The following is a 262,362-nucleotide window of genomic DNA, read 5'->3' as shown; positions in this document are numbered from 1 at the left end:
CTGATTTTGCAAAGTAGCTTTCAGATGTTTGCACTGATCATGTAAATAAAAAGTGATGGATGACGATGATTGATGAACAGAAGTAATACGAGCCACATATTAGGTTCAAAACTGACAAATTTCCGTCTCGCCTTTTTCAGCTCAATCACTGTAACATAGCAGAAAATAGTCTGCTTAAGGTGTGTTCTCACTACTAGAAATCCTTGGTTTAGGCTTAGTGTGCCTGAATAGAGCCATGCAGGCAGAACACACGATACCCACTCACTTGCTGTGGATTCACCAGACAAGTACCTTTTCTCACAGAAGTGCCATGAGACACTACACAGACTTTGTACTTTGACTCCAATTTAAGCCAGAACCTTCTTGCTGTGAGGCAACGTTGCTATTCTCTGCACCAACTGTGTGCTCAGTATACAAAAGAGATACAGAATAAAACTTGTCAAAATGCATAATTTTCATTTAACTTACATAAAAAGTGCACCCTTAAAAATGCAACTGGACTAGAGCAGGGCGATATGACCAAAAATATTTTTCACGATATACATTTGAAAATTTGCGATAACGATATAACTGACGATATAATTGACACTAGACAAAATACTTTACAACTCCACAACTTTATTAGTGCAAAAAACCCATCAATGTATTTTCACTTAAACAAGCAGCTGTTTTTTATGTGCATTAAAGTTATATAAAAACGTAACAGTGCAAATTCCTCGCTGACAGTTTAACCAAAAGGCATTTCCAGTGGAAACTGGCCGACATATCCTCAGCATAACCATGTATAATATCCACAAAACTTAAAAAGAGGTTATACACACACAATACGGTAATATTATGTTGAAGCACAGTACGTATCACTCCACGAGGCGCCTGCCTACGATAGCCGTAATGCTCCGACAATCCATCAAGCGGTGCGGGTTCGTAGCTTAGCAAAGTCGCACTAAAACATTTGACAGATTTTCGAGCGCCGTGTACATAAAATTGTTTCGAGGTCAGTAAAGACAACCAGAATTCATACATAAGGCACACAGGATTATAAGGGGCACTGTCGATTTTCAGAAAAATCAAAGGATTGATTTTAAGTGTGCCGTATTTTCCAAACAACATGGTAATAACGACGGCCCGCTAGCATGCGCAACCAAAAATAGTGCTTTGTTGTGTATCTGACGGACGAAAGCCAAACCAGTTCCACACCACTGAAGTTGCAGCATTTTTACAAACCAGTTCTGGTTCATCTGTTTCATTTAACGATCCGCTTTCGCTCTTCTCATTCTGCGTCGCCGCCATGTGCATATGTAAACACAGGCACTGCGCATGCACGTTTTACCCATATTCTATCGCGATATTTCATTTTCCTATCGTTGCCCAACATTACACCAGTATTACCGTGAACGGTATGATATAGCCCAGCCCTAAACTGGACCATTTGCTGCTTAGGGCGATACAGTATGTGTACATTTGTAGGCCTTGAAAAGGTACACGTAATTACCTGGAGGCCCCAGGGCGTACCTATATGTAGAGTGTACCTGTAGGGACAGAAATGTCCACCTCTCACAAGTTAACTGGTCGTCAGGTGTAAAGTTTGTGGAGTGGTTCCTTAATGTCAGAGCATGGAGGCAGCAGACAGACAGAAAGGAAGCGAGACAGGCGAGGCACCCGCAAGGCATTGACGTGCAAAGATGGAGAAGGAAGGAACAGTGTGACAGGTGAACAAGACAAGCCCGTGGATCATTATTTAGCCATGGATATAGAATATCAAATGGAGGACAGGAGACGCCTCCATATCAGGCTGTTATTATTGAAAATGACTAATATATTCTGAAGAGAGAAACCCAGAGAGTGAAAAAAGGAGATGGATGAGATTTGGAATCCGATGGAGACTGACACTCAATCTTTCTGAATAGCAATCCAATAACGTCTCCTGAGTTTCCTTATGGCTAATCAATTGCGCCGCAGCGCAGAAACAAATCACCATATCGCTGAGTCAATAACCGTCAGTCATGGAAATACCTCGCTTCAACTGTCATTGTTTATCAAGCTTGGCTGAGCTTCAAGTCACACTGCAAGGACCGAGGGAAGGGTGACACCGGTATGTTTGGTATGCGCTCGTGTAGCTCCCCACGGTGGTCCCGGGCGGTTGTAATTTAGATAGCCGATAAGAAGGAGATATCAAGGTGTTATCAAGTGTGCCCTGACCTCAGGTGAAGCCAACCTTGACCAAAGCGAAGATAGATGATGATTTGTGTCTGACAAGGCAAAACACAACAAACAAGTTTATCGGGTGGAATACGAGTAAGTCGTCTCCATCCTTCATGACAAACAAGATACAGATCAGTGACAGATTAAAGGAAAAACCTGAACCCTCGACCCCTGCAGCGAGGGGAGTCGGTAGGTCTGCTGTGCTGTTTGCGATCATGTTCCCAGGCCTCGGAGGGACAGGAGAGTCTCATCCACAATCAAAGCACAAAAAAACTGAATATCTTTTTGAATGTCTCTCGGTGAGACATGTAGAATCGATGTTAAAGGGCAATTTAGCTGTTCCGACAACATGTGGTGATGCAATACCTTAAATACACTTCAGGCTGGTTTTTCCTTTCATTTGTCGATTTTAATCAATCTGTTTGTCCTTCAGTGTTAGACATCTTCTAAAGAAATTAATTCAGTTTATCTTTAACATTATTGATATCCATTCTCCCTTATTCCTTTAACTGGTCTGGGAGCACTGGATGCAAATAATGTTTAATCAATGTCCCTCACTTTACTACACATCACAAAACACACATGCAAACACAGATCAAAGGGCTTGTGGCTAACATTGGCGTTGGAACTGAGGAAGCCTGTTTTTACTGGTTCAGCAGCCTGATCCTCATTCTCAAGCTGTTGAACCAGTAAAAACAGGATATTTCATAATCTGGGTCTTTGGTCAGCTCAGGTTGAACAAATCAGAAAAGCTGATCCGGATGTGCCTAACTTACCCTAACGCTAAGTAGACGTGCAGGTCTGGAGTATGAGAGATTCGAACAATACAAGAAACTCCCCAAAAATCCCAGCTTGATGATGAGCTGCTGGATAACTTGGCTTACTCAAAGAAAAAGAAGAGTGGAAAATCAGAACAAACTTAGTCTAAGTGCTCGCTTATGTCAGTACTTATTCAGCTTTTCTTCAGTGTGGGCAACTATCTAAGATTAAGGAACATTAACTACAGCATTTTGTGGTATAGAGGATGTTTGTAATGACTGATCTAATGAGACTAAAAAATCATCCTTATCAGGTGCCTGTTGGGTATCTAAATTGAAGGTATACTCACTAATACTCACTTAGTAGCAGAAATTTAGTGTTCGGTACCAAGAAGAGTTGAATCACACAACTGGTTTTAAGTCACTGACCTAGGGATGTTTTTGAAATGTTAACATTATGTTTTGTTGACATGACTTGAAATGTTAGGAAGGTTGCTGAGTAGCCTGTTAACATCAATGCAAGCTATAATATTAGTTACATTATGTTAGCGTCAGTATTTGTGTAACATTAGTCATTTCAAGCACTTCAGCCCGTGGAGCATAGCTGAGCTGCACAACAGCATTGCATAGTGGTTAATACATTTATCATTCATTCACTTGTATCATTACAAGTGAATGATCCCACGTTTGACTCTTGGAGAAGACACAGTTCCCCCTGGGGTGTTGTCAGGAAGGGTATCTTGTATTAAAAAAATCTGCCAAATCAAACCAGTGGAGCTATGTGCTGCAAGAACCCTTGTGAATAACAGCACAGCAGAAGTAGCTCTTAATGCAAAGTACTTCCATACCCAACTCTTACTGCCTTTCTTATCAGGGAGTCAGGCTGGAGCTATCGCAGAAACTGCACCACGTATAGTTTTTCCAATGCTAGTGGAAAGCTTACTGAGATATACTGGTTATGTCCCAGTAGGCATATGCTGCCCAAATCAGCACCAGAAGCCTATGATACCTAGCTACTAAAAAATAATTTTTATATCGAAAGCTATTATAAGTAACAGATCTGGTGACTGTGCTGCACCTGAGCATAACTGAGCAGTAAAGTGAAGTTTATGTGACTAGTGTGCAAGTTAGGCCCAGGAGCAAAAGACAAAGTAACCATGTCTAGTATGAGTACAGCTTAAAACTGATTTTAGAGGAATGCTAACATTGCACCACAGCAAGTGTAAGCTACCAAAAGAAATCTGGGTTAGCTAGCCCGTTGCCACTGTATCCCATGCTACGGTGTTATCAACAGCTAAGTGGTAAAAGGTACAGTTGCTGTGCCTGTATTTAAATTGCATTGCCACTAATTAGCAAACAGTTGGCTGACTAAGTCACAACAGCAGCAGTGCACTTAGCACAAACAAGCTAGCCGACACATTTAAAGGTCTTCTTACCTTCACAGCATGTAAGTCTACTGGATCTGAGTTATTCTGGTCACAGCAAATGTGATATAATCGAAGACCAACAACTATCTGAATACAATGCTGCAAAATTAAAATCTGCTTGTAGTATAATTTTTATACAATGCACTAACCTCCAAGCTACAGGTCTAGGCCAAGGTGAGTTCAGATTTGACTGACAAGTAGTTATTAAGTGGAAACTTGACAATTAATCAACTGCTCGGTTAAATAGAGCCGTGCCTCCAGCCCACCTACACTGTTCATTACCTCTTAAGGTAATAAATGATGCAGGTGGGTGCTTTTAAGGTCTGTTGGGTTAGACGTGTTAAGTAAATGTGTTTTACAACAAACAGTATTTGATCATATCAGTAAGGCTTTCTTTTGGGGGTTTTTGCCTTGGACTTTCTCCACATTTAAACTCCATCTCCACTGAGCACTCCTTCCTTAAAGGTTGCGCTCAGAATTTTGATCTGACCACAGACCAATATGCAAACTCATTTTGCCTTCCAGGAAAAACTGAGTTTGCTTTTACAAGTGGAAAATGATAGGACATAAAAATTTACAGTTGGCATAGACAGAAGACATCTTTCCGCCAACTTTCTAATTCACCACCCACGTTGGGACTGATGCCAATTCACCACAACTATGTGGAGTGCACCTCAACAAAATATTACAAATTATCCTCATGTCTCTTAAAAATGTGACACTGACAGACTGGCTAGAGGAGTGGAAGATATCTAGCCAAACCTGGCTTGGTGCCTCATGCTGAATGAAAGGACCTCGTGTGCTCACTACGGGCTACATCGTTATGGTTTTATATTAATTACAGTGAAGTGAAACTGTCGAGGGTTTACCACCACGATGATGAATGAAACATGTGACTGCTGCCACTGCCAAATCAGACTCGAGTCATGTCGGTTCTGACCTAGATAAGGCAACGTTTGGTGGTGCGTAGTTTAAATTTCTGTCTGAAGCAACGGATACAGGCTGGTGCTTTTCAGGGGGGGAAGTATTCGTGTTCGTGTCTGCCTCTGCTGTGCTCACTGAGATGTATATTGGAAATGTCCCAGTGTCTCTCAGGGACCTCGCAATTGAAATAAATATCGGTGCTTATTAAAATGTATATTAAAAGCTGAAGTCCTCATTTTAATTCCTGATTTAGTGTGTTTAACTTGTTTCAACTGAAAGAAAGAGTCAGACTTGTATTTCTAAAGTGGGGTTTTGTTAAGTAATAAGAAAGGATTTATATGTAAAGCCTCTTTGTTATAAGATTAGCAGACTTCTCTTTTGTCTTAATATTGTGTCTCCAAGGCCTTTAATTATATGGACCATAATTAAGAGCGCTCAACTTTCTCATTTTTCATTCTTTCTTGAAATGGCGGATAAATCCCATCTAAATGAAGGTTAATAGACAGATGTGTTTTTAATTGTTGTAATTATCAGGAATATTTCCATTGTAATGTCATTATCAGCCCATTATGAAACATCAAATAGAGCCATTATCAGATGCACTCATTTTTATCTTCAAGGTCTAATGGCTTAACATTTAAACGTTTTCTTCTACTCTATATGTCGCACAGTTCTCAACAAGAAAACCAGCAGAAAATGTTGCTGACCTTGGAAGATAAATAAGACTGATATGTCACGAGCTTTTTAGTCATTAAAAAGAGTATTTAACATACCCAATTAAACACATTTTTAAAAATATGACCTGCTTAATGTAGAAGGGCATCAGCAGGGCTGTAGAAGTGAACAGGATGGAGGTTTTGCTGTGTTCCTGCTATGAGTTTTTGTGTTGATGGTAGCATTTTGTTTCACTGTGTACTTTTCACATTGTAATAATAATAAAAGAAAGTAAACCACTTGGGTTATGCAACAGGACAATGATCTGTAACACACCTCTGAATGCCACAAAAACAAACCAAAATGAAGGTTTTGGAGTGGCCTAGTCAAATCTGACAGAGGTGCTTTGGCGTGACCTTAAACAGCTGGAAAACCATCCAGTGTGGCTGAATTAAAAAAAATTTCCAAGGAGTGGGCCAAACTTCCTCCACAGTGATGTGAAAGACTCATTGTCAGTGATCATAAACACTTGATTGCAGCTCTTGCTGCCAATTGTGGCACAACCAGTTATTAGTTTTAGGGGACAATTACTTTTTTCACATCACTGTGTGCGTCTATTAGTTCCTGCAACCTTTTATTTTCTTGGCTAGCTTTTACTAAATAACCCTGCTGGTTGACCAGAATCGCTGTCCTTGTTTTTTTAAAAAACCTTTTGGTGTAAATAACTTGGACAGTGAGGAAATCCAAACACGAGCGGTGACTTTTAACAGGGTCACAAATGTCATCGCAGTAGAGCTCAGTGACTCTGGAGCTCAGCTGAATGTGAAGAGGGAGACACTTAAGTAGGACATCTATAGTGCAAAACTGACATAATGGGAATCTACCCCAAGGTCAAAAGTCTAGTGAAACAATAGTATTTATTCTTGATGAATGATCCAATAATTAGTCATTTAAGGAGCCTCCTCAGGCAGCTTTCACTGATTAACTGACCTAATATCCAGTATGTGGATTGTAAAAAGTTGAGATTTCTGCTGGAAACTCACAAACTGTCAAGGTTGAATGCTTAATGTGAATTTATGTCTATTACCGCTATTTACTGTCGCTGCATATTGAAAAGGTGTAATTTCACAGCTTCTCCCCTTAGTCATCACAGTCCTTATTTTCTGAACGAAACACTCTGATAAAAGCTTTTCCCGATTCTCTTTTGATAGGAAACACCTTAGTCAGCTCCATAGCCGCTTTTGACTACCATGAGGCTCCATTTGAGTCATTGCATTAAAACTATTCAAAGCTGTGTTCAAGCCGAACACTTTTTTCTTACATAAAGAGATGCAAATCGGAAATAACTTTCCGAAAACCTCCTGTCTGAATGCTGTGATGCTCCAGCATCACAGACAGTTGCCCATTAGCATCCTCATTAGTAAAAAGCTGCTAAATATACACTTTAACTCCAGTGAGAGGAGTCTGAAATGTGTCAGTGTTCACTTTGCATACTTTTGAGATTAATTCTGTATCAGAGCAGTGAATTGGAATCGTCTCTGATGGTTTGGCCGGGTTTCGCTGGCGCCGATGTGCGCGCACCATCTGTAAGCGAACAGTGTGCGGGGCTTTATGGTGTCGAGCCCAGTCGAGAGTCAGATGTGGTTTAGTGGCTGCTAACCAAGCAGCCATCTTTAAAGAAGATAATCTTGCTGGAGTGAAGATTTGATTCACATCCACAGAAAGGATCACCAAATTTACAGAACATTTTTACTGCTTTAAATACAATCAGAGGAGTCAATACGAGAGGAAATGGACTGGAAACGTTTGTCTGACAGTGTACTTGTGTCTGTGAGAGGCAGTATGAGGGGGTGACTATGTCAAACAACTGAACATTATCTTCCTTATACTTTCTCCTCCTTTGTCTTTCGCCTCTGACTCTTTCAAAGACAAAACAACAATGATACCATGAAGTGTCTTAAGGGGTCTTTGATGTGAATGGACCCTAAATTGGTCTTTCGACAGCCACAGCCAGCAGTGGGGGGAGGGAGAAGTGAGGATTTTAGTAGCTGTAATTAAGCACAACCTTGTTTCAATCCATTCTCCAACTCCATGTGTGGGATTTATGGTCCTACTTTGGTGTGCGCTTGTGTCACCTTTGCCTACGCAAATCATGCACGTGGATCCAGTGAGGACGTGCTAATGTGCCATACTACGAAAACTCAACGGTGCATAGCCCAACGGCGATGATGTTATCTGTAGGTAAGAGTGCTGAATGGCTGAGAAGTTGGCTCGAATAGGGAAGAGAGAAACGGTGGAGTTTGTTATGAAGATAAGAAAAAGTATGCATGAGAACCGGAGAGTGGGGTGGACAGGTTTCATAGTTTTTAATGGTCTGTTTCGCTTCACTGTAAGGACGTTCATTGTATAATAGGACTTCTGTCCTCTCTATGGCAGGGCAAAAATGCTTCCCACATTACAGGTTGTACCACCTATTTTAACCCAGTAGCACCTACAGCAAAACACTGCACAGCCATATATTTTAATTGGAAAGGTGCTATGGTTTAGTGTCTTATAACACCAGCTCTTAAGAGCAGTATCTATCATTAATAAGTACAGCAAGATAGTCAAGATAGTTAAATTTATGTAATTTTATGAGGGGAGTGTTCATCTGACACTTTTTGATTGCTACATGGTAAATACCCCAACTATACACCCTTAACTCTTGTTTTCCCATTAAATTTAATTTCCCTGGTGCCGACTTGTGGCTCGTATTTGGCAGATGATGTTAAAATCACCCCAAGCAAAGAGCTCTCAATAAAAACCAAATAAGCTGTCAATCATGTGACTGCACAAAAAACAGTGATATGTATGTAGGATAGCGTATCTGGAGCACATAGAGTGGGATCTGATGAGTCATTTAGACCAAGAGGTTCTGACATTCAAGAGATCCTAACCAATCCTACTTTTTTTTTCCATCGTGTGTTCCTCGGATGTGATAGGACTTTGGCCGAAACTAATACTGGAACATGAGGATTTAAATTGGGATCAGTCAAGAAAGAAAAAGTGTCTTTTACTTGCCAATATTTGGGCTTGAACTGAACTCTCCCGAGACTAGCACCCACCTTTTTTCTGATTAAAAACAATCTGAATTGAATATATATATTATCCTCTTGCACTGTGGTGATGATTAGTATCACTGAGTACGAGCCTGGAAGAAGAGACACAGAGTGGTGTGTGTGATAGGAAATAAAGAAAAAGACAGAGCGACTGAGGGAGGAAGGAAAAGAGGGGGGGAAAGAGAAGAAACAATCATATTCCAAGGAGGGCAGAAGGAAGGAGAGGGAAACTGTCATATCTTCGCTGTAATAGGGGAAAGAGAGCTTTTGCTGATTGGAGTTGCCATGGCGATGGTTGGCACCTAGCGTACGTGTGCACGAGTGCGTTTGTGTGCGAGGGGCTTGCGCACACGAATGTGTGAGCGGTGTGTGTGTGGAGACGGAGGTTTGAATGGGGGGATCTTGTTGTGGGATTATCAGTGTTGTCAAAGGCAAATGAGGAAGGGGACCAGAGAGGAGCAGCAAAGCTCACTAGCCTGCTCTGCGGATGGCAAACACACTGTAAACACCTTAACCGGGAGAGAGGGGGGGAAGTGTGACAGGGAAGGGTATGCGTCTATGAGGAAACAGAAACAGAATGAAAGACGTTGATCTTTTTGACTGTTGCATGGCTGTTGTTTGTTGTCAACTTAGACGAGGCTGTCAGAATGACTGAATTTGAATGGGATGATCCAAAGAGGCAAAGAAACATATTATTACATTAAGAAGACTGACATTAGTCCAGTTAGAGAGAACGTAATACAATGTAAATTTTAGGATTTGACAGACTTAAATTTACAGCATACTTACAGACAGGGCTTGTATTTGTGATCGAATTGTTCCCTGACAGCAGTCCACATACACACAACCCTTCCCTTTGGGTAATGACTGCAGCTGGACTCATTATTTCTAATCCCACGCTCCTATGGTGGTTACCATCTAAAGGTCATGACAATAGCTTTCAAGTCTTTTTGGGAGGGGTGACAAACCTGTTTGTCCAAACGTCACATCCAGCACTTTCCATGCATTGCTCATTATTAAAAATGGCCACAGTGTCGCAAGAAGTCACGCCCCACTCGAGGTCAATGTTCTTTCAATTTGAGCAAGTCGAGCTTCAGAAAAGCGAAGATGGTTTGGGAGCAGGCTGGTTGGCATGCTGCTAAAAAACCCACACAGCAACAGTATGATGGATGTGTTGAGCCTAATGGCCGCAGTACAGCTTGGACTATACAACTATATCTAAACGGATTCATCTTTGACTCTGAGTGTTTTTGGACTAAAAGATGTGCTTCTGCTTCCCACACTTCATGCAGATCCCCTGTCACTCAGCAGCACTATTTATTTCTTAGTGACAAACTGTTTTGTGTATTTTTTTTTTTTCATAAGTGTTTTTCACTTTTCTCAGCCTTGTCAGCTTCGGTGAATATAACTAATAATGCTAACGAGCTAGTTCTTCTATGTAATCTAAAATGCATCTCTTGTGCCAAAGGGCCTCCCAAGAAAATAGCCACGAGTCAGACGCAAGGTATTATGGCGGATAAAGACTGAGCCACTAATCTGTGATAGACAGGTGCATAATGAACATTTATTTATAGGCAAGCCAAAGCAAGTTTATTTATAAAGGACATAGCATACACAAAGGCAATCCGAAATGCTTTTATAATAAATACAAGACTCAAATTAAGAAATGCAGCATGAGCCATTAAAACCAAGAAAACTCATTTAAAATAAATGAGAAATGATTTCTATTTTGTGAAAATGTATTCTACTTCTACATACAGGCAATCCAGGGTTCCTGCATGTTTAGCTTTGTATGTTACTAAATGTGGTATACATTTGTAGAAAAAACAACAGTCTAATAAAGTAACCCTAACCCTAAAATTTCACATGTTAGGGTCACTTTACAAATTAAGAACGAGTTGTATTAATTTGTTTATAATTAGTGTGCAACATTTAAGGAGAATAAGACACATAAACTTAACATAATAGACCAAAGATATAAACGTTCTGCTTACTTTCTTTTTAAATTTGATTTATAGCTAAGCTAATTTTATCCTAGTCATGAGTACTTATTGGTATGTATTTATAACAAGTGTTAACAGACAGTGCTTCTGGTTTTGGTCCTATTCGTATTCCTCATATACTGCACAGTTACAGGAACACTGGTTTTGTAAAAAATTTCAGCAACAATGACTTGGAGTTGCTCATCAGGACATGAGGACACCTTAACAGTCACAACACTGTAAAACTAGGAATTTGAAAACAAACATTAACACTGCAATACAGACGTGCCAAACTTCAAATCAAATTAGAAGTCAGATTAGAAAAGGACCCAGAATAGGGCCTTGTGGAACTCCACTGTTCGTACTTGTTTGTTTGGATGTTTGGTGATTTAGATCTGAGTTACACAGTCCAACTGTTTTGGATTTTTAGTGGTAACAGTAGCAGATAGTTCAAATAGGACTTGGAAATTTGGCTTAAAACTGTTTCTAGACTAACTTTGTTCAAAGCCTAGCTAAGCCAAGTATCCAAAGTTTAACAGTTTGGGGTTTTTTTCTTTGTTTTTTGTTCCTAATAACTTACAATTAAAATGTTTAACATCAGGCTTAGCTTGTAATCATACAACACTATGGGTAAATACTGTCATACTCAGTTGGCTGTCAGTCTTTTTGTGCCAGTGTAACCAAGACAAACCCATGCAGAGTTATTGTACTTAGTAACTGATTGTGATTGCAAGGTTTTTAATATGCAAGCTATGGAGAAATAAATGACTACAACCAATCTGTCATCACTTTGCATAGTTTGGGTTTACACTCAGAATTCCTGCTGAGTAAATACAACAATCTGCCTGAGCCTGTTGTCATTTCACTTCGACTTCAAATCCTCAGCCGCTGTTGAAAAGTGCTCGCCTTCATAAATCATTTACTTGTTATTCTGCAACCTAGATTTTGAATAGACAAATGCATCGCAATCTACAGTCTTCTTCCCCACATTATATCCGTTTTCTCTGCTCTCGGTGACTGTGATAGAAAGTCCCAGAGCAGGTTTCCGTCTTAATAAATGTCAATCTCTCTGAGTTTTGTGAAGAGACTTGCTTCAGCGTGGCCACAATAGGCTTTTTATGACAGCTTCAGTGCCATGATAATTAGGCAGAGGCTAGAGAGGCATGGCTAAAACTGGGATGCCATTTGCAGTGTTTGTGTGCACGAGTGAATGTTGTGGTGGAGAGGAGGGGGGAGTAACTGAGCTGAACCACAGTACACAATGGACTGGCAGCTGCTGTAAACGATAGCAAGGTCACTACTGCTGCAGCTTGATCGCAACTGAGAGTTTGAGAGTGTGTGTGTGATGCATGCGAGTCAAGGAGAGAGCTGGCAAGTGTGTGAGCGAGTGCAGCTACATTTTCATCCATTAGGTAAACTTAGTTTTTTAAAAGAGAACTTTTCTAACTTCCCTTAATGTAATGCAAATTAAGTGTTATGTAAAAAAAAAAAAAATCTTAGAAAATCCTGGGTGAGTTATGCTGACGGCGGTATTGTTGCATTTAGCTGCCTAATAAGGTGGCGGCTCAGTTTGAAAATGGGAAACTACTGTGAGCAACACTGAAGAAACGACAAAAAGAACCGTCTACGCAAGAGAAAAAAGTTGTTAGAATACCTTCCCTTTTTCACGTTGCCATGTTTTTCATGTTGTCTGGAGACTTGTTACGAGAATATCTGGGACGACAGCCAAAACAGCTCATGTTGCTTATCTGTAACTCGTCCATTTAAAGCTTAAACTCCTCACTTACAAAATGAAAAACAGACTAGAGCAGGAATTTGGAGATCAATTCCTTCTTTTCAATGCAGCGTTTCTAGTGCAGACACTTCATGATGTGCAAATAAATACTTGGAAATCTGGCTGGTGTGCGAGTGGGGTGTGAAACAGAGAAAATGGAGAGACGTGTGCATAAACAGAGGAACACACTGTACCTGTGAGCTCAGATACTGGCAGATAGTGCAGCTGTTGTTATTCAGGTGTTTTTTTTCCTGAAATGATGGAGACTCTGACCCCCGCAAGTCAACTCCTAACACATTTTTTTTTCCTGCAGTGAAAAGAAATACATGCAAAGTGAGACTCCTGTACATTTTCAATGTAGATTAGCTGCCCGTTTAAAGGTCCAGTATAGCCACCAGGTGTTTTTATTTCTTCTGTTTGATTATAGCTCTCCTCAGGTTGAGCTGGGCGAAGCCATCTGAAGAACTAACAAACTGTAACGATATGAAAATTCAAGGTGTAGGTTACTCAGCCCTAAGAAAACTAACAGCGTGAGAGTGAAATTTAATGCAGTCAGTCATGTTCTTAATACTGAGAATAAGTGTACTCGTTTAAAATGGGCCAAAAGACCTTAGTGAGCCAACCATAGGTGCCTATTTCTATAAAGTGTGCAGTTGTGGTTTCAGGTGACACATAAACAACATGGAAAGCAAATTTTTTTGTATCATAATTAAAATTCTATGTTGAAAAAGCAGTTTGTCCAATGATTACTGACGGATGTCTCACTCCACCAAAGATGGATAAGGTGTGTAACGATCTGACAATGCTGTGCGATACAGGGAGCAATTCTTTTAGCTCTGTCTTGGTTTTCACAAACACCCGTGAGGTTGATCTGGCTGTGGCTCTTAAAAGATCTACAATCATGCGATTGTTGTGGTCTCCAACTGTTGAGTGGTTGGAGACCACAACACAACTAAAACGATTGTGACCGTGTGCAATTGACTGGCGGTCTCATTGCTTTTGAAGTAGTTACTTTGAAGATGGGGACCTTATCCACAACCGTTTGCAACCAGTTGTCATCTTCAGTTTTCAGTCTGCCAAGACAGCAATAAGATGGCAATAAGAAGGAATCAGTCTCTGAATTAACTGTGATCATTTGGTGAATGTTAAACAAAAATTCAAAAATGTCCCCACAAATAGGGGCGTAGTTGCTACAGAATGACAGTTTAACTTCACCTTGCGATTAAAAGTGGACGCCCACCACAATTATTTGCAACTGGTCTCGAAATGCAAAAAAACCCCAAACATGGTTGGCAACCAATTTTTACTTTTAGCTCTTTTAGCTCACTATCTGTGTTATGCTATGTGATGTTGTCTGTTGGTGCTGACCAGGTACTGTAGGGGGAAGATGCTTACTGAAAACATCTACCTGCTATATAGGCTTCAAAACCAAAACAACAAACAAAACAAGGTAAATAGTTTGTTTGTCACTGATAATAATAACAATAATAATAACATTCATTAAAATTATTATTACATCCATTGCAGCTCTAAAACCTTTAGAAGCCAAAGGAAATCAGAATTTATAGACGTTTATGAGAAAATGACCATAGTTGTTACTTAATTTATGCTCTTAGTAAACACTTCCCTGATTTCTTTATGGTCACAAGTTAGTTTATACCCAATGATATTGGTTTTACAAATTTGGTCACATTTAAAGTAAGCAAGGCCAATAAAGAATATTTTAGGACATGGCTATATTATGGTTGATAATTTTCTTCTATATGGGCATCCAGTGTGTTTGGGTTCTCAGTAAGACCTATACCTCACTTGTAATGTCTGGTTTTAAAAAAGCAAGACTGTCATGGCCAAAATACACAAAACAGTCCTAAAACACCCAATGGGTGAAGGCCATCTTTTATTTACAGTCTATAGTAGAAGCAGAAGTCATTGGCAGAGGATTTCTTTTTTTTTGTAGTTTAAAGTGGTGACGAAACAGAATAATAAAAATCTATAATATATATATATAATATACACACATAAATATAATGGTTATAAATAATAGCGTATTGATTTGTTTACATATTTTGTTATATTTTAACACACATGTAGGACATTTAAAAAGTTCACATTACAATATATTTACACAGAACGGTAAGGTGGGATAATTTATTACCTTTTTCCACAGTCTTTCCACTCTTTTGTCACAATTTGCCTCCTCTGTCTCTTTCTAGTAATGAATTTACACATCTTGGATATGATAAGGTGTTATTTTCAGCGATATACCCACAAGTGTTTTCTTCTGCAGCCCACCTCATGAATAACAAATAGCACTCTTTAATTTTTTACCATCGCCTTTGTAATGATCATAAAAAGAAGTCTGGATTTAATGAACTCTGCAGCGAAAGTAACAAATATAAGAGAGCAAACACTAGCAAACAACTCAGCTCTAAAGCAACATGAAGAATAAAATTCCAGCATGTAAACAGTGAAGCGCAGTATTAAAAATGTCATATTAGCTTTATTTATTAAAATCTTCCTGATATGCCTCACTGTGCTCTAGATTTCCTTCTGGTGTGATAAGCTTCTTTTTTTTTTTTTTAATGAATTGGCTTGCATCCAGCAGCACAATATTACTCCAACAATAGCAGCCATTGCACTCCACTAAATATCTGATGGGCTCTGCCGATTCCTCAGCTGATGTGAAGCGCTAAATACGGGGATGCCATTAGTGTGGGCCACGCAGTCCCCGGCCATTATCTTCGCAACGCCATCTTGACATAAACATTTTGGAGGCAATTAAAGATTATATGAGTGTGTCTGCATGTGTGTGTATCTGTCAAAGAGCAATTACAGTGACAATGTTCTCAGTGTTTTTCCGGACGGCTCATTTTCATATCAGAGGAGAACGCAATGTCTCGCAATTTGATTAATGTGTTTTCAGGAGGACGTGCGCAACGCACAGGGAGGTAGTTTGCAAAAACCCCAAAACACGCTTGAAGTCACACACAGCAACAAACACACACACACATGCATGGAGATGAGATGGATTCGAGGCAGTAAATGGCTCTTAATTGATGCACTACATCCTTTGTTTCATTATTTACAGGCCTGCCTCATTATTCTAACATTCCCAACTCTAACTACTCCTCAGAATGGCTTTCATGATATAAACAAATAAATACGGGGGCCCGGAATAGCAAATGGACCTGAATTATTATTATGGGGCGATGGTGTGTTTGTGTGTTGGGCGGTGGGTTTACACTATCTTTACCAGCTCGATCATAAGTAAAGACAGTTAGCTCCAATGTGTGCTAGTAATTGAAAAAGCTTCCCCGTGCGCGTGTATGCGTGATCCTCTTTGAGCCATTCATGCCAGAGGTCTAAGATGATGTCCACGCAAAATCTTTAGTACATGTGGAAATGGCGAAGAGCCACAGTTTGAGTGTCATAGAAAAACACAAATTTCTCTTTAAGCCAAAAAATGTTTATACACAATATTAAATGTGCACATTTCCACCTTATCTGTAACTCTGGATTTCTATTGAAAATGAAACTTGTGAGAGATAAGTCTATTCTCACTATAAATTCAGTTTTATAAATAGCAAATCTTTATTTTTCTTCTTTTTTTCCCGGCACATGCTCCGTTTACACATCTGGTCCCTGCATTATGCGATCAGCCGTGCTGGCATTTAAGACGAGAGATCACAGAGAGCGGGATGAAGAAGGCGTTCATCTTTATTATTGCTTAGCATCTGAATATGAGTGAGCAGGCTTGCTGTATATTATTGTTTTCCAGAAACTCCATTTTCATGTGCACTAAAGTGCCATTTTTAGATTTACAGCCTTGGAAAAGTGTCCAAAAAAATAAAAACTCAGCTCGGGTGCAAATCCAGATGTCACTCAGGGAGCTTATATGAGCTAGTTTTAAAAAATCTTTGGTTCTAACATTTAAAGCATGGCTTCTTTTAAATGAAAGGTGTTAATATGTCTCATAATGCCAGTGATGACCTGTAATCTGCTTTACTTTCTTGCCAGCGGTCGTCTTATACGAGGAGGTATAGAGTTTTTCCAAAATGACGTCAGTTGGGAAAACTGTAAAAACAGAATTGCAGTCAAAGTTTTAAAGCTGTGCCTTTTCTGACTGTGTAGTCACGTGTGATCACATCTGGGTGCGAGACTGATCACATTATTGTGACTGTGTCTGTCTGTGTGTTGTGACCTTAATTGAAGTAGGGTGCTGTGCCAGTCTGGCCATTGCAGGGCTGAATCTTGATCTAATCCGCAGAGTTAGCGCCTTAAATAGATAATGCCCCCTTACTGGGGTCCAGTCACTGGGGAGGCTCAACATATGGTCCATGAGAGTGTGTGTTTGTGTGTGTGTGAGAGAGAAAGAGAGGTAGAGCGATTTTGTGGATGCGTATGTGCGTGTGTGTGTGTGTACATATGCAGGAATAGACAGCTGAAATCAAGCCAGGGGCAGAAAGGCATGCCGGTAGTGTGAGCAGAAAACATTCCAGAGAAACACAGACCCCCAGCTGGTCTCTGCAGAGCAGTACAGCCTTAACGCTACTACTCTTCACTAATGTAAACCCACGCTGTGGATCGAGAGGAGGGAAGTCCGTGCAGGTCCTGAGGACTGGATGAAAACAGAGATAAAGATGGAGCTAGAGAGAGGTAGAGACAGTGATTGACAGGCAAACAGACGCCGTGGCAGACAGATGAAAACAAAACAAGTGTGAGAAATGCCAGGAGAGGAAAAAAATCAAATGTAGGGAAAAAAAAGAGTACCTGCAGGGGAAAACAGAGCAGAAAAAACCCCAACCACGCTCCAAATTGCTGAGCCGGGGCATTAGAGAAGCTTGTCAATCATGACCCCTCGACACCCGCAGAGTCGGTGAGCCGAGGTTTAACTGATACACACACCGATGAGTCAATTACAGGCTGGGGAGGAAGAATGTCACGGCCGCCCGGACACTAAACCAAAGGCTTAACCTCCTCACACGACATCAATATGCTTCAGCTGAGGGTGAAAGGAGGAGAAGGAAGGTCGGGATGCTTCTGGAGGGCACCTGCATGATCACAGTGGACACACACTATTAAAGAAACGTCATGTATTCGTGTTTATCTTTTGGTAACTCAATAATACAGCCTGGAACTGAGGGCAAATATAAGGTAACAGCATCAGATATTTACAAGAAACTAATGAATAACTATATTTAACCTTTAAATAATCCAAGGTAAATATAATTACATTGTATTTTAAATAAAACACATTGAAATTCTATTTAATTACAGGGGAATGATCATCCATAGTCATGGGCTATATTAGAAAGTGTTAACTTTTTTTGTATGTTGTTTCACAGGATTCAGATTCACTTACAGTAAATCACAGTAAAAGTTGATGTAGAGTCTGAACCTTTTTTAGTGACGCTGAACATCCGGTCTGAATGCTGTGCTTTACAAGCAGCGAGGATTCTTAAACTTAAGAACACCATGATGGTAAAAACAAGGAAACAAGCCCATGTTGGAAGTAATATTAGCATTACTCTCAGTCTGTCTGGTAGAGCAGCGGTCCCCAACCCCCGGGCCACGGTACCGGTCCGTGAGAGTAGAGGCTCAGTGAAATTGATGGTTTTCAGGGTTTTTATTGGCTTTTATCATTGTTTTTTAATCGTTTTTATCGTTCCCTGGGTCTTTTCCCGTTTGTTAAGAATAAATCTCCTTTTTTTAGGGTACTGGTTTAATTTGTTGTATTTATCCGCGACACCTTAAAGGCCGGTCCGTGAAAATATTATCTGACATAAAGCGGTCCGTGGCCCAAAAAAGGTGGACCGCTGTGGTAGAGCCTTGGCATTTCAGAACACTTAAGCCAAATATGCAACGGTTCAAGGTAGTAACATCCATCCATCCTTTTCTGCTTTTCCAGTTCAGGATCGTGGGGCTGGAGCCTATCCCAGCTGTCATAGGGTGTGGGATGGGAGTAGACCCTGGACAGGTTGCCAGTCTATCACAGGGTTATCACAGACAAACAGACACCCACTCACACCTATGGGCAGTTTAGAATCACCAGTGAACCTAACATGCATGTGTTTTGGACTGTGGGTGGAAGCCGGCTGGTAGCTGGAGTAAACCCACTCAGGCACAGGGTGAACATAAAAGTCCACATAGAAAAGCCCCAACCAGGCAGTGGATTCGACACTGGGACCCTGTTCATACATTACACTCTGTGTTTAAAACTAGTAAGAGCTGTGGCAGGTCTGTGTGTTATTCAGGTGCATTCAGAGTCCCACACAGGTCCTGAATCACCAGCTCTTATATAAATGAACTCCTTCTGCAAAGTCTACCCAAGTTTGTTAAATACATGGATATTCAAACAACATAGTAGTAGAGTTACACTTGTTTGTTAAACCATGTTTATGAAAAAAAACATCAATTTACAAGACATAATTTGTTTTCCTCTGTAACAAATGGGCTTACAGAAACATGAAACACACAAAAACACACAAGAAAACAAGGCTGCTGCTCACTTTGCTCTTTGTTTGAGAGGAGGAATAGGATGTGACTTGCCCCTCATGGACACCCACAGGCCTTCCCCCCTGCGAGGCATCTCTACTATTCATGTAGCGCGTGTGTGTGTGTGTGTGTGTGTGTATGTGTGTGTCCTTCATGAGTCAAGTCAGCCCCAGGCTTTCATGTGGTCAGACCATCACCTCTGGAGTCTGTGTGACTTCTAACACGGAAACATTCATGCCACAATGGCAACTTTATTCCTCTATAAAGCGTTTGTGTACGTGCATGAATGTGTGCGTGTGTGTGCTACATGGGAATTAAGCAAAACACACAGGGAATCCCCGACCCGGCTCGCCCCCCTTCTCCCGTCCTTCTCCCTCTGAAGTGGGGTGGGCTGAGATAAGGCATGTTACAAAAACACACTCACTCAGGGGGTGGTCAGAGAGGGCAGGTCACATATCTGCGCTGTTTACAGGGGAAAACCATGATGTGAAAGGGTACAAGGAGACAGGCTGTGTATATGTGTGCGCCTGTGTGTGTCTGTGTGTGTGTGAGTAGTTTATTTAGGGCTGGATGGTCATCATTTTTATCTCCATTTGTTGGAGAAAGATTGTATATCACTTGAGGCGATGGTGCAATGTGAGTGCGCGGCGGTGCCAGGGAATGCGTATTTAAATCGGGGAAGAGGTCACATGGCTGCAAAGTGCAATGAGGTAATACGGATTCTGCCCCCTGTAGGGCAAAGGACGGAAAGGACGGGGATTAGCATGCATAAAGAAAACAGACAAATAAAAGATATCATAATCAACTTTATCTCCGGAGGAGATTTTATCTGAGAAATGAGCAAAAGTGATTGGCAGACAGTGTGTGTGTGCGTGTGGGTGTATGTGTGTTACTGTCATTTCCTCCCTATCACAGAGCTTATCTCTGGACTGCAAAGAATTGGAGGAGAGAAGTGACAGAATGGAAAGAGGAGACGGAGGAGAGAAACGGAGAGATGGAGGGATGGAAAGTCAAACTGCGGAGTGAGAAGGGCAGGCAGTTGGTAACTTGTGTTTTTATGTGAGTGCACAGTGCAGTTGTGGCACTTGGGCTGTTATGTCTAGAACGGAGGCATAATGAAGGGGGGTAAGGCGCATTCAAACGAGCCAGGAAAACTCCCCATTAAGCCTTTTCTCTCTCGATCGCATGACACAACTCTGCAAAATAGAAGCTCTAAACTCTCTCAGCAAACTGCAAAACACTTGCAGTAAATAGACAATTATACAAAAAAAAATGATGTGTCATGTTTTGCTCATCCATGGGAAATTCTTTCCTGAAATAAACATAGTCTTGCATCAAAAAACTTCTCCCAGTGTTTTGCTCCTTATCTCCTTCAGGCAGCAGCTCTGTGGTGAACAACCGCCTCAAGAAAATGAGCTGGAGGTGGAATCCAGATGTAACAACTGGTCGAAGTGCACACACACACACACACACACACACACACACACACACACACACACACACGCATGTGGAACAAGAGAAGGAAGCAAGTTTGTCTTCACTGCAAAAAGCTTCTCAATTAGCCACTAATTGCCTCGCCTTAATGAGCAGGACATTTCTTAGTGCTAATGAAGCCGGTGGCAGGCGCAGAGAGCGAGTGTGTGTGTGTGTGTGTGTGTCACTCTCTGCAGTGCAAGGTGTGTGTGTTTTTGAAAGATAGAAAGTGGAGAGACAGAGCAGAGATCTAATGGAGTCAGGTCGGCAGCTCATTTTCAGCGAGCTGTTTGGCATTCTCTGGAAGGAATGCGTGGATGGATTACACTGCTGGCTGCTACAGTGACTTTCCAATGAGGCTCCACTTTGTCTTCACCCTTATCTAATCCACGCTGGAATGACCATCTCTGCGAAATGAAGATGAGGCCGGAAATCAAATGACCTGTCTGCTTCTTAGAGCTGCGTGAGCTGACACGTGACGTGAAAGATTAAACTTGATAAAAATGAAGTGATTCAAACGCAAACAGGGTGATGTGACTTGGATGGCCAACATAAAGAGCCAATGCAACGTAGAACAGGAATAAACATTTGTATAGCATGAAACATACAAAAGGCTCATCGTTTTTGCATGCCGTGGCGATGGAGAATAGAAAAGAAGCACAACCCCCTGCATCAAAGCCAGTTTGGGCAGTCATAGCAGGGAAAGGTTTGCTTGTTGTTTGCATGTTCTGTATAGTCTGGATGAGTTCATGAATACTTGGGGTAACGTCAACACGGCTTGATTTTGGAGACGGCAGCACACGAGTGACACAGAGACGTAAACCAGCGAGGCTGCAGTTCATGGTTGGAGTCTTAACCCTCAGTTCAGCTGGAAACAAGTCAACAAGTCCTTTAATATGATCCGTGTAAGCATTTTTCACTGTTTAGTTATGAGATTTTGAGCTATTTTGCTGATATAAAGTGTCTTTGTTCAGATCAGGACACACAGTTTCCTGCGCTGTGTCTATTAGTATTTGTATTTGTATATATAAATACACATTAGAAAAAAACACACAACTTGGCAGCACAAAATTAATGTTCTAGCATAAATAATCAGCTTGGTAAGTTGATTTTTAATAAATGGTCTGGTGCTCATATAGTGTATTTCTACTCTGAGCATCCAAATCACTGTCTTGCTGCAAGCCTCATTCACCCACACATCCAAACAAGCGTCTTCCCCCCAGTGTTTAAATGCTTCTAACCTAACACTCACACTCCAATGGAGCCTAATAAAAATCTATGGTGTTTCACAAAACATAGCTTCAGAAGCTGCTTTCTCAAAATTATTCACACTCCAAGGCAGCAATCTCCGCTTTGGTAACAATTACGTCCACCAGACCTACCCAATTTTTCCATTTAAGGTTTTTAAAAAAGGAGTTAGCTCATATATCAATCATTTACAAGACTTTTAATTCCTAAAAACATGTTGAAAGATGTTTTTGGTTTCTGGCATGAAGAATGGTGAAAAATGTGATTCCAGTGACACTGAACTTGGTATTCTTGTTGTGGCACAACCAGTTCAGAGAATGGCCCGTCTGCTTTGAGCTGGCAGGAAGGTGATAGTAACTCAAGTAACTATTTGTTACAAACAAAGTGTGCAGAAGAGCGTCTCTGTTATCATGCAACAAATCAAACCTTAAAGCAGAAGAGCTACAGCAGCAGACGACCACACCAGGCGTCACTCCTATCAGCTAGGAACAGGAAACTGAGGCTACAATTCACACAGGCTCATCAAAACTGGACAACAGAATAGATGCTTCAGTTTCTTTGACTGATGAATTTCAAGTTTTGGTGTGACGTTCAAGCGGTAGGTTCAGAATTTGGTGTAACCGACATGAAATCATGGATTCATCCTGCCTTGTATTCACAGTTCTGGCTGCTGCTCGTGTAGTGGTGCGAAGGATATTTAATCGGCATACTTTTGGCCCCTTAGTACTAACTGAACATCATTTAAACACCATAGCCTGTTAGCCTGGAGTTATCAGTACAAATAAACACCTTCGGGATGTGGTGGAACAGGAGATTCACATCATGGGTGTGCAGTCAACAAATCTGCAGCAGCTGTGAGATGCTATCATGTCAATATGGACCAACACCTCCAAGGAATGTTTTCAGCACCTTGTCGAATCTGTGCCTTGAAGACTTAAGGCAGTTCTGAAGTCAAAAGTAGGTCCAACCAAGTGTAACTAATAAAGTGGCCAGTGAGTGTATTTCTGTCCTGGGAAATGCAAATTTGCTCACATTTTGCTAGAAAATCCTTATTTGTACATTTAAGATTTAAAGAAATAGTCTTAGAAAAATAAATAACTGCCCCAATGTAAGTAATCAGCTAGGGAAGTCTGATGCTAATATCGGTTAGCTAAAACTTTTAGCCTATTCACATATAGTGTTTCCAAAAAACACAAAAAACAAAAAGGTCCACATTGTAAATGTTCTATAAGCAGACTGAGTTTCGAAATCCTGCAAGTAGCATTTGTAAGTTTCACTTCCACTTGCTGTTCCTTGTTTTCTCCTTAAGCTGATTTAGCTAACTACCTTGCAGTGGTAACCTCATATTTAATGCCCCAACATGACATCTTTTCATGCAAACAGCAAAACCAGTTTCAGGTAAGATCACTACAGGAAATGTTGACTCTTGGTAAAATTATAAATGGACACAGTGCTTTTCTGTTCACACTGTGCACTCTTAAATACAAGACTTATTCACCTAATCATACAAGACCTTTTTTTCCTATACCGTAACACACTGTCTAATATTCACAGATGCACTCACTCGCCAATGGATGCATGGAGGCAACCCAGGGTTCATTATCTTGCCCAAGTATACGTCAACATGCAGACCTCTAAAGTTTGGTCGATGACCCGCTCATCCTCCAGAGCCACAGCTGCCACCTTTTGGTGTATCAGGAGAAAATAATCTTAAGATGTCAAAACTGCCAAAATGTTGCCTTTTCCAGCTCTCACTACAAACTTGGATTTATTCTCTGTGTTTGAGCAGCATATGAGAATTTTTTGGCAGGGCTGCTCATGGTATGGGGTGAGCTCTCATTCCTACAGCACAACAAAAATAGAAAAACATGTCAGTGCAGGAGGTTAATGCTATTCAGTGCCAAAAACTGCCTTGAGTGGTGCGCCTGGGATGTTGTGTTTGGCACCCGTACGCGCATCAGTCAAGAAAATAAGGTTAATTGAAAAATAATGTTGCCTCATAATTTAATATATGTTTTCAAACTCCTACAGAAACCAAGCAGTCTGTAAACTCATCTCGGCCTTGGCAGCGCTCCATCTTAGCCGAGCGGCTGGACTAACAGGGACCCATAACATATTACTCCCATCCTTTCCCTGCAGTTCATGGCAACCCAACACTCCTGACACAAGCTCACCCCCGGCACCCCTGGCTGCCAAGCAAAACACCTGGCATCTGTATGAGAAGGGCGCCAATTTCACAGTGACTGCCAGGCGGTCAGCTGAGCCTCTGCCACACACATATTGGTAACATGTGTGTGAGGGCAAAACGATACGGATGCTCTGTGTGTCCATAACGACAGTTTGTGTGTATGCCTGAGCCCAGAGCAGGTGTGTGTTTGTGTGTGTGTGTGTGTGAGACAGCAGTGGAAGCAAACAATGTGTCAGAAGAGGAGGTTAATATACGAGGAGTTTGCACATGATGGACAGCTTAGTCTGGGACCTCTATAAAACCAGTTTGGCAACCTCACTCAGTACTTCTGGAAACATTTATAACTTTATATTCAAGAGCAAAAACCGCACTGGTGTATGATAACTCGCATGCCTGTCGAGTGCCGGACAAAGTGAATATATATAATCTAATACTGTTCCCAGTGTCTCAGTGACATTGATGCATTTCCCAGTTGCGTGCTTTCTCTCCCCGGCTGAAGTTTTGTGTGTGTCAGAGGCCAGGGCTGGTGATGAAAGCCTGATGGATGGGGTCCAGGGGTCACGGACTTCAGCTGTTGTTGGCCACATCACAACCCGGCGAACCACACTGCTAGCCCCAAGTTAACACCAGAGTCCACAAGGCTCTTTGGTGTTTTTCATCACCGGAGCGATAGGAAAGTGGAGAAGTCTGGGAGAGATGAATGAAGACAAAATTCTGGAGGGTTTGCTGTTAAAGAGTCCAGCAGCTCCGAGGCTACGTAGCCAAAAAGAAAATAAACAATGCAAAGCTTTTTCCTGAGAGTAAAACCATTCTGCTGCATTCGGGCCGGAGCAATAAACTATGCATAAAAGATGAATAAAACCGCCTCGTGGCATTGCCATCTTGTTTTTGTTGTTTAAACAGAAAGTATCCTTTTTGAACTGAAGCGATGGAGCCGTGCTAACACTAGCTGACTCGCTAAGCAAGGTGCAACGATAGCCTACAAAGTGAGTGTCACTCACGAAAACTGGACCACAGGTACCTTGGAAGGAAACCGGGAGATTCATTTTAGTGGAGGTGAAGCCCACCGATGAGTCCGAGGGGCCATGTCCCGATTAATTCCAACTTTAATCTCAAAGAAAACTTAACTGGGTGATTTATTAAAACAAACAAATAAGTAAATAATAACCTGAGCGCAGATGTTTTGAAGGAGAAATTAGCTCCAGAGGCCAAATGTCTAACTGGTTGTAAACATGTTAGTTTTTGCTATTAAGTTGGCCGTTTTAACATTAGAGTCTGCTGGGAATGACTTGATTTTGATCACAGCCTCAAGTGGCCATTTGAGGAATTGCACCTTGGCTTCACCTCTCAGCCGTACAGGTTGCTGCTTTGTGCAAGCTCACAGCAAACAGACATTGAGACCATTCAGTGGTTTCAGGCTGGTCTTGGATCCTCTGGTTTGAAACATACTCACTGACTGAGGCCTGTGTTTTGGATTTCAAGTATAGGAAATATATTTACATATCCCAGAAGCTCCCCAAAACGCAGAGGAAGAAATGCTGCATGTAGCTTACTGACAAAAGCTTTGTATTTATGTTTTCTCCTGCCAGGTTTGTCTACCTGAAGTGGTACCAGTGTTGGTGCAGAATAGAATAACCTGAGTGTTTCTGATAAAGCATTTCACACTGTGTGAGGTTTCAGGTGCTCAGTGACCCTGCCCCAAAAGCGAAAAAGAGGGGGGGAAAAAAACCCCTGCTCCTCTTAATAATGGGATGTACAAACCTTTCATTGTTGCTACTACGATGTCATCAGCACAGGAAAAAAGGGGGGGCTGCTGTGCCAGGAGCGGCGGCCCCGTTTCCATGACGACAGCTTTGGAGTAAAAGATGGTGGTTGGTGGCTCGGCTGTGGTGTGTGGGCGAACAGAGAGGCAGCCAGGAGAGCCAACACTGCTTTCAGGGTAAATATGGTCCAAATTAACGGTGTTGCAGAATCGACTTTGCAAAAGAAGAAGACGAAGGAGAAAAACACAGAAAGACACATTAGGCAAAAATGGATGTCTTAAACACAGCGCAAGGTGAAACCGAGCAAGAATATTGCACGGGATATGAAATTATTTCCAATATCAGCCCAAGTGTGGAAATTCAATTTCACAGTTCATGAACAATATCAAACAAACACGCTGGCTGAAAGAGCACACTCCAACTTGAGTGATACTGCATCAAAAGGCTACACGGCTGACATAAAAGCGAATGAAGTAGGTGAAGGGCAGGCTAACGGTTAACGGTAATCCATAACTCGACCAATCTCCATATTTAGGCCATTTAAACTGCACATTAGCCACCAGCTATTCCCATGGTCTGCCTCAGAGCTGGGGGGAGGTGGAGTGGGGATGCGGGCCTCCTTTCTAATGAACTGTATAATTAAATGAGAGGATCCGCTCGGACCGCTCCGACTACACTCCGTTCGGAGACCGTGATGCCTTAACGAGGGCTGAATTGAAATGAATGGCAGCAGGTGAAGGACAGAAGGACAGCGGGGTAATATGGCGGAATGTGCCTTTAATGAAGAGGATGAAAGGGGCCAGCGAGCGCAGGCCGAGGTCAGCGCGGGCATTTACCTTCATTCTTGTGTTGCGAGGGTGCATGCTCCTCTATACTAGTCCTCCAGCATCTCTCGTACTCACATCCCCTCCATCTCAGCCCCTCCTGCCGACTTTGCTCTGTCTTTTTTTTTGGGAGCTGTGTTGGAGACAGATAACTGCTTCAGCTCTCCACTTTGCCCTCCCCAGAGCACGCCTTTTGATTGACACATGCTAACAAGCAAAGGTGTACAACAGGGGCACCAGCAGAATAGGTAATGCTAAGAGAACATAACCAGGGAATTCTCACACTACCCCACGGTTCATGACAATCGACTGGGGAACAGCGTGTGCGTTTGCATTTTTTTATTTTTTATTTTAGTTCCACAAAAACGTGGGCTTACGAGGTGTCAGATTAATTCACGCAAAACACCCCCACCCCCTTCTCACATAACAGAGAAAAAGATGAGAGAGAATTTTTATTTTTTAAAGTCGGGAAAGAATCGCCAACAAAAGGAGGGGTGGGTGCAGAGAATAGATAAGTAGCTCTTAAGGAAGGATACGGCCTTTCTCGAAATCAGAGGTCGTGCAGCGGGGAGAGGAAAACGTCTTTTTTACATGGCGTGAGCTGATATGAGGCGTAAAAATACGTCTGTCAGCGAATCAACGGCCATGACCGCAGCCCGTCAGAGGGAGGGCGTGTCACGTGACTGCACTAAAAGCACTCCTTGTGGATGACCATGAACAAAGGCCGAGGCACTCTGGAAGGCTGTGGCTGCGGACGGAAGAGTAATTTCGCTAAGATGGGTGTTAGAGCCAAGTGCTCCTGACAGCGATTCCAAAGCTTTTGTTTAATGGACTTAAAATGCAATTAATTCACGGATAATCAGTTGCTGTTGTTTATTATCTTTGGCAGCAGCGAGCTGACCACAAGCACTCGGAGGAGCCTGTTTACAGCGTTTCTTTAAAGCACAGCGAAGCCAGCTTAAGTGCCGCGAGTTGTGTTACCATCAGTGTGAATGAGAGGAGACACAGGAAATCTTGGCACGGCGCTCGCTGTTGCCACCTCTCCGCTTTATAACAAACGTACTTGGAAACACCAGGAAGTTGATTCTGTTCATATGGACGCAGGCGTTGGAGACGAGCTCCTTGGCGTCATCCAGGTGACTTCTTCAGTCTTGGCTGACCGCTAATCGATGGTCATGAGTATCATTCATGGAGAGCTGGGCAATGCAATGGCTGCAATCACAGCACTGTAGTGAAAGATGTACCCTCAGCCCCCCTCCTCAGTTCAGTTGGTCCGTCTTGACTTCCTGCTCAGTCCAGTGTTCCTTCATACCTAGCATGGCTTGAGCATCCATCGACACACTGCTAGTGTGCCGAACTAGTTTTCTGGCCAGGTCACACCTACGTAGCCATGAGCAGTGACCGCTTAATAAAATAAGCTCCTTCTTAGTATGTTTGAGGGCCCTATCTCTATTTGGCTCCTAAGTTTCATAATCTACCAAAACACTCCACAAATGAGGCATTTTCATTAGCTGACGACACATTTAGACACCGGAATGTCTCATCAGACCACCCAAAGGAGGTTTTTACAATGTTTCATGCTTGTAATACCATGGCACGGTGCCATTACTATACTATCATCATGGAATTATAACTGCATGCCTTTCATAACGGTAAAGACGTGCTTTATAAGTACACACACACATATGAGTGCTAATTAAGTAAACCAATGGTTTCCAACCTTTTTTATCTGACAAACCCACAGCTCTGTCACATGCACTCAGGAATCCCTTCATCAATGCCTCTTACATTCAGTGTGGTCTTTTAAGCTTATTTAAAACCAGATCTGACTAGTTTCAGCTCCCCATTTAGACTATTATGGCTCTTATGGTTAGCAATACCTCAACCACCTATCAATAACTGTGATTTACTGTTTTAACCATTTAACGCTCCTGTTAACAGTTATTTATGAGGTCCATGTTCTTTATTTATTGTGTTTAGCTTAGAATTTATTTGTCCATATTTAGCCAATCATTTCTGTTAATGCATACTTTTAGCTCACAACTTCATGCTCACTGTTACCGTTTTAAAAGTTAATCTGTCTTTTATAGAACTATTTAAGCTGTTAATTCTAACAATTTCACTACAATGAACAAATAAAAGTGTTAGGTAAGCATATAGTGCTGTGCAAAAATCTTGAGCCACCCTTCATTTCTTTATATTTTGCTTTCAAGGAGCCAGACTTTCTTATAATTTTTAAGAGTGTTTCTCTCTCTTCAGGTTTTCTGGAGGTCTTTTAGCGTTTTACTTTGGATATTGGCTGCTCCTCACTCATTTTATCTCCAGTCCTTGTACCTGACTTCTTTAACAGAAATGTGTTTTAGTTTGTTGAGTCATTCAACCATAAAAAAGGCACAAAAGTCAACGAATAAGTAACAGACAACTTGGCAAAGAACCAGTTTTAATTTGTATCTTTAGGCACTTTGTTACGAGCAGCCTGTCACAAAAACATTTGTTCTCATTTCTTTTGTTGAATATATGAAATGCCAAAGATAATGACGTCTGACAGACATAAAATATTACTTTTGCAACAACAAGTGATTCCTAAAAAGCTATCACACACATATTAGACATATCTTGGCATGGTGTGCAGTGTGTCCTTGAAGAAACTGTACAAGTCGAAGACAAAAGAAGTGGCAAGCCTCAAAAATTGCATTTACAGCACAGGAACGGTATCTGAAAGAAACAGGAAAAAATCCAGCAAAGACCTGACACAGGACCTGAGAGATGCACCTGACACTTTAGTTAGTCACTAAAGGAAGGAAACTGCAAAACAAAAAGGCTGATGTATTCCGAATTACACAAAAACTGGACTGAAAATCAGCGGCAACAGGTCTGTCGGAGTGATGAATCCAAATGTGACATTTTCACGTTCAAATCATTGTCAATAAACACGAAGGAGGTTAGGAGTGCAGTACAACAGTGTCTAGAGCCATCTGTAGAACATGGTGGGGGGTCCGCCATGATTTTGGGCAGTATTTCAGCCAGTGGATCAAGACTTTTGCACAGGTAAACTGTTAAAAATGTTAAAATAGCAAACAAAAAAAGTGGGACTCTTTTGTTTTAGCCCAAAGTGTGGCTAGCAGTTGAAACTGTTGTAGCTATACCTTGAGCTAAATATACAGGGTGGGCCATTTATATAGATACACCGTAATAACATGAGAACGGTTGTGGCACATTAGTATATGTGAGGGGGCAAACTCCTCAAGAGAGGTGGTGACCATGGTGGCCATTTAGAAGTTGGCCATCTTGGATACAGCTTTTGTTTTTCAATAGGAAGAGGGCCATGTGACACATCAAACTTATTGGTAATGTCACAAGAAAAACAATGGTGTGCTTGGTTTCAACGTAACTTTATTCTTGGAGATGGGTGGTCTCGTAGGGTGTCTTGCATTGAAATCTGCTGCAATGACCCGGTTACTGCGTTCACCAGATATCAACACAATTTCGATCCGCTCCTCACGTGTTAACCTCTTCAACATGTCAAGGGCTGTGAACAAAGAGAAACTTGTAAATAACTCAGGAAAGAATAAAGTTACGTTGAAACTGAGCACACCATTGTTTTTCTTGTGACATTACCAATAAGTTTGATGTGTCACATGGCCCTCTTCCTATTGAAAAAACAAAAGTTGTATCCAAGATGGCCGACTTCTAAATGGCCACCATGGTCACCACCCATCTTGAGGAGTTTGCCCCCTCACATATACTAATGTGCCACAAACAGGACTTTAATATCACCAACCATTCCCATGTTATTACGGTGTATCCATATAAATGGCCCACCCTGTACATAGCATGTGAGCAGGTTTAGCTAACATGTTTATCTATACTGCTAGCTAATGATTTTAGCTGTTAGCCATACTCCTACAGATATTAACATTAGGTTTTCACATATTGAAAACAAATACATGAAGTTAAGAAATATGTGAATCAGTTGTGTAGGTTTGCATGTCTGCTGTTTAATTGTGGCTTTAAATGGTTATAACCTTCTGCTTTAATCACACAGAGGTCCGCTCAGTTCTTTAATTTAATTGTATTTTTTTAAAGATGAGTTGAGCTTATCTTACCATGTACGCCTTCAGCTACTGCAGAAGTGTCTCCTTTATGGGGACTATGAGTATAAAACATAAGAGACTTCTGGAGGACTTGATTTCTTACTCTGACTCACTTAAAACTTTTCTATAACAGCTTGTGTAATCAAACAGGCTATTATAGATGCACTAGTTTCCCCTGCCTGTGCTTGATTAGTTCAAGGTAGATCTATTAGGAAGAAACTGTGGACAATTTCTGACAGTTTTGTCATCACAGGATGCTCAGCAGACAGCTGGTGGTTCCCTTGCTTGTTTATCCAGCTTTCATCTATTCTAGTTTGTGACAAGCACTGCATTTCTTACTATATATGATATGTGTCAAAATAAGCATTTGTTTATACTAGTACTTAGTCAGACAGGCTGCATCTCCTCTGAAGTCTTACGTGTTTCCTGTCTTTGGGAAATAGTTAATTTTCTTAAAACTGGTTTAAAGAGAAGGATTGATCAGCTTTTATCTGCCTGTGCTCGTCTGTTTGGAGGTCTATTCCAGTTCAGACAGGAGAGGGTCAGGGGAACGCAGAGAGGCCCGGTCCTTATGGGCCTCGATGCTAATTAAACCTAAACTGATAGAAAAAGCCTTCTCCACACTAATTATTCCCCATTTCAAGTCTAATTTCACCAATCAGTGCCATCTTTATTTCTGAGAGCAAATTGGGCAGTAATCATTTTCCAGTGGAGATTTCCCTGCCTCTAATTGTTGAAGATGATTTAGTCATTATCGGAATGCTGGCTACTCTTATCAGTCATCTCACAGGGCAAATTTATCTAGAGATTGTGCTCAGAGACATTAAGCTGGATATTATAATGAATTTTTAAAGTGATGACTCATGGTGTTGTCTTAGTCTGAGTGTTTCATACACGCGTACTCTAGCTAACAGGTGAAATGAAGCAGAAATGGGATGAAATGAAATGACGTGGCACAGCCTGAGAATATTTATCAAGATATTTAATGGAAAATAGTTGTACAAAAAAAAAAAAAAAAAAAAAAAAAAAAGAAGTTGTGCACTTATTTGACAGCAAGTTTAAATCAAACCACCATTGACACAATTCGTTTTCAGTGCAGTGACTCTTAGCGGTGATATGTTAAAAGGATAAAATGTTTCATTAATGTCTTCCACGAGTTACAAGGAGCTTACCATAAGAGCCTGCAGCAGATCGAGATTTATACATTTTATTAGAAGCGCTACAAAAATATCACTTATCTTATATGCAAATTCAGTTACACAGTTAATGAGCACGGAGCAAGCCACGTCCAGATAAGGAAAGGTAAAAATACAAAAAAAACAGACGAAGCAGTGTGTTAGCAGAATGTAAAGGAAGTCCAAGCGACTAAACATCAAGGACAAGAAGAAGGGGGTGTTACTTCCTTTTCCTGTTTGTCCACTTTAGCTTCCCGTCTCTCTGTGCTGGAGCAGTCTGGCGGGTCAAGGTGATCCCTCTTTAATTTCCTTCAGCTTGATCAGCATGTGCAAAATGCGAGTCAGCTCTGCTTTCATAGCTTTCAATATACTTGATTGTATACGTTTGGCACGGAGTTTACTCTATATAATATATTTAACTTCATTTAATTTCGACATCATAAAATCTTGTGTCCTCTTCTTATACACCGCGACACACCAGCAAATAGATACACGCAGCTGGAAACAAACACACAACACACAAATCTCCCTTTCTCAAAAAAATAAGCCCTATTTTTTTTTTTGCATTACAGCTTCTAAATACATGAATCAATATGGCAAAAATTTCACTGATGCACACTGGCGGCCCAGGTGACAGCTGATATGTTTCACAAACACGCTCTCTTTATGTTACTTGCATTTGCACGGTTTTAAACCGCGCCTATCATGGGATTCTTCCGTCTTGGGTCAGGCTGTCTTTCGTCACCGTAGCGATAGCGGTCGGGGCTGTTGTAACGCTCCTTGACGGCAGGGTTTCTCTCTGGACTGGTGTAGCGGCCGGGGCTGGCTTGCCGGTATCCGTCTCTTCTCCCTACGGTGTCGTAGTATTGGCGCCCTCTTTGACCCGCGGAGGGTGACGGAGGGACGTCCTGTCTTAAGGCAGCACGGTGCTGCTGTCCTGCCTGGGAAGAGGGGTGGTAGCGGGGATTGTTGAGCGGCTGCTGGGTGCTCAACTGAGGGATTGGCAAACGGCCCGAGTTACTCGCACCTGGAGCGTCCTGATAGTGATTGGGGCCGGAATCTCTTGGCACAGGTCTGGAGTGGGTGGGGTAATCATATGGATCCCTCCTGAAAGGAAAAAGATGGTTGGTGTTAGAACTTTGTTCGAGTCCTGGCTGCAGGATTGTTAGACGCCAACAGTCAGGACAGACACATGCATTTTACATACAAATATAGATGTATGGTTAACAGGCTAGAGATGTCAACATTTAAGACTAGTTTAAACTGGTTTGGAGATGTGGACGTGCCAGAGATTTGGGCCTCCTTTGTGGTAAGCCGCCTTCTGTTATTCAGTTTATGTGGCGAGGCTGCGGCCTTGGCAGGAATGACTTGTGGGGGGGAGGCCGTGGATGGAGAGATGCCAAGAGATAACAGCAAATGCCTTGGTAAGCATATATGAGGTTGTGTGTGTGTGTGTTTTTAGCTCGTGTGTGCAGGAATGTGTGTATGTGTGTCCCTTGGGTCTGCAATAACGAGGCAGCCAGCTGGAAGTCTCCGGTTCCCTCCCCACTAGCTGTGGGTGATTAGGGGCTAAACCCCAGGGTAAGGCGACCCGCGGGGCTCGGGGAGACGGAAGGAGAGAGAGAGTGAGACTGGAGAGGGAACTAGAGAGAAAGTGCGAGAGAGGGGGGTGAGAAAAAAGAGAGACACACAGGAGAAAAGAAAAGGGAGGGCTGATCACCTTTCATTCGGGCCCAAATGTTTTCCGTCTTATGTGCTGTTTCCAGTGGTGAGTGACACACAAGTCAAGCTAGAGCGAGTAAGCAAATCTAAAAGTCAGGTCTTCAGCAGCCTAGCTGTAAGGGAAACTCTCCTATTTATAAAAGTGGTGAGGTGCAAGAGAACTGTCAACATCTTAAATTATACGTTTTGGCATTCAAATTATATAAAAGTCATTTTGGCAAACATCTCTGCTTTCCGGACAATTTAATATACTACATGAGCTCATTTAAACTACACATTTTTACCATATGTTCATATGCTGCAAAAAATCCTTTGGAACTTCCAGGATTCTTCACATTGATTACTTATAAAATGTGGCTCATCTAAGTCACAATTTCTAGATCAAAACATGCCTTTACTAGAAATCAGTACTCAGGATTACATAAGGACCTTTGTGCTAAAGACGTCTCAAAAGTTACCTTGAGTCACGTGTTCCCATTAAGGAGGTAGTTATTGACAAAGCTGCGCTCTCACTAAATACTGGGCAATGTCTTGAGCCCAACTTCTTTCACAATACCTTAAAAGAAGCATTAAAAACGTTACATCAGCTAAAGGTATGACCTAGGTGTTCATCAGTCCATGTGGGAGACGTTATGCAAAGATCTGGAGAATGTTCTGTGGATGGATTAGACAAAAGCTGCAAAGGTTTCAGAATCACCATTACGCCAAGGGATTTTACTCAAAAAGAAAAAAAGAAAAGACTTTAACAGAAGTTGTGTAAAGCCACAAGATGCACGACCCAAGAGATAGAAGAAAGTTCTACCGGAGTTCTGACCTTTACCTGGATTAGATGCAGTGACATGACCTTACAAAGGCTTTTTAATCAATACATCCCAAAAATACTGATAAACTGATAACCCAGAATTCCCCCTCATTATTGTGCAAGACTGATGGGAAACTGACTGAAGCCGTTACTGATAATAGAGAGTCTACTAGTTATCAAATACAGAGTTCACTCCCTTTTTTACGTGTGCTTTTCCATCCAACACAGTGAGTAATTACTCAGTGAGTTCAACAAAGACATGACAAGAGAGACGAGGCAGTACATAGATCAGTAGTGTGTGTTGCCAAAGAAAATTAATAATCTGATTCAGACTGAGATACAGTAGGCTGGATTTGATACTTTCGTTGTGTGGACATCACAAACAAAGTTGTAGTTGTTATTCTTTGTCTTAATTTGCACAGTGTTCTTGGAGCACGGATGCAAAGTTGATGCCCTCATAGTTTAGTGTCTACGCCAAGTGGATCAAGGACACATCTAAAAGCTGCAGGACACTGTTCCTTGAGGCCTGGAGTTCCCCCACCCTTGGTCTACACGGTCAAGACCATGGGGTAACAACATAACTGGCAGGCACATATGTCTCCACAGAGCCTGTAGTTCAGCCTCTATGACGAAATATATACATGACAAACTTATGACACTTGGACCTAGGTGGGCACAACATGATGCATTCTAGTCTGAAAACTATAACACTGGCATAATTCCTTCCTTGATTATGGAAAACATGTTGCTACTTTAAGAACTGCTCTGACCGCCACATGAGCAGCACAGTGCTGGCTATTGTTCAAATTGCTCTGGTGGTATATCAATCAGCAACACAGAACAGCCAAACAGATTTAGATATTTACTTCCCACCCTTCAAAACTGGCTCCTGCTGCAGTTATTATACAGAAGCCTTGAGCTTAGCCTTTCCCTTGTTCTGTAATCATATCCCTCCGTCTCCTCTGTCCACTCCCATGAGTCGAGCTCAGCACCTGTTGACTGGCCAATTAGAAGGACTCACTCACCACAGATTGGGTAGCACACAGCTTGGTTGTGAGTGAGTGTGCGTCTGTACTTGTGCCTTTGCAGACTTCCCATGAGGATATTCATGGACTGCGGTGACGTGAATTTCTCTAAGTGTGTGTCCGTATATCAGTATGGCGTGGGCTGCGAGGCTTGACCACCCAAACAGAGCAGTGGGACAGGATACACAGGTGGTCCCAACAATGAACAGCACTGCTTTGTCAGTCAGTACAGCCAAGATGGAGTTGCACATGCACAAAGACTTGCACTGCCAAGGCTTGAGATAAAAAGCAAAATAGGGTTGAAAAGAGAGAGAGGAGAGAGAAGATTCAGAGAAGTAGAAAAAGAAACAATATGAAATGAAGACATGGGGGAGAGAGAAGCAGAAATAAAATGTGGGTAAAAACAACGTAGTCCTGCTTGGAAAGCTCTGCAAGGCAGGAAAGGAAAGGGATAGACAGAGAGGAAGCGAGCCGAAGGTCAACCTCCTCATTAATCCAGATTAAATGGCGAAGGCCACCAGGGGAGGCGATGAGAAGGAATGGAGCGATACGTGGATAGAGGGGGGAGAACACCTGGGTCCTCAATCCGGCTCAGGGCCACCCAAACAGACAGGAACCACCGCTGGCTTCCCCGTTCTTCTTTCATCGCTCCTTATTTTTTCCCTCCCTCTGCGATCTTCAATTTCCACATCTTTCAGACGAGCATATTCATCTTTCTCTTCTTCTCCTTTAGGCTTTACTTGTCTCTCCATCGCCTATATAACCTCTCTGCTTAGTAGCAACTCAGGAAATGTAATCACCTCGGTCCTCTTTAAGATAAGGCCAAAGCAGTATTAGAACAAACAAATATCACAGTAACCCTTTAGTGCTACACTACAATTGGATTTGCTGACATCCATTTATTTTCAGTGCTAATATTTATAGCTGTGTAAAATTTTAAAATCTAAATAGTTAAATTATCTCATTCTGCCATGTCCATTTTCTAAGCGTTAAAGTAGGAGCGATAGAGTTCTCTTGGATGCTGGGATGGCCTGCTACCCCTGCTCCGTAGCTGTATACACCACAGAGCTACCTTTTTATGAATCTACAGGGTGGGCCATTTATATGGATACACCGTAATAACATGGGAATGGTTGGTGATATTAAAGTCCTGTTTGTGGCACATTAGTATATGTGAGGGGGCAAACTCCTAAAGATGGGTGGTGACCATGGTGGCCATTTAGAAGTCGGCCATCTTGGATACAACTTTTGTTTTTCAATAGGAAGAGGGCCATGTGACACATCAAACTTATTGGTAATGTCACAAGAAAAACAATGGTGTGCTCGGTTTCAACGTAACTTTATTCTTTTATGAGTTATTTACAAGTTTCTGACCACTTATAAAATGTGCTGCCCATTGTGTTGGATTGTCAATGCAACCCTCTTCTCCCACTCTTCACACACTGATAGCAACACCGCAGGAGAAATGCCAGCACAGGCATCCAGTATCCGTAGTTTCAAGTGCTGCACATCTCGTATCTTCACACCATAGACAATTGCCTTCAGATGACCTCAAAGATAAAAGTCTAAGGGGGTCAGATCGGGAGACCTTGGGGGCCATTCAACTGGCCCACGACAACCAATCCACTTTCCAGGAAACTGTTCATCTAGGAATGCTCGGACCTGGCATCCATAATGTGGTGGTGCACCATCTTGCTGGAAAAACTCAGGGAACGTGCCAGCTTCAGTGTACAAAGAGGTTTCCATTGATGAAGAATGGACCCACTATCGTTGTACCCCATATACCACACCAAACCATCACTTTTGTTGTTCCAACAGTCTTGGAGGGATCCATCCAATGTGGGTTAGTGTCAGACCAATAGCGGTGGTTTTGTTTGTTAACTTCACCATTCACATAAAAGTTTGCCTCATCACTGAACAAAATCTTCTGCGTGAACTGAGGGTCCCGTTCCAAATTTTGTTTTGCCCATTCTGCAAATTATGTGCGCCGATCTGGGTCATCCTCGTTGAGATGCTGCAGTAGCTGGAGTTTGTAAGGGTGCCATTTGTGAGTAGTTAATATCCGCCGGAGGGATGTTCGACTAATGCCACTCTCAGTGACATGCGGCGAGTGCTACGCTGTGGGCTCTTGCTGAATGAAGCTAGGACAGCCACTGATGTTTCTTCATTAGTGACAGTTTTCTTGCGTCCACATTTTGGCAAATCCAACACTGAGCCAGTTTCACGAAACTTAGCAAGCACTTTGCTAACTGTAGTATGGGAGATGGGTGGTCTCGTAGGGTGTCTTGCATTGAAATCTGCTGCAATGACCCGGTTACTGCGTTCACCAGATATCAACACAATTTAGATCCGCTCCGCACGTATTAACCTCTTCAACATGTCAATGGCTGTGAACAAAGAGAAACTTGTAAATAACTCATGAAAGAATAAAGTTACGTTGAAACCAAGCACACCATTGTTTTTCTTGTGACATTACCAATAAGTTTGATGTGTCACATGGCCCTCTTCCTATTGAAAAAACAAAAGTTGTATCCAAGATGGCCGACTTCTAAATGGCCACCATGGTCACCACCCATCTTGAGGAGTTTGCCCCCTCACATATACTAATGTGCCACAAACCGGACTTTAATATCACCAACCATTCCCATGTTATTACGGTGTATCCATATAAATGGCCCACCCTGTACATAGAAGTGAACAGGACTAGTATTAGCAGTTCCAGAGAAGTTAGCACCAACCAACTTATTGATAAGTGCTTTGGCAAATTGTATTGCTCATTCCAATGACTGACTGAACCCCTAATAATGACAAAGTTGCTGGTTTCAGGCAATTAGACCTGAAATCAGGCAACACCAGTAAAGGACACTGGTTAAACCCTTTACTTCTAAGGCTGTGAAAGCACTGCATGTAAGCAAACATAGATGTGTTAGTAATGACGTGACTGTCTACCACCATTTGACAGCATGTATCCGTGTGTGTGTCCGGTCAAGCAGCTGGGGGATTAGGGCTTCTATGGGCCTCGGTGACCCTTAGGGAATTTCTCATCCCTGGGTCGCACAGCTGGCTCCAGCCTGGTTGGGAGACGGATGGGAGTGGACGTCTTCAACTCCGTATGAGGTTTTTGTGGGTGGTCGTAACCTGAAATGTCCTCAACCAACTTTGGGTTTATGCAACATTTGAATTTCACATAAATTATAATTGAATTTAGTGGAGCTAAATAAAATATTGTGAACGAGAGAGTGCGAGCCAGAGAAGAGTGCATGGTCGTGTTTGTACATTCCAAGCGTCAGAATGAGATCCCTGTTTACTTGATAACTTACATAACGCACTTCATGGGCCTGTTTGTGTGCAACGTAGCAAATGAATACGGGGAGACGGAAAAAGAAATGTGAGGCCTAAAAACAGAGAATAGAGGCCAACAATGTTGAGTTTTAGACACAACTTGCATTAACTCAGATGTAAAATGATTTTCTTGTGTACCGATTAACCCGTCTCACGCTAACGGCATAATGCCTGTGCTGCAGCTCAGTCAGGACAAAGGGGAAATTTCCTCCATAGTTCTTACTTTTGACTTATTTCAAAGCAAAAAAACCCCAAACATGCCAAACATGGCAGATTCCTGCCGGATTAAAATGTTGTTTGCTGTCGGTAATGACAATTAGAGGGGCTCTGCCAGCACTGCTAATCTGGTTTGAAAGGAGCTTATGACAACGAGAGACAAGCAGACAGTAGGTGTGTTTCCATTCAGCTGTCAGGAAAGTTTCACACACACTTTAGAAATGTCAAAATAAAAAAATAAAATTAAAACATCACATGCAAATGAGAGTTTTCCACTTGCGACGCTGGAACAAATAAACAGGTCTGAATGAATGTCAAAAAGGAGAATGGGAGACTTTCAAGAGTGATTTAGTACATGCCAGGCTGCTGTTATTACCACTGAATGTGGTAGCAGTGATATTATTAAGCTGCCATTAGCCTCAGTAACTTATAGATGACATTTAACAGTGTGCCAAGTCACGTTTGATCTATTTGTACAATTTGTCATTATGTTATCCTTATTTATTACTTTTTATACCCGTTACTCTAAAAACGACCACAAGTGGAGAAGAAACAGACACTTTTAATGAGGCAAATAACTTAAAAGTCCATTTTTATTTTTTGCTTTCCCAGACTTTTTGGCCATTGGTTGCTCATAATTTGCCTCAAGTGACCTCAACTGCTCATATGATGATGGGACAGAGCAATGTCTTACAGAGCCTTCACACCTCGGCTGTGATGACTCGCATGATTTAATAGTGGGTCAACAAGCCTCAGGGCCCCTTCGAAGAAAATGACCCCCACATGGGGTTAAATACTTGGGACTATCCATCAGTTGTTTCTGAACTGAAGAAGCCTCTTGGATGAGAGGCCAAACGTCTTCCCGAACCAAAAAGAAGTCCAGCTGCCATCATTTCAAATAATTAAGCTTAACATATCTTGGACGGTTGAGAGCCTACATGGACAAGTTTCTAGAGCCTGCTGGCTGCTATCAGGCAAAACTGGCCAAACAGAGAGTACTGCACCAAAATCCTCCTTGTGAGTGCTTTGGTCACTAGTAGATACACATGTGTGTAGTTTGCATGGAAGACACAGACTTGACTACAAACACTTGGTAGCTACTAGCTGAATGGTAGTAAAAAGCAGAGAAGTTGGTGTGTTTCATGTGAACTATTGGTGACGCCAGAGATCCAAACAATCATGAGAAGATTTTCGCCAACCAGTCAGGGAATGCACATTTTTCATTAGCGACTGGTGGTTATTGGGGTGTCACTGAACAATTTCTAGGCCTATCTAAGGCTTTAGCAGCTGATTCAGAGTGACTGACATCAACTTTAGAAACACTCGCCAACTGGTTGGGGAATACACATTTTTTCCTCTAGGGGCTGGCAATCTTCAACACCAAAAGAGTGTCAAAATAGGCATTTTAGCCCCTCCTACCAAAGAAAATGGGGAGATAAAGAGCTGCACATGTGTGGGGCATGGATGTCACATTAAAAAAAAAAAAAAAATAATAATAAAGCTTGCACGAGCAACAGCTGAGGGACTAACGGGCTGAGGGGCTGTCGACCTCTGACTTAACCCTCTACTGTCCCATGTCTAAAATAGCAAAAAAAGAAACGTCAAATGGTTAGCAGTCAAGCGACTTCAAAACCTCAGTTGTCTTGGTCTGTGCATGATCCACTAAGGAGCTTCGCCACTGGTTGTATGGTGTGCCACCTCTCGTCTCCACCCTCATTTATGTCTAGTTAGCCTTGAAAAGCTAAATTAGCAAGCTGCTAACGTTAGTCGAGACACTTGCAAACATCCTGATGTTACTACATAATTGTATCTCAGCCATATACAAGCTTCACACTGTCACAATGCTTTCACCTTGCAGCACTTCTAAAACTGACATTTGGATGTTTCTATCTCTATACATCAGTGACATACTGCGTGCTGTACACATACGTATACTGAGTGTCGGGATACCACAGTTTCCCCACTCTTCCTGCTTATAGCGCCTCCTGTTTTACTGACCGCATTTGCTTCCTCTCATCAGACTTTGGGTTTGTTTCTTTTTAGTTAGGCAGCCTAAAAATGGTTCTGGGTTCTTCACCCTGTTGCACATGCATTCCAAGAAACATGACACTGCAGCTTTTATTCATTTTTCGGATTTCTGCTAGTAGGCAGAACTGAAAAGGAGGCAAATTCATGCAATACAAAGTGAAAAAAGAGCAATGAATTGTTTCCCCCTTCCTGTATGGACAGGACTGTTGTCTCTATTTGAACAAGAATGGAAACCATTTAGAAATCCAGCAAAACACTGTATCTAATTTTAATGTTACTTTCTTCAAATGTGATGCATTCACAATTTGAGAAAATGGAGACAGTGTAAAGTGAGGTGGAAAAAGGCTGTCTGCGTTGAAAGAAAAAAAAAAAAAAGACAGGCTATGTTTAGCAGGAGACAGGCAGAGAGACAGATGAGACACCCGTCTGTCCCTCTGAGGTCTATATAGAGCAACAGTGCAAGGTGTGATGTGAACCACGGGGACCACGGGAGTGGAAAGCTGTAATGACACGCCATCTAATACATCTGACTCACACTTTGAGAACATCATCACCATATACCACACTCTCAACCACCCTCTGAGAGCCTGAGAGTGTGCGTGAGTGTGTGTGTGAGAGAGACAGAGAAAATGATAGAGTGGATATTACATCCATAGCTATGCATGTGAATTTGTGCTGGGAGTGCATATGATTACATATTCTGCAGTGAAAGAAAAACAGGAGTATCCATGAGGGACTGTGAGAGAGTGTGGCCATTTAGACATCGCTTCTGCCGTATGATGGCGAAGAATGTGTGTATGGGGGTAGGCGCGTGAGGGGGTTATCCTACACCTGCCCCTAGGAAGCGGAAGGAGGAAATTATTAACACCCCCAACTGCCAGTGCCTTATTAGACCCCCCATACTTTCACCATCCTGCTCTCCCTCATTTGTCATAAGTGCTGTACACTAAACAGCTGGAAAACAGCCATGTGTGTATATCGGACACGCGCGCACTCCGACTCCAAAAGGCAAAAAGTATGATTAAAGTTGGAGAAACAGCACTCTTGTGTACAATAACATTTGCATTAATCACAAATAACCTTTAAAACATGTACCGTAGATAATAAAGGTAAATTTAAGGACTCAATGTAAATTTATATTATGTAAAGGACAAAAGGGTGTGAACTCCAAGGACAGTAGTTAGAAATACAAGTTTTGCATAATTTACACTAATGCGTACTTTTCTCAGAAATCATAAAATACCATAAAAGGAGGCCTCTGTTATTTAAAGCTGTAAACTATTATGGAACAGCCCACAATTTTACACCCCTCCACCCCAGATATGGTCTCTGATTTAACCACAAATCTATGAATAATAAAAAAGAAGGAAAAGGAACTGCACCTCTTCTGTTTCAGGGTTACGTGGTAAGGTATTCACAGAATCTCAGAAACTCCTATTCTCAACACGAGAATGCCAAGGACGCCGCTTTCAACTCACAATAAGCCACAAGCCAGTTTTCATCAATACAAGCTGGACAAATAACTGCGTGCAGCTGGCTGGTTTTTTTTCTTAACAATTGAAATTTTTACCAAATCACCCCAAGTGCACGGTCCTATATGGAACTGCACAGGTGACTTGCCTGAGGAACTATTCATCATAGACTACAAGTGATTATTTTGCACTGACCCTTCTCACTGAGGGGACGTGAACCAAAAAGACGGCAGTGAAAGCCAAAGTAACGCCTCACTCTCCTGAAAACACGGCTGTTAGTGTCTGCAAACTCTCAGACACAATCTCACAAAAAAGTCAGCTGACTGACATTTGCACATTGAATCTATTAATGTTCGGATAGCGAAGATGAGGGGAGCATGCAGATACATATGCTCGCACATCTGCCGGTTTTTGCGCTCACCTGTTAGTCAAATGATGACAAACAGGCATGAGTTGCATGCAAAATACATTAATTGCTCTGTTAAAAAAAAAAAAAAACAGCTGCTGCATCTCACTGCCAAACACACCCACGCACACAGTCATTCGTATGAATGTCTGCGCACACTTTTTCTGGGTAAAAATGTTTATTGTGTCATAATTTGCAGAGGTAGCAGCAGAATTAGAAGAAATAAGACCCCAAACAGACCGAAATGGCTTTAAATCAGGCAGTGACATCTGTGCCTGCGTTCTCAGGTTTCTTTATGATAAGTTGAGACCTTAGCCAAACTATTTCCTCTGGTCCGAACACACCGGTCATCAGTTATTGTAAAGATTGTTTATTTAAAGGATGTAATACAGTATATTTAGCAGATTGACATATTCATTAGTGTATGATGCATTTGCCAGAGTCTCCAAATTCATCCTTGTCCACATGCACGTGCGCAGAGTGGGAGCGCTAATGGCAATGTGCTGAGCTGAGTGTTCGACACAGAGCAGGCCCGCAGCACAGGAAACCATTAGCCACTCTGGTCCTGGCTGCTGAGGCAGCTCTGCTAATCAAACCAGCCTATGTCAACAACAGCGGTCGAAATTGCCTCTCACCTGCACGCACGTGCTTTATTTAAATGGACCCGTGTTTACACTCGCTGCTACTATATAGTGAGGATGGGTGGCCGGGGGGAGTAGGAGTGTGTACAGTATCGGTGACAGGTAACGGTGGGTCCAGGTGCAGAACGGGACCTTGGGGTTAGCAATGAGAAGGTGAAGAGAGACGAGATGCAGCAGGCCCAACAGGCTGTATGTAAACTAAGAATAGGTGCTTTGGTAAAAGTCGCAGCAACATTCGGTGCCCCTGTTCATCGTGACGGTGATGTCATGTTTCTGGGCTCTAGCATTTATTCGTCTGAAATCCAAAGCATTTAGCTGCTGCTGCTCCAGAGAAAAAAACCCCCAAAACAGTCAATTTCCCATGGCAGCAAAAGTAGAAGCTATTACTGAGGCAGTCAAAGGTTGGATTTAGTTCTTGGACAGTACTGCAGGGTAACAGAGACGTGCAGGGGAAAAGCAGTAAAGCAACACTTGATGGCAGAAGCAGGTGAGATTTCTTTTTAACTAAACACAGAAACTTTTAGGCCCTCTGCAGCACATTTCTCTATTAGCCCTATCAGTGCGTCCACTGGATTGCATTCCCTTTTATTCTGAGTAAAGAGGAGAGCATTTGAATTCACGGTGACTCCCGCCTGTCCGTCTGCATTTGCGGACTAAATGTCACGCAGACTCGTACATGACAGTCTTTGTATTTCTCACCGAGCTTACAGGCACCGCTGTGGCATCAAAGTGTATATATCTTTTGTTTTATTTATAATGCCATGATTTCATTTCCCCCCCTCGTGCGCAGGGCCTGAGAGAGGGATGGGAAAGACAGAAGAGAAACAAAGAGAAGTGAGAGACGTATAAACAGAAGTGACGGAAGAATGCAGACAAAAGGATTGATGGAATCAGGGGGGAAAAAGCTGAAAAAGTGGAGTTATTGTAAACAGGTAGAGCCGCCGGTGCCTCGGCTGAGCGTGCGACAGAGCTGGTTAAAGCCCCTTCATTTCCTGCTGCTGATTCCATTACAGCTTTCTGTGTCTGAGCGCAAACGCTGTTAGCGGGACAAACACTTCTGCCTCTGCACACCAATGGGCCCACTCCGTCTTAAAGGCCCCCTAAAAAAGGGAAGGGTCAGTGCACCTCTTGGGAAATCAGTCGAATAATCCCGCACAGTGCTTCTCACACACACACACACACACACACACACACACACACACACACACACACACACACACACACACACACACACACACACACACACACACACACACACACACACACTGCTTTCCATACTCTTGGGCTGCTTATTTATTGGTATTATTTAACAATAAAGCGAGGGAGGGGTGGGCCGCACAAACTTCTAAACCAATCGTCTCGGTTACTGAGCCATTACCAGCTGTTATGGGGCAAATGCAGGAAAAAAAGCACAGCGGAAATAAGAACTCTCTAGAACCCGAGGAATGAAATGACCTATGGAGACAATATACTTTAAATGAGTTAGAGAAGTTTAAAGTGAGTCATTCGACAGCTGGACGGCAGCGGGTGGGACACAGGTGATCGCTCCTGAAGCTGGCAGATGCTGAATTGAGGTTTAATAAAGAAGGGACAGCAACAAATATCATTTCTCCACTGACCTTGAAAAGGCCGTATAAATTCATCAGGAGCTCAAAAACTTCAGGCGCTAACAATATTACTGCAGTAAAATGATAATACACTTGCAGAGCGACTGTGTGAGACGCGGGACTCGAAGGTTTTATATCCAGCTGGAGAAATAACAGTGCGGCAGAAATAAGTGATTAAATGTGACAATTGTTTAATACAGTACTTTTAGCTCAGCACTTGAGCCAGCCCTCATTTGTTTATAGCTTGCAGGGGAAATGGGAAATAAATGCAGCAATTTATTGAAATGAGTGCAAAGATACTCATTATCTATCATTGGCCTTTTTTTAGAGACTGGACAAAAAAACAAACAAACATGTTTTGTGACACGCTGCTAGTAACAATTGCCCTCCTTCTTAAATGATGAATTAGCTGTGATTATCCATTTTTTTTGAAAAGCTGAGCTCAAATCTACCAGTCACATCCAGGCCTGAATACTGCCAGACCTGTTAAATCATGAAATCACTTAAATAGAGCCTGTCTGACAAAGTAAAGTAGACCAAAAAGATCTCAAAAAGCAACATATCGTGCCACAGATACTGTTGAGAAACAAAGTCACTGAAATTCATCAGTCTGTCCTGCAGTTCAAGGGTTATGAAGCAGGACAATGATCCAAAACACACCAGCAAGTCCACCTCGGAATAACTCAAAAAATAAAAAACACCGTTTTTTGGAGTTATAGTCTAGACTTAAATCTGATTAAGCTGCTGTGGCATGACCTTCAACAGGCTGTTAATGCTGAAAACCCTCCAGTGGGTGAATTACAACACTTCTGTAAAGATGAATGGGCCAGCATTCCTCTACAGTGATGTGAAAGACTCATTGCCAGCTATCACAATCGCTTGAATACAGTTGTCGCTACCAAGGGCGGCCCAACAAGTCATTAGTTCTAGGGGAAAATTACTTTTTCACACAAGGCCACCTGTAGGTTTGAATTACTTATTTTCCCTTAATAAATTTAATCATAATAATAAAAACAGCATTTTGTAGTAACTTGGGTTATTTTTGTCTAATATAAAAACATTTTTTGTTGACCTGAAGCATGCAAGTGAGAAAAACTTGCAAAAATCAGACAACAGGAGGGAGGAACATAATTTTTACAGGACTTGCGTTTCAACAAACAATTTAAAAAAAAAAAAAACCTAAAGTTTTGCACAAGACATTTGTGCAGTACTTTGTTAAAAAAAAAAAAACAATAACCGGACATAACCGGAGTGAAAAGTGCTGAAACATGGTGGAGAAAGCCAAGAGGCTGTAAAGCCAGGAACAGAGCATGTGCACTTTTCATGAGGGTCAGTTGAGAGTCCTTAAGGGACACTTTCCCACATAGCAGCGGATACTCAGCATGCTAAGGACAATCAAGAAGTTGGCCCCTGGTTTTTAAGGAGGAGCAGAGAGTGCTTGTTAAGAGCATACAGGATTCAGTCACTTGTCAAGTATTCAAGCATGAGGACCTCCTTAGAACGGCTAAGTGCAAACACAGGTGCAGAGAGATGAACTTGCTCGAGGTCTTCATGAGTCCAACATGTCTCACACCGGTGAATGTTGTCTGAATTTGGTCGTTTAATTTCGTCTTCCTCCTACACTTACTAAGAAGAGTAGAACAAATGTCTACATTCTTATGTCCAACTGTTGCTAGTTTCTGCTCAGCTCTACCACATGTTACAGGTTGTTCCCTGACCATTTTGCAGCATATGTTACCCTCACCTGTTGGATCATTTAAGAGACAACGAGGTGCCCTTTATTGGTTTTCCTTTGGTGAGGGAAGGGAGGCACACACACCTCCACAAATACACTGTTGGGGGATTACTGTGGCCAGATGGACAGTTTTTAACATACTGCCCAACCTCTGTGTCCTTCTCAGTGGATAATTTCCATTGTTCACATGTGAGAGAAGCTTCACTGTGGTTCCTGACTGAAGCCCTGTGCTCTCTTGACTCTCTGGCCATCGGCTGCACATTAATCAGCCAATTATCAGCCCTGGAGATAAACGTTGCTACGCCAACCTGGCAACCTAATCCAATCACCTTGGGGAAACGGGTCACGAAGGCACTCTGATTGGATAACCCGGGGCTGGGTCGTCGCGCCTGTGACCCGCTGCTTTGAATTGGTAATGATGTTAATATTCTCCATATGGTCGCGTGTGTGTTGGGCATTCGTGTGTGTGTGCCTCCCAAAGCACGGGGGGGGCAATCTGGAGGTCGAGCTGCACCCCAGCGTTAATGGCCGGTGGAGAGGGCGGTAAGAGCCAAAAGCAGCACTATCCTCCCCCTGGGGCAAACCTCTCGATGCTGCCATTTCTAGCCCTCTTTCCAAATCCTCTTTGCCAGACTTCAGCTTCTCTTCTTGGCTGCCATGCAGTAGCCCTTAGCACTAAGCCCCATATTTTCCCAACACAATAACCACAAAGTGCCAACAAACATTCAAGAGTTGGAAAAAACATTAAGAAACATCTTCTAAACTTAAGTGCTTTCATTTGGAAAACTGTAATCTGTTACGCATACCGACGACTGAAAGCGAAATATTTGAATTTCTACCCGAAGCCCTTAATGCCTCCACATCACCGATCCTACCTCCTACCTCTCCTTTCCATATCCACCCATCTGTGAGATGCTTTTATACATCTCCTGGACTATCTGTGCACACACACCCACACACTCACCTCTTTCCCTCCCACCCCTCCAGCTGCAGCCCCAGCCGGCTCCACACAAAGGCAGGCCAAATGTATGCTAATGAGAGCCAGGCCAATGGTGGAGCCGCACTCATTTTGAGAGGAAATGGCTTTCAATAATGGCGGCCCCCGGGGGGATTTTGCACAAAGTTCAGCTCCACTTTGAAAAATGCATTCAATTCACTGCTGTGTCTGCTCTCCCTTTTTCTCCTGTTTTTCCCCCTCACGATGAAAAAAAAGAAGAAGAAGAAGAAGAAGAGGGAGGAGGAGGAGGAGGAAAGAAAAAATAAAGCACATTCCAGAATATATTTGTGCCCCCCTCCTCCTCTCGCCTTGGTATTTATGCTAGAGAGAGTCAGAGGATTCTTGGGGACCGAGGAGCCGCGATTTATCTTTACAGAAACATCAGAAACAAAAACACAAACATGTGAGTCTGAATAGTGTTCAAACTCTATCTGGCACTTCTCCTCTGCCTTTTGCTGCTCTGGCTTTTTTTTTTTCTTTTTTTTCTTTGCTCTGTTGCTGATTCAAATGTCCCCAGAAGCGTGTTAACTGTAGCATATGCATTTCAAGTGGATCACATCCTATGGGTCTTGGGCCCAAAAATACTTCAAAGAGGAGATGAAGAAAGTTAAATAACAGTGAGGGAAATTTCTCGAGGTAATGAACATTATTTGAACCTCACTTGTTGTGTTTGTGTCTAATTATGAAAGCCAGAGAATCTGATGGAGGCCACTTTAATATAAAGCATCTGTTATTATCATTTATATGCTCTAAAAACATTTTACAGCAAGAGACCACTAAGGCGGTACAAATGATTATTTTCATCATCGGTTAATTAAGTTTTCCTTAATAAAAATGTCAGAAAATAGAAAATAATTACATAGTAAGATTTCCCAGACTTCATAAGATCTTTAAATTGCTTGATTTGCCTGACCAACATCTAAACCCACATACTCAATTTATAATGACTCAGCCCATCTGTGTAATTAAAAAATGGCCAGTTTCCCTCTGTAGGTTCATCCCTTTGCGCAGTGCTGCAGCTATTTTCAGATCATTCCTCGGACAACTCATTCTGATCCAGGGACTTGTGTGTTTGTGACGTCTGCTGGGCCCCATCCACAGTGTCAAAACAATGGCCATTTATCTCGAATTTCACTGTAGGAAAGGGGCAACGTCAAAGTCAGGTCAGGTTGATGAAGAAATGGATGTTTGGGCTCGGAGAAAGTTTGAGGTTCATGATGAAATTGCACAAAAAGCAATCTAAAAATAGCAGCTGTGCTGGAAGGAGTCCAGATGTGCACAAGGGGGCGGTCTTGAGTGGGAGATTGGTCAAACTAAAATCAAATGTGGTTGCTGATTTGTTAAGGTCAGTGTTGGCATTTCACTCAAACAAAACAAAAAAAAAAGAGAGAGTAAGGTATGACACATTTCTCCAGTATGTTCACTAATTACTCGCCAGAAAACGTAATGTGTTACAGTACTTGTTACTTTATTTTCGTGTTACTCTGTGAAAACAACCTGAAACCCATTGTCTCATAATTACCAGTTGACAATATAAACCTGAGGCCATATTACATCATCACAGCGACTCTACAGTAGAGCAGACAGAGATGGAGGCTATGAAGCTACAAGCGAGACTGCTCATCACTGCTTCTGTTACCTTGTGAAGTTCAGGCTCTGGCTGCTGGGCTGGGGTCAGCATGCACTCAGCTTTATCATCACTCTGGGTTCTGGGCTAGCTTAGCGTTAGCATGCTGTCTCTGCTTGCAAACAGCTGAAGTTGTGCTAGCAATATTGCTGGAAGCAATTCACTATTGCATCTCCACTTCTCTGGTGCCGGAGATCATTCCACCATTTTCCACATCCCAGCATACAAACTGATGCTTTCCCTGCCCGAGTATTATTTTGAACTTCCGAGTGACTCAGGAATGACTCAAGATCTCCCAGAATAGTTTTAGTCTATGATATCTATCCATCTATTTATCCACCTATGAGCTGAGAGTTAGACTTTTAACACTATCATGTGCTGCGAAACAGTAATTGTTGGAATATTTCATCCTTGGCTGGGACAGCGTTCATGCTTTCCCGATAAACTCACGTTTCCCAATAAAGCATCTTCAAATTTCTAGTGTTGCCAAACAAGAAACTCCAAATCCAAGGAGATTCAAATCTACACATCCGAGATGCTGAAATGACTTAAAGTTGTTTTACTTTTACTTGCTAACCTGACTGATGGATTATCACAGTGCAATAAAAGGGAAGCTTTGGTCTGTCAAAGGTCATTCAAATCTCCTTCAACCTGCCTCCATTTGGGTTTGTCCCCCTAGTTACAGCTGGATTATCTCTCTATCCCTGCGCAGCTTGGTTATGTCCTTCTTTCTCCTTTGCTTTCTCTCTCTCAGATTCTCAGTGCGCCTCGTACCCCCTGAGCTGGTGCTGATGTCTGCGCTCCCTGGTGCCTGTCATATCAGGAGGGGCAATAACCCGTGAAATGACTGTTCTCTTTTTCTCACTCTCCTGCTCTCCATCCCGGTGTCCCCTCTTTTCCTCATTCTCCTCCTCTCGCTTTCCATGCGCAGTGCCACTCCACGCTCCACTTAGCTGCCGGGCCGCGAACATCACGAAAATGGCGTTTGCTCAGCATGTGCATACACACGCTTACACGCATAAGACAGTGAATATTCTGGCGTGGTTGGGCAAATGTATATGTGCTATATAGCTTGACAAGAGCACGGTTAAGCAAACAGGAGGAATGTGCAATTCCATTAAACCCACACTAGAGGTTATACATCCTGCATGGGAGCAAACCATCCTCCACGATTGTGTGTGTCTGTGGGAGAGACATCCTTCTGCCTGTGCCCTGCTCTCTGGAGAGCTGATCAGTCCTATTCCTGGGATGAGTAGACACTCCCAAGGCAAACACTCCAGATTTAATTATAAGCTCCAAAGAGGATTAGTCTGTGCTGCGCTCTGTGTGAGTGTGCGCTTGTGAGAGTGGGGGAGACACAAAGGGAGGGAGTGGCAAAAAGTTAGCCCTTCATTTCCTGCTCTGAAGAATAAAACAGGCGCACACACACACAGCTGTCTCACCTGGGCTGTGTGAGGTACTGTCGGTCTATTTCTTCATACTGGTGGTCAGGGCGAGAGTCAGCTCCTCTGGGTGCCATCTGTGAGGAAACACAGGACGAGCAATGTAAGTAAACAAATCAAAATGGCCCAAACACCGAACGACGAACCCACAATGCCCTCGATGGAAGTCACCTGAAAGAATAAATAAAGTTTTAGGCCTATTTAAGGAGCTAAACCCTGCAGTGCAGACCACACATGTCCTTAGGCTACATGTTTAACCTCAGTAATATTTCAGTAGTCCGGTGGTAATTTAACTCTGTTGATGTACATTAAGCATTCAAAGCACACGTGCTTTCGTGTGCAGCCTTAAGGTTTCAGGATAAACAAAAATTAGAGAGCGAGGAGTCGTGGAATGCCCCACATGTGGTAACATAAACACTCGCCTCCAAGTGGATGCTGTACCCCTTTGATAAATGTGCGTGTGCGTGTGTGTGTACAGTTCTTTCAAACATGCCAGCCATGTGTAAAGAAAAAAAGAGGAAGAAATTCAAAGTATGATTTGAAAAGACGGTTGATGTGTTTCTCATCAGAGGCCATCACCAGGAAGTGACCGAATGATTAAAGCCGTCCACATGCTTAGGCGGATAAATTGGCAAAGACAGTTTCCACATGGATTGGTACACAGCCCTGCATTTTCAGGTCAACTTTTCATCCTCACTGAAACACCGCAGCAGAAAAACAATCGGCTAAATTTCTCCCCCCCCACCCTTTCTTTCTCCAAGTCTCTCCGTTGTTTTCCTGGATAACAGGTTATCGCCTGCTCTTTGTAATTACTTACAGAGGAAGGGAAATGTGAATAAATGTAGAAAACCCATGATGAATACAGATATTTCCATACAGGGCATGAGAGCCAATTAAAAAAAATAAACATGCTATGTTCATTTTCTTATGTTCCTGACCACAATACAGACTTGCAGGTCACTGCACGGTGCACTCTGCTCCCAATATTAGATTTTTGTCCATCTGCAACGACTCTCGTCGATTTCTTTCTGAATGTGTGATCATGTAAAATGTGGCCTTTTATTATGTAGCTGTTTCAGTCCTTGCATGTTTCTTTGGTTGAGGTCTCTCTGGAAAGAAAGACCTTGATCTCAATGAGGCTACATGTTTAACTAAAGGATATATTAATAATAATAATAATAATAATAATAATAATAATAATAATGAGGTGTGCTAAGAAGCTCTTATTTTTTAATCGTATTCACCATTTCATCCTTTGTACTGGAAGCTGGAAATTGACTCGTGCTGGACAAAAGCATTTAAAAATGTAGCAGTGTCAGTTTTTGTACATGATATTGAAACACTGCTGGAGTACATGGAAGAAATCTGTTAGCGTGACATGTTGGGACTAAAAAGTAAGTAACAGGTTTGTAAAATTACAGAAAATGGCTCAGACTGTCCTGTAATAATTAAAATTTATGCTTTGGACTCACCATAAAAACATATCTCAAGTATATCTGTATTTCTGTCATCTCATTGTTTATCTATTATTTATTTACTTTGGTGTACTATTAATGAGGAGGTCTTTAATGGCAGGAAAAGCTCTAAAACTCATGAATATACAAGTTAAAAGTCTAAAATCTATGCCCCTCTGCCTAAGACATCAAGTGGGACAGAGTGGAGTCTTTGGCGGGCTGATTCTAGCCCCCAGACCTTATGTTTGACACCCCTGGATCCAAGACATTTTTGGATTTTATTAAGGATTTGTACAAATGAGGGGAATTTGAGATGCATCGGTGTTTTAGCACAGTGACTGCACCATAAACACCATCATCCGACTTAATTGGAGCATAAGTCTAACGTTTACCATCAAATTTAGCTGCATACAAGTGCACGTGCTCCAAGATCGCGACAATACAAATGGTTTTAAACAAGCCGCCCCTGAGGGCACGAGAGGAGGGAGGAGTGTGGAGGCAGAGACATGGGGAGAGCACACAATTTCAATTATCTGCATTCTGGACTCTCAGTTTTCACATACAAACACAGGCTGTTTACCCAATCGACATTTCAATGGTCAAACGTTCCATCCACCACTGCAGCACAACACGCACGCGCTAGAAAGCTGGTCAAACACACAAAAACAACCATATGCACAATAACTGACATAAACAAGCTAATCGTGAATTTGACAGATGCTCACCTGGAAATCTGAAAAAGGCAAACAGCCGTACGTTTGATCCAGGCTATCAAAACGATGCAAGCCAGCAAACGTACACAGCATTTAAAACCACAGACACACTATGAAAAGAGTCAGCATGACTTCATGCAAGACCAGTCTATCGCTCTGTTTTGTATGTATGTATGAGTTCAAACTCATTCTGCATGTCTATGCTGCAGTGGCGCATTACCAGATATCATTAGCATGTCTCTGTAATGTAGAGAGCTCTAATGCCTCTGAATGGGAGCCAGGAAGTGAAGCACATCAGAGCTATGGCTAGGGCAAGGCTGCTACTTGACTCGCTGAAGTGGCTTTGTGCCTGTGTGTGTATATAGTATGCTAATATTGTGCTAGTCATGAGGGCTGTGTGCGCGTGTGTGTCTGTGTGCAGTTTTAATATAATGTCAGAAAGTGAACTCTCCATCTTTGGATGGCAGCGTGTGCGCGAGAGAAGGGGCCATTATGCAAAGAGATGCATAATAATGTGAGGTAAAGGGGGCATTAGCAGCAGCAAGAATCTGGGACTCAGGTGGAAGACCTTCTGTGTGTGTCTGTGTGTTGGACAAGCCGTAATACATCTTCTGACTGTGAACAGACAAAAAAAAAAGGGGAAGAGGAGGAGGAGAAGCAAGAGAATGATGAGGAGAGGAGGAAATGTGTGTTTAGATAAAATGAGTGAAATTCTTTGTCCATTGATTGTATTAACATAATAGCCTGCAGCCAAAGGTCTGGATGATCCCTTTATTAACTCACAAACACACACACACACACACACACACACACACACGCAACACACACACACACACACGCAAACACACCAAACACACATTATGAATGCCTGTCATATGGATGCTTTTCAGACGGAAGCCCATTTCCCCCTAAATTAGACAGCCGGCTTTAGTGCCAGATGATGTGCCTTGAAATACTGCTGCGGTGTACACAGACACATACATGCAAGTAAACAAACACACGAAACAAGTCTCGGTCTCACCATGGCAACTGGTAAAACAGCAATATGAAATTCATCTCGGTTAAGAGGGGAAATGCAGCAGTCAGACTTTTGAGGAGGCGGTCAGTGAGCAAAAGAACTTCAGAAAGGTGGAGAGGGATCAAATGCACTTTTCCTCAAGCATCATGGTGATGAACCTGACGTCTTCATATAAAACACTGTGTGTATGTACAGCATGGCTGCTGCTGTGCCTGTGCAGCTATCACTGCCAAAGTTAATGTCATGTGCAGGCGGTAGCTGAAAGAAAGCCAGATTCTGCACATGCACACCAATGACAGGGAGTAGTGCCATATGGTGAAACTAAAGGGGGACCTAATAATGCTTTACCTTATTTTCTGTCATATTTACACTGTTAGTGCAATAGTGGGTGCTCAGATTAAAAATCAGAAGTAACTGCCCACACAGAAGCTCCACCCACCTGCAGTTTAAACCTTCTGAGGGGCAGCCAATCAGAGGAAAGCTCTTATAACCCAGGTGATGAAGTATGAGGCCCAGAAGAAGGGAGATTAGTTTTAACCATGAATCATGCAAAGCTACTCTAATGAAGACCATGGAAAAAACACATGAAGGTAGCAAATGAGCATAATCTGCCCCCCTTTTAATCTTGCTTGCACTTCCTCTGTGTTCATTTGCATTTATTTGTGTGTAGTTTGCACTAAAACCTTACAATAAGAATATCCAGAGACTGCTTTTTACACTCTCTCATCGTGGGAAAGCAAACGAGCTTAAACATAACAGAGGATATAAAGTCTATAATTGTGTCGAGTCATCGCACGTGCCGCAGTTCGCCAGTTGACAAACGCTCGCAATGACAGAATGGTTGGCACGTGCGCGAGTGTGAATGAGCAGAATGCCACTTTTCCATTTTTCCAAATTAGAAAGCTTTGCCTTGACAGTGCCAGATGATACGCATTGAAAAACACACACCACTCAGCTCTAGCAGCGCAGCTGTCGCATTCATCAGAAAGCATTGCCAGAGCTCAGGAAATGAATTTCTTGAAGCACTTTTGGCTGTGCTGGAAATTTGTGATGTTCATATATACAATAAGCCTCAAATGAGAGTCCAAGTGCTTTGACACAATGCCTGAGCAGCGCTTTCATTCTCTGACTGAGATGCTAAGATTCGCCTTTTCCAAGACGCTTTACTCCGCCGTCTCTTTTCAAACTGCATAATTAGCCTCCTGTACTGCCATCCATCCATGCTTTTCTTCCTCCCTCCATCCATCTCGGATGCTAATTAAGCATGTGTCTCAGTAGGAGCCTGTGCCTGGCACCCCATGCCCACCTCCTGTTGGCAACATCACCCCGCGAGCCCCGCATCCGACTGGCACGATGAGGCGGAACCCACCCGATATCCATCCTCTCTCTCCCCCCACCCTCCCTAAAAATCACTGTGATGAGATTTTGCTGACTCCCCCGTGGGAGGAGATAGAATAGATAAGAGGGAGAGAAAACAGAACAGGGGAAAGAAGCTGTAAATATGAGGCACATGTAGAAGAGAACACCAAACAAAGCAGGAACCTGTGAGCCAAAGAGTATCTAACTACTGCTGCCACTAGTTGCTGACAGCTGGAGTTTTAAACATAAAGACACCACCACATCCATCCATACATATATATATATATATATATATATATATATATATATATATATATATATACAAAAACACACCTGCAAAAACAAGTTTCATCCAAACATGGCTTTAAAATGTTAATGACTACAGAGCTAAATCTGACACTGTACGTTCTCTTTGAGTGGGTGCTTTCTCACCTGAAAGCTTTGAAAAGCACTTCTTGAGGTGAACAAATCTTTAAATTTCAACCACGCTTTTTAAATGTAGACAAGCACAACAGCTGTGCGCTTTTTTAAAGCTCTAATCCTATTTAGGGTTGAGTGACGGTAAAGTTAAGACGACTTCTTTGCCGTTGGCTTTAACGTTCTTAGGGATAAGTTGTTTCTAACGTCGGCATTAGTGGATTGCTTGATATACTCTAGGTATCATCGTTAATCTGCGAGAGCATCCTCCTCTTATTTTGCAGTTTTTTTTAAAGATAGAGCAACATTTTACCGCTACTTTATTTAGCTGCGATGTGCATCCACATCGAGGGTCCTCAAATTTGGCTGTGGAAGTCTTTGCATAATCATATAGCTCGACTAAGGCAAGATAAGAGGAACAATAGTAGTAGTTTGAGTATTAACACTCATGTTAACCACTGATAACTATGTCAGGTCCAAAGCAGTGATTTTTCTATTTTTCATTCTCGTGTGTTTTTTTCCTTTATTTTGCAAAGCCACTGGGCTGAGCATCTTCTTCCAAAAGAAAGTTTTTTTTTCCGGGCAAAATTCTTGGATTTGCAGTGTTCTTGTGAGGCAGTTTGTTGGCATAGTTACCAGCTAATAACCAGCTCATGCTCGAAAAGGTCGAAGCACCTCTTTCATGCTAAGCCGAATCGAGCCCGTCGGCACACAAGATTATGTCGAATTAGGAGGGCTCTGTGTGTGCGGATCACAAACAGGAGGCTCACTTGCCCCCCAGTGTACACTAAACACTCCCACACCTGGACCCTGCTCACACAGAGCTCGTTAGCAGCAGATGGTACACACACACATACACACACACGGGGACCAAAGGTTACACACATTCAGACTGGAATGCAGTCTAGTTTGGTAATAGGCCAATCTGCTGGTAATTGTCATCATTGTTAGTGTTTGTGCAGGCCTCAGCTTCTGACCTTCCAATGGCTCTTTACATTTCCTTACAGTTGAGTTCAGGCTCTGACTAGACGAGTGTGCTAGAGGTCCATGTAAGGATGAAACAAACCGGGCCAACAGATATTTTGTCTCATTAGCTACAGAGTGTTCAGAGCGGTGCTGGTGACTCGTATGTTTTGCCGCAGCCGCACGCAAAGCTAATTTATCTGTCCAAATACATTTTCTCCGGTTTAAACTTTCAAACTGTTTACATGAACTCCAAATAGACTGAATGTTTTACATGCATCAGAGAAGCGAGAGAGGAAGCATACTCAACACAACATTGTGCACATCGCTGTGAAAACCAGTGACGCTACTGGCTAAAAGTGGACAAACACAGAGAGAGAGTGAGAGAGGATTTGATTTGTTTAAGCTGCCATCAGCCAAGAATGATGACACAGCATTCAAAGTAGGCTTGTCTTTTAAAGTTAAAGCATCTGTGCAAAGCAGCTGGATTTTTTGATGAATTATTGGTTCCAAATATGCGATTTTAAACACGGCTGGGCGATGGTGTTCACAGATGTGGCTGTTTCCATGTTTTGCTAGTCAGTTTGACCGCACATACACATTGGTGCTTGCATCTTTCTCTTTAACACTGTTGAGCCTTTCTGTGGGTAATAAAGAGACTGAGGCTGGGATTTTACCCTCCTGCTGACACACATATAGACAGCTGCAGACATCAGAGGTGAGTAGCTGTTCTTATTATACTTTTTTTTTTTTCTTCCCCTCCAAGTCCACCTGGAGGACTAATGCATAGTTGGTGCATTGTAATGTAGTGTCTGCATGGACCTCGGAGGGCAATGAGGATGTCTGCAGAGGGCCTCGTGTTCATCCCCTGATAATGATACTTCTATCATAGCGTACTCACAGAGATTTAAAACAAAGAGAAAGAGAGATGGCACAGTAGAGACTGCAGAGTTCAGCAGGTACTCCTCAAACTAAAAGAACTGAAAATATACCTAAGTGCTGCTTTATTTATGCCCCATAATGTATGTACACTTTTATGTCAGCTCGGTGTCAGAGTACCTGCTGCTTGCTGCTCTCAGGCACACAGCACAGCAGCAAAACCGCAGTGGAGACCTGTCATGATGGTGGGCTAATGGCTGTTGCTGTATTATTCATTTATATATTTTTAGTCCTCATGTATAAAATCTTTCTGGTTGCAACTGGTCTCCAAACAATCACTATGAAACTAGCAAAAGTTAGCAAATACTTGCTAGTCTAATTTAAAAATGCAGAGTTTGCCAACACGCTGAGTCAGCCTCCCCAGATCAATGCAACTCATCTATGACACGTCTGTTTGCAACACAGGTTCCACTTCTTTGGTGGTGTATTGGGGTTACAGTCCTATACGGTGTCACTCTACAGGTGAACTGCTGTCCTGTAGCGAGTACAGCACTATCCCTAAATTTCTGTTTCAAATCTAAGAGGTCCTTATTGGGCTCTGAATGCGAGTAGTTAATGCGAATTTCTGCGTATGCAGACAGGAACAGCTTTCTGATTTTTGAAGATTCATAACAATTCATCACTAACGTAGCCCCAGTCAATTTAAAACTGATAGCAGACTAACTTATTGATGTTTTAATGCTGTCTTGATGCAAAAAAGTCACTCTGAAGAAGACCTAGTCTGTCTTTGAAGCTCAAAGGCAATGAGATTACAACAAATTTGACTGTGCCCCAGCCTTCAACCACTGCTTTCCCCTTGTGTGACTGTAGCATTAACGATATATTAAGATGTTTTGCTAAACCAAATCAGTAAGTTCCAGTTCCAGTAACCTCTGGAAAGGAGCCTTGACATCAGAATGGGGACTTACATGTTGGTGTGCTTTGCTGTCACACCTATCTTCATTCAACATGGATCCTAAACCTGTTCCATGTGTGTTAGTGTGTGTGGCCATGGCAGTGGCCATGGGGTGTTGTTTATTTACTGGGGCCGTGTCCCTGTTCCTGTCTTCCTCTGCGGTTCTGTTAGCCTCCCACTGTTCACTGAAATAACATCCAAATACCCCTGCAAGTGTGTATGTGTATGTGTGTGCAGATGGTTTGTGTCCCCTCTTTCCAGGTTATGACGCCTCCAAAAGGCATGTCTTCATGTGTGTAAGAAACAGATTTTTCCCCCTGTGATGTAACCAGAGAGTGTGCGCACAAGTCTAGAAACAGCCTTAAAGTTCAAACCAGGTTTTTTAAAAAAAACCAAAAACCAAAAACAGCAGCATCACTCTGCCAGTTCCCCGTCCAGCTGTGCTGAGTCATGCGTTTGTGCTCTGAGAAGGCATCATCTCCACAGCACGCGTTAAACAGTCCTCTGTTGTTTTCTCCTTCCGGTCACAGATTTTTAGATGTGGGGGTTGACGCCACCGCCGGCGACGGAGTCTTTGATGATTGCATCCAGCTACTCATGCTCTCCAATGGCCTGCTGAAAATGTCGTGAGGTTGATCTGTTTGACCTTCAGATGCTTTGATGCAAGCCCTGCCAACTTCAGGACCTTTAAAGAAGAGGATTACTGCAGTGGTTTGAAGGGGTCAGTTTAAAAAAAACAAAACCCAAAAACTCGTTTATCCTGATGTATCTCTACGTGCATTTTTCTTTCTTATATTTTGTCCAGGCTTTTCCAGATTTTTTTTAGTTCCAAAAACAATTAATGGGATTGGAAAAATCCACAGAAGAGTGTTTTTTTCCCCCAAAAAACATTGCTCCTTGTATGATGGAGCTTTAGCAGAAGCTACCTAGAAGCCAACTCCCTCTAACTCTCTCTGGAAATTTAGCAAAGAAGCAATTTCCTCTGCAGAGTGCAGTACTTGCAGATGTTTGCCAGCACTGCATCCTCTTGGCCCATGATGTCCCTTTCGCCTCCCAGCTCACTGCTGGCAGCAATTTTCTTTGTGAAGTACAGACAATGCACAAAACCCCAGATTTTTGGGTGGAAGGGGAGTGATGAAGTGGCCTGTTTAGTGTTCCAGCCACTTGATTTAAAAGTCAATTAGGAAGACACTCAGAGCCTTAAGTGATGAAATAAATCACGCTTATCCTTTTAGATTCCTCTATAGAAATATGACTTTATGAACAACAAGTGCCTGCATTTAATGCCTCCTTTTTTAGAGGTAAAAGCTTGAAATATAAAAAGAAAAAAAAACTGTAAGAACTTGACATTACCTTGAAAATGCAGGTGCTACAACAAAAATGCCCATTGTGCACATTGGCACCTTTGAGAGGAATGGTGTCATGATTTAAAACGACGGCGGAAATGTGACCTCAGCGGAGACAACACAAACACGTAGCTGACCCTGTCGAAACTCCATCTTCTTAAATCTAAACATAGCGCGGTGAAGTGCTTTGAAGTGAGAGTGGGCACGAGCACGGAGGAGAACGGGAGATTTTTATCAGCTCGCAGACAGATCACACTCTGCAGTTTGCCCGTAGGCCACAGACGAGCTGTGGGGATAAAGACAGACACCAAATAAGTCCCTGTAGGCCTTTGCTGGCCCAGATGGAGAAGCGGGAGAGAGGGAGGGGGAAAAAAGAAAAGAAAAAAAAAAATCACCCGGTTGCTGTGCAGCATTGGAATGAAGTGACTTAAAACAAAAAAAGAAGCGAGAGGGAAACGTGGAGCCTCAGGGATGAGCTGGAGAGACAAGGACAGAGGAGGAGGAGTCCGTGGATGGAATCACTCATTGTGACTTTGTAGGGAGAAAAGAGGGAGAAAGGTGTTATACGTGTGTGTGAGAATTCTTGATAGCAGCGGGTAGAAACATAATGCTGGAACGAGCTGTTCAACTCTTGTCTTTGTCTCCCAGGAGTGTGAACAGAAGTTCAGCCGGTGCTCGAGTCTGAGTCGGTGCGCTTCGGAGATGCTGGAACAGGGAGTGCTCATATGTGTACCAATCAAGCAATGGCCAAGAAAGCAGACGATGTCAAACAATACACAACACCCGCTGACCTGCTCAGACTGTGAAATTTCAGAAAGAGCACCGAATGAGCATGCCGATTCTGCGAGGCCTAATGGGAATTTGGATAAGCCAGAGCAAAGAAAAGGAGTTTTCCAACTTTTTTTCCCCCATAATTATACAGGGTGTGAGATATTACATAACCCACTCATTTAACTTGGATTAAGACCTAAAGGTAAGCCCTAATACAAACACAGGCATGGACATTTTGAGGGACAGAGAGGTGACGGCTAGGCTGCAAAGTGTTTGCTCGGCTTGGTGCCTTAAGAGGCATTTTTATTGCAATCATTGCATAATAACTATGATTTGCTGCAGTTAATTTCACAGGAAAAATCTTATTTTTCATCTGCATGCTACCATTTAACTGTGTGTCTGTGCATTGAACCCATATCTACTGATGCACCTTGCTAACCAATCTAGCTAGTGTTAGCTGTTGGACATCCTTTTTCCTGCTTGAAGTTTTAAGGTGGTGGTCCACAAACCAGAGTGTGATATAACATTGGCAGCATTCATCTTTTACATGCAGACTATGGGATGGAGAGATAATTGCTCCACAGTAGTCTTTTTTTCCCCTTTGCTTTTGCAAGGGGATCACAATGGAAAATCAACAGCCTTTTTCAAGCTGATGTACTCTGTCAAAAAGCTAACATGCTAACATTTTGCAAGTACGTACTGTCCTCCCCTAATGTCCCTGTGACCTTCTGGGGGCTGGTAAAGATTACTTTTAACTGGAAACAGTTCAATTTTACTTGTTTGCAGAATATTCATGAATCACAATTTCCCGATAATTCCTTGTTCTGGAAGAGCTCATGGTATAAGTGCAACCGGCAATTACATTTGCATTGCAAACCAGTGAATTATCTCACCTCAGTGGAAAGGAATAAAACGATCTGACAAGGCTGAAAGCTGGACTAAATGGCTTGTAAGAAGGGGCAATCTCTGCAGCACATCCTTCCCTTTATAATTATCACATCAAGCCCTGCATTAACAAAGAACAGTCTCCTGTAAGCCCCGCCTCCCGACTCATTTCTCCTCTGTCATTTCATCCTGTTCGGTCTGTTTTCCAGTAGCTGGGCACAGTAGCTTGTTCGATGTTATTCTGGGCTGCGTGATCCAAACACTAACTTGTGGTGGGGCCTGTGTAATTTTATGAGCCAGAATAGCAGCCTGGTCCACAGTTAGAGTTAGGGACCAACGGGCACTCTTTAATCAGCGCAGGGCTCAAATGTTGTACAGGATAAGACGGGCGTGTGTGTGTATAACAGAAAATCTAGAATGTGTTTTACGTTTAAGGGTGCGAGAGTGATCTCAGAGGGGGTTAAAAGGAAACCAGGATGAGAAGACTGCATGTCTTGTAATTACTGAATTATGGGATTCTCCTCAAAAAGTTTTGTGTGTTCGCTGCCAGCCTGGATTTGGCTGCAGCCTCCTGCAGTGAAATGAACTCTGAAAACAGCTTCAGTCTGGCCAAAGCTGAGGTTTGCAGCCCTTTGATGATGATTGTGAGTGTGTGTGTGTGCCTGCTTATGCGTGTCTAGACTTGTTTCTTTTGCATGGTTGATTGTGAGCTGTGTGGGTTTTATGTGTTTGTGGCATGTTACCTCTTAAAAGTCGGTAATAAAATGTGACTGAGCGGGTGTTCATACATATGTGCATGTTGGCTTCTGTGCAGTTTATGCATTTGTTTCCTGAGTAATTATTGTGCAGTGCACTGTGATTAAATGTGTACACGTTCAGGAGGTTTATGCTCGGGATGGACCGATCTGACTGCACACTGAGATTTTGCCTTCAAGTATCCACCAGTACTGTGTACTGATCTGATTCTTGTGTTAAGCTAATATGCTGCACTGCTTACTCTGAAGGATCATTAATTTCTTTGGCGTCACCGACAGGGTAAGGGAGTGTTCTGATGTGTAGTAGACACTTTTCAGGCTCTCCAGGTGCCAGCTAGCATGTTAAATGTTAAAATGTAAGAAGTGTCACTTATCTGGAAGTGTTGAACAGACCACAAGCTTTCTAGAGCAGTGTCCATTTAACAGATGAGACCAAAGTGGACATGTCTGGCTGTGATATCAGCATAAACACCTCACAGAAACTGTCAAGCATGGAGGTGGAGGGGTGATGATTTGGGTGCGTTTTGTAGCCAAACACTGCAGCAAATCTGCAACAGAATGGTTGAAAGAAGGAACGAATCCCAAAGCCCAGAGCTCAGCTTGATTGAAAGCATAAAAAAAAATCCATATTTAAACAAATGCCCGGATGCGGTGGGGCCACAATTCCTCAATATGATGGGAGATACTGGTGAATTCACACAGAACATGATGAATCCATGTTATTACTGGTAACAGTGGTTCTACAAGCTGTTAGCTTAGCTTTTGCTGAATAAATACCGATGAGTTGTAATATGCCGTGTGTTGTTGGTCATTCAGGTTGTATTTATTTACCTAATTTTAAACCTGGGAGGGACCACATCATTTTTTATTGCATCCAGACTTCTTCTGTTTCCTCATTTTCACAGTGCAGGTGCAGGAACAGCACAAACTCACACACACATGCGCACACGCACAGGGCATATGCTAACCTGATTAACACTAACATTAGTCTAACATTAGTGCAGCCTCCTTCCGAGAAACACCCCCGGACCAGCTGCTCGCGCTCTCACTTGCTCACCTTCTCCAACATGCACAAACTAGCATCTCAGCCTCGTTCACCCTCTCTTTTCTTTACAAACCGACATTTTTAATATTTTACCTGAAATGTTTCTAATTAACTGACCAGTACAGAGCCAAGCAAGAAGGAGAGGCAGAGAGACTGCACGCATGGGATGAAAACAAAGCTTTGACAACCACACTGCCTCGTGCATTACACAACCGCTCCCTTGTTCTGCTGAGCAAGGAGACTTCATTCCTAGTCTTCTATTAAAGTCCAGCTTTAAAAAAAGGGATGTGAAAATGAGGTTTATATATATATATATATATATATATATATATATATATATATATATATATGTGTGTGTATTATTATTACTGAGAGGAAGAAAAGCCTCTGGACCTCTGAGTGGGCGGCTGTTGTGCGTGTTCGACTGACAGCTGAGACAGCAGGGGGGCAAAGACACATTATACTTTAGGTTACAAGCTAAGGAAATACAACAATTTGTCAGCAGCGTTATAGAAGACAGGACTTTAACCAGTGATTTATAAGCCTGGCGGCCAAAAAAAAGCCTGAATTGACCCCCGTTGAGCTTAGACATCAGGAAATTAGTTTTTTTTCTTAACACAAAGACTATAGCAGTTAAACTGCAAGCCTGGAAAGGTTGGCAACAACCAGATATAAAGGTTAAAAGTGATACTTTCAGCTGATGCTTAACTGATGTCAGTCGATCTATGTTCACTAATTATAGTAAGCTACATTATCCCTTGCTGTATATGTGCAACGTTAATGGTTTGTTGCTCTCATAGAAAACTGTGGTCGGAATTCCAGGACGATCCCTATTAAAACTCCAAACTGACTGTTCCTGGTTCACTTTTCCATTCAAGAGCCTTTTCTTTTGTTTTGTTTTTTAAAATAAGGATCATTTTGAATAAGGAGTTGGTGAGAAAATGCTCACACAAGAGGTTTTTTTAATCTAAATTAATTTTGTGGGTTTTTTCTGGGTTGTTGGTCGGCTGGAGGCCAGCGCCACCATCAGCCTGACAGAAGGACCGTGTTTACCGCTTTATTCCAAATGAAATGTTTTGATTGGCCATAAGCCAAAATGTATATGCTCTCTGTCATTTATTTTTATTTCTTCCCTTTACGCAGTGATTTTCCTCTCAGAAGGAGAACATGACAAATCATTTCCAAAACAAATCCGTGTGCTGTGGCAGGAAAACGCACTGAAATATGAATTTAGAGGAACTTCCGAGCATTAATGCATCCCTAATGGAAAATTTAGAGATGGAGTAAAGATAAAGCTCAAGGACACTACAGCAGGGCGGATGCTTGTTTAAATCTCTAACAACTAAGACCGCGCAGGCTACACTTTACACTGTCAAACCATCGTTTCTTCATTCTCCTCTTTAGCTCAAATTCTTTAGTCTTTTATGTCAATGCCTCCATGTGTCTGTCAGTTCCTCTATCCCATCTGTCTCCTCGTCGTGCCAATCCAGCTCCTCCTATTAGATGTCCTATTTTTCATCCTTCCCATTTTCCCCCTGAGGAGCTTCTTTAAGCCTCTCTGACTCTGCTCTGCAGCTTTGTCATGTTCTTAGTTTTAGTTCCTTTTTGTTTTTCATAAAAATAAAAAAGTTCTCTCTTGCGCCGTCACTTCCCCGCTGCCACTCTCCTCCTCCTCTCACATCCTCTCCCTCATTCATTTGCTCCCTCGGGCCTCCTTCCCCCTTGTGTGTTTAGAAGCAGGTTTCTGCAGGCCTTCATCACAGCGTCTCCAGCAGCGGGCGAACAGCGGGACGAGTGAGAGAGCGGGCCAGAGTTGTTCATAGCACAGGGTGTGCGGTAAGAGCGCGCGCTTGTCAGGTGAAAGCTGTGATGGACAGTCAGTGAGGCACAGTGGGAGCCTCCAGTAAATAAACTACACATCAGCCCACAGATACAGAACCTGCAGATACAGTTGCAAGTCTGTTAACGCAACACTTTGACAACTGCCATTGACTTTATTTCTTAGAACGAGGTGCTTTTTCTCCCCCCTAAAAGTAAGCTTTTAGATCATCTCACTGGTGAAGATCATTAGGACTATGGGCACAAAAACCACTGGGGGCTTGTGCCTGTGGGCATGAAGAGGCCCTCGCACATCACCAGCGCCTGAATGCGTGTGCGCACACGTCCACGAACGAGTGTGTGCGCGCGCAAGTGTGTGTGTACGCCATCTATCACCGTGACAGGCTGGTGCGTGTTTACTTAATGATGTGGGGGTTTATTTATGAAGTGATGGCCGACGTGTGGGAGGGAGAGGGAAAAGTGAGAGAGGGGGAGAGATTGAGACAGCCTGAGGATGTGACATTAAAATATCATCAAGGTGATGGATGTCCGTGCACACAACATTAGAGAGAAGTACAAAAACAAAAAAAAGAAAAAAAGCAGCTGCGCAATGGATGACAAGTCGTATCTGGACTTGTGCGAGCGTTTTTCCGTGTGTGTTTCATAATGACTCCGAGTGTGTAGTCGCGAGTGTGGTTTTCGGGGACTTCTGTGTTCATTAAGGTGTCACATGTGCTGCCGCTGTTGTTTATGATTCACAGGGTAACGAGTTGAAGATAAGATGCACGAGTTCCTGCGTACGTGTATGGGTGTGTGCGCCTCCTGTATGTGTGCCTGTGTGTCTTTGTTAGACTGGGCAAACAGGATTCTGGCACGCTGCATTACCATTCATTTTGGCATGGTCACATACACTATAATGTACATTTCCATTATAATAAACCTGACAGAGAGAGAAAAAGACACTCTGAGTGCTCGAACATTCAATCCTATGAGGTGAATAAGCGGTCTGGGTCAGTGCACCAGCTGTAGACTTTGTAGGACATCCAAAAAGAACCACTAGGGGGCAAACAAATAGGCCAAAAGGGAGAACGAGTGAGGAAAAAAAGAGAGAACTAGACATGGACTGGCTTTTGTACTCAAACACTCAAAGTGCTTTAGACTACAAACCACTTTTCCATTCACTTAAACACTGGAGCCACCAAGCGTCTCATATTTTATCATCTGGCATTTTAAAAGTTTCCTGTAAAATGTTTTTAAATAAACCCCCATCATCTCATGTTTCATGATTTTTGTCAAAAAAGGTTTTTCCATCATGGTGTGAATTATGGCGTGTGTGCAGAGGATGTGCGCACATTTAGATATGACGAAAACCGGGCGTGTTGCTGGCTGTGTGGAACAGACGGACAACCATAGCTGAGCTAATCAGAGAGTCCAGAGTGTGGAGAACTAATCCGAGCAAATCTAGAGCTGACCGATGCACTTTCACTCTTCTACTTTTATAACAATGAATTTCTTAAAATGAGTTTCTCGTTTTGATGTAGCCAACTGTGCGGTTACATTTATAATGTCGGCAACGAGCTGCTCAAACTGTTACACAGTGAGCGCTCTGTTTTTATACCCTCTTATCATACCAGTTATCCAGCATTCATTTTTAACTAATTTAATAATGTTCTTCTTCTTCCATAAGTTTTTCATTATTCAGACGTGCTTGTGACTGTGTTGCTTGTTTATTAGCGACATGTACGACATATTTTAAATTGGAATCATCTGTAAAACCAATAAAACCCCTAAAACTGAAGATACTGAAACCAAATGCTGTGAGGTGACAGTCCTCAACAATGCATGGCAATGTCGAGCAAGAAAGAACGAGAGCAAACGAGAAGGAAACAAGAAAGGAAATTAGAGGATAATCAAAGTAAAATGACCAAAATACAAGTGCAACAACCACGTCATTTACATCCAGCCTAAAACAATCGAAGAAAAAAGATCCAATCAGACAAAAAGAGTGTTGAAACCAACCCAAACACACCCGAGGATCCGATCCAACATTAGGCCGCTTAAACTGAGTTGTTACACAAGCTGAAGTAGGAATTTCACAGTCTCGTGCTAGAAAGCTCAAGTGTCACCACATCACAAAACTGAATGTCACACAACACAGTCAGAGCTTTACGCCAAAATCCACTTGAATATTAGATCATTAGATTATGATGTCATCAGTGGTGTCGTAGCAACAAGCGGAGTCAACAAATTTATAAGCCCATGTGCAGCGCGGCGAGTTAAGCTGATATATTATTGCCTTTATCGAACTATAATAAACAACCATGTCAAGAGAAGTCTCTGCAACAGCTGACTGATCTTACAGAACAAAGAAGTCTAAAAAAAGAAACTTCTCGTGTACTTTTGTGGCTTAATTGGCCATCAAGACATTAAAGGGAGCCTATCATTAGCATACGGAGAAAACAGAGAGAGTGGGGACAGTGTGATTGGCATAATTACAAGTGTGACCTATCCACAGACAGGGAACATGGAGGACGGGTCAAATTAGAGACAGATAGACAGACAGGAACACAGAGGAAGCAGGGTTAGAAGAAAGAAATGAGAAAGCGACACGAAGCCCTTTTTGAAGACCAGATTTAACCGCATGGGCGTGCTCACATATACACACAAAGCCAGTGACACAGACCCGCGCGATGAACTCCACCTCTAAACCGTGCACGCTGGGAAAAACTAAAATAAACAAAGACACGAATAGATATTGTAACCATAGTCTTTGATTCCTGCTTTTGTTTATGTGCGTTCAGGTTAGTGTGGTACCCAGACACACTCACACAGACACACTTATCTTCTCTTTCTAACACACACACAGCTGACAGAAGGAGATGTGTGCTCCTGGCCTTGTGCGGAGAGCTCGGAAAGCCTTTTTAACCATTCAAGGCTGCAGAAAAGGGCCGAGTATAAAAGAGCAGCGTGGCGTGGTAGAAGTGGTGGCAACTAAAAGGCTGATAAAACAAGGCCGTTGTAAGCGAGTGAGTGCCACGCTCAAGCGCTCTGTATTTATGCTCGCCCCATACCATCGAGAGAGAAAGTAAGGTAAGAAGGTGAATGTGCAGCAATATCCTGAAGGGGGAGGGGGTTCTGAGATAGCATGGAACTGCAATATTGTGCGTGGCAATAATGTATCGACACAGGGACACCAAATATTGATATTGTATTATTAATTATTTAGTTATTATTCCGGGAACTGAGCAAACTTAGATTAAATCATCTCAACCAAAAAACTACCCAACGCTGGACGCGGTTAGCTTGACAAAGCTTACGCCTAATTCAGAGCAAGCTAACGGCTCAGTCACACAACTAATGATAGGACAGCGAGCTCCCTACAGCTACTGAAATAAACAAAGAAATAAAACTAAACTGGTGGCTGGACGGTGATTGTAATTTTTTTTCATGTTCTGTGAACAATCGCAGCTCGTGGTGACTGAATGGCTGCCCAGACTTTCAGGGTGTTGCACACTTTTGACCACAAGGTGATTGCACAGGTTGCAACCTTTCTGCAAACAGTTGCAGCCAGACTTGGAATGACTGCCATCACTCTCAGAGACGTTGTCCAAAGTTTGAAAATAATTGCAGTCAAATTTATAAATACAGACTTTGTCAATGAGAACAACTCGAGAGAACTCGACTCAGCTGGCTTTAGTAATATTACTATAGAACCGGACGGTGCTGAGTGCAAATGTAATAGCGGACATCGTATTGTGAGATGTCTGGTGATTCCCACTTCATATATCCCGATGATCACATGACATAAGCACTGCTGATCAACTTTTTTCAGCTCCCGAAAGTGAACAACATAAACACAACAGGGCTTAATTATGTCTTACACTTGTCTCATGCTGGTATTTTAAAGTGGAGGATAATTCTTTTGTTTTCTCAAAACAGTGAATTTAGATTTAGATTTAAAATAAAAGAGATTTGTACAAAATGAAACTTAAAGCGGTTACTGAGGTGTTCTCTGGAGTAGATTAAATCAAGTCCCATAAACTAATGGGAATACATTATTGTCTTTACTCGATAATTTAGTCTACTTTGGATGATCTTACATCTCTAACAGAACATTTCCATTGGCCAAACACACCGTCTCTGTGATTGTACTGAAGTTTGGTTAATTATTAAACCAAAGAGTATTATGTTAAGTTTTTCACCTTTACTGGATACTGAATTATATTACAGATTGGACGAGCGATGCAGGGGAAGAGCAGTGACTGAAGCAGAAACCCGCTCCTCTGGGAGAGGTATGTGTTTGACATGCGCTCTAACCACTCAGCCATCAAACATAACCTGTGTGCCACAAAAAGAAAAGGAGGAAAATCAGAGAGCAGAAGTTTCATGAGCAAACAGAAGCAACTTCAGTGCAAAGGAGAGGTTAAAGCAGAGTGCAGGAAATCTGTGCAAACAGCCGTACGTCTGAGTGTGAGGAAAGGGGTTTCTGATAGATCTGAACTTGAAAGAAAGAAATATAAGAACTAAGCACTCAAGCAATATACTCCATAAAAGCTTAATCGATGTCTGTGAATGTAGTTATATATCATCATGTTATGAATCAAAATATCCTGCCAATATCTTCTTTTTTTTATGTTCTCACTAGAATTTCCTTGATGTTTTCCTGTGTCTATTCGCACTACGTGTGTGTGTGTGCTGGTAAGTGCAGTGTTTCATTATCAGTCTCCTCAGGGGAGAAAGCCACTGCTGGTTTCTGCTGTGGACACCGCTGTCTTCTTTTTGGGTAAAAAAAACAACAAACTGATCAGAGGTTGCACCTCATGCTTGCTGCGCTTTAATTGCATCAGAGTTTGGGTACCGACTGAGTCACGGTGATCCGAGGCAGAAACACATGCTGCATAGGGATGCGTAATGAGTGACAAAGCCCCTCGGGCCTCAGAGACAGCTACTGTGGCGTGTGTCTGAGAGTGCCTAATGAAGACTGGTTCACGGGGCTTCATTGCTCAATAGACACAGACTACAACAAGTGAGGACGTGAACGCGGCGGGAGGCCGGTTGTATCAGACGATTTTGTTGCGGCGATGCAGTCAGTAAATCCATATTTCCCAGATGCCTCTGCTTCTCTCCTCGCGTTACCTAATGAAAGCCAAATCTCGCTCAGTGGAAATGCCGTTGCGAGATTCGGCGATTCTGATTTGGATCAAAGTGTGATTTTCTGCATCTTTGGGCTCGCTATTAAAAAAATCCCTTTTTAAAATGCTTGATAAATGGCTATTGATTTCCATGGCGAGTATGCCGAGTTTGGGAGTGTACAGAGGTAAATGAAATGATTCCTCAGGCCGGATCAATACAGGTTCAGGGACATTTAGCAGTGCAGTCTGGTTGGGAGAGGCAACAATCAGGGATTTCAGGCCTTTGTAGAACAGAAAAGGGGGGGTGAGGGGTGGAGAGAAGGAAAAGCAATAGGAAACAAAAGAAAGAGATAAAGCGGAGCTAAAAGAAAGGTGGGATGGAAATGTCACCAGTCTAATAGATCTCTCCATATACCAAATGAAGAGGAAAGTGGGCAGCTCCTCGATGGCACACAGGCCCCTCAAATGTTAACAAGAAGCTGAAACCAGCCTGAGAACGACACACGGGAAAACACAGTGGTCTCTCAGGAGTGCTTTGGAAACAAGCACACACAGACATACACTCTTCATTTCACCATCTTCTAAACTGGTGTCCAGTTTAAACCAACTACAACACCCCCCAAAAAAGCACGCACACTCACCCGGTTTGGATCATACTCCAGGATTCGGCGCCGTGCGGCGTCTAGCTCCTCGTAACCCGGGGCGGCTCGGGCTTGCGTGTACTCCCTGCGCATTCCATGGAGACGCTGATCACTGCAGAGACGAGCACAACAGGAAGGGTTAATAATCGCAAACACACACTATTGTGGAGAGAAGCAACAAAAAAAACTAAATAAGACAAAAAAAAAAAATCTTTTTTTTTTTTAAATCTGCTTTGCAGGATGAAGAGCCGAGCATCCAACACAGGTGGGAATTCAGAAGTGAAGCAAGAAGGCAGGTGGAACATATTCAGCTTAATCTTTTGTTAAAGCCGCCGATGTTCTTTGGCTTCATGATGACAAGCCCTGACTGCACAGGAAGACTGACGGGCAAGACAGAAAATATCCACAAAGACATCAGTGCCTCTGTTGAACTTTCTTCAGCTGACAGAGAAAACCGCAGCGGAGAGAAACGGAGCTGAAACATTTCACGTTTATTGTCTTTTCACTCTGATGTCACAAAGAGCAACGAGGTGCCATCCCGGATTCAGATACAGACAAATCAACCACCCAAAAGGTGAGGCCGAACCAGACCTAGAGGTCACCAAAAGGCAAAAAACAAAAAAGAAGAATACATAGGCCCCACAAAAGTGCAAGCGACTGCCAGCGAGGAGATATGAACGAGACAGAATGGGGACAAAACTTAAAGAGAAACATCATCATGCTCACTGGACCTTAATGCCAGATAAGCCTCACACACCTGGCACTACAGAGTCGGGCGCACACAAACAAGCGTGAGGACGCGCGCGCACACCAAAGGCAACAGACGGTTTGCGCCTGAGCGAGCACAATCCTTCGGGATGTGCTACCAAAGTGCGACACAGTGCTGTCGTTTATCTGTGTTTACTGGCTGCAGTGGGAACGGGTATCTAATATTGACACTGATATGCAGTTCGTTTGCCATTTCTATGTCCTCGGGAGATACACGCCTTGAGAAGGTGTTCAAACTCGGGAGGGAAAAACAGAATAGGAAGAGCAACTTTCCTTCAAAACCACCCCACACATCTGTAAAACTCGAATGCCCTCAGAGGCCAACCTTTTTGTCCGACAAAACTCCCACGCACCCTTTATTACACGTGTGTAACGCCGTCTAATGGTCTGACCTCCAGGCAGACCATTAGACCAAACCGGAGCAAAGGAGAGAGGGAGAGTGTGCGCGAGAGGCAGAGGTTCATTAGTGAAGTACATAGATTACGTGTTTAAGTCTCTCTTGTGACCCTGCCTTTAATTAGAAAATCAGGCTGAGACGGTGTCTCTGTGTGTGTGTGTGTGTACACCAAATATCTGTAATGTACAAACGGGTGATTGATCCTTATAATTTGGTATGCGGGACACACAGTGACAATGTGATTGTGCCTGGGTATACATGTCTTCAACTTAAGGGGGAGAGAAAGCTGAGTCTCTCTCTCACACACACACATTCTCGTTTTGATATCGCAGTGAGGACATCTAATTGACATAATGCTTTCCCTAGCCGCTTACCCTAACCCTAACCATCAAAAATGAATACCTAATCCTAACCCTCAGCCTAAAATTAACCATAACCTAACTGTAACACTGACACTAAAACCACATTTTAAGTCTCAAAAATGCCTTCAAACTCGTGACGACCGGCACTTGTGTCCTCATAAGTGATGTTTGGTCCTCACAAGTATGGTAACATTCCAATTTCTGGTCCCCACAAAGATGCCTAAACAGACACACACACACACACACACTCCCGTGTCAGTATGTTGGTATGCGCACTGTTGTTGTCGTTGTTCTGTGCGCGCGTGCGTCCTCTGCCAACGAGTCCCTGTCAACACTTTGGGCGCAAAACTCGATCCTAACTTGCTGCCGTGAGGAAAAGAACTTTCCGAAAGTTTCCGTGCTGTTATGAAACGCCAGCGCAGATGCTTCCGTTTTATGAAGATGGATATCTGAGGCGGCATTACTCCCAGTACCGCACTAATTGTTGCTTCTTCAGATTGGTTTAATGGCTGGTTTCAATGCACAGTTAATCAATACTCATCTCAGTTTCCCCCCCAAGTGTCCCACAGACAACCTTGCTATTAAGATATTCACACTTCATCTCTTGCATTTTTCTTTTTATTCACTTACTGCTAGCTTTTTAGTAGTCTTACCCTCTGCCGCCCATCACGCAAACACACAAACAAACAGACCCGTGGAGAATAAATGCACACGGCCAAGTTAAGACTTTTTTTTTTTTCCCTTTTCATGCCACCCCTCTTCTAGCGATCCCATTAGCCAATCCCTGGGCCCGTAATTAGGCCTGCCATTTTGATTGAGCGTGCGTGTCGCTCTCCAAATGAAACAACACTGTAATTATCTCATTATGCCGCGGCCTCCATCACTGACAACGCCAAATATTATCATATTAATGGCTGAAGACAGACGCTGATTCTGGATAAAACATTAGATGAGGGTGGATGGGTGCGGGGGGGGTGCAGGAGAGGCTGGAGGTTTGTGAAGTAGCGGTTTGATGGGCTGACAATTCGAGCAGGCTGCTTTCCAAACAGTGAAAGAAGAGGTTCAGAGGGATTAATGAGTGGCTGTACACGCACGCACATTTGCTTGTCCTGTCCTATATACGTGTGTTAAGAGAGACGGACAGGTAGGCTACCCCGTTGTCATCAGCAGCTAATAACTGCTGCAGTCTGCCGGCCCGAGGCCACAGCCATTCAGCTCAGTTGTTCTAAGCCTTAGCGAGCACAGTTTTTCTCTAATGTGACACAGGACTGTTAATGACATCAAGGCACTGAAATGAGTTACCCTCCAGTTGAGAAACAGGGCTGGCATTCCTCAGATTTGAAGTAATCTGGGAAAACCTTTTATGAACTTTTCTATTATTTATGGCTTAATTAGAGAAGCAACACTGCGTCTGTGGTTATTTGAAAAGTCACTCAGCCTCGCCCATCATGTACTGTTGCCTAGCATTACTCAAATGACTTCGACTGCCTTTTTTCTTACAAAGAAAGAAAGAAAGAAAGGAAAGGAAACTGAAGAAACATTCCCAAATTAAATTTGGCCCTTGAAGCTTGAGTCCTTGTGAAGTGCTGCTCCACACCCAGTGCTCCTGCTACATTTGGATCCCATCCTAGAAGTCCTGATCTGACCACACGGACGTTTATGATTTCACAGCTGCTGTGAGCTCTCTGTGCTGCTACAACATAGACCGAATGGCAGTCTTCAGTGGAAGAGCCTGCACTCTCCTGAGCCAAGGTTCATAATAACACAACAAGCATGAATATCATTTTTCTGACATTCAAAGTGTCAGACTGTCACTGGGGAGTTCTACTGTAACATCCTAAAAGACCAGAGAGAACATTTGGCTCACAGTGCCTTCATTCTCTTTTCTAACATGAAACTTAAATCATAGGGTCTCTGTTTAAACGGGGACTTCTATGGAGCGATCCACGAGGAACACGAGGATTTTTTGCAGCAGTGCAAAAAATCATAAGCAGACAAAAAAATCAACAATGGTGGCCAACTTTAAGGTTGACTTTAAATTTACATAGGTACATTTGCAGAAACAATTTTCGGAACCGGGGATGGGTCCACCGAGGGCTGCGGCTTGATCCACATAAGTCCTGGTCCATGTGGCTTGTTCAGGCTAAGCCTACTGTACCCCTAGCCACCAGGCACTCTTCCCAGATCTGGCTCCAGATTGGGGTATCAATCCAGGTAAGGTAACAAAAGCCCATGATCATCTACTTCACAGGACTCCTCTTTCTGAAAGTGCTGTCATTTGGAAGGGGCCCAGTAGACCTGCTACTCCTACACATTAGAAGAAGCCAGTTGTGGTGGTTTGGGCACCTGATCAGGATGCCTCCTGATTGTCTCCAAGGGGCGCTTCAACTGCTAGGAGACCCCGCACCAGAGCCAGGATACACTGGAGAGGTTATGTGAACACCTTGATGGTCTCTAGAAAAAGTGGGGGAGGTGGTGGAAGAGAAAGGAGGTGTGGGCATTCTTGTTTAAACTGCTGGTCCTATGACCCACACCCAGAAAAGTGGCAGAAGTAAGTCGGTTGGTTGGTTGGGATTCTGCAGAACTTTCTGAGTGCAAATACACATCAAATGGGTTTCTCTGTCTGAGAAATACACACAGAGGGTGTATTGAGTGGTTGAGACTATTGTTGTGTTCTCATGTTTCTTTAGTTAGCGAGTATTGCGTAGTGAAAAATAAAACCAGGTGAATGACTGGTTTAAAACAAAGGCACGGGTTCTCATTATGTGAGGAACCAGAGTTTTGTAGTGATTTTCTGCCATTTGTACAATAATGTTCAGTCTAAGTGACCGACATGTAAAGACTTTATGGATTTATTGCTTTGTTGCAGTCTAAAGTGTTATTTTGCCATATCAACTCAAGTACAGAAAATTGACATCATTTAAGTTACATCTCGTTCAAATACTTTATCCCATGCATACTTCACAGTACCTGACTACACAGACTGATCTAACAGTGCTGTGAGAAGGGAAAACTGGAGGAGGACGGAGATGGAGACTAGAGAGGGAGAAGATGAGACACAGTAGCAGGAAATGAAAGCTGCGTCAGACGACAGAATGAGAGCAGAAGTAAACAGCAACATAAAGACTGAGATGGCAACTTGGAAAAGGAGTAAAAGCACGAACAGGGGGACTAGGCCGAGAGAACAGAAGCACCGGTGATAGGAAAGCAAGCGGGAGAAAATGTGTGAGAAAAGCAACTATCCTGTGGTGTTAGCCAGTGTGAGGGCAGACTAATTAGGAAGTGTGCACTGCCACCGGCTGGTTTGGCGACTTCTTCTTGCAGGGGCCAGCTGATTTTAACACAACGCACTGGGGGAAAAGAGCTCAGACGGGCAGGCTTTTCTTTGCTGCTTGCATGCTGGAGGTAAGCACACTTCAAAGTGCATGGTCAATGTTTGGCTTCCTGGTGAAATATTGGAAACAGACTCAGACAGAAACTCATTGGTGCTCCAAACTAAAAGCAACGGAAAAACAGAGTTTTTTCCTCCTTTTACTTTTGCCCTAAAGAACCACAACCAATGGAACACATTCATTTTCTATCAGTTACACTGATTCTTACTGAAACCTGAAACTGAGTACTAATACATACAAGAGTAACTCAGACTGGTTTTTTTTAACCCATAATGAAGTTGATATACTAAGAAAGATGGTAACAATCAATCTCTGCACCCATCCACCTTCAACTGTCCAGGATGTCTGAGCGCCAGTAAAAAGCTCTCTCTTCTGTGAAGATAGCTCTGATACAGATGTAATCTTGCTAGCATTTTCAGGTCAGCCTCAGGGTCTCCTCTGGGCTGGTTCTGCCAAAAAACATCTCACCTATGAGGCATCCAGGAGGCATCTTAGTCGGTTCGCCTAACCAGCTCAAATGACCCTGCTTTAGTCCCAGCCCCACACCAGTGGGTTAAGTCCTCACCTTAAGGAGAACACAGACACACTTGGGAGAAAGCTAATTTGCTTCCATGATCTTATTCTTTACCCACGACACCTCTATTTGGACAGGCATGGAGACAGCGGAGGTCAAAGGCCGTGGCAGTCTAGTCTAGTGCGAAGGCTCTTCAAAAATCCAGTAATTCAGCACCGGTTATTGTTTTTTAATATCTTGACGTTATAAATATACAAATAAAATTAAATAAGGTGGAGAAGAAGATGCTTTTGGTTACACTGATCACAGCTCAGCCTATGCATACATGTCAAAAGCCAACAATGCCCCCCTGCCAAAAAACAAAAAACAAAAAAGGTTTTCGGAAGTCCAAATTAATTCGATGACCCCCAGCATCCTGCTCAACAAACACATTACTCACCATGCATCTGTTTTCTGTTGTTAGACAAGCGCGTGGTAATGATAACAATAAATTGATTAACTGACAATCTGAAACTAGCCTCCAGTAAAACAGGCTGCTTACTCTATGTAACTGACCACAGAGAACAGAGCAACAGGAAACATTTTAACAGATCAGGGGTGCGCAATCTCAGTCCACGGGGGCCGGTGTCCCTGCAGGTTTTAGATCTCACCTTGGGTCAACACACCTGAATCACATGATTAGTTCGTTACCAGGCCTCTGGAGAACTTCAGGACATGTTGAGGAGCTAATTTAGCCATTTAAATCAGCTGTGTTGGTTCAAGGACACATCTAAAACCTGCAGGGACACCGGCCCTCGTGGACTGAGATTGCCCACCCCTGGCTTAGATAGATCACAAATAAAAAAGACACAAAGGTCTTAATATGGAGTACACACTAATGAAGTGTTGTTTTCAACTAGAAGTCTACTTCAGGCAGATGCTGTCGGGCGGCTAAAATCCTCGGCAGAACACAAGAAGTTGCATTTTTCTGCTTCTGTTTTCTGCTGTACAGAAAAGGTAAATTTCAGCATTTGTCTTAATGAGCAGTCTCATTATATAAAGTCTGCTTTGCACCTCTTTAACGCTGCTTCCGCCTGTAGCAGAATAAAACTGCTTCCTCTATCGCACCAATATTCAGAGTGTGCAAGGAAACCAGTGCTATTCATGGCATTGCTAAAAAAAAAAAAAAAAAAAGACGTAACATTTCTATATCCAACAGCGCGTGTAGCACTTTTCCCAAAATATTTCAACAATTACTCATGCTTGTCTGGAGTGATTTGAGCATTCCAGTTTGCCACAGTACCAAGTAAACCTAGAGGCATGTAATCCTCATGCCACTGCTCCAACCACGGCAGCAACGCGCCGTTTACTTAGCCTCGTCTCCCCGTTCTTAGCACAGTGTCGCAATTTACGACACAACCCCTCACGAGCCTTCACATCTCTGCTCTTTGGCCTCCTGTTCTTTCTCACTCCTCTTTCATCTCATCTTTCTTGCTCCAGCTACAAAGACTGCCTCCTGGCTAATAAAATTTGACAAGCATAGCCAACCTTTTTTCTCCACAGGTCAGCTTCTAGCACAGCTCTAATCGAATGCGACGCTCATCAGCGTACACACCTGCCATCGGAGGTCTAATGAAAATGTCCGACAGCGAATTAGGGAGACAGTGCTGGAAGTCCACCGCTGAGGGGCCTTGACAGGAAGTTGAGGGGAGGGGGCACCGGCATGTCTCAGATGACAACGAAGCATTTATATATATACACACCAACCTCCAAAATCAACTAGATAAATTAGCTTAAGGATTTCATATTTCTTTATAAATCATATTTTTGGGAAGTATCATTAAAACTGAGGTTTTAATAAGAATGTCACATGCAACTACTTAAAAAGGAACTACTTTGTAGGAGCAGAAGGTCTAAAAAGTCAGAAGCAGGCCTGTTTGCGCTTCAACTTACAGAAACACAAACGCAATAAACGAGCTTACACCTGTGATTTTGTGTGGATAAAACCCACTGGACCACACACAGAAATGTTGCTAGGTTACGCTGGGCTTTCTCACAGAAATATTACATGTGGGTGGCTGTGTGTGTGCGTCTATTTCTGACTGTGTGTGTGCGTTTATGTGTGTGAATAAAAGGCACAGAGGTTCCAACCTCATGACCAGCAACACATGTTTTAACAGATGTGCAGACTTTACCCAAAAAAATGAGAAAGAAAAGCAGTTATGAAAGTGCATGTGCGCCTTTTGTATGTACTATATGATCTCAGTGACGCTGCTACTGTATTTAAAGGAAAACTCTCGTCTATTACCACAACTCTAGATCACAAAAAGGAAAACTGCTTAAACGCACAATACCTCTTTAGTTCATACTGAAAACGACAACACAGGTGACTGAAGCCCTTTACAGAGATGAGATTTGTAGCATTGTTTGTAACATTTAAGGCTAAAACGAGGCCCTAACAGTAGCAGTTCAGCTTATTGGTGCAGCCCTCCACAACAGTCCCAGTTGGGAAAGTTAATTGTTCTCTCCTGTAAGCAACAAACACGATTTCATCCAGACGTGGGTCACGTTTACTTTAAAGCTCGTCCCTGTTTCATTCAACATGACCACAACACTCACGGAAGAGACACAAAACACTTGATGTGACACACAATCTCACCCCGGCAGCTGTGTATTGATAGTTGCTTTGCTAATTAAAGCTGCCACATCCTATTAGGAGTTAAGGGGGAGGCATCTATTCACGCTTTCATGGAATTCAGTAACAAGGTATGGTTTAATTATTAACCTGTAGATTATGAATGACACATCTTAAGTGACGGACACATTTATTATTAGCTGTTAGATCCTTATTGATCCCGTCTCCGGCCCGCTGCTTTCATCGGCTTTGGAAACGTTTGCGAATCTTTCTACTGTCTGTCGCTGCAGGTATGTGATAACCTGAAAACAAACAGCTAGATCTCTCTATAGCTACTAGTTTTGTCATAATTCAGATTCGATTGATAACCTTCCCCAAGGAGGTTATGTTTTTGGTGGCATTTGTGCAGGGGCGTGATTTCCAGGGGGGTTATGCCCCCCCTCCCAATAATCAGACCCAACCAACATAACCCCCTCAATAAAATTATGAATTAACTTACATAAATAGGCTGTTGATTTTCTTTACTCATTTCAGTTATTACTGAATAATAACTAGGGCGATCGTGGCTCAAGAGTTGGGAGTTCGCCTTGTAATCGGAAGGTTGCCGGTTCGAGCCCCGGTCGTTGTGTCCTTGGGCAAGACACTTCACCCGTTGCCTACTGGTGGTGGTCAGAGGGCCCGGTGGCACCAGTGTCCGGCAGCCTCGCCTCTGTCAGTGCGCCCCAGGGTGGCTGTGGCTACAATGTAGCTTGCCATCACCAGTGTGTGAATGTGTGTGTGAATGGGTGAATGACTGGTTGTGTAAAGCGCTTTGGGGTCCTTAGGGGCTAGTAAAGCGCTATACAAATAAAGGCCATTTACCATTTACCATTCAGTTATTACCAGCAAAATAGTTGCATGTTTAATCATGATGTGTTCGCGTGTTTGTAAACACGGTAGCTCAAAAAGTCTTGAATGGATTATGATAAAAGTTTGTAGATCTCTGAGGTCATGATAACAATCCAGTAACATTTAGCTTACATCAACCATGGTCTTAAGGTCAACTCAATGATTTATCAGTAAAAACCATACAACATAAAAACATTTGAACATATGCAAGGTTTTTTGGGGGGGAAACAAAATAAACTGGTGATCAAAAAGTTTTCACTGGATATTTTTCACTAAACTTTTTTTTTTTTTTTTTTTTTTAAACGTATTAAACAATGAAATAAAAGTTATTAGATTCATTTAACTAAAAAAAATATGGGTTTCAACAGAGCTAATAACAAAAGCCTGCACTTCACACTTGCTTTTTACTGCACTGTGAACTTCTTAAAGCACTTTTAAAAAGAACAATACTGTTCCCTTAAAAGCCCGGAGAGTGAGCCGTCTTTGCACTCTTGGATGACAGACGGTCATCATGACAGTAGAGACGTAACCATAAAGTTGCATTATATAAACATTTGAGGCTGTAATAGCTTCTCTACCAGGGCTTTGTAAAACAAAGCTGGTGTTTTGTGATTTTTGAGAAGTCAGTCTGTTGTTTTTACTGCATGTTCTGTGTGATGTCTGGGTTAAAATAAGGAAACACTCCTTATTGGTCCCGTGTGTAAAACAAACAAACAGAGCCCTTTTCCCCCCATAAAGGAGCGACTTTAAAAAATTAATCAGATAACCCCTGTGACACATATTGAAGTGGAAGCGGGCATTTCACGCTAAAAGTTTTTATCGCAGTTCTAATCATGCACTGATGTCAACGTGATGAGGGTGTCATCACACACAAAGTATCATAGATAGCTTTAAATATACTGTAGCTTCAACTTTGACATGCAGCCCTGCAGCTACTCAAACAGGAGCAAAGAGTGAATGTATCTGCAGATGATTTACATTTCATAGGGTAAATTAATGATGGCCATCGACCTGTGTCGCATGTCATTCCCGCTCCCATCCTCCTTATTGCCTGGAACGGCCATTGTTGGTCACTATCTGTCACATAAATGAGAAAAATGAAGCACTATGACAGCGGGCAGACGAGTAGCAGCCAGACTTCCAGTAGTCCTCATCCCGTACTTGTTATTAAGTTCATTCTTTATTTTGATATTCTGATTGACTTCCTAATAGTACAATGACATACGACAGCTTGCCAACATTGTCTCATTATTACTGATCACTAATACAATAAATAAGGCGAAAAAATGAACGAGGGGTTTACCTTGTAGGATGGAGATGAATTAATTGAATTATTATGAACATGTGCAGTATGGCTGTCCTCTAACTACATTATTAGACATTTATTTGTATCCCTTTGTCTCTACAGACACCCTCTCACACAGAGTTAACAAGCCAAAGAAGACTCCTCTCATCCATCATGTTAATGCTAAAGTCTAATATACATTAGGAGCAAAACAGAGGAGCGAGAATGGATATGTGACACACCGAGTGTGAGAGAAACTGAGGGAGAAAGAGTAGAGGGAGAAAACAGGCTGGTAATGAAGTACCCACCACTAGTGGATAAGAGCTAAAGTGGTCTAACAGATCTGTCAGGCTGCTAGACTGTGGCTAATTATCCCTCCTCCTCTTTTGTCTGCATCCTCTCCTCTGTCACTTCTTCTCTCTCGAATTTACTCTGCCCGGCGTGTTTTTCTCTCCACTTTGGCTCCATCGTTTTCTCCCCTCTTTCCCTGCTTTTTCTCGTCTCTCTCCCTCCGTCTGTCCCATCTTCCCATTTCCCATCTGTCTCCCCTTCCATGTCCAATCCCTTTCTCTTTCTCTCTCTTTTTTTCTTCCCTGGATGAGATTGGGTGTCTGGGGCTTAGTTTTTGATTTGCAAGTCAATCGTAATTTTCTGTCAGAGAGTTTAAGTTGAGGGAAGTTTTTAATATGGCCTGTATTATTTCATACGGGAAATGATAAATTTGCATTAGAATCCTCTTTAGAGTTTCTCCTTTTTTCCCTCTCTCAAATACAAAAAGCAGCTGAAAGTTACGGTTCTCAAAACTGCAGCGGTAATAATATATAATATGGAACGAATGACAACATTGATAAGCAGTGCATTTCTGAAAGCATGGGCCCTTTGTTAGACTAACAATGAGGGGCTCTGACAACCAAATATTACAGCAAAGGACGCGTTTTACTCAAATTAAAGTACATTTTATTATTAAACTACTTTAAATGCCTCTCAAAACACTGCAACTTGCACAATTCCTATTTCTGCGCATAGATATAGATCCATTCATGTTGGAAAAATAAAATGTTTTAGGATATCAATTGGATTGGCACATAAACCAAGCTCCAGCACTGCAATAATATAAAATTCAATGACTGTGAGGTTAGAGTGATGCTTAGCATCTCAGACAGGCAGGTTTTAATGGGCAAACTTGACTGAACTCATGTAGAAGTGTATGAGATAGATATTAGATAGACCTAATGAGACGTGAGCCACTGGTTTGTGAAGCCCGACTCTGAAGGCTCGGTGTTAGCATTTTGGCAAGCCAATTTGGATTTTTGGTGCCAAATCTGACCACAATTGGATAAGAATGTTGAGTGGTAGCTAATGCAAGGTGCATCCATAGGCTGTATGGGAGCACTAACTTCTTGGATGGCCTGGTAATAAAATTAAAAGCAGAGTTAGCCATATTATATGCCAGACAATTGCATTAAAAATCCCCCCGAAAAAAACGGCACGTCGTCGAGAAGTCCAGTGCAGCGACTCAAATTAACAGAGGTGAAGCCCCAGCAGACAGCTACCAGCTACAGCCGCCTCGTGTCCACATAAATCTGACTTTAAGCATTCATCAAGTTTAAACAGTTTTTGTAAGCATGCCTTTTTTCCACTGTAAAGTTGGACATTTTAACATGCGAGTCTATAGAGATTGACTTGATTTTGGTGATCTCAAGAGACTGTAGATCAAATGTTCAAGCTGTTATTATGACCTATAGTTAACGCTTCAAGTAGAAGTACAGTGCATTACTGGTGTCAACCTCACATGGTTAAAAGAAAGAAAAAAAAAACACGTAGTGTTTGAATTATCACAGTATTCATCATATGGCACCCATGGCCTCCTCAAACTGTCTCAAGTAATTCTGGTTGTATTTGTTTTGCATGTATGTCAAGAGGTGTCCGATCCAGATTGCATGATTTTAGTGCCAAGCATGAACAGACAAGGATACAGCTGGTGACTTGAAATTGAAATAACATTAAATTGAATAGAGGGCTCAGAAGAGGCAACCTTATGCTTTCAGGGAAGTGTACCGCTGCACCTGGACCCTGTGTTTGTGCGCGTCACTAGGCATGTAATCTTTCTAAATATGAATAATGTTGAATTTTTAGACAAGAGACATGATTTTTGGTACCATAAGCTTTCTGGTTCCCAAGCCAGTGTACTCCTAGTGCAAATTCCAAGCCCAGATAAATGGAGAGGGTAGAGTCAGGAAGAGCATCTGGCATTAAATCTTTACGAAACATGTGGATCGTGAGTAAGATTGCTATACTGTATTAGTTGGGGTCTGGGTTAACAATGACTGCGATCGATGCTGTTGAGCTGGAGGGTACCAGTGGAAACTGTGCTAGCGTTGGCTGAAGAAAACCCGGAGCAGAGGAAGCAAGGGATAGGATTAGAAGGGAGATGAACCACTGTGGCATTATTTGCCTCCTTTTAGCGCAGCAGCTGAAAACAGGAATAGGGAAACAGTGTAACACTTTAAAATAAAGCCAACAACTAAGGGCATGAAAAAAGAAATGATTACACTGAAAGTAACTTTAAGTAATTTAGCAGAAAAACAAAAGATATTGTCCCATCTTACATTATATGCTGTACTTTTTGGGGCAAGTGGTGTAATATGGGGTGAATGAAGGTCACTGAGGTTTTTTTTTTTTAGGTTTCAGGGTTTTAAAAAACATATTTGTTTAATATTCATTATGTTGATGTGTATGATGGATATTCAATTATTCAACTTTAGCAATATAAATGTGATACCGACTGTTCTCTCTGACCAACTAACAAGAAAAAAACCCCCATAAATGCTCATAATTTTCACTATGTAATGACAAAACCAAATCTAACTTATTATTTTTTATAACCTTTCACAATCAATGTATAACTTTCAAAAAGAGTCTACGGGGAAGGTGTGTCTACTTTCTTGGAAAATAGCTGGAAAATAGATGTTTTTATGGAAAATTACCAAGAAATCTTTTCTGGTAGAAAACCCAGAATTTAGGCACTACTTCAAATTAATTAATCACTACTTGAATTAAGTGTTACTAAAAACAGCTGCCAGAGGGGGGAAACTGAAATCTTGACCCAGGTGTCCATTGGCTTCACAGAAGCCCACAAAATACTGGCAGCTGCTCCCCAGACGCTAACCAGCAAGTTCCCAAACAGATAAGAGCGTGGCTGGGAGCAAGAGAAGCATAATCTCGACACCCATTTAATTCTTAGCAAACATTTTAAAAGGAAAATATGTTGAAACCATCCGTGGCAGTAAAAGGTGACGTATCAATTGATTGTAGCCAGCTGTCCTAACAGTCACAGAAAAATGATATTGCATACGTTTTAAAGATTATGAAAGGTCAAATCTATAGAAAAGACAACAGAGAATGAAATGCATGCTGTTACCGTGTAACCATGCCTTCATGTTTTATGCATGTCTCAGTTTAGCAGATCGTGAATGTAGATTTGTGTAAATATTCTCTCACTTACGCCAATCAAACCATGGCCAGTGACCTTGTGTGACTCCACCTGTACACTGAAATCGCAACTCGGTGCAGAAGCACAGGTGCAAATGCCAAACATGCATTTAAAACACAGAGATGTGTAATATCGTACTTGCGAGCTCAAATTAAGAGAACATTTTATTTAAATCTAGCACTTTTCCACCGTGTCCCTCTCTCACCTGTCTGCCTGATTCTGCTGCTGGGTCTGTGAAGCAGGCGGAGCTCTGGACTTGTTCACCTTGGCGTAGAGCCCGTCGATGTCCTCGAAGGGCGCCTGCTGCGGGCCGGACACCCCGGCTGGTACTGCGGGGGAGGGCGTACGGCTGATGTACGACTGCGGCGAGGGCGGCTGGCGGAAGTTGTTGATGCGAGCGTAGTTTGGGTCGCTGTCATCGTCCTCCACGTCAGGGAGGGAGGACGGGTCAGGGGTGGCGGGGCCGGATTGGACCTCGGCGTAACGCGGGTCGAAGCTGTCAGCAAGGAGGAGAGGCGTTACACAGGAGCACAGGCGCAGCAAAAATACACGTTTTACACATTTTCCCTGTGATTCTTCTTCTGTGACAGACATTCGGCTGAGCAGTTGTTATGGAGGAGCAGGTGGGCGCATCAGAGCTGTCAGGTAAGATGCCAATCGCAGCACTTTACTACTGTGACAAATGCTGGTCTATTATTATTCTACTGTACATGTTGTAAGCCGCTCTGTTATCACACCCTCGACTATGAAATAATAATAAAACAACAACACACAGAATGTCAATTTTTTGGTTGTTGTTGGGGTTTTTTTGTGATTCATACCCATCTCTGTCATCGGGGATCCTGTCCAGCTCCTCCTCACTCAGTGCCTCCAGTTTGCTCTTTGAAGCTTTTGCTGCATCTTTGCTCTTGTCTTCCTTCTTCTTGCCAAACCTGGAAACGACAAGAGGGTGAATTTGATCATCTCAAAGCCTCAGGCAGATAAAACCGTGGTGCTCTTATTCTGAAAGGACGGTTTATGGGCTTTAGTATCCTTTTGGAGACTTTAATGATGAAACAACACACTTCACTCAGTTAACAGAGCATGCACGAGTTGATGAAAGAGGCGGAGAGGCTCACACAACATGAAAACACCACACACACTCTTCACTTTGCATCAGCTTTCCAAATCTGCTAGACAAACTCATTGTAACTCCTGTGCGTTCATTAGCGGCTGTGCCTGGAAAAAGACTGCTTAATGATAGATACGGTTATAATGTCACAGCAGGAACTGACAATCCTCACTTTGTGTGTGTGTGTGTGTGTGTGTGGGCAAATGCAGAAAAAAAAAGGCGCAGAGCTGTCATGTAGCATATGGAGTATGAATATTTTAACATTTTGTTCAATAAAATAGCTGTTACACCGCAGCAGTGTGTTATCCTTTCCTTATCAACTCTGCCATTACGACCATCATCATCATTATCATTCTGCAGTCTTATTCTCTCGTTTTCGCAGGCAGAACATACTCGTCGCCACCTCTCTTCGACTTACAATGAATCTCGTCTTCGCGCTTTCAAGAAATTAACTGAGCCTTTTGCTCTAAATATTTCATATTCTTCCACCTCTCTTTCACATCGTCGTTCTCGCCGAGCCCGCCACCCTCTCCCTCGCTCTTTTTCTCTCGCCGCCTCCGTCTCACCCGCCAACCCGCTTCTCTTTTTCTCTCTCTCACCCTCTCCTTCCCTCTGAGCTCCCGCTGAGCCAATCTAATGTCTGTGTTTATCTCATTAACAGCGAGGCACTTCTCATTACTGCTACAGGCAGATACGTGGCCTGAATGGTAACCCGCTGGCCTGGCCAAGTGGAAACCTGGACAGGGATGCCACATTGGCCTGGCACCATCCTGCAAACCAATTAGAGTTGTTTTTTAGCTAATCTACCCGCTTCACTTGTACCTGTGTGGGTGACTGCTGCCAAAAGCAGGTCAGATATTCACATTGCTCGAGTTTTACTGTGAAAGATGAAAATAGAGACGCCAAATCAAATCATTTTCTCTTGATGTGCACAGTTTGTACTCACGAGGTCGTAAACTCATAGGATTACCTACTTTAACATGACATTTAAACTCAACTCGATTGATATTTCTTTGTGCTCGTGTAACATTTTTTTGCTTTTTATGAGCTTTATCATTCTAAACAGCCATAAAGCCGGTTTCCTACAGCACACACAGATGGCCTCGATAAGCACTGCTATGCTAATTCCTAGCACATAAACATGCCACTCTTTAATCAGAATATTGCAGCTTTTGTCCACGTAACCTGCCTTCACCACTAATTCCGTCTCTGGACAGGACTCTCACATTAGCTCTGTTAAAATTTAGCGATCCAATCAGTAGCAAACACATCCTACTGGGCCTTCAATGGTGCACTATACTGAGGAGTGATCCAAATGAGCGTTTCAACTCCCCAGAGTCAGACTGTCAACACTGACTTGTGCTGTAACATACTGATGCAACTGAGGGACAACCTTCCTCATGTACAGCATGAAATTCAAGGTAAAATGCGGCCACTCTGACACACGGGTTGATCCAGCTCTCAGTGGAGATGTGAATGTACATGTGGTCCGAACGGGACTAATCTTAAAAATAGCACAAGTGCCAGCGGCCACATTTAATCAAGTAGGATTTGCATTTGTTTAAGTGCAGAATTTCAGATTGGACCTTGTATAAAACTAATAAAAGAGTACTAAGATTAAACTTAAAATATTCAGTTTTTTGATAAAGCTTACAGTTGGGGCTGGATCAGGTGACCCTGAACCATCCCATAATTATGCTGCTACAGGCTCAGAACTTCCTGTGACTCACCTCTTTTCACTCCCCAGGGGTTTTTCCTTCTCCCACATTCTATGTTTTATCTCCATACACATCCTTTATTCTTTCCTCTTTCCCCTCACACCTTAACCCAGGGGTGTTGAACTCCAGGCCTCGAGGGCTGGTGTCCTGCAGGTTTTAGATATCACCGTGGGTCAACACACCTGAATCAAATGATTAGTTCATTACCAGGCTTCTGGAGAACTTCAAGACATGTTGAGGAGGTCATTTAGCCATTTAAATCAGCTGTGTTGGATCAAGGACACATCTAAAACCTGCAGGATACCGGCCCTCGAGGCCTGGAGTTTGACACCTTTGCCTTAACGGATCACACCAGAAGACCGCAACTCCCTAAACCTGGTTCTGGTGGAGGTTTCTTCCTGTTAAAAGGGAGTTTTTCCTTCTCACCATCACCTAGTTGTTGCTCACAGCTACTGAATGCTGCAGGGTCTTTAACTTGCAGTGTAAAGGACCTTGAAGCGACAGTTGTTGGGATTTGGCACTACATAAATAAACCTGAGGTGAAGTGAACTGAATTAATTTACGTAGGATTGTTTTACTACTGCTTGGTAAACCGCTTTCATCTGTGAAACTCAGCACCATCTGTAATAGTGATTTTTGGCTGACTCGACCTCTTCTCAAGGACCAGTAATTTGTCACACCTGTAGCTTGGAACAAATTCCATGTTTGTCATTTATATTAGGTCAAGAAAAGGAGTGACCTCGTGCAACTTCAGTGTTGTTCTACTCAGCCTAAGCAAAGCAGGGGTCTAATGGACCAGAATAAGTGGAAACACTTGTGTGGCTATGAAGGATCTGTAGGGCAGAGCCCATTATCTCCTTGACTCGACAAAAGTCATGGAAGGCATTACACTGCAGTATTCAGAGGCAGAGCAGCTGGAGCCGTGGCGGGTAAACTGAGCCTGATGTGCAAAATGTGTAGCGTTCCCCTTTAAGCAACACTGGCAGAGTTTCACACTGATCTTTGAGCTGTTTTGGGAAGTTTAAAATCTGTCATCTGCAACATCCGTGTTTTATTTTTATTTTTCTTTCGGCGATATCGCGGATGCTAAGCCCCTGCTGCTGTAATGTTTTTCCACCTCTCTTCCTAGAGATCACTTGCCACAGAAACAGTGTGGGCGCTGCTGCAGCATCTTTTTTCTCCCCTACAGATTTTTTTTTTTTTTTTTTTTACTTGGAACTATTTTGATTTTGATTTTCTAAGCACTCCCACATTATGCAGGAGCCAAAAGCAGACTAGCAATTACCTCAGCGATAACCATATAAAAATCAGCATCGTCAGAAAAGAAATATCAGCGCTGTTCATCTTCTATGCATCAGTAGACATATAATTATATTACACATAAATATATGATTATCGAAATCCCAGGTTTAGTCGGCCGAGCAGTTTGCTAGATTCACACCCCCACCCCTCCCAGCCCGCCCACACACACACACACACACACACACACACACACACACACACACACACACACACACACACACACACACACACACACACAAAGCGCCTTAATCAACATTCTGAGGGGGCAGAGGTCCTCAGTTGGACCCATCATTATATCTGCATTAATTAGGAAAGCTTCTTCTTCTCACTGTATTGTCTGAGAAAAGATGGGAAGAAAAAGAAAGAGGGTGGCACAGAACAGGGGTGGGACTCCCAATTAGAGACGTCTACCTTTCCCATCACCTTATGCGTTGTTCATCACCAAACATCCCCCCATCGTTTCCCTATTGCTATGAAACTAATGTCTGCTTCTCTTTTCTCTCTCTCTGTTTTTTTAATTACTTTCTTTTTTTGTTGTGGTTTGTTTTTTTAAGCTTCCTCTGTATAGCGCCGGTTTTGCTCTGTCACTGGTTCTGAAATGTGACAGTTAATTTCCTGTTGCGTGCGAGAATGAAGCTGGATAAAAATGTGAAAATGCACCAGCACATTTAAAGACAAAGAACCTACAAAAAAAAAAAAAAAAGAAAAGCTCTATGAGCACAAATAACACAGACACAGAGACACAGACACACACACACACACACACACACACACACACACACACACACACACACAGCAGTAAACTAGAAATAAACAGATTGTTCACAAAAAACAGGTAAGCGGCTGCACACACTAAAGAAGACAGCATATACATCAACAGAGGTAACGAAGACACAGTAACTCTGCAGGGAACTGCAAACAGTCTCATGGAATAGGACATCTCATTAACTTAGCATTATCTACCTACACAACCACTCCATCAAACTCTCATTAGAGAAAAGTAGGGGGTCCTTGTGAGTCAGGCTGCTCTGGTGTCCCATTTAATACACTCCCCACTGACACAGGAGTTACTGGGAACCATTATTAGGATGTCGTTGTCATTATTAACCCGCCGCTCCCACAGCCGCCCTGGGATCACCTTGGCAGGCCTGGGACGGTGAGAGGAGATGATGTTGCCTGTTTGTCACTATATATAAAGTACGGTATATTTGTCATGGAGTAATTTTGAAATGTTTGTCTTAAAAAGTTGGTTTTCTTTGACAAGCAGCTAATGCTTCACAAAGGCCTTTCCTCTTTTTTCTTCTTCTTCTCCACTTTGCAGCATCCTAATTTGGACAAACGTTGCAGTGAAATTAACTCATGGTTCAGCAAGACATACTGGACAAGTTCATGCTCCCAACTTTGTGGGAACAGTTTGGGGATGGCCCCTTCCTGTTCCGACATGACTGCACACCAGTACACAAAGCGAGGTCTGTAAAGACATGGATGAGCACATTTGGTGTGGAAGAACTTGACTGGCCTGCACAGAGTCCTGACCTTAACCCGATAAAACAGCTTTGGGATGAATTAGAGCAGAGACTGTGAGTCAGGCCTTCACCTCCAACATCAGTGTCTGACCTCACAAATGCATTTCTCTAGGAATCGCCAAAGATTCCCATAAACACTCCTAAGCCTTGTGGAAACCAGAAGAGTTAAAGCTGTTATAGCTGCAAAGGGAGGGCTGCCATCATGTTTAAAACGTGTGTGAAGACAGACAGGCAAATAAATCCTATAAATAATTGTATATTTATGCACCAAAAACTTTCCTCTTTTTACTTCTTCTTATGGTTTCCCTAAATTTCATGTGAAAAACCTTAGTCAGGCATAACAGATGATGACTAGTGCACTTTGCAAAACTGACACCCTAATTCGGACCAAAAGCAGTCAGCTAGGTGCGCCAGGATCTCAGCTGGTAAGAAACTATAGTGACTGTAATTACTACAGCAACTGTCATTCTCATTACTGTGGAAGAGAGGGGGAAGAGGCGTAAGAGCTCAGTTAGCCATCCTCTAATGAGGCTCTATATGTAACACTAGGATCACAGCTATCCTGGGTGGTGATGTCACCAACCTGACCTGTGCAATTAAAGCTCTAGGATGGAGGAAAAGGGCCAAAGGGAGCAAAAAGAGCTTGCTCCATCGGATAAATCGTTATATAGGATTTCTTTAACATCTATCTCAAATTACTGCAACAAACTAGAAATCTCATTTAGAGCAGCTTTAGATCTTAACGTTTTCCGTTTAAATAAAATCATCTCTTTACTTCCATTCTCAGCATTAAGGCTTCTTTGTTCTCTGCAATTGTGACAACAACTCTGATGGTGTGCAGTTGTGTGTAATCTTAATAAGCTTTCCTAACGTGGTGCAACAGGGAGCCAGTGGGTGGTTGGTTATCGCCAGGCATAACGAGGGATGTGAGAATGCTGTCTGCTAGCACCGTGGGTGTGTGTGTGGGCCCGTGTGGAGGAAGCCATGTTTTCACAAGGAGGACAAGGATTTAATTGACGCGTGTGCATGTGCACATTACGTGTGTGTGCTCACACGCTTGCAGGCTTGATGATACTTGTGAACACCTTGCCATTCCACATTTGAGTTGAAGCGCGCGCACGCACACTCACACAGAGACACGCTAAAGCATCACACACAACGGCAGAGCGCTGCGGCTCATCACTGCGACAAAGGTGGTTTAGCATTCTGTCTACAGAGGAAACAGATTAAAGAGAGAAGAGGAGCAAGGAAGATAAAAACAACTAAATGAGTCCAGAAGAAAGGAAGAAAAACTACTAATACAATATCTGTATAAAACTTTAAAAACAAACAATCAAGATTTACAGCGATAAAAGCAAATGGAAACATTCTGATAATGAAAGAACCCACTGGAACAGAACAAAATGGGTAAAACGAGTAAAGTTAAACATTAAAAATTCAAGTCTGGTAAAGTCAAGTAAATAAATGAACAAGTTTAATCATTATAGCTCGACAAATAATACTTTTAGCTTCAACTTCAGCAAATCCTTTTTCTTAGGATCTGGTCGCACGGGCCCCTGGTAACCGCTGGTTTTAGGGAAAAAATGAGTTTTCCCCAACTGGTTGGCGAGTAGCTGCAGGACGTTGCTAGCTGTTGCAAGATAACATCTATCATAAGAAAGTATACAATACTGCACTGATAACCTCATTGCGATTGCTTTGGCTTCTAGCAAACACCCATAGTTAAAGAAAGAAGACGGCAGCTTTTCTACAAACACTTGCCAACTACCTGCTGAGTGGTTGCATGACTATGAAGAGTGTGATGCAAATGAAAACGGAGAATATTTCCCTTGAAAAGGTGTTAAAAGTTGTCCCTTACCGCTGAAACTAACATGTTTCAAAAGGTGAAACTTTTAGCTTAAAATGAAACGATTTCCTTTTACAGCTTGCGTCGCACTTTTTTAAGATTCACTACAGCTTGGAGAGCAAATCTAATAAAATTTGATGTCTTTGGTGACACTCCCTCTCCACAACCAACTTCAACTTGCAAAAGCCAGCAACCACTCACCAACCGGCTGGGGAATGCACATTTTTCTCTAGTGACTGAGGGTTGCTACAGGGTCACCAACTGATCTCTATGACTGCGTAACAGAGGCCTCATTGAAATAAGTCCTGCTCCTTAGAAGCCTGAACACAAGAACCGCATTCTCTCCAGTTTGAAGTCGAGATTGGAACAGCCCAAAAACATCAAGCTGGAGACCTCAAGCAGAAGTCACATACATGCCAACGGAAATATCAGGACACAAGAGAGGCACAGGCTTAAAACTGACCCTAAATAATACTAGCAGCAAATAATAAGACGCTAAACCTGATGCGATGCATTTTTGTCTCTACCAACATATGTTAGTATGTAACTATGGCCCCTCTGGACTGTTGGCTTTGCACATTCTGAGACTGAAAATCTTTGTCAGTGCAACATTTATGGGGTGAAGGTGGGTTGCAAAGCGGCTTGTTAAATGGAGTCCTATCTGAGATACATCGATTGGATGATTGTAAGGGTCTCAGCGGAGCCATCAGCTGATGTCGTCTGACACTGAGATCAGCTGATTGAGGCTCTTTGCATTAGTTCTGTCTGTCTTTGAGGTGAAAAAAGGTTGGAGGAGCCTTTACAGGGGAGGACTTATTTGACATTATATTTGATACTGCATCAGTTGAGGCTCCAAGGCTAGTTGGGCTTTTTTTATCTGTCTGGGGGGGGGGGGGAGTAAAGGATATATTACTGCGCTCTGCTACATGGAAGGAAGAATAAAGGGTAGAAAAGACTTTCTGTCAGAGGACAAACTTCAGAATGAGGCAACTTATGTCCTGTAAACATGTGCTCATCCCTGTTCTTCTTCATAGTGTGTATCTCTACGATAACTGCTTCCATACTTTAACCTTAACGTCTGAATATCCTCAAAGATTTCTGACTGAAAAAAGATTTTGTTAACACATAACAATAATCCTGTGTTGTGGAGTGATCTGCCATCTGGCTGGTACACTATTAAAATCCTTCTGTAAACAGGCGAGCATGTGAACAATGCCACTTATACGTGATGGTAAAACCATCACATGCATAGCATGCATTGTTTTCTAGTCTGTGTTGACTCGTAGCGTGTTACCACAAAAAATAATGATTTCTTGCAACAGGCTTGTTATGTCCTTTTCAATAACGAGGCTGCAGATAGCTCAGAGCAAGTGAGAAAACTGGCCAAATCCTATTCGCCCTGGAGAATAAGAGCAAGGTATAAAGAAGCAGAGTGGATAAAAAGAGAAAAGAAAGCGAGAGAAAGGCAGGAAAAAAAAAAAAAAAACAATGAGTAAGTAAGAAAAGAGGAATTAAATGAGCAAACCAGAAAAAGTGAGAGCCGGCTAAATAGCCCATCTGCCTGGGAGAATAAGCGAACAAGAAGGAGGCAGAGAAGAAAGAGAGAAAGACGAGAAAAAGTGAAAGAGAAGACGAGGGATGGATGTGTTAGCCAAAGCTCCTGTGAAAGTGCAGCTCGGCTGGGGAGGAATAAGGAGCTTAGGAATATATAGAGGGAATGCAGCTGCGTTCAGAGGCACAGGGAGAACAGTTAATCAGCCAAGCAGAAATGTTATCGCAGTAATTAGATTGCTCTGTATGTATTTGGAGAAGAGTGCACATATCTCAGTGGAGTTTTCAGTAAAGAAAGTAAAGGAGGGGAAAGATATGAGGCGAGTGAAAGAGAAACAAACTGAGAAGCAGACGGAGAGAGAGAAACAGGAGAGATGGGAAGAGGGGGGGGGAGATTAACAGAGCCGTGATGTAACACGGTGCCTTCTTCTCCTGTTCTGGCGAAGTGGCGCTGCTCAACAGTGAGACCCGTCGGAAAATATTTCAGGCTTCCAATAGACAGAATAGCACTGAGGGCAAAAAATAGACAACAAGTGCTCTTTAAAATTGGTGTGGTTTCCTTGTGGAAGTGAGGATCGGGCTACAAGTGGACTGCCGCCCAACGACGAGGTCACGTCAGGCCGCTGGAAGCTGGCTTTTGGCAGACAGCTAGGCCAGCCAATCCAGGCCTCTCTGAAGAGAGTCCCCACCTTTGCTCGATAATGAAAACAGCCAGCAGGCCATGAGCTTTCCCCACCGGGCGTAATTAAATCTATTTATCTGACTTTCCCTCCATATGCCTTGCACAGTACACCAGCAATTTGGCCCAAATCAGCTTCCATTGATGCCGGATACAAGCGCCGATAGGACTGGGATGAATCTGCAGCTAGATCCACCCAAGTGCTAATCGTAGTTAAAACAGCTTCATTTAGAAGGCATTAATAATGTAGGGAGGAAGATACAAGTAGAGGGTATAAGCTATCTTAATATTCAGTTCTTTAAAGTACTTTAGCTGAGCATCACAGCAGAAGATAATTCAAAGATCATGGAGTGAGGAAGGGCACAGGATGTAGCAAAGGAGAATAAAAGCTCAGTAGGACTTACGGACCAAAAGCAAGCCAGTAAACTGACTCTTGCATGAGAACGTTTTTCTACTTCGCAATGTCAAAGAAACTACGGTGTCGTCAACAAGCTGTAACGCAAGAGGAGGAGGAGCCGCCAAATTTCCTCTTCAAATGAGACTAATTTAACACCTAAAGGAGAGAGGATCCAGGCAGGCAGGTATGAACGCACAGCAAGTTGCTCTCAAGGGAGCAGAAAGCATATGGAAAGCTTGTCTTAATCAACGCCTGGACGGTCCTTCAAGCACTGATGCTTCAGTCAGACAATAAGTGATGAAGAGAGGGCGGGAAGAAGGTGCTAGGATAGAAGGAAATAGGAAAGGACTGAGAAAGGAAGGGTTGTCCAAGAAAAAGATGAAGAAGAAGAAGAAAAGAAAGAAAAAAAAGAGTGAGAAGGGATGCAAGCAAAAGTAAAAGGGAAAAGGATGAAGGGAGAGCAAACAGAGGAGATGGAGTGTAAAGTGCTGGAGTGCTGCGCCGTCCAGGGGCTGCCTGGTGAAATATGGGCTTCCCTTTAATTGTTTGCATTCTGATATGTGGCATATTTTAGCAATTCCACATAAAATCTGTCCCCCCCAGTAATTTGTCTTTTATTTCGCTCCCCACTTCTGTCAGGGAAACCATTCATATTTAACAAGACCACTGGGCTATACGCCTCATTTTCATACTCGGCCATTGTCTGGGCAGTACATTCAGCCAGTGCACTGACCTCTCCACTCTTTGTTGCACACATCACACACACGCATGCATGGACGCACGCACACATGCAATGAGATATAAACAGATTAAGATAATGAAAGCTAGGCACATTAGCATACACGGTCACAAAGCCTTTATCTTGCTTAGTTTGCATAATACTGCACTTAATCTGACTAGAATCACTGGTTTAGATGGTCAGTTCACACAAACTACAAATAAGAACTAACCATATCACTTGGTTTTTTTCCTTTCATGTTTTTGGTTTAAAGTTCTGTGGATTATTTTAACAGGTAGAGTCATTTTTAAAATCATAACTGTGGATGTTGTGGTTCAAACTGAGCATCAGAATGGGGAAGAAAGGTGATTTAAGTGACTTAAATCAAAAATGTAACTCAAATAGCCACTCATTGCAACCAAGGTACGCAGAAGAGCACCTCTGAATGCATCATACCTTGTAGCAGACACGCTACAGCAGCAGAAGACCACACCAGGTGCCACCCCTGCAACTGTGTGATGCTATGATGTCAACATGGACCAGAATCTCTTAGGAATGTTTCAAACGTTTAAAACTGCAAAAGCAAACAGTATGTCTTAGGTTTCAGGTTCACCATAGTAGGTAAAGAAGTTTCTGACAGGGTGATAGATTTAGATGAAAATCTACAGAAGTACTCTATTTGGCCAGTGGTCTGAAACCTGGCTTTTACTGGCCTAGGCAACAGAAGAACACACACATAGATTTAAACTCATTTTGAAAAGTTCCGGATGCTTTAAACCTGGATGAAAGTGAAAAATCTGTTTTAATACTCCTGGAAACCACCTGTGAACTTTGTGATTCATAGAAATTCTTCACATTTTCCAGCTGCAGGCTTGGAAGCAAAAAAAAGGCTAGGTCACCGTGACTCCACATGAGAGCCACTGGCAGACTGAGAAAGGTTAGACTACTGGCTCCTCTGGCCCTCCACACATCCTCATACAAGAAACACTTAACCTTCTTGGTGTGCAAAGCAGAGGTCGTGCTCTGAGTGTATTTTAGTGGGAGATACGCGGTAGAGGGGAATAAGGAAACCCTCAAGTAAAGAGGAATACTTGTGCGCTTGTGTGTTCTTGAATGTGTCTGTCATTAGCACATTAAATGACAGAGGAAGTCCATCCATCACACATGGCATGGCTGGAGAGGACATAACCGCCAGTGGAGGTGTAATCACTTCCTGGCGCCCGATGCTTTGAGCACATGTACGTCCAGGAGTTGGTAAGATCACATGCTAATTGGTCGTGACTGTTTCCTGTGGCCTCGTTGAGACCTTTAATTGGCCGGTGAGTGATGGGCAGCTGGCTGGTGAGATGCCGCTGAGCCGTCTGGATGATTCGAATGCGTCTGTGCTTCGAAAGGCCCGTCCCTCGGGGTCAATTCAAATGTCATAACTCGACGGGGACTGATGGATCGTGAAAGCGATCAACGCAAATGGAAGCCTCGTCTCACTGTCTCATTTTGTAATTACCGTGTGGCCAATATTTCTCAGAACAAATGTGGGTATTGTGTTCCTGAGCCGGATGACTCACTCAGACTTTACCAGTCGAAAGAAAGAAAAAAGAAAAATAGGGCTTCGCTCCTAATGAGAACACAGCTATTTGAAAACAGTGACAGCAACTCTATTGGCTGGCAGAACTGCAGAGAACATTATAGAGTAATTAGTTCTCTGAAGATTGCTTCTTATGTAACATAGGGTGTAACATACTAATGAACAATAATAATAAAAAAAAACTTATCTGAATAAAAGAGTATACACCCGGTGGCCTCCAAACTTCCCAGGGAAAATCTGGAGGTAAACAAGTTGTTCAGAAGCCTATAAATAAAGTAATTAATTCCTCAACTGCTCCACTGGAGCTCCTTCACGGTCAAGCTGCAAAGGAGTGAGTCGGCATCCTCGCCTCACCCCTCCCCTACCCGCCCAACACCAGAGCTGTAAATAAGAGAGGGAGAGAGAGCGGCTCTGAGCCAAAACGCTCTGGTTGGAGGCAGGTGTAGCCGGGCTATGAAAAACAAGAAACATAAAAAGCTTTTCGTGTGAGAAGAGAAGGGGAGATTTCAAGGGGAAGGCGAGTCAAGGGGAAGCGTTGTAGCGACAGAAAAAGGGAGCGAGGAGAACGGCGGGAAGGAACGGCGGAGGCGCGTCGCGACTGCCCCCTTTATCAGCTGATATATATGCATGAGGATTTCCTCATCATCTCCACTGTCAATTTCCCGTCCCTCTGATATTTGACTGACAGCTCGCATCAACACCAATAAACCTGCACATCATTTCAGGAAAAGCTGCCCATCGTGCTGAATGGAGGGGAGAAATGGAGGGAAAAAAGTTAATTTGTTTTCCCGCCAGCTGCCGACAGTGATAGCGTCCGCGTCTGTTTGCTTCCATGGCAAAGTTGTAAATTAGAATTGTGCCTCAGTACCAAGTACAGGAAGCTGCTTCTGCTGCGAGAAAGCTCATTTCCAACAACGGTAAAAAGTACTTGGCAGCTTTTTATATGTAGGGCGACCGGAGACTTACCGGAAGCAAATTGAGCACAATTCTGAATTATGACAAGAAAAATGAAATAGCTGTCATTTTAGGACTGCTTTTTCCTCTATGGAGGGTGATTCACTGGTTGTTGTTAGCAGTATTTTAATGTAATAGCGTGTAGCTTTAAGAACCATGCTGGTATTTATATCTGGGACCGAGTATAATAAATTTGGACATTTGTCACCATAAGAACACACACAAGAAACAAAATGACGAGGCCAACATATCCAAATACTAATGCCACATACTGCACGCGCACACACACACACACACACACACACACACACACACACACACACACACACACACACACACACACACACACACACACACTAAATTCCAGGTTGTTCTACTCACCACTCACAACTAAAGCTCAAAGCAAATAAAAGGACTGATTTTCTTTCCTTCACTGCAGCTTTGAATTAATCACAGTGCACAACTTGCATCAGGTAAAATTGCAAAAGATTTGCATGTACCTCCCTTACATAAACGTACCAATACCAGAAATGCAAATATTCGAAACCCATATCAAAATTCTCCTGCCTAGTAAAAATCCATAAGTCCCCGGTAAATTCCCAAACAGTTTTAATCAGAGCAGTTGGGCTTTTGATTAAGTCACAGCACAATAACAGCTGCGTTATGTGTGCGTCGCATAGCCCCTCACAACCTATGCAAAGCATTTGATTTAGCAGCTTATGCTATGCCACTGGAAATGTTATGCTTGACTAGATAAACAATCTATTAAATGATTCCATCAGAATCTTCCTGATAGATCTCAAAGATGCTTTCAAAGGTTTTCCGTCAGAGATTTTGGTCATTACACAGTTGCTGCAGATTTGTGGTTGCACATCCACCATGTTCCTGGCCTGTGATTGGATTGAGATCTGGTGACTGCCGAGGCCATTTGTGACCACACCGCCATGTTCAAGGAACCAGTTTGAGACGATTTGGTGAGCCTGTGTGAACTGGAGTTTCCCATTCTTAGCTGACAAGAGTGACATTCAGTGCGGTCTTCTGCTGCTGTAGCCCACCTGCTTCAAGGTTGGATGCAAAGACGCTCTTCTGCATACTTTGATTGTAACAAATGGTAAATTGAAATATGGTCGCCTTCATATCAGCCTGAAGCTGTCTAGCTGTGAGTGATACCTGGTGTAGTCGTTGCACGTGTTGTGCATCCAGAAATGTGGAGATGCTCTTCTGCATACCTTGGCTTTAATAAATGGTTATTTGAGGTACTATCATCTTTCCAGCATCTGCATTTCACCTATCAAAACAGCACGCTTGTTCTCTGGCCTCTGGTAAAGAAACATAAGGGGATGCTATTCACCAGGTGACCTAAGAGTATCCTGCCTCCTTTGAAATCTTCATGGTCATAAAATAAAAACTATTGATTATTATAAATAATTCAGAATTATTTACTCACTTTTAAGACCCATGTGGAACACACTCCAGAAATCTGAGTGCTTTCTTGATGGTAATGCTATTTATACATATGCTTCCTCCTCCACCTTGAATATTCTTTATTCCATTTACTACAGGGTGCTGCATTTTATTACCAACCACTGTATCTTATATGAAAATTTGAGATGGTCCTCTTAAACAAACATAAGGGAGCAGTGCTGCTTGATGTTTGTTTATTAAAAATTACCCAATTACCTCTGCTGCCTTGTTAAGATTTAAATATAGTACTTACGATGCCGAGTCACAGGAAGTTCTAACACTAGCTGCACCTCTTATTTACTCTACAACTGGGTTCAGATACTTTGCTGCATACAAATAGGATTAAATACAAAAGTTTGAAAACTACATTCTCTTATTTTATTTGAGGATTTTATGCATGAGCATCACTCCTGAATAAGATTTTCCTAAATTTCAAAATGTCCATTCTCATGTTGTCTTTGCAAAGGTCTCCCTTAAAAACAGGACACCCTGATTTCAATGAGATTACCTGTTTAAATAAAGGATTTAATAATAATGCGAGCCCTCAGCTATGCACGGTTGCACTCTCTCATTTTAATTCAGCCAACCTTTGCTCAAAGTATACAGCAGGGAGAATATACTCTGCAAGGCTTTACATTCCCTAGGAACGTGTATTTAAGGCAGCCCTGATTAGTAAGCGATAGCTGCGAGTTCCACGCCTGTCAAGTGTGCAAAGAAAGTGATTTGTGGTTTTGCATACATTATTTATGGAAAGATAAAGAGATGAATAGAGGGAGTGATAATGCTTATCCACAAGAGATATCCTGTGAGCAAAATATATGGCCTTACGCATATTTTACAAAAGGGAATACTAACATTAATAAATACTGTCTTGCAGACTCCTTTCTGTATCAGCGCAGCTAGCAGCCCTTAAATGCCAGATGAGATGCTGGATCAAAGAAATCCACCTGCAGTGCATTAACCCAACGGTGGGATTAGGTAATGCACCTCCGATTTACCCCATCACAGCTTAGAGTCACTGCTGTGAGGCACCCACACAAACATGTCAGAGGGATTTTGATATGCCTACCAACACGGCTGACAAGTACAGCCTATTCAAGATTCCTTTCCCTTCCTGCTGATCTTAAGGTCACTTGGTGTTTAAAGTCACTGCGGCACTGTTGTGGCCTGTTTCAGTGCTCCACATCACTATTATTTCGCACCGATGGTCGGCCTTACTTTCCTGGTTTCTTTCAAATAAATAGATGGGCAGTGACAACCATTCATACCAGAGCAGGAACAGAAAAAAATAACAGTCCACAGAAACCTCACAGTAAAGGAATAACACGCCCTGCCTCTGTTTAACTGGCAGGAGGTTTCTTGGACCTCGCACTAGTCATTAGCACACTTGATAATAGAAAATTAGAAACTCGAGTGAATCCATCGAGGACTCTGAAGCTAATTTTATCCAGCGTTGCTTAGTTAAATCAATAGTTCACTCAAGGACAGAGAGAAATGAACTGGGAAAGAGATACTCAACCATAGAAAGCTAAGTGAAGCAAAACAGAACAAAGAAAGGACATTTGAGGACAATCTGAGGAGAAAAGGCTCATCGGGAAACTAAAATTGGAAGAGCAAAGGCTCGAGGAACAAGGAGGAGGAAGACAGGCGCTCTTATAAGAGCAGTAATCCATCAGAAATCATCAAGCGTCGAGCTCCTTCAGTTTGACACCGAGACTTTGGTTTTGCAGAGCACAGCCCACCAGTGACTACCTTTTCCACCCCGCACATTCTGCTGCTCCGCGATAGGATGAGAGCGGAACGGACGGAGCTAATTGGCTTGCGTCACTGTCGGATTTCTTCTGCGCCGCAAACAGAGGAGCGGGGGAGAGGATATACTGTACGATGCCGTACGTGGGATTTGTAAACAGCAGATCAGAAGCGTCGACTTTCATGTCCCTTAAATGGGTTGAGGGGTGTTTGCGTGCGGTGGCGGCAGGAGACGTGCTGATAGCGACAGCTCCACATTGATCCTGACTGAGTGACTGACGGGACACGAAACAGACGGCGTGTGTCAGTGCCCAGCAGGGCCGGCAGCGGAGTTGAGCAATGACACACCCGGTGACTGGTGTGATGAACGCTCAAGCTGATGGAGTTGCATGAATCTGTGTATAAACACAAATCCACATTTCAGTGCAGACCGAATGTCACTTGGGAGTGAAACGGGGAGCGTTGCACACAACCCTGACCTCCTGATTAAGTCGTGCTGGATAAAACCATAACATGTCTAATCCTTCATGAAAACAAGACCGGGTCTGAGCTCAAGCAGTTCAAGCTGTACACACAAGAACAAACGCCCTCAGCAACTTTCCAAGGCTGAGAAACTTGTAAAAATATCACTTTGGGGAATGGTGAGGAGGGAGCTCTAGCTTTTACTTCGAGATAAAAATAATATTGTAGGCAAAGGTTTTATTACAGTCCAAAAGTGGAAGATAAATATCCTTTTTCTGATAAGGACATCTGAAACTCCTGACCAGGCTAACCTGTCTTGTTCTGCAGATATGGCGGCGACGTTGAGAGAAAACATAAGAGCAGCCTAGTGTTAGTCTTTCCGCGGTCTGTCAGCAGCACGGCCCCCGAGGCTACGTCCTGGGCAAAGACTTCACTGCCGTCTGCTGAATACAGACAAGACGAGCAGTCAAGCGCTACTGAGGAAGGTCTGAAGGGCACTGCCATTTGTCTTGGCTTATTTAGCAATCAGGGAGACAAGACGCGAATGGGGCTTTGTGAGCACGGTGATGAAAAAGAGGAGAAACCGCATCTGAGCCCAGAACAGGAGGGACACATGCAGGAAGCAGAACGCACTCTTCCATCTTTAACCTTAAGACGGTGTGTCTTTTTTGACACTTTGTTTAATTCGATGGGAGTTCTGTTTTAACCCCCCCCACCCATCAAAAAAACTGGCAAACGTCCAAATCAGTTTGGACTATTTGACAGTGAAACAGAAATCAGGAAGCAATGTCATTACAAAGTCGATTTCACAGCAGTCCCTGAGATTCAAATCAAATCACAACCGGCTTGTAGAGCGGGCCCGGCTTACTGTACGCACAAAAAAAGACTTTGTTGTTGCTGTGGCGACTATAATGCTCAAATAATTACTAAAATACCTGCATAATTGTTCTGTTTGTATGCTATTGCACAGTTAGAGACCTTGCATGGGCCATGCACTTCTAATATGCAATAAGTGTATGAGAATAAAGTTAGAAATTAAATTAACCAATAGCATAATTGGTATTTCCCCCCCAGATTTACTCTAAATATCACAATAATACCATGAATATCTCTCACCATGACAGCTATAAAGAGAAAATTGGATATTGTGACCACCGTATGCTAAATCGTGACTATTTTTTGTCAAATAATGGTACAAAATATGTGCTCCACCAATTTCACAGCAATTGGTGGAAATATATACATGCAGGTGCTTAATAGATTCCCCCGCCAATCTGACTTAACGGAGTCACTATTTTACAACTCCCTACGGTGGTGCTTATCAAATGAATGAGTCTACAGTAAAATGAATGGAAATTAATGAACCTTTAGGGGGGAAAAAGAGAAATTCACAGGGGGATTGGCAAACAGAGGAGGGAAATAAATCAGCGCCTACTTAAATGAATAACTGGACTATTAAATTTGAATAATAATACACACACACACACACACACACACACACACACACACACACACACACACACACACACACACACTCAAAGCACAATGACGTGAATGAATCCATAATTACAGTTTTACACCTTTTTAGGTGCATTTCTATCCCAAGTTACACTAATTTTGATATCATGCGTTATCGTGGGTAACATATCATGATAGTATTATGTGGCGAGTTAAGGAGCATTCCCACTGTGTCGCGCTCAGTGACTCGATTAATGTGCTGAACTGTTACATTGAAAGCATCTCTAGGAAACAATTCTTACAAAAACGAATTTTAAGCCCTCTTTAAAACCTGAAACTCGAAATAAAATTCAATTTTTTGGAAAATGGAGTGTTTATTTAACTTTTTTGACAAATTAAACAAAAAAAAAAAAAAAAAACAATATTAATTTGAATATTTTAGTTTTAATTGGTATCATATTTGCTACATCTGGCATCTTTGGTAATCTACTGCTAAAAATTGATTGTGCATCTTATTTTGGTTCTTCATGGTGGAAAAATAAACCACACTGATGATGTCGACGTCTCAAAAACACACAAAAACTGTATGTATCAAATGATACACTAGGTGTTAATGGGTTAAACAGGAAAGGCTGCTGCTTGGCTGACCAATTTACCATCGTGTGCATTTAGAGTCAATAAAGACTACATGGATTTTTCCAAAAGGATATTCACCGTTTTATCAAATGATGTAATTAATTTTTTTTTACCTTAAACAAACACGTTTAAGGCAAACTGCTGCACTCATGTAAAATAACAACATCTAGGCTTTTAAATGCAAGGCCATGAAACAATACAATGAGGATCATGTATGAATTCAGAAAAAATAAATGTTCCCACAACAAATATGTGATTTCCAGAGGTCACCGTATATCCAGCTGTTTGCTACCCAATGCCAAAAACAACTTGCTCTTCAAACAATGCAGCAGCTAAGTTAAATATTTACGGCCACTGGAAGGACGGGGCCGGCTTCCAGCATTTGTCGTGCTAGCTGTTGTTGTGCACACTTTCATTGCTGCGGTAAATTGAGGTCATATGTTTATAATTTGCCCTTTTCCTAATGCTGCCATTGGAGTAAAATAACATTTGAGAGCTGCAATCAGATTGAACAGTGCAATACTCCAGCTAATTAAGTCATATTTCAAGTTCAATAACAATCAAGCTGGACGGATAAAGGCCAGGGAGAGCGCGAGAGAGAGGGGCGAGTGTGCGGCGCGACAATCTGGAAGCTTTTACAATAGTCAGGCTATTGTTGACGTAGAAGAGGAGTCCAAGTCTGTGCAAGAGACCAGCAGCAGGCTGGTTTTGATTGTTTCTGACTACTGTGTTAAATTAAGAGGGGGGAAAAAAAGAGCGTGGACATAGTGAGATGTGTGAGCCCAATGACAGATGCATTTTACTGATACACCTGAACTTGAACTGTGAGAAATAAAAATAAGTGAAAATTGGCAAGTAAAGGCAAAGAGACAAGGAGAGTATACACAAGGCAGGAAGAGAGAAGCAAGGATCCAAATGCAGAAGTACAAACAGAAAAACGAGGAGTCCTTGTGCAGCACATGTATAGAGCTTCATATAAACACAATGTGTGTGGCGCAGAATAGGAAACAAAACTGTCTTTCCTGGGTAAATCCAGCTCTAGGCGAAGTGGATTTCAGCTTTACACTCAACTACAAGCTGACATGTGCTCTTGCATGTACCTCCTCCAAGTGTGTCCTTCATCTTGCCCTTCCCAGCCCCGGCTCGACTCTCCCCTACCGGGCTCAACGTGTGAACATCTCCTCCATTACTGCCCTTGACACTGTGGCCGATTGGATTCTTATCTGCCATCTGTAGGCCAACGCTCAGCTCGCGCTATCTCTCGTCACAGCCTAATTGAATCTCAAGTGTTGGAAGTGTAGTGATACACTGACCACACCGTGTCACTGCCAATAGATAAGGATTGCAGCTGGTGGGATTGGACCACCGCAAATCACGATGGGGACATGTTGATAAGGGGGGTGACGAGCGGTTTGGGTCACTACTGTGCGACTTTGCTTGGATTGAGAAATAATGGATACCCTCCATTACTGAGAAGGTTGTGTTCACATCCAATATCCAAGATCCCGTAATCCTGCTGTGCTCGCAGAGGTAATTTGTTGAAACTTAACCAAGAAAAGTAAGACATAGTGCTGCTTCTGTCCATCGATTCTTCTGTTTACAGGAGGGATGCACCTGATGTCTGTTTCCCTCACAGCTACAAAATGCACATCTGGTTTTAACCAGCAGGCAAACCTAAAAATAAAAGACTAGTAGAAAATAATACAGATGAAAATCAGCTCAATTTAAAGACAACAATATAAGTAATGCTGCTTTCAGACGATGCTATAGCTTGAGCTTTAGGAGTAGTTATCTGGTTTGTTCTAGCTGTTAATTTTCTTTTAAATTAGAAAATATTTGATTTAAAAAAAATCAAAGCAAAGCCTTTTAAATGGCTTTGTTTCAGCTAAAGCTGTAATGATAATACTATTATTATAGCATAGGAGCATATAGCATATGCATAGGACCCTACAGAGGTTGCACAGATAGTCCAACTCCTCCAGCATGGCACATCAATATGTGCCATTGTCAGAAGGTTTGCTCTGTCTCCCAGCACAGTCTGTAAGCGCTGGAAAGGGCCGTAAAAGGCCCATCAGCAGGACTAGTATCTGCTTCTTTTTGCAAGGAGGAACAGGACGAGCACTGCCAGAGCTACAAAATGACCTCCAGCAGGATGCTCGTGTGAATTTTTCTGACCAAACAATCAGAAACAGACTTCATGAGATTGGCCTGAGAGTCTGACGTCCTCTAGTCGTCCCTTTGCTCGCTGTCCAGCACCGTGGGGCCTGATTCGAAATTTCCATAGAATACCAGAATAGGCAGGTCACTGACTGACACCCTGTGCTTGTCACAGATGAGTGCTGGTTCACCCTGAACACATGTGACAGACGTGAAAGCTGCCCGTAAGAATAAGTGATGGTCTGGGGAGATACAGACGTGTATAGACGTCAACTGAACATCTCTGGGACATGTTTGTGTCCATCCGACACCATTAGAGTCTACCAGGAGCTCTGAGATCCCCCAGTACACTATCTGCCGTGTCATTAGGACCATGCCACTTGTCAGGCACGCATACAAGCACGCGGAGGCCATACAAACTACTGAGCACCATTTTGAGTTGCTGCAAAGAAATTGCAATGAAACTTAGTCTGCTGCATCATCTTTTCACTTTGAGTTTTGCCGTGTCTTTGAATTCAGCCCTCTGTAGGTTGATAGTTTTCATTGCCATCAAACAATGTGGCATCCTTTCACTCCTGACACATTACCCAATCCATCAGCGCAGATACCCAGCATGACTTCGTTTCATTGAGATCCGATATGTTTTCAAAGTGTTCCTTTAATTTTTTGAACAGTGTATATACAAAAGGCAGCACATTCCCCAATTTGATTGCAATGGGTTAATAAAATAAAAATGAAAAATTAATATGTCTCTGTTTAATTACTTAGAAATGTAATTAAACTTGGAAAACCAGAATAAAAGCATATTACACTGGCTCGATTTGTGCTTCTAGGATCCATTAATGTTCCCATCAGTCGTTTATAGGACACTTATTACCACCGTGCCAATTAACATGCTTCACTCCTGCCAGGACACGCATGAAGAGATAAAGCTAATGTCAGCACCTTATTTGACTCTGGAACTGTGATTGCAGAAATACAAAATGTTTCGTTTAAAAGTGTCAGCTATTGCCTCAAGTGGAAAGAAGTTAATTTGTGAGTGCTATTCAACCCATCTGCAGTCAGCCAGCGACCAGCAACAGGGCTCATGTACATATTTAACTAATGTTTACATCCTCATTAGGTTCTATTTGTCAGAAAGTCCATGTCAAGTCATTTTTGTTGATGACGGGAGCTTTCAACTGGGGAAGCCAACAAGTTACAAACTAGTTAAACATCAATTCGGGATGTTAAGTATTCGGACCTGAAGATCTCCTTACCTTAAGATGCCAAATCCTTTCTTTTTGGTCTTCTTCTCTGTGTCCTCCACAGAATCCAGTGACTTCTTCCTCCCTTTGGTCTTCTTCTCCTTCTTCTTCCTTTCATCCTTCTTCTTCTTCTTCTTTCCATCGTCTGCATCCAGATCCTGGCGAGACGAGCTGCTGGCGGGCGTTTCGTGACCGGAGCTGTGCTCTGACATGTCGTCGTCTGATGAGGGAAAACAATTCCCACGGATAGGATGGGTTGGAGGGCAGAGGTCAGAGTAGATGCACGGACAACAATGGAATATGTACTCATAGATATAGCTCCGAGCATTACAGGCAGCCTCTGTTCTTATGCAAGCCCCTCAGGTGTAGCAAGATACCAGGAACACAGATTTGAGGGTTTTTTGGGTTTTTTTTAGTTTTATCTTTTGCAGCATTGACTGTGTGCCTAAAAAAACCCTCAAATCTTAACTTTTGTCCACACTCCAGGATTTAATTTCCTCATATGTTAATCGCACACATCCCTCATCCCACACGTATGTGTGGTCACAATTTAGAGCATTAAAAATATGCTGCTGTAAGACATAAAGTTGTTCTTTCCAAATTGCTGAGTGGATAAAATCATGTAGCATTTCATTAAGGTACTTAGGCTAAGCACTGTACCTTGGCAGGCCTCTGGCTCTTTTTTGAGTGCCAGTGTGTTATAAAGCTTAAAGGATGTGCACTGGCAGCGTAGCCTCTCATTTAAATGGGTACAGTGTCTAGGAAGGAATCCCAGTCGTGCATTAAAAGGGAACATTCCTTACAGTGGGCAGTTTTGTTGTGTCTGCTTCTTGTTTTTCGAAAAGATTTTTGGTAGTAGCAGTTCAACATGTCTGCTTTTCTCCTGGGGTCTTACCGTCTTCAGAAGGTCCGTCATACGACTTGTCAATGGCGATGCGGAAACTCTGGTTGCATCCCCGCCCCCGGACCATGTGCGGCCGTGGGCGATGAAAGGGCACGTGGTCTTGGATGTGACTCTGCTTCGCCTCAGACATGGCCGTCTGCAGGCTCTCCAGGGAGCTGGACTTCATGAGGCCCAGGGTGGGGCCGAGTGCTCCTCCATCTGAAGGCTCTGCGAGACAGAAAGACACTCCGCCATGACTAATTCATCCCAAAGCTAACTTCACCATTTTCCACTATTCCAGCACATAAAACAGAGGAGGAAATCCAATGAAGAGTATAAAAGAAGCCTGGCTGATGGATGGAGTTTTGCTTAAATTTAGAGACGCAGCCACTGCTAAATTGACACAAAGACTTTATTGAGATCAAGCTTTTAGGATAAGCTAACCCACCGCTTGCAAAAGATTAAACTTGAACCCATCTCCTCAAATAATATTTCCTTATTAAAAGAGCATCTGCATTAAACTTTTTAAACTCTCAGAGCTGGCTACAATTTAATTTGACTTCAGTTTATGTAAGAATTGGTGCGGGGGCTGGGACTGCAAATTCCAGGATTTAGACGGTAATTTATCCATTAGTGTTGTTGCTTCTACAGGCAGAGTTATCATTTAGGTAATACAGAAATGGGTCTTTTGTAAGAGTTGACACTTAATTAGCTCATTATCTATGAATCACCAGGAAACATAATCAAGCTAAGTTTGCTATTATTACACTAAAATCACTGATTATTGAACTAACAACCACAGTAACCTTATGGTTCCTCCATATACAGTACAGTAACTACTTACTACTTAACATTACTTAACACTTACTTCCAGAAAAATGCCTTTTTGGGGTATGCTTTAGGCTTTTTATGTATATCAGAGACTAAATGTAAATCCTGGCGAACATTCAAATCAACTAACACATAATAAAACTTCATTGTATGGCATGAAAGTTGGGAAATATGTAATGAAACTCAGAATGTATAGACTTAAACTAACAATACATAGAAAGAAAATATATTTTTCATGAAAAGCCATAGAGTCTGAATCTACTCGAAATAAAATTCATCATTTATGAAATGTCAGCTGGGATAGGCTCTAACCCTCCACAAGTATAAACTGAATAAGCGTTTAAGAAAGATGGATGGATCGAAGGAATGCTAGGAATGGTAATTTGCGGAATTAAATTTTAATAGCTGGAATAAAAGTCTTAATTTATAGCATAAAAATCAGAACGAAAGCCGGAATATATAATAGATTGACTGTGCAGGGTGCACCCTGCCTCCTACTCAATGTCAGCTGGGATAGACTCCAGCCCAGCGCGACTAACTAAGAAAATTAGTTGGGAAAACAGATTGATTGAAGGAATGACACGGCAGCAATGGCGACTGATAGAATAAAGCCAGAATACATCAAATGAAAGATGGAAAATGTGGACTAAAATTTAAATTCATGGCATTAAAGTCATTATTTATGGAAGGAAAAAAAATCCTGCTCTTACAAACATTTTAAAGTCCAAATTGCATCACCTTAAAGATCATCCTCCTAAAACTTTCTCACATTATTATGCATAACCGTACATACACATGCATAAACTTGTCTGGAAACTATGCCTAGCTCAAGGCCTGAAAATGTAAAAATCTCACATATACACGTGGATCAATCAGTATCAGCTCTCACACATTTTTCTGTTGACGTATAAGAGCTTTTTGGAATGAAGCTGAGAACGGTTAAAGAGAGAAATATGAAGTCTTGTATATGAAATGTAGAGTGAAAGGTAAAGGAAGAGGAGAGGAGAGCGTGAAAAACAGGCTTGACAGAAATGGGGAGAAAGTCGGAGTCCCGTATGAGCGACATAAAAGAAGGGGAGAAGAAACGATGAATGAGGTGAAACGGTACAGGCGCAGGTGAGGAGCGGTACTATGGGAACTGACAGGCTCATGCATAAGCAAGAGACAGGGGGGAATAAATGAACTGCCATCATACTGTACTCGGGGTATGGCCTCCAACTCAAGAGGAAGAAAGGGCTAGATGGAGGAGCAGGAGTGCAATGAAGGCCACAGCTGATTCAGCAAGGGGATCGGAAAGAGGCGGGGGAGGAGGAGGAGGAGGAGGTGGTAGCGGGGAAATGCTGAAGATTTGAGGAAACACAGAGCTGTAAGGAAAAGAAGAAAAGAGTAAATGTCACTGAGAATAAAGTCAAAGGCTGTGGCAGGAAACTGCGGGACAGATGACCGAGAAGACGGCTGAAAAGACGCCTGCTTCCAACCCCTAAAAGCAACTAACCCACCCAGGTGATGTATCACAATAGAGCAGTGACTCTTCAAAGAAGTTACAGGCAGGTTGCAAGCAGCGTTTTCACTTTCTGAAACTCTTCTGTAGGGATGACTTTCTCGCATCACGGCACTCACTGCTTAAGACGTATTTTTTGTCATTTCAGAGGCTTCAAAGCTTCCAAGCAGAGCGGGAGGGGGTGGGAGGGTGGGGGGTGTTGGGAGTGAAACTGAAGCGGCGATGGAGTCGAAGGAGGAGGAAAAAAGTAAGCAGAGCGTTGCTGCCTTTTAAGTCCTAAATTGACTTTCTGAGAGGAAGTGGGATTTATGGGGAATAAGGGGAATAAGGGGTTATAAATAGAGAGGTGGGGGGGTGGGGGGGCGCTCAGGAATAAAACGCTCAATTTGAGAGGCAGGATTTGTGTCACAAATGTAATTACGGCTGTCCAGCTTGCAGCCTGATAGAATTAAGCTCCTTGCCAGTGCACTGCCGCACTATGCAGGGAAACTGTGTGTGTCTGAGCGCGTGGGCGGGTGTGTATTTACCACTAAATGAGAGAATTTTGTTCCAACCCTTAAATAAAAGAAGAAGAAGAAAGTCATGATACTGACTACGTGAGATAGCGGCGAGCGTGTCCTTGACCGCCACAGATGAAATGAGCACAATTTCTTTTTTTGTGTGCATGCGTGGGGCTGCGAGTTGCACTCATTCCATGCATGTCAGGCTGTTGAGGCTGGAGGTAAATGAATAATGAGGGTTTAATAGGATGGATGAGCGGGGGAGAGGTGGCTATCATCGCCAGCTCGATCCAATGGAGGGTGAAATCAGCGTTTATCACATATCGCTGCCCGCTGTGCCAGCAGATGCTCTCACGGATCCGTTCGCATCATGTCAGCCTGATTGCCACTGATTCAAGCTGGTGCACACATTTGACAAACAGCCTAACAGCCAAAAAAAAGGAGAAAAAAGAAAAAAAGAAAAAAGAAAAAAGAGGGCCAGGATGACAGTCAGTGCCCTTCACAGCTGCAGCACCCCTCCGCCCAAGATCAAGAGGTAATGTCACGTCTTCGCTTGGCATCACTTTTCGCTCACTTTGTCAGCGAGCAGCAAACTTCTGGTTTTTCTTCACGATGAACTTTCTCGGCAGAGATGATGTTTAATGAAGGGTGGGATCATCAGTGCAGAGGATGAGTAATCATCATTAGATTACTCAGAAACAAACTCAAGTTAAAAAAAAAAACAGTAAAAAAGAAAAAAAAAAAAAAAGGGGGCAATTTACAACTTGCACTTCAATAGAAAACATCCAATTATAGAACCAAATCTTTAAAAAAGGACTTTAAACAGTTTTGGAACAACAAAGTGGTCTGAATCTCTGGCCGCCATCTCCAGAAGCAACACGACGGCCTTCGTAATTTGCCTCAACAAAGTTTGCATCGTTCCTCCCAATGCCTGTGTGCAAAGCAGCTAATTTTCCCAGAAACGTGTGTGCGCTGCTTTTCTTATTCAAGTCATTTAACTTTGATCAGCGGGAACTGGGAACTCGCTGCCTACAACAATCCACTTCCCTTTTATTTCAGCCTGTATCCTTTACTTAGTTGAGTGGATAAAAAAAAGAAAAAGTCCAAAAAACAAAACCTGGTGTGCTTTTGCTTTCAACAATCAAACACGAGCTGTTGCTGCTGGAGGACATTTGAATCAATTTGAACCTCTCGCACGATTCCCATCACTCTGCGGCACTGGCGATTCGCACGTCCTTGAGGTTCAGAGGATGTGTCAGCAAGTTTTCTTGTTTTTTTTTTTTTTTAAAGGTTTGTTTGAATGATTTCACGTTGGGTTTCTGACATTTGATGTGCGACGATTCCTGCCTACCGCACTTAAATGAACCACAAAACTAACAGTTGAAAAAAATGTATCTAATTTCTGAAAAACAAAGCTGATATCATTAAAACTGATGACCATAACATAAACCTAATCTACAGTGTGATTAAATTATCCAGGATGTTTTTCAGGGGAAGAATGTCAATTACACTGTTATAAAAGAAGCCTTTAAACAGTCATTTACGGTGGCAACAACGTTTGCTGTAAACATTACTTATTCATCTCGGGATTAACGAGTGACTCCTTTGAAATGCGGTACGAGAACATCCTTAAAGAAGAAAAAACTAAACAAAAAAGGGAGCTGAAACAAAGAACCTGCCAATTACCTCTGCGTAATGGTGCTTGCATTCCCCCCTAAACGCATAAACACTCCAAAGTGTCCACAAACAATATCCACTCATAAAAGCCCACGCCTGCATGCAAGCTGTAGGTGCTTACACACCAACACACGCATGCAAATATCCACCTGCGCGCATTTCTAACCCGCACGCATCCAAATGCGATGTGTATATTGTGACTCTGCAGAGGCTGACTGCTGTTGTGTCTGTATTGAACAGACAGCAGTGAAGACTTTGCCTGGAACGTAGCCTCGGGGTCCCGCTGTGCTGACAGGCCCTGAAAGGACTAACACTGCTCCATGACGCTGCTTTGTACTTTAAAAAAAAAAGGTATTTTAAAAGTGAGCGTGACACACCTGCAACCATCATTACATATTGATACAGTTTGTTCAGAAATTTGATGTCATGGAGGTCAAATCATTATCAGTAAAGGTAGGTTTTTTTTGTTTTGTACAAATAAATACAAAATGTTAATTGCAGCTTTTTCACAGAGTTGGGTAGTCGGAATAAAGGTGATCGGCACAAAACTCTTAATTATTCGCTCAATGAATACAAGAATAAATGAACTTGAAAATTTCTAAATTACAGGCTGTGCAGTGAGTATTCCACACACAATGCTGAAGCCTTGTCGCTCTGTCTTACCTACAGCACTGTGCCAAACCCCTCATTTCTTTATTTTTTGTTAGGAAAATGGGAAACAAGTGCAGTGATTTAATGAATTGTGTGCAAACACACATTGAAATGAGTTCGTACAGTTCTAACAAGCTTTAAAGTCAATATTTGGTGTGACCACCTTTATTCTCCATCACAGTCTGAACTCTGTGAGGCAGCTTTCTTCTCATTTCTTAAAGTAAGGACATTCAAAGCTTTTCTTTAGATGTTTCTGCCTTTTGTTCTGTTCTCTGTCAAGATGATCCCTCACTGCTTCAATCATTTCGATGTCCGGGTGTGTTTAGGATCACTGTCATGATGAAAATGAAGATGTTACCAATCTGATGGCTTCCAGATGGTACTACATGGTGGATCAAAATGTGATGGCACTTTGTTTCATTGAGAGTTCCAACAGTTTTGACAAGATCTCCAGAACCACTGGCTGAAACCAGGACACAGCCTCCACTGTGTTTTACAGGCTGTAGACACTCACTGTTGTACCTCTGTCCTGACAAGTTGAACCAAAAATATCAAATTTAGATTCATCCCTCCATGGCTTTCAGATCCTGTTTATCTGCTATAGATCATTTTTAAGGCGTGCCACTTCTTTTGTCCTCCTTTTGTCTAGTTTCCTCAAATTTTTTAATGACATACTGCACACCATTCAAGATGTGTCAGCTCTTTAGTTAATAGCCATAGTGAACTTCGAACGTGGTTTCTGCATTAAACACACAAGCTCTCACAACCCAAATCCCGATGCCATCGTCATCGTCGGTTTTGAATAAATTAAAGAAAAAAAAAATTAATTTAATGTAAGTATGCTGTATGCATTTTGTCCATTCCTGAGTTGTGAGTCTACACCAGCCATATTTCACAGCACTATGACTTACAATTATGAATCACTCAGACTAATGTAAAATTTTCCAGTTTCTTTCTTTATTGATAAACTCTGGCCAAGAGAGCCAGTGAGACAAAATCCAAAATATTGTCTTCAGTTATTAACATTTGAAATGATGAAGGTAATTGAAAATGGCACTTGAAGAGTAACACAAAATTAGCTGCCTTTCCAGAAAAACGCCAAAACTTTTCAAAAGTACTTGAGGTTTTGTGAGGGCACAAACCCTGTTTACTCTGTCCCTCCCGGGCTTCTAGACTTCTGACTGGCTAACATTTCAACACAGTTTGAATTTGGTATGTCCCTGACAGCGTTTGCTTTTTACATGTGGACGGAGATGTTATTTTAAAAACTGCACTTTTTTTTTTTTTTTTTTTTTTTTTAAATGAAAACACAAAACCTCAGTTTTTAAAAATTCCTGTGTACGTGTGGACGTAGCCTCAGACTTTATACCCCAAAGTCACGAGTTTTTACAGAAGTGTAAAGGTGTTGCAGTAGTTTGGGTCCAGATCAAAAGAGACAGGAACCCTCAGCATCTTACCATTTCCACTTTGGTTATTCTCTAGAATAATCATGTTTTTTAATACACAGAATCATGTGCTTAAAGTTATGCATAAATACTACAACTGTATGCCTGAACCAGTCTGGTCAGATTAAGGGAAACTACTGCATGTCTGAAAGGGGCTTAAAGCAGATATTGTTCTAGTAACTCCATACAAGCGAGCCAACACACACACACACACACACACACACACACACGTACACACACACACACACACACAAACATCAATGGAACACTTCTGAACACCCCCCACAGCGTCTCACCAGAATCTTAACACTTACCTATCAACTGGACTACAATGTGCTCTACAGCAAGCAGCTTTGTAGCAGACTGGCAAAGAGGTTGCCACGGTTACAAGAAAGCGCCCCCTCCATCAAAACAGCTGGGGGTGGCAGTGGCTGTGTGTGTGTGTGTGTGTGTGTGTGTGTGTGTGTGTGTGTGTGTGTACACGTGTGTATCTGTCTGCGTGTGTGTGTACTAGAGAGAGAGAGAGATGGGTGATGCTGAGTTGCCAAGGAGACACTTTAGTAAGAAAGGGGCTTGCTGCTCCTGGCCATACTGTAGTTCTTTAAATTGGGTACAGGGAACACACGCTTCAAGACACACACATGTAGGGCACAGCTACACACACACACACACACACACACACTTTTCAATCTAGTATCCAATCTCAGGATCAACCAATAAAACCTGAAGCTGTTGTTCTGGAGACCAGTAAAACAAGCCCTGACCTGCACTCTGCTATAAAAACACGTGGCACTCACCGCCACACATACACTCTACACACCTGCAAAAGAAAGCCTGATCTCAATGTCGCCCTGTTCAGTGAAGGTTCTTGAATCTAATTCAACAAAAGCATTAAAAACAGGGTCACAAGACACAGAAAGATTACTTCCAGTTTTAGTAAAAGCAATTAAATTCAACAAGTTCTTAAATTACCACAGATATTTAACGATCTCATCTCTGTGAATGTTTTTAGATTTAAGCTGTTTAAACTACACAAAGTAACACACAAAGGTCTCTCACGAAAGACGTGCTTCACACTGGATTAAATATACTGAACGTGGAGCTTTAAAAGCTTTTTTGGCGTGAAACCACAATGACACGTTAGAGGTATAAATACAAACTGTATATAAAAGATGGAAATGACATTGCCCGGTGATATGTTAGCATTTTGGTCAGCCATGGTTTTTCTTTTGTTGTTTGTTAAAATCAAATTCAGATGAGACTGGAGTGCTAAGCTTTCAACTAAGGCTAGCAAGCTTGTTTGCAGCTTGCACGCGTCTTCTGCAAAGTAAACAACAAATAAAATACTGGAAAAATCACCAAGCTGGTGTTGATAGTTTTTGGGATGTCTGATGGTACAATTAACCCGATAGCAAACATAATTTGTCACATACATGAATAATAAATTCTAAAAAAAAGAATCAGCATCACAAACACAACTGTGAGGAAATTGTGTTATAGCATACTATAAAAATGTACTACTGCTGCGGTGCTGGGGATGTTTCCGCTTTTTTAGGTAGTCCCCAGTGGCCATTCGAGGAACTACAGTTGCCACTTGTGTCTGAAGAGTAGATACCAGTGTGTTAGCTTTTCTCTTTTCTTTCCTTTATCTGTGACATTCAGCCCGCAAACCCAGGACTCACATACAATTATAACAGAACACTATTCAAACATCAGTAACTTTCCACGTTTGAATCAACTGATCCCGCTACTTTTTTCATGGGATTTGTTGACAGAAAGATAAATACAAAACATCCCCAGCTGCATCCTTTAAAAATGAAAATGACACAGCAACTATTTTCATATCACCCGACAAACCTGACTGCCCACCAAATGACTTCATACGACTGTACAGCCAGTAAAAGTAAAATGCAATTCATGGTATGGCCTATCAAAACTCACTCCAATTAAAGAGCTGTTCAATCATTAAGCATCCATCCATTACTATCTGAATGCATTCAGCTATGTCAGAGGCAGAAAATGAAGCTGGATGGAAACATTGCTCTGGCAGTAATTGTGTTTAGTTGTTTAGATGTATGAGGGAAAAGGGGACATATGGGCTGTTTGTATTTAGCCTCCACCTAGACGAATGGCTTTAATAACTGGAGAGGACTTAAAAGGCCATTTCATAATTACTGCCTACCTCTACTGGATTACTGCGACGCAGCGGGGGTGGCAGAGTATGGATGAGGGCTGGAGAGAACTCTGCGGAGTGGGACATGTGCCATTTGTAAACGCGCAGCCAGTTAAAATACTTGAGGCAATGAGGCAGAACTGCGAGGGTGCATACATTGAGACGCACACAAACATACACACCCGGCATGCTAGATTTATAAAGACCTTTACAGACAGCCAAACTATTCACTTAACCTTAATGCAGGAGTCAGACTTCAAGACAGTCACTATGGTCCTGAGTGAATTAACTGAGACACATTAAATATGCCGAATGACAACCAATCACAGCCTGCAACCATTCAGAATCACAGAAAACTTTATTACATTTTCACAAAGGTCGCTGAGCATGTTGTACACGTCATCAAGACAAAAGGATCTTTTGTAAAGAGTCTTAAATTATTGTGGAAAAACTTGAATTTGGCATTAAATTGAAAACAATGAAACACCTATGTAAAGTGTGTGACCCAGATCCAAAACACAGTCAACCCACACACACACAAACAAACAGAACTCCAGCACTGGCAGCCTTATGCCAGCGGGGCCCTAAACGGTGTAAAAGATCGATATATCCACTGGGATTCCACCCATAGGTTTTGGACTTAATGTTAGCATTTTGGCTGCCCCCATGTTGATTTTTAGTACCAGGAAGTGACCTTAAAAACTGAAGCACAAACCTCAGGGAGAGCAAGCTGTAATAATCCACTAAAAATGCTTCAAATGCACCAAAATAACACAGATAGTGTAAGTGCCAGTTTTATGATTTCAAGTAGTGGTTTCATTTCAATTCATTTTAATTTATAAAGCGCCAAATGACATTGTATTTTATATTGTAAGGGAAATAGACTAAGTAATACAGAGAAAACCCACACGACCCCTTATGAGCAAACACTTGGTGAGAGCGGGAAGGAAGAACTCCCTTTTATCAGGAGGAAACCTCTGGCAGAACCAGGCAGCCATCTGCCACAACAGAATGGAGTTAAAGGGTGGGAGAAAGGTCTAGCAGATCCCAACTGGTTCTAGCTGCCTGTGTTGGGACACCTGTCACTCAACTTGGCCACACCCCTAACACTTTTATTTAGTTAATTTTTAAAGGGGAAAGTATCCATAGAGGCCAAAAGAGTATTTTCTACCACATTGTAAATATGCTGGAAGTACCTATTAGCCTTTTTCTATTACTTTGTAAAAACAGTTTTAAGCTAAACTGCTACAAAAAGTGCTTCAATAATCAAGGAAAAGGCATGGGTGTTGGGGTGGGAGGGGCTTGTGTAAATTTTTCTATTTAAATGCCAGTTTCTTACAGTCTGACACAAGATTAAACATAAACACATCGCTGCTGTAACCCAAACCTGATTTAAACTGAGCCATTATCAATCTCAAGGTCAGCTCTTTGTTCAACTCTGGAGAGCTCGGACCCTTTCCCGGAAGACACAGAGAAACAACCCCCTCGTCCACTGGGAAAAGCCCCAACATATAAGGCAGAAAGTCCAGGGGATACAAAACACCCACCCCTGCCTGCCGCCTCTCACAGAGGGAAACTCCAGACTGGAACAGAGTCCATCCTGTCTTCAGGAGACTGGTTCCAGAGCCCGAATATACTTTCACGCTAGTTCACCTGACATTCCATATCCGCATAGATAGCCTCACCAGCCGGGGATCAAACCGCCAGTGCCCCCGCCCTTGATGGCCACCAGACACACATTAGACCTGAAGGCTACCAGTGTGGCTCCGATCTGTAGCTCGCTCTGTGGAAGTGTTGAAGGTTGTGCAACAGCTCAGTTGAACCAGTGGAGTCTTTAAGTGAGGACAGCACAAACCATTAAACCTTCCTTTTTTGGCCACACAAACACTATCTGAGCACCTGACCTACTGACTAGATTTACCACCTGGCGACCTTTTTGTCTTCAAAAATAAAGTTGAAAGGTAGCCCTTTTACTACACCAAAAAACGTCCAGCACAGGTCACCTATGTGCCGGCCTTTCAGGAATTCATCCAAATCATCCTGAGGTGCAGAAGACGAAGACCAACTTGAAGAGGATAGTGGTCAAGTTTAAAGAAAGAAGAGTTTGTTTTGTTTTTGTTTTTTTCCCCAAAGGCAGAGTTGCGGGAGCGCATACAAACAGTCCTTATGATATAGCAAGTAAAAGAAGGAAAGAGAGCACAAACAGCAGAAAAAAAGCTGAATTACACAGCGCCCAAACAAATACTGTCAGGGGGGAAAAAAAGCAAAGGCTTCAGCGCTGGCAGGATGCTGGCTAGCTTTCTGATGCCTCATTGTGCAGGAAAGAAACAACAGGGACTAATGGGCACACAGAGTGATCTCACTGGTGGCACTGCTGCAGGGTTAGCTGTTAGCCATTTAGCTCTAAACATCCAAACAACAACGAATGAGTCTGAATGAGGGTTTTCAAGGTGATCGTTTAAAGCAAAACAAAAACAATACACACTTAGAGAAGCTTGGAAAAGGCAGAAAAAACATACAAAATTACTGCAAAAGTGAGCGGAGGTACAGTGCTGCTGGGCTGGATGAGATCCCAGGTGTGTTGTAAGGGGTAAAGTAGCCTGCTGCCAGGGAGACACTCTAAGGAAGAGAAATAAAGGGATGAATGGAGCGATATCTGTCCAGCACTGCTGGGAGTGTCTTGGTGGGGTGTTCACATGCACGTACACGCAAACACAACACACACTGAGACGACTGGGTCTGAGTCGGTAGAGGAAACTCCAAGACTGGAGCATGTTCAGCATAATCACATGAAGCTGGAACAGATACAGCTGCAGCTGAGCGAGGAAAGAGACAGCGGGAGAGGGAGAACCACAGATTACAGAAGGCGAGTTACTAAAAAAAGGATCAGCCTGTTGAGAGAAAGGGAATGAAATTGATCGTGAAGAGAGAAAGAGGGAAAGAAAGGCGGAGAGAGAGAGAGAGAGAAGGAGATGAAGTTTTGGGATTGAGAGCAGACTAAAAATGGGGATGAGTCTGGTGACAAAGAGCGAGAAAAAGGCGATTGGGAAGAAGTAGGAAAGGACGAGTGGTTGCAAAGATGAAAGCGGGAAAAAAAAGAAATGAGACTTAAAGCTCTATTGAAGATTGAGACTCGAACGACTGGAGAATCAAGACAGAGAGAGAGAGAGAGAGAGGGGACAGCTTGAGTAAGTGACAGAGAGAAAGATGGAGAGAGAGGAAAGAAAGAGTTAGAGGAGTGAAACGCACCTTGCGGCAGCTTCAGCCAGAGAGAAAGAGGGTTTTAGCCAGATTAAAGAAGCCAGGCAGGCCTCTTAAGACCATCCGCCTAATGAAATATGTCAAAGCTCATAAAGAAACACCGAGGCCATTTAGGAAGGAGGGGTGGGTTGAGATATGGAGCAGGAAGCTGGGCAAAATACTCTGCATCAGCAAAAATGAGAAACACGCAAAAGCCCTGTCAATACGCACTAGCTAAGACGTCAACTGGAGGGGGGATGAAGAAAAAAACCACAAGAAGAAAGGAATGCAGCAGAGAAGAAATGGATCGCTCTATCTATCATGTGTGCTTAGAAATGCCTGGAAAATGTGAGCAGGAGAGGACAGGGTGGGGGGAGCGGGTGGCAGGGTGGGGTGGGTATCAGACAGAAGAAGAGGAGGGCGGAGGTGAAGCCACTTGTGGGAATGCTGAGTGTGGGGGATTTGAGGTCAGCAACGATGCTCGGGCCATTTGTATTCTGTCAGGCAACAGGCTTAGCTGGCTGTTGCAGGTGGATTTTAGAGATCGGTGTGTGTGAGAGAGCAGGAACAGAAGGAGCAACGAGGCCAGATGTCTGCCAACATCATAACTTAAATGCTGGTTTTCTTATACGGGGCCTTGCTGTCATATTAAAGACATTAAATCTAAATGAGATACAAATCACTGCTGAGCTCTACAATTAAAATCCTGACGTCTGCAGCCGAGCTGGAGTCACGACACTGTGAGCAACATTTGATTTCTGTTCATCCTTCAGCTGTGCAGATCAACCACAGAGGGTCTGCCAGTCGGCCACTGAGAAGAAATGCTGAAGCTGTTAGATCTAACAAAGCAGAAATGTACCACTAGTGATCAGAAAAAGCTCCAGTAACACTGCACCTAATCTTTCCTGTCATTATTGTTAGAATGCCACAGACTCCCAGGAAGTAAAAAAATTCCGTGTTCAAAATCAAACACCACTCGAGGCTCATGCTGTGGGTGTTAACGTAGTGCTTTAATGGCGCACTAATGGAGACCTCTGATGTCGTCCATCAATTTCCAGTCGCCTCTGCTCTGGATCCTCACATGTTCTGGCTCACCTGCTTTACCAAATTCACCACGGACCTCAAACTCGCACAGAAAGCAAATATCTCTGGCTACAAGCCAGAGAGCAGACAGCAGTCTCCATGTTTAGGTAACAAGCATGAGCGGAAGCAACCTCATCATTTTCTTTGACATCGAGGGCATTTGGACACCCTGGATTTATCCTCCGGGGTCAGACTGTCAGCGCCAAGTTTTACTGTAATGTCGCGAGCCATCAGACAGGTTTGCTGAAAAGATCTGAACTACTACAAAAAAGTGTTTTTAAAATCATGTCTGGATGAACTTTTGATTGCATCTCAAATATTAATTTTTCTCCTCTTGCCGTGCCACATCTATATCCGCACGCTATATTCAATCGAGCATGTCAATCAGTGTATTGCAGGTATGTATTGCAAAAGCTGTTGTTTTTGCAGACAGAAATATAAAAAACCATAAACTATCAAAAGAAAAGCCTTCTAGAAACTGGAGTCCTGAGAAAGGAGATCAGCGAGTCTGCAAGGTATGTAGAGCCTAAAGTCAGGAATTTCACCATCACAAAGGAAGCTCTCATTATAGCCGGCTAGACCACCACGGTGAATCCATGATGAACATAAAACCTGATACAAGGAGTTCACTACGACCAACACTTCACATTTAGTATCAAAGAGCTCCAAAGGAGTCTCTTTTTACTCTAAGATCTCTCGTATGTAATGAGCAATCAGTTTTAAGAGGCCTCCCACTCTGCAGCATAAACTTCTACACACACACCTCCAACCAGACACTCTACAAACATGGCTGAGTCCTACAAGTGCAACTGCTACAATGATTTGCACAAATATGGCACAGACCAAAACATTTGTTGATTTCTCTTCTAAAAATGAGTCCACGATCAATTGTAACACATCATTTGTCCTCTATAGGGTGCTTTCTCATATTGGAAGAACAAAAAGATATTGTGAGAACACAAATATGCCACATGCACTGGCAATACCGATTACCCACCCATGACTGGACACCACCTGAACTTCCATGTTTAGTAACCCCAGAATTTGGAATTGACCACGTCCTTCTTTCTATATGAAGAGCTGACAGACGAGAGACTGTTCACCAAACTGCAGGCCATCAAACACCCACTGTTTGACTTCCTGATAAAGGCTTGGACAGTGAAAATGATTGGAGGTTGGACACAAAGGGACTTTGAGTTTGTTGATGTCTTAGCTTACATTATATATCCTCTTCTCCTTCTCAGAAAAACAAAACAAACAAAAACCAAACACTGATTACTTCACATACATCACTTTGAACCACCACTGCGCCGTGTCGTCTGTAAGCAGAAAAAAAAAAAAGTCTTCTCTTTTACATTTAACCAGACTCTTCTCAAATAAAACAAAGCAGAACTGAGTGCGAACAAATAACTGGAGCAGAATTCATTGTGATGGAGTGGGGGCTGCTGTCAGCTGGGTGAGGATTGAACACCGCGGGCCTGCTGACCTGGGCGGCAATAAAGCAACACGAGCTCAGACGCTAAGTGCTGCACAACTCAACTCTGTCAGCCAGGGGAGAAAAAAAAGAAAAAAAGGGAGGCGGAGGGAATAAAGAATAAAGAAGAATATTTGAGAATAACAAGAATCTTCACACATACGGTTCATTTTTTTCCTGTGTGGACTTGTTGAATCGTTAAGCCAAAAGACACAACAAGGGAGAGAAGTGTGGCAGATTGGTGGGTCAAAGAAAAATATATCAAACACTCACTGTTCTTCTGCCCGACCAGTGATCCCACGTTGCTTTCATCAGCCACTAGGAAAAAAGAAAGAGCCAGAGGGACACAGTAAATATCACACATTATGCAAGCAATATCTAGTACAACACAAAACAGCATGCAGGTCATTCCAGTGCCCCGTGCTGCTTCATAAATGGTTATACTGGAGCCTACTGGTGCTGGCATATGTTGTAAATGACTCCCGGCGTAAGATGGAAGAGGACGAGCGAGAGGCAAAATGACACAGACTGAAGGAGGAAATGAAAAGGTGGCAGAAATATAAGAAAACCAGAAGAAAGCGAGATATTGTGATTGTGAGAGAAAATGAGAACAGAGAGATGAGACAATATGAGAAATAATAAAAGGACAAAGAAGACCAAGAAAGGCAGCCCTCCCACCAACACCCCACCCCCGCCCACCAACACCTAATCTAACTAGGATTGCGGTCGGCCGGCGGTCGCCACCGCAGGATACAATAATAGGTTTTCATTATCCTGCCATTTCTCTTAAATAATCCTTTTCATTTTTTATGAGGTCAATTTTCCCAACGGACAGATGAGGGTGAGAGAGCGAGCAAGAGTGAGAGCAAGGGATAACATAGGAGAGTGAACAGCAGGGAGCGAGGAAGACAGATGCAGAGACTGGGTGTGCCGGGAAAATATAACAGTAAAAAAAAAAACTTAAGAAAAAACAAACAATCAGTCAAAGTAAAGCGGAAATTGAAAAAGTGACATCTGTAGCTACCAAGACAAAGAAGCAAAAATACCTTTCTTGTCCACATGTGCCAGATAAAATAAAACTTAAATACTTTCAAAGTTTCGGGAAAAAATATTCCAGGCCTCATGACCCTGGCAGATAATGAAAAGCTTCCCTTTCACTGTGCTGGAAAGATAAAAGTCTGCGTGGCTAGCAGCCAAGTCGGTCTCTACTGCCACAGAGGAAGGCTAAAAACGTAAGAATCTCACGTTTAACCCCAACTCTGCTAACTTAGTGTGTCACTTTATTACTGAAACATTACTATACAAAGTAAGGGTAGTTCTTGTAAAGTACACTGACACTGAATAATACTTTGAGGATATAGACAGTGCAGTAGGTCAGTGGAAAATGTAAAAGGGAGTAGCAGAGCCAAAAGGACAAAAGTGACTGAAAGAGAGTAAATGAAGGATTGAGTATGAGATGGAAAAACAGAAAGCAAAACCAGGAATTACAGGAAAGAGCGCGCGAGGGGCAGATGGTAGGACAAATAAACAGAGAAAGTAAACAAGCAGTGTAGAAGAAAACATGTATAAATGAGGAAAGAAGACTCACAAAGAGAATGAACTTGAGAGACATGATGAAACCAAAAGCTGTATATAAATGATGGACGTAGCATATGCAACATAACTCACTGGTTTATAGAGTCTGGTTTTAAAGCCTGAAGTTCAGCATCTCAGCTTTTATAACGTGAGCGATGGATCTGACTGTCAATAATCAATCATCATCCACAATCAGCAGATTTTCAGCGATCTCAGCCTGGACCGGTGACTGACCATTAAGCCTTCCATTAGCATGGAAGAGCACAACTGTAAGCTGTGGGGGACTACTACAAAAATATTTGTAACAACAAATCCAATCATACGCTCAAATGACCCTCACCCACTTTTACATGGATATTTTAAAGAAGCTAACAAAGACAAAGCAGCTAAAGCTAACACTGTCCAGGGCTAGCCACGAGCTAGCAGCCTCGGTATGAGCAAAGGATCAAAGCAGTTACGAGGAAAATTATGAAGATGAGTAAAAAAGTGAAAAGGGTTGATGTTCTGTTATCTGGTGAAATTATAAACATGCTAGAAAATTTCTGAAATGCCTGACATTTATTTTATTCAATAAACTAGCTGCGTCTGCTTCTGCTTGGTCAGGTAAAATATGTCAGGTAAAGGTGCGTGGATAATAACCCATCATCAGTTAATGATTTGCACTTCTTCCCAGTAGCACAGCACTCCTTTATTGTTTAAGGGAGGGAAGACGTACTGTAGCTTGAGGACAATTGCAAGGTTTAAAATTTTATTGTAAAAATAAAACAGCATTTTACAAAAAGTGGGTTTTTTGTTTGCATATGCTGCCAGTTCTAAGGATGACAGTGCATCTCTATTTATTTCTTATTTATGTCTCTAAATAAGTTCAGCATTTACAAAAACACTACCATGCTGTATTAAATCAGAGTTGAAAACAGCAATTAAGACTATTAACACATCAGGAAAGCGTCTACTGAGATCATTAATGAAAGTTGGGGTAATCTCCACATAGACTTCTATATAATCTGACTCTGTTTTACAAGTAGAGGAGTCAACCTTTGCTGTGAATTAGGACGAATGCGGGTTAAAGGCTCTCCTGCATGAGCTTCATTTTGGTTTTTGCCTCTGACAGTTAAAAATTCTGTGTGCCTTGTTTGATTTTAACCTTTTCTCATTTATGCATATGGTCTTCCATTAAAAACCCTGCTAATTATTTCATTGCTTTAATTTCTGTGTCACTGCCAGCTCTTTAAAAATAGACCAATTGATTAAGGATAAAGGTCCAACTTTTGCTAGTGCTCATGATCAATAAGACATACTGTAGGCGATGTAGTGTTTCTGCTATGGGCGGTTTAAAGGGTTAGATACTCAGCAGGATACTCCCACAATGCCCAGGTGTTGCCTGGAAAATGACTCTTAACAAAAGATAACTTTTGGTTAAATCACTCACACTTCTTTAAACATTTTACAGTCATTGCACATGATATCACTTAGACTGCAAATGGCGGTATAGACGGTGTAGTCCTAAAAGGTCTGATGTTTCCATGCACTTTAAGCATCTTAAAGCCAATCCATACAGACTACTTTCCAAAGCAGACTAGAGCTTTTCAGGCAGATAAAGGCATTAGTGGGAGGAAAGAAACTGACTGGAAGAGACTTACTGTGAGATTTGCCTCAAAAAAACAAAAAAAACAAAAAAACATATTTTACCTTTTATAGCTGAAAGCAAAAATATTCTTTCTGGCATTTTTGGGCATTTGTGGAACAGTAGAAAAAGACTGATTCATGATTCTGTGATCCACTGGAACAAACCCACACCGCTTGTCAGAAAATTCAAAGTTTGGCGCAGCTATCGAGTTAGCGATCCCACAATTCATATCAGCATTTGCAGGCTGAGGATTTTTGTGTGTGAGTGAAAGCTCTGAGTCAACACAGTATTTGCTGAGGCATCAAGGGTCAATAAAAGCAGCTCACCTCTTTCTGTCAAGTGGTGTTTAATAAAAGCTAACCTGCTCCAAGGTGCTGCTGAAGCTCAGGTACGCGTGACTATACAGACTGACATGTGGGAAACTCTCCTGGGGGGGAAAAAATGTCTCTTTAACAACAAATCGTACAGACAGGGCTGGCATCTGAGGTCTGCCGCACACTCAGAGACACACAAAGCTCTGCTAACTACCTTATTTCAGCCCTGAGCACTTTGGAGAGGGAAGGGATGAATAGACGTGGAATGATAACACAGAAAAAGAAAAAAAACAGATTGAAATGGAGGATGGCCAGAGATGGAGATAGAAGCCAGAGAGCGGAGACAGATAGAGGTGGGTATTGGAGTGGGTCCTCAGTGGGATAGAGCACAGCGTGCGTGTGTATGCGTGTGTGTCTGAGTGCGCGCGGCCGTGTGTGCAGACCACCCTTGTCCGTAATGAAAGCCAATCAGCTTGGGTGGCAGAGGCGTGTGCTGCAGGAAGAAAGCCAATCCACTGAACCTAATGAACCGGGATTGGAAATCAGAGAGAGGCAGAGAAGAAAGGAGAGAGGCACGGAGGAGAGCGAGAGCAATGAACTCATCGCCTTGCAGTAAGGAAACAAAGTGTTGAAAAGAAAAAGGAGATAAACAAAGATGAAGGGAAAGGAAGGGAAAAAAACAAGATGATCTTATCCAAGAAGATGCAAGCACAACAAGAAAAGTAAAGAAAAATATCAAAAAAAAGGAGGAGAAAAAGAGAGGGGAGAGAATGAGGGGTCAACTCGGGTTAATATGAGGAAATCAGCCTCTGCGTTCTCGCCTTCCACACACAGCAAGCTATGAGATTGGAAACCTCGGCCCTTTCGTTCACACACAAATACAAAGGACGCACGGAAAGACACGCACACACCAGAAGCTGTGTTCGTGGAGCTTGCTGGAAAGCCCCTGGGGTTTATAAGTTCACGGGGTCAAATCCCCTTAGGCGGAGGATAATAGCAGAGGGCTACATATCACAACAAAGAAATGCACTGATAAGACGCGTGCGATCGCTGCCGAGATTGTGCGTGTGTCTGTTTCTAGGCTGAGTCCATGATTAGAAGAGGATTTTGGGCTGTTTGTGATGGTTGGGACAACAATGTGGTTCGTGCAGCGTTTTTGCCTCAGAAAATGTACAAACACGAGAGATTTTCTCACTGATGAGGAGGTGAGGGAGTGAAGCTTACCCATGTCCATGCTCTTGGACGCTCTGTTGCGAGGTACGTTGTCCTTAGCATTTTCTGCGTAGAAAGCTTGAGCGGCGCGGGACACCTTCTGAATCTCACTGCAAAACAACAATCAATCGGTTAATCGAGTCAAGTTCGAGCTTGTGCCCTGGCACAAAAACAACGAGTCGTAGTAAACAAAATTTGAGAATCAAACTCAAACAGACGATTCAATTTCCTGCAGTCCAGATGGCATGATTCAATAAAACACCAGCACGCGCCGTCTCCATTCAACTTAAAGGGAAATTACTATATTGATGCCAGACACTTCAGTGGGATAACGTAAACATGCACTGTAGCCTTTTAGAGCCAACGAATCACAATCACGCTGACCAGATTTACTTGGATTGACAGATTTGTTCGATTTATTTGACCTTTCATATGATGAAGCAGCACTGAGAGTGATGATTTACAGAGTTCCCACGCTTATATGTGCATTATATTCAGTTCTATTCATATAGCGCCTAATCACAACAGTTGCCTTACATTGTAAGTGAGAGAAAACACCAACAATCAGATGTCCTTTGGCCAAACACTTGGCGACAGAGGGAAGGAAAAACTCCCTTTTAACAGGAAGAAACCCCGGTGCAGAAGGAAGCTTAGGGAGGGGCAGGATTTACACAGTGATAGTATTGTGTTATATAACCCTGGGGGTACATGAGCTTCAGTGATTGAATGAAATCTCTTTTTCAAATCTCTGTGTTTTGAAAAATGCTCTACATATAAAGTTATAAATATTATCATCATCATCATTACAGAAAGGCCCCAGCTAGCCAGCCAGCTTTAGATTTGAACCCAGCAACCTTTTCCTGTGATGTGCCAGTGCTAACAAATGCACAACTATGCCCAAATTATTATATGATCATTATGGAAAAAACACAATTTTAATAATAAGTAAACTGTTATTGAGTAATCACTGCTCAGTTCCTGCCACATCTTATTTGGGCGAAGTTCAGACTTGGTAACTCCAAAACGTGACATTTTCTTCATTGGCATCCGTTCCCTGGGTTGTTTTCTTGTTTGTCACCAGAACACAGCTAAACTTCAGGTCACGGTGTGCAGGCCTGCTCTTATTCTTCTTTCCACAAATCATGATGCTCCCTTCACCATCCATGCTTTCAAGCAGGCACGACCTTTTAGTGTTTTTAGCGTGCAGGGACATTTTTTTGTCACATTTGTCCAAAGAATGGTGAAAACTGAAGCATCCAGGCGTGCTACAAAATATCTTTGGAGAATTGTGACTGCTTTCAATTTACATTCATTTATTTATTAAGTGTTATTCTTATATTGTTTACATACTATAAGATTTTAGGAAGTTGGGTACATTTTTGCAGGTACTTTAATATTATGTGTGTGTTCTTCTTCACCTCGGTGTGATTTTTGCAGGACATCCACTCTGAGTAACCCGAGTCTTAAATTACCGTTACCATGCTTTCATTGCTTTGTCTAGCTTCATATATCTTCCTGATGCTATGCTAAAGTCCTGTAGCAATCTGGGTAGCACTTTCTAGATCGCTGTTTACAGAGAGGGGCAATCCTACTGGACGGCCTTACATTAGGTTTTCATTTTAGTTTAGTCGGATGGAATTTTTATATGATGATCAGACCACCTCTTTTTAATCCAAAACACAAAAATCAGTATTTGATTTGAGGCTCAACACTGCCCCAAAACAAAGGGGCGATCTACTTATGCAATCGAGTGCTTTATCTAGAGTGTCAAATCAAAAGTTATGTCTACATCCACCGAATATAGAAAAGCATGGGGGGGGAGAGATCCCTTTTTTGTTTTTCAAAGGCCCTGACAGCCTGCTGACAGAACATCTCCTTAGCAGGTAATCCTAATGAAGCAGGTAGGAAATTGGCGTTTCACATAAATTTCCTGTGTTTCTGTTCTCAGTGTGTCAGCCAACTGTACAGCAGGATACTAACAGAAATATCACAGCTCTTTCTGAGCCCATGAACTCCTACAGAATTTATTCCATTATGCTATCAGCATATAATTGGTTTTGCGTGATGCAAATAGGCTACTGCAATTAGACAATCTAGTCTAAATAATGCATATTCACAATGTAATATTTAATGTAATGGCTCTACTTTATCTCATAACACAGAGGGCCATATTAAGAGCGCCATTAGAACATAATAACTCTGTAAGCCTATGTGTGGAGTTTAATAGAGGGTTGATTATGAAGTATTCTATGCAGTGTGTGTGTTTTAATGGGGTGGGGTACCTGTTGGATGAAGGGTTTAGCAAAAACTCTCTGTTCATTTCCTCCACAGTGCCAGGGGAGGGCGGCGGGGGGAAGTCTTGCTGCTCGTCGTCGTTGCCGTAGTGACCATAGCTGTCATCGGCGACCGCAGCAGGAGATGGAGCTGAGCAGAAACGAAAAAAAAGTAAAACATTTTTTTAAAAACAACAACAACACAGATTTTGTTTATCAGGATGAATCAAAGCTTTTCTCAGGTTGTTTGTTCATAGCTTTCACTTTGATTTTTGCTGGAGACAATATCAAAAATAACCCTGCCTGAATTAACTCCAGCATCAATCCTGAACGCAACAGAAGCTTAATAAACGATGAGCGGCAGCACACAATCACGAGATCTAATTTTAGAAGCTGTATACTTCTAAATATTATCAATCAGTGGTGACAAGGCGCGTCACATATTTAATTACAGGCGCGATGAAAAATAGCGCGCCCTTCAATTGAGGATCGATACTGACGATGAAGAGCTCAGCATTACGTCAAAAATAGATGCAAACTAAAAAACAGACACAACAATCGTTTGTAACTTATTTGAAACACTTCCTGACGCATTTCCATAAACTGTAAACCCCCAAGAGTTTATCGCACTGTAAACTCTTTTGTGTTGAAATTCACCCTCGTCGTAAAACTCCACTACTGTTCCACTGTGACGGAGGGCCGACAGTGAGAAAAAACATCCCGGGCTTCCCATGGGGGTGAGGGAGTGGGAGACGAGGGAGAAAGAGATAAAGAATGAATTTAAAACAGTTTGTTAGTCCTTTTTTTCCCCCCTTTTCTTTAACACAACAGCACGCATGCCGCACAATACCCCATATGCAAATCTGGCCCACTCAGGAGCTTTTTCATCAGCGTAATGATTCCAAGGTCAGATCTTTTGCACATGAAAAGCAAGCGGCGCGTTCAGAAAAACACAGTTAATGACTTCCCTTTCTCCCGCTAAAAATATGCAGGGGCGAGAGTGAGGAGGGATCCAAAGACAGAGCCGGGGAAAGATGTGACAAATTTGTAATGCGGTGCTATAAAATGCTCAGGGTGGCTGCTACAGTGACCTAAAAAACACTATGGTATCAGGAGCCTTGGCTGGATGTCACGCTGTGCAGTGATGGCAAATACACACACACACGTAAATAAGCTAACGCGAATACACACACACACAAACAAACATACTGTGTGTACATACTCAGCTGCAGATAAGGGGAGTACACAAACACTCTAAGCCTAATGTTGACTATCTGACAGTTCAAATGGACAAACAGCGTGCAGTTGTGTGCTCACCACTTCCAGATTTGCTGTGTGTGTAGTTGTTCGGCGTAGCTGGAGTGTGACTCGCACCATTCATGGTGGACTCAGTGTTCGGAGCTCTGGTGGGTCCTGAAGGTCTCTGGTATGAATCGTGGCTTCGAACGTCCTGTCAGCAAAGAGGGAGAAGAAGAGAAACTCTGAAAATGGTTGTCAGGTTTCAGATGCAAGAAAATGTGTTTCTATTATTTCACTTTTACCACATTTTTAGATATCACTGCTACATAATACTAGCACCAGATTCCAAAGTACACAAGCATCAAATTTATAGCCTGTTAACTGAATCCTGCTTTCAAAGGTATACTGTCTTTGTGTTTTGGCATGCTGGAGGCATGCTCTTGAAGACGTACACGTTTTTGTCTACTGGTGTCAAACCAGTAAAGCAGTCTGGTTCGTTCGGTCAAAAGGACAATAATAAATTGTCGATCTTTAATCTTAAATGTCACCACAATGTGGGGAAGATGCACAGCAGGCTCCAGGACAGATTTATCAGCTTGAGCACATCGTAAGGGGCAGTTGTGAAACAAAAGTGCAAACGACCAGCAAAATGCACAATGATCTGATCCCTCCAACCACTTCCTGATATGAACGTAACCACCAATCGTGGTGTAAACGTTAACAAGAACCGATGTGCAACGAGTATGTACCAGGAAAATATGTAACCAGTGCTTGATGTGCGGTCCTTAGCTTGTCCTGTATCCTTCTGCAAGTCGAAACAGAGTCAATATATTTGCTAGAGAAATCTAGCACTAGACTGTCAACAAACATTTATTTATTTATTTATTTAACAACTGCAAACAGCTGTTGTGACCAACTGGTCAGCCCACGGTTGAGAGTTCAACACCCTCAACCTCGGTATGTCTTGTGAAGACAGTACGGCGTCTCAGGTCTTCTCCTAAGTGCTTTACATCATATTTGTCTGAACAACCCTTTTCTGTGCCTGCTTATAAGTACAGGTCTTTTCCACTTCTCTTACCTATGGTGGGCCACAAGGCTCTGTTTCGAAGCCCTTAGTGATTCTGTTATATCTGCTCCATCTGCAGCACTTTCTGAGAACTTTTCAGGACATTTGTGATCACAGCTACGCAGCTACACATTTAGTTATACATCTCCTTTAAGTCTCAAGGTGTTTCTAAGATACAGATCTTGCAGAGGTGCTTTGACTCTATTAAAAGGATGGGTGACATTATTTTCCAACTTAATAAAGAAAAAACAGAAGTCCTCGTTTGTGCCCCTGACAGATTTATGTCTAAGGTAATGGAAACTCTCGATGGCTTTGCCATATTTGCCAAATCTTTTTCCTGTGGAGTAACCCGACTTTTACTTTGGAAGTTCATATCTCAGGTTTGCTCTTGCTTTTAATCAGTTATGAAATATTGCCATGTTAACTCATATCGAGTTACACTCTGAACTGAAATTGTTATTCATGCATTTTTCATCACATCTGGATTATTGCAATTAATTGTTCACTTATCTAAGCAAACACTCAGTGGAACATTTGCAGGTTGTTCAGAATACGGCTGCTCAGTGACTCACATCACGTTGTTTTTGACCAAACCGGCTGGTCCAATTTAAATTTCTAATCTTCTCAACTTGATGCGAAATCCACACAAAGAAATGGATACTGTGACCATTAAGAGATGAGGAAACTCAGATGTCCTAAATGATCCCTAAAAGATACCCTGTAATATTACACTGTAGTGACTCTTTCTTTGACTCCTGTTTGAATAAGAAAAATACACTCCCCTGAATAACTGCTCTTTTTCTTTCTTTCTTTCTTTCTTTCTTTCTTTCTTTCTATCTATCTATATAAATAAATAAAAGAGTGGCTTCAAACTGCACAAAACTAAAGCAGCAAGGAAACATCACCTGGGATAATTTTCATGAAGGAAATCCTACAAATGAAAAATCAAATGTGAATTTTCCCGAGCCAAGAGCAATTGCAGTCAAGTCCAAGTCAACAGCAAAAAGGGCGGATTTGCAATAATCTTCTTGCAGTTCACTCACTTCTTGCAACTAATGGATTACAATTCAGCTCAGATGGTAATACTAGATCAGGGCTCGGAGGAAATGTGAATAGACTAAAACAATCCTCTGAGGATCAGATGTGCAGTGGAGTTTAAAAAACAAAAAAAAAGAATTCTGGTTGATCAAAAGTGAGGAAGAAATATGTCACTGATGGAGACTCAGCTGTGACCAGGTCCCTCATCAGCTAATGTTTTCTGAAGTATTTCCTAACTTTGATACAGAAGATGGTAGCTTCGCTAACAAAATTAGCAAACATACACATTTAGATGCACTTCTGGGAGTCCTTATTAGAAAACATGAGTAACTGCAGTGGAAAATCATGTGATACCGTTCATGGGTACACTGAAAACACAATAATTAAGATAATCCCAAAAGTGCTGACAGGCACATTATAAAACAGCCATCCAGAACTACAAAGGACCCTCACCCCGCAGCTGGAGACAGGGACTAGCAACGGTGATGGGAATCAGTGCTGCTGGCGGATGAAAGAAGCCTGCTTTGGTCAAAGAGATGGGCGCTACAGCTGTCAAACACACACACAGCAAGCAAAAGCAGACACCGACACACAGGCTTAAGACTCGGCGTACAATAATGAAAGGTGTTCCAGCAGCTTTCTGATATCAAAGTGTTGGGTGGGGTGCATTCACAATGTCACGCAGTCCCTGGGGTATCATTAGTAGCTACCATACATCTTAATATGTCACAACATCACAGCTGTCAATCACACTGAGCTCGTATATGGGTGCCGTATGAATGTGCACACAAAGTTGTGACAGTTTTTCCGCATCTGTCACTAACATAAATCCCATCATTGCTGCCCATCTGCCCGTCCGTCCGTCTATCCATCCATCCCTTGGCCTGCGGTTTGCCTCAGGCTTTTAAAGCTGCCTGGCAGACAGGCAGTCAGATATCTTAATCCCACAACAATAAGTAAACAGGGGTGTGGGGGATCTGTCTTTGCAGACAGTCTTAACCTACAGCTACATAGAAAAGGCTTCAGAGAGGCTTAGTCCTGCCTCAGCCTACCGCGTCACCCACCCAACCCTCTTATCAATTGGCTAGACGTGGAGAGCAACGGAGGAACAGAAACCGTTCCACATGACTTATATGTCTATCGTTTTGCCAATTACGTTCCCTTTTTCACTGTTTATCAGTCTACTTAGCCTTGTAAATGCTTAGATACCTACGGTAGGTCGTCACATGCTTCCTCGAATATGATGCAAAGTTACATCAGAAAAAACGCAAATGTCAAACTCATGCTTGCACTAGAGAGAAAAATCACAAGCTTTATAGATCTCCTTCTGTGTATGTTTACTTACATCTGTCAAAAACATTTAAAACCCTATATATCCATGCTGAGAATACCTACAACATCCAATTACATCTGACTACAAGTTTGAGTAAATCAGAACCTAGGCAAGTCCAGTGATTCATTATTTAAACCTAAACAATGAAATACAACATCTGGATGTATTTAAAGCAAAAAAGCCATTCTTAGATGTAACAAGGTAAATGTGGCAGTTTATCATGTTTAGGACTTAAGGCCCTATAATCCAGTGCTCACCCAAAGCCAGCTCCAGACAGAGGCGGGGATGCTGACGGGGGTCAGGGCGTTTCGTTTTAGGAGCCGTTTGTTTAATCAAAAGACCAGACTGGCTGTTAAGCGGTGAGACGAGAAGGACTATGCAGATAAATACTGAACTTTGAACTGTGTTTGATAGCTTTTATCCAAAGGCTTGGATTGATAACAAAGATGCACACACGCACACTGGGACGAGGCATAGACGAGATGTAAATGCCACAATGTGCAGGTCAATGGCAATCAACCCATGAAGTCTCCCTCTGTGTCACGGAGTCTCACCAAGCTGCTGTGAAATGTGTTTTGAAGCTTTTGAAGTAAACGTTTGTGTCAAGTTCAGCTTTTTTGATCCACGAACTTGAGCTGCTTTTTAAGATGAACATAACCTTTTTGCATCCTGTGTGATTCAAGAACCTTTTAGTTTGCTTCAACAAACAAGTCCTCTAAACTCTCTGCACAGAAAACCATTTGGTATTAAAAAGCGTTGCACTGTAACGTACTTTTCGTTGCATATTTAATTAAATGACTTGTTAGTGACTATGAACATGACCTGTTAGTTCATCGCAGTAGGCGATGCCATACTGTATATTTAACAAAAACTGAAAAAACGTGACTGAATTAAAATCAAATGGAAATATTTATATCATTATATAGTATGTGCACGTCTGAATGGTTGATTTGGCAGATTTGTATTTATTTATTTATTTATTTTAACACCAGATTTCATTCTTGACGTGATTTGTGTCTTCTGGGATTAAATTTGTCAATTTATTTTTAAAAATGAAATTAAAAGTTAAAATTATGAAGCGCATATTGGAAAACATTTAATAATAATTGATAATATACATGATATATATGCTGTATGATATAGATTTTTCTATGTTACAGCTTTAAACAAAATGTATATTAAAATATGTCTTAAAAAATGTATTATAAATATATTTATTTTATTTATAATAAAATATTTCATATATTTTAATAAATAAATGTAATAAAACAAAAATGTTGAGTCGTGTGATTTATGTTAATATTGGGAATTTTAAGTTGCTCAATTCTGAGGAAACACCTTCGTTTCTGCATGAAGGAACAAGGACTAAAACCCAGACAGAAAAGAGACACCAAGCCCAAAACAGGGGGAAGAGGGGAATTTAATAAATAAGAGCAGAGCAAAAAAGAAGAAAGCTGCTGAAAACCCAACAGGAAAAACAGGCATGCAGGAGGCTTCACACTAGCTTTATTTAAACAGAGGAGAAACACGCAGGTGAGACAGGAAAGCAAGAGTACATCCTCTTAAAAACATGGAAAATAAAAAAGGAAAACTTCACACAGACAAAGTAGCGGGTTTAACAGAAAAAGAGAGCTAAGTTTAGTGATTTAAACCAATGTGACAGAGAGGAGAGTCAGACGCAGTGATGAATTTAGTACTGCATCGAGCTATGAGTCACTTTTTAAAAGGGGAACAAAATGGTGTGGCAGTTAGCGGTGCTGGCAAAGGGAAAGCTCTCAGATAGATGAATCTGCTTCCAAACCACTGATGGCTAAAAAAACTGTACTGTAGTCACACTAAGAGAAAAAACGTTCTCCCCATAATTTCATTGGTGGTAATGCTCATAACGTTACACAGATAAAAATGAATATTTTCCCAAAGTGCTTTGGTTTCATTTCAATTCCTTAATTTTCAGTTAAATCTTTTCTGTGTGCATGAGATCATCCACACACTTAAGACTCAGTCAGAGCTGAAAGTATTGTCTGGTCAGAGACTGATTGTGAATGCAATTATGCGAGTGTGCGTCCACGTAGCTGCCTGCAGATCTGTGTGTGTTTCTGTTACTCTGACCGCGAGTGGGTATCTTGCTGTGCGTAGGCGAGTCCCCGTACATCTGCTCTGCCATCGCTCGGATGTTTTCGGTGTAACTGTTACTCTCGTGGTCGTGGAGATCATCCAGCGTGCGGCTACGCGTGCGCCTGCCCTCGTGGCCGCGTGTGTCCACGTGACGCTGCGTGTTGCCCTGAGAGTCGCGCACACTGTGACCGCATGCGTTATCGAGCGTTTGGCTGCATTCACACCTTTCCCCGTTTAGATTTCCCTCTGTCGGCTTGTTTGAGCTGCGCACTGTTTGGCGGTGATGTGCGTACTCGCCGTCATCATCGCTGCACTCATTATCCCTTTGTCTGAACCCAAATGTGTAACCGCTACGCCCGTGAGTGCGGCTAAATCCATAGGTGTATCTGGTGTGCGTCTCCCCTGGCCTCTGTGCGTAACGCTGCCTGTGGCTCGGAGGCAGCGGCTCGGTCGCCCGCCGCCTCAGCGAGGGGAGGAAAAAAGACGAGGAGCGGGGAGGCGGAGATGGCTGCGATTGGTGGCGGCCGTCACCCGTTCGTACCTGATTGCTGGAGCCGGCTTGAATGTTGGGTCGATGGTTGGTGGAGGTGTTTGAAGTGGAGTTGGCATTCCCCATCTGCAAAGCAAAATAAAGTCATTTTGACGCATTTATAGCGACTGAAGTGGCACAAAGCTTATCGAAGGCCTCCTAAATAAACAACACTGTTATCTGCTGCTTCTTGTTTGGGTGTCAACTTAAACTTAAAGCTGTAAAAATCGCCTACCTTTTCTCTGGGTTGATTTTTTATTTTGCGTGAAAAAAAAACTGTCACGAGAATGTAGCTTATGCAGTCTTAACAGCCAAACAAATCACACAGCATGACAGTCGCACGGGGAGCCTTTATTTTCATTATTTCTATCCAAAAGTGTTTATGAGAAGCACTTCTCTACAATGACTGAGCTGAGGGGCTTTCTGAATGCTGGAAAAGGTTTTGTTTGTCACAGAAAAAAAAGAAAAGAAAGAAAGAACACCATCTGTGTCACTCCACAATCAATTTAACTGGGTTTTGTAAAAAGATTTAGTACTTCAGCCTGATTTCACATTGCCAACCCACTTACTGTTTACTGTATAAGCAGCACTTTTTTTAAGTGTAAGCCTCAAATGATGACAACATGAGAGAAAAAAATCATCCTAAAGCGAATTATATGTTTAATTGATTCTGCTGTCAAAACTGTGGCAGCTGCTTATGATGTGAATGATCTTTGAACGTTTAAGGGTGTGCAGAGGATTTCATAATGCAGCAGGCATTCCCTAATGTACCTGAATTCATCCAGCCCGACTCTGGGAATCTAAAACTTTTATTTAGCTCATAAGGAAACATGAAAAAACATGCAAAAGTTTTGGAATAAACGGGCGTACTCATCGCCTTGGATATTTTCTGGATTAAAGAGTTGAAAAAGACTGATGTCTGCAGGACTGTATCAAGACAGAGCCATTGTGGCTCCTTCCAAGCCACTGATGTGAACCTCTCTGCTCTTTCCAAGGCTTCAGACTCCAAAGACCTCCAAAATTACGCCCGAGCACTTCCGTGGCCTAAAAACGTCACTGCTTTCCATCAGTTACGTTTTTTTTATTAACAGCAACGTTGGCGATGAAGCTCTCGCTTTCTGAAATACAGCTCTCAAAAAAAAAAAATCCCACGATGCCACAGAAGTTGGCTCTGGGATGACAAAAACAAAGCTTGCTGTACCTGCTTGGGCACTCGCAGAACAACCACCTGGATGGTGCCTCTGGTGTTTCCTTCCGACGACATGGACCGCCTCAGGCCCTCCATGGCGGCGTTGTTGGAGCGCCCGAGCAGCGATTCGCCGTTCACCGCTATCATCTGATCGTTTATACACAAACGGCCATCCTGTTGGGAGAAGACGACCGTTAGGTGCGCTTTAAGAGAAAACCTGAACGTGTCCTTTGCGGTCACACTTTATTTACTCAATTTAAGTAAAATAATAAAATGAGATCAAAGTGAGAAGCGTAAAAAGATTAAAACGAACTAGAATGGGTACTGATAAAGTTTTAAAAGTAAGGGAGAGAAATTTGGAGAGGTATAAAGTGTGTGTGGGTGTGTGTGAGAGAGGCCAAGTGGGAAAGAAGAAAATGGAAGAAGGGGGTAGGCAAGAAAATTGTAGAGTTAGCAATCTACTGAGAGCGAGAGAGCCATGATAAATACATAGAGCAGCTAATGGAATAGCCTCCGTGGGCACTAAATCACTTCTAAGTGTTTTAAATAGCAGCCTCTTGTAGAGAGGCAACACAGAATAGTGCCCTGGAGGGAGAGCGAGGGAGCGAGGGAGGGAGGGAAATGAACGATCCAGTGAGGGAGAAGGAGAGAGAGGGGATCAAATGAAGAGAGTGATGCAAAAAGGCAATAAATGAAAGAAAATACAAGACGACACAGGGAGAGACTCCTGTGTGTGTGTGAGAAAGTCTGAAGATCCCATTATGGTCAGTGCTGCCCTTTGACCCCACCGCATTAACAAGGCACCGTTTAGGCTGACCTCAAAAATGACACCACACACACACACACACACGTACGCGGACACCCAGAAGCACACCCAGAGTTTAAGGCCTGGCATCAAATTCAAGGATGGCATCAAAAATTGATGCTTATCCCAAATACGGCAGACGCCTGGGATATTCCCCATTAATTCCTTCATTCTCCATGTAAGCAGCTGCAGCACGATACATGTAAATTTAATTTGTTTTCTCAGCATACTCTTTGAAATGATCGTGTGACAGGATTAGGGGTAAAGTCAAAGAACTTTCTTTTTTTTATAATATATATATATATATATATATAATTGAGGCCCCCGGCCTGACACCCCTCCTCCCACCCTAAAACTATTTAATGGAAATGGGTTAGATCTCGCCACGTCTCTTCCTCATCTCCTCCTTTTCTGTGCCTGCTGTGTGATGATGTGTGTGTGTCAGTCAGGCTCAGGGGACGCCCGGGTTCCCCCCTCTGCACCGGCCTGCCGCTGCAAACTCTCATCAGGGCCCTTAGCTGCTTTTCATTAGCATGAATCGACGTCGAGGAGGAGACGCACGCACACATACAGTATCTACTCTTACGCGCTGCGTTCCTGCTGAGTGTCTACACTTTTCAATTTTCTTTTTCTCCTCTTATTCCGCCTCTTTGCGTCGCTCTCTCGTTCGATACAGCTCATCTCTTCCTTCTCAGATTCCCTCCCTTCTTGCACTCGTTCACCCGCTGTCTTCTTTCATTAGGCTCCTTCCCTCCGTTCCTCGCTGCTGTCTGTCTCTCCTGCCTCGCTACTCTGTCCCAGAGACCAGTTTCGCAGCCAGCCGCAGATCTTACGACGACATTCTGTCGGAGCGCTATCCGCATCGGCAGATGTCTGAAAACTACTTCTGAAGGAACTTTTGGGAGCCTCTGTCTGGCCTGCCTGATCCCAGAACAGCTATTTATCTACAACGGCACACTCGTCTTTGCGCCTCCTTGTCGTGCAGAACAGATCTGGAGGCAGCGACGAAAGGGCGCAAAGACTTGTGACATTTGCTGGCGGACACAGATTGAGGCCAAGCAGAGGAGTCTCCAAAGTGCTGAAATAGGATGTTTTTTTTCCTGATGCACTCACAACTTGAAGTGAGCACTGAGTGATATAGATAAGACTGCTGCAGTGCTTATGTGACAAGGCTACTTGGGGTCAATGGGTGTCAAAGGTTAAGGGAAACCAAGAGGGGGCGGGGTTGGAAGCAGAGAATGACAGGAAATGGGAGAGAGGAGATGACAGGAAATGACAGAGAAAGACATCAGAAAACAGGGGAAATAGAGCGACTAAATACAACTAGATGAAACAAAAAGAAAGACAATAAGAACAATCCCCATGACATTTCTTCTATGTACCTGGGAGAAACAAAAACTGAATAAAACGATCAATCAAAGAAGCCTGAACAGTTTAAGTCTGAGATTTAAAAAAAATTGCAGATCGATTCCTAACCTGTAAATCCCCCAGGAGCTGTTTCTGCTTAGAACAGGGGAAATATTAGCTCATTTCACTGCTTCAAATGACAATTAAAATGCCTTTTTTGTTCTGGTGAGATGGATTTTGTTTTTTTTAAAGAAACATGTCAACATACAGGTCTTCTTCTGTCCTGTAAAAATATAGTTTTTCACAGGACTGCATAGAGTCCTGTGAAAAACCAAGTACACTCCATGATTCGGTGACTTGCAGAACTACCTTTAGCAGCAATAGGTTGAAGTGATGGTTTTCTCCGTCTCTCACATCACTGTGAACTTTGGCCTGCTCTCCTTTACAGCGTTGGTTTGGGGGACTTTATTTATGCACAGCTCTCTTAAGGTCGCACCAAAGCACTTTAATCAGGTCTGAGTTGGACCGCTTCATTGTAGGTTTTTCTGCTTGCGGTCATTGTCCTGTTATATCACTGAGCTTCAGTTATCAGACAGGTGGCCTCATATTCAACTTCTAGAATAATTTGTTATGAGTTTAATGACTGCAAGGTGCCCAGGGCTGCAAAACAAGCCCAAATCATCACCCCTCAACCATCGTGCCTTACAGGTGGTAAGAAATATGCTGGGTTCACCATTCTACCCAAGGATGCTGAAGCACGCAGCGTGAAAGAGCCAGGGATCGAACCACCAACCTTCCAATTAGCAGTCTATCCTTTCTGCCTCCTTTTTTCCATCTGTACTTTGAGTCTTGTGGTTTCCTCAGATGCAACTTTGGAAACCTAAGCCATTTTTAGAGAGAAGAGGCTTTCTCCTGGGAACCCTTCCAAACAAGCCCTACTTATTCAATTAGGGTTAGCAAGAGTTTCCATAATGAAATTACTAATAAAATGAATAGCCTTTTAAAATGAGTAATAGGTCAGAGGGTTGGTTTAATATTTGAAATACTAAGTTAATAGTTATAGATGGCTGAAATACTGAAAGTTATCCAGATCCAGTTTAAAATACAGTCACCTGAATGTGAAAGGTGTTGGAAGAGTTTGTGAGGGTTATGTCAGCTGAAACAGGCTGGGAACCATTTGTTAACAATTACACTGAGCTCACAAAGCTGCCTGTTAGCCCCCCAGCAACCCTGAACTGGATAAGATGGATGGATGGAAGGAAGGAAGGAAGGAAGGCAGGAAGGAAGAAAGGATGAATGGATGGATGTTACATAAAAGTGGGATCTAAAGGCCTGAAAACATGGATGTGTCTATTTCATACCTTATAAGCAGCCCCTCCATGAATGATTGACTTGATGAAGATTCCCAGGTCCTCTCCGGTCTCCCTGGACTTGTTCCCCTTTAGGCTGACCCCCAGGCCGGCCGAGCCCGTTTCATTGAGCGGGATCTCGTACATCAGCTGCTCCCTGCCATCCTCCATCACCCGACTGCTCAAGTCCTCCCCTTTCTGAAAAACAGAGTAAAGAACAGAGGCTCAGATGTTATGTAAAACACTATAATCTGTTCACACATACACCTAGAGCATACTTTACATGATAACTGCTGAGTGTGATAGCTGATGAGTGAGGCAGGAGCACCATACCCAACTGAACTGACTGATAAGGCATGTACCTACAGCACAGTGCACCGACTATACTCAACACCACGAAAAAAAAAAAAAAAGGAGGAGCGAGAGATGGATTAAAGAGATGGAAGGCAGCTGTGGGGAGTGAAAAAAAGACTGAGAGAAAAGGAAAGGAGACGGCAGGAGTGTGTGTTGTGTACTGGAAAGACAGATGAAGGTGTAGCGAGAAAAATAAGCACGCTACTGTAGAGAGGTTATTCCATTTGGAGATGAAAGGCGTAGACGGAGAGCAAGCCATTTCTAAAGGAAACATAATAACCTTTTCATACCTCCTCCTGGAGCCCTGTGGGGGAGGAAGGGGAAGGAGAGGAGAGGAGGAGGGGAGAGGATGGTGGCGCAGAGGAGCATTTAAAAGTAATAACCCGTCCCTGAGGTATATCCACTTCTTCTCTCATTCACCCCCCCCCCCCACCTCGTTACATTTCGTCCTAATCTCTCAATCTCACTATACGTCCCTCCCTTCTCCACCTGCGGGTTCTTTCCTCTACTTTCTGCCGCTCTTTTTTTCCTACACCTTTTCACATCCGCCACCCCACACCCTACCCGTCTGCTGCCATTTAATGTGAGGAAAATGACCAACAGCAGCACTGCTCCGAAAATGAGACGAGGGGGAGAGAAAGCAAGGGAGAAAGAGGCGACGGAAAGAGCGAAAAGGAAAATGTCTGTCATTAGAGGACAGCAAAATGGAGAGCAAGCAAAAGGGAAAATGCCAGGTTCAGACACCCAGGGGGAAAAGAAAGAAAGAGAGCCTGCGGAGGGGAGTCTCCTCAACACCACTTCACTCCCAAGCTTTATTTTTTTTGAGAAAAGAGATGGAAGGTTAAGAGGGGTTGTGTGTATATGCTTGTGCTACACATCTCTCTCTCTCTCTTTTTATTCTTGCTCGGGTTGAGGCAGAAAGTATGCGAGAGGTTTCAAAAAAATACGGCAGAGACAATAGGCGCTTTAAAGTCAGCTCTGACTCATAAGATAAGTAAATGTCAGATTGGATTTTGTTAGGAATATGCATATACATTATCACCGCCACGCCAGTTGTCACAGCTTTAAAGATCTGAGTACCCACGGCAGGATTGCGGGAGCCTTACATCACACACCTCACTCTTCAGTGAAGCAGGAATCCATGTTCACATTCCCCTCTCATCGTGGCACAGTGCTGAAGGATGTGGGAGTCAAATATGTCCTCAAGTATAATTTTAGCGAGAGAAAAAGAAAAATTCACTCTTCCTGACTCGCTGTGATCCTCCAGACCTGCAACACCGTCTCCCCCCTTGTCAGCGCTGCTTTGTCTGGGTGCTTAATTAAAACAACAGCCCGTTAAAGCCTTCGAGCCTGGAGGGATAGTCAGCTCCAAAGAGAGAGTCAAACCTCTCGACTAAGTGATGGGAAATGAGGGAAACCTAGAAGGCCGTCTGCATGGTAGCAAAGAGGTAAGCACTGATCCCATACACTGTGCTTGGTCAGTTCTATAAAAACTGTCACCTATTTTCAGGTGCTCAAATTCAGCTTACTTGTAAGGCTGCTTTACAAAGAGGTATTATCAAGTTCTTCTTCTTTTTTAATTAAAAGTGTTATAGCTCTGGGACCACCTGAGAGAAACACCGGTAACAAATACAGCAGGCATCACTGTCATCAGATATGCCCTTGATTAAATCAGAAACAAAGATGAGCTCAGTTGGAGGAGGGTTTCAAAGTGGCATGCACTGTACAGTACAGCAAACCTAGAGCACTTATAGTTTCATCACAATATAAAGAAGAATTAGACAGAGGTGGGAATTAATAAGCATTTGCATCCTGTGTCGTCTTTGGAAAAAGAAACGGTCAGCACTTTTTTTCCATGTGAATATACGATGGCTGCCTTTGATTTCATCCTTATTTGTTTCTCATCTTCTTCCAGTTATCCAGTTCAGACGGGCTGGAGTCTATCCCATCTGTCACATGATGAAAGGTATGCACTGGATGCACTCGCACACAGACTTACAGCCAATGTAAATCACCAGCTAACTTGACACGCATGTGTTTGGATGGTGGGAGGAAGCTGACTTGACTCTTGACTTGATGAAGTAAATACTGCCCACCCCTGCAGAGGACCGGGTGGGCAAGCTGACTGGGATTTATTCAGCTCATTTTCATTGTACGTCACCAAGTTACAACAGCAGTCATCTCGAGGCCAAAAACCCCACAACAATATAGACATCAGGAACCCGACAATCCAGTATGAGCAAGAGATCTGCAACAGTAGGTGGAAATAAAGAACCAGCTCGCTGCTGCAACCAGCTGGAGTGGGAGTCGAGAGAAGAGCACAGGGAGGTGACTAACAAACAAGACAAAGCACAAACTTTGGCAGAGAGACGACAAAGTTGAAGACAATAGCAGCACATGCACAGGAGAGGAAAGTGGAGGTAGTTTAGCAGCCTGAGCCTATAACCTGATCCAGATGATAAGATATAATGAGGCCCGATCATCCAGGACTTTGTATGTGAGGAAAAGGATTTGAAGGATTTGAAATTCCACTCTGGATTTTACAGGGAGCCAACGAATGAGACAGCTCTGTCTTTCCAGTCCCTGTTAGTGCTCTCACTACAACTATTAGCAAACCCCAGTAATAAGGACTTACTTCTTATCAAACTGCAATGTCCCTAATTCAGGTCAGGTCTCTCACACCTCATTTTCCAGTCTTGAAAACCGAGGTTAAAGAAACCTCAGTTCAAAAATGTTCAAAGACCCTCCTCAGAGTAATATGGATTACCCCAGTATTGCCCTCGTCTCCCTGGTGAGGTCAAGAGCTCTCCTTCTCCTATCTCACGGAAAATTCCGTTTTCAGTGCACGTGCGCTGAAAATTTCCAGTTTCTCCATTACTCTTGTCACATCATTTTCTTGCATGAAGTAAACTTTAAGGTGAGTTAGAAACATTTCTCATTCTGATGGGCCAACAGCTCGCTGGTGTCAAACTCTGCACATAAATCAGGCTGCACTCAAATGACAGTACGTAAAAATGTGTTTGAGTTAAGAGGAGACTTCAAATCAGAAACAGGGTCATTTCTGCGTTTTCATTTTACATTCTGGCCTACAGAGGTACCCCAATCGGCACAAAACATTCAAAAAATGAAACGATAGCTTTATCGTTACACATCTTTAACTCGGTGCTCATAATCAGTTCCACGATACGAATAACGAGCAAAACCCAACCTTCAAAAGTCACAGAATCTATTTTCTGCTCGAGTATAATTTGAGATTTTCAGTCGGGGCTTATTTTTATCAACAAGGCATTTCAGAGTGCTGCTACTCAAAACCAGAGGCATTACAAAGACAATCTGCTTCTTCCTGCTTGAGAGACACTTGAGAAGACTCAGGTGGCAACCTGGGAGGTTTTAAATACCTCTGTGATCTAACTGCAATAACACACGAGGTGAAGGTGGACACATCAGAGCACAGCAGGCTCTTGAAAAAAAAGACACTGAGAAGTTATTAAAACAAGATGTTTATTTATTCTAACTCACTGCTTATTTATATTTATTTACACAACCAAGTGATTCTCAGTAGTGGTCCAACCACGCAAACCCACTCCCACACATCGCTAATATCCCCGCTAATGCCCGTTCCTTGGGGGCAAATGGCATCCTCCAGGCGAGTGGGGCCCCTTGCCTCTCCCCTCCGCTGTTAGCCCTCAGCAATGGCTCTTTAACAAGCTTTTAGTCAGGAGTGAGGCCACCCTCTTCAACACCCAAATGAGGAGACAAAAAGGAGCTTTTTCTTACCCCAGGGCGGGAGGCAAAGAGGAGATGAGGGGGGGGAGGAGGGGTGACACACGGCGATTACACACAGAGCCTTTTGTCGCTGAGGATTTCTAAATGGGGGGTTTCAAAGCGGGGGGATTAGCGGTGAGAGCGACATTCAATTAAGATGCGATCTCGCCGCGCTTGACGCCGACGATGGAGCTGCCAATTAATCGCCTTAATGTCTTGCCTCCTCGCCGCTTTACACCTTTACCTCACAATGAAGAGAAAGGAAAATAAAAAATGACTGATTGGGGGATAATTCTGGAACGGCGCGAAGAGCTCCAGACAGGGAAAATAAAAAGAGAAGGAAGAATGACGGGATGTGTACAAATAAAAAGAAGACAGCCAAAGAGGCCAAGTTGATGAAAAAGACAACAGCAACACAGCAAAGTTGTTTTTCTCCTCACAACCTCCTTTTTCCTGTGAGCTGGCCCTGGGCTTGGTGGCAGGAGTGGGTCAGCCATGTGCAGAGTGACCCCTTCATCCTGTCCTTGGCATGACAAACACACACTTTCTCTCACGCACACATATATATATCCTGCTCTTGACAAAAACCCGCTTAAAACAGAAAAAAAACATTACAAAGCAACTCTCTAATCTCCGCCCCGAAACAAAACGAGGCCCCGTGAAATAATGAGCGCGCCGAGCGGAGGAGATGCAGAAATGCTGACAGGAATGAAACTGTGATTAGAAGTTATCACTTTTTAATTACTCAGAGAGTGTGCGCTGGTGCAGGAGATGGGGTAGAAAATCGACGGCTTTTTTGTATCCTAATAAGGAGGCTAATTCACACGCTTTATTGTTATTCTTTTGACTACAAGAGACCAGCATGCCTCCCAGCGCTGCTGAGCGCTTTCACAGAACCGCACGCTGCTCATGAAACATCAGTAACTCCCCTCCCTCCATTGAAACTAATCAATCAGCAGTTCAGCCAGTTCCTCTAAAAGTCTACTTTACTTGTACAAGCGAGATAAAACAGACTATATGAGCACCGGAGGAGAGAATCTTATGGGTTGGCAGCGGTCGCACGGGGAGTATAAAAATTAGACTTGCAGTGTCATGCTTCGCTTCAACTTGCTGTGCCACCAAGTGCCTGCTCTGCTGAAGTGCCCCTTGGCAAAACACTGGACCCTGATCAGCTGCTCCACAGCTGGTTTGACCTCTAACCTCCCCGTGTGCCTCAGTCAAGGCCTTACTTGTTTAGTTTCAATTAAATTTGATTAATTTTTATGCGTGCATACGTGCAGCCTCCTGAAAGTAATGAATTCTACCAAATTTCACAAAGACATTGAAGTTCTGGCACAAAGTGAGCACCGCATTAGGTCAGTGAGGCCTGATAGACCGACAGATCAGCTGCTCTCAGTGTCAGCCCACATCAGCTGATGGATCAGCTGAAAGCATCCTCCTGACTAATTGCATGTAGGATGCAATCTTTAAGGCTACATCTACACTAATCCGGATAAATTTGAAAACGGCGTTTTCGTCTAAAAACGCTCTGCGTCCACACTATCGTTTTCATCCACACCTGTAGTGCGCACGCATGAAGACTATTCGACCTGCGTCATTTCCGTCAGCCGTTTGTTTACTTTCCGGCTCTTTGACACGTCGAGGAGGAACGTCGAGGTTTATCTGGAGCATCTGGAGCTATGTACAAACTGTTATAAATCTTTAATAGGGCTGTAAAAATTGAGAGCAAACAGAACAACTGCTGTACAATGCCGTCCGCCACCTTAGTTGAATTGGTCACATGACTGCATCATATGACTAAAATGCATCATTGTTTTCAAAAGCCTCTGTTTTTGCAGTCTAAATTTCAAATGTATCCACCTTGGAGAGCGTTTTCAAAAAGCTCAGTTTTCCTTAACCAAAAACGCTGCTTCAGTGTGGACGAAAGGCGAAAGGACGAAAGAGAAAAAGATGCGTTTTCAAAGGAAAACGTATTAGTGTGGACATGGCCTAAGTTGGTCAGGCCTGCTGTGACATGCAAGCCAATTTGCAACCCACCTCCACCCCAGCTCCTCTTTTACAGGCTATTTCTGATTAGACCTGTCACTGACACCTTGCTCTGAGCCATAAAACCAAATATAAATTAGCTGCAGATGAAAACAACAACCACTGGATGTAAAACCACTGTACTGAACTACAGACACTATATTGATAATCACTTCACCTCAAAAACTGGATTTGTGCACTACTCCACTACTTACACCCTGACACTAAGGATATTCCATCAAGCACCACTATAGGTTTAAACACAAACCAGCAAACCTAAACAATCCAGTGGCCACATATTGTTAGGATTAGTTTTAGTGCTAAAAGGCATGAAAAGCAGCAGGTATTACAGCTGGGGGGATACACTGTTTACGATGAACTTCTAGAAAAATAAAGAAGCAAACACTTCACCCGTTTTAAGTTGCTCAATGCTCAGACTCCTCTACATTTACATAAATACAGTGAGCTTCTCTTACGTCGATTTCATCCCCTAGAAGCTGTCTTTGTACCACGCAAGAGGAAAAAAAACTCCCTGAAATCTAATCCGAGAAGAGAAATTTGAAAATGTGCACCATGAACATTTTGTAAGGCCTCCAAATGCTTTCGATTTCTAATGTGAATGAAATGAATGGAATGCTGAAGGTCACAAAGAAACACTGTAATACAAATTCCTTCAGACTCCGTTTGAGCTCAAACCTCGGACATTTGACACTAACTCCGGGAGCTCCGAAGAAATCGGGCTACCAGGAGAAAAACACGGCACAGACTGGGTGTAACAGTGATATAAGATACTTTCATACTCCAAAGAGGTTCTTTCATAAAAGCACTGAGAGAGAACAGGGTCATAAGGGGAGCCAAGCAGTTTTTCTTACACTTTAAACATATCTGAGCTTTACAAGTAGTGTAAAATGGCTTCCTTGAACCTTTTGTTTCAGTGTCAGTTTCAGTCAGACTCTGGATACAAGGACACACTATCTGTGCACTAATCTATCCTTTCAACTCACTGTACAGCTCTGACGGGGATACTCGAGTGTTTTCCATGCCGCATCTATGCAAAATCCAGCACAAACAACACAAAGTCCTTAACCTGTTTTCAGGTTTCACATAACATCGCATCATCGACCAAGCGCACGCAAACGCACTTTCCTTAAGTGATCCTTGAACCGAGCAGACAGACAGATAAATGTAGAGACGGGCATTTTCAGCTGAACAAAAATGTTTCTGCTCAAGAGCAAAATGAGCTTTGATAGATACAAAAGCTCATAATGCAGACGAATTACCTGCAGCAGCAATATGATGCTGGTCGATGGACTCGGCTAATTAACCTCAGCAGCTGCTGGATGTAAAACCGCTGTGCTGAACTACAGACACGAATGTTTGCTGTGTGGATGCATAAGGACGCTTTCTACAAGACGTTAAAGCCTCTAAAGCATGGAAAAATAATCACTAGTCGGGCAGGCACTCAAACACATCCTTAGGATGGAAGAGGCAGACGGGCACTTTTAATGTGTCTGCATCTTCTTGATATCCGACCACCGGCACGAAATTCCACAATAATTCAGTACAAGCATTTGGAAACATCCAGTATCATTAAGGAGAGCGCAGGAAGGTGGGAGGTGTGTCCTGTAGCATTGTGTGTTTAAGTGTGCGTTTGCTCATTTGCATGCTTTTAACTGCAAACTTTTTCTCTGCAGTTCTTTCCGCATCTGCGTATTTATGTTTTTTGTTTTTAGTGGGGAGGTGTCTGCACATCTAAAGTCAATCAATAGAACCACTAGAGAGAGAGTGTGTGTAGTGTCTTTGTGAGTCTATCTCTAAGTGTGTGTGTGTGTGTGTGTGTGCGCGCGCTTAGGGGACATCAAAATGTCTTTGAGGTGGAGGACTGTGCTGGAGATAAGGGCCAGATCTCACGGGGCACCAGCAACTTCAACAACTTCGACAGATACAGGAGTGAGAGCCCCCCTCCCCCTCCCTCCCTCCCTCCCCCCCCAACTCTTTAAGTCTCTCTCTAATGCACAAATACAAGCAAGTGTTAGATGAAGGCTGTAGAGTCTCTTCAAAGTGCACTTGTTATGCCAAGACTGCTGGGCCATTAATGAGGGCAAACTATTTTCGGAAGCAGCAACTTAGCTGTTTAAAGATGTGCGATGTGTTCGGCGCGCGCGTGTGTGCGCGCGAGTTTTATATCAAGGTCTAGGTGTTCGGGAGTGTATGTGTGCGCAGCTCGCCTAGGTGTGAATATGCATCAGTCACTACAAAGCCCCCGCGCGTCTTTCTCACAGTGCTTTGAAGTAATGGGAAGGGAATAATCAGAATAACCAGAGGACAGAAAGGAGAGAACAGGCGAAAACATCATTTACGCAGAGCGAGTGACTTTCAAGGGGCCAGCTGGCTTTCTGTGTGTGTTTATTGATAAGATGTCCCTTGTGAGGCTCGGTCACATTGTGCCGGCTTCTGACCCCGCCGGCCGCAACAGGTAAACGGTCACTTAACACCCGGGGCGTGCCGACAAGCATGGACACACTCGCGCGTTTCCTCTGGGGCCCCGCTGTGGCTTGTGTGTCTGAGCGTGTGTGTGACTTCCTCTGGCATCACTGTGTCAACAAACCAGAGAGGAACAGGAAGGCCAGAGCTCATGCTCCGGGTGTGTTTGTGTGTCTGTGGTGCAAAAAAAAAAAAAATCAAGATGAAGAGGATTTGCTCCTTTGAAAGGAAAAGAAAGGGAAAATGTCACAATGTAGGGATGAAGCAGAGAGCACCAGAGAAAGCAAGTGATCAACAAAGAAGAGTGAAGGGACGTTGTGTGGATGCTGCGTTTTTGCGTATTCACGCTCTCTTACCAGCTCCCTAGGCAGGAACATGTCCTCCTGCCGAGCCACCACCAGAGACACACTCTCTCCCTGCTTGGTGCTGCGCAGCATGGCCACCAGCTCCTCCTGGCTACGGCCTGTCATGTCTACTCCGTTTACCTACACACAAACACACACGAGACGGGGAAAAAAAGCAAACACACAAACAGGAGTAGATTAAAGCTTAGTGTATTATCCACTGGCAGTGCTCCACTAACACGTATCGAATGAAAGTAACAGAGGATCAGATGGAGATGCTTCTGTGTGTGGGCTGGTTCTCCAAAATGAAAATAAAACATATGTTCTTGTGTTTCTCTGCGATAGCTTGGCTATATCGTCTAGCTTAGGGGTTCTCAAAATGGCATCTGTGACACACAGCCATGGGGTCCACAAAATAATTTGCTGTAAATCATAAACACTAGCTGCTTGATAAAACAAGTGTTTGGTTATCAGAAAAGCAGATTTTAAAAAATATGCTCTAATTAAAAGGAAACACTGCTCAAAAACATTAAAAGCATCAAGTCAGTTGAACTTGTGGGATATTGACCTGGTCAGTTAAGTAGCAGGTGGAGTCTGTTTATCAGTTTCAGCTGCTTTGGTGTTAATGAAACTAACAGCAGGTGCACTAAAGGGACAACAATGGCACGACCACTAAAACAGGAATGGTTTTTACAGTTAGAGGTCACTGACTTTTTTCCTTCTTCATCTTTTCTGACTGCATTTGGCAGAGGTTACACAGGTATACCAGCTCCTCCAGGATGGTGCATCAATATGTGCCATTGCCTGAAGGCTTGCTGTTTCTCCCAGCACAGGAGACAGATTCCAGGAGACAAACAGTTACTCTAGGAAAGCTGGACAGGGCCGTAGAAGACCTTTAACCCATCATCAGGACCAGTGTTTGCTCCTTTGTGTAAGGAGGAACAGGATGAGCACTGCTAGAGCTACAAAATGACCTCAGATGGGATGCTGGTGTGAATGTCTCTGACCAAACAATCAGTATCAGGGACCAAAATATCCTAATGGGCCCTGCGCTCACTGCCCGGCAACTGGCATTTTCCATACCAGAATTGGCAGGTGTGTTTTCCACAGGTGAGAGCAGGCTCACCCTGAGTACACGTCGCACACCGTGTGATCCAGAGAGTTAAACTTCCTGCTGATAACGACAGGTCTCGGCTCTACTTCGCACACATTGGATGATCTTCATAAAAACCTGTGTTTTACCTCCAGGATGCGGTCTCCTGGCTGTAGGCGTCCATCCTTCACTGCTGCACCCCGCGACAAAATGCTCTTCACCAAGATGGGCCCCGGCCCTTGGACAGATGAATCCCTTGTTACCACGGTGAAACCCAGACCCTCAGAGCCTGTGGGAACGAGGCAACATGAGTCACACTGTGCACGGGGGATGTCTCTGCTCCTGAAAATGAGACTTAATTACAAATTTTATGACTTTTTAATTTCATTTTAATTGAATTTCCCTCTCATCGTCCCAGTCTTTCACTTTTCTCCTTCTCCAAGTTTTCTCCCCTCTCTTCCTCTCCTGAACTCTGTCTGCAGTCTGCGTCTTCTCCCCATTAACTACTGTTTAAGTGCCTGTTTCCCTATGGGGGTTAGTTGCCTGGCTCAGCCTCTGAGCCCCCGGGAGCCGGCTTCTCTCCTAGCCGGATTAGACAGACTCTGTCTTTAATTTCACGTGTGAGCAGGCCGAACGGTGGCTGATGAAGGGAGGTAGAGGAAGAAGATGGAACGAAGGTGGAGGTGGAGAAAAAAAAAAGAAAAAGAGTGACGAGCAGAGAAAAACCAGAGAGATATTATTCCCTTCTCTAGCTTTCTCCCCAGGGGTTGCGATGTGATTTCCACAAAGATTTTCCTTGTGCTTTTGAGCCTACATTTACTTTGTGTGTATTCATTTACAAGTGTGTGTGTGTGTGTGTTTTCTGAGCCCACACACACATGCATGAACCATCATCCCCCAGAGCCTCCGCCCTCTCCTTTTTTCACGGCCTCACAAGCCCCAAGCCATGAGTGAAATGTGCCACACTCTGTGTGTGTGTGTGTGTGTGTGTGTGTGTGTGTGTGTGTGTGTGTGTGTGTGTGTGTGTGTGTGTAGGGAGAGCAAAGCCGCCGTGGCATACTAAAGGCGGTGAGCGATGCTATCTGGTCTCTGAGCTAAGCCTCTGCCTGCCCTACATTAGCGCACCTAAACCTCACCGCCTGTCAATCACGGAGAGAAGGAGCCTGTTGCCGAGGGAGAGGGTGTTAGAAACCCCATAATATCCTCTGCTCTGATCTTGCATCAGGTGAAAGGGATAGACGGGGAAGCCAGGGAAGAAAAAAAAAATCTAACAAAAAGAGGGTGAAGAGAAATGGGGAAGAAAAGTGTGATGGAAAAACGAAGAAACTAACAATAAAACAGTCGTGAATGGGCTTTGAGCTGGAAAGTGTGAGGCCCAATTTCTTCTATCCTTTCATCTGGATGTCTTGCCTTTTTTTCTGGATACCACACGCGTGTGTGTGTGTGTGCATGTAGCCCAATTACAGCCATCTTTTCACTGCCCCGTAACACTACAGGTTGCTAGAACAGACCCTATTCACAGTCATAAGAACCCATTTCCATGCTATCAACACTTCAGCACTGAGGGATAAGAGATGAGGTGCCTGAGATGCCAGACTGAGTCAGTCTAGGTTTAAACCTACGGGCGTAACAACTAGACAGCTCTGAGACATTATCGAGGAATTGGAAAAATGAAAAATATCTTCATAGTGAAATATTAAAGCTAACCACAGTGGACGGCAATTTTATTGGAGTCTGAATGTGATAAAAATCAATCAATTGTGTCACTGGTGAGAACAACATCCAGGGCTAAGTGAGCCACTTTGACTTTAACAAATCTGGAGAATAAAAGCTTTTAAAAAAAAAAAAAAAAAAAAGCACGAGCAGTCAAGAGTCCTTAAAAGGAGAATGCAATGGCAAAATAAATGGGAAAACTCCAGTATTTTTGTACTGCACTTGTGAAGATGGAGGCCTCACAAATAATGAATAGTATCAATGTAGCAGAGCCTGAGAAATCCTGCACAAAAACACTGAGTCAGAGTCTTTCACAGGGGTCCAGTGGCTCTGAATCCACAATACAAAAGAAGCGGTCGTCAGTCAAGGATCCATCTTCCCATGGGCTGTTACCTCTCAACTTTGCTGCTACTGCTGATGGACTCGTTAGGTTGCTAACAGAGCTGTGGAAAGGCCATTTTAAGATAAGAAAACTTCAAGTGGCATGAAGTGCAACAGCTCAACATCAGTGAGGAGCAGAGAAACGGAGGGATTGCTGAATCGCTGTAGCTGTCTGAGACACTGCTGAGCTGTGGGTTCACCTTTGTTGAGAAATACATAGTTAACAGTCTGGTCCATAATTTGTTAGACAGAGATCATAATTTGCCTCTTTGCACCACCTGCAGCACAGTTTTTTATACACAGCTCACAATTTTTGGGCAAAGTCTAATCTGGCTGTAAAACCTCTTTATTCCCATTCATGAAGGCATCAGTTGAGCGTAGACCTCGACAACGATACGTGTTCTTGGTCTTGACTTGGTTAGATGATGATTTATTAATTTTTTTTCACCATTTAAGTGTTGCTGAACTGACGTATTCGTCCTTTCTAAGAATGAACCAGATAGCTGATTTAGTCAACTAAGATTTGGTTGTCTGGTTTATTTTGGTGTTTCAGCCCAAAGACGGGTGTTAAGTGACCTCACATACACAGACATCTGTTTAAACCTCATGTTTAAAATTAGAGTGAAAGCTATAAATTACAAATTCAACTTCAGATTCACATTTGCTTCATTTGTCATGAAGTAGCAAAACAACAGGTCTCAGCTGGAAAGGAAACTACTTGTCAATTAAATGTCCAACTAATTTGAAGCTTCTGAAAATGGGGGCTGTGTATATAAAAGTTTATGTAATTCCTGCTCAGTTACTGCAAAATTATTTATAAAACCTCTTGAATTAAAGCTGAAAGTCTGCACTTCAATCAGATATTTACAATAAGGACCTAATTCAAATAATCAAGGAGTTGCTTATACACCATGGATTTGGAGAAACATAACATCCTTAGCTTAATTAAATTCAATGCATACAGCACTAATTGACAACAACAGCCACCTCAAAGGGCTTTATATTGTCAGGTAAAGAAAAAAACCCAACAAAATTGCACTTTGGCGACTGTGGGAAGGAAAAACTCCCTTTTAACAGGAAGAAACCTTAGAACCAGGCTCAGGGGGGGCGGCATCTGCCACGACCGGTTGGGGGTGATGGGGGAGAGAGAGAAAAAAAACTTAATGATGGAACATGATGATCATCAGTGAATACAACACATGTATATAAGAAATTTACCTTTCTTCAAGTCAATTTTCATCTTCTTGCCACCCTTCCTTCCTGTGAGGTTAGACATGTTGGCGGCAGCAGGACTCCTACTGGCCAGCGGGCTCTCACTGCGGGGCCAAGTTGTCGGAGACGAGCTCGCAGCCCTGGCTTTGGACGTGGGAGACCCTCTCTCTAAAGAGCCGTACACAGACTGAACAGACTCCACTGGTTGTGAGTTTACCAGAGTTGGCTCTGGGGTCTTCGTGTGTGCGTCTGGTCGCCTCATATCTGTCCTGGTGTTCATTTTAGGTTCTGGTTTGGGTTCTGGTTTGGGTTCTGGTTTGAGTTCTGGCTTGGGGTCGGCTTTAGTGCGCGTCACCACTGGACTGCCTTTGGTAGACGAGTCTTTGCTGTCGCTGGTGAAAAGCTGACCTATGAAGCTTTTCTCATAGCGTGACTTGTTGGCTACAGGAAGAACCTCCACATGCACTGAAGGCGAGCCCATAGCTTGGCGGAACACTTCCTGAGACCTAGAAAGGGAGACAAGGATAATTTAGGAAAAGTAAAAAAAACAAGATGACGACTTTAATCGCTCTCTTTGCTTTGTGGAACATTACAAACCTGTAAACCAACAAAGGAGAACTCAAAAGTGAGGCTGAACACAGAAAGAAAGAGAACACAGAATTGGAAAGCAAAGAAGGAGAGGGTGAATGAGGCTTGTGCTTCACTAAAGGGCAGTATTATAGTTTGGATTAACAACAGTGACTCCTCCAGCTGGCTTGGGACACTGTGGTCCCTATCAGATGGTGAGACCTTGAAGCAGGATCCTATTCCAGTTTTAATAGACCACTATCAGCCCCACATTCACACAAAACAGAGAACAGAGTGAGATGCAGTTAAATTGACCCATTCAGAAAGAGATATAGGACGGGGGGAAAAAAACCCCAGAAAGGACACGGACAGGAGTTTGAAGTGTGTGCGCTGAAAACATGAGAAAAAAAAAAAAATAGAATAATACAGAGACAAAAAAATACGCCATCGGTAGAGCAGATGTGGTGTGAGATAGGATAGAGCAGAGAATGTGAAGGATTTGTCTGGTTAATAAAGGAAGCAAAGTGAGTGACAGGTGGGGTATTTCTACAGCGTTATAGTGGTGACAGGATGAGTGGGAGTACACACACACACACTCTTTTTTGCTTTTACGTTTTTAGTTCCTCATCACATCCCTGACACGCACACATATACACCACATGTCTTGGGTTGTGTCAGGATAAGCCGATCCGCCTCAGATCCAATTTGGATGATGTTAACAAATAATTTTCAAATCTTTTCGTCTTTTCCTAGCAACAAGGTTACAATCTTCTGCCAAATGGAATCACCTGGAACACTTATTTTTGCCATTTGAACAAAAGAATAATCAGACAATCAGCAAAACCAAAGCGCATAAGGACGGATTAAGCAAACAGCAAACAAAAAACTCACAGGAGCCAGGTCCGGAAGAAGAAGAATGGAGAAAGAAAGGGAAACATAGACGAGGGGAAACAAATGGGAAAGGGGGAGTTGCTCAGTTCAGTAAGCTTTTAAGATCCTCCACAGTCTGGGTCCACGGTTTAATTACGTCTCCTTTAGCCCTGTGGATATTCTCAGAGGAGAGCTAAAGATAAGCAACATCAACAAACGCGAGCAACCATTGTCACCGTCTAAGCAAGTAATGCAATTCCCACCTGGTGGCAACCAACGTCTTCAAGGTGGCTAAAAACACATTTCTGGAGCAGCTGATGCAAATCCTTTAACTCTTTCCTCCAAAAAGACGACATCTGACGACCCCCCCCCATTACCACAGCAGAACATCTGCCTCTAGCTCACCTCAAGCATCCTCCTGTCACACCAACCCCTCTACGTGTCCTCCTTCACTACATCCATGAATCTCCTCTGTGGTCTTCCTCTTTTCTCCCTGCCATCCAGCTCCATATTTAACATCCTTTGCTCACTATATTCACTCTCCCTCCTCTGCACATGTCCAAACCATTTCAACCTTGCTTCTCTCCATTTCCCATGTCTGTTAAAAGCTCAGCCATAACATTAAACATCCTCATGCGACCAGAACAGACACACTGAGGGGGATATGAGCCCGCTAGGGTCGTCTTTTAGTGTCTGGCACCAGGATCTCATTGAGTTCTGTGAATGGATGCATGGGGGCTTGGACGTGTTGTGGCGCATCCCGCAGACACTCAACCTGAGCAGGCCATTACACGTTGAGCAGTGTTGCCTGTAAGATGTTAATCTGTTTATTTTATTAAGAACATATCCCCATGCATGAAACATAGGCTGCATGCTGAAACTATTAAGTAAATCTAATACACTGTACATGTTTCAGATCAAATATTAGCTTTGATTTTGGTTTCTGTGTTGAAAAACTGCACTCCCACACACACTGGCCTACTTACTGCGCAAAGGTCTTGTCCTGCAGTGGTGTATCATTGATTTGGACGATGCACTCGTCCTCCTTGAAGAGATTCTCCTTCTTGGACCGACTGTTTTCCTCGATGCCTTTAATGTGGAGGCCAAGGGGTCTTGCGACAAATACAGTATGGAGTCAATATGAAATCACGGAGGTAAACACGCATGACTACATGGCAACACTCGAGTAACTTCTGCATTTTTATGAGTCAACATTGCCATCTGCCTTTCCTTGTGCAGGCCTGCTTGATTATGAGAGGATGTGGAGAAGAGAGCGTTTATGTGAGCTTACCGTCCATTGAGCGAGGAGCAGTATGGGACCACGTGTATACCCAGGGGCCCACGGTCACCAGGGAACTCGACTGTCCTCGTCAGACTACTGCCAAGAAATACACAAATCAGGGACATGAAATCCTGAAAACGCAGATACAGTAAAAAACAACAACAACAAGCAGCTACACACACTCAACCTTCCCATTTGCATTTTCCTCCAGGCTACACAGATAGGGATACAAATTAGCTTACAGGTAGCCCTGCCAAAAATCGGAATTATGTGTGTGTTTTTGTGTGTGGGGTGTGTGCGCGATTGAGGACGCAGGTGGCTACTTCACCCCTTATCTACCTGCCTCTCAACTACCCAATCTAGCCGGTGGACAAAAGAAGAGAGCAGGAGATAAAAGAAAGAGACAGATAGAGGAGCAGATACAGATGAAACAGAATGAGGTTCTCTAATAATCTCTGCAGAGCCTTGAACTGTGGCTTTTAGCCGCAGATAAACAAGGACAATACCACTAAAGATAAACAAGAAGAGGGCTGCTTTTGATATTGGTTAGAGGAGAGAGGGGGACCTGCACGCTACGAGAAGATCAGAGAACTCCATCTCTGGCTGCAGGTTTGTTCTTACAAACACAATTATGGATCGTGTCTTCACCAAATTAATACAGTACGGAATTAATATACTAGTGCGTGCAGATTAAAAGCATTCTTTAAGTTTAAAACTGCTTTTTTTTTAAACTTATTTGTATGGTTTGGACAAATCTCGAGTATATCTGGTGCTTCTGGGCACCAGATTTGTTGCTGATGTGGAAAAAAGTTGTTATCTAGATGGGTTTAGAGTAGAAATTAAACTGTTGACCTTTTTGTTTGAAAGAGCAAAGCCTAAACACAGTGGAGGTTACCCACAATGATATTTTTAACATGTGGATGACAAGTGACAGGTCCTTAAAGCAGTACTACTGCTGTGTGTCATGTTATTTTTGTCATTTCATTGTTGTGCATTGTGATGTGATGCAAACCACACAGCGCAGCAGTCTCGCTACCATCTTGTCAACCTTCCTTTTCACTCTTTGCTCCTATCCTTCAGTCACAAATCGCCCCAGACACTCGTCTCCACCCTGCCTGCGCTCCGTTCCTCACCTCTCTTGGGCACTCTCCATCGCTTTCAGGCATTTAAACTCATCTCCCTTCACCTTTCTTTCCATCTCCCTCTCATTCACACGTGTATTTTCTCTTACATCTACAGAGTTTGATTCCTCTTCCCTCCAGAGCATACCTCCACCTCTCCAGGCTCCTGCTATAACTACAGATAAGCATGTCGTCTGTGAACATCACAGTCCAGGGAGACTCCTGCTGGACCTCATCTCTACATAGGATGGATGTGGTGTGCTTTCTTCTCACAAAAACATGACCAGATTGTTTGTGAAAAATTACAAAATAAATTGCAGTTAAAACACAGAGATCTAATTAATGGAAAGTTTTGAATATTTTATCCTCATGGTGGCTCATCTAAGTGTGCAAATCTCCATTTCCTCCTAATTGCATACTCAAGTGTAGTTAAACAAGTCACTGAACCCTTAATTGCTACCAATGTGTGTAACTATAAACTGTAAACTATAAGTCAGTTTGGAAACCAAGTCTCTTAGCTTATTGTAACTAAATGGATTTAATTGATTGGTTCTTATGTAGTACTCTTCTGCTCCACACAAAGAGCTTCATGTCTCATTCACCCACTCACACTCACATTCACACTCTGATGAACACATCCTGAGATGGAAGTATTTTTCCCGAGGATACTTTGGCAAACAGGAATTGAACTGCCAGCCCTCTGAATAATACAGTGAGCCACAAACACCCCATACCTCTTAAAAGTTATGTGTACACGTAAAACCATGACTTCAGTCATCTGGAGAATGAAGCAAAGCCTAAAATATTACATTACATTCATTAGGCGTGTGCCATTTGTCCACTGTGAGTCTGTGGATTCTGCCTCCACAGAAAGAAGTCGTCCAAACTTTGCGAACGAGCAAATAAACATCTGTTTAGTTGTAAAGTAAAGGTACTTTTGACCCGACATCACTGGGTGAAAGCACGGCTGTGTTTTCAGCCTGTAGCAGGGGAAAGGGAGACTCTTTTATGTCCTTATTTCAAGGGATATTTTCATTTCAATTCAGTTTTATTTATATAACACCAAATTACAACAGCAGCCACCTCAAGGTGCTTTATATTGTAAGGTAAAGCCAATAATGGAGAGGAAACCCCAACAATCAGCCCCTATGAGCAAGCACTTGGCAAAAGTGTGGAGGATAAACTCCCTTTTAACAGGAAGGAACCTCTGGCAGAGTCAGGCTCGGTGAGACGAGGCCATCTGGTCATCAGAACACATCCTGGAACATAACGGCGAGTATGAACCCAGATGTGAGATGAAACAGGAGCCCAGGAAAGTGTTAAAACTCAAGGAGATCTGGAGGTAGAAGAAGTCTCCTTGTTCTTATATTATCCAAGATAATAATTCTGTCTTCCATCATTTAGACTGCAACAGAATCTGCATTTCTTTAAAAGTTTCCCACATAGCAAAAAAGTTACAAGGCAAAAAGTCACGAGTTTTTAAAAAAAACTTTTATGTGTGTATGTGGGATTTGAAAGGAAACACAAGAACGAGTCTGAGAACAAAAGCACAGAAGTTCAAGTTTTATGTGCTTCACGCACGTACACAAGCCTAAGGACTAGCTGGGATCATTACAACGCACTCCTCCGTCACTGTCACCCTGCTCTCGTTAACCTCTGCCAGGGTCACACACATACTGTACACACACATCCAATTTGCATTCTTATTGCTACATCGCTCGCTCGCAAACACCATCAGTCACATTCCTCCAAATTGAAAATTCAGATACACACATGCATCGCATTTACATCTATTAGAGAACACAGTTACATCTAAATTACAGATGTGCACAAACCATGAATTACACAAACGCACGCATGCACACACGGCGTGAGAATTTACTTTCAGAGAGGGTACACAATGAGGCCAGGATTGTTTAGCATCATACAAACACACAGGTACAAAGCTAGTCCTGCATGATCTAAATGTATTCACGCGGTGTTGGGGGGGTTAACACACACACACACACACACACACACACACACACACACACACACACACACACACACACACACACACACACACACACACACACACACACACACACACACACAGCTTTAGCCCATTTACATTCATATAAAAAACAAACTGTGGCACAAACAAGCTCATCAGAGGCAACAGTAGCTTGTTAGCGCTGCACGCTAATATGCAGAATAGCTCCGCTCACCCATTTTAGCATCCCACTGACACAAACACAAACAAACACAGTCATTCCACTGGGGAGGGGTGCGAGGGCTGGGACTGGAGGGGGGGGAGCAGTGGGATGGATGAAAAGAGCAACGAGGAGTGAGACAGATGGAGCTCCCACTCTTGGTTGACTTCCTCTACGTCGACAGAGGCCGAGTGTCTAACACACTCGCAGCCGGGACTCCTGAAAATGTGCCCTCGCTCGCTCACCGTGGTGTCTTCAACTGCCAACCATCTGTTACCATGGCAAACTATCTGTGAGAGCCGTGCCTCCATTGTATCACGGGGCTGTCAAGACACCACTGTACTGTAAAACGCTGAAGAATCACCATCTGTCATTCCAGCCAAGTCCTCCCTTCTGAGCGCCCGCGACTCTGAAAAGAGCTATTTTCTAATCGGGGTGATGGTGTAGGGGGGGGGATCGGTCTGCTGCTGCACAGGAATGTCACACAACCATCGGCTTTCCCGTCACGGCCTTCCTGGATGAGACAGGTGAAGGGGCTGCGGTGCAGGGTTTAATTGTTACCATGGTTACTGTGACTGACAGCCTCAGAGAAAGATGAAAAATGATGATATGACTCCCGTCGAGCCGGACGTCTGCAAGTGATGACTCCAAAAAACAAAAAAAGGCGGATGCTTCCACGGTGAGACGTCTATTCAAGCCTGAATACTGTACATTCACTCACCTGTACACACACTCACACACGTTTGACTTTTACAGGTCAGCCAGCAGTGCTTGGCCAATCATGATCAGATTATCCCAGAATTATTACACCAAAACCACCAGAGGCCACGCCTCCATAAAGACACAAAGCAACCATCATTAGACAAAAAAAACCAAAACCCGAGCAACAATAAGTGATGCATCCTGACCACTGTGTGACACAAAACATCTGCAAGGTACACAGACAGAGACACAAATAACCATAAATGATGTCTGCCCGCTTCCTGGTTGTTTTGTGTCTTCAGGGAGTTTTTACATGTTTGTGCCGATCCTGGAAACTTGGTGCTGACTGACCCTCTGTGTGCTCTTGAGACAATGAGACAATATAACTCTCACCCTTAAATGTATGAAATAACTTTAAACGGCCTTTGCTGTCCACAGTACTTACCAGATCATTGCGTGTCACCTAGTCAGACTTAATTAACCTAATTGTGAAAGCGCTGAACTCAGCCTAATTAACCCTGTCAGCTATCTCACTGCTAACACGGGAAACCAAACATCTTTAGAAATCTTTTTTTTAACGATTGCCTAAATGCTACACCCTGTCATCACACCTGAGACAACAGATACGCTGGTTTCTGATACTAAATGGTGCCTCGGTGCTTGGTTGCTCTCAGGAATCGAAGGAGCGATCCTACCCGGATATACCCGATTACCTCAGACGTAACACGCGTTTAGCAATAATTCAGTTTTTGGAGGTTTTTGAGTTGGTTGTAACTAAACCAGATATGCAGATTGCTGGGATGACCGGAGCACACGGCACACAGGAAGAAGTTATAATCAAACTTAACTGAATTAATCATACTCAGTATGCTGACAGTGACATAAGCCAGTGTCTGACGCCACATTATCTACAGATAATGTGCTAAACACTGACAGTCTGATTAATCAAAAGTAAAATAAAGATATTAAGTATTAATTCAAAACATTATTAGTAGCCCTAGGTGTAACATTAATATCCCCAGCCTTCCTTTTCATCTAGACTCCAAGCACAGCTGTGCAACACTGCTGTAAACTGAGCTTGGGGCTATTTTTAGATCTAAAATCAGATCTGAAATCTGAAAAAGACTCTTTAATGAGCTTTTAATCTTGGCTTTTCATATTCCTCTGCAATATTATTAGTACCAGTGTATCTGCTAGAATAAATTTGAACTGTTATTTGCATTTATGCAATAATCCAGGCCCACACTCACTTCTGTTGCAGCCTAAACAGATGAACAACTGTCCCACCCACAACCTCATAATGGGTTACACACACACACACACACACACACACACACACGACACACACACACAAATGTTTAATCCTGTCATAGTGTCGGGCTGTCAAACAAAGAAAAGAGTCGTAATCCTAGTCTCCATCCCTGTGCCACACCAAGCTACCTTTAAGAGTGACACCTGCACACACACACTTACCTGAAGTTAACCTTGCTCATCTTGGCAGGGGGGTCTTCTGCAAGTCGGTCCAGAGCTCCTTTCAGTACATTGCCGATTTCCTGTATTAGACATGAACAAACAAACAAAAACATTAAGTCGTTGATAGTTGCAATGACAAATGAACAGTTTTTGACCTGTACGCGCGCTGAACAGCAGCCGGTCGGGGAACACGAGGAGGCCCGCCACCAATTAGTAAAACAATCTCACGCCGCCATCAATCACCTTTGGAGACAGTGAAGGGAGAATGACCACCGGACGCTGAGCTCTTACCACACGCCGCTGTCCTTCCTTCACTCTGTGTACATTTCTATCTATGTACTTCTCCCTGCCCTCCCTCCCCCCCCTTCATCCATCCCTGCCCTGTTTGTCGGGGCAAGCCTCTATTTTTAAGTCTACGAAGAAAAAACACAACAAAAAAATCAACAACCCTGGGGCAAACGAATAAAAAGGAAGAGGGAGAGAGAGAAATGTGGGAGCAAAGAAAGAAAGCGACAGCGTCAAACTGTTGTGAGACGCTCAAACACACTCGAGGGGTGGGACTGAGAATTCGCCCCAGATCGGTAAAGACAAGAGGGGAGCAATTAGGTCCTTCTGCCTTGTCACTTTCATTGTGTCACCAGTACTAATGGCTGAAAAGCTCCCCGCCCACCAGCCCACTACTTAGCAACCCCACCACCACACCCAACTCCCCTATGGACCCTCTGTCACAGTACAGAATAAATATATGCTTTACATCTCACGCGCGCGCGCTTCCTGCAGATATTACCTACACATACCGTCTCTGCAGAGCTGCAAACGTGGAAAAAAAACATGATGTGTTTATGAATACAAACACATATGCTGCCTGCACAAATAGTGACCCACTTATCTGGGCTATGTGAGATTACCCCCCCCCCACCTACAATGGAGCACATGTGTGCGGGGGCAGAAAAGATGAGCTGGAGGCTCCATTGTTGCTGTGCATCTTCCCGCAACGCCATTAGCTAACGCACACGCAACACATGCTTCTCCATCTTTGGTACATCCTCATCACAGAGTGAGGAATGGAGCCCTTGGGAATGCGAGGCTGGCAGGAGTGCAGGTGAACACGTGTAACGTGAACACGCGCGCTTAGCTGTACATCCCGTTTTAAAGGAACTGTACCATAAAAAGGAACTGCAGCACCACGCACACATTAGGTACAGTAGCATAAAATCCTCCCCGTGTGCCTGCGTCTCTTCTAAAATTACATACGTTATATAAGATAGGAGATGGAAGGGTACATAAACACACACATAAACCTGCATATATTTAATGCTTTAACATTAAGGGATCAAGCCAATCTCTGATTGGGAGCACTCAGGTTTAAGTGGTTGTAAAAACAGCAGAATCCCTGCTGTGCTCAGCCAATCAGCTTGCCCCTCTCGGTGTTTATATCTCAGCACACTTAAGAGGAACATTAGTGTCATTCCAGCCTCTCTAAGGAGAGTGAAAAGGCTGCAGTGTTTGGGTTTGCAATAGTAAAACTTTTAGAGATGAGATGTTTGTTATATTAGTGTACTTATGTAACGGATACCCATACTAACCCATGTGCTACTGGGCTATAAGGTCGTCTCCTTGTGCATGTCTGGACTGATCCCAGTGCAGTTGCCATTTTAACATCGCTCCCTGAAAGTCCCCTTTGTACCGACTGTATGCACTTTCTGTAACTTACAGATTTGTCCTGAGACAAAAACGATCTAGTTTTCACATGGAGGATCATTATGAGAGCTAGGTCTCCCAGTATGACTCAGAACAAACTGGACTTTTTCCAAGTTCAAAGATGATGCATCAGATCAGGAGGTGTGTATGCTAAGGTTTGTAGTATATGAACTGTGAATTAGTTAAATGGGACATTTACTCACACTGATGGATGCATAATGGCCAACTCTGAGTTCAGTATCTTGCCCAAAGGTACTCTGAGAAGCAGATTGGAGTAGCCAGGGATCAAACCACCAAAATTCCAATTGGAAAATGACCCGCTCTACCTCCTGAGCCACCCTACTCCAAATTATCAAGGCATCTCAGGGAAGACGTTAGGCAGAAACTATCTGAACTGTGGTACGTGCGCCTGCCATTATGCTCATGGGCACGCACAACCTCCTTGCGACAAGAATAACGTGATGGTTGCTCAGTTATTGGACTGCAAATAGTTGCAATGATTAACTGGTTGCCCTGAATTTGAGCATGTGAAACATTCAAATTCTAAGTGACCACAATCACAAAATTGAACAAGGGGCCTCACGGGACCGTGATCTGGCTCTGCAATCAGAGACAGACTGGCAAAGGTCTGCACATTTATAACCACAGACACAGACATGCCAGTATGTTGCAATCAATCTGAGTCAGTCTGTGGTGTTGACTATAACCCATGTGCAGCACATCTCTTTGCAGTAAGGGACTTGACTTGGTTGTATGCCTGTATAAAAGCAAGGTTGCAGAGTACCTATGTCGTTTTTCAGTTAAACTTCTGTCCTGCAGTAATTATGTCACTATGTGTGGAGGATATTCTGAATTTTTAAATCTATGAAGTTATGCTGGATTCTGAATAAAAGGAGTTAATTTGGATTCCTGCTTTAGGTGAACTTCTTTGTATGTAGAAGGCAACAGATTTGGGAAATTTCCCCAATTCACCACGAACACAATTCCCAGCTCAAACTGATGATCACTAACAGCAAACCAACTGCATCATTTTGCATCTTTTACTGTCATATTAACACCAAAGTCACTTTGAAGACGGCAACTAACTGCAAGTGGTTGCAGTCCTGGTCCCCATGAGTGAAGCAATCATTGTAAACAGTCACAGTAAGTTTGGTTGTGTTGCAGTCTCTAACCACTGTTTTCCCCATGCGTGACTGTAGCATAACATAATCTTCCCGCACCATGTGCACCACTTTCATCCTTTTAATATGCAAATGAAACATAAGCAACAGCACTGAAAGAGATCCAGCGGCGCATTAGGAGACACCCATGAAGGGGAGCTCATTTTAAAATCAGGTTTTTGAGTTGTAAAAGATTTTCATTGCACCTCACACTGATGACTTTAGTGTGATCAGCACTATTCGTTATTTTAACACTTATCTTTACCTTTTTTACACCAGTGTACAATAATGTCCCATCAGCAGACACTTTGTTTACTTCTGACTGATTAAAGTTCATATTCAGCTTCTTTCACTATTTTTAAAAGAATATTATATGAAGCCACAGTCCTTTTCCACAAGCATAAGATAATGAGCACTAAAACTCAAGTATTGTTTAGCTCTGATAACATCTAAACCCCCTCTGAGCTTACACATCCGATTGACACTTCAGCTTCTGTCTTAGCTTAAAAACGGACAGCGCCTTTTATCACTTATGGTTCAAGTGATATTTCCAACGCTTCAGCTTGTGCTTACTCTTTGTGCTATCACTTAAGCTCCTTTCTGCACCGTCTCTTCAGCTGCTATTGTCTGGGTATCCCATATGAATATATAATTTTTTTAAAAACCTGATGGAAAATCAAAACTTTAAATGTTTCAGATGCTTCAAGTGCAGTTTTGACACTTGTTTTTCTTTAAGAAATCATTATGTAATCTAGTTTCCTCTCTGAGTGATTAAAATGTGGCAGGCTTTGTGGTGCCAGGACGAACGCTCAAATAATTTGCGAAACCTGTCTGAAAAGCTGCCTAAGCACGACTAACAGGTTGTCTTCTCTGTTATTGTGCCGCACGGCGCCAAACACGTTTCTGTTTGGAGGCAGAGTCGACGCTGTGAGTGACAGGGCGGTGCGCAGACATATGAGAGATGAGATATTTGTGTGTGTGAGCTGTTGTTGTCAGACAGATGAGTAATGAGGTGTGTGTGCCTCTTCCGTGTATTTCCTGTAGCAGCCTAGTTTGAGAAATAGCATGCGTGCACGTGTAGGGGAATGTGTAACCGTGGGATCACAGTTTCGATGTGCTCGCCGGTGCCCCCTGACCCTCGTCATATCCATCACATCAACTGACTGCCGCTGCTTGTGCGCTTTCTCACACATTGTCTTTAAAAAACACACAAATGCACCGCTAAATGCTGAAGCTTTGGAAAAGTCAACACCAGATGAACACGATAAAGTACGAATGACTGTTCAACTGCACTGCTACACCTCGACATATTAATAATGAGACAAAAACGTGAGAGAGAAAAAGTGAATGAAGAAATATTATCCAAGCATTATAAGAAGGGAGAGTGCAAAAGGTGAGAGGAGCAAGGGAAAAAGCAGCAGCTTCTGCAGTTAGCGGGGTAGCATTAAATGTCTCATTTATTAGCTACGAACATAGCAGGAAGTCTGGATCAATTAAAGGGCCGACTGCATGTTTAGCACTGCTCAGCCTTTTGCAAGTTTCATTAGCTCTTCAGATATAAAGGGAAAGGCTAAGAGAGGTGTGTGCTGCATGCGAGTCAAAGAGAGAGAAGTGGAACAACCTTAGCTTTCACCATAGCAGGCAGTGAAATCAATTAAAGGGGCAGGATGCATATTTATCACCTTATCAGGCTGAATTAGACTTTATCTAGCTTTCAATACCTACTTCAAGACAGAAAGGGACAAAAGTGTGTATGTGTGTTGATTTAAGTGTGTGTTGATTTGAGTGAGTGAGTGTGTGGATGAGAGTAAGGGGGTTTCCAGAGGAGTTGGTACAGTGGATGAGGGAGGATGAAGTGATAGCGTATTGATCTAAGGAGTCCATCAGGCCAAGGACTCAATATGCCCAAGAGCTGTGACGGCCTCACAAGCTTTCACACAAACACACACACGACACTAAGGCTCCCTTTCGTCCTCCACACGTCGCCTACATCATACATAAATTCCACAGGCTGGATCGCAGGTCTTGATCAGATTACTGATTACTGCAGCCGTGAGCAATCATTAATTACTTTAAGACTAATCCCTGATTCTTACCCTGCAAATCTTTTAACGGCTAAAGAAACACATGAGTGAATGAGCAGGAGTTAAGGTTCACGGTAACTCACTCAAGAGCACAAATAAAAATCTTGAAGCTCCCGGGTGTGAGCAGCTGAAAAAACGGTTTTCTGATCTTAGTAAGTTCACGTGGATCAGAAAGGGAGAGCACCATTCAACGCTTAACTCAAGTCAATTTGACTTCAATTCAATTTATAAACACGGCAAGTTAAAAAAAGGCTAGTGAGAAGAAAGAACTTGGTGCATCCTGGGAAGCTGCCAGCAGCGTAGGCCTGTTGCAGCGTAACTAAGGGAGGATTCAGGGTCACTTGATCCAGGCGAAAAAAAACTTTAAGACAAATCTTTAAAGTAGAGACTAGAGTAGTGTCTGTCTCCCAAATCCAAACTGGAAACTAGTTACACAGAAGAGAGGCCTGAAAGCTGAAGGCTCTGCCTCTACTCTTAAACATCCTACAAAGTAAGTCAAAAAAAGTAAACCAACAGTCTCAAGGCCAAGTGCTTAAAGATGATACAGATGATGATTACTTAAATGTGAGTCATGGGTTATAAAAAAAAACAATAAAAGCTGCCTTTTCCAACACCTTTCTCTGGAGCTGGATACCTTTAATAATCAAATTCACTCAATCTCAGTCAAGAAAAGTGGTTTATGTTGGAAATTAATTCAAGAGCTAGAGGTCACATCTCTGTCAGACTGTTCTTAGATCCACTGATACTGAGTAAAAGTTTATCTTGTAATGACTTGTAATTGTCATCTTAGTTGAGAGTATTTGACCAATATTGCTAAGCACAAAGTATAGCCAATGGTAATGTGAAAGTTTTGCTGGTATTCTGTCAGATAACAGTTTATTACAGCTCATTCATAAGGGAGCATCACTGTCTGCAGCAGGTCCCATAGCAATCCATTCAAAAGGTCATCTCACTCTGAATCACTCAAATCCATGGTGGCACTGGAAACAGCAGAAATCAAAGTCAGGAGCACAACTACTCTTAAGCGTCTTATTTGTACACATAAACAAAAGACAAGTTGGGCAGTTCATGTGGGGACACAGTTTGCAGTCACCCTTTCTCACAATAGCACCAAAGCTCCACATCAGACTCACTATGTTCTCACTATGGAAAATACTGAGGTGAGGGTGCTTCCTGGGCGGAGAATGCACAAAGGGATACATGACATTAGGGGTGGGCGATAGAAACGATATACGATAGAAACTATATAAATTTAGCCAACGATAGAGATTTTGACTGTACCGCTCTATCGCGATAGCGCATGTTGATGATGTCAACAAGCTGCGCCTGTTTTGGTAGAAGATGGCCTCACTTTTAATATCCATTCTAGAATATTTTGGTATACAAAAGGAGTTCATGGTGCCCCCGTCCTGTGGCTGCAAAGCCCTCAAAGCAAGCTCAAATCATGACTCATCCACCACCGTGCTTTACAGTTGGTATGAAGCATTTGTGCTGATTAGTAGTGTTCGTTTTTTGTTTTTGTTTTTTTTACTTCTGGACAAACGTGGTCTTGCTCATTATACCCAAGCATCTCAAATTTGGTCTCATCTGGACAAAGGACATTGTTTCAGAAGTCATGTGGTTTGGTCTCAGGTTTTTTGTAATGGCTCTGAGCATTGCACCGTCTGACCTTGGTGTGAAATTGCTGTTAGGAGATTGTGGCACTATGTTAACACCCATCTGAATTCTCACAACCAACTAACTACCAAAACTTTTATTTTATAGAGGTGTTCACACTGGCTGATGATCATTTGATTACGTAACCTATTAATTCCTATGGAAGCGGTAAGAGTGTACTTATGTTTTAAGGGAGTACACAGTAAAAACTCATTCTCACAGGACTCCATGCACACTTATATGCTCTGTCAGACCAGACTGTTTGCTTCCTGTATCTGATATTACTGCATACCCAACAAAAAAAAAAAAAAAAAAAAAAAAGACCCTCTCTGTAAGGTTGCAGCTTCTTACAAAAAGGCAAAATGTGACTTCCTGGTAGGAAAAGAGCCTACAGCCATTGCTGTCCATAGAGCCAAGCCACTGGTGTGGCTTTAAATGACAAAGCAACATAAAGAAACACTGTTAAAAAGAGTCACATTTTAAAAACAACATCTTTACAGGCCTTGTTTTTGTCTGGGTTTAAATAAGACTGCAGCAGTCGAAAGCAGGGATTCATCTGTCATGCAGCAAAGAGATGTGGATTTATGTAAACAGTTCTAAGGACACTTTAAATCATCTATAATGAGCCTGTTCATTTTGGTCCAGGCGTGCCGTTTGAAGCACACGAGGCCCGACATTTCTTGGACAAAAAATACGGGCTCTGTCATTGTGTTTACACGATGCCCACTGATGCCTGTGTTCTGCTTAGTCACCGCTGAGTTGAACACAGCAGGAGTAAACAGCAGGGCTCCTTCTCCTCCCTCCCTCTCGCTACCTGAGTTTCCCTGACACACACATACAAGTGGTACCTCACAGAGCCTCGATCTAGTCCTCCACGCACATTCAATAACCCACGGAGGACAAAAAAGTCGGCCTTAATGGCGGCCCGTTTCGAAAAGAGGCCGAGCGCTTGAAAAGCCGATCCTTTCAAAGTAATGCCTGGGGCAGAAAGCTGGACCACAAGAGGGATATTCAAGAGGTTTCTCCATTTGTTTTCAGTGAGTGAAAGGCAGAGACCAAATATGCAACTGGAAATACAATATGTTCATCTCTCATATTTATTTACTGTTCTCTTGCTTTCACTGAAAAACTAGTTTTACCCTGCAGGAGTTTAATCAATGGAGAGTGAACATTGAATTTCTGATGGAGCTCTTTTATTGCTCCTTTTAGAAAGCAATGAAATGAGGAAGACAAGAATACCTAATATAAATAATCGGAATATCTAACAGCCTATTTTCTCATCACGTTTAGTTGGCCAAAGGTAACGGCAGACATCAGTTTCACTGAGAAACAAAAAAAAAACCCTAATTTTGAAGTTATTTCCTGTGTAACTCACCGGTTCAAGAGATCCGTTGCTTTGCTTATCAGGTGGAGGTGTGGCTGTCGTCTCAAGGGGCGGGGCCAATGCAGAGTCGCTGCTGCTCCTCACCAATAGAGGTGTATCTGTGATGAGAGACATGGGCGTTAGAGACAAAGATAATGAGAGGATGCCGTCGGCTCCATCTGTGTTTGTCTTTCGTGTGGTACGCTGTTGAAAAGAATCAATATTATATTAGCTCTCTCAACTCCAAACCCACTGTGGGTGATGAGAAGAGATGAAATCAGAAAAGCAGAGGAGGAAAAGAAAATGGAAACAGAGTTGGCTTTTGTCTTCCTCGCTAAACATTTGGCCTCCATCGTTTCTAGACAGAAAAACTGTGATGGTTAGACAGGCCCCTGAGGCGCTGGCACGACCGAAATGAATAAAAATTCATTTGAAAGCATCTCGTGACACCCAAAGAAGATATTTTGAAAGAAAACAAAGAGAAAATGACTCCTGATTGAGCACGGCTAATGTATATGCGAAGAGAAACGACACGGGAAATGATGAGAAAGACAAAGTGTTTGGAAAACACGACCAGACAAAAACACTGATCTCTTTTCAAGGGTTCCCATTTATTTTAGAATGACTCATAGACCCTGAGGGTGGACACGCAGCCACCCCAGCAAGATGCCCAAGCCTCACACCCACCCGCAGAGAGCATTTACATATGACCAGCTGTTGCCTCAACACTCCCATGCGCACACTCGCCGCAACCCCTCAGCCCAGAGAAAGGGAGAGGGAAACAACAGTGGGTCTGATTCCACAATAAAACAATTCGAAAGAAACTAATTTGGACTTTTGTGCTGCCTCTTGTGTTTAAAATCCACCCCAAAGGGAGCAGACGGGTATTTGTGGAGGTAAAACCCACGGTGGAGTGTTTCCAAATGCAACTCGACAGAGGAGAAAATAAAGTCAAGGGGAAAAGAAAAAGGCAGAGTGTGAAGTAAACAGAAAGAAGGGGGGGAAAAGCTGAGGAGAGAGCCAAGAGATGGTGACAGAGAAAGAGCAGGGTGAAAACCTGGAGAGGGAAGGCAAACAAAATTCTCTCCTTTCATGTAATCAATCTCTCTTTGGAGGGTCAACGACAGGGTCCTGGTCTAACGTGGTCAGAATAGAGAAGGAAAGAAGGAACTGGCAGAGGTCGGTGTGTGTGTGTGTGTGTGTGTGTGTGTGTGTGTGTGTGTGTGTGTGTGTGTGTGTGTGTGTGTGTGTGTGTAGAGATTGTAGACAGATGAAAAACGATCACTCCAATTGTCCCAGACACACAAACAAATATTCTTTCAGGCTCAAACACACTCATCCACACGTTCAATAATCTGAGTTTGTGTTCATCTTTATTAATTCATTTTTATTACTTATCCTAAACTATCAGCTATTCTCTGCTGACTCTCTGTCTGACACATTCCTTCTACCTCTGCTAACGCTGAATGTCAAAAAAGACTCAACGCTGACTCGCTATCACCGACGTGCTGGGATTTAAACAAGACGTTCCGAACGAAAAGTAGGAAAAGCTTCAAAAATGTTGGTTTCTTTTAATTAGCACTCAAGTTTTCCTCTGTTTTTCCCTCTTACATTCAGTTTCTTTTTTTCCTGCTTTGTTGAGGAAAAAGCAGAATGTATGTGGTCCAATTTCAAAAAGCAGACTTTGTGTAGAAATGTTTAAACTACACAGGAAACCGAATGATTTGCGATAATGAAATGTGCTTTGATTTAACAGAGAAACATCCAGAGGAAAAAAAAAAAACGCTATCTCTCGGAGCTCGCATCAAACGGCATCAACGCTTCTCTTTATTTGTCTGTTTCTTGCCATTTGTTAATTTTGTGTGCGTCTAAACTAGGTCACGCTATCTGCACAAACTTCTCATCATTTAAGAAAAAAAAAAACAACTCCTTTAGTGAAAGTGTATTCAAACTGAACACAAAGTGAATTTTAGAAACAGCAACTCTCTGCAAACGTGCAACTCTGTGCATCTCAGACATAAATCTGTCTGATGGAGGTAATGAGGGGAAGAAATGTCAATAGTGCAGGTTGAAAAGTTTCAACAGGAACCAAAAGTCGGCACCGACTTTGTGAAGATAAGAAAACATGGAGAGGGGTCAGGAGGAATAAATCAGAAATGAATGGAAGTTCCTTGTAAACTTAAGAGGTGGAGGTTGAGCTGTAAAGACACAGAGACAAGTATGACGCACACAGCACTAATGCAATGGTTGCTACAGTTCACTGCGTGGGATGAATATACAATGACCTCAAAAGCAGTTCAGTGGCCTAGAAACTGGTCAACGATACCCTGACAACCACAAGTCTCTGACCAGTTGGCAAATGGTTTCTGGAAGTCACTCACGGTTGGTGGCAAAGATGCATATGATGGTGCAGGGAAAATCTGTTTAGTAAGTAGTTGGCAAGTGTTTGCAAACAAGTTGGCATCTTCCATGCAAACTGCAGGCAACTGCAGCAATCTGTTCGTGACCAAACCAATCACAATTAGTGCAAGACTGAAAACCTTGCACTATCTTTGCAATTTATTTCACATTGCAAAAGCCAGAAATCTCAAGCAACCACTTGCCAACACGTTGAAGAATCAACAGTTTTCCCTTCCTCCGACTGATCCACTGATCCATCTCTAGGCCTGTATGACTGAGACCTACGGTTCTTAACATCAAAAAGCAACAAGTTTGCCAAGTCAGTTTAGACTTATAAAAGGGACAAACGAATATAGTACTACATTGCTTTTAGGAAAGTGAATACAACATGAAAGTGCCATGTTTTCACTGACATATGAGCTAATTTAACTCGCAGACAGAGACCCCACTTATAACTGATACAGCCTCAAAAATTGAGTTTCAGTTCCACCTTTGGGGTATTTTGGTCTAAATTAGATGCAAATAAATTCGATGAACAACTAAAGCACTTTTATTTATCTTGCTCCATTTGTATACATTATCTTACTAATATAAATTCTAAAAACGTATACAGCTATATTTATTTGCTACATTTTATACGAGCATTGATTAGTGCATCCCTGTTCCTTCCATTTAACCACAGAAGGCATGTTTACTGTTTAAACATTTCCAGATCAGCATATGCATTTGTAAAGGTCTCCAAGCTCAGAGGGGCCATTTATCGAATGCAGTAAAAACCTGTCATTAGATTTATGGAAAGTGAATGCAGGTAATGACTCACATGTAGTCCTACTGAATGATGAACTGCAAAACGCTGGAACAAACTGCACAGACAGACAGGTTCTTTAAGTGCCAAAATACATGACATCATGTTCGTAACAGACGGATCCTGAGATTAGACACACTGAGTGATTAACCCATTTTCCAAATGGCTATAATTGATTTTCTAAAATGAGCTTGAGAAGTAAGGTGCATCATTGTGAAACCTCAGTCAAGAGCCTCCCCCTCCCACACACATACTTTGCTTCAATGTCAATGATGCGACTTTGTAAAGTGACCAAGGCTGCTCCATGGTCACAGTCAGGCTCCACTGCCCAGTGGTCAGCCCCATAAATCCTCCTCCGTTTATCTGTTGGAGTCAAATCTGCCTCTATCAATCCTCCAAGCACTTAGAGTCCCAGAGCTTGGCACAGCAATGTGAAGGAACCTAAGGCTCATTAGCATTGAACTCTGACCTGCAGTGACCCCTGGACGGTCAAGCGGTGTCACTAAGGGGCGGGAATATTGATGAGAGTGACAGTTGTGACTCTCTCGGGTCAGTCACTATTTGAACGGTCATAAACAAGACTCTCTCAGAGGAGTTGTTAATCAAAGCTGGCTGTTCTGCCAATAGGATCTTTAATATTGAGCTAGTACACTGAAAAATACCCAACTTAGCAGCAGCAATGACCACATTCAACTTCCACTAACTGAACAGGCACATCTGGAGCTCCTATTGCCAATTGCAGTCTGCATGTAAACAAACCAGTGTTGAACAATCCCTGCTTTAAACAAAATATTGGCCATGCATTAAGAACATTCATTAGTTGACTTGAAGCTTATATCTAGAAACATGTTATAAAATGTATGTTACATAAGAAGATTCGCCAATCCTTAGGCCCAACTTTGATCTGACAGGCTTGTAATACATTAGTAGAAACCCTGAAATCAGAATCACAACTAAACTGAGTCATTAGAATAATTTAGGTTACACAAATTGAGGAATAATTTATTAAGATACATATTAACGAGTCAAAAGGTAGGAGCTGACCAAACTGTTTGAGGACTTTGATTAAATCTTTAATGATTATAGTGCATGTATGCATATATGTCTGTATATATCCCATCTCCTCCTTAGCGGCTGGGTTTTGTATGAACATCGTCACATATACAGTGATTATTAACATCTATGATGAGCATTTATTAACATCTATGTGCTTTTAAAATAAAGATTCTATAGCCAAATTATTTTGATTTGGCACATAACTTAACGGTCACCAACATTTGTGTAAATTACAGACTTTTCTTTGAGTCACCACTAAATACAGAGTGAAGAACTGGAAATGAAGTCCTTAAGGTCGACATGACGCATCAAATGTATAGAAGGTAATTTACAGGCACGTGCAGAGGGGGGGGGCTAGAGGGGCTTGAGCACCCGCCCCTTTCCTGATGGGTTCCCAAAGTGCCCTTTTGTTGAGGCAACTTTTAAAAAATATATATAAAAATTATTATTATTTTTTTAATGTGTGTGTGCGTGCGGAGTCCTGTCTGTGCCCCTCAACAATAATATTTAACTATTAATCACAGTTTTGCTAAATAAAAGGATCTGGCTTGCATCAGTCACATGATCACATTTAACCAATGGTCGCCCTTGACGGCAGAACGCGCTGGTTACGAGCCGGGAACGAGCTCACAAAGAGCACACGCATTTGTTGCGGTCCGGAGCTGTAGGAGAAACACAAGTTAACTCAGAGACACAGACTGATGCGACAAAACCAGTAAGTAGGTGTACAGCGTACACTGTAGTGTATAGCACCCAGGAGTATTAGCTTATCACGTACACGTTGGTAAGCTGTCTTGTTGCAACTGACGAACTGAAACAAACGAACGTGCTGTGTGTGCAACAGCGTGACAAACATTACCTGTCCTTTTATTAACTGCACAAGTAGTGCTGGTCATAGCTGCTGGCTACCTGTGTAAGGCTGTCATGGGTCTGTAGCTCTGTCACCGTTTTAGGGAACATATTTAGTTTTAAAGTATTTAGAAACATATTTAGTTTTAAAGTAAGTTTCCGGGCTTTTCCTGCCTTTCTGGAGGGATTATATTTCACTAAAAAACGATCTAATATGCATGTCCACATAATAATTATTATAATTATAATATATTAAAAAACACACGCTGTATTTTAAAGAACATACATTAAGAAGCAGATTATATTAGATTTATATTTTAAATAAGACAAAAGTTGGATTTTACAGCAGTAAAATGATTGTATGTCTACAGTTTAAACATGTAATAAGCTTTGCCCCTGCACAGAGTAGATAGTGAAACAAATGGAATCATCATAAATACATTATTTCACATTTATTACTTCCCCCTCCTCTTTGCTTTATTATTGTAGCTCTAGTAATAAATAATAATGTAAGGATTCTGGATCAGCACCGTGATGCCCATAGTATATACAGTATTCTGAAGAAGGTCTAAAATGTCACTGTGTGTGCGTGCATGTGTGTGTTTTATGTATATGGATTATTTTAAATTATTACTCATGATATAACATTGTCCAGACATGCCTGGTAAGGACATGAGGAGGAAACAGAGCTGTGTGAGGCTACTAAAGGCAGTGCTATAACATTTTTCTCTCATCATTTTATTATAGATTAAGTGCTGGAGTTGTTTGGTGTGGATAATTAAATTATAGTTTATTGCAATAACAAGTTGTGCCTTGTTCTCAGAAAGACAGCAAGTGGAGAGTGATATATGAAAAGATGGGATGGAAGGAAGAAGAGAAGCAAAGAGTGATTCACAGGCAGAGCCTAAGCGCTGTCACCAATCTTTGCATTTAGTTATTATCTCATGACACTTGTTTAATCAGCTACCATCTCTCCTATGGACTTTTTAATGTCTACAGTCTCAGATCAACACAGCCCTGCCCTCCAGCACTATCCACAGCAACCCCTCAACAGCAACATTGTACTCATCAGGTAAAACATCGGCTACGTTTGCTTTGCCTTGTTGCCCATATTAGATTCTTGATGAATGTGTGTTGTTGTTATTCAGCCTGGCTCAATGTGCCCCTTTTTAGCTTTAAGCACCCGCCCCTTTAAACCTCTCTGCACGGCCCTGGTAATTTACACCAGAATTTACACCGTGCTCTATAAAACTGTCATAGATTTGAAAACTGTCGGTGAAAATGGATTTAATAAATAAGTGTTTGAAGTTAAAGGTTTGTGTAGTGCCCTATTGTGTAAAGAATGCAATGTCACTGGGTTGGTTGTTGCTAGCAGACTCACATTAGCTTATGTTAGCTAACTCGTGACAGAACTAGCTCAGGGGAAAATAAAGAAAACTAAAACTAAAAAACAGTCTAAGGGGATCACTTTTGTACCAATCCTGGCTCCAACACTGAATTTTATGTTAACAAGTATATACAGTTCACTTTCACTCTGTTTCTTAATCAGTAAGCAGTTCTTTATTGTTAGCTAGCTGCACTGAAGCAGGAAAAGCTTTTTAAGCTATTAGCGTTATAGCTAATAGTTGGCATCTGGTAACTGTAGGTTTACAGAGCACTTTATATTGTATTTCAGACTAAACAGGTTTCTATATAGCTTGCAAAGAATACAAATAAATCTAAAAATGTATACATAATTGCTACATGTCCATGTCGCTCCATTTTTAGGTGTTTAGAAACAACCAGTTTTTGCCATCTGACGATATACAGCAGTATAAGACATAAGTATAACAAGATAAATTAACCATAGATCTCTGTTTGTGCCATACATGAGTGAGCAAAAGCACCCCAGGCCTGGCATATGCTATAAAAATAATATTTAAACAAACTGAGGAGGCTTTGGAAACAGACTAAAAATACGTCTAAATACAGCAGCCTGACATATGGTGCCCTCAGGACAGGGAGTGAGTATCATTCTTGCCCTTTTGGCAAAGTGAACAGAATTTTTTATGTATTTTAAGAACACACACATTTTCTGAATTTAGTATGGAGTCTATTTTGAGAAGCCAGGTGGCAGAACTAAAAACATAGAACGTTTTATTTTAGCTTCGCTAATTCGACAGGACCGTACACCCACAACCACAAGGTAACCTCCAACTTCAAAACAGATCCCACCCATGAAACTCATCTCAGCTCCCACTTCAAGGCCAGAAAATGGTAGCGCGCTGAAACGCACCCAACTTATGTTCTTCCCTTTATCTTTCCATTGAGGTTTGTGTAACTGGAGAGAGCTGAAGAGAAACTTGTAAACTCTGCCAGCTCTGTGTTTATCTGCCTCAGACTCTCCATCTGCAGCTCTGTGCCTAACTAGGCTGCTTATGCAATTCTGGGAACACAGAGGTTTATTTTAAGAATTTCCTCTTGTTTTCAGTTCTAAAAGTTCTGCAATGCTGCTAGTTCACTTCCAGGGCAAGATGAAAACAAGGATGCATCATGTTTCTGACTGACTGTGTTTATGACTGTGTGCCTTTGTTTGCCGTTGTGTTTGTATGTGCAAGCATGCGTCTGCTATACGGACATTTATTATTATGGACAGCGCTTTGCTCGTGTGCACATTTATATCCGTGAGTGCGTGTGTTTTCATGCCACAGGCCTGTGTGGTCTTGTTTTGCTGGCAATCGATAGAGCAGCCCAGCTCAGGCTGCTCATGGGATGATGCGATAAGGACTCTTTTCCTAGAAGTGTGTGCGCGCGTGTGTCAGTGTAGCAGCAGATCAATGCGGGTCTAATCACCCCACTGGGGCAGCGTGAAGTCCAATCACCCTGTTCAAACAACTGGCCCAACCTGACACACAAACACTTTGATGCCTGACTGATTACTGAATTACTTCTTGTTCTGTCCACCAGCATTCAGCGCGATTACACGCTTTCTTATAATCAGATTATTGTGAATAATAAGATTTAAGTAACTCTGTGATTAAAGCATTCACATGGTTTGGGGTAACTTAATTTTCCTACTAACTCTCGTTTCAGTGACTTGTTGGTAAATGCTTTAGGATGTGTTGTAGCCTGCATGATACATGTTATTATCCCACAGCTGTGAGGCTCTCTACATCAGTTAACTATGAACATTCTTGGATAATAGAAAGATGAAAGGTCAGTACATGAGACAGGAACACCGCTATCAGCTAATGTTCTCACTTGTAGTTTGACTAAGATAATCGAGTTAAAGTGTTTACACACAGTGAGGTCTCGAAGCCTTTAGACAAAAACAACCACAGTGGATTTAAATCAAACGAGTGAAGTGAAAAGCACAATGTTCAGCTTTAACTCAAGGGGTTTAATAAAAGTATCGCATTACTTGTTTAGGAATTAAAGCCATTTACAGCCATCAGGGAGGGTCTGAGGAGAGGGCATGAACGGCAGGACCAGCTCAATGTTCCCAAACCAGAGAAAAATAGAGAGCAAAACAAATTCTCAAAGCGCATTTGCACTGTCGAGGTGGAGGGCCTTTCCCCTCCAGAAGTAGACATTAGCACGATGGAAGACCATAGCTGCTGGCTCCAGTGCTGGTAATGTCTGAACCCACTGCTCTCTCTCCTTCTCTGTCTCGCCATCAAGGGACCATCCTGCCATCTGTAACCACTGCTGAACCATATGAAGCTCTTCTACGATTCTACGCTTGATTTATTTTACCAAAATAAAAAAAATTAAAAAAAGAGGGTAAAGGCTTAGAAAAAGCCTAGCATAGACTCATTGAATGATCAGTTTCAATCACTGAGACTGAATGCCAATTACCCAAATCACACCCAACGACTGGGGGAAGTCAGCCACCCACCTCTCATTTCAGGGTATTAACATTATTTCTCATATGAATTTTATAGCCTGTGTCAATTCACTCTGTTTACTTTGCACTGATCAGGATGTCAGACCGAACCATCTTGAATCAATGCAATACAATTTTTATACTATAATATATTAATATATTGGCCATTAGAAATGACAGCACCAAAATATTGGCAAATAGCTAATATCAACCAATATATCAGCCCCATCAATCTGTCAGGCTCCAATTAGAATAGCAAATATTTATTTCATAAAGTAGAATAGAATAGAACAGAATAGCCTTTTATTGCCATTGTGCATTTGAAAAGTGGTTTTCATGGGCTTTGTAAGTCCTATTTTTTTCTATTATTTCTATATAAGAAGAAAAGATTTTCTGCCATCACTGTTCCTCTATTTTTATGAGATTACTGTAGACCAATGCTTGCTTTCCTACTCCTATATTTCTTTATCTTTTGATAAATCTGCAGCATTAAAAACCACCCTGAATCTTTGCTTGCACTTTAAGCACTGATGCACAATCAATTAACAACATTACTTTTGACACTTCATTTGCTATTCTTCATATTGATTCCTGCAGTATGTCTATGATATCTCTGTGTTCTGGTTTAAATAAGAGAAATGGGTCAATCGATTCCTAGGGCTAATTTTAACAACCTGCGCAAGCATGCATTTCATAGGCTGCATAACCTGAGCCTATGCGATCCTGTGAATTAAACCTCTCTCTATCAGGTCTGACTGTTTACAACCCATCGCTTTGTCCTTGTCTCCAGACATGATGTTACTCCAGAGCAAGATATGATGTAACACCCGGTTAACAACCAAACTCGTTACAGCAAGAAGGACAGCAAACACACACAGACACACTCCCGTAAGACTTTCCCGGCAGTAGATATATGGGCGCTTTGGGTGCGATTGGTTGGTTAACTTGCATGCAGATTCTTTTGTGTCATTGTGTGCGCGCGTGCATGTCCGGATGACAAAAGTGTCCTTTATTGCGTCTGGCTCTCTATGAGGGGCGTCACAGGGTCACATCATAACTAAGTTAGTCAAGGTTCAGCAGGGCTGGAGAGCAGGTTGCGGGGTGGGAGCAGGAAGAGGTCCCACTGGGTTAAAGACAGGGTGGAACAGGCATATCGGGTTTGGAGAGGGGGGGTTGGCTGGAATTAGTCCATTCATGCTTGGCTGGACCCTGGGCATGCTAACAGGCTACAGTGCTAATCTAGTTAGAGCTGGAAGCCATGCAGACGCAGGGAAAGCGGGCTTGGATGGGAGGGTGAGAGAAAAGATTTCCTGTGGGTGAGGGGGGTCAAGGTCTAGGGCCTCGGCTGTGGAGCTAGATGGCAGGTGGTTGAAGCTGAATAGCAGAAAAGGGGAAAAAATGAGTGGGTCGAGAGGCGAGAAGGCAGATGATGGGGCATGGGTGAAAGTGGGCACACAGAGAGGGCTAGCAAAGGCCAGTTGTATGCGTGGGGGTATCACACTGTTCCTCTACGGTTAACAGATGGAGGGAGGAGAATGAAAGGGGTTGCAGGGTGACCCAGTGATTAGACAGACCCTTATTAAATCCCATCAAGGCTCTTTTATCTTGCTTTTCATCTTTCACTTGGTCACTTGGCACTCAAAAATTAATCAATCCAAGGCCCAGGAATGGAAAAGAATGAGGGAAAAATTCTGCTCCGATTATTTACAGTAAAATGTATCTATAGCCGGAGCAGCCTACAGCCCAGACAGAGCAGATATTTCACCAGAGGCTCCATCAGGCTTCTGACTGAATACTCTTCTTATGCCGTTTCCCCTCTGTAGACCCAGTAACTTCTATACTTTATTTTCTGACTGCAAGGACGTTTACTTTTTATATCAGCTCCACTTCACAAACATAGTAATCTGTCATCCTCCATATTAAACTGATGAGTGCATCAGATTGACTGTGGAATGAGCGGCACCAAACAGCATCAATCCCCCTTGATCGAGTCACCGAGCTTCTAACAGCCTTGGTAAGACTTATTTTTCATAGCCATTCCCACCGTCTGATTTCCTACAGAAGGAGTACATAACAAGACCAGGACAGATCAGAGGAAAAGTCCTACAAGTGACTCAAGGCCACAGGAATTTAAACTTCTCTGCTCGCACACAGAGCTAAACCAGTCTGTCTAAAAACTAAAGCTAAACCAAAAACAGAGACTAATAAATATAAAAGACGCTGTGCAGCAGGTTGGCATGTATATTTGCAATGCATATTTAAAATTCTCTAGTAGCTTTATTCACACTATGGTAACCACACATCCTCCTACTCGCACCATTCTGATTATTATTAATAATAATTATTATTCTGAAAATTAAATCAGCTGTCAACTTTGATCAGCTTTTCTCATTTTTAACATATATTTGTCATCACTTACTTATATATATACACAAGGCATGGTGAAGCAGCTTGTATCAAACAACATACATGCTAAACAGTGTTGTTATTAAAAGTATAAAAGACAGACTGGATATAAAGATAAGTTGTGCACTGGTATGTAGACTACTGTCTTAATGTTTTACCTCTTTAAACCAAATGTGACCACCTTTGATCACATGGGTACAGCTGGAGAAGTCTCATCTAATCTTAGCACTGCCAAGTTAGCTTGATCAGCATGGTGGATCCATAATTAAATATGATATTAAACAGGACTAAATATGAATGATGGAAAAAAAACAGGCTCAACACAAAGTGTAATCTAAATATACATTTGGATTGTCTTGTTCACTGTTTAGTTGCACTAAGACAAAGTTAAAACTACTTGTCACTCAGAAAGCCCCTGAAGGTTCTTATCCAGATCAGATAATATGCTGTTATTATGTTGCCTAGCCTATTGCTAGGCAGTTGCTAAGATGACTTGTTTTTAGCATTTATGTACTTATGACACCATATAACAGCCTCATATCATTTTTATTTCACAAAAATAACAACTCATTTATATACCCAAAACTTCTGTTATGCATGCACTAGTTGATAAAGTTTAATCAGGTAAGTAACCAACCTTGTGTAGATGTCACAAAGGGAAAACTAGGTAAGCTAAACCTATTTGTAATGAATCTGAAGGGATGGACTTGCTTTTAGAGCCTGCCTCAAGTGGCCAGTAGAGGAACTGCAAGCTTTGACATCTTGTGGATTGGCTTAATTTTGACTTTACCTTCACATCTTCTTTGTCAGTTGGTATCATTGCCATAGCTTGGCTAACTTATAGCAGCAACAGGTTCACTTGGTCAGAATACAAAACTAAATAATGTGAGATGTGGATTTTTTTCCCCAAAGCACTTCACTTATTTTAGAAGCAGAATAATATCCAAAAACAACAGGGGACGATAGGAAAATGATATAACATTTATCAGTCAAGTACCTTAACAGACCTCCCAATCCCAAAGTGTAATTTCAGTGTCAAAAACAACAGGGCTGAGGTGTAAATGGGCATTTTCCAATTGTGTTTTTTTAAAATTAAAATGCAACTCAATCCTCAGCAGTTGTTTTTTGTTTTTCTAAATGAATGCTGCATTGCTGCCTCGGTGGCTCTCAGTTGGTTCTCGTTCTTACACTTTGCTCAGACTAAGTAAAGAATGCTAAGTGAGGACGCCAGGAGAGCAGGTTGCGTCAACGCTGCATCTGTTTTCACACGCCATCAAGTTACAGGCAAAAAGTTTCTGTGTTCGGCTTGCATCTGTTCCAGAAATGCACTTTCTGATTCTCTCGCCCTCTCTCACACACACATGCAGTCACACACCTACACACACACACACACACACACACACACACACACACACACACACACACACACAGCTGTATCACCATGATACCCCTTCTCACATGCACAAAAAAAATGTGTTGATTGAGTATAGCCTCGGTTGTTCAGGTGTTTAAGAGATTTTTGCAGACTCTTCTCTTACATCTGTGTCAGGAAAAGTGTATTTTCACGAGTTGAGGCTCAACTTGCATAATTAACACGTGCACACGAAAAAGTTACACAGCAGGGTAGGGACGTACTGGCTTTGAGGACGGCCTCGTTCACTTCGATCTCTCCTCTGTCTTCATCCTGGTACTGCAGGTGGGGGTAGTAGGTGAAGGGCTCTGGACTCGGGGCAGCACTGGACGAGCTGTTAGACATGCTCTCTCGGGGGCTCTCCGTCCTCACATGCTGGGGTTTGTTAAACACTGCCACCAGCTGGAAGACAAACAAAAAAGTTAAAACTGCATCCTAAATGTTCGAAAATATTAAACATGATATGTACACAAATCTGAAACCAACAAGCTTTTCTTGAGACAAGCGTGACAGGATAAACAATATGAGTCCTGGCATATGAACAAGCTGGAAACACACAGCCAGGTTATATAGCATCTCCACTGTGCCGTGATCACAGGAAGGCTTTTATGTGATTTATCTTGCCGGCAGTGGGGATGCAACCTGCTTCGTTCTGCCAAGTATGCAGATGCGTGTGTGACTGTGTGTGTGTGTCTGAGGAAAGCAAACAGAGCTGGATTCACAGCTCATTCACTCTCAAACCCCTTACAGTGCATAACACACCGGCTGGTGCCTCCGCAGCGACACGATGACTTCTGTATTTCGTGAACAAAGGAGAAAAACTCTGACCGGCCATTTCGTCCAGTTCGGGGGACGTGACACACGGCGAGGCCCGGGGCGAGGTGTGCACGTATGAAATTAGCGCTCAAATGAGATCTGACGTGAGAATGAGAAGCTGTCAAACACAATGACACGGCTGACACAATGAGACGACGGGAAGAGACGGGGGCGGCCAAATGAACAGGGGATGGAGGGCAGGAGAATGACAAACAATCCTAATTGAGACAGGGACATGATGGCAGATAGGGGAGCGAGCGCATGTTTGTGTGTGTGTGCCCGCTGCGATCCGTGCTATTGCACGGATTGGTTTGATAAATGGGCGCGTGGCGGCGTGACGCTCTCATTAGATGGCGGCTGCGAAGGGAAATGACCACTTAATGAAAAGCAATAACCGCGATGGAACGAGGGAAGGAAATAAAACAACAGACGAGTTTAGGGCGTCAATTAACAACAACAACAACAATAACCAAACAGACCCTGTGTGTGTGTGTGTGTGTGTGTGTGTGTGTGTGTGTGTGTGTGTGTGTGTGTGTGTGTGTGTGTGTGTGTGTGTGTATAAACAATGCGCACGGAGTAGGCGGAGAGATATGCATCATCCATCACACTGTGACGCCGCCTCTCACCTCAACCTCCCGTGATTCAATATCCTCATGACACCTGGCCAACGCCATGCAAAGGAGATTCGTCAACTGTATTCATGCGCGCATACGTATGAGCGTTGGCGTGAGCTGCGAGATGAGGGATTGAGCGGCTGGCAGATGCAAAGAAGGGAAAAGAAAAGACAGATCGCCAGGAAAACAATCTGATTGCGCTGGCTGATGGATGCTTCGCGAGCTCCTTCTCTCTTCTTTATCTTCTTTCCTCTTTCTCTGCTTATCTCCAACTCTCCCGAGCCTCCGTCTCTTTCTCCAAACTCGTTGACAGCATCAATCAAAGAAGAAGTCTCCGAGCATAACGTGACGCGCGCGCGCACACACACACACACACACACACAAACTACCACGCGCAAACACACAGTGATGATGAGCTCCCCTCGAGAACGATTTATTTGTTTTGAAGAACAACTTCTTTTAATGTATGGAGGGATGATGATGATTTGCTTTTCAGGAGTTAATTTTTTATGGCTGACACAGGCAGGGGAGTGATGCTGATGAAGGCCGCCCCGCTGCTTCCGCTCATCACTCAATCAAACACAAAGTATCAACAAAATGAAGTACTGTTTTTGAGTCTCAGCGATGACTTTCCATTGATCACGAGATGCTCGGCGCTAAGCCGTAACCTTTAACTTGACCCAATCCAATCAAGTAGCATCTGCTCAAGATGCCTTTGCATTGCATGCAGGAAAAATCCTGTTAAGTTAAGAAAAAACTTCTTACATATAAAAAGAAAAAAAGTTTTCCTAAACAAACTGGTTCTATGTATAAAAAATGTAATTAACAGCTAATTAGAACAAGTCCATAAAGGGTGCCGTATCCCAACATGGTGCCATTATAGGTGACGGTTGTTGGGTGCTGACGAAGGTGAAAGTCAAGTCATTTGCTGACAAGCTACAGTTTGAATTCAGAGCAGAACAGACCACCCCAAGAAGACCTAAAAACACTTTAGGGATACACAATAAAGAGCCAGTTACACCAAGCCTGTTCTGGTTACCCTGGAACAGCAGCATTTCCTACCACCTAAGTAAAATTAAGATAAATGTACCTTTGCTTGATGTGTTTAAAGATATAGTGCACCTCAGTAGATCTAAATGCTAACAGTAGCATGCTAACAAGTTCACATTACGAATACAAACATGCTGATTACAATCCAAGTACACAGTGAGCAGAGACCAGGATATCTCAGTGGGGTTCTGCTATTTGTAGGGATGTGCTGATACCAGAAATTTAGCAGTCGAGGACCAAAAGAATTACACGATTCTTGATACCCAGGTCAACATGAAATCAAAATGATCATCCATTGTAATGAAAGATCCATTATTAAGAACCTTCTAAACGTTTAATAAAAATGTCATTTTGGCCAGTAAAAACAGCAACAGGGCAGAAACTGAAATATTTTCCACTCACTCCCAACTGGTTGGATCTGCCGTAGGTTCCTGCCTGTTAAAAGGGAGTTTTTCCTTCCCACTGTTGCCACTGCACTTGCTCAGTGGGACAGTAATATGATTGTTGTGGTTTACTTTATTTTCTCTGTGTCATTGTAGGGTTTTACCCTACAGTATAAAGCACCTTGGAACTAGTTGAATATTAGGATGGCTGCTGAGTAGCCTACTACAGGGTATAACGTTAGTTACGGGACTTTAGCTTAAGCATTTCTATAACAGAAAACATTTTAGCTAAAGTAATAAAGCTAATTTCAGACCAGCTGTCCCAAACAAGATGGTCATGGAAATTTTAGGGTAACATCAGAAGGATAATTCATTCAGATCTGGATGCTAGCCTTTTAGGTGCTTCACTAAATTGGAAGTTTTTCCTTCCCTTTGTGTGAAAAGTACAGTAGCGCTTATAGCCATTTGTAGGTGTTGCCCCTGTCAGCTCTGGAACAACTGCAGTCTCATTACGTTTCCTACAGTACGTACCTACAGCACTAAATGGAAAAAAAAAAAAAAAAAGAAACAAGTAACATCTCATTTTTAGAATTTTGGCATTAAAAGTGTCAATTCTTCTGACATCCCTGTAACAAAGTAGCCGTCAGCAACACAAAAGTGCGCCAACTAAAACCACATTATCACCAAATGAAGTGAATATCAGCGTAAGATGGGGTGGCAAATGTTTAAGAGGGTTACATACGCCACAAAGTCTGGATCATCCAATAGCAACAACTGTCCCCTATTACACAACGAGTGACAAATAAAACCCATTTCTATTTGAAGGTGGTTTATAGATTTTAACATTTTTGGACAGACAATGTTTCTAGATAAGAAACTAGGGAGTTAAAAAGCATTCATAAATCATACTAGTATCATGTGTTAAACAGTTTACAAACACTTTTTTGTAACGTGTCAAATTCCAGTCATGAGTCATCCTCTTCGGACAACGAATGTGTTTCAAATGGATCATCGGAGATATTTCAGTCTTTGCCCAGTTTCACAGAAACTGGTTAAATCAGTGGATTATCTGTTATTAATGGAACAACAATGTGTTTCTAAGAGAGCAAACTGCTGATGCATTTTTAAAACATGTTCAGAAACTAAATGCATTTACCACCACTGCATTTGGACAGCTGTGAACATCTGTGGCACAAAACCTGATTTCAGCACAGTGGGATTTGTGTGTGGGGGTTTTTTTTTGTTTGGGTAATCCAGGCCTTAAACTGTGTAGAATAGAAAAGATGAATATTGTAGGATGCTACTTAAATAAACCTGGGAAAAGCTCAGTTTTCCAAAGCACAGCAATTTGAAATTCAGTCCTTCAATTACAATACCAACATCTTCCCCTTGGAGGCCTCTCTGCCCCAGGATGAAGAACAACACCTTGTATGGTTCAGAGAGCGTTTACTTAACATCAGTTTCTCTCGGTCCTTCCTGACTGTCATTAATATTCTAGGAAACAAATTGCCTTATTTTTCCTGCTGCGTCCGTGGGGGGATATTGATATGGACCTGGGGAGGCTGCATGTCAACTACTGCTGAATAATGTGACCCCTCGGTCTCATTTCCATAACAAACACACACAGATACTCATGACAAATACGAATAACTAAGTCCTCTATACTGCCATGTTATGATCATCTGTAAATCACAACACTGTGTGTATATCCAACGTGACCAGGCGGGGTGTGGGTGTGTGTGTGTGTGTGTGTGTGTGTGTGTGTGTGTGTGTGTGTGTGTGTGTGTGTGTGTGTGTTGCAGGGCCAAAGTGATTACCAAGAAATACATGAAAGCCATATATAAAACCATGTGTGAAGCATGGATATAGATAAATAATGTGTCTGTGTATGTACACACTGCCTGGGGCACAGAGTTAAGATGTTGCCATATATGAAGCCTTCAGCAGACAAAGCACACAGATTTTTAAATTTAAAGATAGGCAGCGTACATCCTCCCACACACATCCTTCATCACAATAAGATATAATAAAGTAAAATAAACACACTTATTTATCTTTAATATTCTTTCTTTGCTGTGTTTGAATAGATTTAAATGACTACGCCAAAATAGAAATTGCATTTCTAAGAATTCAAAGGGTTGTGATCCCGCACATTTTGTTTGTTTTTAACACTGTAAGTTAAGATTTTCCATAAAACTTTCAAATCAACTTTGTCATATTCTTAAGGCACCTGTGATTTTTCTGCTTTCAGCTGTTTGAAAAAGGTATGTCTGTCATTATGACAAAATAGAAACACAACAAAGTGAGTGTCAGTAGGAGCTTTTCAGTATTAAAATACTTTTGATGTTTGTAAGGTCTATTGTTTATTACACTACACACAAAATACTGTAGTTGCAGGAAGCGCACTCATAGCAAAGCAGATTTTACCTGTATGAGAACTCAAAGACAGTTTTTTCATTAAAATGGCTGTTAGCTAGGAGCAGGGCACGGTTCAACACCACCTTGATAAAATATGACGTAGTCCCGCAGTTCAGTCCACTCAAGAACCTTGTCAAAAACAGCACCTCTGGTGTTCAGATACGTTCGGATCTGGCCTAATTTCAGCCTAATAGTTAAGATTTGCGATTACATTTAGCTTAAAAATGTACCAGTTTTGGTTAGCTAACTGTTTCCATGCATCTATAACTATCAGATTACAATTTAAGCATGTATCCACTTCTACATATCCATTTAATGTCACTAAACATTGGGGATAACAAACTGTTTAACGACTGTTTAGCTAACAATTTGTTAGCTAACGTTGGCTAAACTTGTTTGTCTTCAAACATTTTCACTATTTTAACTTCAAAAGTGGCAGCCATCTTGAATGTTTTCCCTCTTTCTCATTCTAGTATGACGACTTCAAATTGTTTAGAAACGGCCTTATAACCTTATACATCATTAACGATTTCTTTAGTTCTCGTTGGTATTGTGTTAAAGCATGCTGAAACATTTCTGTACAGCAAATCGTCAAATCTTCTGCTTTTACACAGGGCGTGCTGGTAATCAGTAATCAGTGCATTTGATCACCAGCTACTCACCTTCTTAATGAATAAGGGTGTAGTTAATTAAATAAATAATGACATGTATTACTGTTTATCTGAGGTTGCACTTAAACTATTTTAAGACCTGCTAAAGACCAGATTCAGATAGACGTATTGATTTTATTGGTTTGTGATTTTATTTTTTATTTTTTACACTTTTTTTTTTTAATACTACTTTGGGCTTTCTATATCTATTGTTCATCATTTATTTAACTTTAACATGTTCTCAGTTGTTTAATTAAATTGTATTTTTGTGTCCAGATTAGTTGACCTGCCTTCCTTCTACAGAGGTACCCTCTGAGGTACTGATCTTGGACAATGACTCCATTTGCTTTTCTAAAATGCCCAAGCCTAACCTTTGGCCTCCCTGACATGTGAGATCAAAACAAACAGGATTTCTTCATTGGGAATCAATACACTTAAAAATCACGACTATTACTATGACTGACATTTCTTTGACTCAAGCTGTATGTTAACGCCGACGACTGCGTGCATCCTATTTATCACTGCTGAATTTTTAAACAGCCGGGATATGAAATTATCCTGCTGATATTTTTACATGTTGCAACTCACAGATGGACCAGTTGGGTGTTTTAAATAATTTATGTACGTGCTAAAAATTAATTAGCCAAATGCAGCAAGTGCTTTATGGAACAGACAGGGAAGAGGATAGTATGATACGCACAGAGACACACTCGCAGAGAAGCTCACACACTTCATAATGGCATCATTGAAAAATACACACACACACACACACACACACACACACACACACACACATATACACGTATACGTATATATGTATATATACACACACACACATACACACCACACACATACACACACTACATATCTCTTAGACTATGTGCAGACACAATCTGAGACACACTACTTCACAGTTCGAGGATAAACAGTGCCACCTTGCTTTAGTCAAAGGCTACTGCATGTGGATACAACTAACCTTTACATAAGTGTCACCAACACATGCACACAAAAACCTCACAAACAAACATACACACTTCCCTTTTCCATCCGCTGGTACTAATCAACCCATTTTTCTTCTCCTCTCTCATCGCTGTCTAGCACTGCTGTGTGAGCGTGTGTGTACATTTGTGTGTGTGTGTGTGTGTGTGTGTGTGTGTGTGTGTGTGTGTGTGTGTGTGTGTGTGTGTGTGTGGTACCAGTCTATTGAGATGCTTTTGTGCTGTTGTCATTTATCTTACGACTGCCCCCTCTTCTCCGTTTTCTCTCTCTCACGCTATTCTTCATTCTTTCTTTGAACGAGAGATGCATAATTCAGAAGGAGTGCACAGCATCCTGACAGTAGTATGGTAACCCAATCATCTCTCTCTCACACACATATATACCCCCCCCCCCCCCACACACACACACACACACACTTTCTTCTCTAAAGTACAGACGATTTTAGAGATCCGCTTTAAAAAAACAACAACAAAAAAAAAAAAAACCACTTAAATCTGAATCAAAGAGTATAAGCCTCCCACGCTCAGTGTCTTGACTCGCCTGCAGAAAATGAAAGCCTGCACTACCTGACGATCTGACTCTGTGTATACATTTTCGGATCGCGCCGTAGCTGAAAGTATTCAAACTGCAGTTTTCGGTCAGCCGGCGGAACAAAAACACTTTCTCCATATGGCTCCTACATGTAAGTGTGCATTTGTACATCTGCTGTTGTTTTTCGGGTTTCTGAATTTCAAGCAGCTGAGGTGTGAATATCCCTGTGTGAAAGTGTTTGCAACGCCATCATCTTCCCTCCATGTATGAATTAGAGGCTGTTCATCAAAGAGCGGAAGAGCACGTGTGGAGAATGAGTTTCTCCACAGCTGTAAAGCCTGATGAATATTGACAGAGCACAGGTACGGAGGGCTGAATGAGCACAAATTTGGCTCTCCATATCCATGACATCACGTTAGAAATGGCAATCAATCAGGAGCAAAGCGTGGAAAGTCATTTGCTCTTTTTTCAAATCAGCTAGCAGGTGAATGTAATTAGTAACAGTCTTAGCTATAAAGATCAAGCTGGAGCGGCTGCTGGATAATCGGATATACAAACTGTACCGGTGGATATTATCAATCAGTTATATTCAGCTGATTCCAGGAGGCATATTAGTAAAACACATAGAGAACTCACGCAGTTCTATTAGGTTCAGCTTTAAGGGAAAGCGCATTGTATGTATTATTAGAAATGCTGGATTATGGGGGATAATGCAGAGTCGTTTATGAGGCTGGCTGGCTGCAGGGCGGTGCATTAAAAACTGCTGAGTACTGAAAATTAAAAGTCATTTCACCCTTTACACTGATTACATCTTCATATTTTCTCATTTAAATTCAAGAAACTTCATAATTTGGCTGTTTTTTTGCTGCATAGTTAATATTGAAGCATATTACATATACAAAAATGGTCAAAATATGATTCCAAAGTTAAGGTACAACACTAGTATCACCTTCCTAACTCTACAGGGGAACCAATCATTTGATTACTGTAGTTCTGTGTAGTTTTGGGCTAACCCACCACCTTTCTCATGATTATTTTGGATGGAGCACCAGACTGAGGGCGACTGATTTTACATTTCTTCCATTTCTGAATAATCACACCTGCATTTATCACCAATCTTCTTGCTGATGGTCTTCTGTGGACAGATGTACACATAAGGAGTTGAGATCAGGAGAATCTGTAATTGACTGGCTGATTGATTGTAATCTAGATGCCCATCGGTGGGAGCCAGAATTCTGGCTGGGTTGTAGAGGATCAAATATGTATTTCACTCCATTTCATCCCAATCTTATAGCTTGTTTTTTTATGGATTGATGGTATATAATCTGTCTCTCAGGGCACAAACACACGATACACTCCTTTGGGTCCTGTGCATTAAATGGTTCAGGCTTGTTCTGGTGGATCCCAGAGATTCTTAAATAGCTAGAATTTGGGCACCTTGGAGATCAGATGAAAAACGGCCTTTTGTCATTTTCTACAAGTTTCTCCTGTATGAGGTGGCCATGGCTTTTGCTGGTGTCACTGGTCTTCTGCAATGCTTAGATGACTGATGTGTGTCAGATATATGCATGTATAAAAACCATGAAGAACATTGCATTATAACAAGATGACCTGCCTTTGTGTTTTACACTTGTTACTCATCTGTCTATACAGACTACACAGGACATGCATACAATTAGGTCCATGACATGTTGGACAAAGAGTGCTGTTGCAGTGTTGTCTCAGTACACCACCGCACTGGATTTTAAATCAAGCGATCCAAGATGTGATTGGTGTGCAGACTTTCAGATTCAGGGTCTTACAGTAAATCTGCATTAACTGTGCAGCCATTTTCAGAGACTTAAATTTAATGAGTGAAGAATTCTTGTTCTCTTGTTACTTCACGCACAAATAAAGAAAACAAAATATCAGAAGTTGATTCAAAGTGATGAATTTGTAATTTATAGCTTTTGAGTTTATTTTTAAATATGAGGCTCAAAGACGTTATGTACGTGAGGGCGGCATCATTAAAAAACTGAACTAACAGAGACGTAGAAAAAACTTTATAGAAGTGGCCACGTCAACAAATTGGTTCATTCTTTTGAAGGACTGGACTGGCCAGCGCAGAGGCCTGAGAGACCACAGAAGACAACTAAAGTGGATGATGACAGAACCATTTCCATGGTTAAGAAAAACAAATTCACAACATCTAACCAAGTCAAGGACATTCTCGAAGAAGGAGCCGTATATAATTATCCAAGTCTAAAATTAAGAGCCGCCTTCATGAAGAGAAATACAGAGGGTTTACAACAAGATACAAACCACTGTTGACAGTCTGAAACAAGGAGGTCACATCAAACTATCAGTGTGTGCAGACAGAGAGAAAGAAAAAGGTGATCCACAGCACTGATCATGACCAGCTAACATACAGTGGAGTGAGGTGTTTGCGCCTCCCCCGAATTCAGTCTTTTGCTTATTTATCACACTTACATGTTTTAGATCATCAAACAAATTTAAAGATTAGACAAAGATAACTTGTAAATACAAAACACAGTTTTTTTAAATGATGATCTCATTGATTAAGGGAGAAAAGTTATCCAAACCTACCTGGTCCTGTGTGAAAAAGTAATTGCCCATCTTGTAAAATCATGAATTAACTGTGATTAACCACATTTTTTTGAAAAGTTGAGTTCAGCTTCAATAAACACACAAAGTGAAGCAAGAAAGATCTCGAAGCATCACGACAGAACGTAAAGAAGCACCTGAGAAACAAATACACTGACATCTACCAGTCGGGAAAGGGTTACAAAGTCGTTTCTAAACCTTTGGGACTCCAATAAACCACAGTCAGAGTCATTATACACAAAGGGAGAAAACTTTGAACAGTGGTGAACCTTCTCAGCAGTGACCGGCCGACCAAAATTACTCAAGATCACATCAGCGACTCATCCAGGTCACAAAAGACCCCAGAACAACATTAAAGAACCGTAGGCCTCACACGTCTCAGTCAAGGTCAGAGTTCACGATCCAACAATAAGAAAGAGAGCGGGCTTTCAAGGAGAAAACCACTGCTGACCAAAAAGAAAACAAAGGCTCATCTCACATTTGCCAGAAAAGATTTTGATGATCTCCAAGACTTTTGGGAAAATACTCTGTGGACTGACGAGACATCACTTTCCACAGAGGGCCATGTGGGTTTGGTGTTTTTTACCCTTAATTTGTGTTATCTCTTTGTAATATTTAATCTGTTTGATGATCTGAAAAATTTAAGTGTGACAAACATTAGAAATCAGGAAGGGAGGCAAGCACTTTTCGCACCACCGTATTATAGCCCCAAACAATACATTCTCAGATTTATTGTTTAACGCATGCTGTACTTTGATTGTGCAGCACTAATGGAAACTGATTGCATTTAAACTCCAATGAAACCATTTGGAAATATCTGTATGTGATGAAACACTTTTGCAGCCGGCTTTTTATGCAATGCACTGAATTACCAACCCCGAGACAACAAGCGATATGTGCATTAAACATAAGATAAATCTGTGTTTCCAGAGTTTGGAGTGCAGCTTCTCCCTTAAAATAACACCTAACATTAAGCAGGGATCACACACTCAGACTCGTCTCACAGAGATATACTTAGTCACTCAGGCATATACCAAAGACTAACCCAACTGTTAAGTACTGTACACACTTCACCTGCACACAGCCTTTCAGGGCACTGCAGGGGCCATCAGAGGAATGTTTAGCCTGTGTTATTTAAACAAGTAGAAAATTGGTTGTATTACCAGTGAGAGCAGGGCTAATCCTGCTTCTATTCCAGCCTCAATCTATACAGCACATGTACCAGATGTGGGGGATTACCACTCAGATATACACACACCTGGCTATGGGCCTGCAGACACACACTCAGTGAGAAATGACTGCGCACACAAGCAGCATGTAAGATTAGAAAAGAAACCATAAAGGCGGCCAAAGTGACGCATCCAGTCTCCCACTCACAAACAAAAGCGCTCGAGCAAACGCTTAATCGAAAGTGTCAGGCCTGTGGTAAAAGACTGCTTCTAAATAATGAATCATATACGGAGACATCACTACTTGACCCTCTAAATGTTTCTGTTTGAAGAGGTGCCAGCAGTTCCAAATGGCAGCTAGTACTTTCACATTAAACATAATGTCTCTTTGATGCCTCTGACAGACTGATCTAAATACTAACGCACCAAAGTAAATCCCTCCGTCTGTTGGTGCAGCGATCTAAGCATCTGCATTCATGCAAATTTAGCAAATGCTGACCCAGTTCCCACACTTCAGACACTGCAGTTCCACAATGTAAAAAACAAAACGAAACAAAAAAAACAACAGGCATCAGGAACCCGTTTACAGTGTTAGAGAGGACACGACTCACCTCTAGTACTGGTTACAAGGTTTTTTTAAATACTTTGTGCGAGCCCTGATTTTTTTTAAAAAAGCAACTCAGGTTAAAAACTACTAATTAAACACATTTCTTACAGGAAGGAGCCACCCTTGTTCCCCAGATATTATACAAGGAATTGTGGGACTCTTTATAAGGAACAGCAGGAAATGTGCACAGAAGTGTTGTTCAGGTCAGGTGGGCTTTCCCAACTACTTCAAAATGCTGTACTTTAACCCTCTCGAGGCAGGCGTTGCCGATTTGCAACAGTTATAAACTAACAACCTGATTACCCCACATACATATTTTATGAGTTTTTTTTACTCAGGACTACCACTGCAGGACTTGGTTGTGCATTAGCAACAAAAAGTTTAATTTGAGCCTGAGAGGGTTAAATATGAGGGGAAGAAAAGATTTATTGGATTAGAATATAAATTAAATGTGTTTCCTATAACAACCCTTCTCTTCTTTGCAAGAATTGTTTAAAAATGAAGCAAAAACCCCTCAAGCTGATTTTCTTCTAATGTGTTTTATCGTATTTGTGGTCGCCGTGCGTCTGGCAGGATCCTGTTTGTTGGTGGAGATGGTGGAATTTTAATCACATTGTGGCTTCACACAATTAAACATGATCAAGAAATACTGAAAGTGCGTGCTCCACCAGCAGAATTTAAAACCAAAGCAAATCAAGTGTTCTCTAAATGTGCCAATCACAGCTGTTCCCTGCACTGTGCAGTCTGAAGTTTAATCTGGACGAAAGACATTATGACCACTTACAGGGAAAGTCAATAACACTGATTAGCGCTTCATCATGCCACCTGTTAGTGGGTGGGATATATCAGGGGAGCAAGTGACATGGCCAAAACTGTGATGGCTATAAGATGGGTCCAAAAAGGCAGCTCTTGTGGGGTGTTCCCAGTCTGCAGTGGTCAGGATCTATCAGAAATGGTCCAAGCAAGGAACGGTATGGAACCAGCGACAGGGTCATGATCGGCCAAGGCTCACTGGTGCACACAGCGAGTGAAGTCGGGTTAATAAACACCAGCTTTGTCTGCAAAGATGAACAAACAGGAACGCAGCACAATGTGAAAGCAGAACCTGGCTGCTTTCACTCTGAGCTGAGCTTCAGTACATGTTTTCATTTATATTTTTCTTCTAAAAGATGAACTGAATTTAGCTGAATGAGGTGGGACGATTTTATTTTAATGCAAAGATTTGAGAATTAACTATGGGAGCATAAAAAAGGATGATCCTCAAGGAGGATCACTGTGCCATCGTTTCCAGTGAAGAGCTGGAACAAAGGGTGGAGCCCTTCACAAAGCTAGCTAGCACTTTTTGGTTTGTGTTTTCGGGCTGTAAGAACAATAAACTGAATCATGTTTAGTCTTTCAGGAGACAGGTGTTTATGATTTTAAACCGCCCATCAGAGACCAAGGAGGTTTCCTTTGCAGGGAAACACAGAAAGGGATACGCCTGCACAGGCAGCATGAAATGCTTTGATTGTTAAGATGTGGGGCTCGGGCTGACTGCTCGTCCTCTCGGGCTCTCAGAGGGACGCCACAAAACAGGGGCCTGAACCCGAGGCGGGAGAGACTGAGTTGCAATTCGTCTTACGGGGACTCAATTTATGGTTTCCTTTATGGAACTTTGGGAAAATGAGTGTTTCCAGAGGCAGAACAACTGCATTTAAATCATGATCATTTTAAAGACAAAATCATTCTTCTGTCTCAAATAAACACACAACTCCTTCTACAAAACGTTAGCTTCATAGCATAAGTGCCTAAGTCATTTTTTATATATCAATTAAATATCAATTAAAAATATGCATGTGATATTTAGAAAATTAGTTTTTTCTTGTTTTCCGAAAACACAAAAAAATGACTTAGGCACTTATGCTATGAAGCTAACGAAAAGCAAAACAAAAAGCTTGAGGATAACAAAGAAACAGGTTAAAGTCATGATAAATGTGTCGTGGCGGGGGATTTTCATTTTCCTGCTTTATATCATCGCTCCCTCTTCAGTCTTATGCACAAGGTGGAGAGGATTCATCAGAAGAGGGTGGCTGTTTGAAAAACGTCACACAGACAGGTTGAAGAGCCAGTATACTCTGTCGCATGGAACTAATTTCTCTGCCGGTGGAGTCATTTTCTTCTCTCCAGGGCGTGATGTTAATACTTCCAGCGCAGAGAGCGACAGTCCACTTTAATGTCTCTGCTCTTAGTCAGAGCTCAAACAGCTTTGACTGAGCTCTTTCAGAAAATATAAGATTACTCAGAGCGGTGTGATCACAACGAGGCAGAAAGTCAGGACACTTGAGCTGTAAAACAAATGTTGCGTTAGCAAGAACAAGTGAGGAAACTTATTCACAACTTCTTTAATCGCAGGCGATTTCACAGATGTTTATTTTCCATCTTATGGCACAAGACTCACAACTCACAAGAGACAAGTGCACAAACCAGCCACCACATCTTGTGAGCGCAGATAAAAACTTGTCCTCTTATGATTGGCCGCTTTTAATGGACTCACATGCACACAGCATTGCTGACGGAAAGCTTGAGTAAAACTGAGGCACGCCCGATTTAATATCTTGCATTGGTGCCCATTTGCATGGCTCTAGAAAGCTCTGCGGAGCACTTACAGAGTGCCAACGCACGACCACACCAGGACAGTGTGGCAGCATCAACAGTGAGCGTGTTTTATTGGACTTGAGACGAAGTGTCGAGGGTCAAATGGGAAGATTTTGGTGTTGTGTTCGGTCTGAAGTTAGAAAAAACCAAAACATAATGCCACAGTGTTTGTCTCTCTCCCCTAGCAGCTGTTGCAGTCATAGTGATGAAGCACGTGGGGTCCAACTGGGAGCGCAGTCGCTGCTAAACACACACGTACACAAGAGCGAGACACCAGCTGAGGCGCCGGCCACATTATTATATAAGCACACTCACAGGGACAGGGCAAACTCTTCATATATCACACATGCCAGAAAGGCTGAGAGAGGGAGAGATGTGGAAGGGGAGGAGGAGGAAGGAGGCAGCAGGAGATGAGGGAGCAAAAGAGCGAGGGAGGTGGGTGACGAGGGAGCTCCGGGCCTCGTATTTCTTATGTCGGCAACACCAATATCACACCGGCTCGTTCATCATTCCCGCAGCATGAAACACATCAGCGGTGGTTACACTGCTGCTGTTTCACATGTGTGGACACGACACACTGACACAAAAACACACACACACAAACTCATAACCCCCCCCCCGTCCTCATAAATGTTCATAAACACACATTCCCACACAAACGCAGGAAGAAAAATCACACATCCAGCTTTCTTCCCCAAAAGTCAGAGCCAGAGTCTAATAATCAGCTTTCTTCTCCCCGTGGCCATCGCAAGGCCAGCTGCTCCATCCGCCCTCCCTCCTTCCTCTCGGGATCTGACAGAGAAATAGAAGGAGTGATTAACTCTGAGCTGTGAGGCTGGCGCCCTCTCACCTGTGGCTCTCTGCTCCTCCCCCCGTTTCCATCTGCCCTCCCTCGACACTGAGCTTTCCTCCAATACGTCACCTCTTTCTTTCTGCCCGTCGCCCTCCTCCTTGTGCAAGCACAGCTTTGGAAACGCTCGGGATGATTTAAAGGAAAATCCGCACTCTTTGCTTTGTAAACACACGTCATAAAAAAAAAAACGGATCTCGTTTTGGTTTCCATTTGCCTAAAAGTGTCGCTGCCCCCTGGATTGTTGAGGGGCTGTTTCACCACAGAGCTTGCTTATACAGATAATGAACTACACATTAATGACACTTTGCACTTCTCGTTTCCATGGAGAGCCAACATTGCTCACAGCCTGAAGGTGGTAGGAGGGGGGGGAGAAAGCCTCACCTGCAGTTTTGCTCCTATACACCCATCAGCATACGTGTTCCTACCATCAGGTCTTATTAGATAGTTATTGACTCAACATCAAAGCCTGGAGAGGAAAAAGTGAGATTTGTGCTGCATTACATCCCAAGTGCAACACACCAGCTGACAGCCCCCATCAAACCACATATAGCTGTAAGGAGGCTCGTGCTACACGGCCAAGACAGACTGCAAAAAAAGACATCATGATGTGTTTAAACCAGCACTTCTCTCTCTCCTATTAACGCGCCGTCTATGAGCTGCTAATTAACTGTCCGTGCAAAACAGACTGCTGAAACAATGACTCGATTATCCATTTAAATCTTACATCATCTTTAAATCAGTTCTTCCTTTTCATACCATAGGAACATAGGACTTTGTTTATGCAATACTTTATGATATGCATGTACTCCCACATTTGTATTATAAACAACAATCTTACCTGTAAGACTCAGGCTTTAATGATTTTACCACCATCCGACATTGTTATCCTGAGTGAAGAGAAAAATCCTGAAATCCACTTCACACAGCTGTTAACGGTGTTGTCGGCCAAACATTAACACAAAACTATCTTTGTAGAGGCTGAAGCCCGCCTCTCTGCCTATTGATGCCTATTAATGCCAGAATTCTTTGGCCCCGCAGGCAGAACCCCAATGAAAAAAAAGAAATAGTTTGAAAGCAATTTATAAAAACAAATGTCGAACCATTTCAACTGCTGCAGTCATGTTTTTTACAGGTCTCTGTGCAGTCCTGTGGAAAACTAAGTACACCCTTATTGTTAAAACCGGAATTAAGATGGCAAGTAGCAGCGAGGAGTGGCTAATCATTGGTGTGAGCGCCTCGATAAAACCAGTAGTTTGGGCCTTTTAAAGGTCTGGAGCATTTAGTTGTGTGTTAGCACAGGGACACAGAGTGTGTCCCAACAAATTCACTGAAAGGTCAGAGTATGCAACACTCGGAGAAACTGCAAAAAGCCCGGGGGCTACAGTGGTGTGAAAAAGTATTTGCCTCCTTCCTGATTCCCAATGTTTTTGTATGTTTGTCAAACTTAAATGTTTCAGATCATCGCCAACTCATCTTTGCAGAATTGTTATAATTTAGCCACTTTGGAGGGTTTTCAAGGATGAATCCAACTTTTTAAGGTCATGTCACAGCATCCCAATCAGGACTTGACAGGGCAATTCAGAGGTGGACTTGCTAGTGTGTTTTGGATCATCGTCCTGCTGCAGAATCAGAGTGTGCTTCAGCTTGAGGTCACGAAGAGACGGCTGGACATTTTCCTTCAGGTTGTTTTGGTAGACATGGTCATGAAAGTCTGTACTTTTGCCACCTCCAGCTAAACGCATGTACAAAATTAGCTCGTGCAACAGGACAATGATACTACTCAAGGTGCCGCAATGGACCAGTCCATGTCCAAATAAATGCCTGCAAACCTCAGTATAAGCAACAGTAAAGCGACGTTGTGTACTAGAGCTGCCCAAAAATGTCTCCACAAGCTTATGAGAGACTGAAAACAATTAAAAAGTTAAAGGTGGTTCTACAAGCTACTGAATCATGGGGTGTACTTAAGCTTTTCCACAGCACTTTGTATAATCCTGTGAAAACTAAGTACCCCCCATGACACCCCCGTTTATTTTGCACGCCTGTAAACATATTGACTTCAAATAACTCAAACCTGTTCTTATCCACAGCAACTAAACCACGCTCTTCTCCTGGGTAATAAGATTATGTTTCCTGACTCTTATCCTTCTGATTAAGGGGCATTTATATCCACTGAAAAGGTAATATTAGTGGAGAGATTCTCAAGCACAGTGACCTGACACTGGTTCCTCTATTTGTCATCTTCCTCTATTTTGTATCTGCAGGCCTCAAGGACATTCTCAGTGCTCATTATCAAATTTGAGAGATAGCACAGAAACTTACTGTGCTCGCTTATCTGGAAGTGAGAGCAGACACAGACGAGCAGATAAAAAGACTCTGTGGAAAGATATACTTCAGAAGTGGATGACCACAACTACTGTAACCTGTGCTTGTTTCTTTTCTCCTAGATAAGGTGCTTTTATAATAAATGTAGCTGTATTTTTTCACATCTGCGTCTCCTGAAAGATTATTATTTGCGTGAGGACATTAACAACAAACATAAGCTGTATTATGGCTTTTTTGTGAGCTATTTTTACTTAAAGAGGAACGATTAAGCTTTTCCTTAGTTTCTCTCATGCATCGATGCTGGATGCTTATGTCAAACATGGTCAAAGTTTCAAATGTAAGGTTGGAATTCATACAAATAACCTATATGAACCAAAAGCTCAGACATCAGGTAGTTTTTTCCTACCCTTGGCTCTGGATGATGTCAGTGAGATCAACAGCAACAACAGAAACAAACTGCACTTTAAGTACTTTGTTTGCACTGAAAGTTCTATAAGGCATTTTGTTTTCATAACAGCAGATTCATTCTGCATGCAAAATCTTCATAAAACGATCTCGGCTTCATTCCATATGTCCTTCCCGTCTCAGACGTAGGCGGGCTAATAATTGGAGTGGCCCATTCAGGCACATTACAGCCCGCAGAGCTCCATTCATTAGGCCAATCAGTGAGGTGATGAGGTTGAGAGGCAGGAAAAATGAATGATAACAATAAGAGTGTGTGTTTCGTGCAGGAAAGTGTGATTTTGTGTGCATTACAGTGGACGCAGATGTGGTTTTAGCTGTGTAATTGAAGCATGAATCATTAAATATTTAACCTAAATGAGCTGGATTTGAGTATTTGCAAGCATTTATCCTCTAGTTGCTTCAGAAGTAGACACACACACACACACACATTCAACCTCAGACATACGAACGCACGTCCGGGAGTGTGACTTTGCGCTGATTTGAGTTATTAGCAGTTGGGAGAGAGCTAGGGGAAAAACACTCTGCGCATTTTCCACACACCCTCAAACAGCATACACACATAATATACACTGCTCTGGGGCGGTGCCATCTAGGAAAACAGATGGCGAGAGGCTGGTAAGGTCAGAGAGCAGATTTGCTGTAAACAAGTTGATCTATAATAGATCATTAGCTGGATATGAGTAGCTTCTCTGCAGGCTGCTGTGCCAAAATCATCGCTAAGTGGTGAAGCCAATAACTGACAGCAAACACGGCGCAAGCTGCAGATTCACAACAACATCACTGCGACTGAATTTGAACATGTCTGTTTATTTTGTACCAGCTGAAATTTAAATATCAGGTCTGGATTACACACATCATTTGAAAGACATGATCATGGCACAGATCACCTCCTCAATCACAATGATTACGTGCATGTGTCATTAGGGACCAAAAAAAAAAGAAAAAGAAAAAAAAAAGAAGTCCAGCAAGCAGTCCGCTCCCTCAGGCGCCTCCTGCCAGACCACAGGAAGGTACGGGATAGTCAGATTACAGTCGGATCGCCTCGCTCCATTAGAAACTAATGGGTGGTGTGATGGTGACTTAAGAGGGCAACGTAGATCCTTATGATTAAGAGCGGGAGGAGAGCCAAAGACGAAAAGATCTGACGCTCCTGATGACCGAGCGTATTCTTGATAGGTCGCGCAAACTTATGCAAAGAAGCAGAAATGGGCCTTATCCGAGCCGAATCCCACTCGCTTCGCTTCAGTGAACTGACAAATCACTTTGGAGAGGTGCCATTATTCAAAGTCGAAAGGTAGAGCTATGGATCATCTAAAGAAATTAAAATTCCAAAGTGCAACTTGCGTGCAGTTAAATGAAAAGCAGACAGGCACAGCGAGAATTATTTCTCTTTAAGCCTTCATTGAGTTCCCTCGTGGTTAATTGCAATCAAACCAACTTTGGTAAAAAAGTGTGTGTGTCTTTCTGAGTGTGTGTGTGTGTGTGTGTGTGTGGGGGGGGGGGGTGGTATTGTTAATTGAATATAATCAGATGAAGAGCTGTTGTGGCGCTCACATGGGAGGGTTGAATCAAGGTCGCGGCTGATGAGATATGATCAAATCAGCTCAAGTGACCGAATCCCGTCGGGCAACCCGGCTAATGTCTGATCTGATCTGCAGGCAACAGTCTGTCGCAGAGATAATCTAATGTCATTCAATATTTTGTATGTTTACAGAATATAGAATAAATAAATTCATCACTGAAGTTCACAAGAATGCATAATAAGTATACAGTCGATAAAGTTAAAAAACTAAAAAGAAAAAAAAAAAAAAGAAAAAAAAAAAAGCACCTTCCCTCCATGGAACTCATTAGCTCTGCAGGAAATCCTATTTTCACAAAGCTTATAGTGAAAAATCATCTCATCCTGCCTGTTTAAAGTGTAATTACTGAGTAACTGAATGCAACAAAGGTGGGGAAAAGTTGTTAGCCGTCCAGGCCTTTTGGTCAAATGCTCAAAAAAAAAAAATACTGACAAAGAAAAACATCTTCAATTCCAGCCAGAGGAGCAAATCCACTTTGGGTTTGTATCAAGGAAGGCATCAGGGGTAAAACTGCCAAATCGAACATACTGTGGTGGCAAAGGAGCAGCAAAAGGATCTTCTTACTTAAATATCAGGTACAATTCAGATAAAAGACTCAAAGCTTAACACAGTCATCAAGTAACACCTCTTTCCTTGAGAACAGTAGCATCGTTGCAGAGTGAGTTCTGCACTGGTACCTTCTGAATACAGGCCAACATTTCAGCATTTCTGAGAACTCATTATTGTGTTAAATCGGTTAAAAAGATTAGTTAACATTCTTAAAGTAGCCTCTTACATAACTGTAACTTTGGGCTTGATAATTAAATGGCACATGTACTCACACTAATCTGTGTTTCAGTGGGTGGCTAAGGCAGGACTCTAGTTCAGTCTCCTTGGCAGAGCACACGCATCAAATGTCTGATCCTGAGATTCGTCTCAAATGAAAAAAAAAAACATTGCTATTGCCACCAAACATCATCAGCAGGGTGAAACTGTCTAATCGAATGACAGTCTAACTCCTGCACACGTTCTCTGGTAATGCATAAAGGTTGCAGCTCTGAACTCATTCCTCAAGTCTAAACTCACAAGTTAACAAAGTTAAAATTGAGTTAGAAGTCATCTTATCCAAGGGGCATCTCTGACAGAGTTCATTACGTGACTTTGAAGTAATGAATTGGGGTGATTATTCTCAGGAAATGGATAGATAATATTTAGAAAGAATGCATGATTAGTTCCCCCCCAGTATGCAATTTAGTTTAAGACAATCAAATTTAAAATGCTCAACATATTTGGAGTCCCCAGGCTCCATCCATGATGGAAACCCTAAGAAATGAAGGTTCTTTTTTCTGGAAAAATAGGCAAAATCAATTAAGCAGACAACACAAGGAGCACAATGGCTACGACAGAACTTCGACTACACATGCATGACTTTTAATTAATATTCAAATGCGTGAGGCAGGCATGGTGTTGAACACACTCCATCTTCACAGGTAAGAATGTGTGGATCATGATTAGAGAGTGGAGGGGGTATAGATTATGATTAGGCAGGCACGTATGTGACATTTTCTAATCAGTGCACTTGAACCTCATGCTCCTGTTCATCACCGGCCATTCACACAGTGCGCAGAGTTATGTGACTATTCAGATGCCAATCAAACGCGCCTCGCCGTGGCGGTGAATGAGGGGAATGGAGGTGAGGGAGCGAGATGTCACAGAGCGTCAAAGGCTAATCAGTACGTCTGCGCCTCGCAATCACGTCCTATTCACTAAAACTTTTTCTCTGGCGCGTTAGCACGTTTTAAGTAAAGCCTCATTGTCGCCTGTCAGAGGGGCTGACATCTGACATGTAATAAATGACTTCAGGCAAATCTCCCGACATCATTTACAAGGAGAGGTCTCCTGCAAATCAAATCTGCAGCGGTATTATTTAATTTCATTGCGAGTTTTGAGTTTTAAAGTTCAAAGGTCACAGCTCTATGTCCTCATTTAGCCTTTACGCTCATGCTTTATTGACTTTAATTTGCATACTGCAGGCCTTAGAAAAAAAAAAAGAAAAAAAAAAAGAACTATCTAGGATCTTGGAGCATTTGCTTGTCGGTTCTTTTTGTGTCTTTGAGGTCAATAGTGTTAAACACATTTCATGACGGTATTCTGAAGGACTGTTTTAAACAGGTACCTGCAGCAGGTGGAGAGCTGATAAATACGCCCAGCTCAAGTATTAGAACGAGGACCACCAGCTGTATTCATGCCAGATACACTTTGCTAATAACCTTCTGCCTTCAGAACGGCCCCAATTCTCTGTGGTTGGGATAACTCTTCTGAGATTTCGGTCACTAATGATATCATGGGATCCATCTACAGGATCGATGCATGCTTTCACGTTTACTCCACCAAACTATAGCCGCAGTTTCCAGTTCTTAGCTGACAGGAGTGCCACTCGGTGTGGTCTTCTGCTGCTGTAGTCCATGTGCTTCAAGGTTCAACATGCTTTATGTTTGCAGATGCTCTTCTGCAACACATTAGCTGTAACGAGTGGTTTCTGAGCTACTGTGTCTTCCCTATAAACTTAAAGCACTCTCCTCTGACATGAACAACGCATTTTGACCTAAAGAAGTGCCACTCACTGTCTGGCACAAACAAACAATGCTGCGTTCAAAGTCACTTAAATCACCTTTCTTCCCCATTCTGGTGCTCTGTTTGAATCTCAGCGGGTCATTTTGACCATTTCTACATGCCTTAAAGCACTGATTAGATATTTGCAATGACAAGCAGTAGGACAAAGTTAGGCGTATGTCTGTAAGAGACACCCGAATAAGGATCTTCAGCACTCAAAAGGAATACATACTGCTTTAAACACATGCTGGTTTGCATATTAAATGCCAAACAAATTAACTGAGTAGTAGAGAAAACAAAAAGATTCAGCTATAAAAACATTGCTCAGTACACTTTTGATAGAAAAAAATAAAAAATAAAATCAGACTTTCATCATAGCAAGATGAAACCATAAGTGGCGGACTTCAGTGCACATCTGTTCAACTTCCAAAATAACACATAAATCTTTCCTTGCGTGGTCCCCAGTTAAATAAGCTCATTATTCAAACATGTCATTTTGTCTTTAAAGCACATCGCTCATCACCACAGACATACTTTAACTATCATAACACATTTCCATGTGACTGAGTAATTTTTCTAGCTCTGGATCCTCCATGATGACATGCAAGCAGAAGAGATGGATGATGGGAAACGGTGCCGTAATCAAGCAGTTGACATCTCAGTGCGAGATCAGCTGGGATGTGCACCCTTACATTTACATTCAGGCAACCAGAGAGAGGTACTGAAGGTTCACTGATGCCTTGTAGGCGCAGTAATTAAAATGGGCTAATTAAAGAGAGATGGAGGAAATCGTTCCAGTTTTTTTCCTCTTTTTCTTTTTTTCCTTTTATTAAATTTCCCATGAAATTAGATTTTTTTTATTTGCTAGCATGAAATAGAAGAAGAAGAGTTGTTTTTTTTTTCTCAATGTGTTTTTCCCTCAAAAGCGAGGCATGTGGGGATTAACGTGTCGGGGTGTGTACATGGAATGAGGAGTGACAGTCCACTTATGAGAAAATGTTATGCTCCCTGAGTTTAATTCCCACTCTGTGGGAGATCGGTGTGACAAGAAAGAATGCTCATACATGTCGAACATTCATATCTGAGCTGCTTGAGGGTGAAGGAGACGAATGATTGGAGATGGCTTTCTAATCATAGCAGCAAAAAATAAATAAATAAAACAAATCTCACCAATGAACACATAATGGCATGTATACACGTGAGAGCTTGTATACAGCTTGCACTCTAATAGCATGCTGGCAGTGGACAGCCTGCCTGACAGCTCCTGTGCAGCACAGAGACATATAGGGCTAATGGTCACAACTAATGCAGGACCTCAAAGGACCGAATAGGGAAAAAAAAGACAGTTCCAGGAGCGATGAATGGGCAAATGTGTAGTACCGTCAAGCATTATGTCTACAAATAATTCTTTTTGAAAGGATAGAGGGACAATATGGAGCCAAACTTCGAAAAGTCAAGGCAAAGAAAACTGGTTTTTCATGCACAGAGGAATTGTTGGTTTCAATAGCTCGAGGATAATAAACTGTTGCAAAAAACTAATAAGGTAGCACAGACTCATTGACTTTAGTTTATGTGGGAAGCTTATATTATACATGTTATTGCTTCTCAGACCTATATTTTAGGACTGATAGTGTCTGATTAAGCTGCATGCACAGTTATCTGACTGAAGCATTCGGATTCCCATTTTTAGTGCCCAACACTGCTGCACAGCACGGTATAGTTCACCATCAGAGGGTGACAAATTAAAGGGTTGAGATCTGGTGACTGTCAAAGCTACAGTATGTGATTAAAATCATTCTCATACTAATCAAACTATTCAGTGAACCCTTTTTTTGTCGTGTGGTGTATGAAAGCTTTTGGTATCTTATCCTTTATGGGTTTTGATTTTCTGTATTTGCCCGTTTGACACGCAAAAAAGCTTCTGAAAATCAGATTGTTAAAGAGTTTAAAAACACCAAATAACACATAAAAAAAAAAAATGCTTTTAACACAGTCGGCACATGAAAAATCATAGTACAGCATGTACACATGATTATGAATGCTGAAATATTTCTAGTGTTACAATTAGAGGTGGGAATCACCATACATCCCACGATACGATATTATCACAATACTTAACGCACGATACGATATTATTGCAATTTTTTAAAATATTTTGCGATATTCAGATTCTGTACATAAAAGGTAAACTTTATCAATATTCATTTTATCTAATATCAAAGTCTCGCACTCAGTCTTTCTCTCATTTCAGTCAGTTGTATTGTTGACAAACTTGAACGGTTTGTATTACAGTCTAGTCCAACTTAACTGAATGCAACCATCTGGTACAATTATAGCTATTCTGAACTATGCAATTTATGAAAACTATACAGCCCATTCAGCAACTGAAGAATTTGAAAGTAAATTAAAACAAAATATAATTTTGCATTAAATAAAAAAGTTTTACACTTAATTAAAATAAAACATGTCTTAAATTAAAAGAAGTAAACTGTCATGTTTATTGCTGCCACAAAAAAGTTAAACACATTTGGACAGTGAAGGAATGTCAGCATTCTTGCTCAGAAAAAGGATCAACATGCTCTGAAGTCAGAGTTCCAGTCCACAAAAACTTTTTTTGTAACAAAATATCGATTTCTGCTGTCCCTGTATCGATACATTATTAGCAAACAAAATATCACGATACTACACAGTATCGATTTTTTCCCCCACCCCTAGTTACAATGTAGCACGCAACACGTTTCAATCAATCTGAGTCAGTCTGCACCGATGAGAGCAACTCGTTTCTTTGCACCAGGGGACTCGGATCAACTGGTTGCCAGCTGGTTGTATTCTGGTTATACTCCTAAAGACAAGTTGCCAAGTATCTGTGTTATCAGCATTTGAATCGTCATCTTGCAGCAACCGTGTCGGTATTTGTGGAGGAATTTCTAAATTTCAGTTTCAGATCTATGAAGTTCTGACTGGACTTTGAATGTAAATAGCTAAAGTAACTTTCTGTGTATGAAGACTAGGGCTGCCACGATTAGTCGACAAGTCACGATTACGTCGACTATCAAAATCGTTGACGACTGATTTAATAGTCGACGCGTCGTTTGAAGCTTTGTAAGATCACAAAAGACGCAGGAATAAGTAGTAGGATTTAAGAGTGTAATAACGGACTGAAACAGAAGATGGCAGCACTGCATGTACAAGGATGCCAGCTGCCGTTAAACCCCGAAGAAGAAGTAGCTCTGTCCCAGAATTCATAGCTCAGTTTCCAACAATGGCGGCAGCTAGTTAGTTTTAATATTACTCTTATTATACTTTCTGGGTCACAAAATAAACTTTTAACATATTTTCAAGCGAGAATGTAGCTGTGTGAACCTCAAATATCTGCTCAGTTTATCAAGACACCACATATTTTCAAAATCGCTCCGACGTTTTCGGAGACGTCTGTTACCCACTAGCTCGATAGCTAGCTGGGGACAAGGCTCACTAGAGCCTGTGAGAACACCGGACTCCCGGCAAATCGTTTTCAAACCCACCGCCGTCTTTCGCTACTCAGGTTAAACATACATAAGTCACTTAGATAACTTAAAAATGTTATTGTTTGGCTTTTTTTTAGTATTTTATTTGTTCCTGAGTAAATCGGTTTGGCTGAGATTAAAGTTATAGTTTTTACACAGCTGAATAAAAGTCAAGCAGACAACTGATTATCAGAAGTGTGAGATGCTCCAGAATATACTCCGGTGTCCTGTTATATTTTAGATAGCAAGGAGCAGACGGCTGAGTTTATTAAGCTTCACTGAAACAACCTGCAAATTTCATTAAAATTTAATAAACTATCATCTTGTCTTTATTTTTAGTTAGCACATACCTTAAACACTTAAAGCTGTAAGCTAATGATAGTTATATAAGAGCAGATGCATGCTGGTGCAATAAGCTGTACGTTTTACGTCCAGTGGATGCGTGATCTGATTAGTCGACTAATCGCAAAAATAATCGGTGACTAGTCGACTATCAAAATAATCGTTTGTGGCAGCCCTAATGAAGACAGCAACTTATGTGGATTTTCTGCTGATTTATCACAGTTTATGGCCATATTATCACAAAGAGATTGCATTTAATTGCCAACATGTCCCCATTCAATCACAATCTCATACACTACCTACATCTTACTGCCATTTTATCGCAGTTTCGATGCACTGAGGTCGGTTTGAAAACTGCAGCTGACTGGTCCCAGACCTGGTCCTGTCTGTGAAGCAACCATATCAAAAGGTAACACACAATTTCTTTTGTGTGATAGTCTCCAACCACTGTAGCATTAACGATGAGGAAATGGTACCAATAGGAAGTTGCTAAGGTAAAGTCCATAAAGTCAGAGGTTAATGACTTGCACACTATCAGCTAACTGCAAATGGGTTGGTTGTAATAATGCTACTGAGAAGTTCTTTATCTCAGTAGACAAAGCTGTGATAACGTTAGTCTTTAATGGAACTAATGTACTTTTAAATGTAGCATTAACCAACGCTGTATATTTCAGTACATCACATGCAAGCTCACTCCGTGTGTTTAGCTACATGACTGAAAAACACTCAAAAGTCGACTGTTACGCGTTAAAAGGGGGACAAACTAGTTTCTAAACAGTGATTTTGCCAAAACAGCTTGACCAGATATGACTTGTGTCTGCCCACTTCTCCTCAACATTAACAAAACAAGAGGGGCATTTGACAGGTCAGTGACTAACCCCACCCACCACGCTTCCAGCTGTCATCTGAGAACTGAATGGCGCAGATCCCCCCCTTCATTTTACACCGCCACAGTAAAAGGTCAAAGAAGAGGAGAGTATAATTGACTGAACCGTGACCTCTTTATACTGTGGTCTTTTGTCTCGGCGAGTGTGTACTGTGTATAGGTGGTCACACCTAAGCAAACACCCCGTGGCCTTCCCCACATTCATCAGATTGGTATTAATATTCATGAGGAGGCTGGTGGCCGGTATCTCGAGTCGGGGGGCTAATGAACACAGAGTGTTCTCATGCTTGTATGTATGTGTGCGCGGGCATGTCGCAGATGCAGGGGGGCAGGAGTGTAATCAAATCACAGCCGACCCCTCGTCTCCGCCCTCATCAACCACCGGCGGCACTCCTCCCATAAATGCTAACATGCTACGTTACGTGTTCGCCTGTGGTTCGGCCCAGGCGGTGGGGACGTCGAAGATGTGTGTGAAAGTGTGGATGAATAATAGTCAGGGGCGCTCAAACAGATAAAGAGGTCTAGACTCGCAGCTAAGCTAACCACTAGGCGTACAAATAGCAAACCATTATCTCTCATTAGCATCCGCAGCTAACACAGGGCCCATGCTGTGCAGTGGAGGGCCCTCACAATGGGTCCACTCATGTATGATTGATGGTGAAACAGCACCGGCCACAATAACAGAACAAAAAAATAATAATAAAGCACTAAAGATAGAATCTGCCGGCTGCAGCGAGGTAATAAAAATGTAGACAAACAAAAGGAAGTCAGACTAATCAAGAATGCCAGGCACGGCTCATTAATCTGTGAGAGCCGACGCTGCTTGGGAGCCCGGAGATAAGTCGGATGACTGGCACGTTGTGAAGATCACGCACGCTCGTCCTATTCCGGTTGCTATCTTTTCATCAGCAGCAAAAAACCCCAGAAAAAACAAAAGGATGAAATGAGAAGTGAGATGAGAGGAGGAAGGGCGTTTAGAGAATTGGTTGAAAGCCGGGAGCGTAAAGTAACAAAGGTAAATAGGACAGTTCCTGCACGGTGCAGGTTGGAGTGAAGCATTTGCTCAGCACGCTCGGAAAACAAGAGCGCCGATGTCGGGGTTAACGTGTTGTTGGGAGAGTTTGATCAAACGCCAGATTTCAATTATGACACTTCATCGCCGCTTTGACGACGCTGACAAAAGGCAGGCTCGGGGTTGGAAAATGAGTCATTAAAATCTATGACTCACCGTATGCGCCGATCTTATGATTAGAATTCCATCTGCCTGGAAAATGAAGTTTTTGTTCTCTGATTGCTAAAAAATATTTCTCCCTCCACTAAAGGTTCTCACTGAGTTTACACATCTATTATTTAGCTCCGTCCCCCTTTTTCACAAAGAGTACTTTGCCAAACGTGCAACACACACACACACACACACACACACACACACACACCAACTCTTATTGCACTGTAAAAGGTCGGCTGAATATTCCAATTCCATTTCATTTGGCCTTTTTTGCTGACTAAGTGTTGGTAATTCATCATGCATCTGGACCAAGGTCTTATGAATATAGATTTTGGGTGGTTTATTAGCACAATTTAGGAATGCATTATGGGAAATTAGCAGGGGGAATCAAATTTTCTCTTTGCTGGAAATTGGGCCACCGTGTGTCTTTTTTTGTGCATGTGTGTGAATGCAGAACAACTGCCAACCAGCGCTCTGTTCGGGCGAACTTCCCTCTGCATGAGGCTGATTTCTTTAAATCTGAAATGGTGCCCTTTCAGTACAAATGAAGATGACTCCTATAATGTTTAGCGTGCTAAAGAACCACAGGGAAGAGGAGAAATTAAGTTCGCTTTCACACCACGCAGAAGTAAACTACGACGCAATCCACTCCAGAGCAGAAAACTCATTTTGTCACGTCTTCTTTAGCTGGTTTAGACTCTCATAACCAGTGGATTCGCTAATACTTTGTTTATTGAGCATTCTGTCATCCTGCCGGGCTGGAGACTTTAGCAGGGAGTCCAAACAAATCCTCCGCAAGGCGCTCAGAATGACAGATTCTCTGCTGTAATATACTGTCTCTCCTGGCAGGTAAGAACAATCAAGAAACAGCTTAATATTAGTGCCAAGGCTCATTTTGTCATGCTTTGCTGTCCAACTGTGAGAAACTGCTGTCAATCACATGTCACGAAGAGCGGATGAAAAGGATAGCACAAAACAGCAGACAGATAAACACAATGCAAAAACATAACTAATAAATCTTTTTGCTGGAGTGTCAGGGTTTGAGTTCGAGTCTGTCCGCTTCTTTCTCACCTTGTCTCTGTCTTCCACTAGATCGCTCAGCAGGTCATCCATGTCCAGGATGCCTCCCTCCATATACTCCAAGTGGTGGGTCTGCATGGCAGTCTCTCCACGCTAGAAACAAAAGACACAAGTTGGGAAAACATTAGGACTAGACAATCAAGATATCAGCATCAAACTCCCCTCACTGATCTACATCTAACACCCAATGGCAACCCAATCCTGAACTGGATAAGCAGAAGAGGAATGATGGATGGATGGATAGATTTAGGACAGAGCCCATACTGCAATCCATCACCTTCGTCTTTCATAGTTAAGCCAAAAGCAGACAGCACCGATCCAATCAGACATCGACAAAGAACCAATTAGCTCACAATCCAGTTCTTGCTTTCCGTTGCTCATACTTTAATTATTAGCAACAAAACTGATCAAAGTCTTAAATCCAAACAAATTACACTGGCTGATGCCAGGAAACCCTAAAAGGCAATTAATAGCCGCTGTTGTGCAACAGCTTTACCACTACCACAGCATATTTGCCATTTATGTAGCCTGTGAGAAGCATGAGAAACTGGCATTTACGGTATTACAGAAGAGTCATAACAAACATTCCCCGCCAAAGTGATGGAGAAACACCCCAATCAACCACGACATTTAAAACAATGACAGGTGTCTATCAGCAGCAGTGACTAACAACGATGGGCCCTGACGTTCGAGTGAAAGTTGTTTTGATGTGTACCACCCATCTGAACTATGTTTCAAACCAGTACATACTTAAACGGTAACGCCGTCCCTGACAGCAACTGTTTCTGAATGGCCTGAGTAACACAACAAAGAGCCTATCGTTTTGATCTGGCCTCTTGAGTTCGCCATGTTCGAGATAAGAGACCTCAAGTTCAAAACAACTTTTCAGTGACCAAACTGGGAAACAGCATCACCATTCCTGTCTATATCTGTGACTGAGCACTTTTAACCAAACATTAACACGCACACATACTTCCATAGATGTACAGGGGGGAAACTCGGTTCAGTATCTTCCCCGAGGACACTTCGACATGCTGACTTGAAGAGCTGAAGATCGAACTACTGACCTTCAGGACAACTGGCTCTACCCCCGGAACCGCAGCTGCGGCTCAGGAGGTCAAAACTCATAAATATTTTAATAATAGTGGTGTGATGCTGAAGTCTATTAACACTTAGAGAGTTGGTATATTAGCTTTCAATAGATTAGTCTACTTTTCCACTCAAAACATGTAGATCACACCAAAATTCATACAATTCTTTACTTCCATTAGGAAATAAAGCTCACATGGTGTTCATCCCTCTGCTTTGGATTTTTCTAGCATGATCCGTTGCCGTTTCTTTGCAAAGAACATGGCGCTCTGCTAACAGTGAACCTGTCCACAGTGCCGAGGCGATGTCTCAACAGTTCAGGGCTGCTTTGGCAGCATCAGACTGACCTACATAGCATCAGTCAGGTGCATATGTATTTTTAGGCAGCATGTGAAAAAGTTCCACAGCTAAGACAGAACAAGATACCTGTAAGTAAGAATGTTTGCATTATGCTACAAAACTGTAACAAGCCTTTAAACTTTATGTAGCCCTCGTGGCTCTACTACCATCAGTCTGTCTTCATAAAACATGCGTTCATGCTTTATTCAGTTGAAAGTTCTAGCTTTAAAAATGTTAGTTGTAGCTCCGTTTTGGCCAACTTACTATAAGTGCTATGTTTATAGCAACTAACGTAACATAGTAGCCAAAAATCTGGACTCCACAGTAGGTTTTCCTGTTTGTTGGGTAAGTATATGATTGTACATACGTGTCACCGTGTTATCGGTACAGTTTGTGCAGAAGTATGTGAGAGCGAGACATTTTTCCAGTTTTGCTGCTCCGTGGGGAGCGGTGGGCACATTCCGGGCCAGTTTTACAATCCCGATGAGCAAGTTAGATTGAACACACCCTCAGACAGGAAACTACACGCAGCTCATCAACAAACACAACAGGGACTTTTGACAAAGCCACAATCTGCAATCTGCTGTTTACACAACATAATCAATGGAGAAGTACACGAACAATGACACCTTCCCCTTTTTGCGACCCTGCAGACACGCACACAGCCTGCTGTGGTCTTGCTCTGCTTTGGACCAAGTTTTTGTTTTGTTTTTTCCTGTAGGAAGATGGTAAATTGGACACATTTAAAAAACTATACAATTCCATCCTTGTTGATGGGTTAAATTTAGCTCATATTTGGAGTTTGTTTTGCACAATTTATATTAGAAGAAATTTGTAGAAGTCTTTGACGAGCCTTATCGTTCCTAACAATGCACGGAGTAGGAAATGGCTTATTGGGAAGCGCCCATACCAATAAGCAATCTGTCCTAAACAACACAAGACTGCATTACCAGCAAAAGTATCGACTATAAGCGAGAAGCCTCGGAGGCTGGAATGAGTTTGGCTGAGACCCAGTGAGCGGCTTCCGCTGTATCACCGTGCCCTGTTGTGAATGAGCTCCTTCTTGCTCGGCTGCACTCGAATGTGAATTACGGAGCGCAGGGGAAAAAGAAAAAAGAAAAAACAAAACAGAGAGTCTTCCTTTCACAGTGGGCCAAGACTATTCTCTTAAACAAATGGCAGGGAGAGCCTGGGATATCAATCACAGCAATAACGCCAGAACCTCTCTCTACTCAGAAGTGTCATTAAAGTAAGTGTCACTTCTGAGAGATAAAGAAAGCGCAGAAAATAACTACGACAAGCACAGTTTTTCAAAATCAAAATCTTTATCATTATGTTGTTTTTAAAAGTTCAACTCAATTTTACTTATATGGCACGAAATCACAACAGTCGCCTTAAAAGTCTTTATATTATAAGGTAGAGACCCTACAATAATAACGAGGAAACTGCAAAAATCAAAGGATTGATTGTTGAGGAAGCACTTTGTGACATTGGGAAAGAAAAAAAAAAACAAAAAAAACCCCCAATTTAACAGGAAAAAACCACCTGCAGAGGTTTGTTGGTGAGATTGGTGACGTCTACATGCCAAGATTGAAATAAAAAGCTGCACAGCCTTTACTTAGGTCTGTCCCGAGTTGGTGGTTTGGCACACAGTGAACTGGATCCTAAATAGTGCCTGAACTTTCCCTATTTAGCTACATGTTCTCAAAGATGATCGTGCCACGTGTTACACAATATGTAAGGGTCTGCTGTGGAGCAGATGCTGCACACAAAGCTGGCACAAATGCAGGCGTTTGTGCCACTGTACTACAGAGACACGGCGAACACGTGAACATGGAGTCATTTGAAAAGAAGTTCAGATGGTGCTTTCAGGAACACCTGCACATGAATGGAATGTGACTACAAGCCGACAGGAAAGTCGCACAACAAAGAACAAGCAGACATGAGAGATGTCCGTAGCTGTGAGCGCAGGTTTCCCACACAGATTGCTTTCAGATAAGAGGCAAATACGCACGACACGTTAAAACACGCAGTGAGCTTGGGTTACAAGCTGTTAACTGACGACTCCTCAAAGTATACCGCGGCATACAAAGCACGAATCTGATCATTTTTTTAAAAAAGTGATTACTACAAAAAAACAAAACAAAAAAAAGAAAAGACGTCAGTATGGACCGAGAATGCCATGCCAGAAAAACCGGTTGAACCTGAAAAACTGACGGCATTCTTCTACTGCTGTGTGTGTGTGTGTGTGTGTGTGCGCACAGGCCAGCAACAGCAAAGGATGGGAAGGGCGGCCATTGGTGCTTTTGCGACGACATAACATCGGCACACGCCTTAGTGAAATCAGAGGCGCGAGCGTGGTTTTTAAGGGAAAAGAACTCATTCAAATCACTGGATTAGTGCGCGGGAACGTCCAAGTGTTAATGAGCATCGCAGTCAGCGAAGCTTAAGCACACCTGGCACACGCGGGAGGCCCCGAGAAGCTTTTTCCTCTCTACCCAGTGATGAAAAGGGATGAACGGATGACACTTCACAGGGAAAGTAATCTTTAGGGAGGAAAGAGGGCAATAAAGAGAAGTTCTTCTGAAGTCCCTCATTGTCAATCCCTGGTAATTCCACTCACTCTTCCCAAGAAATAAATAACAAAAGGAATCGGGAGTCAGTCAGTCAACGGCAGAGGGGAATTACCGTGACAGTTAGAAGAGTAAATTCCCCGCAAATTACACCATTAAGTCCCCCCATCATTTAAAGAGATACCTCCTCCCCCCGCCTTCTCCACCTTCACTCTGGTGAGCAAATACGACACCACTCGAGAGCGCTGAAGCACTGGGCCGATTAGTGAAGCTAAACTCGGCGAGGAGGCGGTGGCGGCGGCGGAGAGGGAGCGAAGGGGAGGCTATTTCACACTTTGATCCTCAGAAGAATGTGCAATTACAAAGCTGCAGGAGCAAGGCGTGGATTTAGCCATGACCAAAAAAAAAAATGTTTTAATGAACACGTCGATGAGGAGCGTCCGCCAAGGCACGAGGGTAGAGAGAAAAGCTGGAGGGAGTTATAGTCAGGGGGTTAGGGTTAGGTGTGATGCCTTTCCACCTTGCAAAACTATGACATCACAACAATGTGATTGCTCACTTGGGAAGGTGAACCTGGACCAGCATTAGTTTTGAAGATCCAGGAGCAAAACCGACAAAACACTACGTCTGTGGCTTTTTAAGGATTATGCTTTAAATTCAGTTATTATAGAAGAGCTAATGCTTTTTAAATGATTTCACATTTTATTTCGTTATTTTTAATACCTCTGAACAACAGTGAGATTAAACCTTGTTTGTTTTTGTCAAGCCATTTACCAAAAAATGGTTCTGCCATTTCAATCCTGCATGTTTTCTAAAACTGAGACACTTGCATTCAAATTTATCCAAATTGCCACCACTTTTAACGAATTTTGGGTTTGTTTGTTTAGATGTTGCTTATAAATGCTCGTTTTTTGGTGGCATTTTGATCCTTGTTTTGTTTTTTTAACACTTTCATCTTTCGGTAAGTGGCAAGTGTCATGGGATCACATCTGCTTTTTAATGCCTTTTTAATGGCTGGGCTATCCGACTTTAAAGTCTCGTGCATCAGCCTGCACCTGTCCTGCTTCAGTGCCCTAAAGGCAGAAATACAGCATCATCTCTAGGGCGGGACGGTTTTCCTTCAGGGATCAGCTGCGCCGAATGATTTCCCCTAAAACGCAATTGCAGCAGTCTGATGAATGCAGCTGACAGTCTGCGTGTGCTTAAATCCAATGTCACAAATGACCTGAGCTGCTCGCAACTTTTTAAAAGAAATGCATTTTACACAGGGCAGAGCCTTGACGCACACACCAACCCACACCGGACAAGTCCTCTCCCACCTGCTTACTTACACAAGGAAGACAGAGCGCTTTCAGCTTGCTTAGAGAGCTGTCAGCACGTACGAGCTATACGGGCTGTAATCAGAACTGAAGCTGCACAGACAGGGCTTGAGACAGAGCGAGACAGCTACAGTACCTGGCTCTTTCCCCTGAGAATTTGCAAGACGTGGAGTCTTCACACAGGTCCCCCAGGCTAAAGCACATACACTACTCAGCCCTGCAACTATGGGGGTTTTTACATCATCACAGTTTACAGAAATTGACTTTAATAAATGATCGCAGGATTTCCCACAGATTCAGATTCTATTAGAGGATGTCAGGCCTGTGAATTGGGTATGTGGACACATAGGTGTGGCACATGCTGCGATAGGAGACACACATACAATCTGAAGTACTAAATCACGCCATTTATACGTTTCCTTTCTGCAAATTATTTTATCTGCCAAATACTTTGTGACAAATAACTCGTGATTACAACCAGTTGCTTCTCACGTGAGTCTCCAACTTCACCATCTTGACCGTAGCCCTTAGTCTGCACTGAATCAACTTCTCCAGCTCGCAATGGATCAAGGGGGAAGATATACCATCGCCAGCCGGAACTCAAAAAGGGAAAGTTGGAGGAAAATCCCACAGTGGAATAAGATCTTATCTGGGGAAGGAGCTGTATGATAATGAGGACTGCCCAGACAGTGACCGGCCCAGCGAGCCACTTTTTGAATTTGTACTGCCAATCATGCAAAAATATGTTACTTGAGATGTCCTAATGGAAAAATTGTTGTGTGCAGATGCACGCCATCTAACCATCTAATCAAATTTTTTGCAATCTTTACATAACACCCCCCCAGAAATCATGTGTTTTAGTCACACCATAGCTGAGATTAAAGTCAGAAAACTACTGTGTGCTTTACTTTTAATGTTTCATCAGTATACTGGTGCTTTGCACTCTCCAATTTTAGAGATCACACTGCATAATGAGCAGAAATCTTCTCTATACAGACACATTTTGTCAGGAGACATAGCCGTTTTCGCCACGATAAGAGATAAAAGCAGCTGGAAACTGCTAATTGGTGAGGTCTACATGCCATTATGGCAATGCACAGAGGGCCTGTGCAGACTCCACAGTTTACCCTGCACATGGTCATAAACAAACACACACACACACACACACACGCACACACAAACGGTGATTAAACTCAGGTTTTTGACACTGTCCCTGCTGTCAGCGGCCACGGACAAGTGGAGAAATGTGCGGTTAAGTGGAGAAATGTGCGGTTAATGTGGGTGCTAAGTGGATTCTCCTGGCAGGAGCAACCGCCTCATCTGGTCAGATCTGCTCAGCCCTCTCTGGCAGCTCCAGAGCTGGACTGTCCTCGCAATGAGCTGCCTCTATTAAGAGGAAGGCCACAGACCGCTAAGTCAGCGTCTCGTAGCGGCTCCTAATTAACATGCTTTGTGAAAAGCAATCAAGGCCCAGGCGTGTTTTTAATAGCAGGCTCACATTTTAACCCGGTGCAGCTTGTGCACCCGCGGCGCGCCGCTGGGAGAATCGGCCATGACTGCTGGGCAGAGCGGGCACGGCTGTGGCTGTCAGTGAAGCAGACAGCTCAGGGGACACTGAGTGAGATGAGCTCCCCCGCCTGTTCGTGTGGCTGTGGAAATGTTTGTGTGCGCCTCTTCACTAAGAGGAAGCAATCCATCGAGCCATCCAAGACACCTAATCTGTCCTTCCATCCCTGCCACCACGGCTCCTCGAATCCCCACATGGCAGCCTCTTGCCTCGCCTTGAGGAGGGGAGAGGGAGGGAGGGTGCCTGGGCAGAAGGCTGAAGGAGGGGGAACCGATAAGAGCAGGGCCCGTCACCAATCCTAATCCCCAATCACTCACAGGACAAAGCCTCCTGTCCACCACGCACCTCCCCAACTGCAGCCACATTGAGGACATAAAGCAGTAAACTTCCACCTGCCCACTGAGATACCAGAGCTTAAACAGGGCGCTATTGTACAGGTAGACAGCCACGGCTGCAGCCGGCACCACTCACACCCATCCTTGCTGAGATGAAACACACATAAGGTGCGCTATCACACAAGGACAGCACGCTCGCACGCTGCTGATTAATAAAAAGGTCAGTTCGGCAGAATGATTAATGCTCAAGTGATTGCAGCAGGGAGCAGAACGCTGCTGTGTGTACGTGAACACTGGAAAGAAAAACTCCAGTCACAAGAAAACAATACTCCTCGCATTCTTACCCATTAGCTACCTAGTGATGGGGCCAGTAGAGCATTATATGTATTATATAAAAAGTGCATAAACTTTAACAGAGCAGCATTAAATTGGTTGGACTATTTTTGACCCACCTGAACTGGCAGATCGCTGGATAGTTTCAGAAGATGCCTAGCACAGTGGACTCCCTGAACCCTATGACAGCAATAATCTGAGTGGCCCTGCAGGACGCTTAACTAGGCCAGGCCTTTTTACTAAAGTTGATCATGCTGAAATGGAAGAAGACAACCCCACCTTTCCACAAACTCCTGGGTCGAGGACATACTTTAAATTGAAACAACTGAGACAAAGAACTGAGGGCTGGCAGCAGCTTGAGAACCCCTGTTGGATAGTGATGAGAGAAATTTTATTTTTTATATATTCCTCCGCTAAGGAGGCACGTAATCAGTGTTGTTAGCCAATGAGAATACAAAACACAAACCTCATGAAACGGAAGACCTGAGTGGTGAAGACTGGGAAAAAATGGGACAAAAGCCATTATATTATACTTTCGTTGAAACTGCTTTAATGGAGGATGCACTCTTATGATTATATTTATTTATGAATTACAGGGGAGCAGGTTGTTCTTTTCTCTCTGATGGTGTGCAGCAATGTTTGGGTGCTATGTGTCAAAGTAATATCCACAAGAATGCCAGCATCCACAGTGTCTCAGCAAAACACTGCATTGTTGTTACTCTCTTCACCTGATACCCAGATGTAATGTGGTGGCTGAGAGGTGCACTTAAAAAATTTATTTTTTTTTTTTTAAATAAATAAATTATGTAATAATCACACAGTGCGTGATTCTTTCAGTAAAACTCATTAATAGGACAGAAACTCTCTTAATTAAAAAAAAAACTCGAATAGATTTAAAAGTTTTTAACTTTCAACAACACTTTGACTTGCTTGGCATAAATAAGTGCCATAAAGTGAATTCGGCTCAATTTTAGCTGCAAAATTAATTGTCTATAAGCAATAAATAGCTTTTTTCTCCGTCTTATTTAAGCTAGCTGCTAACGTTAGCTCCGATAGTGAAGACGTCATAACCTGTAAATTAGCCGTGTCACGTGATCCACACCCCAGCCCAAGTTATGAGCGCTACCCCTCACAAAACGCGAAGAATGACTGGAATGAAACGTTGTGTCATGTTGGTTCTGTATTCATGGAGAATAGCGTGAAGTAGCGCAAAGACGGCGCTTACCTGCTCCAAAATCCTGCGGTACCTCCGCGTAGCTTGTTCGATTAAATCCCGGACTGTCCACCCAGCTTTGCAGGGAACCACCACAGAGGTGTCCCCGAAAGTTACCGTAACTTTCATTATAGCAACAAGTTCAGAAAAAAAAAAATTAGTTTAAAATAGTTAAGGAAGTAATCCAAGTTTCGGTGATCTCTCGACCCGGAGCTTCTCCCGGTGTTGGTGACGGACAAAGTAGCACCTGTCTGTCGAAACTGTCGCAACAGGTGTCTCAGGTCTGGATGAAATCACCTTAAAGTCACTAATCAGAGGTTACCGAAATACAGCGACGTGTAAAACTCCAGAAGACATCTTATTTTGTGGGAAAAGTGGAAGAAAAAGCGGTTATCACAGTCGCCGAGAGTGACTTTCTGTCATGTTGCGCTGTCCGCCGATACACCCAAACAAAACAAACCGAGACAGGAACCCGGAAGAAATCACGGTGACTCTGGCACTCCAGGGAATTACATTCCCACTGACATACACCACCCACACTTTATGGGTTATTTCTACAGGCTTCATTAATGCGCATGACAATAGTTAAACAGGTTATTATGTTTCATATAACGCTAATACAGGCACAAAAAGAAGTACCTGTATGTAAATGTGTGTGATTCAAATTTCATGGGCTGTTGCATAAAGATTATGAATAGAGTCAAAAACAAAAGCATCAGGGTGGAGTCAACTGTAACATTGATGTAAATGTAAATTTACATCACATTTTTATATATTATTACCTGATTAAAACCTCAGCTGGGCTGTAAAAGGAAGCAGAAAAAGAAATGCAAGCACAAAGAAAATGTGGCAGCACAGACTCTGTGAAGTAACAGAGACATTTTTTTACCCAGACATCTTAAAAGCAGCAACTAAACAACAAATATACCTCGAAGAAAGTAGAAACTCTGATAGAACTCGGGTGGAAAGATCCAGTGGTGAATGATCACAGCAGATTTGTACCTTTGTTTTTTTCAGTATTGTTTCACTGCACTTACTTTCATTTACACTTACATTTCCAAATGATCATTTTTCCTTATTATTAATATAATCATTATTAAGATTATTGTAAGCGATGGTGTTGCACTGGCCTTCATTGTATTAGGAAGTGTTCCTAATATTATGCCCACCCCATTAACATTTATTTCCTACCTGTCAGATTTTCTGGCACGTAGAAACTATGACATAAACTCTCTACGTGTGTTTGCTGAGAACTATATTAGCTCCTTCCCTACTCTAGCCCCCATACACCACCTCACCTCTATTCACACACTTTTTCCCTAACCGTTATTGTCTGTCATTTTATGTCATTAGGTGTGCTGTGAAATTGCCTTTATGGATATTAATGGCCACTGACACACTCATGTGCCTTATTCCCCCCGCATTGTTTGGTTCTGCTCTGGGGAATTTTCTCCACATCAAGTCTGAAAGCCACGGCAGCAGATGAATTCATAATTGGGACAAGCAATTATTTCCACTGCCAGTGTAATTCATCCGAAATGTACGGAACGGAACAATGAAGGGGTGACAGCCTCTTTTTGCTTCTTGTTTCATCTCAGTCCATGGTAAACAAGGTGAATTTGGAGGGGGAGTCCAGAGAATGAGAGTCCAAAGGATAGAAGGCAGACTGAAAAAAACAGGAAGAAAGAGAGAATCTCCAATTAGCAAATCCCACAATAGCTGCACATGTCCGTAATCCCTGGGCTCTGATTTTCGAGGCTGAGCATAATTTCACGCCTGGTTTAACACTCTGTTTTCACAGGTACTGAGAGTATATGATGCTGGTTATGTTCCCCCAGCTGCTGACTCACCAGTCAGAGAAACTTGAAAACACATGTTCCACTGCTAACTGCAGTCATCCTCATCCAGGCCAGGGGTGTTTCCATACAGCAATGATAAAAAACTGAGAGCGGAGAGAGATTAAACTGTATGGTGTAAGTGCTTTAGCTGTCTTTAAATCCTCATTTCAGTCTGGCCCACTATCATAAAAAGAGGGTTGTTAATTCTAAACATCCAATCTAATAAACAACACCAGACGGGATTCAGTAGCAGATTAAACCGTCTGACATTGGCAGGGAAGATTTTGAAGTCTTTAATAGGCACAAACGACACACATAACTCTGCTGCTCAACCCACAAATGCATTTTCCTTAGAAATATGTCACCATTTAAGGCATTCCAACGGTATAAGGTTTATTGCCAAGAAGCATTGTCACATTGTTACAACAAAGAAATAATCAGCCAAACACTAATTTTTTCTACTTTTTTTGTTTTGTTCATATTCTCGATCTATTTTCTGAAAGCTGGACCTCTATTGGGACGACATCAGCAAGGTCGACAGATATGACAACACATATAACATTGACCAAATTAGAAACAGCATAAAAACAAGCACATGGAGCAATGTGAGTGGGTTGCAAAGTGGCTTGCAGGTGAACCGCAACTGTAGGTAGACTTAGAGTTGGATGTCTCGAGAATTTTTACATGGTCTTGGTCTTGTCTTGGTCTCGACGGACTTTGGTCTTGGTCTCGCTGTCTCGGTCTTGCTGTCTCAGATCGACATAGTGGTCGGGAGATTTGGAGTCAACAGTATCCATGACACACAACGTAACATTCGATAATGTGTCATGCGCAAAAGCATCAGCTCTAAGAGCCGTGCTTAGCGAGTGCTTTGTAGTGAATCAGAAGAGTCGACTCCCATTGAGCGAGAGCCGGCTCCTCACTTAATTTCTTAAGGAAATAGGATATAGGATAATGTCATTATGTGAAAAACAGAGAGGGTGAGAGACGCGACAGTCAAGTGGAGCGTGCGTCTGTCCTCTCAGTGAGTGAGACAGTAGTCAGCGGTGAGGAGGGCTGTGCGAGTGCATCGCAAAAACACATAAAGATGCCTGACACCCGTAAACGAAGCAGCATCTGGCTGCAGTTTAAAGACTTTTTTGTCTCGGTCTCGGTCTCGACTTTGTCTTGGTCTTGTCTTGGTCTCGATACCCTCTGGTCTTGGTATTGTCTTGGTCTTGGTTTAGGCGGACTTGACTACAAGTCTAGGTAGACTTAAAGCAGCCTAGATGATGTGTGATACATAATATGTGTGAGCTGGATGTTTAGCAGTGCATAACCTGATCCAAAGCTGATATGGGCTGGCATTTAGATGTTATCCCAGGATTGTGGCTAAGCTTGACTTTGTGTCCTGTTTCAACTCACACGGCTCTCAGTTTGTTCAAGGAAGACACATAACTTCACGGTGACACAATGACTTTCCTATAGTCAGACTGTAAGTTAATATCAGGCCACTGCTGCGTGCAATGGAGAATTTGTAGCTGGCAATGAGAGACTGTGCTATGAAATCTACTAAGAAGGCACAATCATATATTGTTTAATTAGTGCGCTTTATTGCGCTTCCCCTAATCGAAGATGACATAGACACTCTTGTAGCTCCATATGCCAGTCAACTGAACTTGAACTGAACTTGAACATGACCATAATATAGTTCTTCTTCCCTAAAATGTTCCAAAAACAGTGGATGAACGTGACACTGCAATGAAAATTAAAAAACCCCACCATAACCCACTTATTATAAACAGACGGCGTAGAAAACCAGCGCCTCTTTGTTCAACTGGTTCCTGTTTTCTGCACACTTCCTCTATATTTATAAAGAAGAAGAAGATGGTGTACACGCTACAGAGGCCTCAAATACCTTCTCACACTCTAACATGTGAAAAAACCGGATGACAAGATGCCATTGTCAGAAATGCAGTGTCGTAATAAAACAAGCCGACGGTGAGAACCTGCAAAAGAATTTGATCTATTCCCACGTGAGGACGATAGGAGCTGCAGCGTGACCTGAGACGAAGACGAGTTTGACAGCAATGTCACGCTGGAGTGTTTGCACAGCATCAGCGCTGTCACTTCTCTGCTCTGTGATGTCACTTCCTCTATAAATAGAGTAGTAGCTTCTGAGCACGCCCTCACCTGTAGCGTTTTTGAGCGAGATGCCAAAAGCAGGCAGTAATTTAAAAGAGCTGAAAGTCTGTTACAAGCTCATATCGAGCATCTCTGAATGTTCTATCAAACCTTTTTTGTTTTTCTTTTTTTTAGTCTTTTCAATCTTTTCCTCATCTGGAAGTAAGGCTTGCTTAGCCAGAGTGCCGGTCATCAATAAAAGCCAAGTGATGGTTTTTGTTGTTTTGCTCGTTTCTCTGAGTGCAATTTACAGGGTTGGGTTGTTCGGGTCGATACACGTGTTGATTTGCTTTCAGTCTTCAAGCAGTGCCCCTTTTCTAAAGAGCAAAATTGACATGTTCTCAGCGGCGGTGCCACCACCCCTGTGTTTTAGCTCAGTGTGAGACTGGAGCCGGTCAATAGTTGAGACTTGCTTCACTTCCTGCTGCGCTGCTTACAATTACAGGCCCTGAATCATTGGCGAGGATTACTCATAAAAACCTGCTCTGGCTCTCTGATTGTGTGCGTGTGTGTGCCGTAGCTGCACAAGTCGGGCATGAGAGATAGTGTTCGCAATCACAAAATATGACTTTCATTCAGCATGAGGATTTCATTTCAGACCGCAGGTATAATATTCATGATGCAAAATTGCATTTCTTTTGTGTGCCGCTGCTGAAAGGCTCCAGCCCAATAGCTAAAGGTGCACGCCTGTGAATTACAAGTGTTACAGGATTGTTGTCTAGAGTAATCACAGTTATTCAAAGCAAAAAAAAAAAGCTATCACCATTCACCGTGATCTGTGGACACACAGAGATGTATATTGTACTTTGGCGCTTATATGCTTACAATTTGGGAGGATCTTTGTGGCGCACTGCTGGCGGCCGACTTCCCGCCCGGTACAGTGTGTAGTGTACGGTGTGTACTGAAGGTGATGAGACGTTTGCAGAATTTTAAATCCGAGAGGAAGTTGGAGGCTTTGATATTCTTCAGCCCTGAAGCGGCGTAGTTAGTATATAACATACCATACTTCCAGCTCGGGTATTCACGGCGTTGAAGTACATATGAGGGGAAATTGAAGAAAAAAGTATTTGTTCTTTCTGTCATAGCCTCACACGTCTCATCACCATCAGGGGAATTTTCCCAAAGCGAGCCGGATGTGATCTCTTTAACCTCTTTCATAAGTGACCCAGACAACATGATTTCAGGCGAATTATCATTTGAGCTGAGCGTCTGGGGCCATGTGTCACCCACCATTTAAACACAGGGTATAAACATGAAGAAACGTCCAAGTCTTTATCTTTTGATTTATATTAATATTTCACAGCAAAAGAAAAGGATAGAAACGCACATTAAAAAGAGACAGAAGCCTAAATGGTCCCGAGACACGCCTCCCAGCAATCCAAACACTGCATGAGTAGTTCCACGCTCATATCATACTCAGAGACATATGGTTAGTTTACAATAATAATACAAGTAGTAATGAACAGATTGCAGGAGAAATGTATTTGATATTAACTGCTGATGAAAAAATAATAATAACTGTTAAAAACAGAGATAGATAATGACATTTTGCATTGTTGTCGATCTCATCCCACACCTGCAAATCCCTCCAAAAATTGTACATTTATTTAAAAAAATATTTTTTACCCGTGTGTGTGTGGGAAAGCATATTATAATTAAATAATCTCACACAGTCTGTCATTTATGAAACAAATAACACTTTATGCATACTGCAAACAAACACTGGGGAAAACAAGTCAGTAACAAAGAAAGTCCAAAAAGTTCAGGAATTTCTTAATATTAACTTTTAAAGATGTTTATCTGTATTTTTTTTAACCACGCATCAAATTTTATCGTTTACTATTAAAACTTTGTTTTAAAAAAAAAAAATCAGTTTTCTTCGTGTTTATTTACAGTAATCACTGAGAAAAGTATTACGTTCAGTAAGCTTCAGGAAACAGGGCTCATCTTTACTTCCTAGTTCCTGAGATCATGTGGAAAGCTCCAGTTAAAAAGCATCTAAATAAAAAACCTTCCATTTGTTTTCAGTTTCCTGTATTAGCTGCACTATGCTAATCGACATTCAAGCTTATCCTGTCAGACTTCTTGTAAGCAGGACTGCTGGATTTCTTAGAAAACCTTTCCTCAAAGTTTTCCGCTCTATAAATACTCCCCAGAGATGAACTCGCACATTTGTGGAGTACAGTTGGACACAATCACATCCAAGTGAAATGATTTGAATGGTCATTGTAGCTCAAGCTTTGCTTTCCTTCAATGGAACCAAACCAGGAAGTCCTAGCCTGAGCTGACTTCCCAAAATGTGGTTGAGCGTACGTTGCACTTGTGGCTGACACCAGACACGTGTGATCTAAGTGTAAAACACATCTGAAGAAGTGCACTCCGGGGAGGCTGTTGCCAGTGACTGACTCACTGTAAGGTGTTATGCAAGCAGTCAAGCAAGGTTTTTGTTAATCATTAACTTTTGAAGCATCTCCATTGGCAAGAAGCCAGGAGTTATTCCATCATAAAACACACACTCACAAAAACTCCATAGAGCAGGTGTATAAGGAAGAAACAAGGCTGCAGGTGATCACAGCCGGAGGTAGGATGTGGATTTGTCGATTACACCGACGCATCTGCGCGTATTTTCACACAATTTCTGAAGAGGAAACATATTTTCTCACTTTTCTCTGCAAGGAAGCCACACAGGAGTAGTCATTCCATCTTTGACTGTTGCACACACCTAATTAGGCTAATTAGAATTTTCTCAGCTGAAGCCTGGAGTTTAACAAGACACGACTCTCGCCCTTTGCACCGTGCTCATTGATGGGTGAGAATGGGACTTTATATTCACCAGGCAGGTAGCACATCACACACTCTCTCTCGCTCACTCTCTCCCGCAAACACACATCCCTTAATGGATCGAATTAGTGCTTTGGCACATAAACCCTGTTTTTCACCCATTCTTTCACCCGCTTTCTTGTTCTCTCGCCGTTTTCTTCTCATTTCCTTCCTCGTTCCTTCTGTCAGAGACAGTCGCCGGGTAATTAAAATCTACACTGAGACAAAAGTAGCTTTAATATAAGTTCATTATACCATGCCAGTCTCTGGATTCGCGGGAGATCTTTTTTAGAAATTTGCTGCCTCGAAACCATGGCAACTGCCACATAACCTCATTTTCCGCCTAATCACAGCGAGAGAGACTGCTGAGCATTGATTTGGGCAATTATGGGGGCACACGTTGGCAACAAAAGCAAACAAGGCAAAAGCAGTGCTAGGGAAAGGTGAGGTTGGAGGTTGGGTGATGTGGCTGGGGGTGGAGGCTGGTGACTTAAGTGCTTAAAGGAGGGGGTGCACGATGGGGCCACATATTTAAATAGCTTAATGGCTCTGAAAGGGCACAGTTTTTTTCCGTCTGCAGTTTAGAAAGGTTCCGGTGATGTCATCCTTACACCTCATGCACGATGGTTTTTCTCCTGTGCTCGATCGGCCTGGTGATTTGACCCTAACCCTCACAGCAAGCACCTGCACACATGGGTTATTTCCACGTTCACCTGTATCAAGTTTATGTGTTTGTGATATTAAAGTTTTTAAAATGTCATAAAATCAGTTTCTGCTTTATTTCCTAGAGTTGTTATGAATCCACCACTGATTAAACGTGGCAAAAGTATAGCTTTGCTGGGTCTACTGTTCACTGATGTGAACCAAAGCTTGGCCCAAAGAGTAGCATTGCTTGTTTCTCACGACTGCCATTAAATGTAACTATACATAATGTAAAACATGCATCCACTGAAAGACGAGAAAAAATGCAGTTGGCTTGACTGCAGTATGTGGTCTAGTTAAGTTGCATAGCCTTTGGATAAGCACATTTCCATAAATCTATATGCATAAATGATCTATGCAAAGCTAATTTATGTACATGCATTATATAAATAATTTCTACCCTTAGAGCAATACTTCCTGCACTGTATTCAAACTGCAAATTGCTACATGTACAATACAACACATGGTTTGAATAAAGCTGGTTTAGAGGACCATTTTTTGGGCATTTTCTTTATGCCTTCATTGAGATAGATGTGCTGAGCAGAAAATATGAGAAATAGGAGGGGACTGGCATCAAAGATCCAATCAAAAATGAAACCCAGTGCTCTTTACCCAAAATAGTGTCACCACAAACACTCAAGTTAATTAAACAAATGGTTAAAAAGTTTTTAGAAGTTGAAGAAACTGAAATATAGTTTTGGGATATTTTCTAAAAACTCATCTTTTTAAAATTGCTTTTAATGAAAGTGCTGATGTCTAATGTTTTTTGTTTTCTTTTGCACAGCACTTTATTGATATAGCCATTTCAACATATTGATCACAAAGTTTTACTTACTAGCTACTCCTGGCCTGTCTAATTCAAATGTATGTAATACATGTTGTTAGTTTATAGTGTATAATCTCAGAGTGTTGTTACATGATGAATGCTTTCATTTTCTACCTTAAAGTTTATTCCATTTCTTATAGCAATGGAGCAATATATGGACATTACCTGCACCTACACTGTACCTGTGAAATGGAAACATGAATGATTGGACTGTGTGATTGCACTTAATAAATGGAATTTTTGAAGAATTAATCAAAAACCTCAGTATTTGTCCTTTTAGATTTTTTAAGAGGCTACGAGGTAATGAACACTTAAAATAACCTTTAATCAAAAATAGCTGAATTTTGATTTATTTATTTATTTCGTCATTTGGTTTATTAATTAATTTCCTTTTTGGGTTGCATTTACTTTTGTGGGTTTATGCTGCACCTTTTTTAATGTATTTTTGCTTAAGAGTAGCTGAATTACTTCAAGTCCCCGAAATTGAATTCAGTTTGGTTGATTTGTAATTAGAGAAGCCTTCATATTGCGAGAGGCAAAGAAAATGTCTATTTTTCTGATTTTCCAAACTCTCCTTTGTTTCCCATCAAGCTTCAGTCACTGCATGCAAACAAGCCGGATCCTATTACAGGCTGGAAGGGTCATCTAATTGGCTGTGGCCCCTGAGGTCAAAGGCCAGAAAGGCAGAAAGTTGAGAGAGGCTTTACTGTAATAACACCACCTCATTATGGGGTTTCATTACTTTTCCAGCAGGTCAGATGTTTGTTTTGACTGACATGATTTCAAAGGGACGTGACTGGGTTTTGTTGCCGTTATATGATCCTGGTCAATTTGTGGGAATTCTGCACGAGGGTGATTATGACTGGGCTCATATAGAGAAGAACACAGTGAGGTTAGGTCAGAGGAGCAGAGCGACAGAGAGAGAGAAAAAGAAACATGGAGCCGCTGTCTCGTGTTTGTGCACGTGGAGTTCTTTCTTGCGGGCATAAAGGTTTGCGAAGTGGCCGTCAACCCAGCTCTGCTGCGTGTGATGGGAGAACTAATGACAAAACATCCAGCAAACACTCTCAATTAAGTTATGCAAATGCTCTAATTGCAAATGCATGACAGTCCGGCCTCACCACTTAACCCTCAGCAACCTGTTTAAAGGCTCCCTATCTTACAGTTTAGCTTGCAAGATGGATTTGTCTCTGGGATTCAATAGAGGATGAATAGAGGGTGGGTTAGAAGAGAGGAGAGAAAGCGAGTGTGTGTGTGCGTGTTTGTGTGTGTGTGTGCGGTGGGCCAAAGGGGGAAAAAAGAGGGAGATCAAAATTGCCCCCCTGCCAATCAAAAAACCTAATTATCATTCTCAATCAGCACGGGAAAGACACAAAGAGTCCCTCTCATACAATGGATCACTGGTCTAGACCAGAACAATTACTGCATAATTAGTTCATCAGACAATCCCAGATTGATCCAACTTTGATTTGCATGCAGAATTGGGTCGGAGAAAACCCTGAGTTTAAGTATCAACAAGATGTTCCTATTATGCCGGCTGAGAGTCAGGCTGGCAACTGAGAAATGGGTGTACAGAAGGAGCCGGGGAGACGAGCAGTTCAACAAGGCAAAAATGACGCAGTGAGAAAAATGTCTTGGCCGAAAACTCGAGTTCAATCACCCTGTTACACAGGTTATTGGAACTTTAGCACAGGCTGGTTCCTCAGAAGAGGACGGAGGATCAGGGAGTGCCGAAATTACTTTTGTATCCCTTCAGCTAGCACAGTACAGAGTGATGAAGCTCTTTTAACCTAAATGGCCCCAATTTGAATCTTCCTCCGTAAGTGAAGATTTTGGTGATGAGGGTGTCTCTTCTGTCATTACAGAGCAGACTCTCCGCGGCGCATGATTGCGCGTCTGGAGGTTGTTATTCACTTGACCAGCCTGGACCTGATTCTGCGGGGAGGAGGCGCTCGGTGTGGTTGAAAGGAGCCCTGATCAATGACAAGGAGGAGGTGGAAAGAGGAGAAAGTGGTCTGAACTTGTCACAGGGAAAGCGCCACGCTGGGTTTCTTTCAAAATCGAGCCTCGATCACTTTCTGGGAGAGAAAAGGCACCCTGCTTTCTGCAGACTGTGAATAGACTGTGATTGCCTGTGATACAAAGGGATGGGGGTACAGGTAATGACTGTGTGGTTTGACAGACACCACCCAGCAGCAGCTACATAGCTAGCTGCTCCACCATTTGATTTGAGAGAACCGTTTCTATGGAGACAGCACTATTTGATTGGCGCCATGCTTTTGGGGGCGAGGTGACTTACATACAGCATTTTAGGCAAATTATTATTTAACCCAAAAAGAGGCCTGCACACAATACACACAAGAAATTTCAATTTACAGGTGTATTTCTGTAAAAGTCAGCTATATCATAGACATCATGCAGAAGCTGTGCTTGAGGTAAGAAACAGTCATAGAAATATGGAAATCTCTGGGATCATGTCATGTGCAGGCAAAGTGGAGGCTCCTTACATTCTTTGTTATGTTTAGAAGGATTTTGCTAAATTTGAAAATATATACATATCCTGTCAACGCAGGAGCAGAAGCAGAAGCAGGGCAGCTGTGGCTCAGGGGGTAGAACATAGTCCTCTACTGCTGCTAACTCAAAGATCGGTGGATCGATCCTCAAGTTATTGAACCCTGAGTTTCCCCCCGATGCATCCATCAGACTGTGTGTGTGATTGGGTGAATGACACTTTGAGTGCTAAAACAGGGTTGAGGTCAAGTTCTTTCACACCAAAATTGCTCATCCATGTCTTTGTGTACCTTGTTTTGTGTCATGTTGGAACACGAAGGGGCCATCCCCAAACTGTTGCCACAAAAGTTGGAAGTATGAAATTGCTACAAAATATCTTGGTATGCAGAAATCATTAAGAGTACCTTTCTCTGGGACTAAGGATCTGAGCTCAATGCCTGAAAATGCCTGAGTCCAGTGGTGACATGCTTTAAACCAGCGGTCCCCAACCTTTTTTGCGCCACAGACCGGTTTATGCCCGACAATATTTTCACGGACCGGCCTTTAAGGTGTCGCGGAAAAATACAACAAAATAAAACTAGTACCGGTACTGAAAAATAGAAGAGTTATTCATAACACACGTGAAAAGCCCCAGGAAAACAGAGTTAACGATAAAAACGATAACGAAATAACGCTGAAAACCGATAAAAACCCTGAAAACTATACATTTCACACCTGAGCCTCAACTCTCACGGCCCGGTACCAAACGGTCCGAGGCCCGGGGGTTGGGGACCGCCGCTTTAAACCACTGCATTTAACCCTTTGCATTGCACTTGCATTGCTTCCTTTCATGAAGCTCTCTATACACTGTGCATTAGATAATCTGAAAGCTACATAAAGTTTGGAGGTCTGTAAGAGTCTGGAGAAAGTTGACCACATCTGTACACATCTGCTTTCCAACTTGTGGCTGTTGTGCTGTTGCTCCTGATCTTCTTCCACTTTGTAATTATACAACTAATAAATGACTGTGGAATATTTAATATAAAGGAAATTTAACAACTTAACATGTTGCGCAGGTAGCATCCTATCAGGGATTCATGCTGGAATTCACTGAGCTCCCAAGAGCGACCCATTCTTTCACAAATGCTTGTAGAAGCAGTCTGCGTACCTAGGTTTGATTTTATACACCTGTGGCCATGGAAGTGATTGGGACACCTGAATTCATTGATTTGGATGAGTGAGTGAATACTTTTGGCAATATAGTAAAGGCTCTCATATTTAAAGCTGCAACTGTGTTTCATTCCTGGTAGAAAATAAAATTGCAGTAGAAAAATAAATTAATAAATTGTGAGAAATCCAAATAATTTAAAAAGACTGAGGATGTCATCCACTCAAACCCCCGATTTGAGATCTAAAAGAAACTGATACATGGGTTTTCCAAAGCTATCCGACTATTTAACAAGCAGTCTGGACAAAGCTTAAAGCCGGTTTCAAGTATTCCTGAAGTCCCGAGTGCAGCCCCGCCTCGTGTAAAGCCAAGGCCGCGTCTTTCCTTGCGACTATCAATTTTTCTCTAATCTCAAGCCCATGTATCCCCATTAATTCAATCATATTCTGTCTTGTATCTGCTTTTTTCATCTCTGTAAATCCCAACTACACTTTCCCAAGGAAGACTATAAATATGGATGGAGCAGAGCAGTCAGGAAATAAACTTTTGGCCCTTTCTCTCGTCTTCCAGGTCGATCGCTGGGTTAAGTCCAGGCTTACAGCTGCTTCATCTAGACTACTCCAAGGTTGGGGATGAAAGGAAAAGCTATTTCTGCCCGGCTCTCCTTTGTAATTAGAGCGGAATCCATAGAGCGTAGTTTCTCAACCAAGTCTACAATTCTGCTGAGCCATAATTTACTTAATTACTCAGAGACGCCTCTTTGATTCAGTCAATATCAAAAAGAGCTTTTCTGGAAGAGAGGTAGGGAATGATAGTAATTTTGAAGCTGTTTGGTTTCCATTCGCTGCTGTCACTGCCCCCCCTCTCCCCTCCCCTCCGTGAGCAATAAACTCATTATGGATGAGAGGTTGTCAGATATGTCTGTTGTGCCTTTTTCACCAACTGAAAGAGTAATTTAAAAGTAAGGACTTCGCTAAAAGTATAGTTTAAATCCCTTAATATCAGAAATAGCTAATATTGATCCCATTTTGCTGCCTGTCCAACATCTCTCAGCCATTGTGTAGACCTAAGATGAATGCAATTTCACTTTAAATCCATTTGGTTTTAAAAGCTACACTGGAAATGAAATTCAGACTAAAGCGACACAGATTTACGCACTCTTACACCTGGAATATGGTAATGCTTTTGCAGAAAAAATACATCAGGTTCCTGATTTCTAAAGAAAACAAGCTCAAGATGGAAGTTAATTCGATGCAACCTTGCAGTGAAAAAATTATATGTAAAGCATCGCTGCGTTTAAGTGAACTTCAGGGACTTGATAGGATCCTTGAGGCGACAAAAAGCAGGGTGCCACTTACCTGGTGAAAAGTATTATTTTTACCTCTAACCAGAGGAGGAAAACTCCAGGCCTAACTTAAAAGCCCCTCTCTGCAGGACTGAGATTAGAGGACATTCTTCTCTGTTTCCACTCGCGTGAACGAACGTGTCAATGGCCACCACAGCCCTGATGTAATGTGCAGTCTGCAGTGTCTTTGAAGTGGCTTGATAAGCTGGCCTTGGACGCAGACAAGTTCAAAAAGACCCATTGAGGGATTTTCAAAACAGAGGAAGAATCCAGCCTATTTTCCCCACCGTGTCAGTGAACGGTCTGAGATCGGGTGGGGTGGGTGGGGACTCCTCGAAGGTTTGTGGGAAAGTGGCTCAGAAGTGTCAGTCTCTTCTTTCTAGGAGGACATCCCAGAAAGATCAGCGAAGGAGTTTTTTTTTTCAAAATTTGGATCGTTGTGTTTCCTTGATTGAGGAAAACTGAATGTTTACAGCTTTGATTTAGCTTAGTGACATTTGCTAAAAAGAAAAAAAAAAGAAACAATGAACAGCGGCGGGTGATAAAAATCATATTAGTCTAGCAGGTACACATCATTACTGAACTCATGAATATCATACAATATTTTGTGCTAATGTACCTTGTTAATTTGGTACTATTTTATTTAATATTTTTATCTGCTGAACATTTAAGCACCAATATGGCAAAAATCATGAACTGTGTATGAAAGATGGATCTGCCATTAATAATTTGGGGGGGGGGGGGATTTGTGAGGCCACGCCCATGTTATGCATGATCTGTGTGATGTTCTTAAATCATACTAAAAATGTTAGTTCAGGACAAAGTATTTTATCTAAGCATACAATTATCATTAGCTAATTAACAGAGAAAACACTTGAAATATTTAACATTTTTTCCAGAAGGTAAACAACATATAAACCCTTTAGCTTAGCACCTATCCCAAGCTTAGCTGGTAGTCCATGGGTGTTAGTTGTTCTTTGCTGACAACCTTAAACCACTGGGAATTGCTGGCAAACACCAGGAACAGTCTTCAAAATGCTCCCTGAACATTTTCTGGCAGAAATGGGAAATATTTGTGGGTACAGTGCTAGGTTATCAGCTAATGCTAGTAGGAGAAATGAGCTAAAATAGACACCAAAACCTGCTAATTACTATAGATAACAGACAAATAAATACTAACATTTCACACACTGAAACTTCTTGGACAGACTGTTGGTATAATAAACTGCACAGAAAATCATACTACTTGTAAGATGATTGCATTAAAATTGGTCAAAAAGGAACCAACACTTCAAACACAGTCAAGTGGTCTGCACATTCAAAGCAGCCACACCGCTAAGAATGTATAACGTCAGTCCTTGACGCTATTTAAATCCATGATATAAAAAGAATAAATCACCAAAAGGGACCTTAGGTTTTTGGCTACAAAGTTGTCCATTTTAACATGAGAGTCTATAGGGACTCACCCTCTTTTGAAACAGCCTCAAGTGGCCAGTTGAGGAACTGCAGTTTATAGCACTTTCATGGTAGCTTAATTTTTCAGCCCAAGACGCTGCAGCTTGGCTAAAACAAAGACATTTTATTTCAGGCAGTGCTTATTTCTTCCCATATCATGCCCCTCTGCTTGCTGCAAGCCAAATCATGCCTCTGTCATCATTTATCTCCCTCAGTAACAGCAGAAAGTGCTGACAGTCGAAGAACCAGTGGAACCAAAGCAGTTCTCCCACAGGTCTGAGGCTGCCAAGACCGAAAAGGACAAATATGACTCTGACCGTGACCTCCGGGAGCCAAGAAGTCACCATGCTGAGCTGTGCTTCCAGCGGCGAACAGGCTTGCCAGGGTCTGGATATGCTTAACGGGTTTTTGATTTTGGATTAAAAATACTCCTTTCAAAGTTCGAAAAAACAGATTGTGTATGTCCTGAATATCACAAGAAAGTTAGTGAAACATCAAAACCCTGGAGACCAATGCACACATGCCCGCCAAAAGAGAAAACAAGACTTGCCTTGGGGATCACTGAACCCACATTTCAAAGTAATTCAGCCTGATGTGTTTGGTATCTTTGGAAACTTCAGAATCTTGACCAGAATTCAAAATGAAGGTCAGCAAGTTTAAACAAAGCTTGGCTGTGCACCATATGTTTGATCAGGACACCCACTGGTGAAACTGTGTGGGCTGAAGAGGTTAAGCCACAGCCAGGCTGGCAGATTTTCTCTGCTGGAAACAAAAACATTACAATGACCACATAAGTTATTTTTGGGAAAGGTTTAAGCACATGAATAATGCGTGAGACCGGGCTAAGGCGCTGCTTCAAACCGAAGGCAGGATGGTGATCGTATCTGCGATGAAGAATGGGCTGCTGCTAAACTGTTCAGGTACTGTCTCACTCACAGGAGCATGGACTATTACTCAAAGAAGCAACCTTCCAATAAAACAGAGATACAGCACTTTCTACAGAACAAGAGGAGCTGATACTTATCATTCTTTAACTGTATATAAATATGACCACCCTTGATACTCAAGCATGCCTAAAGTCAGATCCACCAAAGGACAATAAGTACTCAATATATATTCTGACATTGCAACACGTTCTCACTCCCAGCATAACATTTTACGCTAGGTGAATTGTCGGTATGTTATGCTTCCGGGCATCCAATACATCCCTATATTATGAGATCAGAAAAATTCCGTTTGGAATGAATCTACACATGTACGCTTATTTTACTTAAATCGCTTTGGAAAACAACAACGTCATTAAAGTGGTGGTTAAGGTTAGGGCAGTGGTTCTTAACCTTGTTGGAGGTACTGAACCCCACGAGTTTCATATGCGCATTCACTGAACCCCTCTTTAGTGAAAAATAAAATATGATTTATTTCAAATTCAAGACATATATATGTTTTTTATTGGTGCAGAAAATAAGCCGTGCATGTCACGGTGGAGGCTCTGCCGAACCCCTGAGACCGACTCACCGAACCCCTAGGGTTCGATCGAACCCAGGTTAGGAACCACTGGGTTAGGGATAAGGTTATGGTTAGGGCTGGAATACATGGCTGGAACGTCTATTACCGCAGGACAGTCGTTCTACGCGGAAGGTCACCTTTCGTGTTCCCGTGGAACGCCTTGGGATGTGGCAAACCGTCGGTATATTACGTCTCGGGAGTGAGAACGGTCTAGACAGTATTTGATACAGCTGTTCGACTGTTTGTTAACACGTTCAAACTCTGCATCAGAATAGAGAAAAAAGATCATTTAAGCAACTTTGAACGTGTTATTGTTGCTGCTGCCTGGTGGACTGGTCTGAGTAGCCTCTGAAACTGCAGATCTGTTGGGATCAAAAACCATTTGTGGGGGGGTTCGCTGCTAAGATTAGCACTAGCTAACTTGGAAACCATTTGTTACAATCAACGTATGCAGAAGACCGTCTCTGAATGTGAAATAAAGCAGATGAGCAACACCAGCAGAAGACCACACCAGGAACCCCTAATACTAGTTAAAAAATGGAAACAGATGGTACATTTCACACAGACAGAAGACTGTAAAAATGTTGCCAGGTCTGATGAGTCTCAATTTGAACCGAAACATTCAGAGTTGCAGGGTCAGAATTTGGTGTAAACAAATATAAGCATGGATCCATCCTCCCATGTACCATCAAAGTGCTTACAGCATCAAAAAAAGATTACCTGTTAAAGAAATTAACAAGATCACTTTCCAAGTTCTCCATGCTAGACAATAATCACTTCATTATAGTAACTATGACAATGAATGGTCATCACTTATGTTAACTCCTGATGATATTTTTCTAGATCTGATGATGCTAATGTGAGTTTGGAAGGCACGGGCAAATTCTGTCACCAACTCAATGATCTTTCATACTTTTAAGAGTGTTTTTTAAATACATTTGTTGGTCAGTTATGTTTATTAGTGCAGTTATGTGCAGGGTGCACCAGATGATGTGCATTTTCACAACCTGGTGTTGTCATTTAGTAGAGACAGGCCGAGTTGAATCATCAACTTAGCCTGAATGATGTAAAAATGGATTTTGTGTCATATTGTAGCAAGTTATCAAAAAATACTGCAAGAGTCTATATCTGACACCTCAGCACTGAGAGCAGTGCACTGCAGAAGTGAAATGCTTACAACAAAGAAGAAGTCGGGCTGTAGGGAGAAGTGGTGAGTGACATTAGGTTCCTCTTGCTGCTTTCACTAGCTGCACCGCTGTGGTCATCAGGTTGCAAATCCGAGTTGCCCTGAGCTAGCTGCCCTTAAGCAAAAATCTGCTCCAGGTGAGGTCTCATCCCTCAGTGCAGCTTGACTGGCTACCAAACCACACACTGACTACCTGCACCACTGGAGCTTGTACTTGTGCTTTTATGCATTTGATACGGCATATATTTCCTCCTCTCCACAGCATCCCCACGCCTCTCTTCACTGGCCTGTCAAATTGCCCGTTGGAGAAAAAGATGGTGGAGCCTGAGATTTATTTATTTTTTCCACAGACAAAAAAGAACCCACAGGTTGTCTGTCCATGTCTAAGTGACAGGTGTCCAAGGCTGAGTGTGCGCGCGAGCAAGAGTGAGCATGTGTGTCTGGTTGGACGACAGATCCTGCTAATCCTGTCCGTCCCAGAGGACAGGCAGTGTGACTGGGTAATTGGCCACTGACTGAGCAAGATCACTCTGGAGGCACTGCTTATTGAACCACTGTCAGAGAGAGGAGAAAGGGAGAGAGGGGAGACGGAGGCATAATAAGACTGGAGAGGAAGACGGGGAGAGAAAAAGTGAGGACAAAATCAAAAAGAAAGAGAAAGGGGTAGAGAGTGCAAAGACGATGGCTGCAGAGATAAATAAATAAATAAGGAAAACAGGAGCGAACGAGCAAGAGGGAGGGCAATAAAGAGATGGAAAGAGCACAGGTGGGTGGAAGCAACTGCGGAGAAAAAAAAAAAGAATAGAAGTGAGAGTGAAGAGTGGAGAATTTCAGAGTTGACCCCGAAGCCACCGTTTCCTCTTCTGTCAGCTGAAATGTGACACTTTCATGATTACACTAGACCCCCACCCTTTCCTTCTTTTTTTTTTTTTAAGGGGGCGGCTTAATCTTAAAAGGATGAGCGGGCAAGGGGATGCAGGGGCTGGGGGGGAGTAAGAGAGAAAGTGGTTGTTGGGGAGGGAGGGAGGGGGCATGGTAATGGAAGTCTAGGTTAATACTTGCCTCCTCCAGCTGGCCACCTAACAAATTGCCTTGTAAACGCAGAAGCAATGGATAAATAAAGAATGAAATAAAAAAGTATATCCCTCCAGCAAATTGGCTGTCATTGGATTATCCCCTATAAAGCGGGATTTGTGCGTGCGTGGGCGTAGGTAAACTTTGGGGTAGGTGTGTGACCACCATCTCGCATCACATAGATGTTGTGTGTGTGTGTGTGTGTGTGTTGAGAGATTGTGGGAAATATCAGGCCCAGGCGAAGAGGGTATAAGGAGAGAAAGGATTGGATGAGCGATCATTGCTTCATCAGCTCCATTAAACACACCAGTGGGCTGTAAATTGGGCTGTCATAGCTACACTCGTCCTACACACGCACATAAAAACACGCACACACACACACACCACAAGGTTAAGAGATACTATTTTGATATACATTTGGTACCTTTCTAGTTCTGTGCTGGAGCTCCTTTTATCATCAACACCGCCTTGATTCTTCATCACATAGTTTCAACAAGGTGCTGGAAACATCCCTCACAGATTTTGGGTCATACTGACATGACAGCATCACACAGCACATCCATGATGAGAATGTCCTGTTCCACCACATCCCAAAGCTGCTCAATCTGGTTGTTAAGTCTGACGTCACTAGCCGTGTCTGGGCCTAAACTCCACTGCAGGTCCATATATCAAATGATCACTATGGCATTACTGAGAGTTGAAAAACTGTCTAAAGTCTTTCATCTTTAATAAAACAATCAGCGTTCTGCTCTACCAGGTGTAACAATTGAGTTTAACATCCAGGCATCCATGAAAACGGAATTTATGACATTTAACGGAGTTAGAAGTTAGCAGGGAGTTAGCTCGCTAGCTTCCATCTAAATACAATATAGCATGTCCTGACTGTGGGGTTTTGGAAACAAATTAAAACGTACAGCTCTGTTATCACTTCCAACATAAATGAAGACAGAAAACTAAACAGCAGTGACGTTTGTAGGGTTACTGAAGTTTGGCTAGCTGGTATATAATGATGTGCTACATGACCGCTAGTGACACAGCTATGTTAGCATAATATAAACAAGCTAACTTTTTTTCCACTCGATAAATGTTAACGTGAGTGTTCTCGGTGGTCAGGAACAAATGTAATCGCATGGCAGGATGCTGTAAAAGGACCAAACTTCAGCCAGGAGAACAATTGAGATAATCCATCCACAATACGAGGTTAGTCATTCATATACTGCTGCATGGGCTGGGCTGTAGTTACATCCTAAGGTTTTAAAAACTGAGCTTAAATAAATGATTAGCGGTAATAAAAGCCGAGGGAGGTCAACAGTGATCACTGACTGTTTTAGGAGCTTTTTGAGATTAAATAGAAGAAAATACATAACATTAAACATGTTAACAACACAAAAGCCATATTAAACGCAGACTACTTTAGGCCCGGAAGTAGGATTCGTCATGTCATCACTTAACGACCGGATTGGACTGGTGACTGTGGAAGACATTTGAGTACTAAGCGGCCGAATCAATAACCTCCACACTGTTATGCTAATGCTAGTAGCAGCCTGAATAGTGGGTCCAAGGAAGGATGGATCTATGCTTTCATGTTGTTTACAGCCAATTTTACCCTCTCATCTCAATGTAACAGCAGAAAGTGAGACTCATTGGACCAGGCAATGGCCCACTTTTGGCAAACCCGTGTGAGTAGTTGCCTGATTATCCTGCATCAGTTGTGCTCTTCTACTACTACCGACTTCAAGGTTTTATGGGTTCAGAGATGCTCTTCTGCATAATGTTGTTGTAAAGAGTGGTTATTTGAGTTATTGCTGCTTCCTGTCAGATCACTACATAATCTTTTTCAAACCATAAACCCTTGACATGGTCTTGTGGGGATCCAAGCAGCCTGTCTGACACCAACAACCACGTCACATTCAGAATCACTAAAATCAGTGTGAGTGTTTTAACAAAAAGTTGAATTGTACTGTGTTCATTTCGGCACAACAAAAGCCACCTAAAAGTATAAAATCATAATAAAAATGATTTGCTTGTAAAGGAATAGGTGGATGTGGGGGGTTCGCTGCTAAGATAAGCATTAGCTAACTTGGTTATCAAGGTGTATCTTAAACAACTGCAATGCTACTTGTGGGAACAGGTTTGAAATATTTTCCAGCTAACCAGACGAACTGAACAGCTGGCTCTTTGGAGTGCCTGAATATGAGACGCACCTACCTGTCACTCAAAGCAGGCATGTCCTGAATTAACCCCAAATATAAATGGATGAGCTATATAAGAATTCACACCCATATAGCTGTCACAAAGGAAGAACTGAGGTATACACACACCCTGTTTTTGGTTCCAGGCTGTAAACATCCTCACTTCTGCTGTATGCAATTTTTATGAGATTGACTTGCTTTTGTTGCCCCTAATGGCTTTATTTTTTAGCCCCAGAGGTTAGCTGCTACAACCAGGTTAGCAAATATTAGCACACATTCACATTTCTTTAAAAGCTTCAGACAGCACGTCGAATTTCAATTAACAAAAGCAACACTTTTGGTTAAACAGTGCAACTTTAAATCAATTAATTTTCAATTAGTTATCGAAGAACCATTTGAAAGCAAATCAGTATTTCACTCATGAAATTTGAACGCTCACGTGGCAGAGCTAGAAGTAGTGAAGTACAAATACTTTGTTACTATTGTTAAGTAGAGCTTTCAAGTATCTGTACTTTACTTGAGTATTTACTTTCCCCCACATTTTTACACAAATAACTATAATTTATACTCTTTACATTTTCAAAACAGGCTTAGCATTAAAGCTAAAGTAACAAACTTTAGCTTTATCGCATTTGAGGTTTTTCATCACTGCGCTCCCTTAAACATCAAAGCGATTTGAGCCTAAATGGAAGGAACAATAGCACATAAAAGAAAATTCTATTGATGTATGCATCATTGATACTTATTGCACATAAAGACATATAATGTATGCATTGTTAATTGTGCTATACTCAGGGGTTCAAGTGGGCTAGAATGGGTGTAGATGTGTGTAAGTTGTGGTTGCAGTACTTTTCTTTCTTTAAGTGGCTGCTAATATCAAATACAAAGTTTTTATCAGCTCAACAAATATGAGCATAAGTAAAACACACATAAACTGTTTCCGTGCAGTTTGCCACACAGCATGTCTGCTAGCTAAAGGCACAGCTGCTGCATTTCCCAGAGAGAATAGAAAGTGTGATAACTTCACTCAGAGATGGATAAGGCTGTAAGAATAACAAATTCATCATCTGTGTGATCATTTAAGCTATACTTTTTTTTCATTTTGTGAAAGGCTCTGCAGAAGAAAGTGAGAAATACTAAGTTCGTGTTATTCGCGGGTTGCATGAAAATACTCGGCACTTTGCAGGTTAAACAAGTTAGCCTGTCGTACTGAGATAAATTTACAATACACTATTTGTTTTTTACTATGTTGCTTTCAGGTCCTGACCTCTGAGGTCCACCCATCCTTACCACTGGTTTCTGAGGACCTCGTTTTTCACGTCACTGGCTGAGATCTGAGTCCTGCAGCTAATGGATGCCCTCCAGTGCCCATGTACACTCAACAAAAATATAAACGCAACACCTTTGTTACTGCTCCCATTCCCCATGGGATGGACGTAGAGACCTAAAATTCATTCCAGATACACAATATAACCATCCCTCCCAAACAGTGGTCACAAATCAGTCCAAATGTGTGGTAGTGGGCACATCTGCCATATTGAGATAATCCATCCCACCTCACAGGTGTGCCACATCAGGATGCTGATCTGACATCATGAGTAGTGCACAGGTGTACCTCAGACTGCCCACAACAAAAGGCCACCCTGGAATGTGCAGTTTTTTGCGCTATTGGGGGTCTGGGGACCCAGAACCGGTCAGTATCTGGTGTGACCACCATTTGCCTCATGCAGTGCAACACATCGTCGCATGGAGTCTATCAGATTGTCAATTGTGGCCTGTGGAATGTTGGTCCACTCCACTTCAATGGCTGGGCGAGGTTGTTGGATATTCGTGGGAACTGGTACACGCTGTCGTATACGCCGGTCAAGCACATCCCGAACATGCTCAATGGGTGACATGTCCGGTGAGTATGCTGGCCATGCAAGAACTGGGACATTCTCAGCTGCCATCTGCCCTGAACAATGTGAACCATGATTCATCCGTGAAGCGCACACCTCTCCAACGTGCCAGACGCCATCGAATGTGAGCATTTGCCCACACAAGTCTGTTACGGCGACGAGCTGGAGTCAGGTCAAGACCCCGATGAGGACGACGGGCATGCAGTTGAGCGTCCCTGAGACGGTTTCTGACAGTTTGTGCAGAAATTGTTTGGTTGTGCAAACCAATTGTTCCAGCAGCTGTCTGGGTGGCTGGTCTCAGACGATCTTGGAGGTGAACCTGCTGGATGTGGAGGTCCTGGGCTGGTGTGGTTACACGAGGTCTGCGGTTGTGAGGCCGGTTGGATGTGCTGCCATATTCTCTGAAACGCCTGTGGAGACGGCTTATGGTTGAGAAATGAACATTCAATGCACGGGAGACAGATCTGGTTGACATTCCTGCTGTCAGCATGCCAGTTGCACGCTCCCTCATTGCTTGTGGCATCTGTGGCATTTTGCTGTGAGACAAAACTGCACATTCCAGGGTGGCCTTTTGTTGTGGGCAGTCTGAGGTACACCTGTGCACTACTCATGATGTCAGATCAGCATCCTGATGTGGCACACCTGTGAGGTGGGATGGATTATCTCAATATGGCAGATGTGCCCACTACCACACATTTGGACTGATTTGTGACCACTGTTTGGGAGGGATGGTTATATTGTGTATCTGGAATGAATTTTAGGTCTCTACGTCCATCCCATGGGGAATGGGAGCAGTAACAAAGGTGTTGCGTTTATATTTTTGTTGAGTGTAAGTTGGCTGAAGCTGCACTTTTTTGGTTGTCACATTATCATGTGTTTTGATGTCTTTGATTCTCTGAAAAAAAAAACTACCAACGCTTTCAGTAGTAATTATTGTTAGTTGTGACACTTATCCTCAAGCTGAGCCACTACAGCTGATCATAGGGTTCCCCCACCTGCTGAATCCTACTTCCACCCCTAACTGTACTCATGCTTCTGTTTACCTGTGGATGCAAAGTCAAAAAAGTGTGTATTCTGACATACTAATAATTTATCATTATATTAATATAGCATGAGGTTCTCTTAGCACCAAAAGAGCTGCTTGAAATGTCCTTCAAAGAGCAACTTTTAACTTTCTTACTCAAAATACATTTCAAAGCTCGCACTTTTTCACTTTAGAAGCTGAATCAGTAATTCACCTTTTACTGGAGTATTTTTAAACGTGCTGTGCAATACTGCAAGTTTTGGTATTGATCCGATACCAAGTCAATGCAAGTATTGCCAGTACCAATACTGATACCAATACTTTTTAACTTATGAAGGCAGCTTAGAAGAGAACAGTGTGTCATGATTTCCACAGTAATTAATTAACACAACAAAACACACCTTAAAGCTTCTTGTGTATTTTTTAAACTGGGTTTCACAATTCTTGGAAAGTAATTGTGCCGGTTTCTAAAGCACGTTGGGTTAATGTCTGTTGTTCTAATGTGCTATAAGCTATAAATAAAGTAGACGAGACAGTCAACACAAAAAGGTTTTTTCATTGTGCATGCATGCATGTACAATTTATCTCACACAATTCAGTAGGATAATGCTGAACTTAGAGGATAGAAACAAAGTATCGATCCTGTCGCGCTAGTATCGATTAGATACCAATACCAGAGTTGGTATCAACACTATCTGTATTTGGATCGATCCACACACCTCTAATTTTTAACAAAAGTATCTGTACTTCTACTTTTGCCATCTCAGCAAGACTTTTAGTTGAAAGTGCTCAACTGAGTGATCAGCTGCGATGAAGTTAAAGAGATGTAGCTGCAAAATGTAACCATATACAACAAAGAGGGAGCTATCCTGCCCTTTGCAGGCTTTTTAGAACTGCAAAGTGTTGTCCACTGAACAGCTCTATGGGACACATAATTCCCACATTTCGCTGGAGGTCAGAGTTCAGAGAGTGGAACAGTCAGTGATATGCCTGATTACTTCTGCAGCACTGCGGTAAGACCGGCCGCCCTCCAGGTGATCCCAGATTGAACGCAGCGTTGTTGCCAAGGACTGAATCAGCAGCTTTTTTTTTTTTTTTGTTATCTGATATCCTCTCTAACTCCGGGGAGTCACGTCCTCAGCGAGAGTAGAATTCAAGAAATCAAAGAGCCGTCATGTTTGAAAAAGTTTCTAGCTGAAACAGAGAAAGAAAAGGTCAGTGAAAACATTAAAAGATAAGAGAAAGATCAAGAAAAAGATGAGTATGGAAGGTCGTTGAGTGGGCAGAGGAGGAACAGCTTGTCTGAGCCAAAAAATCAATAAGTGCTTGAGAGTCAACAGCGCGTGGGTGGTCAATGGCATGATTCAAGCTCATTAGCACAGCGTTTGACTTGAGTGTTTGACCTTATACCCGATCATCCCACTCTCACAGATTTTAGCCTGGATTGTGGAACTTTTGACTGATAATGAGCTGTGGAGAAATTGTTCAGTTGAGCAGGCTCATCTGTTAATTAAGGCACTTTTTGACACCTTTACATGCGCTGCAGCAAATCAAACTTGGCAATATCTCAGAGAAAACAGGAATATAAACCCCACGGTCATTACATTACAGTGAATAAACCAAAGCTGAAGCTCACTCATTACTGGGGTTTATTCAGTATTGCTTCAGGGGGGAAATTTACTCGGTTTTCCATAGCACATGCTTAAAATCCTTCGGTAGAAAAGCAATAAGCTGTCAAACAAAGAAATGTCCCCGTCAGATTTTCATCCTTACAGTCATTCAGAATTAAATTAAAATGACTGATAGCAACCAATCAATGGTGGTAATTTCAGCAAATGATGCAGCACTGTTTCAAACTGTAGTAAAGTATTGATTCAGCTGCAGCCTGCAGTAAGCCATTTATCTTCCATTAAAAACAATCTCTTCTAATTACCTTAAACTGGTTTTTAGTATCATGGAAGGAGAAATTATCCAGAGCTACTGTGTGCAACAAATTACATGTCATTAAAATAAAATATATTAATACATGCACTCATCGTGAACTCCTGGAGGTTTTGAATAAAACCGAGTAATGTATGCGCTCGTTCTGAATTCCCCAAGGTTCTTCTTGATCGCAGCAATCATAAAGATTAGCACTTACAGCAGTGGTTCTCACTTCAAACAGCAGGAGTACGGCCTCTTTCAGTTCTTTATGCCACCAGGTTCTCGAAAATATACTTTCCCCTCTACCCCTGTGAAATTCAGAAGGATTTCACTTTTTATCGGAAAAGTCTGTTTTTAAAAAGTTTGCATGTTCAGGTCTGTGCTTGCAGGCTTGACAGTGTGAACAGTTATCTTCCAGCCTGTTTTGCAAGTTTGCACAATCAGTCATGTCTTTGTTAGACAAGCTGTCAAAAATAATAGTTCCACAGAACCAGGTAAAATGACCGCATCGCTCTAGGTCTGACAACGGCAGTCTGTTGGTTTACAGACAAAAATATCTTAAAAGTTGTTGGATGGATTTTGTCAAAGGGCAAACTTCTGGCGAGTTAACTTTTTATGCAGACTTGTCCAAGCTTTTTTGTTCTGGGTGGCACAAGCTCTAAAGAGACTAGAGATGGGACACACTTAAAGCGGGAAAAATCTCGCACAGGTAGAGCTAATGAAAGCAGGTCAGACAGACAAGGAAGGAAAACAACAAAAGCAGGAAGTGATATAAACCAAAACCAGACACACGACACGAGAACTAACCTTCAGAGTAAAACAGGAAGTAACCAAAAAGTATAACTAGCAGTGAATCATAACAACACTAAACACATGGAGACTGACATTAAAAATGATAGCAATGACAGACAAACACAGACAGAAGAAGAAGAAGAAAAAAAGATACCTCAGGGAATCATGAAAATTGCATTAGCACATCACTCAGCTGCACTTTGTGTTAAGTGCTTTAGCACAAATGCAAAACTGGGCCCCGTGTGCATGGTACATAGAGCATAGACTGTATCTAAAAGATGAATGCAGTCACTGTGACTTCATCCACTGGTAAGTGAAGTCCTGTGTTGAAGACTGCTGCCATCTTGGTGCTATGAAATCAGATGTGACAAGAATGGGAAAAATGTGACTGGATGCATGCTCGTGCATCTGCATGCTCACGTGCTAGTGGCTTAACAGTAACAGGGCACTTCACTTTATCAGCCTCTCATGGGTAAAATAATTTACACAATAAATATGTTGAATCCAATGAGAAACTGGCAATTAAAGCTAGTTATAGGTCGAGTGAGCTGATAAAATTAAAATTCTGCACAAAATGCTGACTTTAAATCATTTAATTACATGTAAATTGTCCATGTAATGTTGTAAGTACAATATAAAATGTTACATTTAATGGGATTTGGTAAAAGAAATTTTACTTGATTGTTACACATTCAGGCAGAGCTGTTTGAGCCTGCCTGCAATCTGATGACTTACAACAGATTTGTACATGCCAGTGCAACAGGACTATCTGATCTGTCCTGTTAGCAAACCGGTATATGCAAGGACGTTAAGAAAAGCTAAAAACAACAACAACAACAAAAAAAAAAAAAAACAGGGGCTGCAGGGTTATTTTAGCTTGCTTTCAGTGGTTGCTAAGCATAAATCATTTAACTTTGGATGTTATTGTCATGAAATTAAAATAATAGTATCCTTTCATAAACTATTGTAGCTATATGATGGGTAATTTTAGACCGTTGCTGGGCGGTTACCATACAACTTTATGACATCATAATAGCTGATATAGATAAGAACCTTCAGAGGCCTAAGATGACCCAAAGTGACAAGTTTGGTTGCACAACACTTGATGATTGCATAGAAAACTAACAAACCCACACAGATTTCAAAATTTTTTGTTGTTATTGTCATATTTGCTGTAAGATTGCAGTCTTCACTATATTCACCATATTATATAAGTATTTTCAAGGTCTTACTGTATTTGTTCTTTTCTAGGCTTCATCATAAAATGTACAAATACCCCGGATCTCAGTTAAACTAATTTCAGAAACAAATCCCATTGAGATAATTTCCTATAAAAAATTTTTGATCTGCAGACATTTGCTTTGGTCCGCTAACTGCAACATAAAACGACCACACAGGAAGTATATGTCAATAACTTCTGTAAGCATAAGAAATCATTTTTCTTACTGCAATAATAAAACGTGTGTTGTTTGGCTCAAATGGCCTTTAGAGTGGATGACGCGTGCAGACAAGGGCACCACTGCAAATTTCTTTGAAAAGATTTGAGTCACCTAGTTCCCTGTATCACAGCAATACTGACATCCGTCCATCGACCGGGCTTCTGACATCGTCAGCCTGAGCTGAGAATTACACTTTAGGCTGGATTTTTGCTTTGATAAGAAAATCACAGAGGCTGTGATGACCACCAAGGATGCCCCTGGCCAGCGTGAGGCAGCGGGCGGGGTCTTTTGACAAGGTTAATAGACGATCAGTAAAAAGTGGCTCCCCATGGTCCTCCCATGGCTCAGCTCCTTCCTTCCTTCCCCCTCGGTATCAATCAATACCTGTTAACAAAAGCTCTGCAGGGCTCCTATCCACTCTTTGCACTCTTATTCATATTTCAGAGTGTTATTAGAGCGCGCAGCAAAATGTCAAGATCTTTACAAGGTAAATATCTCCCCGAATGTCACAGGGAGAGTCGAGGGTGTGGGGGTGAAAGTACTTCCCTTCGCCTCTCTGTTTTTCATTGTCAGAACTGCGAGCAGCCAACATTAGGGCAAGAATGATTTCTCCGCCGGCGGCTATTCCACAAAGTCGTTTGTTTCTGCCACGTTTCCAATGATCAAATTGGCGTGGGTGTTTTAATAGCTCGCTGCAAAGGAGGAGCCGCCACGTTTTGATGCTAAAGGAACCCTTAAGATAAAACGCAGCAGCAAATATCAGGGCCAGCTCTGGGTAACAACAAGCATAACTGGGTGCACATGGCCAAAGATGCCCGAGGACAAGTTCCTCCTTGCAGCGCCTTTGCAGAAGCACAAATGCACCGACAAACAGACGAGACAGCGAGGCCGCATTTCTCCCCATCTGCGCACGAGGCTTTTTCATCTACACGGTGGGTAAATCAAGTCGTGTCTGGAAAGCTGTAGATCTGATCAAAGGACTGTGATCAACATGGCCAGCATGCAGGTAGGAAGCACTCATACGGTGGTGGGTTCAGAGGCTGGGTAAGAGCTCATTTCAAGTCGTGTGAGGTGGGCTCAGCTGCACCACAAGCCTGTTGATCAGAGGAGATTAAGAGTTGGACTGTGGCAAGACATGCCTCCACCTTCTCTTCTCTTCTGTTCTCATCAGCCACAAAAACAGCCTCAGCCTGGGACGTGAATTGTGTGTTTCTGACAGGGATCATGTCTATTTTTGAGTTGTTTGTTTAGTTTAGTTTTTTTTTTTTTTGTACCAACATCTGTGTGATGGTCCCGAGCGACAGCCTGATCATCGAAGCAGAAAGACATGCAGGGTGGAGAAGGAGGAAGATGGAGGGAGAGACGGAGGGAGAGAGAGATGGTAGCGACTGAGGTAATGACAACATCGTCGTGAAACCTCTGGGATTGTGGGTAATGAGGCTCTCGTGGGAAAGCCGGGCGCCTCCGCCCCAGTGATGTCACAGAATGAACAAGCACAATCAAAGATTCATTTTACAGGAAGCGAGGCCGCTTCTCACATCTCTCTCCCCCCCTTGCCTTCTTCTTTTTCTTCTTCTTTGGTAACAATGCGAGTGACAGCAGCTCCTGACCATTCTCTGAGAGGAAGATGTCTGTTTTCTGGAAATGACAATCTCTTGTCTTTACCAGCTGCTTTTCACTCCTTGCACACACACACACACATGTACGCACGCACGTGGCCCATCTGGATAATTACAGCTGACAAAGCTACCTCTCTCTTTTTATTTACCAGTCAGCTTGTTGACAGCACTGACAAGTCCTGTCCACGTGTCTGCGAGCAGTCACGAGCTTTGAGCACCTACACTCTCGCAGATGAATGCGTTTTTTTTTTTCTTCCCTCGTGCATAATCACTGTCTTATATTGTAACTGCTCTTGTTTCAATTAAAGCACCTGGCGAGTCAAAGGATGCAATTGTCCAAGATAATTGCAAGAACCTTGCAAGAAATTGCCAGAGTGAAGTCTCCCAATTATTCTGTCCATTTAACATCTTACCTCAGATCCTAAATTGATCATTGTGGCATCTCCAAGGCATTTATTTGCAAGCCTGATGGCTGGAATGAACCATATAATTCTGACTGTAAGGATCTAGGATGAATCCAACTTTAAGAACCTTAACACCATTTTACCTGCCACCCAGCACTTACCGGGTTGTGCTTGTGCTCAGCTCCTCTCTGAGTCGGTGCTGCCTCAACCAGGTGCTTAGAAATGAACTTTTGGTCCCACAGTGCCACCTATTGGCCAACACAAGTTCAGCAATCATACAGGAAGCGGCGCAATGGGTTGTTTTAAGCTGGAATTGCTTATTTTTTAAGCATTTGAATAATTTTATAACTAAATCCTTCCATGATTTCTCCTTTAGAAGAAAGAAAAAAAGCGTTAGAATTGACGTTTGATTAGGATTAAACCATACAAAAAAATATGTCCTTCCTAAATGTCCCATTTTACTGCAAAATATCAGAATCAAGTTATTCAGCCCAAAAACCCCTAACAAAAAAACACAAACCGATTTGTCGGTGCTTAAATCGTTCAAATGTCGGCGAGGTCGCCAGAGAGGGGGACATAAACGGTTAAATAAAAACTAAAAAACAGGTAGCAGAGTTTGAGGAAAGCAGAACAAAACTATTAAATCTTTCATCATCTACCACTCTCTTATAACCTTGTTGCACCGCTAGAGCTGAGGTCTAGACATTGTGGAAGAGGCAACAGCCATCCATCATGTCTGATTATGCCGTTTAGATGTAATTGCAAACCCTTAAGGATTGCTCTTCCATCCTCATCCCTGCGCGCAAAGAGACACAGGCTGAAAATGCACCACGAGCACGGACCTGTACGCTGGGGGGGGGGGGGGGGTTAGAATATCAGGGCTGGTTCTGCAGACAGGGAGAGAGAGAGAGGAGAAAGAGAGCAGGCAGCCACCTCCATACACATTTCACAGACAATCAAATTAGAGCTGGAGTTCGATACATCACTGACAAATTGTTTATTAAACAAAAGGCTTGAATTGCAGCATAGCTGAGAGAGAGAGAGATTCAGGAGACAGTAGTGGAGTTAGGGGTGGGGGGGGGGGGGCCTGCGAGACTTTTATGTGAGCATGTGCGCGCCACAAATATGCCCATGTAAGGAAGGCAGGTTTTTAGCTTCCTTTTCTTCTCTCAAAAACACACCATTTAAGTCCCTTTCCACAACAGAAGCTGCGGCGATCGTTGCGAGCCGTTCTGCGAGCGTAAACACTGGGATAAAAACAGTGAGGTCATGAGTGCGGCACGGTCCGCGGGCTCTTAACACTTTCGACGTTTGATTCCCAGTGGGGCCACCCACGTTCTTACGGCACTTTGGTTAAAAGCCTTCTCACGTGTTTTGTTAATATGTTCAGATCATTTGTTTCCTGTCGTCTCCTGTTTTTAAAAGTGAGGAAACCTTACAGGTGACGTAGACGGGTAATCTTCGTCTATCGTTAATATTTAAGAAATCTTATAGTTGGGGTTAGATCAGGTGACCCTGAACCCTCGTTTAGTTATGCTGCAAAAGCCCTAGGGTGGCAGGGACTTCCCATGATGCACTGTGATTGCATTTAATCATTAGTTATTATTAATCGCTGGCTCTCTTCCACAGTGTGTCTTTTCTCCTGTCTCCATCCACTCAGTCGCGGCTCACCGTAGATTGCTCACCCTGCCCTGAGCCTGGTTCTGCTGGAGGTTTCTTCCTGTTAAAAGGGAGTTTTTCCTTCCCACTGTCTCCAAGTGCTTGCTCACAGGGAGTCGTTGGGGCATTCTCGTTTTTTATTGGAGGGCAAAGACCCTACAATGCAAACTGGCTGCTTTTAGTGATTTGGTTTTTAATTGAAACAAAGTTAGTTTTCATATTCCTCTAGTTTCTGTAGACAGGATTAGGGTTAGTGTTCCACCTCAAAGTGTGAACTGTGAAATTAGAAAGTGTGAAATTAGAGACTGGACAAAGTTAATGAAGGCATTTGTGCATAAATCAGATCGTAAAACAGGAAAGTTTCTGAGAGCACTCGCGATGTAGGACCGAGTGGAGGCTTAAGGTCAGCGCATTGTTCCTCTGCATGGGGGTGATGACACCTGTCAATCAGCCAGCGCCGAAGACCTTTACAGCGTGACAAAGGCCGCTCGCAGGCCATTGAGGGAGACGCTGCCGGCTTCATGAGAAATGTCACGGATGTTGTGTTTAAAATACGAGGTTAGGTTGTGTGGAGCGCGGGCAGCGGTGTCTGCTGTCAGAGTTAGGAGTGTGTCTGTGTCACTGTCACCTCGCCGTGTCACTTCCAGCTCTCTGCTAAATGATACATCAGCTGTTATTGCTGTGCTGGGAGATTATTATCCCACTAGTGTGTGTGTGTGCATTGCAGCAATGTGCAGATGTGTGGAGGGCTTTGCGTGTGGTCAGTAGGTGACGCAGTGTGATGCATGTCTTTAATAACAGTCCATTAGCTCCCTGCATGCGTGCGTGTGTGTGTGTGCCTGTGCATGAACCCTATGTGCGAGTTTGTGTCCGAGACTGTGTGAAAGCAGAATGTGCGTCCTTGTGTGGAGATGTGTTGGATATGGCCGCTGATGGGCCGTGAATCAGAGCCCAGCGTGCTGTTATTTCACGTTGCGCCCACCGGGACCCACAGAGCTGCTTGTCTGTTATCCCTAACCCCAAGGTTCACTGACCCCAGCCACATTTTTCTCCTCTCCCTCCTTTGTTTTGACTTTCTCCCTCCCTTCCCCCGGTCTTTCTACTCCCAGGCCTTTCTCACTTTCTCTTCTTACTCTCACACTTACTTCCTTGGTTCTTTTCCCCTCGCGTGCTTCAGTTTCAACCTTTTCAACTATCTTGGTAGATTGTCAGACTTATATATATATATATATATATAAGTCTGACAATCTACCAAGATAGTTTGAAGCAGTGGCCCCATAAATGATGCCAGCGCCTTAAAAGCACATGGCAGTACGTGTTGGAAGGCAAAATATCCCTCAGAAATATCTCCCCTATCCCACGCAAAACCTATTCACCGCCACATGAGCGCTGACAAAACGCGCAGAAATCCGCTGATCTTGAAGCGCTGTTCGCCCACCACAACAGCAGGCTATAACTAATCCATCTCCCACTACATGTTTTTAATGAGCCTCCATAACCGTAATCCGTATGGCGCAGTGCAGCGAGGGCCAAATCGAGCTGTTTCCATGACTTTGTGCTGTCAGCAAAATGTGACAGGGGACACGTGTGTTTTCCTGCATGTATGTGTGTGTGTGTGCGTGCGTGCGCGTGTTGCTCTCTCTGAGCATCTGTGTTGTCGGTGTGCCATGGCGTTTGATGATTTTCCATCTGGTAGAAGTGAGTGGGAGAACGCGCGTGTGTGTGTGTTTATTGTCTTAGCAGAGAATCGGCCTGTTTTACCTGCATCATCCTGTCCTTGTTGTTTCAAAAATGCATCAGGAATATTGGAAACAGAAGCTGATGGGAGTGGCAGCTGTGTGTGTGTGTGTGTGTGTGTGTGTTTAGGGGTAGAAGCTGCCAGGCCCTTTCACAAACCCCCACAGGGAACCACATTAGGGCCCTCCGGGGGCCAAATTAGAGGGAGCTAACCAAGTTAGAGATTGGCGGCAGCGGGGGTCTGACTGGCAGGGATGGACTGATTTCACTCCCCCCCCCCCAAACTAGCACACACATACACACACCTCTCTTTGTTTTGCCAGTGATCAGCAAAAGATAAAAGCCAGTTCCTGACAATAGCAGCCTCTCTGTTGGGTAGTCTGCAGGGAGATCCTGAGAGAGAAAAAGAGCTATAATGTATTCCTGTAGGTCAGCAAGGATTAGTGTGTCTGTATCAAGGGGAAGCTATTTAAACTCATTTAGCTTTTAAAGCAGGATTTTTTCCCCCCAAGAAGATCTTATTATGGTTTTTGTTTGAGGTAATGTTATAGTTTTGCATAAATAGAGTTTATTTCCTCAGATATATCGAAATTACAGGTGCCAGTGGTTGCTTTTTATGCCATACGCTTTAAAAAGCCAAAAAAAAAAACCAACTAATGTGACATGTGCACTCTCTCCTACAGCACTCTGTAGAAGACGTTTACTGACTTCTTTAGCCTGAAATAATTCGAAAGGTTAAATATTAGTGTTTTGGTCGCACGGTGACAATCCCAACCCCTTCCTCGAACCGAGTGAGGATCTGAAAATGAAATCTGTGCCAACAGACAACATATTTCACTGTCTTCAGCTTGCTTCTGTCTGAAACTACATTAGGAAAGGTCAGTTATGGACCAAACAAGATCTGAAAGAGCTGCACATCTGTTGGCCAGAAGGGCAAAGCAAAAAACCCCGAAACAAAACCCATATGACGGCAAAAAAGCTGCGGAAAGGTTCAGTGGGCAAAAAACATCTGGTTAAACCAGACTTGTTTTTGGAAACAAGTGAAATTGTATTTGGACTGAAAAAGGAACACCTTGGATGAAAAGAGCACCACGCTCACTTTTAGCACTGGGGTAGATGCCCTGTGCAGGTTTGGGGGCCAGGATATATTAAATGTACATGTTAATCTACCCAATACATGAAGTTAGCCAACATTTTTTGAAGTAAAATAACGATTTAATAGTACATACAGTACATTTAATACGTACTGTATGCATGCACTTTGTGGGGATAGGTTAATTGAAAAATCTAAATTGCCCATAAGAGTGAATGTGAGTGCGAATGGTTGTCTGTCCCTGTGTGTTAGCCCTGCGACAGACTGGCGACCTGTCCAGGGTGTACCCCGCCTCTCGCCCTATGACAGCTGGGATAGGCTCCAGCGCCCCCTGCAACCCTGAAAAAGGATAAGTGGAAGTGAATGGATGGATGGATGGATGAATGAATGCATTCACACTATCTGTCCAACATATGGGATGGTATTGGAACTTTAGTAGCATTAAATTCCATCCATCCATTTACTCAAAGGCAGAAAATTCCCAACATCCCAATCTGGAATAGGCTATGCTAGAACATCAAGGTGATAGCTCCTAGTTTTCCTTAGAACTTTCTTGATAGTGCCAACCACTGCACCACTGTGTAACCCCACTAAAGGTAGTCACCACAGTAGATCCACATGCTTGATTTGGCACAGCTTTTTACACCAGGTGCAATTCATGACTCGACGCTCCCATTTATCCAGGCTTGGGACCTGGATAGTGTATCTGGGATCAGCACTAGCAGTACACTAGCTTGTGACTCCCTGAGGCTGGGTTTGTGTCTCTGCCCACTCTTGACCCAAAGATCTCACATACGTAAGGCGAATGTTGAAACCACTACTCCAAGGAGCTGCTGCTGATTGCCCTCAGGATTGTGTTTTATCTCTGTTTTTGTTTATTTTGTATACCAACTCTTTTCCTAACAGACATTTATTAAGCATGCAGATGATCCAGATTTAGCAAGCCTCTTATATGATGGAGAGGAAGGACATGCGCCACTGAACATTTTATTAAATGGTGTGAGAGTGCAAATCTCATCCTCAACACCGCAAAGACAAAGGAAATGTCAGTTGATTTTAGGAGGAAACCATCAACCCAGCCCACTTTCATTACCAGAAAACTGATCCACACTGTGAACAAATACAAGCATCTTGGAGGTGTGCATAGACTGAAATACACTCATGGACTGACTGCCTGTGCAGCAAGGCACAGCAAAAAACATATTTTTCTGAGGAAAATGTTATCCTTCAAGGTGTATTCCAAAATACTTCCCATTTTCTGTTGTGTTGTTATTGAAAATGTTTTGACTTTATATTGTTTGTTGGTTTGGAAATGCCTCTGAGGCACAGAAAATGCAATTAGAAAGACAGTAACAAGTTGTTGTGTTTGCATTGCATTACCAAGTTTAGAAAGATTTTAAAGGGACCATAAATGATATGGAGCAAGGCAATCTATCTATCCATCATACTTTAGATCTTAAACAGACCATAAACCATTGATGATATTTATGACAGGTCGAATGAAAACAGGTGAAGAAGAAAGCAGGGCATCTGCAAGACTGACATGCCTGCTGGCACAGCCTCAAGACACACCCCATGCTTCCTGTTACGCGTCATACACGCCGCTGACCAGCACACACACACACTCGTACATTTGGTAGCGGCGGTGGTGACATTTGTGAAATCTCTCAGTGGATGATCATAAATCTCAGTTTTATGAGCATCTCTGCTGAACTCTGCTAACTGCTGACCGCATCGCCTTCAAGATCATGCAGCATCAAAACACGAGGGATGGCGGGGGGCTCAAACTCCATGAGAGCGTAGATTGATTTGCCTCACGAGGGCCGTGAAAGCCACTTACTGTTAGGGGGTCAGGCTTGTTTCTGTTTATAATAGTCTTTGTTCATTGCTGGACATTTAGCAGATGGCAGCATTTGCCCTTTTGGGATTTGGCTAAAAGTGTCACTGGTGCTAACGTTTAACCAATTTTGTGTAGCGCAGCTAAAGTAGAAAAGCAAAAAGATGAACACAAACCCCGCCTTTTTCCCCACAATACAAATATACACATTATTGTGCTGCCTCCCCCTCACCCCAACCTGTCATGGCAGATGGTTTTGCCAGAGGTTACTTCCTGTTAATAGGGAGTTTTTCCTTCCCACTTTCACCAACTGCTTGTTCATAGAGAGTTATCTGATATATGGAGTGTTCTTTGTTTTATTGTAGGATCTTTATCTTACAGTAAAGCACCTTGAGGTGCTGCTGTTGTAATTTGGTGCTGTATAATGGAGCAAGCGCAGCAATCAATACTGAAATACTCCAGGCTGGAATCCAATCAAGTCATTAGGAGTAGGTGGAGCCAGTGCCAAGTTCCTATACCTGATTTCTGGTGAAGAGACAAGCACAGCAGTGCTGTCTTGTTTTGTGAAAACTTCTAATGGAGCTGGGGTTTGTGTTCAGCTTTCTGCTTTTCTTCTTAGCTGGAAACTTCTGCTTCGCTACACAAAATTGGTTAAACGTCAGCACCAATGACACTTTTAGCCAAATCCCAAAAGAACAAGTGACAACAAGCTCGCAGCTGCCAAGATCACTGCAGACAGCCGGACGTCACTCGAGCGAGATGGAACAAAAGGATCCGGCCGGCTTTCCTGTCAGCTACCGGGTCAGGAGCCACCAGCTCAGGAAGCAAAAACCTTCCCAGCTGGAGCAGGGGGAGACCGTCCAAACTCAAGAGTTGTCACAATTGCAGGAACAAGACCCAGATCTAAACCTAGCAGTCAAGCAGAAATCAAAGGTAGTGTAAAAAAAATTATTATTATTATTATTTTTGGACAGCTACATAGCAATTATTGAATTCTCTGGACTATATAATCCATTCGGATGATATTCCAGGTTCCAGTGAAGTTTGAGGAGCAGGTTCCTGTGCCAGCTGACAGTGTGGTGGTGCACTGTGACGAAGTAGAGGTCACCATTGAGGTCAAGCGAAACTTCCTAGGTAATGGCTGCCCATTATTTGTTTAAATTGATCGAATTTGCAGGGGGTTTTTTTTCCTTTTTTTTTTTTTTATCCGCTGTGGCACCGGCACAGGTCCACTTAACATACCTTCTGCTCTGATGTCTAAAAAGGAAAGGTTTAGATTAGAGGCCCAAATTGGAAAATTGAATGGAACAGTGAAGATGGGATACTCACTGCTGATTACTGCAAATGGCACAGACAATGTTCTCGGTGATCAATATTACGTTTCCTCTTATTTCTTCACTCTGTGAAAGGGCATTTGGCTTGTCTGTCGGGTGCTCGAATGCTGATTTTTTTTACAGCAGTGCATTAAGAAACTTTTCTGTTTGTCCTGTGGCTGAACCTCCACTCCTCGTGAGTGTTATTGACTGGAGAAGAATAAAATGGCCTCAGGTAATGGTCTCGATTTAAGCTGCGCCTTCTCCGCTTTGTTCTTAGGAAACGGTCAGTTGATCCGTCCGAGTGATCTGACCTTAGGAGACTGCGCTGCGGTAGACACTGAGAAACTCGTCCTGGGGTTTCAAACAGAGCTGGAGGGCTGCGGCAGCACAGTGACGGTGTGTGGCGCTCCGTTTTCTCAGGCCTATTTATTATTGTGCATTTCACTTCACTCTTAACTGTTTAATACTTTCTTCAGATGACTGAAGAAGCCATCATCTACACATTTACTCTGATGTACTCTCCGACTCCGATTAGCAACACTTTCATTTTAAAGACCAACCCTGTTGAAGTGGTAATTCAGTGCCACTACAAAAGGTAACGCCTTGTGGTTTACCCCCCATGCTCGTTAGAGATTCATTCTAAATGTCTGTAAAAGGATAAATGTAATCCATGTGATGTCAGAAGCTATGAGTCTTTGAAGCTATGAGTTCAGCATTTTGCCTTCTCCTCTCTGTTGCTGGAGGGGATGGATGGATAGGAGAGACCAAACCTAAGGCAGCTATGTCCAAGTGCCTTTTTTTTTTTTTTCTCTAAATATTCAGTTTAATTCATTTTTATTTATATAGCAGCAAATGACAACACCAAGATGCTTTATATTGTCAGGTAAAGACCCTACAGTAATGGAGAGAAAACCTCAACAATTAGGCAACCCTCTATGCGCAAGCACTTTGCTACAGTGGGAAGGAAAAACTCCCTTTTACCAGGAAGTAACCTCCAGAAGTACTAGCTTTAAGGAAGGGCAGCCATCTGTAGCAACCAGTTCGGGGTGAGGGGAAAGAGGCAGGAATCGTATTATATTCAATAAAAGTTGTACCACATGATTGAAACATAAAGATATTTATCTTTTTCAACTGACATTTATGCAATCATTAGACCTTTTGTACCAAGAGGAATTCACCCTCCTTTCTCATTACTTTCACTTCCCTGAGCCTGATGGTCGTCCAAATTTCCTAGAGTATACAAATCTAGCTGTTAGCACAGGTTGTACAGAGTTACCTCCAGGGCTTATGAATCTGTAGCACCCTGTCAGTATTACCATCTATAGGTGTCAGGATGCATGATGTCTCACACCAGTAACAGAGAACTGTAGCTTAAACTGGTTTAAAGTGCATCCTACAGTGTATATAGTACTAAAAATGCCCCTAAAGTCCTAAACTCGCCTTGGTGAGCCATGCACAAACCCCTTTTTATAGGTATGTTTACCTGCAGATGTTTAACTCCTATCTTTCTGTCCATGGCGTGAATATTCTTCATCCTTGGTGGGGCTCTCTCGAGTGAAACGCCCCTCCTTCCTGTAATTGTCTTCACAGGAGGCATTACGTAAACAGCGATGCCTTGAGACCCACCTCGAAGCCGTTTGCGTCCCTCATGCAAGTGGAACAGCGGCTGCACTTCTCCCTGCATCTCATGACAGGTGAGGGCAGGTCAGAAATGACAAACTTGGAGCTTATGTTCTGAGGGGAAGAGAAACTTTTGATGTGCACCAGCCGGTCTGGCTAATTTCCCCGGCGACAGGCGTAATTGCAATCACTCGAGGCCTCGCGGTCTTCGTCGCGACTGTTAAAGATGCTAAACACCGGCTTGATAAACAGGAGTGAAACTTTTGCATGGTGATGAGCTGAAATTACATGCCTCGTAGGTCGCAGCTGACCCGACGGGGTCACTCGCACAATGGAGTGATCAATATACTGCTGATTGTGTGTTTTCTAATTAATTCTAAGCTATGCGCTGCAGACAGGCACCGCACCACACTGGTGTTCATCATCGTCATCATATGAGCAGAACCGTACTCCAGCTCTGATTTACTTACTATAAACCTGTCTGGACTGGATGCAGTTATAAAGGAAATTATGAAAGTTTTAAACTAGTTTTTAAAGGCACAGACCTCATTTGTGTTTCCTACTCAGGTTAATGATTCATTTATTGTCCTCTTTAAAGTATTTTTCTCTTACTGTTCCAGTACCGATATCCTACTGTCTGCTGAAACAGTGCCACACTCTCTCCCACGGGCATCATTTTAGTTTCATCTAATCGGATTGATGGCCCCAGCATTACACTCATACTTTTTTCCTCTGTATTTGATTAGAGGACTGGCAGTCGCAGAGGCCTTCCAG

General features: G+C 42.5%; 2 protein-coding genes across 4 annotated transcripts in view; one reads left to right on the top strand and one right to left on the bottom strand.

Annotated features, from left to right (window-relative positions):
- Positions 1–31,869: 31,869 nt before the first annotated feature.
- Positions 31,870–222,982, bottom strand: pard3ba (par-3 family cell polarity regulator beta a). Of its 2 annotated transcripts, none has more exons than XM_040038425.1 (24): positions 222,475–222,982; positions 213,686–213,787; positions 184,593–184,770; positions 171,589–171,695; positions 163,613–163,692; positions 158,134–158,217; positions 157,829–157,954; positions 155,412–155,911; positions 152,249–152,388; positions 151,019–151,147; positions 142,047–142,232; positions 138,546–138,707; positions 137,357–137,431; positions 131,342–131,474; positions 130,034–130,175; positions 127,764–127,861; positions 123,297–123,341; positions 108,461–108,676; positions 107,578–107,785; positions 85,827–85,937; positions 85,211–85,501; positions 71,293–71,404; positions 51,142–51,218; positions 31,870–33,186 (listed from the first exon to the last, which is right to left on the bottom strand). In XM_040038425.1, the coding sequence occupies exons 1-24, from the start codon at positions 222,589–222,591 to the stop codon at positions 32,769–32,771; spliced, it is 3,837 nt and encodes a 1,278-aa protein (XP_039894359.1). In that variant the 5' UTR covers positions 222,592–222,982; the 3' UTR covers positions 31,870–32,768. The 2 variants fall into 2 exon arrangements, with proteins under 2 accessions (XP_039894359.1, XP_039894358.1); XM_040038424.1 differs by having other exon boundaries at positions 158,134–158,220; positions 222,475–222,981.
- A 36,191-nt stretch (positions 222,983–259,173) lies between these two features.
- The window catches only part of LOC120737606 (zona pellucida sperm-binding protein 3-like), a 7,992-nt gene continuing 4,803 nt past the window's right edge, over positions 259,174–262,362 (top strand). Inside the window, exons 1-6 of one of the 2 annotated variants that reach the window (XM_040038409.1) lie at positions 259,174–259,585; positions 259,684–259,786; positions 260,246–260,364; positions 260,445–260,563; positions 261,559–261,662; positions 262,335–262,362. The exon at positions 262,335–262,362 is cut by the window's right edge and continues 150 nt beyond it. In XM_040038409.1, the coding sequence (XP_039894343.1) occupies positions 259,229–259,585; positions 259,684–259,786; positions 260,246–260,364; positions 260,445–260,563; positions 261,559–261,662; positions 262,335–262,362 (830 nt within the window). In that variant the 5' untranslated portion in view covers positions 259,174–259,228. The remainder of the gene's footprint in view (positions 259,586–259,683; positions 259,787–260,245; positions 260,365–260,444; positions 260,564–261,558; positions 261,663–262,334) is intronic. The other variant, XM_040038410.1, reaches the window with a different exon arrangement.

Source organism: Simochromis diagramma, unplaced genomic scaffold, assembly GCF_900408965.1.
Source record: "Simochromis diagramma unplaced genomic scaffold, fSimDia1.1 OVJJ01000413.1, whole genome shotgun sequence".
In the NCBI taxonomy this organism is placed as follows: domain Eukaryota; kingdom Metazoa; phylum Chordata; class Actinopteri; order Cichliformes; family Cichlidae; genus Simochromis; species Simochromis diagramma.
Note: the sequence above shows the minus strand (reverse complement) of the source record. Positions and strands in the feature narration are given on the sequence as shown.

Coding starts and splice junctions, on each gene's coding strand:
- pard3ba (XM_040038424.1), bottom strand. CDS start 222,591: ATGAAAGTTACGGTAACTTTCGGGGACACCTCTGTGGTGGTTCCCTGC. Junction 213,788..222,474: donor ACCGCAGGATTTTGGAGCAG/GTAAGCGCCGTC, acceptor TTTTGTTTCTAG/CGTGGAGAGACTGCCATGCA. Junction 137,432..138,545: donor TTCTGCGAGTGCCCAAGCAG/GTACAGCAAGCT, acceptor TTTGCTTTGCAG/ATGGGGAATGCCAACTCCAC.